Here is a 288358-nt window from a genome sequence, read left to right on the forward strand (position 1 = left end):
AAGAGGCTGGAGCAAAGAGCTCAGCTTCAAGACCTAATTAGGTTGTGGAATCAGCCGCATTTGATGGAGAGGTGGAGATTAACAAGGAGGGATGGGCTAACAGGAGTCATGGCCCTTGTTCCCAAGTGGGCAGTGATTGTCTTTTACTAAGATGAGGAAACATCTGTGGGGAGGGAGAGTTCAGGGTTTTTTAATTTTTGTTTTGGCGGCACCGTGCAGGCTAGTGGGATTTTAGTTCCCTGACTAGGGATCGAACTGTGGCCCTAAGCAGGGAGAGCTTGGAGTCCTAACCACTGGACTGCCAGGGAATTCCTGAGAGTTCAGTTTTAATTTCAGTTTCCCAATTGCTGAGTTTGTTGGTGGTCACTGTACATTACTTTAAGCCTAGTGCAGGCAGTTATGAATTTGGGGGTATGGAACTTGGGAGAGAAGCCCTAGCTGGAGAGAGAATTTAGGGCAGTCATTAATTTACAGCCTGCCAAAATAATCCTTGAGAATCAGTGGTCTTGATCATTTGACCTATGAGCCTAATTTTTTTTCTTCTGTAGTTTACAGGCATATTCAAACACTAGTTACTCTGATATAATCCTCCAACCCACCCTATTTATCCCCACAGAAAGAAATTTGGAGTCATCTAACCATGTTAAATTCTACCTAGTTCAAATTCTTTAAGATATGGCCCAGAGAAGGGGTGGAATGCTGGACATTAAAATTTATTTTTCAGGAAGATACAACTTTGATTTACACGTTCAGTACAGTTGTTTCCACTGGTTAGCTATTATTGGTAAAGTACTTATCAGATTACTATTAAACGGATTTACTTATTAATCCTTAGGTGGGTACTGAAATTCTCTCCATTTAACACTTAAGAACACAGGCAGAGAGAGGTTAAGGAATTTGCCCCGAATTACACAGCTATTAAGAAGACGGGTGGGCCAAAATTCAACCTCGTTCCAAGACCCAGTTCCCTCACCCAACTCTGCGATAGTTTTAGCCAAATTTAAAAGCATCCAGAGCGAATGACAAAAATTCCCTCATTGTGTTCCCAGTCTGTTTTCCCAGAATCCTTACGGCATCGTATTACCATTTCTTGCACAAGCTGGAGGCGTTAACGTGTAGCCTGGGCGTGACTGAACCGCTGATGACATTCTGTTGGGCTGACTCGCCCCTGTAAACATAATTCCTGCTTCGGAACCGGCCACCCCCGAGCAGTTAGAAAAAGCCACTGCCCCTTCGGCCCTCAGCGGCCGAGGGATGGGTGAGGCCCGGCGAGCGTCTCGCGGGACTCCAACCGCGCTTCAGGCGCCTCCCAAGGCCCCTCCCAGGCCCCTCCTCCTCGCCCAGGATGCACCTGGTTGAAAACAAAATCCCACGTGACTGGCTCTGCTCTGAGGCCATCATGGCGTCTCCCAGTGGGAAGGGATCCCGGGCGCCGGAGGCTCCTGGCTGCGGGCCCCAGCCCGTCGCCCGGGACCTGGTAGACTCCGTGGACGACGCGGAGGGGCTGTACGTGGCAGTCGAGCGGTGCCCACTGTGCAACACCACCCGCCGGCGGCTGACCTGCGCCAAGTGCGTCCAGAGCGGCGATTTCGTCTACTTCGACGGCCGCGACCGTGAAAGGTACGGCAGCCGCCACGGCCCTATGGTTTCTAACCCAGATGTCTCCACCGCCTCGGAGGCTGGAGGCTGGAGCCTGGGGCCTGAGTTTGGGCCCCGGCGCCCAGCGAGAGGAGGGGGAGGTAGGGAGGGTAACTGCTTTGCGCCGGCGCTTTGCTCCCAGGGGAAAGAGTCGGGGATGGAGGCCAGAAGAGAGAAGGTCGCCGTTTCCCCCTAACCCACTCGAGAGGAGTGTGACCTCACGGTGCTCTTGGGTACTAGGGAAAAGGGATAGATGGTGGTTGTGGAGAGGTGTTCTCCTATTACTGCCATAGAGTTGGATTCTCGGTACTTTGTTCCACTCCCGTTCAAATGCTGGGTTTAACCTTTGTTTTCGAAAGCACGTTCATTCTCAAGAGGAGAGACCAGAGGAGAATCAAGTAACTGGTTAAGAGGGATTCGGGTCCTGGTAGCCTGTGTCACAGGTGGATCTTATCAGACGTGCTTACCCTGAACTAGGCTAGCTAGTTCCTCCCTTTTCCAAAGATTGTTTTAGATGCTAAGGACTTAGGGTATGTGTTTTGGCTTTGTTTTAAAATCCAGACTGGAAGCTGCAAGCGCTTAGTTAAGAGAATTCAAGAACGCGTTTTGGCCTTGTTTTGAAATTTAAACAGAGACCTACAATTCCTTGGTTAAGATAATTGAAAAATTAGTGTGATTAGCTGCAAGGTCTCTCAGGCCCAACTTCTGTTTCAATAACTTAGTGTTAATGACAGTAAGCCAGCTATTTTTTTCAGTGCAAAAGTTCAGGTGTTAATTCATTTACAACAACCCGGGAAGTTATTTTCTGTAACTTACTGCCAAGGAAACTGCACAGTACCTTGCCCTGGGTCACACAGATAATAAGTGTGGGGACCAGAATTAAATTCCAGGCAGCCTGAACCCATATGCCATGCACTTAACCACTGGATTATATAACGGCTGTATTTGGTAATGTTTTTTTGAGTTGCTGACAGTCCTCTCATCGTGAATGGAGTTCATTTCTTTTTCTTTTGAGGGGATTTGTATGATACAATCTTTTAGTTCATCACTGTGTCTCATTGATGTACTTGATGACTTTAGAAACTGCTGATGTAATAAGTAATAGCTTTAAAAATTAACACAGTTTTATTATAAGAATACTAGGTATGAGATGGAAATGTCTAACTGATGGAGTTTATCATGGGTTCAGTTCTGGACCCTCTTCTCTATATACTTTTTCTTAGATTCATTCCCATAATTTAAATATCTTCTATATGCTGAAGACTGCCAGACTTGTAACCAACCCAGGCCTTTGTGAAATCAAGAAAACAGCTGCATACTCTATCTGTATTTAAATTTGTGATGAGAATCTCCATCTTAATATAGCATACTGAATTCATGATTATCCATCATAAATCTGTTCCTCTCGTGTTCATTCCAGCCCAGTAAATGGTAACCTCACTCCCTGGCACAGGCCAAAAAAACCTTCCAGTCTTCCTTGACTCCTCTCTTAATGCCACCATATATAATCCCATCAACAAATCCCATCCACCCTTCAAAACCTATCCTAAATCCAACCCTTTCACTCCCTCCTGGTTTGGTCCACCAGAGGATAATTGCCTCTTGAGTTCCTGCTTCCACCCTTTCTCCTTTATAGTGTAATTCGCCTAGTGCAACAAGAGTAACACCACTCCTCCATTCCTCTGTTCACATCTTCCAGGGGTTTCCTGTTTTACCCAAAGTAAAAAAAGCCAAAGTCCTTATCCAAAGTTCTGTATTGTCTGTTCCTCCATTGATCTATTGCTTTTCCCTTACCCACTCTACAATACCATCCTGGCCTCCCTGCCACTCCTCAAACATACCAAGAACACTCCTGCTTCAGGACCACTGCAGTCTTATTCGGACTGCCAGGACTCTTTTCTTCTAGAAGTCTTCAGGGCTCCTTCCTTTGATTCCTTTAGGCCTCTACTCATACATTAGAGGAACTCTTTCTTTGGACTATTCAACTGAAATAGTAACTTCCTTTCCCACTTAACCTGCTTTATTGTTTTCCATAGCACTTATCACCATCTTATGGTTTACCTATTAATTTGTCTAACTGCCCCCTGCTCCAGTGATGTAAGCTCTGTGAGGACAAAATAGTTTTGTACTCTTCTGTATCCTCACACAGTAGAAGTTTAATAAAGATTTGTTGAATGATTGGGTCAATCTACCCTTCCTTCCCAAACTTAGTATGATTCTGAATCACTTCATTATTATAAATCACGACCCATTTGTCACTAAAGCCAGAAACCCGGGAATTATCCTAGCGTTTTCCTTTTTTCTTACTCTGTGTATCCAAAATATTGACAAGTCTAATTTGATCTGCTCCAGAGTAGATCTTGAATCTGTCTACTTCTAGTCCAGACCACTGTCATTTCTCTCCTGGCTACTTATTAGTTTCCTTTCTTTTACACATACAGCTCCTCCCTAGCCTCCCTCTGGCTTTCACACAACAGCCACAGTAGAAATGTAAATCAGATAATGTCACTGTTTTGCTTAAACCTTTTCAGTGGCTTTCCACTTTATTTAAAATAAAATTCAAGCTCCTTACTATGGCATATTAAGCCCTATGTGATTTGGCTACTGTCTACCTTCTAACTTTGGCTGTAAGGTTGAGTTTAAAATGTGGTCTTTGGTTTCAAGCTCTATTGAATTGAATCCAAGCTCCACCACTTGCTATGTGATTTTGAAGTTTCTTAATCTCTCCTGTGCTTATTTCATTTTGAAAATGGAGTATCTAACTTCATAGGTTTCTGGTAGTGATTACATAAGAGCATGCACTGAAGTACTTAGCATGATGTCTAGCATGTATTAAGTACTCAAAAAATAAACGCTTGCCATGTACCCTCATGTTCACAGCTCAGTAGTTGGGCCTTCTCTCACATCCTCAAACACATGAAACTTTTCCACCCGTGGGTCTTTTTCCTTGCTGTTCCCTCTGCCTGGAACACTGTTCCTCCTGATTGTCACTTTTCCTTTCATGTCTCAACTTAAATGTCACTTCCTCAGTGAGACGTCCCTGACCTTCATTCACTAAGATAGGTCCCCACTTCCATCTCTCCCCGCATTTCTGTCACAATACTCAATTCTTTCATGGTATTGAGCATGGTAAGTGGTGTTACTTTTTTGAGGAAAGTAACTGCATCCAGAATGTAGTTCCACGCAAGCATGAATTCTGGTTTTGTTCAGTTGGATCCCCAGTGCAGCAGCAGTGGGTATCACACAATAAGCAGATTGTTGAAGGAATGGTAAAGGCAAGACAACTTTAGAAGCTGAAATACAAATTATTTTCAGAAGAGGGATGTGTTATAGTGGATTTCTTTTTATGACCGAGCAGAAAAGTGAAAAATAAATACCAGAACCATTCAAAATTTAGAAACGAAAAAGAAATTTTAAGGTTCAGGGATAACAGGCAGCTTCACTTCACTTTCCATCGTTCCCGGTCCTGAACCTTGTATTCCTGAGGAAGAGGAGTTTGCTTGTTTGTTCTCCTTTGTTCCCAGAACAGTGCCTAGCATCTAGTAGGATGTGAGAATCTGTTGAGACCCAGGACCACTGTCCTAATGGTCAAATCAGTTTAACTGAGCTCTCATTGGGTACAGTTATCTGCATAAAATATTCTGGCAGTTACAGAAGAGAAAGGCAGGTCTCTGCTCTCAAAGCTTTACACTGACACTACTAGTAAGCCTTAAATTTCTTGGGCCAAAGGTTGATTGTGAAATATTCTGTTGTCTTCAGTATTTATGAAAAATTTTGCTTTCAGATTCTTTTTTCCTTTTATTTGTGAAAAACTGCTGACTAACTGTGAGAAACCACTTTGAAATAAAATAAGGAAGCTTACAGCACAATTTATACTCTTGTTTAACCTCTGATTCTTTTCAGTAAATTAGCCAGATTAGCTGTACCTATAAGGATCTTGAATGTGATGTGCCTATCAAAATTCTTGTAAATGTAGATGTATTTTTTTCAGGTTTCATTAATAGACTAGCTGAATTTATAGTTTGTAATGGTTTAGCAGTTCAAGGAAAATTAGATATTAAAGAACAAATCTGTCTCTCAATAGTTAGTTCTTTTGACTCCTAAGAAGGGAGAATGCATCTTTACATAATTTTGTGGACAGTATGAGTTTGGCAGTTAGATTGAAAAATACCTGAATGAGCTACTTTTTTTGTCATTGTTCAGTGGGAACAATGGCTTGTAACCTTGGTACCCTCCCAGCACTATCCTTTCCTCATCTCCCACCTTGGCCTCAGTCTGAAAACAGTGCCCACTATCTTCTCTGCTTTTTCATCTGTCTTTTGATGTGTGTGCTTCCTTAAGAGATGAAAAGGAATGATTTTAAGCAGTACTCTCAATACAATCTCCTTTGGATCTTGTACTGGAGAACATTTAAAAATTACAGGTCTTGGACTTCCCTGGTGACGCAGTGGTTGGGAATCCACCTGCCAACACAGGGGACACAGGTTCGATCCTTGGTTCGGGAAGATCCCACATGCCACAGAGCATCTAAGCCCGTGCACCACAACTACTGAGCCTGAGCCCTAGAGCCTGGAAGGCACAACTACTGAGCTTGCATGCCACAGTTACTGAATCCTCTGCACGCCTAGAGCCCGTGCTCCGCAACAAGAGAAGCCACTGCAATGCGAAGCCCGTGCACCACAACAAAGAGTAACCCCCGCTTGCTGCAACTAGAGAAACCCCGTGCACAGCAACGAAGACCCAAAGCAGCCAAAATTTTTAAAATTAAATAAATAAATAAATTTAGTTTTAAAAAAATTACAGGTCTTTTAACAGGAACATAATTTTCTGGATTATACATTTATCTGACACCAAAGATAAGACTGCTACCCAGTAGATAACAAGTTGAAGTAATCTTTCCACTCGAAACTGAAAAAAATTGCTTACCAGTTTATGATAGTGTAGGAATGAGACAGGGAACATAATCTGAGGATACCCAGGAACATCTGCCTGCTGGTTTAGGAACCAGTTATTTTAAAGTGTGGATCAAAAAAAAAAAAGAAAAAAAAAAGAAAGGCAAAATTTATGAGCATATGAGTAGTATTGCTTTTTTAAAAAAATTTATTTTGGCTGCACTGGGTCTTAGTTGTGGCATGCAAACGATTAGTTGCGGCATGCAGGTTCCCCGACCAGGGATCGAACGCAGGCCTCATGCATTGGCAGCGTGAAGTCTTACCCACTGGACCACGAGGGAAGTTCCAGTATTGCTTTTATATGTACCCTGCATCAGGAATGATGCAGCACTACCTTCACTGATGAGTTTTAAGAATATATGACTACAGTTCTACCAAGAAACAGAAATATGGGCACTAAACAAATTGAGAGGTGGGATAAAGGACGAGCAAGAAATGTAGATGTTACTAAACATTTCAAGGGGAAGACACAGCCAACATCCAAAAAACTACCCTTTAGACATCTCTTTTTGGTTGTCAGTCACTGTAGCTAATAAAAATATTGTCAGGGGATTTCGGTTCTGGGCCCACATTTGTATGCCCCACTCAGCAGAATAAAAGCTCTATAGGTAGCTGGACTCCCCATCTTTAGACAAGGGTTTATCAACCTGACTTCTGTTTGGTTATATCTTTCAAGAAGGGTCACAACTCCCATCCCATGCAGCTTATTAATTGTATTTACACCAATACATGTGGATCTGCTAAGAAAATGTAACTTGTTTTCAATCAGTATCAGTGGCTACTCTTACCATTATGTGTACCTTTTAGAATTTATAAAAGAATTTCACATTTACTATGTCATTTTGTTCCCTACCACAAAACCATGAGTTATTAATCTGTTTTTAGAATGAGGAAGCTCAGAGTAGTTGTGCCTTACTTATTGCTGGGCTATGCTAATTCTTGAATTTACCACCAGATCTGAAATACATGTATAAATATATATATATATATATATATATTCAGTTTAATACATTAGCAAGATTAAGTGCAAAATCACTCATTGCAATGAAGAAAAGGGAAACTAGCCTATATTATGTGCTAAGTGCCTGTACCTGATGCTTTCACATTTATCTTATTTAATCCCTATAACCAAGTAGGATAATCACTATTCCCATTTTACAAGGGAGAAAACGAAACAATGCTCTGTTTCTACTTTCTCCTAATCACTTAACCTTCATTCCTGCCAGTGGAGTATGTTTTTACTACAGTTAACCCTTGAACAACAGGGGTTAATTCACCTGTAATTTATAATCAGCCCTCCTTATCTGCAGTTCCTCCACATTCACAGATTCAACCAAATTTCGACCGTGTAGTACTGTAGTATTTACTGTTGAAAAATACCTGCATGTAAGTCGACCCACTCAGTTGAAACCCACATTGTTCAAGGGTCAGCTGTGTATTTTCTCATACCTAAATATTCTAACATAAGATAGAAGAACCATTCTGATAAGGACTGTGTTTTTTCATATTGCATTTGTCCATAAACGTTAATATCCTTGAATGCCTAAAGAATTTAAAGGAGAAAAATTTGATGGCTAGTAATTCTTGCTGTGTAAGTATCCTAGTTCAAGAAATATGCAGTTCTTTAACCATTTCTCCTTAAATAAGGGAGATTGCTTGTGCTCTTCTCCAGGTGCATCTGTGCTCTCTCTTCCCCAAGAAGGCTTTCTGCTTTCTGCCTTATTTCTAGAGTCAGAATCATCGTTAACTTTTCACCAACCCTGTGTCCAAATTGGAGCTTGGGATAATTCTCCACCACTGACCTAAAAACTGTTAATGCTCATTTTCTGCTTTTAGATTTAAGGAACCTAAGGAATATAATCGGTGTCAAGAGACCTAAGGACTTTAGATACTTTTAGGGGATTGTGTATATGTTTTTATAGTGGATATGATCCTCAGAGGTGGAGCTTGAGAAAATTTAATTGATTGAATACTGTCCTTTTTTCTGATTATAAAAGTATCTATGATTATTGTAGGAAACTTGTAAAGTACAGTAATACCTAAAGAAGGAAACAGATTTTGCCCATATTCTCACAACTGTTAGTGTTTTGTTATATTTGCTTCCAGCCTTGTTTCTATATATGTGTGTGTGCTTGTAAATACATTTGTTTCATTTGGAATCATACCATGTGTATATAGCTTGATGCTCTGCTTTTTTGTTTTCTTTAACCCAACATCTCAAACACATACTAATGTCTTTGTCTACAAAAATATTTTAATGTCCTTCATGGAATATGGTGTCGTTTGATAATCATTCTCCTTTTGGACATTAAAGTTGTTTCCAGTTTTTGCTATTATGACTAATTTCACAGTTGGCATAAATCTTCTTCGTCATCTCTGATCTTTTCCTTGAACTGTGTAACTGGTTCAAAGGGTTTACTAATTTTTAGGGCCCTCAGTGGCATATTCGAAAGTTTTGTGTTTTTTGTTTGTTTGTTTTACCTTTCTTAAAATATATTAGTAGTGTTTCTTGGACTTTTCTATCGCCATTACCCTAGGCACAAAGGATGAGGGAAAGGACTGAGAAGGCAGATGGAGGAATTCGAGTTATTTTATGAAAGACACTAAGTAAGTGCTCAGTAAGTTGTAGGTGTTATGACGATGTTAATGATCATCTAGCACAGAATTAATAGTAGGATCCCTGATAGAGTGCATGCCCGGGTGCTGCTTTTCTGATTGCGTGGGACAGACTTAGGTGACCAGTCCCACCTGTAGCGAGATCCACTCAGTTGCCCAGGACGACCTGTGGCCATGGATAGCGTGGAGTGATGAGGGTCACACTCTTAACTGACCCTTATCAGCAGCACACTCCTGTCCCTGCTGTCCCGCTGGTGTATTGAGGTTCTCTAGGGCAGGACAGATGAACTTCTCACCTTGTGAAACAGCAGAACTTCCTCTGCCTATAATGCCTTCCTTCCCTTAGCAAGGCCACCTCTAACCTGTCCTCAAGGGGCAGCCCAGGCAGGCGTGACTGCTGGAGAGCTCCCTCTGAAGCCTGAGCTGGGCTGTGTGCCATGTCTTGTAGCACTGTTGACTACGAGAGGTGGCACACAACCCAGACTCTGTCTGACCGTCTGGTCCTAGTTTTCATCAGTCTCTATCACGGGGGCACTTTTTAAAGTCAGCTTAAGGGAGTACTTTTGTAGGGAAGAAAAGCAAATATAAGCCTGGAAGAATTTGGTAAATAACAAAGAAGGCATTTTTAAATTGGGAAAGAAAATATAAGAAATAGTGTTGTAGGGACTTCCCTGGTGGTCCAGTGGCTAGAACTCCGTGCTTCCAGTGCAGGGGGCCCAAGTTCAGTCCCTGGTCAGGGAACTAGATCCCACATGCCGCAACTAAAAAAAAAAGAGAAGAAAGGATCCTGCACACCAGAACGAAGATCCCACGTGGCGCAACTATGACCTGGCTTAGATAGATAAATAAGGAAAGAAAGAAAGAGACAGAGGGAGGGAGAGAGAGAGAGAAGAAAGAAAGAAAATAAAGAAAGAAAGTGTTGTAAAACCCTTGATGCATGGTATAGGTTCACTGGCAGATTCTTTTCGGAAAACAATAGAAAACTGTAGAGCCACTGAACAACAACAAAATTGATAAATGTATCTGCATAAAATTTTGGAAAATTTGTAGAGCAGAAACATAAGTAGTCACTAAGCAGATTGAGGAAGAATAATTTCAAGATGTATGAAAGGAAATAGCTAATTTCTCTAATAAATAACCTTAAAAAAAAAAAACTATAGGACTTCCCTGGTGGCACAGTGGTTAAGAATCCACCTTCCAATGCAGGGGACACGGGTTCAAGCCCTGGTCAAGGAAGATCCCACATGCTGCGGAGCAACTAAACCCGTGTGCCACAGTTACTGAGCCTGCGCTGTAGAGCCCGTGAGCCACAACTACTGAGCCCATGTGCTTAGAGCCCGTGCTCCGCAACAAGAGAAGCCACCGCAATGAGAAGCCCGTGCACCGCAATGAAGAGTGGACCCTGCTCACCGCAATTAGAGGAAGCCTGTGCACAGCAGTGAGACCCAGTGCAGCCAAAAATTTTTTAAAAAAATAAAAAACTGTAGAAAAATGAACAAAGGGCATAGGGGGATAACAAAAGAAAAGTAGCCAATAAGATAGGAAAAGGTGTTAAACATTTCTAACTGTGAAGTGAAGAAAGGTAAATAAATGAATTGTGAACTGTCTTTGAAGAGAGGGAGTGGGAGGCCAGTCAGGTTAGCAAAGAGTAAGATGTGCAGTGCTGCGAGTAAGAAAACAGGTTGGTAGGGTTGTAAAATATAATATGAAATGATTCAGAGGAAATTTAAAGATAACTGCCAGGAGTTGCCATGTAAACCTAAATGCACCTGGATATTCATTTCTAACATTACTGATAATAGTGAAAATTTGGAAGCGATGGCAATGTTCATCAGTAGGTGTTTCTGTAAATAAATTATATGATGTCCATTCAGTGAAATTCTGTGTACCTGTTAAAGAATGAGATAGGTCTTTATGTCCTGAAGTGGAAAAAGATACAGAACATTTTACGTAATAAACCCAGCTTCAAAGACAGTATATAAAAAAGGCCTTTCTCCCCTTCCTTTTTCTTTTTTCTTTTTTTTTTTCCTACTCTATCTCTGTGAGTCCTGGGACGGAGAATGCAGAGGATGGATGAGGCACTGGTGAGCAGTTGGCTCGCTGACCAGCCGCATTCCTTGATAACCATCTGCTTTTGCTTTGTTCACACCACCTATTTTTCATTTCCTTCATGAAGAATGACATTACTCATGAAGTGTTTGATACAGTAGGAACTGTTGTCTTCTGTTTGTTATTCCTGCTGTCCTCTGTATGTTTAGGTTTTAAGTTTGTTGTTGTTTTGTTTTGGTTTTTTTTTTTTTTTTCTTAAAACCGAAGAGAACTAACCAGCTTGATTTAAAGCTGGACAGTGTTATCATCCCAGTTTGTTTTACTGCAAAGTGGCATTTTTACAACAGGTCTGGTTTATAGCCCCTAAAAGCAGGATTTTATCCTCCATGTCAGTCCTTTGTTTACACAGGTGGATGAGCCTTGTGAGTTTGTCATCTCCTTCAGTTTATCGGAGCATGAATCACCACCTTAGGTAGAAGTAAATACCACATTCGTTTCTCATTTTTGATAGAAGGAAGTGGAAGCATATAACAAGTAACGTGTCTAGTTCACAACCAGTTGCAGAAAAATAAAAGATTAGATTTCTTAATGTTCTGTAAAATGCTTTGTCATAAGTTGCAGGCACATAGTAAATGCCTGATAAATTAATTGATGAATCTATGAATTTGTCCACATCCCACACTGGTTTCTGGGTTTTCTAATACTGTTTCATGTAGTTACCACCTTACTGTCCATTGTAGTGCTACCCAGTACAACTTTGTGCAGTGATGTTCTGTATCTATGCCATCCAGTAAGATAGCCCCCAGCCATATGTGGCTATTGAAATGTGGGTAGTGCAACTGAGAAACTGAATTTTTAATTTAATTTTAATTTAGTCATGTAAGTATATAATTCTGTCACATGTAATATTATCTGATTTGGTTTCTTGTTTAATATATATTGTACATTTTCAGTGACTGACTATTAAATGGTAGGGTCATAATTAGACCATTTTATCCCTTCCATTTAGAAGTAGATATCTGGGTATGTTTCAAATGTGGGATTATAGAAATAGTATGTTAGAGAGACTTTTATGTCTGGATTATTTTAAGGAAGAGATTTCTAGGGCTGTTATGGTTCTGTTAAATTGTTTTCATTTTTTCACGAGATAGCCAAAGGCCTAATCCACACCATGTTACTGTAGCATGTGGCATTACCTTTGTTTTTTTGAAAGTAGTGAGCCACCATTAGCTGAGTTCAAAATCAGTTGCATGATGTTAGTCATACTTTTTTTTACCTAAAATTCTTTTTTTTGGCTCCGGACGCGCAGGCTCAGCAGCCATGGCTCACGGGTCTAGCTGCTCCGCGGCATGTGGGATCTTCCCAGGCCGGGGCACAAACCCCTATCCCCTGCATCGGCAGACGGACTCTCAACCACTGCGCCACCAGGGAAGCCCTCACCTAAAATTCTTATTAAGCAACAAGTCATTTTAGATACTTAGTAGCCACATGTGCCTGATGACTACCGTATTGAACAGCATAGACCTAGAAGATATGAGTATCACTGCTATAGCCACCTTCAGCTAGTTGACATCTATAGAACTCTGTATCCAGCAGCTATAGAAAACACGTTCTTTCAAGTGCACATGAAACTTTCACCAAGACGTGGCGCACCATATGCAAGGCCATAAGACAGTCTCAAATCAAAAGATTAAAATCTCATAGAGAATATTCTGGGACCACATCAGCATTAAAGTAGAAAAATAACAGTACGTTACAAAAAAACCCCGTATATCTGGAAATTGAGCAATACACTTCTAAATAATTCAATGGTCAAAGAGGGAATTTGATGGAAGATTAGAAATGTCAAACTAAATGGTAAAATACACGATATCAAAATGTTTAGGGTTTAGCTTAAGCAATACTTCTGGAGGAAATTTATAACTCTGTATACTTATATTAAAAAGGGAGAGGTTTAAAGTTGATGATTGAATTTCCTACCTTAAACTGCAAAAAAACAAAAAAGCAAACTAATCCCACATAAGGTAGCAGGAAGAAAATAAGAATAAGGGTAGAATAGTGACAAACAGCAAAAATGAACTGCAATGTGATATTCTTTCCTTTTGATAACTTTTATTAAGTAACTTGCTAGCCCGTAATGACTAGCAGTAAAATTAGTAAGAAAAAAATTGTACTGTAAGAATTATAAGGAACCAATTTATAAATGAGAGTAGGGTTAAATTAAGCTTAATAATTACAATTATTTTTATAATGGAAGCCTCCGTTTTCTTGAATTCCGATTCATTTTAGTGCTCTGATTTACCTGTTTTGGAGGACAATTTAACCTAGGGGTGAAAACAACATATAGACTTATTTTATAAACCCATGAAAGAGTTTTAAAGCTGAGAATTTGAACTTAGTTTTAAATAACCAAATGGTAAGCAGCTGTAAGCGTGCCATTGAGAAGATATATTCAGGACAGTGACATTTCCGGATGAGTCTGCAGAAATGTTTGGCTCTCAGGAATTTGCATAATCTCATTCAACTGAAAAAAAAAATAAACATTTAAATAAAACACTGAATTTTTTTCTTACAGGTTTATAGACAAGAAGGAAAGGTTAAGCCAACTTAAGAGCAAACAAGAAGAATTTCAAAAAGAGTGAGTTTTCATTTTGTTTTTCAATTTGTGGAGGTTGTCTAATCACTACATGGTTTAATTCAGTGCTGTGGTTGGTATGCATACATGTGGATTGCTAGTTTATTGAATTTAGGTTACAAATCTCCCCGTGAGAAGAGCAGTATATCTGGGAGAAGCAAAATAGGAGAGATGATCAAGATTCTAGAAAACACTGAGATCCAACCTTGTGCCTGGTTCACAGCAGGCAGTGACTGGATGGATGAATCAAACCAGTGGCCCTGATAATTGACGTATGGTAAATGGGTCCAGGACAGAAGGCATATTAGACTAACGGTGGTGGCTCTTGTAGGACATTATTGCTTCTGTTATCTTTATTCTTCTGTATCAGGGTTTTGCAAAGTGTGGTCGGCAGATCATGTACATCAGAATTCATTAACTTCGGTACTGGTTAAAAATGTAGATTCTTGGAATCCTATCCTCAGATATTCGGATTCAGTAGGTCTGGGGGGAGGCCCAGGAATCTGAATATTAATGAGCACCTGATGAATCTTTCATCCTCTGGATTTCAGAATTGTCCTGTGGAACCTTTTGTCCTAAACTGATCCAGTCACTATTCTCCATACACACCCCAGACCTGATTAACACATTTATGAGTAGATGAAATCTTCAGAGATACTCTGCATTAGAAAAACCCGCTTAGATTTATTTAACTCAGTCGTTTCTCTAACTTTATCACGGAAGCTTTTATTTTTTCCTATAGAACACTTCATTCCGTGGAACAAATTTTTGCCTAAGCTGGCTTATGCCTTTTTTTAAAAAAATTTTTATTTATTTATTTATTTTTGTCTGTGTTGGGTCTTCGTTGCTGTGAACAGGCTTTCTCTAGTTGTGGCGAGCGGGGGCTACTCTTCGTTGTGGTGCACGGACTTCTCATTGTGGTGGCTTCTCTTGTTGCGGAGCACGGGCTCTAGGCACGTGGGCTTCAGTGGTTGTGGCACACAGGCTCAGTAGTTGTGGCTCGCGGGCTCTAGAGTGCACTCTCAGTAGTTGTGGTGCACGGGCTTAGTTGCTCTGCGGCACATGGGATCTTCCCAGACCAGGGCTTGAACCCCTGTCCCCTGCACTGGCAGGGGGATTCTCAACAACTGCACCACCAGGGAAGTCCCATGGCTTGTGCCATTTTGGGGGGAGCTGACAATAGCATTTGGACCATGAATTCTCTTGTAACTATCATTATTATTAATTATGATTGATGGAAATTATTGATTATGATGGAGGACAAAGGCTATGGCTGTTATGGAAGTTTATTGTGAGTGTTTATAGAAAGGCTCTGAGCTGTATTAAAAGTGCAAAAGGAAGGAGGTGAGAAAAAATTGTAGAGAGCAGGGAATCTGGAAAACATTTTTCAATGCTTACATCCCCCTTTGGTATATCCAGCTGTTCTAAGACCTTATTTTAAAAAGTTGTTGATTTTGCATTTTTGAGCTTCACTGAATTCATTATTTTAAGAGCATATTTCTTTTGTCTCTTCTCCATACAGAGTGTTAAAAGCTATGGAAGGAAAATGGATAACAGATCAGTTGGTAAGCTATAAGAAGTATTTAAATAATATTCTTTACACTTGAGGTTACATGTTTTTAAGTTGGCAGAACTTAAAAAATCGAATTTAAATTAATTTTTGATCATTTTTTTGGCAGTTCTCTGTGAATATATTTGTAGTGTGGGCTTCTCAGATGTTTCATCCAGGTACCAAAAACAGGGTATTGGCAATTAATTATGGAACCACTGTAAGGAATAATTATGAAGTCTGGTATTGACATAAAGATACAAGAACAGTGAGGTGGCCTTTTTAAAAAAATTACTCATCGTAAACACCTACTTTGTAGATGGGTTAATGATTGAATGTGAAAAATAAACTCAAATATTTAAAGAAAATATGAGAGAGTATTTATATAATCTGGGGGTGAGCAGACCTTTATAAGCCATAAAGGAAAACATTTGACACACTACATAAAAGTTTAAAAGTTCTATATGTTAAAGACCGTAGCAGTATGATTATAAACTGGGAAAAAATGAGTACAACATATGAAAATAAGGAGTTTGATTGATTATACTTTTATTCACTGTTGGTGGGAGTGTATATTCACATATTTGTTTGGGGGACAATTTGGTGGTGGTTTGTTGTTTTTTTCAATGCACATGTGGTATATCAGCAATTTTCCTTCTAAGAAAATATACGTGAATGCAGAGATTTATGGATAAAGAGGCTGATTGTCTGCATCATTGGTAGTAAAGTTAATATATAATCTAAATACTCATCAAACAGAATGAGATAATTATGATACTGTGTAGCTGTTGAAAAGAATGTGGTCAGTCTGCATGCACTTACTTGTATGGAATGATGTCCAAGGTATATTTTTCAATGAAACAATCAAACAAAAAGCAGGCTAGGGTAAAGTATGATTCCATTTGTGTATGTGTTTTAAATATATATCTGAAAAGATGCATATCAAACTTTAATTGAGATCAACCCTGACGAGTGGGAAGGAGTCAGGTTAACAATCTCTTTCTTCTCTTTTGTGATGCTTAATTTTTTTCATAATAATAATAAGCATCCTTCATAATTTTTAAATAGTACTTAAAGAGATGTGATGTAAGTGAATTCTGCTTATGCTCTGAATGTTATATAAACAAGTTGTATGGAAAAAGGTTATAAAAGGCTGTTTATAAAGAATTTTATCCCAGTTTTTCCAAGTTCTAAGTTTTCTAGTTTTTCTATCAAAAATTTAAATATTGATTCTTAAAGACTAATACCTTTTAAAAGTAAAGACATCTCATTGCCAGTTTATTCCTGAATCCATCGGTTCCCATGCATGTGTTCTCAGATGTTTATCTCACCCCACTGGAGAGGGGAGAGTTTTACCCACTGAACATTCCTGTAATCTACTCTGTATCTTGTACCATCAGACTACTTAGACAAGTGTGAAACATTATAGGCATTTGACTGTTGTTGTAAGCTTTCAGTTATCCCCATTTATGGAGGCATTATGGAATAGATAAATAATACTTTTTAAAAACTAGTAGGGCAGGTTTTTACTTATCCTTTATTCTCTTTGGGGAAGCTGTACCTAAATCCTGGTAATGTAAAAAGGCAGTTTCATGTTTCATATAACTTTTTGAGGCTTTTCAAGAAATCTTACATGAGTTATACACTTAAAAAAAAACTTCTGCTTTATTGCAGTTTTTATTATTTTGCAAGTAATATTTGCTTATTGTATCAGTGAGATAATACATTTGGTGGTCTCCTCAGTAACCAGCACTGAGAATTTAGAGCAGCGCATCCATAGAACTCTCTGATGATGCAAATGTTCTCTGTCTACACTGCCCGATATGGTAGCGATTAGCCACTTGTGGTGTTGACATGTACCACCTGACATGTGGGTAGTGAGAGTAGGAACTGGATTTTTAAAAAATTTTATATAATCTTATTGACTTACAGATAACCACATGGGACCTATAGTTACATATTGGACAGGGCAGGTTAAGAGAATATCCTTCAACACTTTTCTCTGTGCTTATTAACACATAAAAGAACTATGTGAATTTCTCTTTCTTAATTTCGAGCAGCTTCTGCACTGAACCAGAGTAACATTTTTTTTTTCTTTTTTGTAATCCACTAGTTACAAAAGCTATAAGAAATATAATTATACTGGTCTTTTCTTCATTACATTTTCTAAGATACACCTCAAAATAAGTAGTGTCCCCAGTAGATAATCATATTAGTCATTAGAGACCAACATTTGTGATATTTATTTCATACCTTTTTTAAGAGATGGAAAATAATGTCCTGCAAGATGAGGATTGAACAGCTGAAACAAACTATATGTAAAGGAAATGAAGAAATGAAGAAAAGTAAGTAATTTTCCCACCTCTCTCCAGCCCTAATAGAGGAAGGACTCATGTGGAACTTCATGCGATTAATAAGCTAGAGAGACAGAGGAAGGGAGACAGAGAAGGGGTGGGGGGAGGCAAGAGCAACATGGGAAAGTTTACTGCTTGCCTTTCTCTTTGTAAAACATCTGTATAAGGAATTTATATATATATTTATTTTTTTAGATATATGTATATAAAACATATCTGTGTGTATATATATATACATACACACACATGTCCATATATACATATACACACACGCAAATGTAATGACCTTTAAACTGCTACATTTCTCAATTTAAAAAGGTAAGGAATGTATGTGTCCCGTTTCCCTTACCTTACAGGAAGCTCAGAGTCAGTCTTGGTAATCAGGTATAATAATTGTTAGTTCATGCCAGAAGCACAATATAAGACTCAGTGAGTTTTATACATATTTTAATCTGTATTAATCTTGCATTACATCTGTGTACTTCATACTTTATCAAAGGTGGTTGTCAAATTTTAAGAGTCCTCTTAGAAGTCCTGTGTCCTTAGAAACAGTCCATGTTGGAACTTCCCTGGTGGTCCAGTGGTTAAGACTCCACGCTTCCAATGCAGGGGGCATGGATTCAATCCCAGGTCAGGGAACTAAGATCCCACATGCCACGCGGCCAAAAAATAAATAAATAAATAAAAATAAACTTGAAAAAGAAAGAAATAGTCCATGTATTTCTGAAGATAAGTGTTTAAAGTTTAGAATGGGTTGCCATCATACCTTGTAAATCTGTTTCTTGTCTACTCATTGCTTTCAGAAGCAAGTATTTTATAGTGGTAGGTAATGGTTTAAAAGCTGTCTTTGAAAATGCTTGTCCTAATAAAGTGCTTGCATGGAGTTTCACAGGATTAATAAGCTAGAGAAGCAGAGTAGCTGGGTGAGGGGCTGCTCAGAGCTGCAGCCAGCCACTCTACCACCGAGTTTGGCTTGCACTCTCCAAAGGCTCTGGGTCAATAGCAGTGTAGGGACTCATTACTTACCATGGGTTCACCCTCTTTCCCCTCCTCCCTGGATGTTCGCAGTAGGAGTTTGCCACCAGGCATCTGTGAACCTCCTGAAATTGATGAATTGACTGAGCTTGGTGCATTTCTCTGATGCAAGTTTAAAACTTTGGTCAGCTCTTTTTAATAGTCGCCTAGCCCCAAAATACAAAAGCAACAACCATGGAAAATAAAAGATATGGTTCTAAATTAGTGGACTCTATAACTGTGATTTCCATCCCTAGCAAAACATTGGAGTCACCTGATAACCTTTCTCTTAAGATCTAGAGAGAGAATCCTGGGACCTACTTTGGACTTAGGAAATTAAAATCTCATGCATGGGGACCAGGATCAATGGTTCTTAAACTGTCTCTAGTAAAAGGCCACTTCTTTCTCTTTCATTTCCAATGTGTCATAAACCGATACCAATAATTTTGTAAAATACAATAAAATTAGTTACTAGAAAAATGATTGCACACTTGGATGTCATGGCAATGTCACATAGCCATATCAAAGAAAATAGTTTCTAAACTTAGTCTGTATTTCTGTACTCCTCTTGTCTGGTAAAAGTTTGCAGATGGGCCACATCCATAGTTCATACTTTGAGTAGTAGCACTGCTCTGAGGACCTGCCAGGCTCAGGAACCACTGCTCTTTAGGACATAAATACAGGCTGGTTGCCACCCACTAGACCAGACTCACAAAATTTTACAAACATTTTAAGGGAGTTCATGGATTCCAGAAGCTATGAATGGGCTCAAGTCAATGGATTAGATTAAACGCTTGCTACTCAATAAATAATCGGTTTTTTTTTAAACAGAATCTTGCTGAAATATCAGTTATAAACTATAGAGCCTGATGAATATTTTCTCCAGAATCTTTTTTTTTTTTTTTTTTTTTTTTTGCGGTACACGGGCCTCTTACTGTTGTGGCCTTTCCCGTTGCGGAGCGCAGGCTCAGCGGCCACGGCTCATGGGCCCAGCCGCTCCGCGGCATGTGGGATCTTCCCGGACCCAGGCACGAACCCATGTCCCCTGCATCGGCAGGCGGACTCTCAACCACTGCGCCACCAGGGAAGCCCCAGAATCTTTTGATTTAAGATGTCATGATACAGAATAATACGGTGTAGATAGGGAAGTTGGATTGTATTTGAAATTTCAGAGTTGAGTTGATCTGTTACTTGTCCAAAAAAGCAAGGGTAGATTACAGACGGTATCCAGATGTTTTTCGGTTTTGTTTTTTTAAAAATTTATTTATTTATTATTTTTGGCTGCATTGGGTCTTCGTTGCTGTGTGCGGACTTTCTCTAGTTGTGGTGAGTGGGGGCTACTCTTCGTTGTGGTGTGCGGGCTTTTCATTGCAGTGACTTCTCTTGTTGCGGAGCACAGGCTCTAGGCATGCAGGCTTCAGTAATTGTGGCACATGGGCTCAGTAGTTGTGGCTCGCAGGCTCTAGAGCACAGGCTCTCTAGTTGTGTCACATGGGCTTAGTTGCTCCGTGGCATGTGGGATCTTCCTAGACCAGGGATCAAACCTGTGTCCCCTGCATTGGCAGGCAGATTCTTAACCACTGTGCCACCAGGGAAGTCCCCAGTATCCAAATGTTTTAATGTTCAGGGGGAGGTAGCATAGAGAGAAAAGTAAATTAAATTGAGTCTGCACTAGTGCAAGTTGGGTGACTGTGATGATTTCCTGCTACCTACAAGGGGTCCTGATATGAAATTGGAAAATGTCCTTTAAAACTCTGACCACCATATGGCTTAGGCCATGACTAGACAGATGCATTTGAGCACTTGTAGAGGGCTCAGTAGAGATCATGAAAATGAATGAACTTGCTGGAAAGTTTGTGATAGAACCAGAGACTTAACCCTAAGAACATTCATATTGGTCAGGAATGGTGAAGAGATGCATCTGAGGAGGAAAGAAAACATAAGAAACTTTCTGCCTGCAATGAAATAACCTAGGTTCTTTGGTCCTCAGTTGAAGAGAGTGGTTTCGGTCCACACACATTTATCAACTGCTTCTCATATCCCAGTCAGGAGACAACAAGGCTTCAGTTGGACCTGGTGTAAGCAGCTAAGAGCCATGTGCTATAGGTGAGGTACACACACATTACCATAGAGTTCCTGGGAGCAAGAGGTCTGGGGAATGTTTATGGAGGGGGACTTGATGAATGAGTACAATTTGGACATTAGGAGAATGGGAGAAAATAGTGTTCCTAGAGAGATGTTGATCTGAACAACAGAATGGAGATAAATATTTAAGGAATGACTTGTTCGGCATCCATCCATCCATCTGTGCGCTTACTTAATGTGTTCATTTGAAGTATCTAGTAATTGAACGAGACTGGAGTGAAGGGTGTGGAGAAGGGAACTGTGGGGTGTGTACCAGTTTGGTGGTGGCTGGGAGGCTGAGGAGTTTGGTCTGTGTTTGATCGGCAGAGGAGAACCGCTGAGCACTGGCTGTACTTTATGAAGACTGAGCCAGTGAAAGGGTGCATGGAGGTGTGGGGTGGAACCAACTAGAGACAGGCAGAGTTTGGGTGAGAGTTAACCAGGATTGTGACAGTGGGAATGAAAAGAAAGACTTAGATGGAAGGAACTGTAGGACAGCTCATGGAATGGACCATCAAGAGATTAATTTAGGGGGGCTTCCCTGGTGATGCAGTGGTTAAGAATCCACCTGCCAATGCAGGGGACACAGGTTCGAGCCCTGGTCCGGGAAGATCCCACATGCCGCGGAGCAACTAAGCCCATGCGCCACAACTACTGAGCCTGCATTCTAGAGCCCACGAGCCACAACTACGGAAGCCCACATGCCTAGAGCCCGTGCTCTGCAGCAAGAGAAGCCACTGCAGTGAGAAGCCCGAGCACCGCAACAAAGCGTAGCCCCTGCTCGCCGCAACTAGGGAAAGCCTGCATGCAGCAACGAGGACCCAACACAGCCAAAAATAATAAATAAATTTAAAAGGAGAGAGATTGATTTAGGACAGGTCAGAAATAATTGTGGGGCTTCCGTGGTGGCTCAGTGGTTGAGAATCCGCCTGCCCATGCAGAGGACACGGGTTCGTGCCCAGGTCCGGGAGGATCCTACATGCCACGGGGCGGCTGGGCCCGTGAGCCATGGCTGCTGAGCCTGCGCATCCGGAGCCTGTGCTCCGCAACGGGAAAGACCACAACAGTGAGAGGCCCGCGTACCGCAAAAAAAAAAAAAAAAAAAAAAGAAAAATAATTGTGAAGTAGGGAGCCTAGTTTAAAATCTGTGAAGAGGAAAGATAATGAGCTTGGTTTTAAACTTATTTGAGCCTCTTAAGTTGTTCCTGGGTGTCTAAGATTTTACAGCCTGTTATTGCTACACTAGAGAAATTTAGCTACAACCTGATCTGTTTGATAATATGTCTTGGGATCTAGAACCTGTAGGACCTACATAAAAAGAACATACGTTGGGAAGGACGAGTGTCTGTCTGTTTTCTCGTTGTATGGCCAGGCTCTAGTTACCCTTCCAGTGGTTAGAATGCTGGTGTATGGGAGGTGCTCGCACCCTGCTGGCGGCGCTGCACTCCACTGTGACTTTTCAGGGCTTTGGTCTGTTTCTTTGCTGCATGACCACCTGCTGTGAGATTATCCCTGGGCTCTCTGAATGTAGCCCAAGGGACACCTAATAGTTTTCTAAGGAAAATCAGATAGCCAGTGAATTTTTCAAACTTAGAATTAGATCTCTTTTCTGCCCAACATGGCTGTTCTTCAGTGCTTACTGTAAGAAAGTCAAGTACTTCCTGTGCTAAACTTACACTTGATAGTCTTGAGTGATGCTCACTGATGTTGATTACAAATGGAGACCCAGAGTCATTTTAGTGGTGGTCGGTCCCCTTTTAATAACATACTTGAACTAAACTCCCAGTCTCCATACTTAGTGAACGTCATGTAGTTAATTTTATTGAGGTTTTGCTTTCAGTTTAGACTGCAGGAAGACACTTACTGCTTTGAGGGTGGCAGGGGGCAGTGGTAGTGTGCAGTACCCAGGAACTATTTGTACAGCTCATTGTTGGATGTGATTTATTTATTTTAGATTCTGAAGGCCTCCTCAAAACCAAGGAAAAGAATCAGAAACTTTACACTCGAGCACAACGGCATCAGGAGAAAAAGGAGAAGATTCAGAGGCACAATCGCAAACTTGGTGACCTGGTAGAAAAAAAAACCACTGATTTAAGAAGTCATTATGAGCGTCTGGCAAATCTTCGGCGGTCTCACATATTAGAGCTCACCTCTGTCATTTTTCCAATCGAGGAAGTAAAGACAGGTGTGAGGTACAGTGAGTGAGTCTTTTGACTCTAGGAAAATACAAGTTCCAAAAAAAAAAAAAAAAACCCACACAAGTTCCAAAGATCAAGTATCTTTCAAGTATGTCAGCACATTTATTGGGCCTCATTCTGGGTTTTCCTGGTAATGAAACTTAAGTTTTACCTGCTTCAGCAAATCGTAAACACTGCAGGAAGTTGGGGAGGTGGCCAGGGTGAAGGATGGTGGCCCTTGGAGAAGTGAGGCCCAGGCGTGTATACTTGTAGAGCTTCCAGATGAGGGGCAGGCTCACGTCCCTGATGAGGAACCATCTTGTGGCTGCAGGGCCACTTGGGCTGTTTATTAGTCAAATGCTGTGAGGCAGGTTTTTGAGCCTCGAAGTCTTAGTTCCTTGTCTGTTAGATGGGGATAATAAATGCCTGCTTCACAGAGAAATCATGAACTAAGATGGAAGAAAACACCTCGGTCTTTCTTACTTGGTGGGCAGGACATGCTTACTCTGCCTTTTCCTGGTAACCAGCATGTCAAGCACTGGTTGTCTCACTGGCTGTAGTGCACAGACACCCTCAGGAGTCCGTGGGATGGACAGGATGGTGGTTCCCACCTGGCTGTTCATCAGAGTCACTCAGGAACTTTAGGAAGACAGGTTCCAGAGGACACAGCTCCAGCCTCCCAGTTCATCTCATAATACTTTATTTTTTAAACTTCCCCAGATGATGCTGGTGATCATCTAGGTCCTGAAACTTCCACTGAAGAGTTTCGATTGCTTTCTGACTAACCATCGGGCTATTCCAGCTGAGGATTTCCCTGTCCCTTCTGGTTACCCTTACTTTCTGGCACCTTTCCCTGGATTTGGACAGCCAGTGGACTGTTGCTGCTTAGGACTTAGTGTTTCCAGCCTCTGCTTCAGTCTTTCCTTTTGTCTGTTGCCAGAGTTGGCTTCCTAAAAGCCTAAAGGTCTGATTGTTGCTTCTAGCTTGACAGCCTGCTCTCTGACTCTTACCAAGTAATTTGTCATTAGTAATAGTTAGCAAATATAAAAATAAAAAGGCAGATGCAAAATACAGAAGAATTCAAAGCTCAGAAATAGACCCCAAGGTGGCATTTTGAATCAGTGGGGAAAAGTTGGATTATCCAAAAATTGGTGTAAAGACAGCTGGCCAGGGCTTTGAGGGGGAAAAAGCTGACAGACAGAAATACTCTGTCAAATTAAATTCTGATGGGCCCAGATAGCGATGTTAGAACACATTATAGTAAACAAAGACTAGGATACTGTTCCAGATTTTAGGAGACTAAGGAGACTGACAAGTGAATAGAAAGTCGCAGGAGAGAAATTGTGGAGAAAATCTTTCTCTTCCATGCCTATGCTGTTTAAATCTTGTATGTTAGTATATATTACTATATATCATGAATTTTTTTAAGCTGATAGTTTTGAAGTTATCCCTATCTTAAGATTTCTTGTTCATTCACATTTCTTCTCAACCTGCCTTGAGTGGAAGGAGGAAGTAGAGGTACAGCTTAGAACTGGCCACAGTGCCCTCCCCCAGTCCTGTCCGAACAGCCAGTAGGAGTGCACTTATGTGCACCTGGTGGCAGAGGAAGAAGGATTGAGAACCACTGGCCAAGAGGATGGATTCTAAACTTAGCGCAGCACAGAAGGCCCTTCCCAGCCTGTGCATTTCGTCCCCCTCTTGCACCGCCACCTCCTGGCACTTCCTTCGTGCCTCCTGCAGCCAACCTCGCCGACCCCTCTGCTCCCCAAACGCAGCACGTTCTGCACGGTGCCTGCCGAGCCTCCCCATGCACCTCCCATGCCCCAGGCCAGCAGTGCTCAGAGGGTGGTCTGTGGACCTCTCTGGGTCCCTGAGGCCCTTTCACGGGGTCTGTGCAGTCAAAACCATTTTCATAATAATACTAACACTTTGTTTTCCCTTTTCACTCTGTGGACATTTGCACTGGTGGCTCAAAAGCCGTGGTGGGTAAAACCTCTGTCTTGACAGATATCAAGGCAGTGACGCCATACTGTAGTAATCGTTGTTGTGTTCCACAGTGTCCTTGCGGTGTACAAAACCAGCCAGTTTCACATCAAGAGCACTATTGATGAAGCAGCAGAAATTACTCATTCTATTTAAATTATGTCTCGACCCCTGCGTGCACATGTGATTGTGCCATGCAGCGAGATAGGAAGTCTGCAGAAAGCACATTTGCTGCATGCTGAAAGCCGCGGTGGCTCAAGGGAGAGCCCTTGAGTGAGTTGTAAGCAAAACTAGTTGGTTTTTCCACGGAACACTGTCTACTTGAAAGCACAACAGAAAGATGTGGGTATTAAAGAGATTTTTTCAAAAGTCATGATCAGTGCTGTACTGTGCTGTGAACTCAGCTGGTAAACAAATAATGTCACCCTTTGCTAATTTTCTTGTTTTGAAAAATACAGATTTTTTTCATAAAAACATGCTATGTTAAATGTAATGGGTTTCTTATTTTTTAATCAGTTAATAATTTAAAATTTTCTCAGATTTCTAATACAGTAAATATTAATAGATCTAACCCACATACAGAAAACTCTTTGGGATCCTCAAAATGTTTTAGGCATGTAAGGGGGGTCTTGAGACCAAATAGTTTGAAAACCTGACACTTGAAGCCCTAGTTCATGGTGCCGTCTTCCTCACATGCTGTGGGCTTCTGTGCCACAGCTAGTTTGACCTTCACCTCTGATGGAATTGCTTACCTCTGTATATTCCAATTCAATTCCTGTCCTCACGTGCATCTTCCCAGTGTTCTGCGTATCTGCCAAGTAATTGCATGCTCTTCAAAACCCAGCCCCTTGACATCCATATGCATCTTCGGTTTTTAGAGACCCCACAGACGTGTCTTCAGAGAGTGACAGTGCCATGACCTCCAGCACCGTGAGCAAGCTTGCCGAAGCCCGGAGGACAACTTACCTCTCGGGGAGATGGGTCTGTGACGATCACAACGGGGACACCAGCATTAGCATTACAGGGCCTTGGATTAGCCTTCCCAACAACGGGGACTACTCTGCCTACTACAGTTGGGTGGAAGAGAAGAAAACCACTCAGGGGCCTGGTGAGAAGCAAGACAGTCTTTGAAAACTTCTATAAATATATTTTCTTAATTGAGGTAAAATTTATGTAACAAAATGAACAGCTTTAGAGGAAGCAATTCAGTGGCATTTAGTGCATTCACAGTGTTGTGCAACCATCACCTCTGTCTAGATCCAAAGCATTTTTTTCACTCCAAACAAAAACTCTGGGGCTTGAAGCAGTCACTCGCATTCCCACCTCTTCCCAGCCCTTGGGAACCACTGTTGTGCTTTCTGTCTCTATAGGTGTCTCTTCTGGATGTTTCATATAAATGGGATCATACAATACGTGGCCTTTTGTGTCTGGCTCTTTTTCATTTAGTATAATGTTTTCAAGGTTCATCCACATTGTAGCATGTATCAGCATTTCATTCTTTTAATGACTGAATAATACTCCATTGCGTGAATATGCCACATTTTTATCTATCAGTGGATGGACTGAAAACATGTATTTTTTTTTTAGACATTTCACCTTTTGGGGGTCAATATTGTTTTATTTATATAAAAAGATCTATTTAAAGAAGTGTATTTAGCCTGTTGGGTCCCATTTTTATAAGTTTCTAACTTTGTAAAGAACTTTTTTTATCAGTCCTAAATGGAGATTGAAATACCCCAGTAGAAAAACCCTTTACAACTTCAGTAGCTTCTCTTTGGTGGAGAAAGATTATTCATTTAGTCATCCAGCAAGTATTTAGTGAGTATGTGCTGTCTGTCATGCACAGTGCAGGTGCTACACAGGTGATGTCACCAAGACAAGTGTAGCCCTGTGCCTTTCTGTGGAGAGGAAGGGAAGCAAGTAATGATCAAAGGCATCATACACTGAGTATGGGCTGTGGACGACGGAACCAGCACCTTCAGGGATGGGGCTACAGAGGAAGGAACTATTTCTCCATAGGGTAGTCAGGGGAGGCCTCTCTGAGGAGGTGACATTTAAGTTGGGCATTAATTGTTTGGATAAATAATACATTATCAGATCCAAGGAGCTCAGACATCAGTTTCATTTGTGCTGGCTCCATTTAGGCCCATTTGCTTAGGCTTACATTCCACTCAGCAAAAATCATAAACAATGAAATATTAATGTCTGGCCATGGACCTTTTATTACTAAAGAGTAAAGCATAGCCATCAATAATGTATTGACAAAACCACAAATCACAAAAATCTAGGTTCATTAATATTTTTGTTGAAATTAAAGCTGTTTGTGTATGGCTCTTGGTTTTATACTTTAGATATGGAGCATAATAACCCTGCTTACACGATTAGCGCTGCGTTGTGCTATGCGACTCAGCTGGTCAACATTTTGTCTCATATACTCGACGTAAATCTTCCCAAAAAGCTGTGCAACAGGCAAGTAATTGAAGACAGTGATGTCATCTTTATCACGGCTCTCTCATGTTCCTATTGTGTTCTTTATTCTAATTAAAACAAAAACAAGAATTTAAGTATTATCAAGAGGGAAAAGGTCTGACCATGAAATATTGAGATTGATTCCATAAGCCTAATGTGCAAATTTGTGTCATTGTCTTACAATTGCACATGACATCTTTGAAAAGACCATGGAATTCTCCCATATGAAAAGATAATTTAAGGGAAAACCAGGATATTCAGAGGGCGTGCTTATGTGTAAGGACTGGATAAATTGTAACACTTCGATTTTTTTTTTGATTTGTTTTAAAATGAAAAACACGTGGTTTAAAAATTTTTTTAATTGTAAATGTTTATAGTCCACCCAGTTCCTACGAAGACCTTCCTGTCTCCCTCCAGTTATCCTTGCATTTCACGTAAATATTAATGTGTGTTATTACCACTACCACCACCCCCCTTTAAACACAAATGGTATCAGGCTAAACTAAGGTGTTTTGCACCTGCTTTTTAAATTTGTTATTTATTTACGAAGATTTGTTGAGCACCTGCTATGTGCTAGGCACTGTTCTAGGCACTGAGGGGGTACAGTGGTGATGAAAACATAACCTCTGCCCTTCTGGCACTTAACTTTAACAGAGAGACACATGATAAATGAACAGTACGTCAAGTGGTGATGAGTGCTCGGGAGACCATTAGAGCAGGTGAAAGAGCGGGCCTATGAGGGCAAGGAAGGTTCACCACGTCTGACTGGGCAGGTGTGGAGTCACATGTCAACCTGGGGGAGGCCGGGAGCAGGCCACAGGGATCCCTGGGCAAGGAGAAGGGCAGGTGCAGAGCCCCGGGAGAGTGAGAGAACGAGGCAGCAGGGACAGGAGGCTGCAGATTCTGTGGCGCCTTATAGGGCCATAGTTGGCTTTCAGCTGTCACTCTGCCTAACGTGGATAGTAGCAAAGTTTTCGTTTGTACGGATGTACCAAGATCATACTGGTCTGCTCTGTCCCGTATACTTCAAGGAATAATCGTGTACATTCGTTGTTTTATTAGTGTGCAAGCATTTGTGTAGAGTGAGTTTTCAGAAGTAGGATTGCTTGGTCAAAAGATATGTGCGTTTGTAATTTTATGGATGTGGTGAAATTGCTATGAGAGCAGTAGTTCATCCTTAGAAGAGTTTCTGTTAAGTGCAATTTATTAAGAGCAAAGGACATGGGGTATGTTTTGTACTGAACTGTAGTGTAAAGCATACTCTTCAAAATGAACATTTTAACATAGAATTTCTTCAAAACTCACAATTTTACAAATCATACATTTGTTTTACAGTGAATTTTGTGGAGAAAACCTCAGCAAACAGAAATTTACTCGAGCAGTGAAGAAACTAAATACAAATATTCTTTACCTGTGCTTTTCTCAGGTATGGAAAATAACGCTGTGAGCTAAGTTTTAATTTGTTACATGGTTGAAAATATTAATCAGTTTTTTTCTTATTCTAGCATGTAAATTTAGATCAATTACAACCACTGCATACTCTCAGGAATCTAATGTACTTGGTCAGTCCGAACGCTGAACACCTAGGCAGGTAAGAAGGGTGTTTGTTACTTTTCTCTAAGTGGTGGTGTTATGACGACTTTTAAGTAGAGTTGCTGTATGCACACATATACAAAGATAACACAGTCCTGTATGGAAGGAAACAAGGGCTAGTCATATTTGATCCCTTATGGTCCTTACATAATCATTTCTCAGAGGAAATTAGTATCAAGCTTTTTTAACACCTAAAACAGAATAGAAGAACCCTTATATTCCTGGAGTAGGGACTTCTTGTGCTGTCCCTGAAGACCAAAGTCTGTTACTTTGAATCCACATCTGATTCTTCCTTAGTTCTGCCTAGTATCTCTCCTGATTCTTGTGCATTTTCTTTTGTGCCTGTTCATTCTTTCCCATCATAACAGTTCTTCACAATTTTTTTTTTTGTCACTGAGTCCATCTGGCCACCATTTGTTGGAGATAAAGGGTATGAGAAGTTTATGAGATGAACTAGTTTGAAATCCATTATCTTAAAAACAGGAGTACTTACAAAAAAGACCAACCAGGACTGGTCTATGGTATGTTTTTAGTCTCTCAGCCTTTAAAAGCATGACATAGATGAGGCTTATCTTTAGGACCAAACAAGACCCATTCTCGGGTGCTTATCTTTTCCCCTTGCTCTGAGCAGTCTCTGTATACATTTCTGCAGATATGACTCAGTTAATGTATTGGAACTTTTGAAAGAGAAGAAAGAAAAACAAAAGATGGGAAAGTTCTTTTGGGACTCCCTTCCCCATCATTCATTTTCTTTGACACTGGAACCGTGGCTCAAGGGGAGACCCCCTCCACGTTGCAGTGAATTTAACCGTGGTAATCTGCCCTTAATCTTGGTAATCTGCCCTTAACCTTGTTTTGTGTTTCTTCTCTTCCTCAACACCCGCCCATTTAAAACCATAGTTAACTTTCCTGGGACACAGACCCCTCTGGGAAAAGCTGTGAAATCTCTCCAGGAAACTGCACATACACCTGGAATTGTGCCATTTTAGAGGGAGTTCATTCTCCTCACCCCAAATCCCATTCATTAGTTTATAAGCCTCAGAAACCTGTTAGAAATCCATCACATTTTTAGTGGTTGATTCCTGTGAGTTTGCTTGCCGTCCTCTTTATACGTTATTTGTAAAGCAGTCCACGTTACGAAATTTATCCTTAATAATAACAGCTAATATTTATTGAGCCAATATTTATTGACACTGTGCCAGCTGCTTTACCTGCATAAGATCAACCTGATAGATGGGAGAAAAAAATGAATAAAATTCAGTTCCCATTAATAATTAAAGGAAAACAATTAGCAAATTAAAAATAGGTTATTAATAAATACTTACTACAAACCTACAGCAAAAACTACTATACTTAATGACATGTTACTTACATTGATATTTAATAGAACCTTTCCCTTACAGTCAGGAAAAGCCAAGAAGGCCTACTATCACTGCTATGTTAACATTGCTGTGGAGGCCTAGCCAAGGCAAAAGATTTTTACAAAGAAGTAAGGTGTATTTATATTGGAAAGAAGGTGAGATTGTAGATGGTGTGATTATTGAACTGGTTATCCAAGAGAACTAAGAAACTCTTAGAAATGATAGTTCAGTATGGTGCCTAGGTACAAGCTCAACGTACAAAGACCAATTGCTTTCTTATATGCCAACAACAACTAGTTAGAAAATGTAATGGAAAAAAGGTCCCTTTTATTGTAGCAACAAAAAATATAAATTATATAAGTAATCCTTACAAAATATTTGTAAACCTATATAAAGAAAATATGAAACTTAAAAAAAAATTATTCAACATGTATTTCCTGAATGTCTGTCAGGCACTGTATGAGGTATGGGACTGAATGAAAGTAAGCCCGATGCCACAAAGACCGTTAGGATTTTCTAGGATGGGAAGCCTCAGTATGGTAAAAATGCCACTTCAGCCCGAAAGGAAACCTGATCAGAATTTCAACAGATATTTCATGGAACTTGGTTAAGCTGATTCCAAAGTTCAACTAGAAGCACAGTCTGAAAGGATATTTTGAAAAAGAATAATAAGGGATGGGCTTGGCCCCTAAAGATAATTAAAACCTTTATTATCTGCTGTTAGCATGCAAATAGGTGGAGCAATTAGAGGAAGAAAATAAAGGAGCCCAAAACAGGCCCTTGTGTATGTAGGAATATAATAGATGATAGGGTGGCATGTTGAATCGGATAATAATAGTAGCTCAGTGGTGGTGGGCCAGTTGGGTATTTATGTGGGGAAAAGTTGGAATCATACTACATTCCATATGTAAAAATAAATTCCAGATGATATGAAAGACCTTATTACTTTATTTTTTAATAAAACCTGTAAAATAACTAGGAGAAAAGACGATTTTTATAATCACAGGGTGGGGATGGTATTCCCAAGCAAGCTACAAAACCCAAAAACCATAAAGGAAAGGAGTTACACATTTTACTGTGTCAAAACAAAATGTCTCTGGTAAAATATACCATAAACAAAGTTAAAAGACAAGCAACAGGTATGTTTTACAACCTTTGTAATAGACAATGGATTAAAATCTAGACTACTTAAGTCTTTCAAATCCATAAAAGAAAGATAAACCTAATAGAAAAATAGACAAAGGATTCAGGCAGGCATTTCACACAAAAGTGCAAGTAGTCAGTATTCAAATGGAAAAAAATCTTCAGCCTCAGTCAAGAATAAAGAAATGCACTTCTAAACAGCTTTCTAGTTTTCAACCATCAGTTTGGCAAAAATGGAAAGGATTGATGATAACCCAGTGTTGCTGGTTGTTTAGGAAAACAAACACCTTTCTTTTAGGGCTGGATTTCTTTGGTGGGTTTGAAGTTTTCTTTGGGCTGCCCTCAAGTCAGCTCTCCATTTAGAGGGCTCTGTCCAACAGGAGTACAGGTGCACAACCAGGCTGTCGATTTTGTGTCTGTGAGCCAGGAGGTCAGGAGGTAAGCCTCAGGAGGGCCCCTTCACACCTGCCTCAGTCAGGATCAAGGCTTTAGAGAGGTTGTTAATAAACCTGGGTGGGACTTCCTGCTTCCACTGAGACCAGCTGAACTGAGGATCCCATCCTGAATGCAACATAAACTTTTTTTTTCTTTGAAATAAATTCAAACTTATAGAAAAATTGTAAAAAATAAAAATAGTACAAAGACACATATACCCTTAGCCCAGACTCAACTTTGCTGGTATTTTTACCATGTTTGCTTATCATTTGTGCAGTTTCTGTCTCTCGTATCTTCATAAATACACATACATACACAAAAAAACCTTTTTTTTTCTGAACCCTGTGAGGATAAGTTACATACATCATGGCTGTTGACCCTTAAATACTTCAATATGTATTCTTTTGAAATAGGGATATTTTCTTGCTTTTAACCACAGTACAGTTATCAACATCAGCAAATTTAACATTGATACAATACTGCCAATATGCACATTTTGTCAGTGGACCAAAAATGTTCTTTATAGCACCTCACTCCAAGTACAGGGTCCAGTCTTGAGTTGGATGTTGTGTTTAGTTGCTATGTTTCTTAAACCTCCTTTAAATCTGGAACATTTTCACAGCCTAGTTTGTTTTTCATGACATTACCGTTTTTTCCTTCTTTTTTAATAGAACTTTTATTCTGATGTTTCCTTGAAATGAGATCAGGTTATACATTCCAGGCTGGAATGCTGCCTAGGTGAATGTGTCCTGGGTATCGCATCCAGAGGCCCACAGTGGCCATCTGTCCCTCATTGGTGATGTTAATTTGATCACACCCAGTCAAGATGCTTTCTACCTTCTCCTCTGTACAATTCCTATATTTTTCCTTCCTTGCAACTAATAAGGAGTCAGTTGGGAGACACTTTGAGACCATGCAGTTATCCTCATCAGAATTTCCCCCTGGATTTAATATCTATTGATTTTTCTTACCTGATCCAGTCTTTACCATGATTAACACATCATTTTTATCCAGAGTTTATAGTTTACAGTAGGGTTCACTCTTGAGGTCGTATATTCTTTTTTTTTTTTTTTTTTTTTTTTTTATGGTACGCGGGCGTCTCACTGTTGTGGCCTCTCCCGTTGCGGAGCACAGGCTCCGGACACGCAGGCTCAGCAGCCATGGCTCATGGGCCCAGCCGCTCCGCGGCATGTGGGATCTTCCCGGACCGGGGCACGAACCCATGTCCCCTGCATCGGCAGGCGGGCTCTCAACCACTGCGCCACCAGGGAAGCCCTGTATATTCTATCATATAATATTTTTAAAATATTTTGCAAAAGAAACTTTCTAAAAGCCACAAAGAACATTTTGTTGCCTTAATCGATGAGAATAACTCCCTACAGCATCATGAAAAAATGAGTACTCTTGGCTTCAGAGTCCTGAATAAAAGGATATCAATTATTCAGCTAAACTGAAGGAATGATTTGAAAATCTTTATTCCCAAAGCCATTAAGTGAAAAGACTTAATTCTTTTGCTAGTTAATTTTGTGTGTGTGGGGGGGGTGTGGCTTGGGGTATGCTGGGCAGATAATAGATCTCTAAGCTAGAAGTGATAGGACAGAGGCTGAGTGGAGAAACGTCTTCTGCTCTCACAGGTCCTCAGAAATGTAGGTTACTCATTGGAACTAAAATTGTTCAGACTGGCCACTTTGGGAATCATTTACTAGTTTTTTCATTTCTTTCTTTTTTTTTTTAAACATCTTTATTAGAGTATAATTGCTTTACAGTGGTGTGTAAGTTTCTGCTGTACAACAAAGTGAATCAGCTATACATATACATATGTTCCCATGTCGCCTCCCTCTTGTGCTTCGGCCTCCCTCCCACCCTCCCTATAGTTTTTTCATTAGAAGTATTTAATTGGGCACCTTCTCCAGGCCAGCTGGACTTTGCCCCGTGCAGTTCCAAGCAGAGAACTGGAGTCCCTGTGGCTGCCGGCAGGGAGCTCTGCCTGGAGGGAGTGTCATTTCCCACCGTGTATCACTCCTGCCTGTTTCCTGGGAAAACCCTTAAAGAGAGGGCCTGGGGGTGATGGCAGTCTCATGCCGAGAGGGGACCCCAAGAGGAGATCTGGCAGCATCAAATAGGAACAGAAAACAGGCTGTGTGCCTCTTGGGCTGGCAGCAAGGAAGTGACTGCATTGGAGAGCTGACCTGGGTCTATGAGGGAGCCTGGGGGGTTTGGGAGATGAAACCTGGCAGTAGATGCCGAGGTCCCCCTGGACAGTGAAGCTGAACAGAACAGAATCCAAGAGCTTTGTGTTCAGGAAAAGAGGGAGCCCAGCTAAGGCACTTACATTGTGACCGTTTTTGGGGAGGCAGCTGCCATGAGGAGAGAGAGGGGTGGAGGCAGCTCTCGGCAAGCTGAGGGGGTGGAGGGAGGCTGTGACCAGGGGAGGTGGGACCCCGGCGAGGAAAGGTGGGGCGTGCAGTGAGGGCCTGAGCTGGGGGGACACAGGGTGGAAAGGGGGCTTATTTGGTCACAGCAGGCGGGAGCGTGAGGGAGGAGGGGAAGAGCCCCTGCTGGCTTGTGTTCTGAGACTGGTTGGCTCAGACATCTGAGAGGCCAACAGGGTCTCCAGGGCCTGGAACAGAAATGCTGGCTATGTGCTGTTGCTATGTTTTAGCTGGGAAGCGGGGTTGTCTTGGAAGAATGAAGGTCGCTTGACCTGGGAAAAGTGAGTCAGAAGGTGCAGGTCTGGTGAGGTGCACTGGAGGCCAGCGCTAGGCTTTTATCATCACAAAGGCTGCAGAGAAGTTTGGACCATAGACTAAAATGACAGGCTGTACAATTCTCAGTTATTTCTCACGTCTGTTGTTTTTGCTAATGTCTGTCATTTTCCCCAAAGTAACTGTCAGTGAAACTCTTAAGTGAACCAAGGCATTGTGTCCTTATCTTGGGGACAGCAGGGGGGAGGGTGCTGGTGTGATGTGGTCCCACCCTGTAGCTGGCTGCAGGAAACCCCCTGGAGGGGCAGTAGGTGAGGTGACTGCCCACCCAAAGGAAATGCAGCCTGGCTCCCCTGAGACAGGAGCTAGAAAGGGGGCACGGAAGAGCAGCAGGGCTGTGTGGAGCTTGCTCACAGGGTCCCACGGTGGCACTGAGGGGCCGTCACGGGGGATGAGGCCTGACTTGGAGGTGATGATGCCGTTAGGGACCTTTGGGAAATAAAAATAGTTTTCTCCTGAAATATAGTGCAGAAATATGCACTATTCCAGATGAATGTGTTCTAAATAGTTGTATCTCATTCAATGCTATAAATGTGTCCCTAGAAAATTATGTAATGATATCTTAAAATGCGTGCAGGAGCTTGCTATTGACTCTAATCCAAGGAAGCTTTGCTAACATGCATACAGCCCTGTCATTTAGCCCCTGTGAGTCTTAAGAGTTTAATAACTGGGGGCTTCCATGAGGCAGAGAACACCTGTACAGTTTTATTGTTCCACTGATATGCCTGTGTATGCATCGAGTGACTGTGTTTGTCACAATTCTCATTGGCATGCATGGATACTGTGGTGGTTTGAAACAGGAAATCGTATGTTGGACCAGCATGCCTAGTCTCAGTGGATGGGTTTTTTCCATCCAGGGTCTTCCCAAGTAGGTTGAGTTGAGGGAAAGTGCGGTGTGGTGTTTTTTTCATTACTTGGATGGCCATTATTATTTAGGTAAAGAGAAGCTCGATTCTAGACCAGTTGTGGGTGTGGTGACGGCTCTGGGCCTGCCGAGTCGCATCGGGTCTTACATTGCGAGAGGGTTGTTTGTCTTAAAGGGGCCCTCGCTGTCTGCACACAGGTCGGGACCCTTTGAAGTGCGAGCAGATCTGGAGGAGTCCATGGAGTTTGTGGATCCCGGAGTTGCTGGAGAATCAGACGAGAGTGGAGATGAGCACGTAAGTGACGAGGAAACCGACCTGGGCACCGACTGGGAGAACCTGCCCAGCCCCCGGTTCTGTGACATTCCTTCCCAGCCCGTGGAAGTGTCCGAGAGCCAGAGCACCCAGGCGTCCCCTCCCATCGCGAGCAGCAGTGCTGGTGGTATGATCTCCTCGGCCGCGGCCTCCGTCACCTCCTGGTTTAAAGCTTACACTGGACACCGCTAACGAGCAGGGACCGAGCCGCACCAGATCGGCCTGCGGAAAGCTCTTCCTCCGCGACCTGGTAAACGTTACGTGTTTAGCTAAGACAGTGCCTGGAACAGAAAGAGGTTAGAGGTTAAGCTGTTGGGTTTTTTTAAAACAGGGCGACGAGCATTTCTCTTTGTCGATTGGGCCGTGGTGGTGACTGACATGCTTATGATAATTAACAGAACAGAGCGGTCACAGGCCCTTCTCCCAGAACAGTGCCGGTAGAGGAAAGCCCTGTGTGCATGGCCAGTTCTTTTGAGGCAGAAACACACAGAACCCCTTCCAGCCACAGGCCGTTGGTCCCACAGACCCGGCTGCCTCCCAGGTGGTCCCTGTGATGCTAAGACTGTTCCTAAACACTCTGCTTCAGAGATTGAATAACAAGGAAGTGATTCCTGATGGTTAGGATTTGAAAGATAAAAATTGTTTACTATGAGTTTGTTTTTATGCCATTATTTTTTGTACAGAGAACAAGCAGGCAGTTTGAAACACTTGATTTCTTTATAATTTGGTCATGCTTGGTTTTTAAGGTCAAGGATTTTTGTCTTGTTTTCAAAGGGTAGGGTTTTTTTTGGTGGAGGAGAGGTAGTTTAAAAAATGATTTCACTTGTGCCACTCTCTTGCGGCCTGTCGGACATCCCTGTTTTCTTTCTCCCCACACAGCAAAGAAACTAAGGTCTTGTTTTCTGTAGGACCCAGATCCATGAAGAGAAGAAATCCTGGCTGCAGTAATGTCCTAGAGATTAAAAAACTATTTCCTTGGATTTTGAGGGGAATTAAGTTCATTCGTACCTAGATTATTGAATTCCTACCACCCACACTATGTGCATTTTGAAATTGAACTTATTTTCTGTGAGTGAAAAATAAGTGATAAAGGTTGTTCCCTTATGGAAGCTAAATTCCTGCCTGGGCACAGGTTAAAAGCCACTGAAGTGGCCCATGGTCATTTTTCTGGTGTCTGGTTTCTTTCTAAGGGATTTAGTAAGTGGCAGGTTTTTCTACAGAAAACCACCCGGCTTGTTTGTTTCCTAGAGGTCTTTGTTGCTCTAAAGATACTACCTTTGCTCTGAAATGCAGAGCACATCATTACAGCTAATACCGCTCTTCTGTATCCTGGGAAAGCTCTGATGGAAAGAATTTTCCCTCACCAAAAGATCCTTTTCAGCTAATATGTCTTGTCATTCTCTTAGTGACAATCTTGTAAGAAAACTGTAGAGAGGCATTATGTACAAATATGTAAGTAGATTTTTATTTTTAATGACTGCTAAAAGAAATCTATGTAGCAACTACTAAGTGAAATCCAATGAAAAATTCCTAACAGGCATTATTACCATATCTTGTTAGTGTGATTAGCATGATAGTACCTCATAAATCACTTGGAGGTTTGCCCTGCCCTATAGCTTCTTTTCTCCTTGTAATTAGTATAGTTGATACTTTGCCTCCAAATCCGAGGTGCTATATATAGCTCTTGCTGTTGGTATATTTAGTGTTTGGGTAGAGTTTGGGGTAGAATTGCAGAAGGGTGTTTATTCCTATCCAGGAGTCCCAAGTTTCCTGACTGTAAATTTTCCACTTAGGGAGGAAACAGGCTTTTCTCCTTGTGGGTTCTTATACAGCCAGTATCTGTTTTAAGTGCTGGGCTTCATGATTGCTGGGTTGCATTGTCCTATCCAGGTCTGTAATGTAGTTCATAGAGAGAGGCTGTGGCAGACTTTAACAAATACCAAATGAACTTAAAATCCCGTAAGAGTTGTCTAGGCACTCAAACCCTCAGAACGAAGAGCTTAGTCTTAAGAGTTGGAACACTGGGATTCAGCGCTTGGGGGCAGGGAATGACTTCAACTGAAAGATGCACAACAGTCATGGTTTGTCTCAAGTATTCCTTTTATGAAACCATAAGATCGCAAACCAGAGTAATTCAACAAAACTTACAAGGATATGGGAAATGTAGGGATTCATAGGGTATGTTTTGTTGTTAATATCAACTGGAGGCACTTTACTTAGGGTTAAATGATCAAACCTTTAGTGGTTTTGAACACCAACATACTGGCTTACACTGCTGAGATATTTTGGTTTTCATTATTTTGCACTGGATCCACCCTGTAAATATTCTTAAATATACATTTCAACCACTGTTTTTTTCTACTCTCTTTGCTGCTTATTAAAATCTTTCATGTAGGTGCCAGAACCATATGTAAACAGCTTTTTAAAAAATTGAAGCTGGTATTTTTTTTTAAACAACAAGCCATAGAACTTGGTCATGTTTTCCATCATAAGACGATTTGTTGAAACAAGGTAATACTAAAAAAACTCACAGGCACCAAATAGGCTGCTTAAAATGGTCTGTTAAAGACTTTTTTTGTAATGGAGTATAACTAAGAAAAGTTTTGCACATCTGTAAGTTAAGGGGAAAAACAGTGTCAACATTGGGGAGTGGACAGGATTCATTTAAGGAGTCGTGTATTGATAATTTGGGGAAGAACATTTGGTGGCGTGCTGTTAAAGAATCTCCTTGGGGCGTCATGTTGCAGGGGTTCCCCACTGCTCTGCGACTTCCTAACCAGTTTGAGTCATACAGATGTTTTCTAAGCTATTATTGTATTATTGCAATAAATCTTTTAACAGTACTTCGCAAATATGTATGTCTTTTTCAAGCTCTGATTATTCATTTCCACTGAATATATTGAGGGTAGCAAGAATGAGATCTAACTCTGTAGTATTTTATACAAATTATAGGATAATTTTTTTTTAAGAATTTTTTGCCAGGTAATGGAAAATGCCTGTTAATACTTTTTTAAAATTATAGTGGTATTAACAATAATGGTCCATCTTTAGTAAGCTCGAAAGTTGGTCGCTTAACCAGTCACATCTTTCTCTAAGCATTTTTCTCCCATAGCCATCATTTGATGCAAGTCTCTGGCAGTGACTTCTGGTATATTGCAACAGCCACTTACGGAGGGAAGGAGGGAGGGAGGGAGAGATGGGGCCTTCTAGGTTGCCCATATGGAATTTGCCTAGGCTTTCTTCAGGATGAGATAAAGGGCAATGTTAGAGGGGATCTGTCAAGCTGAGAGAACAGAATATTTTTGGAGAATCCCTCCCCTCTGTGTTTTGTTTTAATAACTGTGTAGTCTCTCCCAGATGGATAATCTGTACCTTTCAGGTTAGATTATTATGGAGAGAGGTCACCTGCAAGGTGGATGGGGGATACCAAGAGTGATTACTGTGGAACAGCAAGACCAACTCAGAGAAGTACCGAGGAACTGTTGCCATGGTCATCATACTCCTTTACCTGCAGGAGGCAGCCAGCCAGCAGCAGCAGAACAGGCAAGGAAATGAAAGGGTTCCTGAATAGGGCACGTGCTTCAGTGTTAGTCCTTCGACCTCCCTGGGTAACAGTTAAAAACACGCTCTCATCTATGTGTGTACCCATAGATTCCCAGCCCTCAAAAGTTACATCATGATCAATGCAGGAATCAGGTTGAAGCAGATGGAAAGAACTAAGGATAACTTTGTCCTTAGTGGTTGGGAGGTCATTTGAAAACTGCTTCAACAAAATGTACCAGGAAATTTGAAACTGGCTTTTGGGCAAGTTATCTGAATCCCAGCTGTGAAACACTCAGTGAGAGAAGGCCACCACTAGCACCCCATTCCAAGGATCTGGTGAGAAAATACCCTGGAAAAAGGGTTCACCATCTGCTTAGAGTTTTACATAGGTGAAGTGGATTTTTTTTTTTTTTTTTTTGAGATTTATTTATTATTATTTTTGGCTGCGTGGGGTCTCCATTGCCGTACGCAGGATCTTTTGTTGTGTTGCGCGGGCTTCTCTCTAGTTGTGGTGTGCAGGGATTTTTTTTTATCTCTTCTCTAGTTGTGGCGCACAGGCTCCAGGGCGCGTGAGCTCTGTAGTTGGCGGCACGCGGGCTCCAGCTGAGGTTGCAAGAGCTCAGTTGTGGCACGCAGCTTAGTTGCACCGCGGCATGTGGGATCTTAGTTCCCCGACCAGGGATCAAATGTGCAACCCCTGCATTGTAAGGTGGATTCTTTACCACTGGACCACCGGGGAAGTCCCTTTTTAAAAAAAATAACAAAAACCAAAAAACCAGAAACCACCAGTGGGACAGTCTTTTCTAAAAGAAAAGGGCTGGTAAAACAGCAAAAGCCACATCAGTGACTTTTTTGTTGTGCTTTTTCTGGGAAGGAGTGAGGTATAGTCTGGTGGGGAGAAAATCTGATGGAGAATTCAAATGGTCCCTTTAAAAAAGTGAGAAATAGGCAGGAGGTGTCTGCCAGCACTAGGTAAGTGTTGAAAAGTGGACTGGAGTCAGTGGAGTGGAAGCAGCTCAGCATCATGAAGGCGTTAATAACCTCCAGGTGCATATCAGCTTGTTCATCATCTCCCCTTTTGGGCATGGTTTTCTGGCATTTACTGTATGACTTCAGAAGACACCTGGATTTTGAGGAAAGGGCTCTCCTACCCTCAGCAACTTATTTCTCTAAATTTAAAACATTATCAGGAAGACATTTCTACAGCATAAGCAAGTAGGTGGCTCTAGACTTCGGTAAGAAAGTGGCAAGTGGTTTGGAAGTAGTAGATGGCAGGGACGCACCTCCCAATCCAAAGTTGATTAATGAATGATAGAAACGGGGCATATCTTCTGTGTCAGCAGCGTAATAGTTGCCTTCAAAGTAGTAAGGACCACGTGTAGCACCCACCCACAGGGTGGTGCCCCTATTTTCTGGCTCGGGGCATTGGTACTGGCTTAAGTTGGGAGTTCTACTGCATTGATGGCCTTTGAGAAAAAGCCTGCTAAGAGCTGGAGAGCTCCCGCAGAGGTCTCTGGTGTACTCCGCCCAAGATCTTTAGCACCTAGTTTCTCTGGAGTTGCTACTGCTCCCAGTGTGATCCTAGGACCTGCAGCATCACCTGGTAGCTTGTGAGAAATGAAGGATCTTGGGTGCCATCAGAATCAGAATCATTTCGATAATACGTATGTACATTAACATTTTAAAAGCACTGACCGGGACTTCCCTGGTGATCTAGGGGTTAAGAATCCGTCTTCCAGTGCAGGGGATGTGGGTTCAATCCCTGGTCGGGGAACTAAGATCCCACACGCTGCAGGGCAACTAAGCCTGCGCACCACAACTACTGAGCCCACGTGCCGCAACTACAGAGCCCATGTGGGCTGCAACTAAGACCCAACGCAGCCAAAATATAATAAATATTTTTTTTTTTTTTTTTTTGGTATGCGGCCCTCTCACTGTTGTGGCCTCTCCCGTTGCGGAGCACAGGCTCCGGACGCACCGGCTCAGCGGCCATGGCTCACGGGCCCAGCCGCTCCGCGGCATGTGGGATCCTCCCGGACCGGGGCACGAACCCGTGTCCCCTGCATCGGCAGGCGGACTCTCAACCACTGCGCCACCAGGGAAGCCCAATAAATAAATATTTTTAAATAAATAAATAAATGCCATTTCTCTGGAGAGCTCTCTGGAGAACCTCTGCTTGCCATGTCTTAAAAAAAAAGATAAAAGCATTGACCTATAGCAGTGCTGTCCAATGTAATATTTAATGTATCCCATACATCTGATTTTAAACTCTGGTAGTCTCATTAAAAAGGTAAAAAGAAATAGGTAAAATGTATTTTTATAATAGAATTTAACTCAAGATATACAGAAACATTATTTCATCTAATAAGCATGAAAAATATTAAGAGGGCAGAGGGGCTGCAGGAGGGTTGATTTGTATTCTTGCCCTGGGTCACAAAAATTGGGGAAGGCTTGCCCCTGTATCTACACACTTGTAATAAACCCTCCTTGACTTCACTCTTTTTGGGTGTGTCAGCAGTTTCCTGTTGAGAAGGTACACAATAAAGGGCCTCTGCAGAGCACACACTGGAAGCTTGAAAGCGAGACTCCTGGCCTTGGAAAAGGGTAAGATCATGCAAGAGGTCCCAGCTTAGATGCCAGGGCAGCCAAAGTACCATCTCTGCTTAGAAGAAGAATCAATCAGGGCTGGGGTGGAAGGAGGTTTGTGGCAGGCCACGCACCCTGCAGCAGAATCATGCTTGGCTGCCCATACAGGAGGCTTAGTGAGGTAGAGCAGAGAAGGCCAACAGCTCAGTCCCAGAATACGGAAGCTGGACGTGCCCAGGGTTGGCTCCATCCCTATCCTCCCACTGAGTTATACAAATGGGCCATTTCCCCTTCTAATGGACAGGGGACCAACACGATTAAATACAACTTTGCTCTACATTTTACTGATTGGCAACTAATTGATTTTGAATCTGTATCAACCTCTTCATACTACTTAATAGACATCTGAAAATACCAGTTGGTAAAGCAGCTATTTGATTTTCTGGTGGGGGGCAGAAGGTGGACATAAAGGAGGAAAATAATTTAAATAGCACGAGTGATTCTGCCCCAATTAACTAGATGATGCGATCTGCAATTCCCTGAGTCTTGGTGTCTGTACACTGCTCATCATTCAGCAAGAACAAGTCCTCTTACAGGACGTACGCTTTTCCCACCACTGTACCTGGTGTATATCATTCTCTGCTGGGTGGGTGATGGACACACAGGACTTGCAAGAGTAATTTCAGCTTTGTGCCATTTTCCCCCTAAATGCTAACTTTAGAACCTAATCCCTGCTGGGTTTTATCATTCCAAAGAGCAAAGCAAAACATTTAAGTAGAGCTTTCTATTTTAAACTTTTATAGCCCCAAAAGAATCTTAATCCAAAAAGAATTTGAAACAACGTATCCCAAAATTAATTTGTTCTGAAGCCTGTTCTGTGCAAACTGAAGAGGGGATGGGGGACTTTGAGAGGGGAAGGTTTCATTTTGCTTTTTAAACAGAGGAACACCGCGTCTCACCCGAGTTGTGGTATAAGACATGGCCATCTCTCTGCTCCCTCTCCCCAGCTATCAACTTCAGTGGTCCTGCTCCTCTAAAAAACACCCAGGTCAAACAAACCACCTAGAACAGGATTGCTGCCTAACTGTGGGTTTTGCTTAAACCAGTTAGATGTAAATACACTGGAAATCCCCAGAGGGTTCATAACCACAGTGATGTTTGCTTTTCCCGTGAGGTTATGCAAACACCAGCTATGGCCACACACCTAGGTGCATGTCAATAGAAGGTACTGCACATTTCCCACAAAGATACTTTCACCGGTCTTGGAGATTGCAACTCTAGCTTGTTTGAACCCAAAGCACATTTCCCACAAAGATACTTTCACCGGTCTTGGAGATTGCAACTCTAGCTTGTTTGAACTTAAAGCACATTTCCCACAAAGATACTTTCACCGGTCTTGGAGATTGCAACTCTAGCTTGTTTGAACCCAAAGGAAAACCCAGGATAGAAACTGTCAGATTCCCTGAGTGCCAGTCACGGTGCACAGCAGAGAACGCCTTTACGTGAATGCAGCGTGGTACCTGACAGTAAGAGCTAGATAACATCAGCTCCGGTTATTGCTGCAGTCTACAGTGTATGGTGGTGTTTTAGCGCAGACTCTTTTTATTCTGTTTTTGAGGTTGGCTGTGGGATGCAGGAGAGGAGGAGTAGCCAGTCTACTGAGTAAAGAAGGAATAGAGGCTGTTGAAGCCAAGGAAAAATGCCCGGGAAGACCCACATAATAAGAACAGTGTCTGAGGCCAGTCCGTACAGGTTGGCAGGGCGGCTCTGACAAGTCCAAGTAAGAAGGGTGGTTGGACAGAGTCCAGGAAGGGGCTCCTAGGTCAAGCTTAACCATCAGTTTCACAGCCTTCTGCAGTCAGAAAGCCCAAAGCAACTGCTGCCTGGGAAGCCAGGACAAAGCCCAGATCATATCAAATGCACAACTGACAGTTACCCAGCAAAACTCCTAGGGCTGCTGTGGAAGTGACCCTAACCAAGAAAGCTCCCATGGGACCAGCCGTGACCAGAGGAAAAGAGCGTCCCAGATCCCCTCATCCCCCTTCAGGTTTCTCATACTAGAAGGAGTTACAGTAGAGCCCAGAGCAATCAGAACCTGCCAGCACCCCTCACATCAAGATGACAACTGGGGAGGAATATAAACATTTTAATGCAGGGTGTGTACTGGGTGTGAGGCACTAAGGGGTGGGGTGGCATTGACCAAGCTGCCCTGCATGAGCCCCAAGTGGAGGGGGCTCCATACAACAAAGGGGCGGTGGCGGTAGAGAGGTACCTAGAGGCACCATGCAGCCAACCAAGGTGAACAGGACGGAGCAGGGGCTGCAAAGGACACGCCCCCTGCACACAGGCTGTGTGTTTGTTAGGGCAGGGAACGTGGCCAGTTGTGAATGAGCCTTTCACATGGCCATTTTAATTCCAGAGTCTTTGACAAGGCCCGAAGAGAAAGTTCTAATCTTGGCCTTTTTCCCTTTACAGTTCATCCCTGCCTTGTATCTGGTCTCATTCACTGAGCAGGGAACAAAGCCAAACTGCCCCAGGGATTGGGGGCAGGGAGCTGCTGACTCTTCCACATTTTCTCTGGTTCTGCATTTTCTTTCAAATGGTAAAGTGAGGGGTGGGAGAGAATCTAGGCCAGCTGTATCGGAACCTCTGAGCCAAAGCTGAGGGGTAAGAATCCCTTATTTGGGTCCCCACGGGGGTGGAGTTGGGCTGACCCTAGGGTCTTCGAGCCCACATTCTTCCTTTCTTGTGAGTCTAGGATTCTACAGCCATGCAGGAAGGCAGGTAGCACTGCACTGTTGCAGAAGTAAAATGTGAGCTGGTTTCCCCAGCTTGGCACTAGGGGGCTCTGAAGCACAGCATCTTTCTCCTAAGGGGAACAGCTACACTTGCCTAGCAATGAAGACCAGGGTGCCCTTGGGCCCCACCTGCCAAAATCCTCTTGTCATTCACACAGACACCCGTGGGAAGTGGGTCTTGCATCATGGTTCAAAAGGGATCATCTGTGATTTCTGAGAACCCCGAGAACTGCATGCCAGGATGGGGTTAGGGCATCATTCTTCCTGTCCTCTGCTCTTGGTCAGTTCAGGCCCTCCGCAGACTCACAGCTTGTGTCCCACGTGAAAACCACATCTCGAACGGCTGACTTGAGAAAACCACCTGGGCACATGTAGAAGAACCAAGAGCCAATAACAATGAAAGCTGACATTCCACACACCAAGCTGTGCAAGTCCTGCATGTGCACATCACCTTTAATCCTAAATTAGGAGTCACAACAAACCTATCAGGAAGGTACACACAGAGACTTGCCAGTTTAGAGCAAAGCACAGCGGAGGATGACAAGCCCTGGAAACTTCAGCCCAGGGGATGGAAAGCATTCTCATGTACCTCGGCTGGGATGAGTCATGAGGAAGGACACCGACACCCTGAAGGGGAAGTCAGCCTTCGCAGCCTGCAGCCTCTCCTGGTCCCGTGTCACAGACAGGCTCCAGCGGCATGTCACAGGTATCATCGCGATGTGCCTGCAGGGCAGACTTGTTCAGCATCTAGACACTTCTCAGTTTCAGTCCCCCCTCTTCAGGCAGGAGCAGCTACTGCCTAAGGATAAGGTAAGAAAAGAAGCTGCTCTGTGGCCACATACCACCTCAGCCACAGGTGAACCCGGCTCCCGGACTCCAGCCCTGCCCCAGTCTGCTTTGCAGCCCTGGCCAAAGCCTACTCCACCTTTCCATCTTTCTCCTGTGGGACTACCACAGCCTTCACTCAATTTCATGACAGCCCCACCCCTGGCACATTTACCATTGCCCCTCCACAGCCCAGAGCTGATGCAGCTCCAAGGCTTTTTTGGTGGGTACTCAATTTCAATACAACCTAGCTTCTAGGTCCTCCACAGCAGCTTTCTGGGGCCAGATACCTTCCAGCCCTGCCAGGCATTACATGACCATAGGTCTGAATATATTTTCAATGACTTCTAAACAATTAACTCATTATGCATAGCTAATATAGCACCTCATCCAACAGGAAATACAGAGGGTGCTGGGCAGACAACAAATTCAAACTGTTAAAGGTTGCAAAAATGTAAGCTCATAATGTTAAGTGAAGATGGTCTCTTTCCAGTGGTAGAAAAGAATTCTCTCTCCCCTTCCAACAACTCAATTTTTTTTTTTTTAATTCTTAGGATTCAGTTCACAATATCCCTCGTCAATAGTACCTCAAAAGAGAAAACACATCTGCAAAACTCAGGTCTCATTTAAGATGCATGTTTTTATTGAAGTTAAAAAAAATTTGTAACCAGACAGGAAGAATAAAATAGACAAGAATGTTATAATCTGACTATATAATATTCTCTCATTCTTGGTGAATCACTAAAATATAACAAAGGATTGTTCTCTATGCTAATTTTTTAAGGTTGTCCAGTTAAACCATTATTTGGTATCCTTTCAACAGGTTAACCTCTTAACTATTTAGAGTTTCTTCTCAGAAACATTCATATATTATACAGAAAACATTCATAGTTTATTTGGGAAACATTCATATTTTATACAAATTTGAGACAAGACCAAAAAACCAAAAAAAAAAAAAAAATCCACACAATTGTAGCTGCAACACTATCCTAGCTGCATTGTGGTGATTATGTTCAGTCAGCTGTCCGCTATTTACAACTGGATTTTAATAGTGTTATTTACAGAGGGGCCAAAAGCACTCATCTAAAGTAAAGGCGCTCGGGTTTAATGTGCACTTTCATAGCCCTATGAAAACACAACCATTATATACACTGTAAACACCACAGGGCATGAAATCCATCTCCAACCACAAACATCAATCTCACAGATCAAGCATACAAGGTCTAAGGTAAGGTGCCTAACTTTTCTTTGTAAGCATACTTTTCACCCAAGAGTACTGCTATTCTTTTCATAGGACACTCTTCACTTATTTCAGATATGGTGCCAGTGCTCAGAACATGCCCAGAACCCCTTTTTGGGGACTGCCTGCATAGTCTGCGATGAACTCTGCTGAACATTCTTGACGGTGGCAAGTCTTCTTTGAACAATCCTTTAAAGAAGGATTTGATTTGGGAAAACAGGCATAGTTATTCACAGCCAAGTGGATCAAACTGTGGGATACAGCCCTGGATCAAACATGAGGCACCACTATAAAAAGATGAGACCGATTTTCTTGTACAGCTCGTAAATTCAGAGATTTAAGATGCCTGAGCAATGGCGGTCCTGATGGAGTAGCAGAGATTCTCCTGGAACGAAGACTGAGAGGCAACATTCACTGGAACGGCATATCTAGGTGGTGGTTTGCAGTTTCAAAAATCAGTCCGTTGCCTCGCACATAAACTTTAGTACTCCTCTTCAGTTTCAGTCCCTTTTGCTTTCTTATGGATTGCCCGATTAAAGCTATGGCAAGCAGGGACCCAGTGATTGTCATGAAGCCCCAGCTTACAGCCAGGGAAGCCCTTCTGAGACCGGTGGCAGCACATCCAGTATCCCGGCCCATAGGGCAATGCCTGGCAATAGGGCTTGGGGTGCCATCGGCACAGGGACACATCCCCTTTCACATATTTTTTCTTGCACTGCTTGCACGGATCCTCTCTATAGCGTGGATCCCGAACCCAGCGAGAATCTGCTGGCCTGATATTGTAATATTCAATGATAAACTTGAAATAGCAGCAGGTACATTTAAGAGCCACTAAACTCTTAGTGGGAAGTAACCTGAAGATTTTCACCATAATGTGGTGGGGCAGAAAAGCCATGTACTGCTGAGGCTCCAAAAGCTGCTGGATTTTAAACCTGGTCTCCAGAAAGTCATGCGACACCTGCTTCTTCCAACTGGATGCCTCAAGCACTGGTAATGTACTTTCCACAGAAGCCAGCGGGACAAATGAATGAGCCGAGACACTTTTTTCCTCAGATGCACTGTCACCCTCAGCAGCATCTTCAAGCTGACTGGCCTCGGAAGACTCTTCTGTTGTGCTTTCATTCAGCTGGGAACAGCCCGACTGGTGCTGACCAGATGGCAAAAAAAACAACATCCCTGGAAGTGGGTCTTCGCGGGACTTTGAACTGGAAGGCTGGTCTTTCTCTACCTTGGACACAGTGATACTAATGCACAAAGATTCTTTTCTTCTCTGATCAGGATTTTGGCTAGCAAGAGGCACAAGCTCTTCACTCATACCATCAATAGAATCTGGGGGCAATTCAATGGCTTTGGGACAGGTGTGAGGAGGAAAAGGTGACCCAACAAGTTCCTCTGTCATTTCCACATCATGTCTATTGCTGTTTTTCATGGCAGTCTGCTGATCTGGCTCTAATTCTGCACTGTCCGTGTGCAAACTCACGCCTGCTGGCAATGAGGGACGGCCCCGAGAAGCGCCGTCCCAGGCCTGGTCCCCCTTAGGAGAACAATGGTCAGCTCTTAAGGGGCCGCAGTCCACAGATACAGACCCCACAGTTTTCACCTGAGTGTCAGGTACCTCCAAGGCGCCTTTGTTTGTTTTGCTTTCCTCAGCCTGGGTGCCATTCACAAGCAACACGCGGCCCACGTTGCGACGGAAGCTGTTATTCCTCGAGAGGCTTCCAGGCTCACGCTGGCTCTGCCGCTTCAGGCACTCGGACTCCAGCCTGGCTACCATGTCAAGGACACGGACTGGCTCACTCACTGGCTCACCAACCTCAGGATTTCTCCTTTCCATGGGTTCTTCACATGCTCCTGGGGCACACAAGGGCTCGGGGGCTGGGGGCACACCTCTGGATTGCGCAGAAAACCGCACCACAGCAGGTGAGTTAGTGCAGTTTTTCGCACAACTGGCTAGCAGAGCACTGGCTCTTTGCTCGAGGAAGGCAACCATTTGTATGACCGACAAAGGCCTCCCGGCATAGACTCCGTCCCCGTTGTCACTCACGTAATGCACAGAACAGTGCTCGATGCCACACGCAAAAGGCTCAGGTTGGTAGCATCTGCTGTTGACTTCCTTCATCCTTTCTAACTGTATCTTGGCTTTTTTAAGATCCCCTGATTTTTTCCTTCTTTTAGTAGCTCTCCCATCAATATCCCAGGAGCTTTTTATTTTCATAGATCCTATTCTATTACTACACTGGTGGGCTGCAAAGAATGCAATCTTTTCCTTGGTATTTCCCGGTTTCACAACAGCCCAGATATCAAGCGGCCCTTCCCCTTCTTCACCCTGATGGATTGTTGCAGACGATGCATTCTTCTTGGTTTTAACATTCAAGCTGCTCTCTTCAGGACTCTTCCCACTCATACTGCACAGAACATTTGGAGAAAGGATTCCAAAACGCTTTCGAGATGATGCTTTACCAAGAGAGGCTGAAGGAAAGACACTTGGTTTCATACAGCTAGCTTTGCACTTTTCATCATTTATAGCCTGTTGGTGGCTCATAGGAGTTCTCAGAGTTTCCTTGCTGATTTCCCAAGGTCGCACTTTCTTCTGGAGTTTCCAGTATGGCTTTAGGTGCATAACAGAGGCTCTACAAGGAGGAAATACACATTTGATTAAGATACTGATTTCATTTTTAGAAAAGCTTTTTTTTTAAACTTACACTCAGATGGTTCTAGCAAGTAACAGAAACATTTTCTATCAGTTCACTAAATCTTTACCAACTCTCATTTCAGCTAGTTTTTAACGTACAAATCAAGAACAACAAAAGCAAAAATAACTACTTTCCATGGTATACAGGCCAGAAAATAAATGGGTGAATTTTAGACTGACATTAGTTAACATTCTATACATAAAATTAGTGCTTTAAATATAAAGAAATTTGAACTTACTAAAAACACTCAAGGGTCAGTACAAGGCACAGTAAAGAAATGAAAGTATAAAAGGAACCCATCCAGAATCTCTAGTATAGTAACACTATTTCTTTCTAAGTCATCACAACTAACATTTTATTGATTGCAAAACAGTCTATCAAAATTGTTATATAGCTTTCTAAGCTATTCCCATACTGTTGAATATTTTAGATATCTGTATTTTCACTCGTCTGCTTATGTTGCTTTGCCCATCTATTAGTGTTTTCTAAATAATCTAATTGTGTAAGCTCTTAACTGTTAAATTTTCTGCAAATTAAATACAAAGCCCACAGTCTTTATTGATTCACTAGTTCAGAAAAACAGTGCCTGTTTTGTGTCCTGGCTAGGGGTGGAGATGGTAACCATTTTAGAAATTATAAAGATGATTACAGGGCTTCCCTGGTGGCGCAGTGGTTGAAAGTCCGCCTGCCGATGAAGGGGACACGGGTTCGTGCCCCAGTCCGGGAGTATCCCACATGCCGCGGAGCGGCTGGGCCCGTGAGCCACGGCCGCTGGGCCTGCGCATCCGGAGCCTGTGCTCCACAACAGGAGAGGCCACAACAGTGAGAGGCCCGCGTACCACACACACACAAACAACCAAAAAAAGATGATTACATGCAGAGATACATGTTCTAGTCCTTGTCATATCACTAATTAGCTAGACAGGGTGATTTTACCTTGGGTAAGTCGCTTCCTCTCTGGGTCTGAGTTGAAATGTTAACTGAGGGGTTGGAATACTAGATTATTTAATGATTTTGTCAATTTGTATGTCAAAATATCCCACTGCTACATAGAACACCCTGGATTAAGGAAAAGTGTCCTGTAGGGATGCCTGTTCTACAAAGTAAACCTACAGACCAAAATAAACATCTGCAGTCACATCTGTGGAGCAAGAGCTTTCACAGGTCTAAGCACACGGGCTCGCTCCTAGGGACAAAGTCTAAGACATACACATTGGGCAATCCAGCATATCACTTTCTCATTCACTCCATAACATTTATCCGGTGCCTGCAATGCGGCAGCCTCCATGGGAACTGCTTTCAGGTATCAGTTTTATTCATCAAGAATGAAAGTGATCAGAACAAATTTACCTTTCACTTCAAATTTAATTCCTAGAGTCCAATCTCAGCTAAAAGAAGAAATATGGATATGAATATCTTCTAGCTAGGTAAAGAGAAATATTATTTTTAAGGCACACAAAGTACCTTTTAAAAGATACACCTGAAATAGATCAGACTGATTTGTTTCTGATCTTTAGCAATTATATCCCACATCTGTTGAGATCTCCCCCTTTGTGCACTACAGCATTTTTAATAGAAACATTATATTCTATATCTATAATTTAGTCTTATAAAAAGAGCCACCCAGAATTCTTCATGAACAAGATAAAGATATATGAATAAAATAAATGAATAAAAGAGGTACATCTAGTGCCATCTCTCTGTCAACATTTTCTGGTTTTTCATATCCCTTCAATCCCTCTCTAAGTGAAATCTAAGAAATGGAGTTTGTTGAAAAGTCCAATTAATTCTCACATAATGATCTCATTACAGAATGTCTGTGAATAAATTTAAACTTCAGCAATGTGTGTGCCATTCTGCATCACACAATATGTTCTCTTCACATTCCTCCCCCACAAATTATTTTAGGTGCCATTACTGATAGACAGCAACATTTGGAAGAAACATGTGATTGCAGATGGCTTTTGTTTGAGTATATTAACCTGTAAAGTCAGCTCACATGACTAATAGACAAGGTTTCAGTGGGATTAAAACAGGAGACGATCCCATGGAACAAAAGTGAAGAAAGGTACAACAGCGAATGAAAAAAGCCAATAAGGTCATTCGATGCAACCAGGGTGACTGCTGGAGGGTGAGTGGTGATTCTGTGGGACCCCCAAAGGAAGCAGAACCTTTAGGCACAGCCTCACGTCCTCCACTGGCTGAAGGATGGCTGGAGTATTACCTCTCCCCCTTCCTGTGCTGGGCTTGAAGGCCCTGAGACAGAAAAGTGCTGGCAAGACTCAAGGAAACGGCAAAAATCTGAGTCTGGGTTGAAATCAGTGGTGGTCCATGGGGATATGATGCAGAGCATCAAGGGCATCTACTGCAAAAATTCATAAAATAAAAACTTTACATCTCTAACAGATTACATCAGATGGTGGTGCTTTCCCCACCCACCCCCCCAACTCACCCCCTCAAATACAGGCAGGCACTGCAGAAAGCTCCAGCCAGGTTTCCATGGTTGCCAATCTCTTCGCACACAAGTATTTTAAAAGTTCACCACGATAAAGTCCTGCTTTATTAAAGTGCTACTTTAATGCAGGCTTATAGCACCTACCCACACATGAGCATTAGATACTCAGAAATGTCCTTGTAAAAAGTTAAGATCCCTGGGCCCATTGGATCAGAATTTCTGGGACTGGGCCAACAATCTGTATTTTTAAATTATTATTTATTTATTTAATTTGGCTGCGCCAGGTCTTAGTTGCACGGCACGTGGGATCTTTAGCTGCGGCACGTGGGATCTAGTTCCCCAACCAGGGATCGAACCTGGGACCCCTGCGTTGAGAGCCCGCTATCTTACCCACTGGACCACCAGGCAAGTCCCTGTTTTTAACCTTAGATTTAATTTGGAAGGGAACTTAAAGGTCATGTGTTAGATCTAAGCATGTCATGGGGGTTCTGGATGTGGGCTGGGCTACTGACAGGGGTGAGGTGGAACTGCCCAACAAAAAGCCGATCGGACAGTGCATACTGAAGCGTCTACTCTAAAAGATGCGTAAAGACAGACCCATCTTCTTACCTGTTATTCTCTTTAAAACACCAAAAAAGTCAATGGCCATGTTATTGCCAAATTTCCTCTCCAACTCCAACTCCTCAAGTTTCTTTGACACTGCTTTCCCAGCTCTCTTCTTCTCCAGCCTTTAAGCACTGATGTATTCCTCAGAGTTCTTTCTTTTTCTAGACCATTATTACTCTTAAGCTATACATGTAAATGACCTCATAGTTTTAATGACCACAGATTCATGACTCCCCAGTGATATGCTCTCCCAAACATCATATCCTATGACATGCCTAACAGACATACTCACCTGGATGTCAAAAAGAATCTCAAAAATCAAAATGACTATTTAATGACAGCACCAAGTACCTGCTGGTCAACCAAGCCAGGAAATTAAGTCACTTCGATTCCTCCTCCCATCCAATCACCAAGTCACCCTCGCTTCTTGTTCATCCCTAGCACAACTGCCCTAGTTTTAGCTGTCATATGTTACCTCTGCTCCACTGTTGTTAGCTACAGGAAAGCCTAACCTCTTTATCAATGAAATGCAAGGTCATGGAGCCCACCCCAGCCAACCTATCACAGCTTCACTCCTGCCCTACCATAATTCACACTTTGGAAGCTTGTTCGCAGACGAGTAGATGAAGGCCAATCATATCACCTAATACACAAATTTTAAGGCAGGCAGAGCCATAAAACTAACGGAACAGCTTCCAACATTTTTCATACTAACTGCCACCCATTTCTTTCTATCCACTTATTATCTGAAATTTACTAAACACTCTGGGCTGGATATTAGTGGTGCAATTATGAATAAGACATAGTTACTGCCCTTAAGGAGACAGAAAATCAAATAGGCAATTATGACAGCATGTGATATGTGTTATAAGGATAGTACAGGTGCCGGGAGTCCACGAGGGGAGGAAGGGGGAAGGAGAGGACAGAGAAGGAAGGAGTGTATGAAAGGAAGAGAGGAGACCACCAGCACCAAGCTTAGTCTTGAGGGTACAGAAACCGGTCAGAAAAGCCCTGAAAGAAGATAAACAGAGTCCTAAATATTCAAAAGGTAGGTGAGAAATAATCAAAGTCCCAACTAAGGCGGACAGACAGAAGTAAATGGGTTAGAGAGGAAGAGCAGGCAGGATTGTAGCTACTGATTATAAATGGAGGTTGAGGGAGTGGAGTCAAGGATGGGTCCTCAGGCTACAGCAACTGGATGAAGAGTGCTACCTTTTAGTGAGATGGTGACAAAGGTAGCTGAGCAGATTTGGAGCAGGGGAAAAGGTAAGTTCAGTTTTTAAAAATTGCTGCATGCAAGCTAGAGATATCTAGTAGGCAGACTGACACAAGTCTGGCCAAGAGAAATATGAGGAAAGGAACAAGACAGTGTGACAGAAGTTCAATGAGGAAAAAGTTTTATGGACAGAGATTACGTATGTCTTTTTCTGAAATTTTCACAATGAACATATATTACCGTTATAATAAGAAAAAATGTACATAAAAATAAAGAGCAATCACACACCCTACAGCAAGGTCATATAAAGAATTCTGTCTGGGGGAATCCCCTGGCAGTCCAGTGGTTAGGACTGCACACTGTCATTGCCGAGGGCCCAAGTTCAATCCCTGGTTGGGGAACTAAGATCCCATAAGTCAGGCGGCATGGAAAAAAAAAAAGAAAAGAAAAAAAGAGTTGTGTCCAGTTAGTGATGGAGACCCCTGGTGACTCTGCTGTGAGGAACTGCAGTGGGTGAGTAGGGCAGAGTCAAAAATTCATGGTGAAGGAGTGAATGGAAGGTGAAAAAGTGAACGTTAGCAACTTTTTCACAAAGTTTGGCTATAAAGTAGAAAGTTTTGTACATACCTGTCACCTTAAATCCTTTCCAGGAATAAACTGAGATATAATAATGAATCAATTAAAACTTGAACTTTCCTCCAGTAAAGACCAAAATCTTGCTTTCAAATAATTCCAGTATTCTTTATTGACTCTTAATTTCTGATTTCAGCTCAAAAAAGCTGGAAAAACTCTAACCTAAACATATTGTACAATCCAAAAATTAAGCCATGGGAGAGAATTTAACTTTGCAAAAAGGCCTAGATAAATGCTAAAGTCTAAAGAATCACACTAACTCTAGTCTATAGAGGACTGAACTTGATCAATGAGGAATCAAATGGCAATATGGGATCAGAATAGGGGAAAGGACGAGATTTCTCTTAGTGCTAACAGACTTAGTGCTAATAGGAAGCCTAACATTGAAGGCCTGTTTCCTAACTTGTCACTTTTAGGCCACAGCCTTGCCCATCTAAACAGGCTAGAAGATAAGGTGTTTCCTTTTTCTTTCTACTTTATTAAAGCTTCAGGAATGCTAATTCCAAAGAGGAGTCATTTATTAGTATAACAGGAGCTACTCTTTATTTACAAAAGCTTAGAGGAATAAACATAGAATAGTCCCTGAAAGATCCCTCCCATGGTACCTTTAGAGGGGAAAAAAAGTGTACAGTAAATAAATCACTGTTTCTTTAAAAACATTAAAGCTTCCAGAGAACATCTTATGACTGCCTTTTTCACTGGACCATTATAGAAACGATAAGCAACTTCAACAAAGTACTCCACGTACATAAAAAAAATCCTTGTTTTTTTGCAAATGAGGTGACAGAGCTAATATGACTTTTGAAGCTCCACAGGTAGATAGTAGAAGAATTAAGATTAGAATCAGATAAGTCTCCCGGATCTATATTTTCCTTGCTTACAAAAATAAATAAATAAAAATTAAAATCCTAGGTTCAATCATGACACAAATTAAATAAGTCTGACAGCATCTATTTAAAGAGCTTCTATCTTTCAAACTGGGGTCAGTTTTTCTTAAGTGCCACATAAAACCTATACACAGAACTGTGATGATGTAAAGCAGACATATCATATAACGTAAGAAGCCACACCAATTTAAAAGTATGTAGAAACTGCTCCTATGGCTATTAAAGCAGAAAAAAATGCCAACACCAAGAGGGTATGAACACAGGCGGAGATATAAGAAAAGACTCCCATTAACCTCTAAGCACTGACAGAATGCACCCAACTCTCAGAGTACCTTAACAATAAAACAGAACAAACTGTAAGCCAGAAAAGACAGTATTTCTCAAACTGAGTTCTAAAATATTGGGGAGTGGCTTTTTTCCGAGAGGGAGTTCACTCTTTTTCTAAAGTAATATTACCTAAAACCATTTCATGGGAACTTTGAACTTTGAGGATTAGATGGTTAGTAGTGCACAATTTAATGGAAAAATCCTTTACTGTCTGTTAATAAATACTGAATACAGAAAATAGCCTTTGGAAACACACATGCATGGTTTTCTAGAACTCAGTGTTCACAGCTTTCATCAATCTCAGAATTCACAACGGTATTTAAATGTAAGACATACCTGCTTATGGAGCACGGTATGGAGGTTCCTTAAAAAACTACAAATAGAACTACCATACGACCCAGCAATCCCACTACTGGGCATATACCCTGAGAAAACCATAATTCAAAAAGACTCATGTACCAAAATGTTCATTGCAGCGCTATTTACGATAGCCAGGCCATGGAAGCAACCTAAGTGTCCATCAACAGATGAATGGATAAAGAAGATGTGGCACATATATACAATGGAATATTACTCAGCCATAAAAAGAAATGAAACTGAGTTATTTGTAGTGAGGTGGATGGACCTGGAGTCTGTCATACAGAGTGAAGTAAGTCAGAAGGAGAAAAACAAATACCGTATGCTAACACATATATATGGAATCGAAGAAAAAACAAAAAATGTCATGAAGAGCCTAGGGGTAGTACGGGAATAAAACACAGACCTACTAGAGCACGGCCTTGAGGATATGGGGAGGGGGAAGGGTAAGCTGTGATGAAGTGAGAGAGTAGCACTGACATATATACTCTACCAAATGTAAAATAGATAGCTAGTGGGAAGCAGCCGCATAGCACAGGGAGATCAGCTCAGTGCTTTGTGACCACCTAGAGGGGTGGGATAGGGAGGGTGGGAGAGAGGGAGACGCAAGAGGGAAGAGATATGGGGACATACGTATATGTATAACTGATTCACTTTGTTATACAGCAGAAACTAACACACCATGGTAAAGCAATTATACTCCAATAAAGATGTTAAAAAAAAAGACATACCTGCTTCGTAGTTATCTGTAACATAGATTCTATATGATTTAAAACTTCCAGAAAATCAAGGTTTATGATGAACTTGATGGGACAACAAGTATCTAAAACATCCCGAAAAGGTTACAAATTAAGAAGGGTAGCCACTATTTTGCTCTTCTACTATGACTGCAACAGAAGCAACACCTAATACATTTTAATTGTATTGCAAAATACTGATTTAGTGATATTATCCAAGTTTACATGGGACCCCTCCCCCCTTTTCTTAGGGAGGAAAGGGAAGGGCCTGGAGGACAAAACACTCCTTACAGCTGTTATCAATTATTAAATAACAATTGGGAATAGAGACAAATGGAAGTATTAGGTTTTGTTAAATTTACCATGTTGTGAACAGTAGTTCACAAAATTACTTCCTATTGCTCCTGTGACATAATGCCAAATACTCACAAAACTCTGGCAAATCACAATTTACTGCTATCTAAGCTGATGAGACATCTACTATTTGTTGGTCCCTGCTAGAATGAACATCAAAACAAATGAAACCTAATAAAAAGTTTAGCTCCCCCAAAACCATTAACGTATTTTGAAAAGTACACTGAGCATTACCAAGAAAATTTTGCTTCCACAAATTTTCAGATATTCAGCATTTCTGTTAAAACCCTACTGCTTATGTCGACTTAAAAAATAATGCACCATGTAAAAGTTGTGAATTAAGTTTTACTAGGGGACCTCACTGAGAACTATAGCCCAGGAGACAGCCTCTCAGATCCAAGGAACTGCTCCAGAAAGGTAAGGGAGGAACCAAGATGCATATACATGGTTTATCAGCATGGGGGGGCGGCGGAGAGTGGTGGATGGAGAAGCCGTGCAGTTAAGCAAAAGATTACTACTAATCACAAAGAACAGACATCTCAAGGGAATGTTTTCAGTGCTTTTCTATGTATGGGAATATATAAGAAGCTGGGTTCACTGAAATTATTCCTTAGCTACACATCTTAACTATCTAGGTCCATGTGTCCAAAGCACAAAATGCCTCCTGTTTTTCTCCATCCTGAATTCCCCTCAGGCTAATGGCTTGATCCTTGTAGAAGGGGAACTGGAGCAGCATTCTTTGTTTACAAGTATTTTTCCTATTCTAATATTTCTTACAGAAAAAAAAGGAAAAGAAAACCTCTACTCTTTCACATAGAAAGCTGTTACTTCCTTAAGTGTACTGATGCTTTTTTTAAACTTTGAAATCAATCATTCTTCCATACATTTAAAAAAATATTTGGTTGCGCTGGGTCTTAGTTGCAGCACGTGGGCTCCTTAGTTGTGGCATAGGAACTCTTAGTTGCAACATGAATGTGGGATCTAGTTCACTGACCAGGGACTGAACCCGGGTCCCCTGCATTGGGAACGTGGAGTCTTATCCATTGCACCACTAGGGAATTCCCTCCATACATATTTTTATAGAATTTATATATTTTTAAGGCAATAATTTTTGATATCATTTGCACATGCAGTACTTTCAGAGAACTAATCAGAGCTTTAACATATGCCCCATTTGATCAAAATGTAACTCAGACATAAGGATGTCATCCCCTTTAGGGAATAAATGTTAAAGATTCTAAGGCCAACCGTGAATGCAGTTCAAAAATCCATTAAGGTGCCAAATAACACTTCATATGAAAAAATAAGAGAATAGCAACTAATTCTCGAGTATAAATAAATGCAGCACCACACTATGCTTGACTGCCAATGTACTCACACCACTCAATCTCGGGCCTCAATCTTGAGCCAAGCACCTAACACAGCCCACTGGGCACAAGCTGGCCCATTAACACTGTTATAGACAACTAAATTTTATTTTATTTTAAATTTTTATTAGAGTATAGTTGATTTACAATGTTGCATTAGTTTTTGCTGTATAGCAAAGTGTATTGGTTATACATATACATACATCCACTCTTTTTTAGATTCTTTTCCCATATAGGTCATTAGAGTATTGAGTTCCCTGTGCTATACAGTAGGTCCTTATTAATTATCTATTTTATATATTAGACATCTGAATTTTAAAATGGCTTATCCCCTCAGGAAGGGACAAGGTAAAAAAGTAAAACTTCAGGGTAACAAATGTTAAGGCATCAAGCAAAACAGTTTGCTTGCATTATCAACGCAGACAAATGAGCTGGCAAGTTAAGATTTTTGTCAGCAATCCTGGGTGGTGCTGGAAGGGGTGGGGGATTACTTCAGAAATAGGACCCACAGTGTTCATCAAAGAAGTAAGTCTAAATCACAGTCCTGACTGTGCCTGGCTGTTTAGTAATTACTCTTCCTTCTACCACATCCCTCTAGAATCTGTTGAACCAAGACTGAAGTAGCAGTCTGCACTGGGTGGTTAAAGTACCCTTTGTTAAGAATTACCACTTGTAGAGAAAAGAAGTTTATGGTCAATAGAAAACTGAAAAAGTTGTTGCTTTGAGGCTGTTATTAGAGCTTACTAAAGCCAGTTTAAGTACTGAAGTTAAAAATGAGTATTTTTCCAGGGGTAAAAGTGAGAAATCTATACTACAGAAAACCAACCAACCATTAGGCACCAAGGAGCCCAAACTGTCACGTTATTGGACAAAAACTACATACTGGGTTTTATGTACTTGTATAAGACATCTCATATAAAACCATTCCTTGAGTACACAGAGGGTCTGTGCAACCCCACGGCCAATCCCATTCTGCAGAATGTAACTAAATCTGGAGCTCCCAAACCAAATAGGAAGAAAGGTAATGGTTTATAACAAGATATAAAGAATTCAATTTCAGGGTTAACTTTGGGCCTTTAGAACCAGGTTTATATAAATCCAGAATCTGAAAAGAAGTCAGGGGGTTAAAGAGCCCTTATAAGCCCTATCCTCTGGAAATTCCTGGATGTATGTATTTATTTAACATGGTTGTAATCATATTGTACATACAATGTTTTACTTTTCACCACAAATATTTTCCATGTTCTTACACGGTCTTCAGACCCATCAACTGTAAATGTGTAATGTAAGTGCCAGAATATATTAAACCGTTCCCTCCAGCCCTGGATATTATAACGTAACATCTTCATGGATACAATCTCTTAAGCATTTAAGGGTATGTCCTTAGAAGAGTCTCAAAATGGAATTCGTGAATCAGAGTGTCACTATTTTTATGACTGGATGTATCTTGCCCAACCATCTCCAACAGGTTAATGCTAATTTACATTGCTACTACCACGAAAACCATGCCAGTTTTTTTAAAAAATAAATTTATTTGTTTGTTTTTATTTGGGGCTGTGTTAGGTCGTCATTGCTGTACACGGGCTTTCTCTAGTTGCAGAGAGTGCGGGCTACTCTTCATTGCAGTGCGCAGGCTTCTCATTGTCATGGCTTCTCTTGTTACAGAGCACAGGCTCTAGGCACACAGGCTTCAGTAGTTGTGGCACGTGGGTTCAGTAGTTGTGGCTTGTGGACTCTTGAGCGCAGGCTCAGGAGTTGTGGCTCATGGGCTTAGCTGCTCCGCGGCACGTGGGATCTTCCCGGACCAGGGCTCAAACCTGTGTCCCAAACCTGTGTCCCCTGCACTGGCAGGTGGATTCTTAACCACTGTGCCACCAGGGAAGTCCCAACCATGCCAGTTTGATGACAAAGATTTGGTTATTTGAAGTGAATTGGTTTTGTGCCTAGAGAAAGAAATCAACATAGAACTAGAGATAAAAGATACAAATATGTGAGAATAATCTGTTTCTACTCTAGGATAATACTAGCTCTAACAGCTTTAAAATGTTTACTATGTGCCAGGCATTGTTCTAAGCTCATAATTTCCAAAAAAAAACTTGGAAATTGTATACTCTTATTATCTCCAATTGCTGATGGAGAACCCAAAGTAGAGGTGTGGAGGTCAAGGACTTGCCAAGATCACATAAGCACATCAAGGAGCACGGATGTGCACTCAGTCAGGAGCCAAAGGCCAGGCAGGCTCTTACCTACCACACTATGCAATGAGGAAGAAAGCGGATGAGAAACACGTGGATGGAATAGGTACTCCTTAATAAGCTTATTCTCAGTGTCATGAATAAAGACTGAGAAGTCTGTGAAACAGCAGAATCTGGGCTATGGGTTCGATTTTGGATACTTGGGTTTGATCCCTTACTTAAAATTAATCTACTCATTTATCAAATATTTCATTTTCCTTGAAACCAGGTGTTGTGCTAGACCATGGGGCTTCAGCCTAAACAAAACTGATGGAATTCCTGCCCTCATGGCAAATTTGAGAAACACACATCGTTCCCTTAGCCTTTCATTCATTTCCAAATCTAAAAGTTTCCAAGGTATCGAATCAAGTTAGCAGTAGAAGCAGACATCATTAGAAATATTTAAATTTATTTCTGACAAAGAGAAACTCCAAAAATTGAATCTAAGTGTGGTGGCCTGGAACAGAGGCCTAAGGACAGATGACATTACTGAAGAAGCCTGGGCTGGAATGACTGTACACAACACACACAGAAGAATACACAAAGATACTGTTCTGGTGTTGATTTAAAATAGACCTACTTATAAAAATTAGTTCCATAAAATGAGAAATGCTAGAGAATAAAGAGACTGACATTAAGATATACCCACGGGCAAATGGGAAATTGTAAAAGGATAAAACAAATCAATAAAGAATAAGACCAATAAGAATAGAAATTAATATGCTCTATTGAGATTTCATAGGTTGTACCATCTCTTTCAGGCACTAGATTATGTGAAGCTATACACAACACTTCATCATTTGTCCCAAAATGCACTGGGACAAAGAGAAATAGTTGCCTTGCTATACTTTTTATTGTCACGCAACTGCCTCTTCATCATAAGTGCTTTAGTTTGCTAGGGCTACCATACAAAATACCGCAGACTAGGGGGCTTAAACAACAGAACAGTTACTCCTCACAGTTCTGGAGGCTGGGAGTCCAAGAGCAAGGTATGGGCAGGTTTGCCTTTGTTCTGAGGGCTTTCTCCTTGGCTTGCCAATTGTCGGCTTCTCATTGTAGCCTCACACGGACTTTCCTCTGTGCACACAGCCCCCGGTGTCTCTCTTCTGTGTTCCAATTTCCTCTTCTTCTCAGGGCACCAGTTAGATTACATTAGGGACCACCCTATCTACCTCACTTTACCTTAATTACCTCTTTAAAAGCCCCCTCTCAATTCAGTCACATTATGAAGTACTGGAGTGGTGGTGGGGGTTGTTAGGCTTCAAAATATGCAGGTGGGAGGAGTGCACAATTCAGCCCGTAACAATGGGGTAAGTGTAAGGACTCACAGGTTAAAGTGTGATGTTTTAAGAACACATAAAAGAAAAATAACGAAATAAAAATAACAAGAAAGCTATTTCAATATGATCTCTGTATAACCTAAGGTGGCTCTAAAGAACATTTCAAATGATTCAAGAGCTCACTGCTCCAACAGTAAACAGCTGGACAGTCTTCTAACTTTCTGCAAAATATGTCTGGAAGGGAAAAAATGTCATCATTCCTATTAATTAAAATCTCTTTTATACAGAATACAGTGGTTATTAGCCATTTTGCAGTCCACATAAGCACTCTGAAATTCTGATGAAAATAAAGAGGCCTCTCCTGAGTAAAGGGCACTTATCCACAAAGTTTGGCATCATCGTTTCAGGAGATTTACAAACCACACCTCCCTGAAGTTCATCAGGGTCCATGGATTCAGGTTAAAGAGGACTGTCCTAAAGGACCACTTACTGTCTAAATTAAAAACCAAATTTGTCCAAAAATGGAATAAAATAGTTGAAATAGAGATTATCTTGAAAAATACAGGATATGTGATAATCATTTACATTTAGCTACTTCCCAAAGGCTTGGAAGTAGCTAATGATCAACCAAATAATATCAGAATAAATTTTAATCTTACTAGCCAACACTAAAGGTGGGCAGAGGGAAGAAAGAAGAAATATTATTTCAGAAAATCTAAACTAAGAAAATCTATTGCAATTCAGCACAAAATCTTAGAATAAAAAGAAAATAAAAATAGGCAGAAATCACTAGCAAGTCTTGTTTAGTGAAAGAAGCTCCATTATTTTCTACATACCAAACTCATAGCCAGCGATAACATTGTGCTGTGAAATTTTAAAACTTGGCTTGTATTCTGCTCTTTCTATGCAAAGGTACTCTCTTTGACTTTCCTCAAAAAGCAGCTCTGGACATGTTCAGACAATTGGGCAAAAGAGAAATTTATGTAGAATATGACCCGGGGAACTCTGCGGATAATTTCACTAAGATGTAAGCTCCCAAGGACAGGGACCCTTAATCTGCCTGGTTTACCACTGCTGCCCAGAGTTTTACTCAAAAAAATGTTTGTTGAATTTGAATGAATGATGTATTCTAAATGAGATAGCCTGAATCCGGAAAACAGAGTGAGAATGTAACATCCATCTCTACTGTACAAGCACCTCAACTGGATGGCTATAGCCTGTTGGATCCAACAAGGTACTAGTGGCAAGATGAAGCCTCAGAAAACAAAACTGCTATTTGTTAAAGGGATACCATTATTTTCTAAAGAGTTAGGTAACTCTTTAGAGTTAGGTAATTAACTTGCTGAAGATCCATCTGGCAAACTACTGAAAAAATCAAGTTTATTCCATTGCAGATCTATCTGAAGATAAAATTCAACCCCACTTATTAGCTATGAATAGTAAGGTAAATTGGCTCACCTCAGGAACACTGAGCTTGACAACAAGATGTGAAAAGAGTACAGAAGAAAGTCAGTAAGAATGAGAGGAAAGAAGTTAATTATCTGGTCACTTTTAGATTTACTGAAGAAAACCTGCCCTATTAACCCCACCACACATATTCTTATGAGCTTCATTGAGCTGCTCAGACCACTAGGCCTTAGATCACTCTCTAGCCCCCAGCTTCAGCTGCTTGTTTTAAATGAAATACAAATGACGTGACTGGTTTTCTTCTAATAAACAAATTAATTCTTTCCATAAACAAAAATATTGTCATATTATAAATATTAATAGGAATATTTGGAAGGTCATCAAAGATACCAAGTGGGCCCCACAAACCAGTGAATAATACTCAAATGTAGGGCTTCCCTGGTGGAGCAGTGGTTAAGAATCTGCCTGCCAATGCAGGGGACATGAGTTCGAACCCTGGTCCGGGGAGATCACACATGCCACAGAGCAACTAAACCTGTGAGCCACAACTACTGAGCCTGTGCTCTAGAGCCTGCGAGCCACAACTACTGAAGCCCATGCGCCTAGAGCCTGTGCTGTGCAACAAGCTACCACAACGCAATGAAGAGTAGCCCCCACTCGCCACAACTAGAGGAAGCCCATGCAAGCAACGAAGACCAATGCAGCCAATAAATAAATAAAAACAAAACAAACAAAAAAATACTCAAATGTAAAACGTGACAGTTATGAAATAGGACTAAAAAACTCAACAAAATCAGATCATCTTCCAAGCCTCCTCTCTACAATTTTACAAAAAAAACCGCATAATTTTCAAACCAAGGTCTTCAGTAAGTAATACCAAAGTTAACTATACTAAGCAGACATATTTTAAGCACTCTAAGGTAATTTCCTAACTAGGTGAACTACATGGGTCTGAAGTCATTCTGAAGTTATCAGCTACCCAATATAGCATACTGCACATCTCAACACCAAATCATGTACTATATTTTAACCACTGCTACAAAGTCAGAGAGAGAGAGAATACTAATTCAAATAAATATTTATTCAAAGTAAAATACACTTAAAGCCATTAATTGCCTTAAATTTTATTTCCCAACAGGTTTTGATTCAAAATAAATAGAAGGAATGATAGAAATAGACATCACCATTTTCCAAACTTTACTGAATTAATGGATCTAGGCAATGATCATCAGTAGCTGCTAACATCACAAAACTGAAACACAACCAGACATTACATGCTCCTGATGGGGTGGAAAAGACACTTAAAAAAAAAAAATCTATTCTAATCTTGTTAATCCTTTAGAGCCAGCCTCAGAGGAAATGCAGGAGACAGAGAAATATGCTAAAAACTTGAGGAATACAAAATAGCAAAATCTAGATTGAGGGGAAACTACAGAACAAAATAAGCCTGGTTTCTTCAAGCAAACTCCAAGACCGGAGGGGGGCTGGGGGGAGAAAGAGAGGGGAGCCTATACATTAAGATATTTAACCAACCAATCAACCAAATATGTGGATCCTCAGTCAAACAGACATACCACAAAAATTAACATATATGTATGTATGTATGTATTTTTAAGTCCTCATCCCTTAGATATACATCCTAAAATCTTTATAGCTTAAATGATATGATGTCTTCAAAACAATAGGGGGAGAAGAAGAGATTCAGGGTATAAATCAAGCAAGACTGGCCATGAAGTGACAAATTGTTGAAGCTGGGCAATGGCAAAGTGGGCTTTTATCATTCTAGCTCTGTATTTTTGTTACACAACTAAATTTTCTCGTAATTAAAAGGAGAAATAAATAAATGGAAGCATTTGGAAACAATGGATGAATGAGCCCAGAAATGTTCATTATGCACACACAGTTGGAGCTGCATACCATCTGATCTGGAGTGAGAAACTGTGGAATTCACAGGTTCCCTGGGTAGGGCAGCTCTGCAGGGATCATTGTAAGTCCATCCCCACTAAGCCCCAGGCTGTCTGACGCAGCACTCCTTCCTGGTTCAGACCCAGGGCACCAACCAACATAAGTTCTTCTTGCCCTACTCCACACCCTTTACTGAAAACTGAACAGGAAATAAACCAGAAGGCACAAAAAAGATAAGAAAAGGGAGACAAACACAGGCAGTCAAATAAAAAAGAACTGAAAGACAACAGTGGTCAAGGCCAATCAACCCATTTCTTAATTAAACAAATATGGCTTTCAATCCCTCATGCTGTAACCTAAATGTGCAGCCTAATTAATACCTGACTCTGCCTTGTATAAGTGCACTTAACCTCCACAACTTTAAAGATAAACATAAATTAAATATTAAAATAAATACATAGGGAATTTTACTATTTAAAGACATCTTACTGCAAGTTATTTTACAACAATAGTCACCCCACATTCACTCATGGGGCAGGGGAAATGATAGTATTAATATTAAGATGTTATTATTAATAATGTGGCCGTTGATATTTATTGAGTACTTAAGCTGTACACTATTCTAAAGAACTTGATTATGTATGTATATGTATTAGTTTCATCTTCAGGACAATTCTATGAGATACATAAATTATTATTATTTATTATTCCCATTTCACAAATGTGGAAGCTGACCAACTAAGTGTAATGAATACTATGTGCTAGGTCTTTTGTGGCCATGCCACGCAGCATGTGCGATCTTAGTTCCCCAACCAGGAATTGAACCCGTGCCCCCTGCAGTGGAAGCGTGGAGCCCTAACCACTGGACAGCCGGGGAATTCCCACTAGGTCATTTTTTAAATGTGCTTCATAGTATTTTAAACGAGGCCATGTATGTGTATACAAACACATACATTTATATAACAATTAATAGAAGAGTCAAATGATTTGTCCAGAAGTCACTAAATCAGTTGTACAGAGGTTCCTAATTAAAAGTACAGTATATTTATAACTGTCAAAGACCAAAGTCACTTCAAGTTCATTTTAATAGAAATGTTTCTCTTTGTCCAGGAAAGGGTCAAAGACCTGAAGATAACTGAACAGACCCAAACTGAACAAAAAGCCAAGGGAGGGCTTCCCTGGTGGTGCAGTGGTTGAGAGTCCGCCTGCCGATGTAGGGGATGCGGGTTCGTGCCCCGGTTTGGGAGGATCCCACATGCCGTGGAGCGGCTGGGCCCGTGAGCCATGGCCGCTGAGCCTGCGCGTCCGGAGCCAGTGCTCCGCAACGGGAGAGGCCACAGCAGTGAGAGGCCCGCGTACCGCAAAAAAAAAAAAAAAAATGAAAAAAAGCCAAAGGAAAAGCATTACAATACCATCAACTACTTAAGGGCAATTCCCTGTATGATATTTTATAAATACCCCATTGGATCAAGCACGGAACCCTTTACACACAGGAAGAGCTCCATGAAAAGTAAATGCCAGAACTATTCTACAATAGCATCCTCGTCTCCCACATCTTCATCAATCTGAACTCCAAATAAAGGGGGAAATAATGTTAAGGAGCTCCTGAAAACACCTGCCCTTCAAGGTCATACAGGGTTATTAATGGACCCACCTAACTTGCTAGGTGGGACACCCAGTTTGACAAGGCAACCTGCCCCCCTAGAGGGACCATTTCAAAAGCTCAGTTCCCCCAAATCCCACCCTACCTCCCACAAGGAAAACTGCTCCACATGACCTCCTTGTTTCTCTACAAAGCCTCAACATCCTCTCAGTCATCTAAGGTCGATAACTCAGCACAGTGGTTCTCAATCTTCTTGGACCCTGGATCCTTTTTCAGAATCTGAGAAAAGGTCTGAGTTCTCTGGCCCAGAAAAATGCCATAGTACGCACATAAACAACTTTGGACAGAATTTTGGGGAAATCTCAGTGCTTATGATTAATAGCTCCTGCCTCCTCCTACTTTTTTCTTCACCTTCACAGTAGCCATTTGACCTTTCTTCCCTACGTATCAACATCTTCGTCACTCTTTACCTACAGGAACTACTGACACCCAACTGGGCCCTTCCCTGCCCAGGTCTCGTCCACGGCCCCACCCACACCCATCAATGGTTACTATAAGCCTTGCCTGAATTCCCAGAACTACTTCCTTGGGACACTTACCGTGGTCTATCTTGTCTTCATCTCCCCTACTATATACTGTAAGCTCCTGAAAGGTAAGAATACTCTTACTCCTTTCTGTATCTCTCATAGAGCATGCAGCAAAGTGCCTTGCACATGGCAAGGGTTTTCGTAAGCATTAATGTCAAACCTAAGGACTTAAAAGAAACCAGCCAATCAGCAAGAACCTCTTAAATGGAACATTATGAGTGTCTGACTAATCAGTGCTTGGGCAGCCCAGAAAGTTGATGCGATTAAGCAACTCCACCCATCATTTCCTGATCTAGCACCCAGCTCTCTCAGAGATGGGAGGTTCCTGAGGTGGAGACACAGAGAATCTCCACACCACTTTTCTGCAAAGCAAAAATTAGTTTGGCTTGAGCAGCAGCTTTTTACCAGCGCTCTAGTTACCTAAAACATTCCTATGCAACATCAGATTTTAAAGAAAATCCTACTCTCAGCCATGCACAAACACACAGAGCCACAATACTGTCACTTTAACTAGAATAAAAACAACTTTCATTTTTTTCACACCAGACTAATAAAAAGAAATTTAAAAAAACAAAAAATAAAACCTTCATGTTACTAATAACCTCCAGAACAGAACCATCTAGATATGCAGGCATTCAACTATGAGTTAGGTAACCTCCCTCATTTTCAAAGCCCCAAACCACATCCTTAAATACTAAAATACATAGACACTAAGTCCCAACAAGAAACACTGTAAAGTCTTCCCATGACTCTTTACTATATTAAACACAGCTGTCTAAGGTCATGTTTACATATAGATTAGCAAAAAAAAAGGCCAAACCAACATCAGCATTAACAAAATGTATAATAAACAGCATTAACAAAATGTATAATAAATGTATAATAAATTTCCAAACTAGAAAAGAAGACACCAAGAAATTTTTAAAACTTCCATCTTTAAGGTATATAAAAACATAAATTATGTCCTATCACAATGCTTTAATTACTTCAATAGAAAACCCTAACTTCCCTGGTTCTAAATTAGTTATAAAGCATGCAGAGTTCACACCCAGAACCTTTAGGTACTTCAACTGTTCACAAACCAAACCACAAAGGAAAAACTGACACCCAAGATCAGATTTATAATAGATGCAAAAGTATATACAGCAAGCAAAGCCAAACATGGTAAGAGAAATGATACAAAACTCCCTCCCCCAAAATTTCTAGTAATAAGCTTATTCCTCTTTCCTACTGCCCAATCTTATTTAAAAGATTATTAGCACAAATAAAGTAACAAATCCTAATTCACAAACTGCTAGAATTTGTGACTCATGGGTCCAACTCTTGATTTCCATCCTCGAAGCAGGATCCTACTCCCTAGGCAAGATGGCCCTGTAGCTAACAAACATAGCCCACTGGAAAAAGAAAACAAACATCTTCCCTAAACATAACAGCACCTGAGCTGTAAGGCATGTTTTGTATCTACAAAGCACTTTTACAAACATCTCACTTGGCCCTCTTTCTGTTCCTCAGCTCATCTGCATCTTGGGGCCTTTGTACCAGCTGCTCCTTCTTTCTCCCCAATCTCTGCATGCCCACCTATCCCCTTGTGGCCCTCACGTCACCACAAACTTCATATTCCTCAGTGTTTCTGTAGTTCACAGCCTGCAACCACTGTGCTGAAAAAGGAGATAAAAGCCCAGAAACTGAAACTTGCTTCAGAGGTCAACATTTTCTGACATGCTAAAAATTTTAAACACATTTTCAGTTATAAAAGATTTAAATAAAGAGGTTCACCAAGTTCTCCTTATGAAAACATTCTACAATTTTTTATTTCAGGAACTGAAATTCAGTCTCATCTTGTATTAAACACTTCCCTCCCAGTTTTAAAAATCGTAGTAAAAGGCAATCTGAGAAAAAGTTTTTTATCTGAAAAATCTTCTACAGCGATTAGCAAAGAACTAAAAATTAACCAGGGGCAAACCAGAAGCTAACCTGCATTACCTGGGAACTTATGGAGAGGTGATAGTGCTAGACCAGGTTCCCATATAAATAGACCCTTTAGGGCTTCCCTGGTGGCGCAGTGGTTGAGAATCTGCCTGCCGATGCAAGAGACACGGGTTCGTGCCCCGGTCCGGGAAGATCCCACATGCCGTGGAGCGGCTGGGTCCGTGAGCCATGGCCGCTGAGCCTGCGCGTCCGGAGCCTGTGCTCCGCAATGGGAGACGCCACAACAGTGAGAGGCCCGTGTACCGCAAAAAAAAAAAAAAAAAAATAGACCCTTTAAATCAGTCTATTCAGTGTTGCACATAACAATGCCCTCATGGAGAGTAACATTCACTATAATTCTTACTTCTACTGAGTAGAATGTTTAGGTGAGAAAAATATTAAACACCAAAGCATAATCTTATAGGATATTCTTCAGTTCCTGAATTCGCTTAGAAAATAATTATTTAATACCTACAGATATGCTCCCATGTGCTTGAAACCCTAATTTAATGAGGGCAAAATGAAAGCCAAACAATGTGAACAAAGGTTTCAGCAGCAGTTCAAATGGAGAAAAAGTTGAGAGTGAATTATCACAGTCACATATCTTTAAAACATGACAAACACATAAGAATCTGCAGATTGAATGTCAGCATTTATATTGCATTATCAATTTAGTTTTTCAAACTTTATTCAAACTAACATCAAAATAATATTGAAATAGTGTATATATTATGTACCTATTTGCTCTTTTCAGTTGCCTAAGATCTAGAAGCATACAAGGTTTACTAGTTTTGTTCATTATATGTTTAACTACATTATAATGTAATGTAAAAAAATATATATTTTTTTCTTTTTGGCTGCGTCATGCAGCTTGCAGTATCTTAGTTCCCTGACCAGGGATTGAACCTGGGCCCTCAGCAGTGGAAATGTGGAATTCTAACCACTGGACCACCAGGGAATTCCCTACAAAAATTTCAATTCTACTCATATTGAAGGGCCTCAGTAAATTTCTTCCTTAGGATGGGATTCACATGTTCCTCAAATTTACAAAACACTGCTCCAAGACCAGAAGTTATTCAGTAAAAGAGAGGATAAGAGCCGCATAGGAAAAACTATTAATATATAAGTGTATACTACAGTAGTTTGATTAAAACTACAAAAAAGGTAGGCCCATCCTCAACCAGATCGGCAACACTGGTAGTTGCACTCAACCTGCTACCATCTGGAGGGGCATAAAGAGATTGGGCCCCTTACCTTTGGGAATTTTCACCACTCCTAAACCTTAGTGAATTTTCTTCCATTTCACATCACAAGTACAAAACAATTTCTAGTCTCTAATTTGAACGTTCAAGCAATTATTTCTCCTTTTATTCAAATCTCACAGTTTGATAGCTAAGTTATCGAACAGATCTTTCATTCATTCACTTAGTATTACTGAGAATCTATAGTAGATAGTACCAGGAACTTTTCCAGAAACTGGGGATACAGCAGTGGGCAAGTACAAAAACCCCCATTCTCATCAAACCTTTGTTCTAGGTGGGAGACAGATGAATAAAGCATATGATACATAAAGTTATCTATGGAGGGAAAGGGAAGCAAGAAGTATATGCATCATGCACTAATGATATATATAGGCATAAGATTACAGAAAGCTATATTTAGTCACTGTATCATGAAACAAAAATGTAATAAATAAAACCCATCAGAAAGAATATGAGTGCCCATTTAGATGACAAATCCAGAAATGAGATGAGACTATCAGGATAACACACAGAAGCAAAATGGCACAAAAAGCAAGGTCTTTTTGGACACTGACTCTGATCCTGGTATGTGTTCAAACCATTCCTGAATACTCTAAATAGATGTGAAACAAATTTTAGAAGAATATTTATGGAGACACACACCAAAAAAAATAAAGGAGAGATTGAGATAATACAGGGAAAGGAAGACTACCCAGGAATTAAGTTAAAAATAGTTAGATTATTCTGTAGGTCACTCACTGTTAGCCTAAGTGCACAGTATTTCCTCAGATTTCAATACTAAAAACTAATTTGGATAGAAAGAGGAAAGTGACATCATGGCTATCTGATGCCACTCAGCTCTAAATTTCTTTAATGGTTACAGAAAACATGCAAAACAAAACTATAGATAAATGCCTTCCACAAGCTCTTATTTGGGAAGATGGGGAAGGGAAGGGAGGGTCATCAGTAGTTAGAGGAACAAAGAACAGGCTAATCAAAGAAGAAAACAATTATCTTTGAATGAACTCAACATGAAAACAAAGGCTAGTCATAATGTTTAAAAAAAAGAAAGCACTGAAATTAACATTTTTCCTAGACTAGAGGAAATGTGAAGGCTCAAGAGGCTAAGAGAAAATCCCCTTAAAATAGGCAAATTTTATTAGAAAAATCAAATTATTGTGTAATTTTCTTTTTTAAATCCCAAATGCCTTTTTAAAAAAGTTACGCAGGTATTTTAATTCTATCCCACTGTCACATGTCTACCCACATCCCACAAAGCCCAGAAACAAAGAAAATAGTGACTCTCCAAAATAATACTGAATAGAAAGAAACAGAGTGTTGCAGAAGTTTCAAGAAACATAAAACTTGGTTAAATATCCTTTAAGATCATGCAATTCTTTTATTTCATGCTCAAAACAAAAAACTGTGTGATATTTATTTGGTTTCCCGAATAGTACCTCCTTAGTGCTAGAATTATAAATCCTGAGAATAACAAAGGAATCATGAGATGACCACCTAGCCATAACTTCACACACTGATGGAGGACCAGAAACCCACTTTTATCACTGTGCTCTGAGTTGACAAGGCTCCCAAGGCTAGCTCATACTATAAATCAGTGTGTCAATTTATTAATTCGTAATGGGGATCAAAATTCCAATTTCAGAAATTGGAACACCTGAGTCCTCCATTCATACTGTCCCCTCTTTCTGATATTAAACCAGGAGGTTTGGGTTATACATGAAAAAAATAAAGAAAGAAGAATCTAAGGAAGAATTCAACCAAGCTATAATCAGTTTCTATATACCACCCCGCCCCCAGCGAAGAGCTCACTCAACACAGGAAGATTCAGCCTCTTCCCCCACCCCTCTCTCTCCTAAAGGCTGGACAAACATGGCTTAAATTTTTGCTTTTAAGCTCCTCCTTAAGGCCTAATCAACTTCCATTTATTACATACTTGCTTCAGCTTATTAAATGGATTTTAACTTCCTAGGTGTTCCTACTCTTCTGAGTTTGAACTAGTTCCGTCGAGGGTTCTAAATCTCTCTAACTGCTCATTTGCTAGATTATGTTCCTTCTAAAGATGTCTGATTGCATCCAACACTACTCAACTCTCCCTAATTTTCCAAGAGTCATCTTATCTCAAAGTTGAATAGTATACTAACTTGAAAGAGAAGAGCCTACTTAACCATTCATTCTTGCCACAAATGCTACTCTACGGCATTAATTTGAACCATTTTTAAGGTTTAAGAATGGGATAATACATTAGAGAAAGAATGCAAAATATGCAAGAATTTTTGAAATAAACTGCTTTTTAAAGACATTTTGCACAAATACCCATCAGCCCTTTCCTGGCCCTCCAGGCAGTGGTTCTCTACCTTTCAGGACAGATTCTCTACCCCACCCTCCAAACTTCTAAATAAGTAAAACCAGCTCTGCTATACGGGATTGACTGATATACTGGGGAACAATTTGAGTAAAATATGAATTTCGTGTTTGCCTATTTAGGATTTCTTCTGTGAGAAACACTAGATGCACATACAAAACTGCACTCAGTTGATCCCAGCAGCACAGGACACACACATGCACACAACTCAAACATCTTTTTTAAAACTTTAAAAAAACACACGTCAAACACATGCACCACCATCTGTAATGTTTTCCTGGAAATCTGAAAATAACCTGCAGCAACCCAAGTTGGCTATGATGCCTCAGGGCGCCTCAAACAGTTTGGGAACTGGCACCTTAAGTGCCCAACCCCCAGTCTAACATTTCTAAAAATAACCTACACAGTGCACAAAGTGGCCAGCTCCCAACCTCTCTCCAGGGCTCCAGGTTTGTAACCTGACTTTTCTAAATCTCCACTTGGATATCTAATAAGCATCTGAAACTCAAAACGTCCAAGACAAAATCCTTATTCCCTGTGCACGTTCCACAACCACCCTTCCAAAATCTTCCCCATTTTAGTAAACAATAATCCTTTTTCCAATTGCTAAAGCCAAAACCCCTTGAATCATCCTTGACCCCCCTTTTCCTCTCACAACCACATCAGCAAATCCCATTGGCTCTACCTTCAAAATATAATCAAAATGCAACTACCGTTCACCACGTCGACTGCTACTACCCAGCTAAACCACTAGCATTTTTCACCTGCATGAGTCTCCTATTGGTCTCTCTCAATTCTACTCTTACTCCCCATATGGTCTACTCTCCAACTGAGCAGCCAGAGTGATCCTATAAGGAAAAAGGGAAATTCAACAATATCATCTTCAATGCCAAACCCTTCAATGGTTTCCCCTACAATAACACCCCACCATCTCTCATTCCTTACTTGTCTGCCCCCCCTTTGCTTACTCTGTTCCCATGCGACTGGCCTTCTTGCTCTTTGTCAAACACGCAAAGCACCATCCCACCTCAGAGCCTTTATACTTGCTGTTGTTCCCTCTGCTTCTTCCCCCAGATATTTGCCTGTGTCACTCTGACTTCTTCCACATTTTTGCTCAAATGTCATCTCAAGAGACACTCCGTGACCATCCACATAAAGGAGTATTACTCCCCTGCATTCCCTATTCCCTTTACCCCTTCTTTACATTCTCTGCAGCACTTTCTCCTTCCCTCCTGACGTGCCTATGTTGGTGCATCTTTCCTCTGCTAGAACATCAACTCTAGGAAAAGACTTAATTTTGTTCACTGTTATATGTACCAGGCCCCAAACCATATGTTACAGACACTCAATACTGTTGAATAAAAATTATACCATGGGCTTCCCTGGTGGCGCAGTGGTTGAGAATCCGCCTGCCGATGCAGGGGACACGGGTTCGTGCCCTGGTCCGGGAAGATCCCACATGCAGCGGAGCAATTAAGCCCGTGAGCCATGGCCGCTAGGCCTGCGCGTCCGGAGCCTGTGCTCCGCAACGGGAGAGGCCACAGCAGTGAGAGGCCCGCGTACCGCAAAAAAAAAAAAAAAAAATTATACCAATTGCTTTAGGATGTTTTACTTAATATCAAAATACTCCCCAGAGTTTATATTATTGGGAGTTTTTCTATCCTGAATCTCAAACTCTCCTGTTTTCCTGATAATAATTAACTTACGCTTTTTTTGGTCATCATTATCCATACAGAAAATTATTTGGCTAGTCCACAATGAATTATACTTTGATTTTCCTAAGCTCTTTAATTCTATTCATAAACTAAAAGATTAGATAAAATCAGAGTAGATGATTCGGGTGGCAAGGCACTTCAAAATCTAACCACAGGACTTCCCTGGTGGCGCAGTGGTTAAGATTCTGCCTGCCAATGTAGGAGATACTGGTTCAAGCCCTGGTCCAGGAAGATCCCACATGCTGCAGAGCAACTAAGCCCATGTGCCACAATTACTGAACCTGCACTCTAGAGCTAGTGAGCCACAACTACTGAAGACCGTGCGCCTAGAGCCCGTGCTCTGCAACAACAGAAGCCACCACAATGAGAAGCCCGCCCACCACAATGAAGAGTAGCCCCCACTCACCGCAACTAGAGAAAAGCCCGTGTGCAGCAACTAAGATGTAACTCAGCCAAAAATAAAAATCTAGCCACAACATGTTTAAACCAAAGATTACCTGTGGGCCCCACCTACACAATTTGGCCTAAAAATAAAAATCACTTTTTGGGGACTTCCTTGGTGGTGCAGTGGTTAAGACTCTGAGCTTCCACAGAAGGGGCATGGGTTCGATCACTGGTCACGGAACTAAGATCCCGCATGCCACACGGTGTGGCCAAAAACTAAATAAATATCACTTTTAACCTTTGCCTCATTTGATTCTTAGTCCCAGACCTCTACCAGTTATCTTCAATGTGGATTGGGGGTGGAGTGGGGTGGTCATATTAATGAGCCTTAATAGGAAGCTACTTGATCATCACCAGGCAGAAAGTAAAGCCCATCAGGATTTGTTTGGAGTCTTCATAATGTGATGGAATCTCAACTCAGGGGATTTTAGATTTTACTTCCTCTCCTCTACAAACTATCTCAGTTGTATTTTGTGTATGCTGAGGATATTCAGACACCCCCTTGAGCAGGCCTTCAGTCTAATCTATGAAAAGGTATTTGGATTGTCTTAGGTCCTTTTGAAAAGCAATGGAGTTGGCTCCTTGTTACTATGGTGATGAGGGCCCTAGGAACAGATGTAACTTCCCACTGAAAATTCAAAGCATTCGGTAGCTTTGTTTTTTATCAGGAATAAGGTAGGAGGAGCAGCAGAAGCAATTATGGAGTGTATTTATAAACATGTAAAGGAGTGTGTTTCTTAACTCTGAATAACAAGATTTTAAATTGTTTAGTTTACAAGAAAAAAATGAAGGGAATAAGAGAACTGAAGAAAATAAACATGCTGGAGTGTATACTAACATGTATAGCTCTACACCATCACTGAACCTGGCATTACAGATTTTCCAGAACAGAGGTTCTCAAATTGGTTTTCAGATTGGTCTGGATGGGAAGAAAAATCCATTGAAGTAAACAGGAAATCAACCAAAGCAAATAGTCGTACCAAGCCCAATGCTCCCAAAACATTAACAGTTTAAAGGAGAGATGCCACATCTCAATAAATTCTTAAAAGAAAATAATATTCAGCGTCTATAAGTTCTTAGCAAACTAGGGATAGAGTAAAACTTTACCTTAATAAAAGCACTCTCCCAGAATAAAAGCACTCTCCCAGAAATTTATAGGAAATACCATAGCAACAGCAAAATATTAAAAATATTTCCTCTTAGAAACAAGAATAAAGATGCCAGCCATCATATTACAAAAAAAGATGAAAACATTGAGGGAAAAGACAAACATCTGTCATTATTTGCAAACTATATGTTATGGGGCTTTCAAGTTAAACAATCAAATTAAAAACTATTTGGTTTAAGAGCATAAAAACTTATCAGATAAAAGATCAAAATTAAAAACAAAACAAAACAAATCTTAAAAAGAATTACCACATGACCCAGCAATTCTAAGTATGTACCTAAAACAGGTACTTGTATGCAAAAGTATACAAATACTTGTATGCAAAAGTTTATAGCAGAGCTACTTAGAATAGCCAAAGGGGAAAACAACCCAGATTTCCACCAGTGGATGTATAGATAAATTGTGGTATATACATACAATGGATTATTATTTAGCCATATAAAGGAATGAAGTACTGATATGTACTACAACATGGATGAACCTTGAGCATATTAATGCTAAGTGAAAGACTCATAGGTCAGATAACAAGGTCACACATTATATGGTTTCATCTGTAGGAAATGTACAGAATAGGCAAACCTATAGAGACAGAAAGTAGATTAGTGGTTGCCTAGGGCTGGTTGGCAGTGGGAGGGGAGAGAGCACAGAGAGATAGGAAATGACTGCTAATGGGCATAGACTTTCTTTCTGGAGTGATAAAATATCCCACAGGAACTTCCCTGGCAATCCAGTGGTTAGGAGTCAGCACTTTCACTGCCGTGGCCCCAGGTTCAATCCCTGGTCAAGTAACTAAGATCCCACAAGCCACACAGAGCAGTCTAAAAAAAAAAAAGAAAAGAAAGAAAGAAAGAAAATGTCCCAGAATTAGAGGTGATGGTTGCACAACTCTGTAACTACACTAAACACCAGTGAACTATACACTTTAAAAAGGTGACTTCCCTGGTGGTCCAGTGGTTAAGACTCCATGCTTCCACTGCAGGGGGTGATGGGTTGATCCTTGGTTGGGGAACTAAGATCCTGCATGCCATGTGTTGCAACCAAAATATAAATAAATAAATAAAAAGGTGAATCTTACAGTATGTGATTTACATCTAAATTTTAAAAGTAAATGGAAGAGAACAGTCAATAAGATTTGAGGTGGGAAAAACTTTAAAACTCCAAAACATATGCTAAAACTATAGTAACCAAAACAGTATGGCAGTAGAGCAGAAACAGGTAAGTCATTGAAGAAAACAGCATCCTCAATATTAGAGATGCATAGTTAGTGGGAAAAGCAGAATGTTTGAGTAAATTGAGAAAACCAAATATCTGAGTGAAAAGGTAGATGCCTACTATACCATAAAAACTTTAAAGTGCCATATTGAGAAACTGTAAAATTCAATACTGTCAATTATGAGAATATGATTTTAAAATCTTAGTGGGAAGTAAATCCTTTCCTAAGCAAATGACACAAAATATTGACATATCTGACTAAATACAAATTTTAAACATAAAGTTAAAAGACAAGCAAAAGACTGGGAGAATATTTGCAATATACACAAAAGATTAATTTCCATGACATTAAATAGTTCACCCTAGCCAATGGGGAAGGAGCTGAGTGTCAATATTTTAGCATAATTTTACTGGTGTAAAACAAACAAAACTGAAAAAACTATATACAGTTTGCCAAATACATAGAAAAATATATAATGCCCAGCAAACTGGATATTTTGGAAGGTGAGTTAGGAACATGTATTTTTTCACATCTATTTTCAACACTGAATTTCTGACCATAGTATGTTAACTTTATAATATCAAAAAGAATTTTAGAAGGAAAAAAGTCTGAGAAGCAAAACTTCAAGGAGATGAGGGCCACTGAAGGATTTTTAAGGGAAGTAGCCTGGTTGGATTAGTTTTCTTGACAGATCCCTGGAGCAGCTTTACAAAGAAGGGCTATGAAAAGCACCAGTTTGGAAACAGGTATTGATTCATTTCTGTATTCAACAAATGCTGAACACCTACTGGGGCTCGGCACTGAGCTAAGCATTGAGACCAATTAGAAATGTTGCAAGTTGTCTCAGCAAAAGGTCAAGTATACTAGGTATACAATACTTTGGGGACTGGTACAAGGGACATAAGGCATCATTTTTAAGGCCTCTGTGGATAATATCCTTCTGATACTCCTTACATTACAAGAGGACCAGATACTGCTAGTAAGTATAATCCATTTTTGACAAATTGAATAGAAAAAGCAAAAAGCCCATATCAGCCTGTCCTTACAAGTCTTGTTTTCAAGATTCTTTGACTGTGGAAACCCCAGGTCCTAAAAATCTTTGAATGAAGAAATTTCAAAGCCACCCTTGGTCATTTTCTGTGTCCATTTTTTTTTCATTCCTTGGTTTTGACAAACGATGACTAAAAAGAGGACACAATATTAACAGTTAACCCAAAGGAAAAACATTTTAGTGAATCATATTAGAGATATTTTTAATTGTGATTTAATCTGCACTGGTTTCTTTTTACAGTTGACATGTTCCCATTTTTATCACACCCATCTGCTATTTCAACAGCAACCCAGTTTTAGCAAAAGTTAAAGACCATGACTATACATAAAATTTTTTTAAACTTTCTCATCTTAAAACTCATTTTTTAAAAGTGTCCACTAAGTGAAGGGAGGCAGGAAACATAAAAAAAAACCTGCTGGTAACTTTGGCAAACAATTCACCCTACCATTTAGCTTAGGGGCATTTCAAAGATGTGAGAGGTGTGGCAGCACCTCCAGGTTATACCACTACCTTAGGGCTCACTGCTTTATCATCTAGGGATGAGAAAAGGAACTCCTCTGAGGTTGCTGGTTAAGCAGGCAATCACTATCCCCTAGACAAAGTCCACCACCTGAATGAGCTTTTATTAAAGGTACCATAATGCTACCACAATTCTCCCCAAACCATACCAACAAGGTCCCTCATTTTTAGATTTCCTATTTCAAATGCATGCTGTGGGCAATGACAAGGAAAATGGAGGTCAGTTTCTGAGGAAGAGATTATGGCAAGCATGACAGGACCTGCACACCCCAAGACTGTCCCAATTTCACAGTATTTTATTGTTTTCACATAAGATGCCTTGTTAAATGCGTTATTCAAGATGATTTAATAGTCGTACTCATGAAAGATTTTTTAGTAAGAATAAAGTTCAGGGCTTCCCTGGTGGCGCAGTGGTTAAGAATCCGCCTACCAATGCAGGGGACACGAGTTCGATCCCTGGTCCGGGAAGATCCCACATGCTGTGGAGCAACTAAGCCCGTGTGCCACAACTACTGAGCCTGTGCTCTAGAGCCCACGAGCCACAACTACTGAAGCCCACACACCTAGAGCCCGTGCTCCGCAACAAGAGAAGCCACCACAATGAGAGGAAGCCAGTGCGTAGCAATGAAGACCTAAGGCAACCATCCATCCATCCATCCATCCATCAATCAATCGACAAAGGAGAACTTAATGGACTATGAAGTGGCCTGGTGTGAAATTAAGGGTAATGAGTCTAACCAACCCAAACACATCAAATCTAATGGGGAAAGCAGGACACTGAATTTGAGCAAAAGAAGTTAAGAATGGAGACAAAGTCACAAGATTGGAAGACTCACTAGATGAGTGAGCAATAAATGTCTGCTGCAGAGTGTATGAGGTAACCAGGTTGCCAGATCCAGCCACTTGGGCAACTGGAATGGCTACGGAATCTGAGACAACTAGGTACTATGGTTCCAATTCTCTGTAATACCAAAGTATGTGACCTGAAACTGCTCTGTATTTCCTTATGTCCCCACACATCCATATCAAAAACTAACAGCAGGTCATCTGGTTCAACATCTACTTACAGATGGTTACTTCTTCCTTTATGAAAATGAAAAGTATTCTAGAATCAGTAGAATTTTTTCCTGACTGCATTTATATATGATTTGCAAACCAACAGGAGACTGGCTAAGCCTACTGAGAACTCCCTTAAATTGTTGAATCTATTTACCTATTTTTTTTCAAGAATTAGATCCGAGACTTCTGGGTAAGGATGGTGGAGTAATAAGCACATAGCTATTCACTGATCCTTCCCCAAACACCAAGGGATAATTTTTTTTTAAGATATAAACCCACAGAGATGAAGAGAACTGAAGATTACAGCCACAAATTTTTGAAAGCTGGAAACTAAACGATTTAAAAGGTAAAGGACCCAAAGACCCAAGAGAACTTAATCCTAAGGTAAGTTTCCGGGAATACTTCTCCCAAAGGCTCAGCAGGGACAAATGGGAAGAACTAACAGAAAATCTTTCTGAAAATGCAATTCTCAGATTCCCTTTCACTCTCTCAGGCAGGCAGACAAATGCTCTTCCTTCACCCTTGCAAGACTGAAGGTAATCTAAGGAGGTTTATAAATAAACAGAGATTTATATGGACTAGGAATCACCAGGTAAGGTGAAGGCAGTTTAAGTTAACATATGTACTAGATTCCAGTCCACAGTGTGTTGGTAAATAAATGTTTAACAACTGGCTGGGGTTTGGGGGGCAGGAGGACAAGTGTAGTTATTTGTAATGTTTGCTGTTTACTTGTATAGCTGCTTCAAGCTACCAAATGATGTCACTGAATGCAGAGTTCAGAAGAGATGCCTAATACTACATAGTATTCCCACCATATAGATAGATGTACATACTCTCAAGAGCATTCACAATTTAAAAAAAAAGTAATACAATACATAGAAAGTGGTAGGGTTTTAGTACTTATTAATGTTTAATATAACATTTAATTATAAATCCGCATAACCTTTAATAATTGTTGTATGTAGCAACTCAACTTGCAAAGTTCCTGAAAATTTAACAATTGTCTCTGATATGCTAGTACTAGCCACTGACCCCAGCCCCCTCTATCAATACCTTTCCCAAAATGCTGACAGCCAGGCCTTCACTTCCAGGCAGTGGAGATTAGAAGAGATGTCTCTGGGGAATCTGACCAGTGATTAGTCTACAAGGAAAAATATAAAGATACTGAAAAGTTCCTAAACTAAATTTGACCAGACAGATCATCCTACCTCAAAGCTCACAATTGATAAGTCCTACTTGCATGTTCAGAGCTTGCAGTCAGCTTCTTAGGATCCCACTCTTAAATATTAGCAAACAGCCAAGAGTTGTTAGATATCTCTAGTATGAAAAATAGAAACGGAAACAGAAAAAGAAAGCTGAGAGAGAGACTAGGGTCAGCTTCATAGGTGTGTGACCTGGGCAGTCACATAGCACCCTGTACTTGGAAGAGATCCATGTTAGGTTTGACGCTATGCTCTTGCTGTCTTAGAATGCTTTAATAATGTTAAACAAGGGGTCCCACATTTTCACCCTGTACTCAGCCCTACAAATTACATAGCTAGTCCTGATAGAGACTATGTAGGCAGAAGAAAATTCTGGGGAGAAAAACATCATTAATATTTTCAGGAACATAAGACAAAATATTACAAACATGAAGCCAGAAGAGTATGCTAAAAAAAAGAAAAGGCAAAAAAGACAGAGTCAGAAAGTGATAGCAAGCATGCTTTCTTGGTAATTAAAAATGTAATAGCTGAAATGAAAAACTCAATAGAATAGCATAAGAATTCTGGAAGATTAGTCCAGGAGGTCCAATATCTGAATAATAAGAGTTCAAGAGGGGATAAAAAGGAAAAAAGGGAGAAAGTCATCAACAAAACAGTTCCCAGATTGAAAGGGTTCATCATGTGCTCAGCACAATGGAGGGAACCAAACTCACACTAAGGTATATTATTGTGCAATTTTAAACACTTAGAAATAAAAGAACTGATCATATAAATAATCACGAACTTAATGGCTTTCAGCTTCAAGAGCAATGCAGTAAACATGGAAGAAATTAAAAAACAATGAAGTCATGCCTTGAAGATCTGCAAGCTAGAATTCTACAGCCAGCCAAACAAACAATTAAGAGTAAGGACAGAGTAAGACATATTCAGTCATTCAAGGTCTCAGAGGTGATTAAAAATCAAACTCCCATAAATATTTCTCAGGCAGCTACTGGAGAATACATTCTGATAAAGTAAGACCCGGGAAGATATGAGATCTAGAAAACAAGAAATCCAACACATGGAGGCAAAGAGTAACCCCAAGATGCTGGTGAAGGGAAGTCCCAGGATAAGAAGTATGCATAAAAACTGGGCAACCAGTCCAGATGGGAGCACACCTTCAGGAAGATGGGAAGCTAATGGAACACCTGAGGTGTCAGAATCCTGAAAGGAAAGTTGGGCAAGTCGCAATCTGAACTATAAAAGGAGTTAATATAAAAATAGGCAACAAAGAAAAATATAAATTTCAGGGAAAACCAAAAGTTGTATAGAAAAGTAAAAGTGTTCACAGATTACTACATGGCTTAACTGTGAATAGCACATTCACTCTTTTTTTTTGAAAGGGGTTTTGGCTGCGCCAGGTCTTAGTTGTGGCACACAGGGTCTTCGTTGCCACATGTGGGATCTTTAGTTGCGGCATGCAGGATCTAGTTCCCTGACCAGGGATCAAACCTGAGCCCCCTGCATTGGGAGCACAGAGTCTTAACCACTAGACCACTGGACCACCTCCAGTATTCAGTGTAAACACTGAATACTGATCTAAGCAGTTATGAACACCTATACCAGGACAGGAAAACAAAAAAGGTACCTGGGGATGTGGAAAAAGAACTAAATCCTCATCTGTCATAATGGGAAATCAAGAGATAATATCTGAAGCTGAGAAATCAAGAAATCAGAATACAAGAATGCTATTAAGAATGACAAGGTTCAGACCTTGCTACCCCAAAATAACGGTGCGTTGGCATAGTGAGTATTTTAAGCTGAAGAAATCTGAGAAAGGACAGGTGCAGGAAGGACTCTCTGACCTTCTCTTCTACCCTGAAGCAGATCCTAAGACCCTCATGTGAGAGATGCCCTCCCTATACCTGGAGGAAGGGAGGATCCTCATTTCTGAAGCTGGAAGGACAAGGAGAGAAATTCAAAGTAACTGGCCTTGTTTCCCCAGTTTACTAACTTTAGCTCATGTTATTTTGTCCTATCACGTTCTTCCATGACTTTCTACTCTTTCAAACCCAATATAAAAATGCTCAAGCTAAACCACTTCTTCAGGTCTACATTTCCTCATGAAGACTCCCATGTTACACAAAACCTATATTAAATAAATTTGTATGTTTTTCCTTTGTTAGTATGTCTCTTGTCAGTCCATTTACAGGCCCTGTAGGGCCCTAGCTAGAGAACCTAGGAGTAGAGTAGGAAGAAGAATTTTTACTCCCCTGCAAGAACAAAGAGGTAAGAATCAGCTATAAGAAATTAAAGTGTTTGCCTCTAGAAAGGGACAAGTGGGGGATGAAGTGGGAGAACTGTTGCTTTTCAAAACAAGTCTTACAGAGCGATTGAATCTTTAAACTATGCACATTTAACACTTTGATAGAAAAAAAATACAAAACAAAAACATGAGAAAAACTAGCAGAAGTTCAGTTTGATTTAGTTCATGATTCCTTTTTCAGATTACAAGTTTTCCCAACAAGAAATTTTTCTCCTTTCATTTGTTGTATTTCCAATTTTTCTACAACATTTACTACTTGCACAATAAAAAGTTAATAATCATCTTACAGATACTCCAACTATCATTTAGGGATATCCCTGTATCATATGATACCCAACCTGGCCCAGCTCGGGAAATGGTGGTAGCTTACCTCCCAGGAGTTACCACAGCAGTTCACACCAAATGACTCCCTATCTCACAATGGGTTTCCCTCTGCAAGCCTACATTCTTTCAAAACACTGTAAAAAAGACTTTCCATTTAACCCTGTGAGAAATTCAAATAATAAACACAACAAACTCTAGAGTGTGCCTTTAAGGGCAACAAATTCAATTTCTTTCACATCTTTATTATTCCAGACACTAAATTAAAAGCTTTCAGTACATATAAATTACAAGATACCTTATTTAAACACAACTGGATAGCATTTAGCATTTGTTTTTATTCTTTCCTTATATAGCTGTCAGGTTGACTCTTATCTAGCTAGTAAAGTTCTTACAGTCAGTTTACAAAACACAGTTCAGATAAGTAAATGCTGTCACATCCTCTGTGCACCTCCAGATTGAATGATGGTGGTGGTCATGATCAGCATAGGATATTTAAGGAGGAATTTGCTTAGCACAGAGAACTGAGCTTATCTGTAAGACAGATGTAGTCCAGCTCAAGCAGCTACACGTTTTCACTTATTCCTTTAAGAGTGATTTGATTTGTTTGGATTTGGTATAGAATCATTTCTGGATTTAAGGAAAACTAAACAAGGTTTTACAGCTTGTTATGTTGGCAGGCAGGTAGCCATGAAGAAATCCTAATCTAAAAAATATTTCTTTTGCACTTAAAATTGAGGTGGGACAGACATACCTGAAGGCATGGTCTACATTTCTGATCTTCATTCTGCCTAATCATGGCAAAAATTGTTTTGTCTTCATTATTAATTAGTAAACCCTAGCCTAGGTGATGTGGCCTGTAGGAAGGATCATGAACACTCCTTACACACGTACACCTAATGCCAATAAAATATGCCTCTGACATAAAAAAAAAAAAAAGCCTTAAATTTTTCTCAAACTGGCAACAAAAACAAGCTGCTACCAGAAGAATTTCTTTTTTTGTCAAAGTGAAATTAAACTTTGCCAATATACACAAAGAACATACTTCCAGATTAGTGGCTGTTAACCAGCTTAATCCTAGGACACTCAAAACTTCACGTTCACACTAGAGTGCTTTAGGTAAATAACACTCATCTCTTCCAGCTTCTAGATAGCTCTCAGCCTTAGGAAAGTTCATCTGGTTTCTTGCCACCTCCATCCATCCCCATCTAACCCTCCCCGCAAAAGCAGCTTTTTTGGTCACATTTTGTTTTTTGAAATGCTTGCTTTTTCCATTCTAAGTTTTCCCAAACTATTTCAGGGTTCTGACAATTCGGCCAGTGACTAAGTCTCCTCCTGGGAATAGCCTCATTATCACCATTGAAAACAGTCACTCCTAATACTGACTGATAAGAATCTGGAAACTCTTTGTAACTTCAGGAATGCAAATCCCACCCTACCCAATCTAAAGATAAACGTATTACAAATGGAATAACGGACTCACCACAGGACAGAACTCTAGCAGTCTTTGTGTTCCAATTAAGCTATTGAGTTTTGTGTATAATCCTAATTCTCACTAATATGAAGAATTTACTATTTCCTTCCTCATAACCAAATAATACATAAATTACTAAGAGTCAAGCAAGCACAAAAGAAAAATGGAAAAAAAAATCACCACACTCACTCAACACAAAAACTCAGCAGCAAATGCCCGAATGTTTTTAAGGTGATACAGCCTTCCAACTGATCATCTGTTTCAGAAATATTTTGTGCAGTACATGTGTTGTGCGGGTAACTTTTGTTTTTGGCAAGCTAGTCCTCCTGGCTTGGAAAATCAACAGCAGATAACCTAAAATAAAAGGTCTTTTCCTATATCCCTCAAATGGAACAACTATTTAGAAACTTAATTCTTGCAAAAAAAAGATATCCCAAACAGAGATGATCATGTATTTCTATCATCACCATTTTGCATCTATCTAGCTTGCTCAGTATTCATGGAAAGTTACATAATCATAGCCCATTCATTCTGGAAACGTGAGAGAGCAATGCAGAGATAATTCCCCCATCCACACACAGCCCCCCGAAAAAGCAATGTCCAAAAGTTCTTTCACATCGACCAGAATCAACATGGGCCATTTTGTAGTCACAGCGGAGGAGAACATGTAGCTCAGGGGTATATAACCTTTTTTGTGCCACAAACGTCTTTGGCAGTATGCAAACACTATAGACTCTGGAATTATTTTTTAAAGCAAAAATACATACACTGAGAAAACCGATTATACGGTTATCAAAATATTTAAAACTCATATAGTATTCAATACACTTCTTGTTTAATATATAAAATAGTGAGCTCTAATGACAAGTCTATTAACTACCATAATTTCCAAATTATGACCAACATAAATGATATTTTCAAGGTATCTATAACAACTACAATGTAATATAAAAATATCTAACTGTCAATTGATAACAAAGTCACAGGGACTGCTGACTTGCTGTGGTTTGACTTGCTGTGGTTTGAAGCAAATGGTACATTTCAGTTAGAGATTAGTGAAAACAAGAATCTAACATTTTTCTCATTCAAGCTCAAGGATTGCTGAGGCTTTTTTTTTTTTTTTTTTTTTTTTTTTTGTGGTATGCGGGCCTCTCACTGTTGTGGCCTCTCCCATTGCGGAGCACAGGCTCCGGACGCGCAGGCCCAGGGGCCATGGCTCATGGGCTCAGTTGCTCCACGGCATGTGGGATCTTCCCGGACCGGGGCACGAACCCGTGTCTCCTGCATCGGCAGGCGGATTCTCAACCACTGCGCCACCAGGGAAGCCCTGCTGAGGCTTTTAAAGTATGCTCATTCTGGAGCATTTAAAGAGGCATTTAGGGACTTCCCTGGCAGTTAAGACTCTGCCCTTCCAATGCAGGGAGTGCAGGTAGGATCCCTGGTCAGGGAACTAAGATCCCACATGTCGAGCGCAGTGTGGGGCTGCCCCCCACGCCCTGAAAAAGAGGCATTTAGAAATCACTTGGTTCAACCTCTTCATTTAAAAGGTAAGGGAACTAAGGAGGAATTGATGACACTGCTTGCCTGAAGTATCTTAGTTCCAAATCACAGAGTTCTATTTAAAGTAAACCACTGTTTTCTTCCGAAAACCTGAATCTCACATCTAGACATACTTAGCACTTACTTCAAACTTGCATTTCAATTTCATCATCTGTAAAATAAAGATAATAATCCAACTTTGGAAGAATCTTAATGTAAAAACCAAATTTAAAAATCCATGTTAAAATACGATAGCATTACCTTTAAAAGTAAGGCTAATTATCAATTCCATGAGAAATCAAAGGCAAGTTATTCTTGTTCCTTAGTACACCTTAAATATCATCAAATTCTGATTTATTTACAACATTAAATATTTTATGCTATCAAGTGGATTTCCCAAAAGACAAACTGACCCTAGAAATAAGCCACTTTGAAACCGTGCACCTCAGATTGGGACTCAAACCCAGCCAAAACCCAGTCTTCCAACTGAGATCACACACCTGGTTTCAGGACTTAATGAAGTTCAGGTTCTTGATGTCTCATCGCAGAAATAATTCAGTGAAAGACAAAGTTATAGGTAAGAAGTGGATTTATTTAGAGAGAAACACACTCCACAAACAGGGTGTGGGCCATCTCAGAAGGCAAGAGTGGCCTTGGGAGAAACACACTCCCCATCTCAGGTGAGAAAGGCACCAGGGGATGTGTTTGTCAGTTTTTATAGGGGTGGGTAATTTCATAGGCTAATGAGTGGGAGGAGTATTCCAGCTATTTTGGGAAGGGGTGGGGATTCCCAGGAGTTGGGCCACCACCCACTTTTTGATGGTTATGATCGGCCTTGGAACTGTCATGGCACCTGTGGGTGAGTCATTTAGCTTGCTGACATGTTACAGTGAACATATACTGAGGCTCAAGGTCTGGTGTAAGTCGAATTGTCCGCCATCTAGGACCCAATTGGTTCTAATCAGTTTATGTCATGTCCTCGGGCTATGTCATTCTTTCAAAGGTTGTGCCCTGCTCCCTTCCCTCCTGTTTCAACTTCAAGTAGAAAATATGTTTAGAACTAAAAGTATTGGCTTTGGAGTCAGACTCTTATAAGCTATGTGCCTATAATTCTATGCAAACTGCTTGTTTTATCTGATCCTCCATTTTTCTATCAGTAAAATAGGAATAAATGCTAACAACCATATGAGACTGCCATAATTAAACGTCAATCACTTTCTCTTAAAAGGGTCAGTGAGGAATATAGGATTCAGATAACCTCATAAAGCAGTAAGGAAGCTTTTCTGATTTATGCATTATGGATATTTACTTTCTCCCCCATATTGTTCCTGGTGAATTTGAGGTTCTTGCTTCATCACAAAAGAATTTGGAGAAGAAGTGACAGGTAAGAAGTGGAATTATTTAGAGAGAAACACAGTCTACAGACAGAGTGTGGGCCATCTTGGAAGTCAAGAGGCAAGACGCTTTGACATATGGTGTGGTTAGTTTTTATGGGCTGGATAATTTCATAGGCTAATGAGTGGGAGGATTATTCCAATTATTTCGGCGAAGGGGCAGAGATTTCCAGGAATTGGGCCACCGCCCACTTTTTGGCCTTTTAGGGTTAGCCTCAGAACTGTCATGGTGCTGGTGGGTGTGTCATTTAACTGCTAATGTATTACAATGAGTGTATAATGAGGCTCAAGGTCTACTAGAAGTCGAACCTTCTGCCATCTTGGACCTAGTTGGTTCTCACTAGTTTTCGCCTTGTACTATGGCTATGTCATTCTTTTAAAGGTTGTGCCCTGTCCCCTTCCCTCCTGTTTCAATGTCACTTGATAAAATTATTTAAAGTAGAATAAAAGTATGACACAAATAATATCCTCAATTCATGGTAAGTGCAGAATCTCTCAGCAATCTAAAAGAAAGCCAGTCAAATAGCCAGCAATTTTTTTCCATGTTTAAAAAGAAATTACATGGGCTTCACTGGTGGCGCAGTGGTTGAGAGTCCGCCTGCCGATGCAGGGGACATGGGTTTGTGCCCCAGTCCGGGAAGATCCCACATGCCGTGGAGCGGCTGAGCCCATGAGCCATGGCCGCTGAGCCTGCACGTACGGAGCCTGTGCTCCACAACGGGAGAGGCCACAACAATGAGAGGCCCGCGTACCGCAAAAATAAAAAAAATTTAAAAAAAAAAGAAATTACACAGTAAAGATAATATTACTGTGCTTTGAAAAAGGAAGGGAATTAAAACCAAAGGCCATTCCCAAATTTCTAAACCAGACAAAAGCAAACAAACATTTGGAAGACAATAGTCACACAAAATAATTTAAGCACATATTTAAGTAAGTAAGTGGGGGAAAAAATGCCAATAGAGGCAAGGCTTACTCAACTTCTTCCCACACATTTTGTTTTGCTTGCCTCCACAAAAAGAATTCAAAGTGGTCGACTGTAGACATGTCAAAGTTATATGCAAACATTTTAGTTGACTAGAAACAATATACAGAAAATACAGTAGGTAGTCCTGGAAACACAAAAGGCTCACAGTCCAAAGCAGATTTGTTAAACACTAGGGGCGGAAAAAAGAACCATTATCTGTCTTGCCCTCCTGTCACACCCTTTTATTTGTAGTCATAGCTGCAAGCTGTTTTAAAGACAATGGCAATGTTATTAAGGGTACCTTCATGCTGTGCCAAAGCACATATACAGAGCAATTCAGAACAATCAGTCTTACTTTCATAAGAGCAAAGGTTGCAGCCAAATGAAATGGGTGGATACCATATTAAACAATCTTGGAATTAGCTAATAGGATATGGGAAAAAATGATCATAATGCCGATGCTTAAGTTCCCTTCCTCCTTTACACAATAAAAATTTTTACTATTTGAAAAGCAGTAGTCGAGAAAGGTTCCATTTACTAAAATGTAAATATGGCCTTTTTTTAAGCACAAAGATGCTTATTATTTCCTTGTATAATCTGTAAACTTAAAATATATGCATGGGATACTAGATTTGACATCATATAATTTTCAAAAGGATACTAGGTAGGAATAACTATAGTAGAAAGCTTTAAACATAGGCACTGCAATGCTAGAGAAAACCAGGTGTCTCACAAACATTTAATGAAAATGGAAACTGAATGAAGGCAATAAGTAACATAAAACCTAATGCTTTGGGTTTGCTGTGGTTATTCTACTGCTCTATTCCTCAGGAAATAAATTATTCTCCCACTGGTTTTCCTGACTCCGTTTTCCTAACCATAATGAGTTCAAAACATTAAGCAATTGTTTTTGAAAATCTGGTAATCACATAACTTCATGGCTTACTTTCAAGCACAGTATAAGCTAATTGTTTTTTAAATGATTGGGAAGACGACTATGTATTATATACATGCACACATATTTAAGTAGGCCTTTCAGCTAGAATGTAAAATTTATCTGATAAAACAATGAGCTACTCTGTACTACTAGACTACACACGTTTAAAATGCGGCACTTCACCTGTCATTGTGGCATGTCAATATTTTAAGCAATGTATTCAATCTAAATTAATTACAATAGTTGACACTCTGTTAACTGGCTTCAAGGCAAAAATCAGAAAAGGGACAAAAAAGAGCTTAAACAATGATATGACCATAATTACATCAACATAGCTTTATACACAAACATAGTACTATTAGTAGTAAAATGGGAAAAAAATTAGGGATAAAATTCAGTGAAAACTGTTATACAACAATTTTAATAGGTTGCTTTTAAGACCCATATTTATGAAATATTACGTTCGGATACAATTCTAATGCATTAATTAGAACTTCTACTTTCGGTTAATAGCTAGTACCAGAGAGCTACTGCTCAAACTAAACTGAAAGGGGAGTATCTTCTCAGACATGCTGTTTTTAAAAGACCCCACAGAGTTCTTGGGCAGCTCCTCAGTAGGTTCAGTATCTACTGCCCTATTTTGCTCTAAGAATAGGAACCATTTATGAAAATTTCTGCCAAAAATCACAAGGTAGATAAAACCCATATTTTTAACAAATCTTTTTAAAATGTGTATTTTGAAAACCAGCCTCACACAGAGCTCCAAACCTAGAAAAAAGATTACAATAAAAATAGGTTGGGATGGTACTTCCCTGGTGGTCCAGTATTTAAGACTCCACGCTCCCAATGCAGGGGGTCCAAGTTCGATCCCTCATCAGGGAACTAGATCCCGCATGCCACAAGTAAAAGATCCCACATGCCGCGACAAAGATCCCGTGTACTTCAACTAAGACCTGTCACAGCTAAATAAATAAATATTTTTTTAAAAATAGGCTGGGGTGCTTCCCTGGTGGCGCAGTGGTTGGGAGTCCGCCTGCCGATGCAGGGGACGCGAGTTCGTGCCTCGGTCTGGGAGGATCCCACATGCGGCGGAGCGGCTGGGCCTGTGGGCCATGGCCGCTGGGCCTGCGCGTCCGGAGCCTGTGTTCCACAGCGGGAGAGGCTTTAGCGGTGGGAGGCCCACGTACCGCAGGGAAAAAAAAAAAAAAAAAAAAGGTTGGAGACTTCCCTGGTGGTTCAGTGGTTAAGACTCTGCGCTTCCACTGCAGGGGGCATGGGTTCGATCCTTAGTCAGTAAACTAAGATCCTGCATGCCGCCTGACACGGCCAAAAAAGAAAATAAATTAAAAATTTTTTAAAAGAGAAAAAAAGGGCTTCCCTGGTGGCGCAGTGGTTGAGAGTCCGCCTGCCGATGCAGGGGACGCGGGTTCGTGCCCCGGTGCGGGAAGGTCCCACATGCCGCGAAGCGGCTGGGCCCGGGAGCCATGGCCACTGAGCCTGCGCGTCCGGAGCCTATGTTCCGCAACGGGAGAGGCCACAACAGTGAGAGGCCCGCGTACTGCAAAAAAAAAAAAAAGAAAAAAAAAAGGTTGGCCACCAGTACTTCCCTGGCAGTGCAGTGGATAAGACTCTGCACTCCCAATTCAGGGGGCCTGGGTTCAATCCCTGGCCACGGAACTAGATCCCACATGCATGCCACAACTAAGGAGCTGGCGAGCCACAACTAAAGGAGCCCTGGAGCTGCAACTAAGGAGCCCACATGCTGCAGCTAAGGAGCCCACCTGCCGCAACTAAAGAGCCTGCCTACCACAAATAAGACCTGGTGCAACAAAATAAATAAATAAATAAATAAAAGGTTGGCCACCTAAATTATTTGTTATTTACAGTGACTTTAGGCAAAATCATTTATCGTTAAGACCGAGGCCATACTTTTAAACATCCTGTAAATTCGATAAGAACGATGCAAGAAGTTTAGCACTTACCCAAAGCACTGCATAAAGCAAAACAGAGGTACATCTCATGTCTCCAAATGGCATTCCAAAAAACTGCCCAAAGCAAGTATAATGCTGTAAATCTTTTCAGAATTATTTATTATAAATAATAATATTTAAAGCAAAACAAGAAAATATAAATGAATTCAATCTGTTTTATATATTTGGAACCTACTTAAAGGTCAAAAGAAAAAACAGCTTAAGTGAACAGAACATAGAAAACTAATAAATCATTCATTTCAATCAAACCCTCACCTCACCCTCACTACTTTGAAGTATAGGAACTCTACTAATGCTTGACATTTGTGGAAGCTTCAGTTTGGGGTATTTTGTTTTGTGCCTTTGTTTTGCAATAAAACTGACTGCTATGGATCAAAGAAAAACATATGAAAACATAAAATTATTCAAGTTCACAGTGGGAGAGTATAAGGAAATTGAAATACAGAAGAATTCATTGAAAGATTCCAGCCACACCCCCCAAAATTACTTGAAATTATGTCTAATTAATACCCAAACTTATATATTCTGAAAGATATTTTCATGGATGAGAATGACAGTGATGGTATTAAGGAAACTCAGGGCTGGTATTTCAAAAATTAGAGATGATCTGCGATTCCCAATATAAAAAGTACAGCACTCAATTCTGGAAATTCTTTTTAAATTTTTAAATGGTAGAACATAGGTTACCATAGTAAAAGCTAAAATCACAAGCATAAACATAAACCTATAGCCAATTTTATCAGAATTGAGACATATACTAACTCATTAAACAATTTCATCACTTTACCAGCAGACATGTCACTGTAACTAAGCAATAAATCCAAATACTATTCTTTCCTTTGTGCATCCTTAGAAAGTATCAGATGGCTTGATTTATTTTCTGATGTAAAATCCTGAATTTGTTTAATGCATACAAACACATACACATTTTTTATAAACACCCACTACTGAGACCTTCTTAAACCCACATTAAAAAAAAATGTTAGATGAGATGGTATTTCCATCCATGATTTAGCTTAATCCTGAGAATATTCCTCCAGGATTCTGTCCAAAGTCTAGCAATATACCTACATCTGGTTAATGCACCAGTTCAAGATACTTTTCATTTTAAAGTTACTTTATAACACCAATACACTAAATAACAGAAACTAAAAACGGATTTTATAGTCTAAGGTATAAAATCACTCATTATCAAAGTGTCAGTTCTCCCTCCTCAAAAGATTAAGTATGCAGGGGCTTCCCTGGTGGCGCAGTGGTTAAGAATCCACCTGTCAATGCAGGGGACACAGGTTCAAGCCCTGGTACGGTTAGATCCCACAGGCCGCGGAGCTACTAAGCCCATGCGCCACACCTACTGAGCCTGTGCTCTAGGGCCCGTGTGCCACAACTACTGAGTCCGCGTGCCACAGCTACTCAAGCCCGTGTGCCTAGAAACCGTGCTCTGCAACAAGAGAAGCCACCGCAATGAGAAGCCCGTGCGCCGCAAAGAAGAGTAGCCCCCACCCACCGCAACTAGAGAAAGCCTGCGCGCAGCAACAGACCCAATGCAGCCAAAATAAATAGATAAATAAAATAAATGTATATATATAAAAAAATTAAGTATGCAGTTTTATAATGACAAAGTATACATTAACCTCGAAAGAAAGTCACAACGGTTGAATTTAATATATGCCAAAGCCCTCATTTCAGATGCTACCCTAACCCCATACCTAGGGTATGCAGGAGGGAGTAACAATCTGTGGTAGCAAACCCCCACAAAATTCTCTTTCCTGGTAGAAATAATCAGTAAAGAGAATCTGTCTTTCAACACCTACTGCAGGTGTTTATCAGACTCCTGGAAAGTGGCATGAAAGTTTTGTTTGTCATAAGGAAACAGAGAAGTTTAGAAACATGGGACTTGCTCATTGGTTTATTCTAGAATCACTGATGGAGACCAGAGTAGTAAACAAAACTCTCCAAGGCTAAAAGCAAATGCAATTTGCCCAATTTTGTAAGCTAAAGAGAGACAAGTTCTGAGAACTAAGGAAGGCAATCATAATAAACACACTTATTTTAAGCCTCCTAAACCTCTGCAGTATAAATACAACTCCCGGCAACACCAACAAAATACAATATTTCAGTTCCTAGCTTTTACATAAAAAATAGAAAAGTGTTTCAAGTTAGGGTGGTTTAAATACATTTTGATAATAGCTCTTTAAAGTCTGCCTTTCCAAAATAACTAACAATCATTATTGAACACTAGTATTTTCCAAGACTTAAACGAGCTCCAAACAACAAACAAATTAGATAAGCATCATCCAAGCCCTCCTGTGGTGCTGACATTCTAACAGGGAAGACAGAAAAATAGTTATAAAACAAACAAGAGCTAAAACTATAAAACTTTTAAGTGTTCATGACCTTGGATTAGGCAATGGTTTCTTAGATATGACACCAAAAGTATAAGCAACAGAAGAAAAAATAGACTCCACCAAAATTTAGAACTTTTAATTTTAACTATCAAGAAAGTAAAAAACACAACCTCCCAAAATGGGAGAAAATACTTGCAGCAAATAATATGTCTTATAAAGGATTTGTATCTAGAATATAATGAATTCTTGTAACAATAAAATACAAAGAAATACAAATAATACAAAGAAATAATAATATAAAGAGATAACTCAATTTAAAATGAGGAAAGGACATTCTCCAAAGAAGATATATACTAATGGCAATAAACATATGAAAAGATGCTCAACATCATTAGTCATCCAGGAAATGCAAATCAAAACCACTTCACATCCACGTAAGGATGGCTAGAATCAAAAAGAGATAATAATTGTTGGCAAGAATATGGCGAAGCTGGAACTGTTATACACTCCAGTTGGAAATGTAAAATATGCAGCAGCCATGGAGAACAGTTTGGCAGTTCTTCAAAAGACTAAACAGAGTTACCACATGATCCAGCAATTCCACTCTTAGTTATGTATTCTAGAGAAATGAAAACATGTATCTACACAAAACTTGTACATGGATGTTCATAACAGCATTATTCATAATAGCCAAAAAGTAGAAACAACCTAAATGTCCATCAATTGATGAATAAATAGTGTATATTCATGTAGTGAAATACTATTCAGCCATAAAAAAGAATGAAGTACTGATATGCTGTACATGGATGAACCTTGAAAACATTAAAGTAAGTGAAAGAAGCCAGACACAAAAGACCACATAATGTATGATTCCATTTATACGAAATGTCCAGAATAAGCAAATCTAGAGAGACAGAAAGTAGTGGTTGCTAGTAGCTGGAGGGATGGGGGAAATGCGTGTGACTGCTAATGAGTATAGGGATTCTTTTTGGTATCTTCATGATAGCAGGTAGTACTCACATGACTTGAATCAAATGTTCTAAAATTGATTTTGGTGATGATTACACAATTCTGTGAATAGCACTGAACTGTACACTATATGGGTTAATTGTGTGGTATGTGAATCATGTTTCAATAAAGCTATTACTTTTAAAGAACAGGGTATTAAGGAAACATATAAAAGGAATCCTAACCTAATCTGGAGAATCAGGAGAGTTTAGTGAAGACCTGGATGCATAAACGTTTTAAAACATATAAGTGCATGGCACGTCTGAATGGCTACTAGTAGCTAAGAGAATTTAAGAATGGCTGGAGTACAGTGAATAAGTGGAAGAGATAGTAATAATGTAGATTGCATTTACTGAGCCTTCACCTATGTGCCAGGCACTTCTTACTCCAAACCCTTAATTATTATATTTAATCCTAACAACTCTTTGAGGTATGGACAGTTACTATCCTCATTTTACAGATAAGGAAACTGAGGCATAGTGGTGGAAAGTTACTTGCCCAAGGTCACAGCAAGTGGTGCTATCATGACTTGAACCAAAGCATTCTGGCCCCAAAGCCCCCCACACTCTAACTCTTCAAAACCCACCCCTTCCTGGAAATTGCCTATCAATTAATTACAAATGACCTAGTTTTATATATTCAATCCTGTACAGTAAGCAGATATATTATACATTTATACACACGTTTCTTTGGTTGAGCACTAGGTGAAGTACTCAACTTCAGTTTAGAGATCAAGTTTTATAACACTTTTAACCTTTAAACTCTGGAATCACACTCAGCAAGACAGGTTGATCACTTATTAGCAGCTCTGAGAATTAAGACTTGAAAGACGTGTTTCACACAACTTAGGAGGCATTTATTCATTATATTATTAATATTATCACTATTTCATTTATGTGTATAAACCAGTAAAGTAGAATGTGGTTAGAACTTGTTAGTATTTGTGTAAGAAAGTAGATCAAGCTTAGATTTCTAGTGTGAACATCTGTGTGGACGATAGTCCCCTATGGCTATGAGATATCAAAGTCAAAATGAATTAACATGCAGCTGATCTGTGGACATGGTCCTCAGAAGAACTGGACCAAGGAGATAAATTTGGAAGTTTGGGCATACAGCATGGTAACTCAAGCCATGATAATAGATTAAATACCTAAGGAGAAAGCACAGACAGAGAAAAGGTCTTAAAACATTGGTTTTCAAATTTCATAAGCATCACAATCACCTGGAGGGCTTGTTAAAACACAGATGGCTGGATCCCATCCCCAGAGTTTCTGACTCAGTAGGTCTGGGTGGGACCTGAGAATTTTCATTTCTAACAAGTTGATGTTGATGTTGCAAGTCTGGGGAACCACACTTGGAGAATCAATGACCTATAGCAAAGCCCTACAAAACTCTGATAGTTAGGATAGGAAACTTACAAAAGAGACCAAGAAGAGGCCACAGTAAGGTAGGAGAAATACTACTCCAATTAAATTATTTTTACCAAGGTCACCAGCAGCCTCCTAACTGATAATCCAGTGGAAACTTATGACTCCTTAAAAGTAATTCAATTCTACTTGCAACAAAAATGTATGGAGCACCTACCATGTGCTACGCAAGTCTGTCCCCTATAACTTGACCCTCTCTTCTCCCTTGGCTTCAGAAATATCACTCACTCCCTTGTTGCTACTTCTTTTTTGAACACTTGTTCTCTGGTTCCTCTCCTTCCACCCACTCAAAACATCTCAAGGTTCCCCAGAATTCTGGTTCTTCTCTTCTACATGCAAGCTCTCCCAAGGCAGTTTCACCTAATCCCCTAACTTTGAGTACCATCTAGCTGCCAATAATTCTCCCATACCTCATCTTTAGAACTGACTTTGCCTCTGGGCTTCAGATCCTATTTCCAACTGCCAACTCAACCACATATTTACAAACTAAGCCTCTTTCTTTCCATGTTATCTCTTCAAAAAGCACAACTATCCACCCAGAGGCCCAAGCCAGAAATCTGTGAATCTTCCTAGAGCAATCGTTCTCACCTTAGCAGCATATTAGAACTTCCCAAAGAGCTTAAAAAAACCTCACTCATGGGTCTAGTAATAAAACGACAACAATAATCCTGTTCTATGTCATTAACACACATGCATGTAAAGTGCCTAGCAAAAAATACTTGTGAGCACTCAGGAAAAGGGAGCTATCTTTGTAAACACTTTAAACTTCAGCTCTTCTGAAGTCTCTTCTTAAAAGTTTCTGATCAGAATCAACATTTGTTTAAGCTGTTTCATTAACAAAAAAACAAACAAATGAAAAAATTTGTTTATAAACCCCTCTAAGGTAAACTTTAAAAACTTAGGTTCAAATTCATATTCCTACTTTTTTCAAATATCCTTTGGCATATAGATCCTTATAGTTGATTTATAAAGGGAAGAGTAAAAGTTGTTAATTATATCACTTGAATCATAGATTTCTAGTTAAAATTTGGCCCATGGACAAGAGACAACACAAAACAGTGAGAGAAGTCTATTGTTCATAGAGTCATTCACACAGACACTTATTTTCCCCATAAACGGGGAAAAAAGGAGACACCAATATATTCAAACAAGCTAATAGGAGAAGCCCATTATATACAATACAAGGTTACTTAAAAGTGTTTGCAAATGAGACATTCAACTCCACAGTGATATCAAAGCTCCTCTTTGGTGTTACTTTGTATTTTCAGTATTTTCAAAAGAGAATGACGAAGATTTAACACAGCTGCTATCTTCCAAAGTATAATGTTTTGTTTGTGCCCCTTGTCCAATGATGTTAGCAAATCTACTTTTTCTTGAAAAGATGTGCAGGAATGGGCAAATGGTAAGTCAGTAAGTTCATTTAAGGCTGCAAAATTCTGCCACTTTCACCCAAGATAGCCAGTTTCTTATAACTTTAGCAATAACAGGAGAGCTCACAAATAGCCTGGAATATGACAGAAAACCAAAGAATAAAAAGCTAACAAAACTTTCGACTGGAATAAAGGGTAAGGGTTGTTTTTCTTTGACTGTTGTTTGCTTTAGCTGAACAAATCAGTAGTACATCTGTGTTACAAATGAATTAGAATTAAGCTACATATTTTAAAAATAAAATGTGTATGTAAATACCACCAGAGAATATAAACACACTAAAAAACCATCCTTTTCAAAAAAAATTCACTGCCTGGTAAGTGGAGAGGGACTTAAAGTTGTTAACTGAAATGGAATCAATGGAAATAAGCTTTATTTACATTTGGATGGTGGAAGCAAAGGAGCTTTGAACCCCCCCTTTTTTTTTTGCGGTACGCGGGCCTCTCACTGTTGTGGCCTCTCCTGTTGCGGAGCACAGGCTCCGGACGCGCAGGCTCAGCGGCCATGGCTCACGGGCCCAGCCGCTCCACAGCATGTGGGATCTTCCCGGACCGGGGCACGAACCTGTGCCCCTGCATCGGCAGGTGGACTCTCAACCACTGTGCCACCAGGGAAGCCCTGAACCCCCTTTTTAAATAAAAACTCTATGTACGAAGTAACCATATTTCCAAATAGGAGGGAAACACAGGTATTGATTAGAATTATGAAAACCTAACATGGGTGAGGAATGAGAAAAGAAGAAATTTAAAGGCTTTCTCCCAGTTTTATTTTTCTAGATTTAGGAAAATCTTTAATTTTTACATTTTATAAATGAACAAAATGTGTATATAATCTAAAGGTTACCTATTTTCAATATTATATATATATTTTTTCCCCCCCTCTGAGATTTTAATGTCAGCCTCATTTTTTTTGTGTGTGTGTGGTACGCGGGCCTCTCACTGCTGAGGCCACAACTACTGAGCCCACATGCCACAACTACTGAATTGAAGCCTATGCTCCTAGAGCCCATGCTCCGCAACAAGAGAAGCCACAACAATGAGAAGCCCTCGCACCGCAACAAAGAGCTCCCCGCTCACCACAACTAGAGAAAGCCCGCGCACAGCAACGAAGGCCCAACACAGCCATAAATAAATAAATGATTTATTTAAAAAAAAAAAAAAAAAAAAAAAAGAACTGTTGGGTTCAATCAGTGGGGAAAAAATTAGTCCCTTTTATTATTTCTTTTAATTTACTTTTTGCACAGTCAGCTTTAATATTAGGATGTGATCATTTGTGGTGCCTTTTTAAAACACAGCCTTTCATACAGCTTTAGTGTTTTTAATTGAGGTATAGTTGATGTACAATTATTATGTAAGTTTCAGGTGTACCAATATATTTTTATAACCCATCCCCTAAGAGATCATATAGCCTGAACCTCTCTAGTGGTAGGGAAGTCATTCCATGAGCAAAGATTGTTCAACTTCAGACAGCTTTGCCAAAGGACTAACAAGATGCTTTTCCAACTTAAAGTTTGAAAAACCTAAATGCAAAATGAGGAAGTTTATTTATTTAATACCATCGTAGTATTAGACCCTGGTACATTCATAGTCCCAAGTTCATGGGGGTATATGAGATACATCTCAAATGTTTTTCAGCAGATCACCAATGCCAGGTGAACACTTATGCCAGGTGACATAATCAAGTACTTTTCTCAAGAGTCCACCTGGGTGAGCTGTTCGCCCTGTATCCTGGGTGGAAGACAGTGTGATACGGAGAGAACAGAGGTGAGGGTCCAGCCACTGAGTCCTCTGTGCTCAATTTCTGGGATGTGCCTGCTCACATCCTCTTCCCAACACCCCCTTGTCCTCTGTTTACAAAAGAATTCATGATGCACCTCTTCCCTTCCCAAGCCCCATTTCACCCACCCACACCAAAAAGGAGCAAGACCTCCTGTTTGAAGACAAGATCTAGGATCCCCTCCCAGCCTCAAGGCTTGCTTTTTGTGTCCCAATAGAATCATTTATTCAATTAACAAAGTCCGTCGACTCAGCACCTACTACGTGTTGCTATGGGTTCTCAGGACTGTTAGTTGTTCCGAATAGTGGGCATCACCCAGCAGCCTCCCAAAGGGAACAAGTTTTGTCTGAGGAAGCATCTGGAAGTGAGCTTCTAGTTCCACTCTGCCACGCCCTGTGTGGACCTGAGGAATTCCTCTCCCTCTCTAAAAATGTCCACCTGGATTCCCAGTAGGGAAAGGAACCATTAGAGTTGCAACAGCAACCAAGCAAAAACTTGTTGATTCAACTCACTTATAAATTTATTTACTATTATAAATGGATCTCAAAACAAATTGCTAAAATTTAAGGAACTGAGAATTGTTTCATTTTTGTTGTTCTCTTGTCTATTCTATTTTATCAGAACAACCCAGGCCACTGTGGGTACCTTCTACTCCAGGCAATGAATGCACAATGTGCTTGACTATTACTTAAGACTCCACACGCAGCTCCTGTGCTCAACAGACCACTCACTATAGTTCAGAAAGAAAATACCTCTGATCCACTTGGACACAGAACAACGAGGGCCTTCCATCAGTCTAGTGAGACAACTCCTCTTTACATTAGCCCTATAGGATCCACATGAATGACAGTCTTCAAAAGGAACTGAAATTGTCTCCCTCTTTACTACCCTTGTATCCAGGCTTTCTCTTCTCTAAGGACACATTTCTTCTCAGGCAGTAACTTGGTCCTAGCAAACATGGCTTCCTGCCCTTCACATTTACAACACTTGTCTGAACCTGCTGGATTCACAATATCCTTAGCCCTCTTTCACAAATATGTTCATTTTTATTGCGGAGTAGAAGTGGAAAGATGAGGGAGAAGGAAATTTAGGGGATAAGGAAAAAACAAAACATGTTCCCATGGCACCAAAAGTTCCAGAAACTTTACAACTACAGAAATAGAAAGGGGATTCAAATTCTTCCCTTCCCAACAGCTCCCCACAGGCTAACGCCTACGAAACTAGAGACTCCAACCCTAGTTTATCTCCATGTTGGGGGGCACCGGGGGGTGTTGTCCCAGCTATCAAATTCTAATTTGTAAAACCTGGTAAAAGTTAGTAAATTATGGTATCATAGCCTTAGATACAGTAAATTACTTAAATAACACCCCGCACACACAAATTTTAAAGCAAAATATCACCTCACTTCTAGTAAAGCCTGGATTCTACTCTAAGAATAACCATTTCTTAGTTCTATGGCCTTGGCAAGTCACTACTTCTGATATTTCAGAGTTGTGGTGAGGATTAGATCTCTCAGCACAATACCCAGTTGATACTATAATCATGCAGATAGGTGTTGTCTACTTTGTTCAAAGCAAACCAAAACAAGTGCTCACTCTAGTATAATTATTTTTCAACAGCTGGAGTAGGGCTTCCCTGGTGGCGCAGTGGTTGAGAATCCGCCTGCCAATGCAGGGGACACGGGTTCGTGCCCCGGTCCGGGAAGATCCCACATGCCGCGGAGCGGCTGGGCCCGTGAGCCATGGCCTCGGAGCCTGTGCTCCACAACGGGAGAGGCCACGACAGTGAGAGGCCTGCGTACAGCTGGAGCAATTCCTGTAATGATGATAACACATAAATTTTATCAAAAAGAATGAACAGCCTGTGCTTAAAAGAGGGGGAGGGTCTTAAAGAACTCTAGAAATTAATACGTATTAAAATATTTTTTATCTATCTGTTTTAACTAGGTTGTTCTACTGTATGAGAATAATGTAGGTCACGTGGGTGCCTTCTACTCCAGTCAATGAAAGCACAATGTCCTTGACTATTTCTTACACTCCACTCTGATCTAATACATTTGTTTTCAGAGTTGTTCTAGAACAGGAACATAAAACTACCTGCTTAAATTAAGGAACACTAGGAGCAAACAGTGGTGGCAAGATTTACTTGCCTCAGAATCCCTTCACAAGCTAACAACTATTAGCCCCTTTACTATTTCATTATTCACCAGAAAAAGGAAACAGATTTAGTTCAAGTCACAGGCAAGTCCCTTATACTTGGACATATTTGCCCAAAGACTATTAGATTGGATTTAGAAAGAACCTTGCCAAAGAAGGGAAAACAATTTCTTATCCTTTAATCAATTCTTCTCTAAACCCAGGAAACACCATACAATTTGTTTCCCATATCTAGTAAGTAACCACTTAGCCCTACTTTCTTTTTTTAAATATTATTTATTTATTTATTTTTGGCCGCATTGGGTCTTCGTTGCCGTGCGCAGGCTTTCTCTCTAGTTGCAGAGAGCAGGGTCTACGTGGGCTTCTCATTGCAGTGGCTTCTATTGTTATGGAGCACGGGCTCTAGAGCACAGGCTCAGTAGTTGTGGCACACGGGCTTAGTTGCTCTGCAGCATGTGGGATCTTCCTGGATCAGGGCTCGAACCGGTGTCCCCTGCACTGGCAGGCGGATTCTTAACTACTGAGCCACCAGGGAAGTCCCAGCACTACTTTCTAATTATAAAGCTTACTCTAGTCACAGAGTATTCAGACCCATGTCTAGCTATGAGAAAAATAACAACTAAAGGGAGTTTCCTAGAGAACACTCCGCTATCTCTATACTTTCTCCCAAACAAAATACTACGGAATCACTTGATGTGAGCATAGGCATTTATGTTTCTATCCTATTAACTAGCCTAATATCATACAAATTTCCTACATGATCAAGCAGAGGCAAATGTCTGATCTAGCTGGTAAACAGAAATAAAATCCAAAAGTCATCTCCAGCTAATGTCCCACAATTCAAACCTAGAAGCTTAGTTGGAATACTCTTACCAGTAAATTGTTTTTAGGTTGGTCTCATGAAAGAAACTATCATTTAAGGAGCCAGAAAGTGTTCCCCTACTTTCGTTCTCATTAGACTTTCTGCATATAACTTTGTAATCAGCTTGCTCTTGTGCAGCTAGAGGTACATCTACATCTTCTGGCCAGTCAGCTTGCTTGGTCCCTGGCTTCCTATGGTACCCCCTGCTGCTTGTCTTCCCAGTAATCCAATCACTGTTCTTCCTGTACACCTAAAACTGATGTAATGCCTATCTTCTGAACGGTACTATCTGTCAGACAGCAAAACCACTGGGGAGGGGGCTGAGGTGGTGGGGAGAGACCACAAGAAATAGTAGTGGACTATGGGTACATGTGGCATAACTCACCTGTTCTAAACAGCAGTTCCACAACCTGTCCTGACCAAGTGACTCAGACTGTACACCCTGGCTCACTCTAGCAGACCTGTTCTTGACCCAGCCTAACCCTTTAAACTGGGTATGGTTTCCCTGGCCACCCATCTCGTACCCAAAATATTCTACTTAAGCAGAAGAGTGTCATGGTTAATTATGGCCATGCTTATAGAAAAGGAAGGTAACATTCAAGTATCTCTTCCACACTTGGTACTGTGTTAGGAGCTTTCTCACTCAAGACACACCAAAGCCCATTGATATAAATACTGCCCTCATTTTACATGAAGAAACCACAGAACTCCACTATCTTCATATTTAAGAAAATAAAACTAACTAACAGATACTGAATAATGTTAATAAAGATTCTTTTTAATGTTTCCCTTAACAGGGTTACTTTTCACGTTGTTCACTGTGTGAAAAGTAGTCCACTGCAGTGCCAAGGAACTTAGCTTAAACAATTTCTAATTAGCTACCACCTCACCTTAAAAATTCTGCTTCACCAAAAAGAAATGCCACATCTTAAATGGCATCATATACTTACACACTATTTTCAATTAAATTCTAATGGCCAGGGCTTCCCTGGTGGCGCAGTGGTTGAGAGTCCGCCTGCCGATGCAGGGGACGCGGGTTCGTGCCCCGGTCCGGGAAGATCCCACGTGCCGCGGAGCGGCTGGGCCCGTGAGCCATGGCCGCTGAGCCTGCCCGTCCCGAGCCTGTGCTCCGCAACGGGAGAGGCCACGGCAGTGAGAGGCCCGCGTACCACAAAAAAAAAAAAAAAAAAAAAAAAAATTCTAATGGCCATACTACCCAAAGCAATCTACAGATTTAATGTGATCCCTATCAAATTACCCATGACCTTTTTCAAATAACTAGAACAAATAATCCTAAAATTTATATGGAACCACAAAAGACCCAGAATTGCTAAAGCAATCCTGAAGAAAAAGAACAAAGCTGAAGGCATAAACCTCCCAGACTTCAGACAATACCACAAAGCTACAGTAATCAAAACAGTGTGGTATTGGCATGAAAACAGACATATGGATCAATGGAACAGAACAGAGTCCAGAAATAAATCCACACACCTATGGTCAATTATTTTTGACAAAGGAGGCAAGACTACACAGTGGAGAAAAGACAGTCTCTTCAGAAAGTTGTGTTGGTAAAGCTAGACAGCTGCATGTAAATCAATGAAATCAGAACAATTCCTCATACCATACACAAGCTCACAATGGCTTAAAGATTTAAATATAAGATAGGACACCATAAAACTCCTAGAAGAGACCACAGGCAAAACATTCTCTGACACAAATCATAGCAATATTTTCTTAGCTCACTCTCCCAATGCAATAGAAATAAAAGCAAAAATAAACAAATGGGACCTAATCAAACTTACAAGCTTTTGCACATCAAAGGAATCCATAAACAAAACAAAAAGACAACCTACAGATTGGGAGAAAATATTTGCAAGTGATGTGACTGACAAGGGCCTAATTTCCAAAATATACAAACAGCTCATACACCTCAATAACAAAAAATCAAACAACCCAATCAAAAAATTACATTTCTGGGACATCCCTGGTGGTGCAGTGATTAAGAATCTGCCTGCCAATGCAGGGGACACGGGTTCGAGCCCTGGTCCAGAAAGATCCCACATGCCGCAGAGCAACTAAGCCCATGCACCACAACTAAGCCTGTGCTCTAGAGCCCGTGAACCACAACTACTGAGCCTGCAAGCCATACTACTGAAGCCCACATGCCTAGAGCCCGTGCTCCACAGCAAGAGAAGCCACTGCAACAAGGAACACACACAGCACAACGAAGAGGAGCCCTCACTCGCTGCAACTAGAGAAAGCCCACGCACAGCAACAGACCCAATACAGCCAAAAATAAATAAACAAATTTTTAAAAATAAAGTTTATCATGGATTTTTTTTTTTTAAATTGACATTTCTCTGAAGAAGACTTACAGATGGCCAACAGGCACATGAAAAGATGCTCAACATCACTAATTATTAGAGAAATGCATATCAAGGCATCACCTCACACCAGTCAGAACAGCCATCATTAAAAACTCCACAAACAATAAATGCTGGAGGGCTTCCCTGGTGGCGCAGTGGTTGGGAATCCACCTGCCGATGCAGGGGACACGGGTTCGTGCCCCGGTTCCGGGAAGATCCCACATGCCGCGGAGCGGCTGGGTCCGTGGGCCATGGCCGCTGAGCCTGTGCGTCTGGAGCCTGTACTCCGCAGCAGGAGAGGCCACAACAGTGAGAGGCCCGTGTACCACAAAAAAATAAAATAAAATAAAATAAATAAATAAATGCTGGAGAGGGTGTGGAGAAAAGGCAACCCTCCTACACAGTTGGTGGGAATGTAAATTGGTGCAGCCACAATGGAGAACAGTATGGAGGTGCCTTAAAAAACTAGAGTTACCATATGATTCAGCAACCCTACTCCTGGGCATATATCCGGAGAAAATTATAATTCAAAAACATACATGCACCTCAATGTTCACAGCAGCACTATTAACAATAGCCAAGACATGGAAGCAACCTAAATGTCCATCAACAGATGGATAAAGAAGATTTGGTACACGCACACACACACCCCACACACATAATGGAATACTACTGAGCCATAAAAAAGAATGAAATAATGCCATCTGCAGCAATGTGGACAGACCCAGAGATTATTATATTAAGTGAAGTAAGTCAGACAGAGAAAGACAAATATCATATGATATCACTTATATGTGGGCTCTAAAATGTGATACAAATAAACTTATTTACAAAACAGAAACAGACTCACAGACATAGAAAACAAATTTATGGTTACCAAAGGGGAAAGGGGAGAGGAATAAATTAGGAGTTTGGGATTAGCAGATACAAACCACTATATATAAAATAGAGAAACAACAAGGTCCTACTGTATAGTACAGGAAACTATGTTCAATATCTTATAATAACCTATAATGGAAAAGAATATAAAAAAGAATATATATGTATAACTGAATCACTTTGCTGTACACCAGAAACTAACACAACATTGTAAATCAACTATACTTCAATAAAATATAAAAAAATTTTAGGGACTTCCCTGGGTGGTCCAGTGGTTAAGAATCCACCTTCCAATGCAGGGGACGCGGGTTCTACCCCTGGTCAGGGAACTAACATCCCACATGTTGCAGGGCAACTAAGCCCGTGCACCGCAACTACTGAGCCCACGTGCTCTGGAGCCCACGCACCACAACAAAAGATCCCACATGCCGCAACGAAGATCCCACGTGTCGCAACTAAGACCCAATGCAGCCAAATAAAACAAGCAACAACAACAAAATTAAAATTAAATTAAAAAAAAATCAAATTCTAAAATGTACAAATTAGTAATCTTTATATCTTCAGAATTACTGGGATACTTAGTATGCTTACTGGTGATATAACAGCTTAATAAAAACATATCATTCACTCTACACACAATAATTGCTTCTGGGGAAGACACCTAAAGGTACACTGTGAGAAAATGACTGACTTTTCAATAATATACCCTTTTGTACCATTTTAAACCTTTATCATTTGCATGTATTATATATTCTACAAGGAAGTATGCCTCCAGAGTCAATCACCAATTTACAGGAGATACAGAGGAAATAAGAACATGTTAATTAAGCTAAGCGATAGAGTCATTAAAATCCACACTCTGAGAAACTCTAAAGGACATAAAACCTGTTTTCTTTAATAAATAGATTTCAAGGGAGAGAGAAAATGAAAATGAGAGAGGCTGCAAGGGGAACCTCTAGATTAAAAGGGATTTAAAAGTCATTACCAACCAACTGCAAATTAGGGACTTTATATGGATACTGATTCAAACTATGATATCTGAGACAACCAGATATTTGAACACTGGATATCTGATGATATTAAGGAATTTAAGGGGGGTGAGAAAGATAGATAGATAGATTTTTTTTTTAAGAGTCCTTATCTTTTAAAGATGCACTAGACTCCAAATGAAATGATACCTGGGATTTGCTTGAAAATAATCCAGGAGGAAGAAGAGGGGGAATAAATGAAACAAAATTAGGCATGATTTGATTACTGTCAAAGCTGGGTGATAGGTACATGGGGCTTTACTAATGCATTTCATCTACTTTTACGTGATTAAAATTTTCCGTAACAAGTTAGAAAGTCAAATACTTGCAAGATGCAAATATTTTTATGTAAATGAAAACCAAGTCACTTAAAAATGATACCACATATAACTTGAACATATCTGGGTTTTAGATAACATAAAGGAATCTTATGATACTAAGATGGAGAGTAAAATTCAGAAGCTAAGTGTCAGATCAATCTGTTAATTTTGTTAGGTAGGATAATGGTATTGTGGTTATGGGGGAAAATACATTTTTTAAAGACACATATTGATGTATTTAGGGCTAAAATGACATGATATCTAGAATTTGCTTTAAAAAATTTAATTGGGACAAGAATAAGCAAGTATGGCAAAATACTGAAACTAACTGGTACATATATAGGGGCTCAGTGACTCTACCTTTGTGTGTGTTTCTGTTTTAAAACGTAAATAATATGATAATAATAATAGTAACAGTAACAATACTAGATTCTAAGAACTTCCTCCACTATATGAGAGAAGGAAAAAAACAAGATAAATAACCCAAACTAAAACATCTTAGTTCAGATAAGGGTCAAGTCTGGGGGGAGGAGGGCAAGAACCACTACACAAGAGTTTTACTGGGACTTCCCTGGTGGCACAGTGGTTAAGAATCTGCCTGCCAATGCAATGGACACGGGTTCGGGAACCCGTGGGCCAGGAAGATCCCACATGCCGCAGAGCAACTAAGCCCATGCGCCACAACTACTGAGCCTGAGCTCTAGAGCCCATGTGAGCCCACAACTGAGCCCACGTGCCACAACTACTGAAAACTGCATGCCTAGAGCCGGTATTCCGAAACAAGAGAAGCCATCGTGATGAGAAGCCTGCGTACCACAACAAAGAGTAGCCCCCGCTCTCCGCAGCTAGAGAAAGACCACACACAGCAATGAAGACCCAAAGCAAAAAAAAAAAGTTTTACACCTTCAACTCACCTGAATTTTACAAATAGCAGAGAATATGGTAAGGAAAATCTCACAGCGTTCCACCATAATTGGGGCAACACTCGAAGCAAAGAAAAAAAAATATTTTTTTCAAGAATTATTTCCTCCTGCCAGTCTTGCCCTAGATATCCATTTATAAAGAAACTTTCAATGTTTCTCAAGTTCAAGAAGTAGGATTGTCAGTGAGTGTTTTGTATGGAAACAAAGCTTCCTAACACCCTGAGCACATATGATTCTGATTGTACATAGAGTTTCTGGGCGTGAAAATGTTATTTTTTCATTGCTAGCTTTCTGGCTGTGCTCCAAAACTACTTTTATCAAGTTATCTTGAGTGAGATCCTTTTTTGGAGGGAAGTTGAGGAACTTTGAAAGACTTTTATGAGAACATTTGCCCATATACATCTCAGCACTTCAAGTAATGATACCAATGATACCACTTTGAGGTTCTAAAGAGAAAAACACAATCTAAAATTACCTAATCCCACCAAAATTTCTGCTGTGGGCAATCACCACCATAATTGTTATTACTGGAAGGGAGAAAAAGAAATTAACACTTTCTGAGATTTTACTAAATGCCACTATTTAATATGCATTTTTAACTAAGTCCTCTTAACAACCTAATAGGTAGGTACTATTACTGTCCAAAATTTACAAATGAGAAAAGTGGGACACTGAAAGGTTAAGTAACTTGTTAAGTAGCTTCCTATAACTAAGTGGCAGAACCAGACTTGAACCCAAACTGTCTGGCTCCAACATCTGGGCTACTCTCTCTTATACTACTCTGAACCCTAACTTTTCACCCTGAAGCGCGGGCAAGATGACCACTTGAACATTTCTAGACCCTAGATCATTGACCCTCTTCACATTCCTGGTTACCTTTGAGATTTTACATTATTAACAAAACAAAATAAACAAAGGAAACTAACAAAACCAAAAAACTCTGGCAGGTCCTTCTTTAATGAAATTAAATAGTCTGGAGAGAATTAATGGCAGCTATTACATTAGAACCACTGACCAAGGCTAACAGGGCCCCCTAACTGCCCACCCTAATGCAAAGCTCACCAGCTGATGAACCCTGTCTAGATACAGAGATCCCAATCAGTTTCATATTGCTTCATTCTTCCATTTGATTGGTTAAATCAGAATCAAACATCTGTAACATGAAAGAGACAAGGAAACAAAAAGTTAAAGAAATGTGACAAAGAAACAAATTCATAAAACAGAACAGAACCTGTGAAAAGCTCTCTGAGATCCTCAGAAAGGCAAGATGTTGCATTCATAAAGCAAGACAGGAAGCTGTGAAAAGGCAAAAGAGTGCAAGAAAAGACTCTTGAAAAAAAAATTTTTTTAAGGCAGTATAAGGTTTCATATGGTGGAAACAAAACCTAGAAAGTAGAAACAGGAAACAGAGACAAGAAATTAACCGAACTACACACAGCATCAGTCCAGGAGGTCAGTATTTAACTAACAAAAATTCCAGAATGAAAAGGAAAGAAAACTTGAAGAGAGAAAATTTTCAGAGAAATATAAATTTTCCACAACTAAAAGATTTAATAAACTAATAGATTTATAGAGTCTTCCAATTAATAGGGGGCACTCAGTGATCAAATGAACAGAGACCCACACCAAGTTATATCACTGGGAAATTTCAGACAACAAAGACAAATAAGCCTCCAGAGAAAAGGCAGCTCATCTGCAAAGGAACAAGAATCAAACTGGCCTTCTCCCACAGCAATAGAAATAAAACCAAAAATAAACAAATGGCACCTAATCAAACTTACAAGTTTTTATACAGCAAAGGAAACCATAAATAAAACAAAAAGACAACCTATGGACTGGAGAAAATACTTGCAAATGATGCAACTGACAAGGGCTTAATTTCCAAAATACACACAGCTCACACAACTCAATAACAACCAAACAACCCAATCGAAAAATGGGCAGAAGGGCTTCCCTTGTGGTGCAGTGGTTAAGAAACCGGACACAGGTTCAAGCCCTGGTCCGGGAAGATCCCACATGCCGCGGAGCAACTAAGCCCGTGTGCCACAGCTACTGAGCCTGCTCTCTAGAGCCCACGAGCCACAACTACTGAGCCCGTGAGCCATAACTACTGAAGGCTGCGCACCTACAGCCTGTTCTCTGCAACAAGAAGCCACCACAATGAGAAGCCCGTGCACCGCAATGAAGAGTAACCCTGCCCTCACCACAACTAGAGAAAGCCCATGCACAGCATCAAAGACCCAACACAACACAGCCAAAAATAAATAAAATAAAATAAAATTAATTAATTTTTTTAAAAAGAAAAATGGACAGAAGACCTAAATAGACATTTCTCCAAAAAAGACTTACAGATGGCCAACAAGCACATGAAAAGATGCTCATGATCGCTAATTATTAGAGAAATGCAAATCAAAACTACAATGAGGTTCCACCTCACACTGGTTAGAAAGGCCATCACTAAAAAGTCTACAAATAACAAATGCTGGAGAGGGTGTGGAGAAAAGGGAGCACCCCTTGCACTGTTGGTGAGAATGTAAATTGGTGCACCCACTATGGAAAACAGTATGGAGGTTCCTCAAAAAACTAAAAACAGAGTTGCCATATGATCCAGCAATTCCACTCCTGGGCATATATCCAGACAAAACTATAATTCGAAAAAATACATGCACCCCAATGTTAACAGCAGCACTACTTAGAAAAGCCACTACATGGAAACAACCTAAATGTCCATCAACAGAGGAATGGATGAAGAAGATATAGGGTGTGTGTGTGTCTAGACACACACACACACACACACACACACACACACACACACACACACACACAATGAAATATTACTTAGCCATTAAAAAGAATGAAATATGAAATAATGCCATTTGCAGCAATGTGGATGGACCTAGGGACTTCCCTGGCAGTCCAGTGGTTAAGACTCTGCACTCCCACTTCTGGGGGTGTGGGTTTGATCCCTGGTCAGGGAACTAAGATCCCAAATGCTGCATGGTGTGGGCAAAAAAAAAAGGATGGACATAGAGATTATCATAATAAGTGAAGTAAGTCAGACAGAGAAAGACAAATACCATATGATATCAGTTTGAGGTGGAATCTAAAAAAAAAAAAAAAAAAAAATGATACAAATGAACTTATTTACATAACAGAAACAGACTCACAGACATAGAAAACAAACCTATGGTTACCAAAGGGGAAAGGTGGCGGGGAGGGATAAATTAGGAGTTTGGGATGAACATACACACACTACTATATATAAAATAATCAACAAGGACCTACTGTCTAGCATGGGGAACTCTACTCAATATTCTGTGATAACCTAGATGGGAAAAGAATCTGAAAAAGAATGGATATATGTATATGTAAAACTGAATCATCACTTTGCTGTACACCTGAAACTAACACAGCATTGTAAATAAACTATACTCCAGTATAAAATAAAAACTAAATTTAAAAAAGAGAAAGACGAATACCATATGATATCACTTATATGTGGAATCTAAAATATGACACAAATGAACTTATCCACGAAACAGAAACCAACTCACAGACATAGAGAACACACTGGTTGCCAAGGATGAGGGAGAGGTTGGGAATTTGTGATTAGCAGATGCAAACTATTATATATAGAATGGATAGACAAGGTCCTACTGTATAGCACAGGGAACTATATTTAATACCCCCAAGGGTATTGAACCATAATGGAAAAGAATATGAAAAAGAATGTACAGATATAGATATATATATAGATATATACAGGTATATATATAGATATAGATAGATATAACTGAATCACTGTGCTGTACAGCAATTAACACAACACTGTAAATCAACTATATTTCAATAAAATAAATTTTTTTAAAAAGAATCAAACTGAACTAAGACTTATCAATATTGAAGAATACTAGTGAATAATGAAGCAAAGCCTTTGAAGTTCTGACAGAAAATTATGTTCAACCTAGAATTCTACTCACAGCCACACTAACATTCCATTTTAAGAATAAAATAAAAACATTTTCAGACAAGGAATTACTCAATATTTACCTCCCACACCTTACCTTAGTAAGTACCCCAGCAAAACAAGGCAATAAACCAAGAAAGATGACTCTATGTGAAATGAGCATAATGAAGGCAAGTCACAGGATGTTCACTGAGCAGCAGTTCTAAATAAAACAGATTACAGCAGAAGATACAGGACATCAAGAGAGGGGTAACTATGAAAAAGGGAGATACCAGAAATTTCATTCTATCTTATAGAAAACGAAAAACTTAAGGTCAGTTATAAAAGCTAACAATACCCCCCCCTCCAAAAAAAATACAACAGAGAACTCTGATGTGGAGAGGTCGTGGCACCCTGTTTTATCTTTGTAGAACTACCTTCTCCCCACCCCAACACATGTGCTTCAAATGAGGCAGACTCCACACCCACCTCCATCTGGGCATGTTACCAGGCTCTAACTACTCTAATCTATTCTCTCCACCTTGCCATAGCAACTGGTTCAGAAATAAGCACAGAGCCGAGAATCAGTACTGGTGGTGGAGACAGGTGAAGTAGGAGGTTACTGAAAATAAAGCCAAAGGAGGAAAGCACACAGATACAGTGAGGGATCAATTCTTCAAAGTAACATTTGAGCACATGAATCCAATCCTATTCTATCCCTCTGGACTCTCAGTTCTAGAAACCAATTTCCTTTCTCACTTAAGTTCTAACTGAACTGGTTTTCTAACACTTTATAAGGATCCCTAACCAAAATACTCCTCTTTCAAAGCCAGAAGTCAAAAGATACCACCTATTGTTAATGAAATAAAAATAAACATATAGTATTTACTAAGGTGACCAGAGCTAAAAATGATGATATATAACTATTTCAAAAAGAAGGCAGGTAGGGCTTCCCTGGTGGCGCAGTGGTTGAGAGTCCGCCTGTCGAAGCAGCAGACACAGGTTCGTGCCCCGGTCCGGGAGGATCCCACGTGCCTCAGAGCAGCTGTGCCCTTGAGCCATGGCCGCTGGGGCCTGCGCGTCTGGAGCCTGTGCTCCGCAACGGGAGAGGCCCGCGTACCGCAAAAAAAAAAAAAAAAAAGGCAGGTAATGGGGTAGTGGTGTTGGAATATAATTCTTCATGGGTCTCTACGTCTTGCAAGCGAGGCGTTGTCTGCTCTTTGTTCTGGAATATAATCTCAAGGATATTCATATATCAAACCACCTTAGAAGACAGAAACTCTTCCTCCAGAGCAAAGAGCCAGCATACTACTGTCTCCCTCTGGAGCAAAGAGCAGGCATGCTTACTGCCCATTATAAAATATTTGCAATCCCTAAACGCAGAGTTTTCTCCAGTAACAAAACTCATTATGTGAACAGGTGTTACCTGGCCCTCCCCTCAGTGCCCTATGGGAACTGTGGCTCAGGACATTGGCACAAATGAATGTTGATACCCTAGCTACTGCTATTGCTGTAATAAACTACTTCATCTCTGACTCTGCCTCCTACCAGAACAGGAGTCTTTACCTTCCACCAGCATCATGAAACTGTGGCAGGCTAATTTGTTAGCTTCAAGTAGAGTAAACTCTCAGATCCTTTCCAATTCCTTTTTTATTTGGCTGCGTTTGGTCTTTGTTGCTGCGTGCGGGCTTTCTCTAGTTTGAGGCGAGTAGGGGCTACTCTTCGCTTCGGTGCGCAGGCTTCTCATCACAGTGGCTTTTCTTTTTGTGGAGCACGGGCCCCAGGTGCAGGCTTCAGTAGTTGCAGCACACGGGCTCAGTAGCTGTGCCCTAGAGCACAGGCTCAGTAGTTGTGGCACATGAGCTCAGTAGTTGTGGCATAGGGCTTAGTTGTTCTGCAGCATGTGGGATTTTCCTGGACCAGGAATCAAACCCGTGTCCCCTGCACTGGCAGACGGATTCTTTTTATTTTTATTTATTTATTTTATTTTATTTTATTTATTTATTTATTTATTTTTGGTCTGCATTGGGTCTTCGTTGCTGCACGCGGACTTTTCCTTGGTTGTGGCGAGTGTGGGCTACTCTTCATTGTGGTGCACCAGGGAAGTCCCCTTGTAATTCTTGACAGGTGGTAAATGGGAGCTAAATCTTGACTATGACTCCAGAAAGTCAATAGATAATGCTTAAAATTGACAAATCAAGAAATGGAAGTAGGGCTTCCATGGTGGCGCAGTGGTTAAGAATCCGCCTGCCAATGCAGGGGACACGGGTTCAAGCCCTGGGCCGGGAAGATCCCACATGCTGCAGAGCAACTCAGCCCACGTGCCACAACTACTGAAGCCCATGCACCTAGAGCCCGTGATCCGCAACAAGAGAAGCCACCACAATGAGAAGCCTGTGCACCACAATGAAGAGTAGCCCCTGCTCACCACAACTAGAGAAAGCCCATGAGCAGCAACGAAGACCCAATGCAGCCATAATTAATTAATTAATTAATTTTTAAAAAGAAAATGGAAGTAAAAGCACATTAATATGGGGGATTATCACTGAAAGAATCAAATAGAGAAACAACTGAAGTAGTTCCCTCAGGAAAGGAAGTGGGGAGGCATGGGACAAGAGAATTACTGTTTTCACCATAAACTCTTCTGAACCATTACATTTTCCCCCCACCATCATGCATTTGAGAAAGAAGCCTTTCTTGGCTCCTTTAAAGGGGGAAAAAAAGAAGTATACAAGAAAAAAATCTTTTCACTACTTTCATCCCACTAAAATTGAATGGTTAGCATCAAGAAAAGTACCTAATTAAGTATGATGCTCTCATCACAGTTCTGGAAACCTAAAAGGGAAACTCTCTCACCAATGTTCATCTCAAGCCAGAAAACAGTCTTAATGTATCTCCAAAAAAGTATGTCACGGGCTTCCCTGGTGGCGCAGTGGTTGGGAGTCCGCCTGCCGATGCGGGGGACGCGGGTTCGTGCCCTGGTCCGGGAGGATCCCGCATGCCGCGGAGCGGCTGAGCCCGTGAGCCGTGGCCGCTGGGCCTGCGCGTCCGGAGCCTGTGCTCCGCGGCGGGAGAGGCCACAGCAGTGAGAGGCCCGCATACCGCAAAAAAAAAAAAAAAAAAAAAAAGACAATTAAGGTTCAAAAAGTAATTCACATTGAAGAATCAGAATTTTCTAATCAAAATTTGAAATGACAAATTATTTTGTATGGGGCTTCCCTGGTGGCGCAGTGGTTGAGAGTCCGCCTGCCGATGCAGGGTACACGGGTTCGTGCCCCAGTCCGGGAAGATCCCACATGCCGCGGAGTGGCTAGGCCCGTGAGCCATGGCCACTGAGCCTGTGCGTCCGGAGCCTGTGCTCTGCAACGGGAGAGGCCACAACAGTGAGAGGCCCACGTACCGCAAAAAAAAAAAAAAAAATTATTTTGTATGGTAGGTAGGGGATGACTATTTCCATTTAGTATAATTTTATACAAATTACAGGGAAGTTTTTTCTTAAAAATCCAGAACAGCAAAGCTTACCCACTGTCTACCCCTCTACTCCTCCACTAAATTATACTTCCTATACAGCCACATTATAACTTTTGCCCTCCGGCTAAATCTAATTTTTAGGGAAAATGAAGAAAGAGCATACAAATTCTGCCCCAGAGATAAGCTAAAGTGTTCTTGAGCTAAACTGTAAGTCTAAGTAAAATAGGATCTGGTTAGGAGCTAGCTCTGGTTTTATTTAAAATACACTTTACTTAAATCAGCATTGGTTAACTTTAACCTAACATTACTGCTTCAATCACAGTGGTCTCAGTCAACCTACTTAACTCTTGAGAAGCTGGAGCAAATAAAAGATCTCTGTGAAGTTAGAGTTTCACTAAGGTGTTGCTAATTTCTTTTTCACTTCTAGGTGCTCTTCACTAGGAAGGCTTTTTGTGTAGTGAAGTTCCTCTATAGTCAGACTGCGTGGGTTTGAAATCCAGCTCCAACACACTGCCTAGGCAAGCTGCTTAACCTCTAAGACTCAGTTTTCTTTTTTTTTTTGAATTTTTGAATTTTATTATTTTTTTTTATATAGCAGGTTAAGACTGTTTTCTGCAAGAAAAAGGGGACACAAATGCTTTCCTCATACAGTTGTTATCAAGATTTTTTTTTTAATACACATAAAATGTTTGGCATGAGACCTACTCAAAAGAAATAAAGAGGGCTTCCCTGGTGGCGTAGTGGTTAAGAATCCACCTGCCAATGCAGGGGACATGGGTTCGATCCCTGGTCCGGGAAGATCCCCATGCTGTGGAGCAACTAAGCCCGTGTGCCACAACTACTGAGCCTGTGCTCTAGAGTCTGCAAGCTACAACTACTGAGCCCACATGCCACAACTTCTGAAACCAGCACGCCTAGAGCCCGTGCTCCACAACAAGAGAAGCCACTGCAATGAGAAACCCGCGCACCACATCAAAGAGTAGCCCCCGCTCGCCGCAACTAGAGAAAGCCCACATGCAGTAACGAAGACCCAACGCAGCCAAAAATAAATAAATTAATTAATTAAATAAAGGTTTTTTTAAAAAAGAAGGAAGAAAGAAAGGGAAGAAGACAGCTATTGATACTGTCACTACTTACTTCATGGAAAGCCACCTCCAGTAGGAAAGAGATGTTCCATCTGCACACAGTGGAACACAGAGACTCTTTCTTATTAATTAAACCACCACTGAAGGCTATGGAAAGGAACTTCACTAAAAAGATGCTAGAAGCATGAAGCAGATGATACATTTCAGCAAGCCAATCTCAGTCACTTTTCTACCAAGAGGACAGAGTCCTTAAACTTTGCACAGGTTTGTTTACCTTGGTTATCATTATGGAACACAGAGGTAGACAAAAGCAAAACTTTTTAAACAATGGAAGTACTTTTAAATATAAATTTTTAATGTAAATTATTTTATAGCTAGCTTTCTCACATTACTTTCTTCCTGACCTTCATTCACTCAACAAACGTTTGTTGAACATCTATGAGTCTCTTGGAATACAGTGAACAAACGATCAAAGCCCTCAAGGAACTAACATTTTCATGGTGAGAAAGACAATAAATAATCATAATAAGTAAATTTTATAGTATATGTTTCAAGGAGATAACTATTATGGGGGAAAAACAGACTAGGGTTGGAAGTTGGAAGTGCAGGAGGAGAGTAGCAGTTCCCATTTTAAACAGGGTGGTCAGCGTAGGCTTCCTTGAGAAGGTGCTACTTAAGAAGAGATTTGGAAGAGGTAAGGAAGTTAGGCATGAAGATTTATCTAGGCACAGGTAACAGCCTAAGGCAAGCACGTGCCTACACCATCACCACAATCTAATAAATAAGCAAAAATGTTGTCTCTTAATAATATCACCTTTTCCCAAGAAAAACCTGTGCTAGCAAAACCAAAAAAAAAAATTATATTAATTCATTCAACAAATGTTTAGCTAAGGACACAGAAGAGAACATGATATGCACCACTTTCTATTCTAAATATAAAGACCTCAGCAAGGGGACTGAGGTTGACTACAAAGTTCTGAAGTGTAAGAAATATGTCTTTTATCTGTTATTTAGCTTATTGGGCCTTCACTGCTTTTCAAAAAAAAAAAAAAGGCAGATTTACATAAATCTGTCCTCCAGATAAGGTGGGATGATACTATCTACACTGAAAGTATCTCAAAGTCTCTACTCTTTAAAGCATAGATATTGGCCCCTTAAGTTTCTTCACCTAAAGAGTTGATAATTTCAAAAGTACTAACAATGATATTATATTAACATCTTCTCCCCCTGCCTCCAACAGGCCAAAACATCGCTACTGGGAGTCTAATAATGTTTCTAACACTTTTCCAAGATCCACTTCAATTACAGAAAAAAATGTGATCTACCAAGTACAAGGTGCTATATACCATGCACCATGGTAGCTAAGAGGTCTCTGCTCTCCAAGACCTCATCATGTGGTATGGAAAAACATATGCATTATATATCTTTTATGCTATTTACTACTTCAAAAGTAAGTATACCTCACAATATCACTTAGTTGCAAAGAAAAATACTATGAATTTTTTTCCCTCAAATCCCAACCAAAAGGTTATATTTATAGAGTTGAAAACACATTTTACAACCCCTTACACTATAAAAAATTACAATCTTAGCAGAATATATTTTATATCATTTATCTGATCCCACTTAGCAACTAGAAAGTAAAAGCTTAGAAAGTTAAGAGACCCACAAGAAATATCATATAAAAGGAACCAAATGGAATATATTTATTACTTTATTTTTCCCCAATTATGTTAACGGATATTTTAAGATTAGTTGAAAACACATTTCTACATATTAAGGCATGTATGCAAGAGAAAACAGAGGACCAAAAGAAAAAAGAGTAGCACACTTTAACCTTATGCCCTAATCTACTTTTTAATTAAGTGCACAAATCCTGAAAAACACTCCTAAGTATTTACGGCTAGAAGTGTTTCTCCTCTAACCTCAACCATCAGTCTCCTTCTTAGGACTGGCCTAAATAAAATGGTAACATGCTGTTATATGCTTCACTCAACTCAGCATTACATTAGCTGGCTGTGTAGTCCATGTTTTCAAGGTATCGTACATAGAGCAGAAGTACTTTGTCTCTTTCTACTTAAATGGCCTATCAGGCATATTAGAGCTACCCTGTCATCATGTTTTACCAATGAGATTAGCAAATATGAAAACTGTCAGCAAGGATATGAAGAAATAGGTGTACTCTCAAACTGCAAATACTCTTTGACCCAGAAGTTCCACTTCTGGGAATTTATCCCAAAAGACAACCCAAGAAGGAAATTATTTGCTACATTGTTTCTAATAGGAAAAAATAGCAAGATGCCATTTCTCAACCTCCCTTGCATTCAGATGTGGCCATGAACTAAGCTCTGGCTAACAAAACATGATTGGAAGTATCCTGAAGTAGCAGCTTCTAGAAATCTCCCTGTAAAAAGGCTGGCAAGTAAACCTTTGCCTCTTCTTGCATCCTGCTGCTTAGAATGGGCTGCAGTAGTTGGAGATCCAGCTAGGTCAATGAGGACAAGGGCAACATGCAGCAGAGCAGTAAGAGCATAGAAAGAATCCAGGCAATCACAGCGGGGTGGGGGTGGGGCTGACGGGCAGGGTACAAGGGGAATGAGGATAGACTAAAGGGCTATCTTGACTGCAGCGTTTGCTACATTAGGTACATCCAACTGTCAAAACTTATCGAACTATCCACGTGTTTCTGTGAATTTTACTGTAATTATTATGCCTCAAAAAGATAAAGAGAAAAGAGCAATGCCATGAGTGCTATACCAGCCCTAGAACACTTACCTGAACTTTTATGAGAAATACTTCATTGTTTAACCCACTGTTAGTTTAGCCTTTCTATCCCTAATACACTCTTCATATGCCAATATGTAAAGAATGAAAAAATCAAGTGAAAAAGGCAAGATAACGTTACGTAGGATATGCTACCATTTATTTATTTTTATTTTTAAAATAAATTTATTTATTTATTATTTTTGGATGCTTTGGGTCTTTGTTGCTGCGCACGGGCTTTCTCTACTTGTAGCGAGTGGGGCTACTCTTCCGTTGCAGTGAGCGGGCTTCTCATTGCGGTGGCTTCTTGTTGCGGAGCACGGGCTCTAGGCAGGTGGGCTTCAGTAGTTGTGGCTTGCGGGCTTTAGAGCACACGCTCAGTAGTTGTGGAGCACGGGCTTAGTTGCTCCGCGGCATGTGGGATCTTCCCGGACCAGGGCTCGAACCCATGTCCCCTGCTTTGGCAGGTGGATTCTTAACCACTGCACCACCAGGGAAGCCCTGTACTAGCATTTATGTTTTTAAAGGTAGGGAAAATAGACTATACACCAGAAGACTATGTAAGAAACTAGTAACAGTGGTTGCGCTAGTGAGGGAAAAGTATGCCCAAGGCACAGAATAGAAAAGAAAATATCTCACTTTTTGCACCTTTCACATTTTGAACCATGCAAACACATTACCTATTTGAAAAATAAATGTTCTTTAATCCTATTAAACAAAATTAAATATTTCATTTAATTTTTTTGAAATTTTGGTATATGCAGATTTTAATGATTTGAAGACTTACATTGACTTTAGTTTCAAGATGATCCCACACTGAACTTAATTACTGAGACCACTAGATCCAAAAATGACAAAAGAATAAAAAGTGTTGGAAGGGGTAAAAAGGGAAGGAAAGTGCTGGGAACTCTTCTTTTGAGGAAAACGGCAAGAAAACATTTTAACCAAAAAGAGAAGCACTGGGGTCATTCTACTGCTGGAAATATGTACTATATATCTTTTAATTTCTCATTATCTGTTTTTAATGAAAAACAAACAAAAGCAGCTAGCTAAATCAAAAAGGCCAACAAGGCTTTTCTCTGATTAGCTGAAGGAATCAAACAAAAGGTTCTTTCTTGTTAGGAGTATAGATTCTGAAGACTTACAAATAGTAATGTGAAAGTCTCCGTATCAGATTAGAAATTGAAATAAAATGAGGATTTCTGAGAAATTTATCAAATTCACCATAGGTTTTCTGTTCTCAACACTATTTTGTAACGTGTATATATAAACCCTGTTAAGTTTTTATAGTGTAAACAGTATAACAAAGGAGTTACTCGGACTTCCCTGGTGGCGCAGTGGTTAAGAATCCGCCTGCCGATGCAGGGGACACAGGTTCGAGCCCTGGTCCAGGAAGATCCCACGTTCCTAGGAGCAACTAAGCCCATGCGCCACAACTACTGAGCCTGCGCTCTACAGCCCGCGAGCCACAACTACTGAAGCCCGGGCGCCTAGAGCCCGTGCTCCGCTATAAGAGAAGCCACTGCAGTGAGAAGCCCACGCACCGCAACGAAGAGTAGCCCCTGCTTACCACAACTAGAGAAAGTCTGTGCGCAGCAAAAAAACACCCAACGCAGCCAAAAATAAATAAAATAAATAAATTTATTTTTTTAAAAAAGAGTTACTGAAAATCTACTACTCTTAAATAAACCATTTAATTTTGTCAGTTGCCCAAGCCTTGGCCTATACATTCATGTATTTTTGTGTATGATTAGTATATATATTTTATATACCATTTTCACATACTTATTTCCACGTAATTATAATTAAGTTGAATGAAATAAAAAATATTCACTTTATAAATCCATAAAATTTTGGATTTTTATTTTTAAAAGGTAACTCAGTAAGAAAGCCCTATCTCTTGCTCTAATTCTGGAAGATGACTATTCAGATCCTAAGTCAGAGGCCACCAACCATTTACTGATGATCTCAATTACCAACAACCTCTTAAGTGACAAATACATACAAATAAACCCAGAAAAAGGAGGCATCATTTACATGCTCTTGTTGATAACAGTGAAAACATTAAATTGTTTCTAACAGGGTTGGATGGTCACAAACAAAATCTCTAACCCTTTAGAAATTCCTAGTAGCTACTATGGAAATTTCTTGGGGCCTCTGGAACACAAGTAGGCATAGACAATAATCATTAAGCCCTTCAAAGTAAATCCTTCTGGAGGCAAAGACTATATTTTCCAATACAGTACTGTGTATTGTCCTATAAAGATTTCAGCAACATAGACTAAATGAACATTCAAATGTAGAAGGCTCAAAGTAGGCATAGAATTAACATTTGGTGAACTGAACACTAACAGTTTAGAAACAAAGACAATGCACATGGAAATGAAATTAAGCTTTACTTCTCTGAGTAAGATATCTACACTAAAAGCATACAAATGACAAATTTCTTAAGAACTGAGTAATTATACTGAGGTTCATTAATGAAGGCTTGACTTTTTCCAAAGGGGGAAAAAACAGATCTGCTATCTGCCTAGAACATTAAATTGAAATCTTCAAAAGTGATACTGCTATTACCTTAGTAAACCAGTAACACTAATATAATATCCTTTACAAGTATAAAGGTGAGAAGTTATGCTCATTGTTTTTGAAAAATTGGAAAGGGAAAAGGTAAAGATTAATTTCCTCCTATTCTCCTGAACTATCAATTTGAAGGAAAGAAAAATGGACCAATCAAATTAATTTCATATAATATTCTCAAAGAATATGAAATAAACAGCATAAACACAAGGATAGGGGTTACTCAGATTCAATTCTAACAAATTATTACTTGATTCTATAGGAAACAAAGATCAGTAATTGTCAGACCAGTCCTTAAGGGACTTACTCAAAAAGCCAAAATCTTAAGAATTCCATTGGACTATAAACTGTGGTCAAGAGGTAACATGTATCTAAATCAGAGCCGTTTAACAAGAGAAAGACTCAACAGGTGTTTGATAAAAGAAATGCCTGGAAACACTGGGAACACATGAAAAGACCTTTAATAAAATGAAACCATAGTATTTATGTAACCCAACAAATGAGATGGCAAGCAAATTTTAATCTCCAAAATTAATCATATCTTTTAAAGAGGCATAGTCCCTTTCTTTCCATGTCCCCATGACATTTTAATAAAGGAACAATTCTTTAAAAAGGCTTTACAACTAACTCCTCATTCTCTACTAAAATAGAACAATTAAAATTCAAGTAGAATAGGGAATTCCCTGGCCGTCCAGTGATTAGAACTCCGTGTTTCCACTGCAGGGGGCATGGATTCCATCCCTGGTCGGGGAACTAAGATCCTTCAAGTTGCATGGCACAGCCAAAAAATAAAAAATAAAATTCAAGCAGTATAGACAAGATCATCAAGGTTGATTCACAAAATAAAACAAGGTAAAACTACAGTAAGAATCAAGTAACTTTGGTAATATACACAAAAATATTAGGTAACTGAGAACATCTGTAATACAGAGGCTAAGCCCCTAGATCAAATAAAGAAGAGAGGAAATAATTCATTTGTTAGATTCAGAAACAAAACAATAACTAACATGGCTAAAGTTTTCACTTAAATTCCAAGGCCATGAAATTTTTTTTTTTTTTTTTTTGGCTGTGTTGGGTCTTCATTTCTGCACAAAGGCTTTCTCTAGTCACAGCAAGCGGGGGCCACTCTTCATTGCGGTGTGCGGGCCTCTCACTATCGCAGCCTCTCTCTCGTTGTGGAGCACAGGCTCCAGATGCGCAGGCTCAGTAATTGTGGCTCACGGGCCTAGTTGCTCCGCGGCATGTGGGATCTTCCCAGACCAGGGCTGGAACCCGTGTCCCCTGCATTGGCAGGCAGATTCTCAACCACTGCGCCACCAGGGAAGCCCCATAAAATTTTTAAACATCAGTAGTTTTAAAATGTGTTATACTGTCATTTTTAAGTACAAAAATATGTTATACTATATAGTCTTACAATATATGCAACTAGAATATAAAATTATGTTTTAATATACAACCTCCTACTAATACAAAAATGTGGATTTTCCAGAAAAGTTAGTATTTATCTGGACTTTAATAATCAATTCTATTAATGATATCTGCCATACGGCAGGGGAACCCACAAGGTGTTAAGATAAACAATAAAAAGGCAAAAGAATAAATTCTTAAATTTAAGACTGGTACTTGCCAAAGAATACATAGATCTGTAAATAGTGCTAAGAGAAAAAGTGACAGAAGTTAACTAATGCACTGAGCATAATGCCTGGAGTATAAAACATGCTACCCTTTCTTTCAGTAAATGAATAAATACATAGGCCTTGAAATTCCACAAGTTAAAAATGTTGGTATATAACCATTTTATCAAGCTAACTACATACCATGTTAAATAAAACATAGGCGGGCTTCCCTGCTGGCACAGCGGTTGGGAGTCCGCCTGCCGATGCAGGGGACGCAGGTTCATGCCCCGGTCTGGGAGGATCCCATGTGCTGCAGAGCGGCTGGGCCTGTGAGCCATGGCCACTGAGCCTGCGCGTCCGGAGCCTGTGCTCCGCAACGAGAGAGGCCACAGCAGTGAGAGGCCCGCGTATCGAAGAAAAAAAAAAACATAGGCAAAGAAAATGTCAAATGAAAGATAGGATTCCTAAAGCATAAAGCTATAGACCTTCTACTTTCAGGATCCATTTTCATAGTCCTTGCAGTATCCCAAATAAGTTCGACTATTGTGATGATGGTATAGCTCTTCAACTAGAATACAGCCTGAACCAGAGAAACCTAACCCCAAGGGCTGAAGTGGTGTGTAGAAAGTACCTAGAACCTCCAGAGAACAATCCTGATGACTGAAATTGAAATCAAATCTCTTGCCCTACTTTAGAAACAAGCTTGCCTCTCCTGGTTCCTGGACAATAGACCAAATGTGTCCTTTGAGACTTCCTTACCAAACTCAAATTTCATCTTCAGAAACTACAAGTTAATCAATAATTCCCTACACTAGTTCCAAGAGTGATTTCAGAGCTTCAGATAGACTATTTTTATATTATTAATTATTCAAAATACATTCTTTTTAAATTTGTTAATTTTCAAGAAGCAAATGAACACTTTAATACACAAAGTCCTATAACTGAATCTGCTAGAAGGTGTCTAAGTTAAACAGAAAATTGGAAAAAAAAATTATTTTTTAAATTTAAAGGTACAAATTTAAATAGCCCAGGTATGTCCTTAAAGATAAGGGGAGGGCTTCCCTGGTGGCGCAGTGGTTGAGAATCCGCCTGCCGATGCAGGGGTCATGGGTTCGTGCCCTGGTCCGGGAAGATCCCACATGCCGCGGAGCAACTAAGCCCGTGAGCCATGGCCGCTAGGCCTGCGCGTCCGGAGCCTGTGCTCCGCAATGGGAGAGGCCACAACAGTGAGAGGCCCACATACCACAAAAAAAAAAAAAAAAAAAAAAAAAGATGAGGGGAAAAAGCTAAGCCTTCAATTATGTGTCTACAATTTGGGGATATAAGATATGAAAGCTTAGAATTTAGTAGAGAGAAGACTAATACACATGAAACAAAGAGTAATAAATAACAGTATACCATGAAGTGTTAAAGTGTTAAGTGGCTAAGTGCTCAATTTGGGACGTCTATAAACTCAGATGAGGAGGGAAATTATCTTTACTTTCAGTAACCTCCAACTGAAATTTAGCATTTCCTTCTATTGGGAATTCAGTCAGACCACAATTATTAACAATATCTGCCACTGTCAGTAGTAGAAATCATAGATACTTTCCTATCACACAATCATAAGTTGCAGACACCTCCAAACCATGACAATGTTCATCATTACTTGGAAATTATTAAACCCATGCTAAATCTTATTATTTAATACAGAAGCACATGTTACTATCTCATAATTTTAAAAAATATTTTGATAACTGTATTTTAATGTAACTGGTTTTCTTTGTAATCCTATGTAATTTAAAAATACTACTCAGAAAACGGGTCCTATAGGCTTCAGACTGCCAAAGGTGTGGCATGGAGCAAAAACTGTCAAGAGCCCTGCCCTACAGCTTCTATAGAAGCACTCTCCTTCCCCACCTCTGGATTTGATGGCATAAGGACATAGAGCTTGAGTTGCTGACACACTGTAACCACAAAGGGACAACACCATGGAAGCAGAGCTTATTCAATAAAGGAAATAAGAAGATGAGATTCTGACCACCTAAGTACAAGTGGATCAAGCTTCATCTTTGGTCTTTTTAGTACTACAAGTCAGTAAATTTGATTTGGTTTTCTGTTATACTCACTACACTCAACAACTAAATGGTACAGCTGATAGCAATATTTTCTATCTCAGGAAACCAGAGCAATACCCATTTCTTGGCATAGCAACAGCAAAATTACAAAAGGATTCACTTTACCACCATTTAGGGAACCTGGGGAAAATGAGTTTAGTTTTTCACAAACTAAGTGTGCTGAAGACTCACTCAATACTCACTCCAATCCACTCTCACATGGACTTCCTATTTTACAGAGGCTGTATAGCTAAAAACTACATTTTGCAGATGCCTTTGAAGCTAAGGTTTCACATAAGACTTAAGTGTGGCCAAGCAGCCCACTTAAGATATAGAGAGCAGAAAGTAACATGTAATGATGTTCCTGTCCAAGGAAGTTAAAATTTCTGCCACATATGGTGGCCCATAATGGCAGTAGCTCCCTTATCAGGCAAGTTCTACAGCATCTCTGTGGTGTTTGTTCTAGAACTTCAGTCTAATCTGTTCATTCAGCCTACTCAACATTTACCTCTTTCTTAATAAATCCCATTTGCTACAACTACTTAGAGCAAATGCTCTTGCTACAGATTCTTGAAAAATAAATACAAAGTAAACACAGATGTACAAAAAAGCAGCATCTGTGTGATGAATCTGGAGATTGGGATTGACATATATACACTAATATGTATAAAATGGATAAGTAATTAAGAACCTGCTGTATAATAAATAAATAAATAAAATACAAAAATTCAAACAAAAAAAAAGGGGGGGGGGGCTTCCCTGGTGGCGCAGTGGTTGGAAATCCGCCTGCCAATGCAGGGGACACGGGTTCGTGCCCCGGTCCAGGAAGATCCCACGTGCCGCGGAGTGGCAAGGCCCGTGAGCCACAACTACTGAGCCTGCGCTTCTGGAGCCTGTGCTCCGCAACGGGAGAGGCCCGCGCTTCAGCACCACAATGAAGCGTGGCCCCCGCTCGCCACAACTGGAAAAAGACCTCACGCAGAAACGAAGACCCAACGCAGCCAAAACAAATGAATTAATTAATTTTTTTTAAAAAAAGCAGTATCCTGGGCTTCCCTGGTGGCGCAGTGGTTGAGAATCCGCCTGCCGATGCAGGGGACACGGGTTCGTGCCCCGGTCCGGGAAGATCCCACATGCCGCGGAGCGGCTGGGCCCGTGAGCCATGGCCGCGGAGCCTGTGCTCCGCAACGGGAGAGGCCACAACAGTGAGAGGCCCGCGTATCGCAAAAAAAAAAAAAAAAAAAAAGCAGTATCCTATTGGCAGTCAGAAACCTAACAAGAGTTAACAGCTTATGGATACAGATATAGGCTTGACCTGGAAAGCATTATAATTGAGAAGCCTTAAGAGCTAAGGGCCAGATTACAAGGAGCACAACAAAGAGTCCAGAACAAAGCTTCAGACAGACTCAAGATAGAGAACTAACTAGTGGTTACCAATTGGGGGTGGGGGAGTAAGAGGTGTAAACTATTAGGTATAAAATGAGCTACAAAGATATAATGTACAACGTGGGGAATATAGCCAATATTTTATAATAACTATAAATGGACTATAACCTTTAAAAATTGTGAATTACTATATTGTACACCTGTTAACATCTAATATTGTACAGCAACTATACTTCAATTTTAAAAAAAGAGAACAGAGCTTTCGATAGTTTGGATCTGGAAGAGAAAGAATTGCCAGCCAAGCTGATAAATCAGAAGAAATCAGCGATAGGCAAAGAACCGAGAGAGAATTCAAAAAATGAAGATGTCTTCTGTACAACTAAATACCAAAGATGACAAATGGGCTAAGAATTTAACTAAAAGATCCGTTTTACACATTACTTCCTTTCTCAAAGATTGTCCTGAGTAAAAAATAACGGTCAAACTCCCTCCATAATTGGGTCCCTTGTCTGCTACTGCAGCTTCATACCATAACTTTTGTTTTTTTAATACCATATTTTTAATTTATAATACCATAACTTTAATTTTTAATGTCTTTTTAAAATAAATAAATAAAACCTCTTCTCCAGATCCCAAAATAAACGTCCAATCCAAGGCCCACACCTAGGAAGCTTTGTCTGGCAGTCCGTTACCTCCTCTGAATTCATGTAACATTTATTTATCAGACACCTAATTGAAATCCAAACTAAATTAGAAGCTTAAAGAGAGCAGGGGCTATGTTCTTCATTTCTTTATATTCTGAACACCCAGCATAATGCCACTCAAATGCACTGCTAACAGCTAGGCCCTTTCAACAGGTAGTTTCAGAAGGGTGGAAGTAAGATTGCAGGAGATTAAAAATTTAATTAAATTGACTTGGAAGGTGAACAAAGAAACCTTCCGTAGAAATGGTAATGTTCTATATCTTGACAGGGTTATGGGTTTAAATAGATGTATGAACTTGTCCAAACTAAGGGACAAGTTTACTTATTTAATAAGTAAACAAATAGTTCATGATAGGCATACAAAAGTATTTACTGGTAAAGTATACTTACTTTGAAATACAACCAAAATATAAGATGGATTGATAAATACATAGAGAGAGGGTAGAATGGATGGATAAACAGATAAGCAGATACAGCAAAATAAGAATTACAGAATCTACATTGTGGGTATTTAGATATTCATATTCAATGTATAAACACTTCTTGCAACTTTTCTGTGATTGAAATTTTCATGATAAAATGTTAGGGGAAAAAAGCACGGTGGAAATAATGTGATGCTCACATTATTTCAGAAGTTTGTCAATTAAAGGATTGACCTTAGGGAAGAAAAGGAAGGTATATATACATGCCTCTGAGAGAGGGATGTCTGGATTGTTCCTCTTCTCTCTACCTCTAGTCTTAGACTGCCTATACAGACTAGTTCTGGCCTTGAGTGCTTGCTCTTGCCTGAAAGAAAATGCTCACTCACTAAACTCTCTTCATTCTAGCACAATCCAAACCTGTGGAGCCTGACCCCTTTGTCTGTCTTGGGCTATGATAATCTGTTCCCTATTCTTTTTACCTGAGCTTCTAATACCTCCTTAACTGACCTTTAAACCTCTGGCCAATCTGCATAACATAAATGGTTCATCCTCTTGGTCCAATCCTTGCCCTTCAGACCCATGGCCCCCATGGCAAGGGAATGTTAAAACAAAGGTCACACAGTCCCTGGCTGAGGACCTGGCAGAGAGGTACTCAAAACATGTTTGTTAGATGAATAAAACCCATGCCGGATAATAATATAGTACACACATAAATAAAGCTTAGCTTCACATTTAAATCTACATTGTGCTGAGGGCTGAAAATGTGTGTGCTAAGTTTCTGGAGTTGAACATTTAAAAAGGGAAGATCTGGAGCCTCTTCTGTGGAGAGCAAACCAGAAGACAGAGCTGGAAACAGAAGGCTGACAAACTCTTTCAACTGACATTAAGAAACACCTACATTTAAATTAATGCTTTTCCCAGATAATACAGTATGTTCATCAGCTTCAAAGTGGCATAAACATGAACTACAGGGGGAAAGATAAATTATGCAACAGTAAGAATTGATAGGAATTCAATTTCCAATGACCTAAATGCACTTGGGAGTTATTTGCTTTTTGTTACTGTAGTTTCCAAAGGACTGCAGATTATGCACTTGCTGAATTTTGCCTTTGTCACACATGACCTAACAAGGAAGGCATTCATTCTACCATAGTAGCTTCTCTCAAGTATCTGGTTCTAAACAGCTGCAAATTTTGGAAGATAACACTGAATGATGTTTCTAACCATTAGTACGTTCTCTCCCCAACAAATATGAAAACAAGATTAAGGTTTACTAGAGTATCAAAACTGTGCAAATTAAACTGGCTGAGCATAAAGTTATTAGAAAATAAAGTAGAAAATTTGTACAAGAATTTAAATCCTAGATGTTATGTTAACAGAATTGATCCAATAAACATAACCTAAAGAATTTCTAAAATATAACTTTCATTGTTCAAATTTGCTTTTATCTGTCAGAAAGATGCTATATCACTAATGATTGGCTAATATAGTCCCTTAAATGCTGTAACTGGAAAAATGACAAAATATTTCAAAATAATACCGATCTCAAATAAATTTCCATTTATAAGAAGTAAAAGCTGCTTCCTAGACCCAAAACTGCTAGGCCTGGGTGAAAAATAACCTGCCAAAAGTAGAAACAAACTGTAAAAATGTTTCAGAGTGTTATATGTTATGGCTGGTTAAATGGTTATACAACTATACAAAGAAGCTGGTTTTTTTACACCTGTCATTGTTCCTAGGTCATATCAGAATACATGAAGACATTTATTCTCCACCTATCAACTCATTTAAAAAAAATAAGTTTATTTATTTAATTTATTTATTTTTTGGCTGTGTTGGGTCTTCGTTGTTGCACGTGGGCTTTCTCTAGTTGCAGTAAGCGGGAGCTACTCTTCATTGCAGTGTGAGGGCTGCTCACTGCGGTGGCTTCTCTCTTCTCTCATTGTGGAGCACAGGTTCTAGGTGCACGGGCTTCAGTAGTTGTGGCACATGGGCTCAGCAGTTGTGGTGCACGGGCTTAGTGGCTCCACGGCATGTGGTATCTTCCCCTGCATTGGCAGGTGGATTCTCAACCACTGCACCATTAGGGAAGCCCCTATCAACTCATTCGTAAAAAAAAATCATAACTGCTAAACACCATAGAGGAGGAAAAAATGTACTGCCAAGGAGAAGCTATTTTATTATCAGCATTTATATGTCTTTCAACTCACATGTAGTTTGACTTTCACCATATACCCTAGTACATTTAATTTACACAGATCCACATAGCCTCCCCCAGAAAGGCTCCCTGGAAAAGACACATGCAAGTGTCCTTTCTGTACCTCCTTCAACTTCATTACATAATATCTTGTCATGATCCTTTCATTTTAAAGAGTAGGTTGATTAACACCCTCAAAATCAGCAATTTCATGTTAATTTGGTACTTATCGGTCTTGAAGATCCAAAAACCCAAATTTTGTCTTTAGAGCCTTAACACTGTCACCACACGATTCCTAATTTCTTAAAATAAATATATATATAATAATTTTCAAGTACTGCACAAAATGCTATAGAATTTCCAAAGTACAGTGAGCATTAAAATGAGATTTATAGGAACACCTTGTTTTGTAAAATTCCAGTCAAATCTAATGGTAATTAACAAGGGTAAATTTTTGTTTCATTTTCTACAAAAACGTAGTAATACAGCATGACTTCCACCAGCATGCTGATGCAGAATCTAGACAGACAATACCTTATCAATCACCTTTAAAGAGCAAATGAGAGAAGGAAGTATTAACAACAAAAAACCCCTAACATTACAAGTCAAGGTCAGTGGGGACGGGCTGAGGACTCCTAACCAAGCTTCCTGCTGAAGACACTAAATTGTAATTATGCTTCAATTTTAAGCCATCTACCTCTCAAACTAGATCCTAAATGATTTTACAGAGAGGAAGAAATGATGAGCAAAAGTACTGATATGCTGCAATATCTGAAGAGAGTCATTAATGGCAGGTGACTAGCTTCTCTTCTGGCCTGATCTCATTCGGAAGAAAAGCAATATTCATAGGTAAGGCATTTTTAAAAAATTCTGTAGTTTCATATTTGAAACAGACGAGACATTAGTTACTTGTCCAGGCAAGCAGTACTGGTATATGTTATTATACAGTTACAGCCCAGTCTTAGTAAGAAAACAAGGAAAATCCATGTTGTTGAGCTATAAGTGTAGGAAACCCTCAATTATCCATAGACAGGGACAACCTGGATAAATTAAATCCCCAGGTAATTATTATTTAAGAAGAATGTTGGATTAATTCAGAACTCCTCCTCCCCTCTTTACAAAAGAAAAAGTTGACTTAAAATCCTCTCTTCCAGACCACTAACAAAAAAAAGCAAATAGGCAGATAAATGATTTCAAAATTGTCTAGCAAAACAGACTAAGGCAAATAATTATCAGCACTCGAATTGGTTCTATTTTTTCCCAGCAATTCCGATCACAAGCCATCAAACTATGAGTTTAGTTTTCTGAAATGCATTTACATTAAACACCCACCCATCCACCCCCCCAACAAAAAAAAACCCTCCTGACTGAGATTTTCCTAAATCAAATGGGTCTTATTGAACTGTACTGACAATGTTCGAAATGGAAGTTAAAGAACTTAACTATTATATTAAAATTGTAAAATGCTGATATCGAACAACTTTCGATTCAAAATCTCTGCGATGCTAGGCGTTGACAGAAGATTTAACTTCCTTTTTCTCCCCTCCGGGTCCTCCCGGCCCTTCCGCGTGTCAAGCTCCCCGCCGGGGTCTGCAGTGACATCACAGCCCCTCTCTTGGAAAGCCCTGACGTCACACACACGCTGAACCACAGCACTCTGACTTCATCGGGACTGGGGCGGAACCGCAGTCGACTTGCGCCAGTCCGGAGGCTAGAGAAGCTTCCGAGCCTCGGTCCTGCCAGGTCCCCGAAGAAGGTTAAGGACTGGCGCCAGCTCACCTGCGCTGGAACGGGGAAGGACGGAGCGGTCGAGCCCCGGCGGGCGCGACAGGGCGAGGCTACCCCCATGCAGGGCCCGATTTCCTCACCGGCCGCCGGTCCCAGGGGTGGGAGAGCCGACCTGGAGCGTCCCCACGGCCTATCCCGGATCTCCTCCGCTTCAGCCCTGACCCGGGACCCTACTCCCGCCCGCCGGCCTGCCCGACCCTCCGTGCCCCGCGGGGGCGCTCAGCGACCGGCCCGTGTACGGGCAGAGGACGCCCCCGGACGAGGTGCGGGCCGCCGGGTGCCTGCCCCAGAGCGAGCCCCGGACCGGCGGGCGGCGCCCCCGCCCCCACCCGCCCGGCGCCCCGAGAGCGCAGGCGGCCGGCGGGAGGGGGCGGGGAGCGGCCACGGTGGCCGCCGCCAGACCCCGACCGCGCCGCTCTCGCGCCACGCCCCACCCCGGCCCAGACCCACCTGCGCTCCTGCCCCGGCCGGGGCCTGGCCCGGGGCTGCACACCGCGATACAGCGGCGGCGGCACTTGGCCTGGCTCGCTCCCCACCGCTGAGGCGGACCGAGCGCCCAGCGCGGCGCGGCGGAGCCCAACGCTCGCCCCGAAACCCATTTGTTTGGCTAAAACGGCGTGACGTCACGCGCCGGCCCAATCGACGGTTGGCCAGGGGAGGGGCCGCGGAGCCAGGGAGTCGCAGCGCCCCTGCCGGGATTCTGCGGCACTTCGGACGCTGCGGGTGCGAAGAGTGGGGGACTTAAAAGAGGGAGAACCGGGTGAGGCATCTTCGGGCCCCCAAGTGGTGAAGAGTGAAAGCTCGAGCAAGACCTGCTGAGAAAGGAATCAACCCCTCAGGTTAGCCAGAATGGTAGTAACGCCAGTGTTCAACAGCCGGTAGACATGACAAGTCTACTAGTACTCATGGGGGGATGTGGAGCTATAAATGGTGTTAGATTACTGTTAGATAACCTAGTAGACTTGGGTTCAAATTTTGCTTCTGATACTGTCTGGGGAGGCTGGGCTTCAGAGTTCTCATTTGTAAAATGAAGGGGTTGAAAAAGTCCTTTTTGTTATTCTTTTCTATGCAAATCGTGGCAGGAATATCTACCAGCAAGCTGATAAACTTTGAGGTTGACAGTCTCAAAATGTGATCTTTAGAAGTTTAAGAGATTGTAAATGATGACTATAAGAAATTTTTAGCATTTTACTTAATACTTTCAAATCAGAGTGCCAGTGAGGACCCTTTTACACTCAGCCTTTAAAATGCTAATTGCTTTCACTGTAAAAATAATTTTAACCACATCATAAAACATGAGGACAATAAAGAAAAAAAACTCCTTCACCCTAACACAGCCACTCAGCATTCAGCTTATTTTCTTTTAGACCTTTTGTCTCATGCATATTTATTTTACAATGTTGTGATCATAGTGTACACAAAATTTTGGATCCTGGTGGGTTTGGGGATTTTTTGGTTTGGGGGTTTTTTTTTTTTCTTCCATAACTATTTCTCCTATTTCTACATAAGCTTCATAAACACTTTAACAGCTGCATAAAATTATATTAAGCAGACATACAAAATGTACCAAATTCTTTATTCTTGGACTTATTATTTCCTTCCCTTTATGCCGTTATAAAGAAACCATAGGACATTCTCATGAATGTAAATTTTTAAAGATAAATACCCAGAAATGTAATTTCTAGTTGAAAGAGTATCACCACTTTTATAGTTACTAATACAAACTGCCAAAATGCATTTCAAAAGGTTGTACCAAGTTTCATTTAAATCTGAAGCTTTGATTTTAGCCAGCCCTTTTAAAAAGTAGTTTTGTCCAGTTATAAAACTACTTTTTTTAAAAAATTTACTTATTTATTTATTTTTTGGCTGCATTGGGTCTTCATTGCTGTGTGCAGGCCTTCTCTAGATGGCGGTGAGTGGGGGCTACTCTTCTTGGTTGCGTGCGCGGCCTTCTCATTGCGGTGGCTTCTCTTGTTGCAGAGCACTGGCTCTAGGTGTGCGGGCTTCAGTAGCTGTGGCACAGGGGCTTAGTTGCTCCGTGACGTATGGGATCTTCCCAAACCAGGGCTCAAACCCGTGTCCCCTGCATTGGCAGGTGGATTCGTAACCACTGCACCACCAGGGAAGCCCTATAACTACTGTTAAAATATATATTATAAAACCTTAAATATCAAAAAGTTAAATAAAATAAATATTTCCTATGATCTCACCACCAAGAAATAACCATGTAACACTTCCATCTAGACTTTTATCTGTATAGAGATAATTTTAATCAAAGTTGGAGGGGGTCATATTGTACATACTGGAATTAAACCATATGTCTTGTTTAATATCTGATCAATATTAGCTCAATGTATCATGATCATTTGAACCTTCTTTATGTCAATATTTGACTCAAAGTTCAATCCATCCTCTCAGGTTCATCTCAAACACTGTCCTCAAAACCTCATGATTATTTCAATGAATCAATAATTGATTCCTCTTCCCTTATGGCCCTTATTTTACTCCATGCACATCTTGCATATGTGTATTTAATACACCCTACTAGATTCTAAACTGCTGGAGAATAAGGATTATACCTTAGTATCCATCAAAGGATCTTGCAGTTGATATTGCTTAAACATTTAATAATTAAATCCATGTTAATCATCTGCACTTTCCTCATGACAATAGATGAATATGATCTCCATTTTCAGAGTTTTCTGAAGTTGGTTAATAGCCACCATTTATTGCATTTACAATGTAAAATCCAGACTCTATGTTAACTGTTTTGTATATATTATCTCCTTTTATCACAAAAAACCCCTATGAGATAAGTACAGTTGGTCCTTCATATCCATACCATTTTATATAAGGTACTTGAGCATCCACGTATTTTGATATCCACCAGGGGTCCTAGGACCAATCACCCTCAGAATCCGTGGGACAACTATATAATGTTTCAATATTCAGTGTTCGGGCTTCCCTGGTGGCGCAGTGGTTGAGAATGTGCCTGCTAATGCACGGCACACAGGTTCGAGCCCTGGTCTGGGAGGACCCACATGCCGCGGAGAAACTAGGCCCATGAGCCACAACTACTGAACCTGCGCGTCTGGAGCCTGTGCTCTGCAACAAGAGAGGCCGCGATAGTGAGAGGCCTGCGCACCGCGATGAAGAGTGGCCCCCGCTTGCCACAACTAGAGAAAGCCCTCAGATAGAAATGAAGACGCAACACAGCAAAAATAAATTAATTAATTAATATTCAGTGTTCATCAAAGTGTGTTTTAGAAATGATACTGTTTCTCAAGTGAAGTGGGGATATTCTGTGCATTAACCAATGCAGAATAAAAAACGTACTGAGGGCTTCCCTGAGGGCTTCCCTGGTGGTGCTGTGGTTGAGAGTCCGCTTGCCGATGCAGGGGATACGGGTTCAAGCCCCGGTCCGGGAAGATCCCACATGCCGCGGAGCGGCTAGACCCGTGAGCCATGGCCACTGAGCCTGCGCGTCCGGAGCCTGTGCTCTGCAATGGGAGAGGCCACAACAGTGAGAGGCCCACGTACCGCAAAAAAAAAAAAAAAGGTACTGTGCCTTGACTCTCGTTTCAAATGTATAACCTTAAAGCTAAGTATACATACTGAGAGCTTATGAATATTCTGCAGTTTAAGCAAAATATACTATTAAAATTTTCCATATACAATTCCACGCAGTATGAATGTATGGAATATATATGTGTGTATGGAATATAAAATATGTATATATGTATGGAATATAAAATTTTCATACAGATGAGGAAACCCAGGCTTGAAGAGTTAAACCATTTGACCAAGATTAAACAGTATTATTAGAGCCAAAGTTAGCAAAGACCCCAGAATTCTTACCATATCACTCACTGTATTGTTACTGGGAATTTCAGAGCGGTGAAAGACACTGAAACTACAAAACACAACACAAATATCATCAAAATGAAATGACAATGGTTTCCATGTGGCCAGCACATCTTCATTGTAAGAGTTCCATTAGAGTCTGTGTGGTTTACGGGGCTTCCCTGGTGGCACAGTGGTTAAGAATCTGCTTACCAATGCAGGGGACAGGGGTTCGAGTCCTAGTTTGGGAAGATCCCACATGGCCCAGAGCAAATATGTATGTGCTCCTCAACTACTGGGCCTGTGCTCTAGAGCCCACGAGCCACAACTACTGAGCTCACGTGCCACAACTACTGAAGCCCGCATGCCTAGAGCCTGTGCTCCACAAGAGAAGCCACTACAATGAGAAGCCTGTGCGCTGCAACAGAGTAGCCCCCGCTCACCACAACTAGAGAAAGCCTGCACTGCAACGAAGACCCAACGCAGCCAAAAATAAATAAATTAAATTAATAAATTTTTTAAAAAACAGATCCCATTGTTGTCAGTGCCCTTTGACCTTTCAGCAACATTCAGATGATGGCTTCTACAACACCAACACAAAGATCCACAGCAATTTCCATATGTATCCCACTTCTTGATAACATTAAAAAAAGGAAATCATCCCTCCAGAAATCTTCACATTCTTATCATCATAATTAACCTTGGGTAGATTTGATACCCTGCCACAATGGTCTCCCTCCCTAATGTCTGACTTTTTACCAGAAATATAGGTATAAGCAACAATCTGCATTCCTGATGTTCCTATATTCTAAATCTCTGTATTGTCTATGAAATCTAAGAGTAGTTCAGCAAGAAACATTTTGTTAGCTCCTTTATCAAATCAGGCAATCTCTGTTCCATCTTAAGGCCTTTGGGCCTACACATCCCTCAGCCTGAAGGGCCCCTTTTCCCCTCTCAGCACCTGGTTAGCTCCGACACTACCTTACATGTTGGCTTAAAAGCTCTTCAGAGCATTGGAAGTGCCACAATATATTTAAGAGGGACCTTGGAGGGAGAGGAAGTTGAGCTGGCGAACTTGGCTTAAAGTACCTTTGCCTAGCAAATTCGGTTTTTATTTAGATTTTATATATTTTTTAAATTTTATTGATGTATAGTTGATTTACAATGTTGTGCTGTACAACACTTTCTGCTGTACAGCAAAGTGATTCAGTTATACATGTATTTATATTCTTTTCCATTATGGTTTATCACAGGATATTGAATATAGTTCCCTGTGCTATATAGTAGGACCTTGTTGTTTATCCATCCTATACATAATAGTTTGCATCTGCTAATCCCAATCTCCCAGTCCTTCCCTCCCCTAGGTTTTATTTTTATTTGGGGTCACATGGGGAGGTAGCTAAAGCTTCTTCAAGCCATGACTTCCCTAGCCATCCTATCTAGTCTCTCTGAAGGAGAGCAGTACCCTGTGTGGCCCTCCGAGGTACAAATCCTTTCTGTGTCTCGCCCCATCCCCCCACCCTCTTTCTTGTTTGTAGGAAATAGGCTTCATTCAGCCTCCTCGACCTACCCTGGGTTCCAAAGTGCAGGTTCAAACAGTTGCTTATCAGGGAAGGGAAGGAATGCACAAACAAGGAGGAGCAGTCAAGAAACAATAGTGCAGGACTTCCCTGGCAGTCCAATGGTTAAGACTCCATGCTTCCACTGCAGGGGGCACAGGTTAGATCCCTGGGAACTAAGATCCCGTGACCAAAAAAAAAAAAAAAGATAATAGGGCAGCCATGGGGGCAGGGTCCTGGTTCCTCTTCAAGGAATGTACATAACAATGCCTTTGAGTTCTTCTGTAGGAGCTAAGGCCCCACTCAGGTGGAGAATGGTAACTTCAGGCTGAGCACAAGATTCTTGGAGCACTGCCCTACTACCTCACCATCAACCAATCAGAAAAAAGTCTGCACACAATGGAGGATAAGGAAAATAACAAAGACCCTTACCCCCTCCCCAAATGGTTCTCCCTTTTTTTTTTTTTTTTTTTTGGTTCTCCCTTTAAAAACTTTCACAGTTGAGCAGAATCTTCAGAGTTGGTTTTGGGACATAAGTCTACCTTCTCCACCTTGCCGGCCTCCTGAATAAAGTAACCTCTCTCTTCCTACCAGCACTTGCCTCTCAAATATTGGCTTTCGAGTGGTGAGGAACTGAACTTGAGTTCAGTAACATCTCCCAAATTACCCTCTTTCACAAAATTGTTTCACAAAACTTCATAATACTAATTACACTACTTTTTTATTTATTATAACTCCCTGTAGAGGGACTGAGTTTTATTCATTGCTCTATCTCAATGCCAAGTCCAGTGTCTGAGACTTAGAAGGTACTCAGTGAGTAATGTTTGAGTGACTTCTTTTTATTTTTATTTATTTATTTATGTATTATTTATTTATTTATTTTCTGCCGTACGTGGGCCTCTCACTGCTGTGGCCTCTCCCATTGCAGAGCACAGGCTCTGGACGCACAGGCTCAGCAGCCATGGCTCACAGACCCAGCCACTCCGTGGCATGTGGGATCTTCCCGGACCGTGGCACGAACCCGTGTCCCCTGCATCAGCAGGCGGACTCTCAACCACTGTGCCACAGGGAAGCCCTGAGTGACTTCTTTTTAAATGCTAGAAAGATTTTTCTTCAAGGACAGCAGTGATCTATATTCAGAATGGCTTAACTCCTGCAGTTATGAGAGGTAGAAATTTTTGAAGGGAGGGAGAAAAAATAGAAGGATCTTCCTGCTCCTAGAAGAATCTTCCTAGTGGGATTTTCCCCAGGAGATATTCTCTCCACAGCTAGTGGAATAAAATCAAAAGAGATGGTACAGATAAGACCATAGACTCAGTAGCCTGTAGCCACTGATGTGAGAACACCAAGTCTGAAGCTAGATGGTGGGGCTTCTTACAGAACCAGGAGAACAGCTGTGCTTAAGAGACTAGAAGCCTGGGCTTCCCTGGTGGCCCCATGGTTAACACTCTGTGCTTCCAATGCAATGGGCATGGGTTCGATCCCCAGTCGGGGAAGTTCTGCAGGCCACATGGAGGGTGGGGGGTGGGGAAGAGACTAGAAACCAAGAAGGAATGCTGTCTAAAGAAACAGAAGGAAAAGAAAATCACGAAAGGAGAATACAGGGACTTCCCTGGTGGTCAAGTGGGTAAGACTCCGCTCTCCCAATGCAGGGGGCCCGGGTTCGATCCCTGATCAGGGAACTAGATCCCCCATGCGTGCTGCAACTAAGCATTCATATGCCGCAACTAAGAAGCCCAAATGCTGCAAATAAAGATCCCACGTGACACAACTAAGATCCAGTGCAGCCAAAAATGAATAGATAGATATTTTTTTTTAAAAAGGAGAAAGCAGGCTTCCCTGGTGGCACAGTGGTTGAGAGTCCGCCTGCCGATGCGGGGGACGCGGGTTCATGCCCCGGTGCGGGAGGATCCCGCATGCCGCGGAATGGCTGGGCCCGTGAGCCATGGCCACTGGGCCTGCATGTCCGGAGCCTGTGCTCTGCAACGGGAGAGGCCGCGGCAGTGAGAGGCCCGCGTACCCCAAAAAAAAAAAAAAAAAAAAGGAGAAAGCAGGTTTGCATATCCTGCTAATTATTATAGCACAAAGGAAATTAAACCCACGCAAGAATCATGCTGCATTCTATGTACCTACAACAAGCAAAAGGAAAGCAGCTCATCACACACACACATACACACACACACCAACCCCAAGCCCATCAATCCTTCTTCCTGCTCTTAGCATAAAATTGGAACTCTTTACTATAGCACATTATAATTAGACATGTCCCCTTCCTCAATCTCTCTCCATTCTGCCCCTTGTCTTGGCTGAAATATTACCTCCTCAGAGAGCTTTCTCTAACTCTCCTATGGAGTATTTCAGCCTTGTCACTTTCCTTCACAGTATCTATGCCTGACACATAATGGGCGCCCAATAAATATCTGTTGAATTATTTAAAATATTCATACTTTTTCACACCATACAACTTAATCCAGGATGCATATGTTCATCACCAATGGATGACTAATAAAAGAAACAAGAGTAGAAGGTCTTGTACATTAGAAATAGAACCTGAATAAAGTTAGAATCTAAGGTATTGGTACAAGAAAATGGCCAAAAATAGGAACATCTGCACCCTGCAGAACCCAACCAACCAGTCATGATTTCAGTGCTTCAACACAAATTATGCTTGATCAAATTTTCTGGTTCACCAATTGATTGTAAGTATATTTATACCATCTACTTGGCATTTAGATGGGAACTAGTGTTCGTTGGGTAATACCAGGTAACTCATTCTTATATCTTTCATATTTTCAATAAGGCTCTGATCTGTTTGTTGAAAAAGGACAAGAAAGAACATGGTGGGGGCAGGGAGGAGTCACTGTCCATTGGCTGTCTATAAAATAGCAATTTCCTTTTTCTTCCTTGCTAACAGAATCCTGGTTTGGGGCACCTTCTGTGTGCTTCAGGGGAGCTGGGCCCAGATCCATGGGATGAATAATGATTGACCTAAGCCAGTGGTTCTCAGTGGGGTGATTTATTTTGTCCTCCAAGGGACATTCAGCAATGCCTGGAGATATTTCTGATTGTCACAACTTGGGGGGAAGTACTATTGGCATCTAGTACGAGAGGCCAGGGATGCTGCTCAACAGCCTACAATGTACAGTTCAGCACTGCCACCACAAAGAATTATCCCTCCCCAAAGGCCAAAGGTGCTAAGCTTGAGAAACACTGCACTAAAGTAATCGGTGTGGTCCCGAACTCTTTGTCAGGGTTTGGTTCAGGCATAGGTGTGTGATGCAAATCTAGCTAGTAAAATGCAATAGGTAGTTTACTGAGATACTTCTGGAAATGGTTTTTCTTACCCTTAATTTAAAAACGTTCATTTTTGGTTGAAATGCATTCCTTTCCTAAATAAAATTATATTTAGGGACAATAAGACCTATGACTGCCATCTAAGGACCATGAGAGTTGTTAGCTGCAGAGAACATGAGAGAATGGCAAAGCAGAAAGATGGAAGTAATGTCTTTCAATGCAAGTTTGTGTTCTTTATTTTTATTTTTTTAATTAATTAATTTTATTTATTTATTTTTGGTTGCATTGTGTCTTCATTGCTGAGCGCGGGCTTTCTCTAGTTGTGGAGAGCAGGGGTAACTCTTTGTTGCAGTGCGTGGGCTTCTCATTGCAGTGGCTTGTCTTCTTGAGGAGCACGGGCTCTAGGCACGCGGGCTTCACTAGTTGTGGCACGTGGGCTCAGTAGCTGTGACTCGTGGGCTTTAGAGCACAGGCTCAGTAGTTGTGGTGCACCGGCTTAGTTGCTCCGCAGCATGTAGGATCTTCCTGGACCAGGGATCGAACCTGTGTCCCCTGCATTGGCAGGTGGATTCTTAACCACTGTGCCACCAGGGAAGCCCTGTTTGTATCTTTAAATAAATGAGTAGGAACTCGTGGCACTTTGAAATTTTTAAGAAAATGATATTTTCGAATCATTGAAATTTAATCTGTGGGAGTTTGTGGCATTAGAACAAGACTAGCCAGACTGTCCTTATTCTTCCTCAGCTCTAGCACACCTAATTCACAGGCACCTGCTATAGCAAAGGAAAGGCTGCCTGGTTAAAGTAATGTAGTTACATCAGCTTGCTAAAATGGTCCAGGGCATAGATTTTGCTCAAAAGTGAGTTCTTTAAAAAAAAAAAAGCCACCAACATATTCTGCAATTTTAGAATTTGCTGACATTTTCTACCAGGCATAACTATGCTCTTAGTGCCAAGTCTTACTTTGAAATACCAAAGATACTTTACAAAAAGTACAGAGCTCAGTTACCAGCATTTCCTTGCTAAATCATTTGTTTTATCAATGAGTAATGTACTAATATTAAATTAATCAACTAGATATTTTCCTTGGAAAATACATTGGTTGGCTTCTTTTGAAGGCACCACCACATGGACCCCATCACACTACTGTATTAGAGTTTACCGTTACTCTAAGAGAATCCCACCAATTTTTCACACCTCATTCCTTGCCCCTTCTTAAGACTGCTGGGTTATATGTAATGTTTTGGTGTGCCTTCAGCAAGACACATGGGATCAACAATACATGCATGTATTGTTAAAGCAAATTGAGCCTGTTTTGTCCTTTCTTTCTTTTTTTTTTAAATGATTTTTCTTTTTTAAGGGAACTTTATTTTTATTTATTTATTTTTTGGCTGCGTTGGGTCTTCGTTGCTGCGCTGGGTTTCTTTAGTTGCGGCGAGCGGGGGGCTACTCTTTGTTGTGGTGCGCGGGCTTCTCACTGCAGTGGTTTCTCTTGTTGCAGAGCATGGGCTCTAGGTGCACGGGCTTCAGTAGTGGTGGCACGCGGGCTCAGTAGTTGTGGCTTGCAGGCTCTAGAGCGCAGGCTCAGTAGTTGTGGCACATGGACTTAGTTGCAACGTGGCATGTGGGATCTTCCCGGACCAGGGCTCGAACCCATGTCCTGTGCATTGGCAGGCGGATTCTTAACCACTGCACTACCAGGGAAGCCCTTGTCCTTTCTTTAAGTGCCACTCCTCTCAACAAAGCCAAAGCGTGCCTTCAAAGTGGCATCATGACCTTATAAAAGAGTGGAGCATCTGATTGCTCCCTCTCATTCAGAGTCACTCTGGCTTTCTTATCTCGGAGCCCCCATTTTCACACTCAGATTATATGCTCCTTAAGGCCCCATTCATTGCTCCTGTGGCTTTGCCATCTGTTCCTTTGGCTACTGCTTCACTTCTCCAGCTTTCTGTATGTTGTCCTTCTCTCTTCTGCCTCTGCCCTTACTATACCTCCCATATTTCTCGACTTTCTTACCAAATGACTTGACTTTTATAAACATTGCTAGTCGAGAAGAAGACTCCTTCTGGTCTATACATGATACCATGTAAATCTCTACATATTGAGTGTAGGTTTGAATCCTCTCTCTTTCTCAGTGATTTCCTTCATTCCCTGCTACTCAGGGGCTACTTTTGCATGGCTGCATGCATTATTTTTTTCACATTTCCAGTATTGGCAAAGCTCTAGAGCTCCACTCTCTGAATAAAATCAATGTGTGGTTAATATGTGTGGTAAGAATCTCATTCTTAAGTTCATTAAATACTTCTATGAAATGTCCTAAATATATTTCCACATATGTGTTATTCTGTATGTTGGCACATCTGATTCTTAATTTCCTGCTTTGTGGAGGAAGTTGTACTCTGATGATAAAAGCTTGTTGGAACATCACAGGAAAAAAAATTGTTTTTCAAGCTCCAAAATTATTGGTTAAGCCACTCTTCATTTAAGAGGCATAAAATGAATAAAACTGGTGTTCTTCAGCTTTTACCTTTTTTGCCATTGCTCTTACATTAGGATGGCTATCCAGCTGCCCAGAGAAGACACAAGTGCTGTGGTTCATACAGACATGTTATTTACCTACTACAATATCACGACTCCAATGACTCATTCCCTGAATCCCTAAGCAAAATTTGTCATCCTCCCAATCTATGTTTCATGGTAACTTGTTCCACTTTTGCTACTTCACTTAAAACATTTCAATGGGGGTTCCTCTTCGGCCTCCTGCGTGAGGACCAAGGAACCCCGGTGCACCGGCTCCTAATAAACCTCTTGCGTGTTGCAGCGAAAAAAAAAAAAAAAAAAAAAAACATTTCAATGTACTTTATTATGTATAGAGCTTGCCTTCTCCTCTGTGAGCTCTTTAAAGACATAAACTGATTTGTTGAATCAGTGAATGAATGAGCTATGAGAACACTTTTATTGACTATATTAAAATATTCAGATGTAAAAATATTTTTTCATTAAGTGCAATGCTATTTAAATTGCCAAACTTGTCAATTTTACCTAAATGGAATCAAATTAAAGAGCATGACCCTCTCCAGTGGTCATAGCTTTGTTATCCTTCCCCGAGTGGTTAACTTGTCTTCCTGCCCCGGGAGTGCTGCTTGTTGGCCTTTCAAAGGCTCACATTTTTTCTCAGTGCCTTCTCAAAGGTAAAATGACTTACATGTTCTCTCTAGAGACACTGATGCTATAAATTAACATTGGGTTTTATCCTGTATTGGACTATAATTTGTGCATTGTTGTCAATGATGAATTATTTGAATCTTTTTAAAAATTATTAAATTACAATTTAATGAATTTGTGGCAAGTGTTGTTTTCTTATTTGTTTGTTTTTTGCGGTACGCGGGCCTCTCACTGTTGTGGCCTCTCCCGTTGCGGAGCACAGGCTCCGGGCGCGCAGGCTCAGCGGCCATGGCTCACGGGCTCAGCCGCTCCGCAGCATGTGGGATCCTCCCGGACCGGGGCACGAACCCGTGTCCCCTGCATCGGCAGGCAGACTCTCAACCACTGCGCCACAAGGGAAGCCCTTCTTATTTGTTTTAAAAGCACAATTTAATATTTATTTAGGCAGTAATTGAGCCTGCCAACTTTAAATTTTATTCCATTCGGGCTCCCCCTTCTCTTTTTCCCTTGTCATTTTTATAAAACTGTCAGTCAAGTTTAAATCCAGAGCAGGAACGACTAGCACCTAATGAAAAAGGAAAAGGAGGAAGAGGAGGACGAGGAGGAGGAAGAAGAAGACGAGGATAAAGAAGAAGAAAGCTGTTTTCAAATACTTAAGAAAAGGTAAATTATTTTCATGTCTATATAATTTGCCCTTATTTATAGGTGTAAAAAAAGAAGAAAAGGAGATCTGGACAAATAGGGGTTAGATGACTATGTGGGAATATATTCATACAATGGAATAAGAAACAGTATTAGAATTAAATCATTTAGATCTATATGTATCAACATGGTAATTCTCAGAAAACATTTGGTTCAGTGATGAAAGCAAGTTGCAGACGGATACACACTATACGTTACCATTTACACAAATCTTAAAAACATGCAAATAAAACACACACACAACAATGCTAAGTATTGTTTATGGACAGCTACAATCGCAATAAAAGTATAAAGACATGGATGAGAAGGGTCCAAAACAACTTCAGAATAATAGTTACTTCTGAGAAGAAAGGGAGAAGAAACTATTAGAAAGAGGCACAAAGAGGGACTTTGATCATATCAGAACATTTTATTTATTTAAGAAAGAAAATATCTGAACCAAATATGAGTGGTTCACTGTTAATATTTGCAAAAATCAAAATGGTGAATACATAGATATTTGTAAAATTATTCTGAATTTTTATTTTGCATCTTAGATGTATTTCATAAATGTAACAAGTAAATGAAAAATTTTCACTTGAAAATTTTAGAAGAAGTTGTGATGTGAAGAATACCCTTGGGAAGAAAACCAATTAACTTACTTATTACCTATAGGTAATATTGATACAAAGCAAAAAACCTTCAGTTCGTTCCTATTTTTCCCCCTCTTACCGCAAAGTATTTATGACACTATTAGTGAAACATGTAAAAGTCTTACTGTACAAAAATGATACTTCTTACGCTTCCCTGGTGGCGCAGTGGTTGAGAGTCCGCCTGCCGATGCAGGGGACACGGGTTCGTGCCCCAGTCCGGGAAGATCCCACATGCCGGGGAGCGGCTGGGCCCGTGAGCCATGGCCGCTGAGCCTGCGCGTCCGGAGCCTGTGCTCTGCAACGGGAAAAAAAAAGATACTTCTTTGTTAAGTGGAGGAAGTGAAGTTAAGATTTCTGTCTTTGCTTACCCTGGCATTACTGCTCCATTTTTCCAATGAGAAGGCAATAACAAATCTCAGGCATTTTTAAGCCATCTGGAATGTGAACTCTAGGGGCAAATGCTTCCGTAAAGAGGTTAAAAGCACACACAGAATTGGCAGTGAGACAGAGTATCAAAGTTCTCTTCTCATCCCTAAATCATCCTCCTATCATCTTCTACTTTTTTTTATTTTTTAAAATTTATTTATTTATTTATTTTTGGCTGCACTAGGTCTTTGCTGCTGCACGCGGGCTTTCTCTGGTTCCGGCGAAGAGGGGCTACACTTTGCTGCAGTGTGTGGGCTTCTCATTGCAGTGGCTTCCCTTTGTGTGGAGCATGGGCTCTAGGCACATGGGCTTCAGTAGTTGTGGCACACGGGCTCAGTAGGTGTGGCTCGGGGGCTCTAGAGTGCAGGCTCAGTAGTTGTGGCGCACGGGCTTTGTTGCTCCACGGCACGGGGGATCCTCCCGGACCAGGGCTCGAACCTGTGTCCCCTGCATTGGCAAGAGGATTCTTAACCGCTGCACCACCAGGGAAGTCCCTATCCGCTTCTTTTCTGGTTAGTTCCATACCCTCTAGAGCTGTACACAAACAAAACACAGAAATATATGTCTCACCTATGACAAAGCATCATTCAATGACTAAGCACTCTGGACGGCACAGGGAATTAAGACACATGTAAGGAGACACCCACACGATTCCATCATGTGTCTTTAAGGAGCTGTGGCAAAGGCACTGTCTATGGTCACCCCACCAAGTGCCCAAACCTTTGACCCCTATGCTTCAGGCAAAATAAATTTCAAGCATATTGTTAGGGCTAATGAAGTCTCAGTAAGCTCTAAACAAAAAGCTGATTAATCATTAAAACCTTTTACTTTTGCCTGAAAGATTTAAAAGTCTTATGAAAAAAAAAAAAAGAAAAGGCCCTACTTATTCAAATGAGTTAGTGCCAGGGACTTACGTCAAAAGCAACGGTGCAGCATAAAGAAACCATGAAGTGATAATGTTAGAGAGCTGATGGGAAGGAGAACTGATAACACCCAAGCATCCTCAGGAGGGATTTCCAGCTGAGAAAAGCCCGTGGCTCTGTGCAAGACATTCTACAGTCTTCTCATGTACAGTGTTTACTTGCCTCAGGAAAAGAGAGGTCCCAGGAAATGAAAACTCACAACTTGATAAGGTAGATTTATTTTTCCATAAAGAAGTGTTAAGGAAACATCCAAAGGTCTCTTGCATAATAAACAGATCAAAGGCTGGTTGAAAGTATTTATAGGCAGTGGTTCTGAACCTTGGCTATCGTCAGAATCACCCAGGGAGTTTTTGAAGAGTAGGATGCCAAGGCACCACCCAGACCAACTGAATCAGAATCTCTGGGAGGAGGAGCCCAGGCATTTGTGATTCTGGTGCACAATAAGATTAAGTATTGCTGCTATAGGGTCAGGGATCTGCTGGTAAAGTGTTTCTTGGGGGTGGGTGAGGATTATTCCAGGGATTCTGATTCATACAGCATGTGCCTGTTTCTTGGTGTAAATACTCCCACCCTGGCCAATTTCAAGCTACTAATGCGAAGAGACAATGTGGAATTGGAAAGAGATGTGCATAATCGGCCCCCACAAGCTCCTGAGTGCCAGCTCCAGCAACCACCTTTAGGAATTTTGATGATGAAGTTACAGTCAGGGGTGAGAAAGCAATAAATTACATCCTGGGGCTTTTTTACATACTACAGAGCCTTAAGTCAAAGATCATTTCCTCATGAGAATATGAGGAAAAACTAACATTATATTAAACCATGACTTATCTACAATTTCATAAGTTTTTGCTTGTTCTGAAACAGGAGGGAAGGGGACAGGGCACAACCTTTGAAAGAATGACTAGCCTGAGGACATGACATAAACTGATTAGAACCAAATGGGTCCAAGATGGTGGCCAGGTCGACTTCCACTAGACCTTGAGCCTCAGTATATGCTCACTGTAACACATCAGCAAGCTAAATGACTCACCCACAGGCACCATGACAGTTCCAAGGTCGACCATAAGGATCAAAAAGTGGGCAGTGGCCCAATTCCTGGAAATCCCCACCCCTTCCTGAAATAGCTGGAATACTCCTCCCACTCATTAGCCTATGAAATTACCCTCCCCTATAACCCCATACCCTGGTGCATTTTTCACCTTCTGGGATGGCCCACACTCTGTGGAGTGTGCTTTTCTCTAAATAAATCCACTTCTTACCTATCACTTTGTCTCTCACTGAACTCTTTCTGCGGTGAGACATCAAGAACCTGAGCTTCATTAAGTCCTGAAACCAGGTGTGTGATCTCAGTTGGAAGACTGTTTTGGCTGGGTTTGAGTCCCAGCCATGTGGGTTCAAGTCCCAATCTGGGTTTTGGCTGGGTTTGAGTCCTGGCACGTGGGTTCAAGTCCCAATCTGAGGTGCACAGTTTCAGTTCTGCTCTATTCTTTATTTTTTTAAAAAAATTTTAAAAATTATTTTTCATTATTTTTTTTGTTTTTCCACTCTATTCTTTAAACCAAAATTTATTTTTTAAATATCACTCTTATAAATAAAATTGTATCTTTTTCCACTTTACTAATAATTAATATTTGAAATTAGGTCATTTTTGCAATAATAATTTATTTAGACTTAGTCTCATCACTAAAGTAAATTTAGTCTTTGGTGTATAGAAATAAACTGAGTTTCAAATGTCTCTGGTTGTGAGACATCTCATATAAAATTGTTACAACAATTCGTGTTATGGAAGACTTGTTAAACAGAAACAACAGAAATGTTGTCCTTTTACTATCCAGAAATAGATGAAAAGGAAACCATTCACTTGTGAAAGTCATTTTAAAATAATTACATTTATAAAACACTATCCTGTGAATTATAATCCTATCAAGCTTATCTCTGAGCAAGTGTATAACTACTTAACTATAGCAGAGAAACTAAATAAGAAAATTCAAAATCACACTGTAAGAGAGACCAAAAAAAAAAAAAAATGCTGTTTCTGGATTAATAGAAGAGACTTGTTAAACAACAATACAAAAATACCATACACTAGCTAGAAATCAAATAAGATGGAAACAATTTATTAATAAGATTCACACTTATGTAGTATACAAAGAATTATAGTCCTATTAAGTTTCTATTTGAGCTATTATATAATCAGTTAAACAAAATAAAAAATCAAATATTATTTTAGAAGCAAAAACTCATGTGTTTTGAATTATTTTAATGACTCTATTAACAAAGATGAAAATAGTATAATTATTCTATCTACAAATGTTGTAAAATGAAAGAATTGATTTTTTAAAAATTTATTTGGCTGTGTCAGGTCTTAGTCGTGACACGCAGGATCTTCGTTGCAGCCTGTGAGCTCTTCGTTGTGGCATGCGGCCTTCTCTAGTTGTGGCACTCAGGCTCAGTAGTTGCAGCATGCAGGCTTAGTTGCCCCATGGCATGTGGGATCTTAGTTCCCAGACCAGGGATGGAACCTGAGTCCCCTGCATTGGAAGGCAGATTCTTAACAACTGGACCACCAGGGAAGTCCAGCAATGGATTTTTAAGATTCACATTTTAAAGATCTACCATTGTAAAACATTATCCTAAGAATTTATAATCCTATTGAGCTTCCATTTGAGCCACTGTATAATCACTTAGTAGCAATAAAACTAAAAGAAAAAAATGTAATTTACTTTAGAAGAGAGAAAAAAAGTAACCTGCTGGGGTCTTGGATTTTCGAAAGTAGACTCATTGACAGCAGATCAACTTGGAAGGTGATACACTTTGTTTTCAGGCCCTGTGGATAGAGACTGAGCCTTGGTGTACAGACCTTTCTTGTTGCCAGTGGAGGATGTGCTGGGTCAGGAATTTGCCCAGGGGAGGATGGAAAGAATTCCTGGGGAGCTTTGTCCTTACTTTCCAGAATAAGGGAAGAATAGGAGGACTTACTTCTTAGAAATTGCCATGTGTCCCCCCTGCAACATCTAACTCCTGAAAGGATGAGAAAGGAACTGCCTGGCTCAGAGGCTCCCAGTTCAGTGGGAAGTTGAACCAAAAAAAAAAAAGATCCTAAGCATCTGTCAGGGTAAGGAGCACTAGGAAAACTCTGTCTTGCTCCTGGTAGAGGATCCATATCAAGATGAAGTTGACCTGGGAATTCCCTGGCTGTCTAGTGGTTAGGACTCCATGCTCTCACTGCCAGGACCCAGGTTCAATCCCTGGTCTGGGAACTAAAATAGAATCCACAAGCTGAGCAGCATGGCCAAAAAAAAAAAAAAACCCATGAAGTTGGCCTTATGGGTGGATCCTTTTTCTGGGATACAGACCCTGAAATGGAGCAGGACCCTGTGGGGCCCTTCCAGGGGGTACAAATCCTTTCTCAGTCCACCCTTCTCCTCCCACCCCTTTCTTGTTTGTAGGAAATAGGATTCATTCAGCCTCTTGGACTTTCCCTGAGTTCCAAAGGGCAGATTCAAACAGTTGCTAATCTGGGAAGAGAGGGAACGCAGAAACAAGGGAGGAGCAGTCAGGAAACAATAATACAGTCTTGAGGCAGAGTCCTGGTTCCTTCTCAAGGAATATACATAATAATGTTTTTGAGTTCTTCTGCAGGAGCTAAGGCCCCCACCCAGGAGGAGGCTGGTAACTTCAGGCTGAGCACAGGATTCCTGGAACACGGCCCTGTTACCTCACCACCAACCAATCAGGAGAAGGTCACACACCCTGCAGCCCTCACCCTAAATTTTACCTATAGAAGCTACCCCCAAACCACTGAGGAGTTCAGGGGGGAGTTTTGAGCATGAGCCACCCACTCTCCTTGCTTGGCCCTGCAATAAACCTTTCTCTGCTCCAAACTCCGATGTTTCAGATTGTTTGCCCTCACTGTGCATCGGGCACAGGAACTTGCATGTGGTAGCAACCCCTTGGGGGTGGCATTTGGTCCATATAGGACCCTGGCCCTCATGGATCTCTGCCAAATATCCTATTTGGAAGACCAGGAACATAGGATCTTTTTCCAAATGTCTTAAAGCATGCTTTTCTCTTCTTAAATTATCAAAGTTTCTCTCAGCCAACAGCTCTCAACCCATTACATGAGCCTTTCTCTCATGGAAAATAAACTAGCATTGATAATAGCCAGCAGTTCTTTTGAATTTTTCTGAAAGAACTTTGGTTTCTATTCGTAGGACTTCAGCTCTTCACATGCATAGCTGATCTTCACATCTGCTTTGAAAAGGTTTTCCTCTATCTTCCAAGGGTAAAATGGTTATTTGGTAAAAATCCATTTATTTTTCTTGATGCAGTTCAGAAAGAACTTGGAGTTTCAGCCAGACTGTGGGCCCCTCCCTTGCCCTGTTTTTTTTTCCTCACTTAAAGGCACTTACATTTATAGACTTTTAATGTGATCTTAAGTGCATCAAGTAACTTACCTTCTTCCATTAATTCAGTGTACATTTGGATTCTCTTTTCTTTAAAAAGCTTTAAATAAATATTTAACTCACATGTATCAATCCACTTCTTCAAAATCCCTTTTATTAATCTTCTAGGAGGTGAACATTTTCTAAAGCATTTGTTATATCCAATTCCAAGTGCCCACCATGTATGTAGTCTTAAGGATGGCAGCCTGATGGCACATGCTCACCAGAGCCTTGCTCTGACTTTATCATCCAGAACTTGTTCCATGGGCATTTTAGCATATTCTAACTTTTTCTTTTTTCTGTTGGATTAGTTTGGTCATTCTTCCTTTCTATTCTTCCTTTTCTTGTGAGTACAGATTTATGTTTCCCTGAAAATCAGAATTTTCATTCAAAGCATCTTTTAGTGCTTCTGAAATTGTTTCTCACTCTTGTCATGTCTATTGAAGGCTGTTTTGGTTGCAGTTACTTGAAATTTTATGTTTTGATGCCTCTTTTTGTAACAGGGAAGAGCCAATTTTGACTCCATGTTGGATCTGTTTCTTTGAATTTAACTTTGCTTTTTGTTGCTTCTGTTATTATAATCATACATAATGGCCTGCCTCAGGGAACCCTGCCCCTCTGCCTGAATGTTAAAGTGCCTTTGTTCAGCTCACGGGGAGACAATCTGACCCTGCCCACCTGTGAATGGCTACAGAAAAGAAGAAAGGAACACATCCCGTCCCGGATGCTGGCCAACAAGGCAAAACCAATGGCATTTTTTACTTTACTTCCTCAGCTCCTCCCTCTCTCTATTCTATAAAAGAAACTGGCATAACCCCATAAGATGGTTATTTTGAGACATTAGTCCGCCATCTTCTTCTTCTGGCTTTCCGAATAAAGTCTCTCTTCCTTGCCTCAACACCTTGTCTCTCGATTTACTGGCCTGTGGTGCCGGGAGCAGAGTGAACTAGAACTTGGTAACATTCTAAAGACTCAGTCTTTCTTATAATGTCAATCATCAGCTCAACTTGTTTTAAGTGTTTACGTTTCTCTTCTTTTGTTTCTTTTCTCAATTTCTTTAAGCCCCCAAAAAGCATTGGAAATTTCCAACTCTTTATTAATGATTTCCAGTTTTTATATTTCTGCTCATTTGTCCTCAAATGTGGCATCCATTAAAGTTGATTTGAGGCTTCTGAATTTTTTTTTTCTTTTCCTGAATTGGATCCTTTATTTTGCATTAAAGGATACTACTGGGACATTTGATAAAATTTAATGGGCTCTCAGGATTGGTTTGTATTATCAGTGTTAATTTCCTGATTTTGATGGCTGTATTGTGACTATGGAGCAGACCTATACAGACCCCTAAACTATTTGGGGATGCTGGGGCATCAGGTTGGTAACTTACTCCCGAATGGTTTAAGATAAAATGTTATCTGTATTATACTTGCAACTTTTCTGTAAGTTTCAGATTGCTTTTTTTAATTAATAAACTTTATTTTTTAGAACATTTTTAGGATCACAGCAAAATTGAGCATAAGGGACAGAAAGTTACCATACACCCCCTGTTCTCTCTCACACGCACACACACACCCCTCCATTACCAACATCCCCCACCAAAGTGGTCCATTTGCTACAACTGCTGAACCTAGTCTGACACATCATTATCACCGAGCGTCCATAGTTTACATTAGGCTTCACTCTTAGTGTTGTACATTCTTTGGGCTTTGACAAATGGTATCCCTCATTATAGTTTCATACAGAATAGTTTCACAGGTCTAAAATTCCTCTGTGCCCCCACCTATTCATTCCTTTTAGCTCCACAACCCCTGGCAACCACTGATCTTTTTATTGTATCTGCAGCTTTGCCTTTTCTAGAATGTCATGTGGTTGGAATCATACAGCATGTAGCCTTTTCTAAATTCTTTTTGAATGAGGCTAAGCTTGTCAAAAACTAGATGTCTTTCTCCAGAAGGGCACAGACTCCAGTAGCCAGTTCTTTCTGTCTACTTGCATAGAGTAGCATTTAATAATTAAAACTATGACTATGAATATAAGTACATCATTTCCAGGAATCCATGAGGATCTGGGCCAGGTCTGCATTCCCCTGTCTGTGCTGCCACCACCTGGCACAGTGTCTCTGGGACCGGTATGACACAGAGAATCTCTTGGAAACACTTCATGTTCCCAGGACCCTGCCAGCTACCTCAGACTGCAGAGAAGACACCAGATCATTTGACCCAGAGCCAAACCAGTGGCTGGCAATAGGCATAGACCTCAGTGGAGGTGGGGAAGAAGAGCCAGTAGAACATTGGCCAATGGCTCTCCGTTTTTTGAGCAAACATTTTATTCTGAGGCTTTGGAGGCCTTATCCCGCCCACAAAGTTCATAGAAAACTCCCTGTTCTCAGCTCCCTTCCTTGATTTATGTCTGGCTGGCCTTTGAATGTGAGTGAGGAGAAGTGCTGAAGGGGTTACAGAGTTTCAACTTCACTAATTTTACGTTTAAAACTAAGGGAGAGGGCTCCCCTGGTGGCGCAGTGGTTAAGAGTCCACCGGTTCGTGCCCCAGGCCGGGAGGATCCCACATGCCGCGGAGCAACTAAGCCCATGTGCCACAACTACTGAAGCCGTGCACCAAAAGCCTGTGCTCCACAACAAGAGAAGCCACCGTAATGAGAAGCCACCGCAACAGAGAGTAGCCCCTGCTCACTGCAACTAGAGAAAGCCCATGGGCAGCAACAAACACCCAACATAGCCAAAAATAAATAAATTAAAAAAAAAAAAACCAAGGGAGAAGAAAGTGGTATTTTCGAAGTCTTCACGTTTCAAGAATGTGCAGTCCAACTGGGATCAAAGAAAGCATGATTTTCAAACTATGCCTGTATATAGTGGTAAAATGATTGATGACCCAGAAGGCCTTCAGATGCTGTGTTCAGAGTGAGAATCTTAGGGGCTGTTGTGTGCTGGATGGATGCTCCTCTCAGTGGCAGGAGTATTGGGCCACGTGAACGTCTCCTCAATGCAGAGCCTGGTCCTTGAATCATGGGGTGCCCAGGTCTGGTCCAGCTCAATGAGTAGCTCAATCTTGTTGACAATGAAACTGTGGGTCATCTGGGAATTGGTTGGTTTTAACTAGTCAGGGATGAGTAGGTCTGATGGCCCCTAGCTGGCCTTGCTTACATGTCTCAAGGTTACCTGGGGGTGAGCTGATCTGGGCTGATCTGGGCAGTGCTGCTGATCTTGGCTAGATTTGCTCATGTGTCTTGGGGTGAGTGGATGTAGGGTAGGCGGGGCTAGACTAGCTCAGTGTATCTCTGGGTCAGATGGGAATCAGCTGATGTAGACTGGACCCTGCTGTGCACTGAGCTCTGCCCTACCTGTTCCATATCTTCCTCCTAGAACAGAGGAAAAGCCCAGTCACACCTTCCCTCGGCAACAGCAGAGGCAGAAGGGAGTCTTTGCATTTTAAGAAGTTTCCTCTGGCTGTGAGATGTCAACTGTTTTGATGGCCTTTTCTTTTCTTTCCATAGTCCTCACCCTCTGGGAGACTAAAGGCTTTTTGGAACTGGGATACAGAGTAAGAGCAGCTGTTGATGCCCATCTCTTCTTTTGTGTCTATGGTTCACTTCACCAGCTCCAGAATCACACCACATTTGCTAGGGTCTGCAGCTGCAAAATGCATACCCTGACCTCTCCCTCTTTGCACGTAGAACTCCATTCTGAAACAAAGTCTTGAATCTGGTTAGCAGAATTTATATCACATGTCTGCACCCTAACAAGAAGGAAAGCTGGGAAAGGGGAACGGTTCCACACTGAGAAGGCAGGATTTCTACTGTGAGGAAGTATGATTATGGAGAGAGAATGATCAGAAGATTTGGGGCAGCCATGAATGACAGATGCTCATTACAGTTGCCATACTTGGATCATGTGACCTGGCTACACAGGACATAATGGTTCATCTATAGACTAAACATAAGGAAAATATTTGCCCTTGAAGTGGCTTATAGAAGAACTCTAATAGGGACATAGAGGGTCAAAGTGACACAGTATAACCCTGTCTCAGGTAATCTGAGTGAGACATACAAAGAGATGAGCAGTTAGCAAACAGAAAAATAGAGTTACAAGAATGGAGAGAGACAAGGGACTTCCCTGGTGGTCCAGTGGTTAAGAACCTGCCTCCCAACACAGGGGACACAGGTTTGATCCCTGGTCGGGGAACTAAGATCCCATGTGCTGTGGGGCAACTAAGCCCACATGCTGTAACTACTGAACCTGAGTGGCACAACTAGAGAAACCTGCGTGCCACAATGAAGAGCCTGCGTGCCGAAATGAAAGACCACACATGCTGAAACTAAGACCAGATGCAGCCAAAAAAAATATTTTTTTTTAAAGAAGGGAGAGAGACAAGAGCAGGGAACAGAGAGCCATACCACCTGATTCAGAGGTGATTCTTGCAAAACCCATTGTGGTATTGCCAGATTTGCCACAATATCCGGACTAACATTCTAGTTCTAAATGGAGCCTGACATAAAACTCACATCCCAAGAGAAGACACCTCTGAACACATCTCTGCCCCTGAAATCTGAAATGTGCAGTCCTCTGCACACCCCAAAGCCAAGAAAATTCCAAATGTCCAGGGGTTGCCCATTAGATTTGAGTTCCTAAGGGACGCACATCTAGTTAATTTCATCCCAAAGCATCTAATATTTATGGAAAGTGCTCAGGAGATGTTTGTTGAAAACTGAAATGAGGATGTAAGCCATAAGTGCTGTGGGATTCAGAATAGGGAACAATCGCTGTTCTAACTCCAGTGTGTGAGGTACTCTGGGTTGGTCTGCTCACCACAGATTCATTATCTGCTCTTCTCTGCCCTGCTTTCTGTGCCTTAGAAGGATGACCTCCAAGGACTGCATGCCCTGTACTCCCTTGGGAATAGCCAAAGAGAAGCACTGCTCCTGATAATGGGAGGGAGAGAAGGAGAGATACGGGAACTCATTGCCTACAACCCTGCGTGGTTCTGGCAGAGGTCATGTTACTCTATGGCCGCACCTACTGCCAGGGAGTCTCTCTTCCATGGTTCCAGCTCCCTGAGTCTCTGTTGACACTGCTCACTTCCCTTGCCTTTTCAGATCTATGGTGGTAATAGCTCTCAGCTGTTGCTAATCCCTGGGTACTTCACCAGCACTGTGTCGGGGCCCTTAACCCTGCCCACACCTCTGACAATAGTCCTTGCTTAAACTCTTCAGTTAACCCCACTGAGTGTGCCATTTATTTCTGGCTAGCATGCTGACCGATACATTATATCGATATTCTAGAAAGGAGGGAATTGTACTGTACTTGTCCCCAAGTAGTCTTACCACTTGGAGACAGGTCCAGTTCACACAGACTGAAAGAATGTGCAAAACAGCCTTTAACATCTAGCACTGGAGATACAGGAGTGACCCCTCTGTTTTCTTATATCAGTTTCTACTCCCCAAATTCCTTCACTGGAGCCAGACCTCAACCTCTCCCTCCCCCACCTCCTTATCAGAGAAGCCTCCTCCCTTATAGCTACAGAGTTTTTTGTTTTTTAATCTCCCTTTCCCTGGCTTCAGGGACCCATTTCTTCTTGTGCCAATTGTCAGTCTTTTGACCAAGTCCCTTGGGGTTTCCAACCCTGGAGGCCCAAGAGGGAAAGAGAAAAAAGAGAACTTAGTGGTCTGCACTCAGGTTGTGGTATCTGTAAAATAATCAGATCATCCATAGATATGGTTTAAAATCCTGTAGGTGTTTCCTGCACTTGCTAGAAGGTTTACTAAAAGGCTGGATGTCTTCTACTAGGCTGGCCTGACATATATCTAACTCTGGGAGGGAAAGGGCGGAATTGGAGAGGAGACCTCTATCCTACCACCTTAAAAACTACTTCTTTGAGAAAACAGAACTTGAGCTTAGTTTTAAAGGAGAAACATTAGACAATGGATAAGGAAGAGGGCATTTCGGAAAGTGGAGAAGGATGTGAGCAAAGAAGATATAAATGCAGCAGTTGGGAAGAAATGAGTACTCCACTGTGCTGGTCGATGTAAGCAAGTACCAATTTGGGAGGCCTTAAATGCCAGGATAAAAGCTTTAAGGAGTCTTTAAAGCTTTTTATTTATTTTATTTTTTTTTTAACATCTTTATTGGAGTATAATTACTTTACAATGGTGTGTTAGTTTCTGCTGTATAACAAAGTGAATCAGCTATACATATATCCCCATATGTCCTCCCTCTTGTGTCTCCCTCTCACCCTCCCTATCCCACCCCTCTAGGTGGTCACAAAGCACCGAGCTGATCTCCCTGTGCTATGCGGCTGCTTCCCACTAGCTATCGATTTTACATTTGGTAGTGTATATATGTCCGTGACACTCTCTCACTTTGTCCCAGCTTTTTAGCAAGACAGTTTTTCAGAATTCACATATAAAATAGATTGGAGGTGTAGAGAGAGGATGACAAGTTAGAAAATAAATGCAGTTATCCAGATGTGAGGGTGTGAAGGTCTGTGCCAGGGTAGTGGTCCTTGAAAACATCACAAAGGAAGAAACTACACTTTGGTTACAGGGTATATGTGGCAGAAAAGGGAAAGTAGAACATAAGGATGACAAGTTTTGAAATTGAGGAACTGAGAGAATGATGGTGCAGAGGCAAAAATAGAAAACTTCTTAGAGCTAGTTGTAGATGAAAAATTATTTAGGTTTTAGGTACATTGCATTTAGGTGGCTCCCATACTTCCTAGTGGAGGTGGAAATGGAGGCGTGAAACAAGGAGAGGGCCGAAGACGTGACTTGAAGTCATAAGAGTGAGCAGCACCTCTGAGAAAGACTTCGTATTAAATCAGGGGGTCCAGGACTAAACATTAAAACATGCCCACCTTTAGGGAGTTAGAAGAGAAAACAGAGAAATAAAATAAAGGGGTCAGTACAGAAGCAATGTGAAAAATGGGCAGAGAAAATGAGAAATGAGACAGCATAAGAAAACCAAGGAATGTTTCCAGAAAGGATGAACTCTACATTTGAATTTTTTTTTTTTTTTCTGGCCGCACTGCAGGGCACGTGGGATCTTAGTTCCCCAACCAGGGATGGAACCTGCACCCACTGCAGTGGAAGCATGGAGTCTTAACCACTGCACTGCCAGGAGGGTCCCTACATTTGAACTTTAACACAGACACCTCAGCCTTTGCAAAAGGATCCTTCAAGATTTTGAAAATAAAATTAGAGAATAAAGCAACAGGGTCACCAATATGTACAAGTTGTGTTAAATTAGGACCTCCTGTCAAAAATACTTCCCTGGAAATGTTGATTTACATTATTGGATACTGATATAATCCTGAAGCCATTGGAAGGTATATTAGTTAAGATGTCTTTAGATGCAGGTAACATAAAAACCAATCCAAATTATCTTAACCAATGTAACTGAAAGTTTGCTGGCTCACTTTCCTGAAAAGACCACTAAATTGGCAGGCTTTAGGGTTGGTCCAGACTTAGGGAAAACACCATTTTCTCACATTTCTCTTAGTTCACCTTCCTCCACAAGCCAGCTATATCCTCACCCCAGTTTCTCTAAAGCTACCTGCTTCAGTGTTAACATCTAGTGTTACATCCTTCTCCCAAACATCACACTGTTTGTATCACACCTGAACCAACTGCTAGGGCCAGGGGAAAGCCATGAGCTGATTGCCTTAGGTGCTCACCATTAAACCAATCACTCTTACCACCTCACATTGCAATAACCCAGGTTGGCTGGTAATCAGTCATGTGACCTCTAGTTGTGGGGTTTATGGTCAATCTCACTCAACCACCAGGCCGGTTCCTAATGGCAGAAGGCTTAAACAAATGTTGGGAAGACAACTAGGATTCCACAAACAGATACTGAATTAGGATGTGACTGGACAAGTCAAAGTATCATTAGCTTAAACAAAGTAGAAGTTTTCAATCGCTCTCTCTCCATTAAGAGTCTGGAACTTTGTAGCACAGGATTGGTACAGCAGCTCTGCTCCATAACGTCCTTGGGACCCAGAAGTCTCGCTCTAGCTCACCACCCTAATGACATTCCTAGGGTGTAGCCCTAATTCTCATTGTCCAAGGGAAGATCTCTCCTGCAGGCAGCAGGATGGAGGAAGTAACAAACAAAAAAGGGCAAAGGGGCACATTTGAAGGAAGGTTCCTAGCAGCTGTCACACATGGCTACCTTACCACATGATCATACCTACCTGCCAGCTAGGCTAGGGAATGAACTTTACTCTGGGTGGCCATTTTCCCGGCTAACCATTCTATTACTGTAGAATGAGGTGAAAATTAATGTTGGGGGACAAGCACTCTCTGCTGCTCTGGAGAAATGAGATCTGAGTTGATTGAATAACCTCAGGCTAATTAGTAAATTACTTGGGAAAGTTGTTATCCATTTGTAATCTGGCCAACAGGACAGGAGTGAGATGAGAGAAAAATCCCAATTCAGAGGAATGAAATAGTGAAAAGGAAACAATAAGGTATGTGTTAAAAGAGCTATGTTTGGGCTTCCCTGGTGGCGCAGTGGTTGAGAGTTCGCCTGCCGATGCAGGGGACACGGGTTTGTGCCCCGGTCCGGGAAGATCCCACATGCCGCGGAGCGGCTGGGCCCGTGAGCCATGGCCGCTGAGCCTGCGCGTCCGGAGCCTGTTCTCTGCAACGGGAGAGACCACAACAGTGGGAGGCCCGCGTACCGCAAAAAAAAAAGAACTGTGTTTACATCCCTTTTTTGCCACCTAATAGTTGGGCAGTCCTTAACAAGTTGCATAACCTCTTTAAGCCTGTGATCTTACCTGTAAAATGGAGATAATATCATCTACTCCACAGAGCTGGAAAAGATTAATTGAGATAATATCAATAGTTGTTAAGTGCTTTATAAGCAGTAATGCTCATACAGATAAAAGTTATTATCTGCAAACAGTAGCTATCGATTATGGCAAAGCTTACAATAACATTGTTAATATTTTAGAGACACATTTATTGAGTTAAATTTGTGTTAGCTTTTTTTCCTTTTTTTAATGTATTTTGGCTGTGCCAGGTCTTACTTGCGACGTGTGGGATCTTTTAGTGCAGCATGCGGGCTCACAGTTGTGGCATACAGCCTCCTAGTTGTGGCATGTGGGCTTCTTAGTTGCGGTATGCATGCGGGATCTAGTTCTCCAGCCAGAGATTGAACCTGGGCCCCCTGCATGGGGAGTGTGGAGTCTTACTCACCAGACCACCAGGGAAGTCCCTGTGTTAGCTTTTTTTTTCCCCCCATTTTTTGTATTATGGTGAAATATACATAATATAAAATTTACCATCTTAGGGCTTCCCTGGTGGCGCAGCGGTTGAGAGTCCGCCTGCCGATGCAGGAGACACGGGTTCGTGCCCTGGTCCGGGAAGATCCCACATGCCGCGGAGCAACTAAGCCCGTGAGCCATGGCCACTGGGCCTGCGCGTCCGGAGCCTGTGCTCCGCGATGGGAGAGGCCACAACAGTGAGAGGCCCGCATACCGCAAAAAAAAAAAAAAAAAAAAAAAAAATTGCCATTTTAAGTGTACAGTTCAGTGGCATTAATAAACACATTCACATCATTGTGTTCTGTGTTAGCTTTTTAAGATCAGTCTTTCAGTACAAGAAGTGATTTTTGTGGCTAATTGAATTTTTTAAAATTCTCACTATATTTTTTTCCTGCTGGTCATGTGTCATCTATCAGACTGTTTGATGTATACCCAGAAAGCAGTTGAGCAAATATTCTCACTGTGTCATAACAAACACATAAACATAAAACCAGAAATTTCAGTTAAGAAAATTTGAGTTATAATATTTATGACATTAATTTCTGCAGTAAAATGAATCTTTTAAATTATGATAAATTACATTAATGGAATCCCAAGTTTCAGATATACTCTCTTTTGCATACAGAATAGGAATGAATTGAAAAAAAGTATCTCATCTGCTTTGTATTGGTATAATGCAATTCACATGTTATAGTGGGAAGAGCAATGGAGCTGGCTGATTGGGAGAGGCCTCATTTCCACTACACGTTGGTCTCAGTGGGGGGTGATGTCTCGGTCTGCCATTAAGTCAGGAGATTGATGCATACAGGAAGATTAAGTAACTATATTGAGACAATGGGAGCTAGACTTAATGTGGAAAGGAAGAAAACTTGGCCTGGAAGAAGTGATCCCCTAGAAGTAATGAGCACTCCTAGCACCCAGAGGGTGGCTTCTGAATATTGTTCTCCACTAAAATGATCCAGAACTCCTTGAAGAAATGATTGAATTCAGGGCTGGGACAGGTAAAGTACAATATGTTCCTGGAACATCTTGTTGAGCATAAAAGTAAAGAAGTACCTGAAAAATGATGAGGCCATGTGGTGAAAAATTATGAGGCTCATGAGGACAAGAGCCAGACTGAAGAGTTTCTGTTAGCTAAATCTGGGACAATTTAAACTTTTTTTTTTTTTTGCCACACCGTGTGGCCTGCAGGATCTTAGTTCCCCAGCCAGGGATTGAACCTGGGCCCCATGCAGTGGAAGCATGGAGTCTTAACCACTGGACCACCAGGGAAGTCCCTGGGGCAGTTTAAACTTAAAATGAATAATGAAAGCAACAGATTATGATTCTTTGGATAAAATAGGAATCCATGGGCCTATCCTGAGGTAAATATATGTAAATAAATAAATGGAGCAAGAATAGAAGCTTTATTTTAGAGTATGACAATACCAACTAATAAATGTAGAAGGAATGATGGAATTAGAATATCACCATTTGCCAACCATTATAGTAATAATTGGTTCAACAAAGAACCAACAATGGACATGAAAACTGGGAGTGAAAATGTGATGAGGAACAGGATATTTACATAATATCAAAGTAGCTTTCCATAAAATACTTATTAACAACATATTAATAAGTACAAGATAATTATTAATTTTACAATGAAGAAGTTTGGCAGACATCATTTTAATGAAATGATAATAGTCAACACTGATAGAAATGGGACAAATTAACACTTGTAAATTTGCCTCCTGATAATGCACTGAGAAGAACATAGCATCATGTCTCTGGTACTTCTCCAATAACCTGAATCCAATCATAATAAGTATAAGCCAAACTCAAATTGATGGATGTTCTACAAAGTAATTGGCCTATTCTCTTTTAAAAAGTAAATATCAGGAAATCTCTGGCAGTCCAGTGGTTAGGACTCGGTGCTTTCACTGCTGTGGGCCTGGGGTTTGATCCCTGGTCAGAGAACTAAGATGTCCTACAAGCTGCGTGCTGTGGCCAAAAAAATAAATAAATAGTCAACATCATGAAAGACATGGAAAACTGAGGAACTGCTCCAAGAAGGAGACTAAAGACACATAAAATTAGGTACAACACATGATCCTCTATTGGATCTGGGATTAGAAGGGAAGGGGTTATTTAATGATACATAACTAGTGAAATTCGAATGCAGGCTATGGGTTGGATGGTAGTTTTGTGTCAATTTTAATTTTTCGATTTTAATGACTTTACTGGATTTTACTATACATACAAAATAATTGAGTGAGAAAGAGATAAGAGAGAGAGAGAATAAGACAAATATAGTAAAATGTTAACAACTGATTAGAGAATGCGTAAAGGGCAAACTAAAATTCTTCATACTGTTCTGACAATTTTCTGTAAGGGTGAAATGATTTTAAAATAGTTATTTTGAAAAAGCATAATGTGTAATATAAAAGTAATTAAATTTCAGTCCATGGAAAGTTATATTGGGCTTCTAGGAAGTAACAGCATAATTTTTGGATCTTCTCAAAACCCTACAAACAAACAGAGAAATTGAAAAGCAAAATTAAAACCCATGGATAACACTTACAACAAAACAAGATGATAAGTTATCCCCACAAAATATGAGCAGGTGGGGACAAATCACCAACCACCACAGGACCATGATATTAGAGTCTATGCAAGAGAGGAGAGGAATCAATCAATTAGATATTCAATGAACCAGAAAACTGGAGAATCCCAAAGAGAAACAGATATTTGCTGGAAAGCCAATCTGAGAATAGCAAATGAAACTGGGAGGGGTTTTATCCATTCCAATAGCATATGAGTGCAATGGAGTCCTCGTAAGACCTGAAAGGGTGGGAACAGTCTCACCCATATGAATTCTCAATGCTGACCAACCAAACCTCCCTTCCAGGACATACCTCTGAGGAGAAACTACTGGCCTTGGAATAAAAACTGATAAGGATAGGGACAACACTGATGAAGTAAAGGAGATCCAGATAAAAAGTAGTTGAGGGGAACAGGGTCAGGAAATCTCAGAAAGCAGTCATATTTTTTAAACATTACATAAAAACAAGAAGAAGCACTACGGTCAGGTTAGATAGCTTTTCTATATTTTTAGTAATTGGTGATAATATTAGTAATATTAAAATCCATAGTAGTATTAGGTTTTTTTGTTTGTTTGTTTCTTTGTTTGGCTGCACTGTGTGGCATGAGGGACTAGAGATGGAACCTGTGCCCTCTGTAGTGGAAGCACGGAGTCTTAACCACTGGGCCACCAGGGAAGTCCCAGTATTGTTATTCTGAGACAACTAGTATTGTTATTCTGGGACTGTTGTTGGTATCATGTGGGAAAAAGTAAATGAAAACTATGGAATATGCTAACTCTATCATCCCCTGTTACCTCAAGAACCAGGGTTCTTGGTAGGGAAAACAGAAGATACAGATGTAATATATTAGAAGAGGTTAAGTAAAAACTATGTCATTCTGAATTTAAAACAGAAATACGAATATGAACTTGTAAGGTAATATATATTCTACTAAAGAGGCTTAGAAATAGCAATTATGTTGTGGTCTTGAAACATTTCCCATTCAAAGAAACCAGGAGTCCTCGGGAAAATGGCTGATTCTAGGGTTCAAAGTCTGTGGCAGAAAATGGAGCATCTTGACATAACAGCTGGCAAGAATGCTATTGAAAACTATTATGATCACGTCCAAGGAGCCAATTTGAAGAGTCCGCACAGTCAAACAAGGGAAAATTGAAACTTCAAAAAAGATAGGGCTTCCCTGGTGGCGCAGTGGTTGAGAGTCCGCCTGCCAATGCAGGGGACGCAGGTTCATGCCCCAGTCTGGGAGGGTCCCACATGCTGCAGAGCGGCTGGGCCCTTGAGCCATGGTCGCTGAGCCTGCGCGTCCAGGGCCTGTGCGCAATGGGAGAGGCCACAGCAGTGAGAGGCCTGCATACCGCAAAAAAAAAAGATAAGAGTTGGGGAATTCCCTGGCGGTCCGGTGTTTAGGGCTCTGAGCTTCCATTGTGGGGGACGAGGGTTCCATCCCTGGTCGGGGAATGAAGATCCTGTATGTCACAGGGTGCGGCCTAAAAAAAAATGGATAAGAGTTGCAATAAACTGAAATCTCTTAAGTATGTTTATTTATTTATTTATTTGGTTGCACCAGGTCTTAGTTGTGGCAGGTGGGCTCCTTAGCTGTGGCTCATCAGTTCTTAAGTTGCAGCATGCATGTGGGATCTAGTTCCCTAACCAGGGATCAAACCCCAATCCCCTGCATTGGGAGTGTGGAGTCTTACCCACTGTGCCACCAGAAAAGTCTCTTAAATATGTTTAAGTTCATTATAATATTTTAAAAATCTCTTTGAAAATTTTAAAACATGATAGGGAATCAATTCATTGTACCAAAAACTAGGGAAGTAGAAGGGAAAACCCAAACATTTTTCCTGCCTTTTCTGTAAAAACTGTTCCATTGGATAACCAAATAGTAGATGAAAGATAGCACCTCATTAGACAATCATGTATCTAAAGTAATACATAAAAGCAAAATGGCAGAAATAGAATATCATCTTTTTGCAACTCTCAATGAATTAATGAATCTAAATATTGAGTATCAATGGCTGCTAATGTTAAAAGGGAAAAGAGTGAAAAACTAGACTTCTTGAAAAAAGAACACAAAGGAATCGAACCCGAGCCTGATGAAGCCTCTGGATCCAGTTGCCAGCTTCTAGGAAATGCAGAGGGCACAGGAACATGCTGAACTATATCATGAGTGTGAAATCAGCAAAATCCAGTTGGTAGAACAGTCTATGTGCCGAAGAGACTGAGTTTATAACAGATAAAATATAAGGAAAAGAAAGGACAGAGGGAGAACCTGTAGATTAAAAGAGATTTAAGAGACACAACAAGATGGGTTTTTTTCTTTTTCTTTATTTTCTTTTTTCTTTTTGGCTGTGTTGGGTCTTCATCGCTGCACGCAGGCTTTCTCTAGTTGTGGCGAGCAGGGGCTACTCTTCTTTGCAGTGCACGGGCTTCTCATTGCAGTGGCTTCTCTTGTTGTGGAGCACGGGTTCTGGGTGTGTGGGCTTCAGTAGTTGCAGCATGCAGACTCAGTAGTTGTGGAACACGAGCTTAGTTGCCCCGGCATGTGGGATCTTAGTTCCCCGACCAGGGATTGAACCTGCATCCCCTGCATTGTAAGGTAGATTCTTTACCACTGGACCACCAGGGAAGTCCCTCCACCAGGGAAGTCCCTCTACTTTTTAAAAAGTTACAGTGGTTTACAGAGATAAATAAACCTGGAAAAGGTAAGAAAAAAAGTATGTCCAATAGACTCTTATTTATTTATTTATTTATTTATTTAATGTATTTTATTTTTGGCTGCATTGGGTCTTCGTTGCTGCATTGGGTCTTCGTTGCGGGCTTTTCTCTGGATGCTGTGAGCAGGGACTACTCTTCGTTGTGGTGCACAGGCTTCTCATTGTGGTGGCTTCTCTTGTTGGGAGCATGGGCTCTAGGCGCGCAGGCTCAGTAGTTGTGGCTCACAGGCTTAGTTGCTCCACGGCATGTGGGATCTTCCCGGACCAGGGCTGGAACCCATGTCTACTGCATTGGCAGATGGATTGTTAACCACTGCACCACCAGGGAAGCCCGAATAGATCCTTATATAATATAGTTGATTATTATTATGTATTTGGGCAAGTGCAGGTCCATTTTTGTCTTCCAAAACCTAACCATATAAAATAAAACTAAAACTGATATAGAATCATAGAATATAAAAACTACTATACATAAAATAGATAAGCAACAAGGATTTACTGTATAGCACAAGGAACTATATTCAACATCTTGTAATAACCTATAGTGGAAAATAATCTGGAAAAAATATATATAACTGAATCATTTTGCTGTACATCTGAAACTAACACAATATTGTAAATCAACTATGATTTTAAAAAAAGAATCATAGAACATATATAAACAGAAAAACGGCAATACGAAGAGCTCTTACAGTTCAGTATTTTCTAAAACTGGCTTCTTGGGAACATTCATTCCACAGGAGGTTAAGTGCTATCCCAAAAATGAAAAAAAAAAAAAAGCCTAAATGGTCAAATGAGTCAGGGAAATGGAGGTAGAGTTTCTTTTATTGGCTAATATCTTAGGGGCTTTAATACACCACTGTGTAATTTGAAGCATTAAGAAGAGACTATAGGGCTTCCCTGGTGGCGCAGTGGTTGAGAGTCCGCCTGCCGATGCAGGGGACACGGGTTCGTGCCCCGGTCCGGGAAGATCCCACATGCCGCGGAGCGGCTGGGCCCGTGAGCCATGGCCGCTGAGCCTGCGCATCCGGAGCCTGTGCCCCGCAACGGGAGAGGCCACAACAGTGAGAGGCCCGCATACCACACAAAAAAAAAGAAGAGACTATAGTTGCATTATTTCCCAAACTTATTTGACCACAGCTTTTTTTCTTTTCTAAGGACACAAATATTACAATTTTATTAAATAGAGTAATGCCTATCTCTAACAACAGCAAATAAGGGATTTTATCATGTTTCATAATACCTTCTTCTCAATGAGATCAGGGACTTAGTTCTATGTATAACCTCAGTTCTAGTGCCTAAAGCTGTGTCTGATACACAGTAGGTGCTCAAAAACTACGTATGAATGAATGAATGACTTCTCAACACGGCAAGCAGATAGGATTAAAGATGCTTTTATTTGTAGAAAATCAAATTCATTTGTAGATTTTGTAGAAAAGCAAAGAGTAGTGGCCTGATTACCAGATCTGCTGTCATCTCAGTGGCCTTATGTGTTCCTTTCACATTATAGTGTTTCCACCAATAAATTTACAGGAACGATTGTTTAAAGACAGCTGTAATAGCCAAGTGCTAAGTTTTATTCCTTTTATGAATAACTTTCATTTTATTGTCTAAACATTTGCCTTTGCACCTTATGCATCTGGGGAGGCAGTAAACATCATAGTTAATTAAGATCACAGGCTTTGGAGTTAGGCAGTGACACCCCATTCTACTTATTTCCTTCTATTCTTATAGGAGGAAATTTTAATACCACAACATACTCTGACATCATGCTAGAAAAGGAACCAAAGATTGTCAGCTGAATTAACCTAACCAGAGATTCTGCTGCAATGACTGTATTTCCATGCTGCCCCACTCTCCTATTTATTTCAGTTTGGCATTTTGACAGAAAAAATGATCTCATGAGTACAGCTTTGAACTAAAATTAGAGCACTATTTTTCATTTCCAGTGCTACCTCTGATAAGCACTATTACCGAGGGAAAGTTATTTAACTTAAGTGCATTTCTTTCTTCATCTATAGCAATGAAAAAATCCTGACCTTCATGGAAGCAGATAAGATGATAACAAATAGCATAATGTGCTATTTTTTAATCTCAGTTTATTAAGGAGGTAGCAGGGTGTGGTGGAAAGTGCAGTGGGCTGAAAGAAAATTTGGATTCTAGTTGTGATATGTCACTAGATGGCCGGGTAGTCTTGTACACATTACTTAACCCCTGTGGGTTAGAATCTAGCTGCTAGATGACCGCTGGGATCCTTTCCAACTTTTAAAAAACAGTCTAAGATTCTAGTCATTACTCTGGCGATTACTATTGTGCATATCTAAAACTTGTCTGTAAATTGTTCCTTCTATTGCCCCATGCTGGGGTCTTTAAAGGGACCCAACACTACCACCCCTTTTCCCTGCCTCAATTCTGAGCCAATTGGGGAATAATATAAAGTCTAAGGCATTTGGGGCTGAGATGAACCAAAATATCACCTTTATTTTTAATAAAGACTAGAGTGGATAATATGGCATATTCCTGTGGGCAAGTAGACTTCTTAAAACTGAGTCCCACACTTAGAAGACAATCTCACCCAGGCCCAGAGAGTGGACTATCCCAGACCTCTCTACATAAAATCAGGTAAAAGTAAAGTTTTTGGAATGGAAGAACAAAGGAAGGTGTGGGCTCCCAGGAGAAAGATTTTTGTAGATGTCCTTTACTAGGTTGAGAAAGTTCCCTTTGATTCCTGGTTTATTGATTGCTTTTTATCATGAAAGGGCATTGAATTTTATCAAGTGCTTTTTCTTACATCTGTGGTTTTGTCCTTTATTCTATTGATAAAGTATATTACATTAATTCACTTCAGGTATTAAACCAACTTTACGTTCCTGGGATAAATTTCTTGGTTATGGTGTACCACTCAAATCCAAGCAATATATTCCAAATCCCATGTTATTCTACCATCCCATACTCTCTGTGACAAGCTGTACAATCATCATGTATTGCTTAATGGACAATAAAGTGAGAAGGATCAGAGAAATTAAACACTGTTGCTCTTATTCAGAATGATATGAGAGCATGTGCTTCCCTAATTAGAAAGAGATTAATACCAACCATCAGTTGCTATGAGTTTATTAGTGAGCACGGAGAGACACATACTACTAAACAGGATTGATTTATAATTTCCCGATGTGAAAGAAAGGATCTATTAACTTCTTTCTATATATACCATCGAAGACGATAATAATAGCAATTTAAGACATTAAATATATCTTCAAGTCTGAGTTTACCCATTTCACCTGAGAGCTGAAGTTGAAGGAAGGTAGGAGTCAAGAATCAGGGAGTCAAACAGAAGGTAAACGACAGGCACAGATTTATGGGACAGTGAGTTCCAATAATTAAATAACCAAAAGGTAATACATAAGTAAGAGAAGTTGCAACACAAATTGTAACCAAAAGTGCCTTGCAGTTTTCTGTGGAGAGAATAGGATTATGGATACCCTATCATAAGTGTCTGAGAAGACTTTGTAAACTAGGGATGTCTTTCCATGTGTCTTGAGTGAAGACTGTTTTTCCTCAAATTCTTATTTTAAAAAGCCCAGGTCTGGACAAAAAAACGTAAAGACTTTGCCACCTTCTAAAAATCGTGAAATATTGGAAAACAAAATGACTATCCTTATGGAGGATTTAAACTTTTCTACAGTAGCTGGACTCTCTTCAAAGGAAATTTCACAAATAATTTGGAGAAATGCACATCTTGAGGCAAAAATTCTTCATTTAGGGACATTTAGATGGTGAAAGAAAGCAACACCTCCCACCCAGGGATGCTGTGATAAAGTGTTGCTAGATTTTATACTGTTATGAAAGAATGTTTCACAAAGAAGATTGAGCATGTAAAATAAAAAAATACTTCTGATTGTTCCAGAAGAAGTAAAAATATCATCAGTTTATGTCAAAAAGCCATTCCTAATTTACCACACCTGCTATAGTCCTTGTTCACTATGTAATTTATTGCTTATTTATACGGGACAGTTCAGCAAATGTCACGTCTGGTTATCCTACAGGTTTGGATTTTTAGTTTTTTTTTAGCCGGGATGGCATGAGAAAGTTCAGTGCCTTGAATGAGCTTACACTGCAAAAAATTTTAACCTGAACTTTGTTACATCTAAGACTTTACTGAAGCTTTAAGATTGACCTGAAAAGGAAGAGAAAGTGAACACTATTCAAAAGAAGTAGGACAAGGAAGATAGGGGGAAAAAAACATCAGTACTGGAACCTTCCAGATTAACTGTTCACCCTGGACCTCATAAACTTATTAATGCTTTATCAGATAACCCGGTTCTGTGCAGTGAGTGAAAACCTTTCAATGAAAAATGTTTGGCTCTTATACATAGTGGTTAGCACAGTTTTCAAATCACAGTTTTCTGAATTTAATTTAATTTTACTGTTAGCCCCTCTTAATATTTGGCAGGCAAAGAGTTGTACAATCTGGAAAGCATCATGGTGCAGGGTTACCAGATTTCTGATAAATCAGCACTATTCTTTGTTTCATTGTGAAACAAAATAAACAACAACAAAGCTATATTTGAAAGTTAGCTGCAATAGCTACCTAAACTAAACATGATCAAAAAAACACAAAAACTGAAAAACAAAACCCACCCTCCAAACATGACAACACATATACACACACACACAGAGGCTAGACGTCACAAGGGAATAATTTGCTTAAGAGTACTTCTATTAAAATTATACAACTGCAAAACAAAAATACCAGAAACAGAAAGAATATGAGTAAACAGGAGCCTTCACTTACTGCCAGGGAAAATAGAAGTTGTATGATACAACCTTTTGGAAGAGCAATTTGACAATATCCAGTACAGAGATGTGGGACTCACAAAGCAGCAGTTTCACTTGTAGTCAGACAAGCTAGTGAAATTCTCAGACATGTGCACAAGGAGATATGTTCAAGGCAGCACTGTTTTTACCAGAAGAAAAAAGAAGAATCTAAATGTTTATTAATTTAAAAATGGAAAATCAAATTCACAGAGGGAAAACTATTGAATAGATCAAATGAATCAACTCAAGCTATTCAATACATGTATCAACATGGATAAATTTTGAAGTCATGCTGAATAACCACGATGAGCCGCAGAAGAATATGCACAGTAAGAAGTAATTTTTACAAACTTCACAATTTTAAAAAATTATGCTATATATATTTTAAAAGAGATCTGTGAAAAAAGTATAAAGCCATAGCAGTATACTGTTTAAGACGCTTGTCAAAATCACCATTGACTCTCTTGTTTAGGCTAAGCCTAATTTGGGATCTTTTAAAAACAAGCAGTGATGGGACTTCCCTGGTTAAGAGTCTGCACTCCCAATGCAGGAGGCCCAGGTTCAATTCCTGGTCAGGGAACTAGATCCCACATGCATGCCACAACTAAGGAGCCCTCAAGCCACAACTAAGGAGCCTGCCTGCCACAACTAAGACCAGCACAACCAAATAAATATTTTAAAACTATTTATTTAATAAAATAAATATTTTTTAAAATAAACAATGAGGTAGAAGTTTCAGAATATTTTCAAAAGACTAGAGATTATTCAAAGATTTTTAAAAACTCTTTTAATTCTTTCTGCAAAAATATTCAGACATGACCACAATGGTTTCATCACTCTATTTAAGAAATTTCTTCTTTTCATATGTTCAAGTGAATCTGAACACCCCTGCCCCCATGACCATCACTGCTTATATAGAGGGCTTTGACCCAAATTAACGTATGCTTCAAAGTGGGCAAAATGTGGTACTATGACCCCTTAAAAAATAAATTCTCCTGGAGTCAAAATAAATTATAGCATAATATATAATATATCCAATCATAACCTCATTTGAGTCAAGTTTGATGGGTAGATTCCTCTTTGTTCTTTATTAGCAACCTTAATCGGAAGGCTGGCACACTTTGTGAAGAGCTTCTCACGGGAACTTTGCAAGCCCTACTATTGGAATAATGTGAATTAATCTTAGAAAGATGCTTGCAGATCCTGATGAGACTTACTTGAGAACAACTGTTAACAGTCAATTTGTTATTGCTGTCTTTTTTTTTTTTTTTGAATGACGTAGGAAAATATTTAAACCTTTAGTGCATAAGAGGGGGTTTTCAAGTATATAAAGGGTCTCCAAAAACAGATGCACATCACCTTCAAGGTGGTGATCACCTCTGGGGAGAGGTGGAGAGGAATAGGATCAGTGAGACTATAAAAGAAGTTTTGACTGTATCTGTAACATTTTATTCTTTCATTTTTAAAAAGTGAAGCAGGATAACATTTTAAAGCTGAATGGTGGGCATACAGGTGCTCATTACCTAATTCTCTCCTGTTTTTGTATGCTTGAAATGTTATACTAGAAAGAAAGAGAGAGGGGAAGGGAGGGGGGAGGGAGAGAAATAAAGAAACGTTGAAGGACAAACAACAAACTTGGAAAAATATATTCAAACCATATGCGAGAAAAGGGTCTACTTTCTTTCTTTCTTTCTTTTTTGGCCTTGCCCCACTGCATGTGGGATGTGGGATCTTAGTTCCCCGACCGATGGAACCCATGCCCCCTGCAGTGGAAGTGTGGAGTCTTAACCACCAGACCTCCAGAGAGTTTTCAAAGTGTTTATTGTCTTAATTTATAAAGACAAATCAGTTGGGAAAAGACAGATGACCCAAAAGAAAATTGGCAAAGGATATGAATGGGGAATTTATCGGAAAATAGTTAATTTATAAAATAGCCTATGTATGTATGGGTCTCTCCATTTGTGTTTTTTGTGTTATACATTCATTAAAGAAATGCATATCAAGACAACAATACTGCTTTTCATTTTCATATTGGCAAAATTTCTTAAATTTCACAAGACGCAGTGTTCGCAATGGTGAGGAGAAACATTTTCTGTTTCTGAGAAGAGTGTGAATTGGTGTAATTATTCTGGAGGGCAAAATTGCTAACATACATTCCCTTTGAAAGAGCAATTCCGTTTCTAGAGTTTTTAAAATAATTGCATAAATGCACAAAGACATGTATCAAGGTATTGTTTATCAAGGTAAAAACTGAGGAAAAATTAATTTCTATCAGTGGAAGACATTAAATTGACGATGATACATTTACAGACTACTTTGCATTGACAAATGAAGATGTCCACAATACAGCATAAGATTTAAAAAAGCAAGTGGTGGAATACAATCTTATTTGCATGAAAAGGCAAACAAATGTCTGAAAGAAATGTAACAGTGATTATCTTCAGGGGATGAAACTGGATGTTGGGGAATAGGAAAGAAAGCTTTTATCTCCTCTTAGACTTTTATTGTATCAGCTAGGACTCTATTGCTGCAAATGATAGAAAACTGAAACTCAAACTGTCCTTAAAAATGAATGAATTTATTGGCTCAATTTAACTGAAAAGTCTGTGAGGAGTTTCAGTTCATCTTGAATCAGGGCTCCACAGTGTCACCAGGATGCTTTTTCTGGGGGCTGACTTTGTCTTTTACACCTGTAATTGATGCCCTCTGCATGTGTGTATCTGACAGTCGTGATTGTCTGGATGGCTTCCCTCACATTAGCAACATAGTGACCATAACCAAAGGCAAGAGTGAATGCTTCACTTTTCCAGAAGCCTCTACTTAATGTCTCTCAGGAGTTCATCAGTTATAATTGAATTATTTGCCTATCCTTGAGTCAGTCATCATCAATTGTGGTGATGGGCTTGGGGTCAGTTCCACCCAAACCAACTAACATAGAACTGGGTCTGGTGATTTCCCAAAAGAAAGAGGAATGCTGACCAGCAAACAGCAGATATCCAATATTGCTAGATAATATTTTCCCTAGTGCACATAATTATCTATCTATCTATCATCTATCTATCTATCTATCTATCTATCTATCTATCTATCTATGTCTGTCTTCCTGTCTGACATCATCTTACAGTCCCTTAGGGCCTAGACACTGAGTTCCACAGGAAACGACTATGTCTGTGTCATTCATTACCCTGTCCTTTGGGTCTAAGTTGGGTTCTGGCTGTCAGAGAATATTTGTAGAATAAAAACAAAACAACCTCACTTGCAACTTCATACTCCTACTAATCATTGCCTATGAATTAGAAAAACTTTAGTCACAGAATGAGCATCATCAGGGCTATCTTCCACAATATCTTCATCCAAAATCATCAGAAGAGATGCTGATGCAGTGAGAGAGATGCAATTTTTAGCAGACACCGGTGGCTCTATTAAATAGTTGCTGATATTGCTTTTTGTTGGTAGAAATTATTCGATAGTTTATGTCAATTCATTGCTTTTGAACTATTGCAATAATGGTTAAACTCAGCAAATCCATTACTCTGTTGTTCAAATAGGGGTTTAGGATCAGGCTAATTTATTTTAAGAATTTTGTTACCAGAGGGGCAGAAATAGAGACACAGATGTAGAGAATAAACATATGGACACCAAGGGGGGAAAGTGGCGGGTGTGTGTGTGTGTGTGTGTGTGTGTGTGTGTGTGTGTGTGATGAATTGGGAGATTGGGATTGACATATATACACTAATATGTATAAAATGGATAACTAATAAGAACCTGCTGTATAAAAAAAATTCTAAAATTTAAAAAAAAAAAAGGACTTTCCTTCCTCCTCTTTCCTTTCCTTGATCCTCCTCTGGTTACTCCACTCAATGGCCCACTGAGAAATGGTTCGGCCTGTGCAACTTGCCACATAATTAGTGTTGCCACCACATAATTGGTGTTGCCAGATTAAGTAAGTATCCCCCAGATATTGCATGGGATCAGGTATTGAATGGGGATATACTCATCCTAAAAAATTAGTCGTTGTTTACTAGAAATTCACATTTAACTGAGCTTCCTGATTGTTATTTGCTGTAGTTTCTTATTTTATTAGCTAAATCTGGCAACCCTACATATAATGCCAGGTGCCTGTGACTACTTTCAGTTTGCCAGAAGACAAACCCCTGGGCTTTCTGGACTATAAAAAACCTGATTATTGGATTTTTACCTTTAAATCTACCTCTTTTGCACTTCAAGAGAAATTATAAAGCAAACCCCTGTGTAACCACCACCCAGGTGAAGAAATATAGCAGAATGATGCCAGGACCTTAGAAGCCATCTGTATTCTCCTCTGCAGATGGCATCCTCCTCCCTGCCCTCAAGGGGTGACCACTATTCTGCCTTTTATAATCATTCTGGTATTTCTTTAGGTTTACCACCTATGCATGCATCCATAAACAATATTGTTTCTTCTGACTATTTCTGAACTTTATATAAAAGTTTATATATAAGTGACTTTTGTGACTTGTTTCATTCACCTAATTTGTGTTGTGAGAGTTATCCATGATGATGCATGTAGCTGTGCTTCCCTAATTCTCATTACTGGATAATGTTCTAATATGTGATTATACCCATGATTTTTCCATCCACTGTATTATTGTGCTGTTGATGGTCCAGTTTTAACTGCAATTGACAATTTTAACGTTGACAGTTTCAGAATGTTTTAAATTTATTGCACTAAGTTAAAATAACTATTATTAAAGTTTCATAATGTTTAGGAAAATTGTTAATACATAGTACTCCTCTGAAATTTTTTTTTTTTTTTTTTTTTTTTTTTTTTTGCGGTATGCGGGCCTCTCACTGCCGTGGCCTCTCCCGCTGCGGAGCACAGGCTCCGGACGCACAGGCCCAGCGGCCATGGCTCACGGGCCCAGCCGCTCCGCGGCATGTGGGATCCTCCCGGACCAGGGCACGAACCCGCGTCCCCTGCATCGGCAGGCGGACTCTCAACCACTGCGCCACCAGGGAAGCCCTCCTCTGAAATTTTTTAAAAAATATTTATTTATTTTGGCTGCACCTGATCTCAGTTGCAGCACGTGGGATCTTTTAGTTGCAGCATGCAGACTTCTTAGTTGCGGCATGCTGACTTCTTAGTTGTAGCACACATGCAGGATCTACTTCCCCGACCAGGGATTGAACCCGGGTCCCCTGCATTGGGAGCATGGAGTCTTACCCACTGGACCACCAGGGAAGTCCTCCCTCTGAAATTTTTTGTTGTTGTGTTCAATAATAGGGAAAAGTTTAAGGTGGCTTACATAAAAAGTTTTTCATTTATAATCACTTAAAAATTTTTTATTGAGGTATAATATACATATAGTAAAATGCACAAATCTTAGATATATAGCTTGATGAATTTTTATATATGTATATAGCTATATAACCAGAACCCTGATCAAGCTATAGAACATTTTTAGCATTTTTATTTATTTTTTTAAATAAATAAATAAATATTTATTTATTTGGTTGTGTTGGGTCTTAGTTGCAGCTTGAGAGCTCTTTAGTTGTGGCATGTGAACTCTTAGTTGTGGCATGCATGTGGGATTTAATTCCCTGACCAGGGATTGAACCCTGGCCCCCTGCATTGGGGGCACAGAGTCTTAACCACTGCTCCAGCAGGGAAGTCCCTAGCATCTTCTAATACAGCTGTTTCACAGCTCTGTTTGTTTCCTGTTGCTACCTACAAGATAGCTGTCTGCCTAAATTTTTTACAGGCCTGATACAGGTCTGTATGATGTTGGTATCTTGGCTTTCGTGTGCCACCACGTGGTAAATCTGCTGTACTGCAATTTGGTTCCTTTAAAGAAGGACTCCGACAATTAGATTTCCAAAATGAAAAGTGATAACACAGATTCTGATGCAGCTAACAAAGTAGGTGAACTAACGTTTCTATTAAAAAAAAAAGATTTATCCTCCAAAATGAGGATTTAAGATCAGGTAGATAATGACATCACATATATTTATAGTTAAATTGAATATATAACTTTCTGCTTGTATATTTAGCATATAAAGAAGAAAATGACTTATTGCAAATAATATCAGCTTCTAGCTGTAAAATGCCTTGAAGCTGGTAATGTATGGAAAGTATAAGAATAAAATTATATGCAAGTAATTTATTCAAACCTTTGAACATATTCATTTTTTAAAAATATTGAACTGTATTCTGACTATAGATTGCTGTAATTCCCTTTGGAGTTATGCCATTCTACAATGGCCACATAATGGTATAGTAATATATCTTAAAATGTATGCCAAAATTTTTGAAAGCTCACTAGAGATACATCATTCAAATAGGTCTTTCCAGTATTCTACATTTTCCAGTTTTTACATTTATGGGAAGAAAAGAGAACTAAGGCACTGAGAATTTTAATGAATATTAAGGAAAAGCGTACAGATGATAAATCAAATGATTTTGTGTGTATATGCAATGCATGTTGAAGAATAAAGGAAGGAAGAAGAAAATGAATAGATGCTAAACAGTGTTTTATTCCTATAAATTTGGTGTTTATTAAGACTCTCTAAGGGGGGATGTCCCTGGCTGTCCAGTGGTTAGGGCTCTGTGCTCTCACTGCTGAGTGCCTGGGTTCGATCCCTGGTCCGGGAACTAAGATCCCACAAGCTGCGTGGAGTGGGAAAAAAAAAACTCTAGGAAAAATTCCAGGTCCAGATGTAGACTGTGACACATGACAAACCCCACACCCTCCCACTGGAATAAGACAGATATTTTTTAAGGCACAAACCATATCAGTAGAAAATGATTAGAGTATCATCAGTGTACCAGAAAATTTGAGGACTACCTGGAAAATAGAAAGCAAATGGGTTTGAATTTCATGAAAAAAATCAAAAGAGAAGAAATTGCATCTCAGGACAAAGGCAAGCCAGGTTCTTTCTACGAGGCTCAGCAACAGCAAATTCTAAGAAAGGAGCTGTCTGTGGAGCAATCATCAGTGCAGGTCATGAAAGATGCTTTCTGGTAAGAGTACTGGAGCCTCAGAGAAAAATCAAAGCCAGACTTGTAGTAACTTCAGAATCTGGGCCATAAAAGCATTAAACAAGATACTTTATCATACTGAAGGGGAAATTCACAATGGAGATATAAAATCTATCCACTGAAGAACATAGCATTAATATTCATAAAGCAAAAACTATAGGCGATACAAGGAGAAATAGAAACACAAGAAATAGAGGCTCCAATTCACTTTTCTTAATCTCTAGCAAGTGGAGAAAAAGTAAGACTATAGAAGAAAGTGGAGGGAATTCCCTGGCAGTCCAGTGGATAAGACTCCACCCTCTCACTGCCAAAGGCCACGGTTCAATCCCTGGTAGGGGAACTAAGATCCTACAAGCAGTGCAGCCAAAAAAAAAAAAAAGAAGAAGAAGAAAGTGCAGTAATGTCTTCAAAGATCTAAGGGAAGATTTTTTTTAAATTTAGCCTTATTGTTAAATAAGCATGAGGACAAAATAAATATATCTGGGAATTTAAAATTTACCACTCATGCTCCATACATGAAAAAAATTACTTGAGGAAGTGCTTCAGCACAAAAATAAGAATCTAAGACATCAGGTAATACAACAATGGTGGCAACTAAGCAGAAGCAGAAAAAATTAAGGAAAGAATTAAGCAGCAAACTTTTAATGTTGTAGGATTCAGTTTCCTTCTAAATTAGTCCAAGCACAATATTTGGTTCACAGTGAGTAATACTTATGTAATCATAACAGCATATGTGCTAGCTATTCATTTTCACTTTTGGGTATCAAACAATGCCCCAAAGCACAGGAGATTTAATAATTATATTACAGATGTGCATGTAAATGTCATAATTCATGACAATTTAAAAAGTATGCAGCAGGGTATAAATCTCAGGCAACATATTCAAGTATGTAAGAAATATCACTTTATTCTCTACACTTCAATTTAATTTTTGCCTCTGGAAAGTATTCCCTTTCTCTTCCAACCTCCTCCATAGGTCCTGATTGATGGGAAATGTAAGCACAGATATTGGGGTTTCTCTGCCCTCCCTGGGTCCCGTCAAGGTATACAGTTGCCAAAGAATCAGAGAGAACGGGCACTGTCCAGACATTAGTAATCTGTACACCCAGGTAACTGAGAGCCTCAGTGAATGATTGTTTCCAGTGCAGCAGGTCTCTGTTCCTTTGAGGCCCCATGTGTGGCATGGGAGTCTTAGCAGAGGTTGGGAACCCTGTACAAGGGTCCTGCCTTCTCCAGATACCTGACATTGCTACCTCTTCTGAGGCTTGCCTTCTCCTCAAAGTTCCATCATGGAGCAGTGTTTGAGTCGCACACAAATTATCACCACAACCCAACCCTCATGGAATCTCTAGGGGAGAAGCCTATCCCCACCTCCTGCTTCTTCAGGTCATCAAGCTTTCTCCCTCAAATTCTGAGCTCCTCAATGAGCTTAGGCTTATGGAAAACAAAAGCCAGAACAAATTTTACAGGCTATTTCTGCTTTCCTCCCTGTCCTATACTTCCTCTGAAGTGCTAGAATTCAGAGCCTGTTACTTGCTTGAATGGAGAAATGGAAAAGGGAAAATACAATATAATTCAAACACATATGAATACAACTAAGAGAAACTGGGAGGTAGATAGAGAGAAATAGAAAGGAAGGTATTATTCTCATTTTTCATTGGGGGTACTCAACTCATACTAAATTTGATAAATCAAGACCTAAACATTTAAATATGTTACTTAAAGTAAATAAGGCAGGATTTCCCTGGTGGCGCAGTGGGTAAGACACTGTGCTCCCAATGCAGGGGGCCTAGGATAGATCCGTGCTCAGGGAACTAGATCCCACATGCGTGCCACAACTAAAAGTTTGCATGCCACAACTAAGGAGCCCTCAAGCCACAACTGGGAGCCGCAACTAAGGAGCCCATCTGCCACAACTAAGGCCTGGTGCAACTAAATAAAAATAAATAAATAAATAAGACTAAAACTTAAAAGTAAAGTAAATAAGGCAACCACTAGAAAATAAAAATATAACAAATAAGCAATAAAATCCAGAGATGGAAAGGTAGTAGCTAGATCATGATAAATTCCTAACCTTTTATAATAGAGTATCAATAGATTCTGTTAAATTTAATAGAACTTGAAGAAATATGAAGCAGAAACTTTTAACAGGGGTGATTTCTGGGAAGTGAATTAGGGGATGAGAAGGAGAGGTGGTAGCTGGGACAGGAGGGAGACTTCTTTATTTTCATTTTAACTTTTTTATCTTAATTTTTTAAATAGATCTTTTTAAAAATTAATTAATTAATTAATTAATTTATTTATTTATTTGTGGATGTGTTGGGTCCTCGTTGCTGTGCATGGGCTTTCTCTAGTTGTGCTGAGCAGGGACTACTCTTCGTTGTGGTGCATAGGCTTCTCATTGTCATGGCTTCTCTTGTTGCAGAGCACAGGCTTTAGGCGTGCAGGCTTCAGTAGTTGTGGCATGCGGGCTCAGTAGTTGTGGCTTGCGGGCTCTAGAGCTCAGGCTCAGTAGTTGTGGCGCATGGTCTTAGTTGCTCCGTGGCATGTGGGATCTTCCCGGGCCAGGGCTCATACCCTTGTCCCCTGCATTGGCAGGCGGATTCTTAACCACTGAGCCACCAGGGAAGCCCCAATAGATCTTTATTGGAGTATAATTGCTTCACAGTACTGTGTTAGTCTCTGTTGTACACCAAAGTGAATCAGCCATATGCGTACATATGTCCCCATATCCCTTCCCTCTTGAGCCTCCCTCCCATCCTCCCTATCTAACCCCTATAGGTCATTGCAAAGCACCAAGCTGATCTCCCTGTGCTATGCTGCTGCTTCCCACTAGCTATCTATTTTACATTTGGTAGTGTATATATGTCTATGCTACTCTCACTTCACCCCAGCTTCCCCCTCCCACCCCACGTCCCCAAGTCCATTCTCTGTGTCTACATCTTTACTCCCGCACTGCAAATTGGTTCTTCAGTACCACTTTTTTTTTTTTTTAGAATCCATATATATGTGTTAGCATACGGTATTTGTTTTTCTCTTTCTGACTTACTTCACTCTGTATGACAGACTCTAGGTCCATCCACCTCACTACAAACAACTCAATTTCATTCTTTTTATGGCTGAGTAATATTCCATTGTATATATGTGCCACATCTTCTTTATCCATTCATCTGACGATGAACATTTAGGTTGGTTCCATGTCCTGGCAGTTGTAAATAGTGCTGCAATGAACACTGTGGTACATGTCTCTTTTTAAAAAATAAATAAATAAATAAATATTTATTTATTTATTTTTGGCTGCATTGGGTCTTCGTTGCTGTGTGTGGGCTTTTCTCTAGTTGTGGCGAGCAGGGCCCACTCTTCGTTGCAGTGTGTGGGCCTCTCATTGTGGTGGCCTCTCTTGCTGCGGAGCATAGGCTCTAGGTGCGTGGGCTCTAGAACACAGGCTCAGTAGTTGTGGCGCATGGGTTTAGTTGCTCTGTGGCATGTGGGATCTTCTTGGACTAAGGCTCGAACCTGTGTCCCCTGAATTGGCAGGCGGAGTCTTAACCACTGCACCACCAGGGAAGCCCTACATGCTTCTTTTTGAATTATGGTTTTCTCTGGGTATATACCCCATAGTGGGATTGCTGGGTCATATGGTAATTCTATTTTTAGTTTTTTAAGGAACCTCCATACTCTTCTCCATAGTGGCTGTATCAATTTACATTCCCACCAACAGTGCAGGAGGGTTCCCTTTTCACCACACCCTTTCCAGCATCTACTGTTTCTAGATTTTCTGATAATAGATGGCATGAGGTGATACCTCATTGTAGTTTTGATTTGCATTTCTCCAATAATTAGTGATGTTGAGCATCTTTTCATGTGCCTCTTGGCCATCTGTCTTCCTTGGTGAAATGTCTATTTAGGTCTTCTGCCCATTTTTTAATTGGATTGTTTGTTTTTTTGATATTGAGCTCCATGAGCTGTTTGTATATTTTGGAGATTAATCCTCTGTTGTTTCATTTGCAAGTATTTTCTCCCATTCTGAGGGTTGTCTTTTTGTCTTGTTTATGGTTTCCTTTGCTGTGCAAAAGCTTTTAAGTTTAATTAAGTACCATTTGTTTATTTTTGTTTTTATTTCCTTTACTCTAGGACGTGGGCCAAAAAAGATCTTGCTGTGATTTATGTCAAAGCGTGTTTTTCCTATGTTTTCCTCTAAGAGTTTTATAGTGTCTGGTCTTACATTTAGGTCTTTAATCCATTTGGAGTTTATTTTTGTGTATGGTGTTAGGTAGTGTTCTTTATTTTATTTATTTATTTTTGGCTGCGTTGGGTCTTTGTTGCTGTGCACGGGCTTTCTCTAGTTGCAGCGAGTGGGGTAGCACTACTCTTTGTTGTGGTGTGCAGGCTTCTCGTTGCGGTGGCTTCTCTTGTTGCGGAGCTCTAGGCATGCAGGCTTCAGTAGTTGTGGCATGCGGGCTCAGTAGTTGTGGCTCATGGGCTCTAGAGCACAGGCTCAGTAGTTGTGGTGCATGGGCTTAGTTGCTCCGAGACATGTGAGATCTTCCCAGACCAGGGATCCAGCCCGTGTCCCCTGCATTGGCAGGCGGATTCTTAACCACTGCACCACCAGGGAAGTCCAGTAGTGTTCTAATTTCATTCTTTTATGTGCAGTTGTCCAGTTTTCCCAGCGCCACTTATTGAAGAGGCTGTCTTTTCTCTGTTGTACGTTCTTGCCTCCTTTGTCGTAAATTAGGTGACCATATGTTCATGGGTTTATCTCTGGGCATTCTATCCTGTACCATTGATCTATATATTTCTGTTTTTGTGCCAGTACTGTACTGTCTTGATTAGTGGTATAGTTTGAAGTTGGGAAGCCTGATTCCTCAACTCCATTTTTTTTTCTCAAGATTGCTTTGGCTATTTGGGGTCTTCTGTGTTTCCATACGAATTGTAAAATTTTTTATCCTAATTCTGTGAAGAATGCCATTGGTAGTTTGATAGGGATTACATTGAATCTGTAGATTGCTTTGGGTAGTATAGTCATTTTCACAACATTGATTCTTCCAATCCAAGAACATGGTATATTTCTCCATCTGTTTATGTCATCTTTGATTTCTTTCATCAGTGTTTTATAGTTTTCTGAGTACAAGTCTTTCACCTCCTTAGGCAGGTTTATTCCTAGGTATTTTATTCTTTTTGTTGTGATGGTAAATGGGATTGTTTCATTAATTTCTCTTTCTGATTTTTTGTTGTACCTTTCCAAGAATTTGTCCATTTCTTCATGGTTGTCCATTTTACTGGCATATAGTTGTTTGTAGTAGTCTCTTATAATCCTTTGTATTTCTGCAGTCAGTTGTGATTTCTCCTTTTTCATTTCTAATTTTATTGATTTGCATCTTCTCCCTTTTTTTCTTGATGAGTCTGGCTAAGGGTTTATCAATTTTGTTTATTTTCTCAAAGAATCAGCTTTTAGTTTTATTGATCTTTGCAATTGTTTTCTTTGTTTCTATTTCATTTATTTCTGCTCTGATTTTTATGATTTCTTTCCTTCTACTCACTTTTGGTTTTCTTTGTTCTTCTTTCTCTAGTTGTTTTAAGTGTAGGGTTAGATGATTTATTTGAGATTTTTTTTGTTTCTTGAGGTGAGATTGAATTGCTATAAACTCCCCTCTTAGAACTGTTTTTGCTGCATCCCATAGGTTTTGGGTCGTTGTGTTTTCGTTGTCATTTGTTTCTAGGTATTTTTTTATTTCTTTGATTTCTTCAGTGATCTCTTGGTTATTTAGTAGCACACTGTTTAGCCTCCACGTATTTGTGTTTCTTACAGGTTTTTTTTCCTATAGTTGATCCAATCTCATAGCATTGTGGTCAGCAAAGATGCTTGATATGATTTCAATTTTCTTAAATTTTCCATGGCTTGATTTGTGACCCAAGATGTGATCTATCCTGGAGAATGTTCCATATGCACTTAAGAGAAAAGTGTACTCTGCTAATTTTGGGTAGAATGTTCTATAAATAGAAATTAAATCTGTCTACTGTGTCATTTAAAGCTTGTGTTTCCTTATTTATTTTCTGTTTGGATGATCTGTCCATTGATGTAAGTGGTGTGTTAAAGTCCCCTACTATTATTGTGTTACTGTCAATTTCTCCTTTCATGGTTGTTAGCATTTTGCCTTATGTATTGAGGTGCTCCTATGTTGGGTGCATAAACATTTATAATTGTTATATCTTCTTGGATTGATCCTTTGATCATTATGTAGTGTCCCTCTTTATCTCTTGTAAAAGTCTTTATTTTAAAGTCTATTTTATCAGATATGAGTATTGCTCCTCCAGCTTTCTTTTGATTTCCATTTGCATGGAATATCTTTTTCCATCCCTTCACCTTCAGTCTGTATGTGTCCCTAGGTCTGAAGTGGGTCTCTTGTAGACAGCGTATATATGGGTCTGTTTTTGTATCCATTCAGCCAGTCTGTGTCTTTTTGTTGGGACATTTAATCCATTTACATTCATGGTTATTATCGATATGTATGTTCCTATTACCATTTGCTTAATTGTTTTGGGTTTTTTTGTTTTGGGGGGTCTTTTCCTTCTCTTGTGTTTCCCGCCTAGAGAAGTTTAGCATTTGTTGTAAACCTGGTTTGGTGGTGCTGAATTCTCTTAGCTGTTGCTTGTCTGAAAAGCGTTTGATTTCTCTGTTGAATCTGAATGAGATACTTGCTGGGTAGAGTAATCTTGGTTGTAGGTTTTTCTCTTTCATCACTTTAAATATATCCTGCCACTCCCTTCTGGCCTGCAGAGTTTCTGCTGAAATGAGGATTCCTTTGTATGTTATTTTTTGTTTTTCCCTTGCTGATTTTAATATTATTTCTTTGAATTTGATTTTTGTTAATTTGATTAATATGTGTCTTGCTGTGTTTTTCCTAGGGTTTATCCTGTATGGGACTCTTTGTGCTTCCTGGACTTGGGTGACTATTTCCTTTCCCATGTTAGAGAAGTTTTCAACTATAATCTCTTCAAATATTTTCTCAGACCATTTCTTTTTCTCCTTTTTTTTCTGGATCCCTATAATTCAAATGTTGGTGCATTTAGTGTTGTCCCAGAGGTCTCTGAGATTGTCTTCAATTCTTTTCATTCTCTTTTCTTTATTCTGCCCCTTCGCAGTTATTTCCACCATTTTGTCTTCCAGCTCACTTATTCATTCTTCTGCCTCAGTTATTGTGTTATTGAGTCCTTCTAGTGTATTTTTCATTTCAATTATTGTGTTGTTCATCTCTGTTTGTTTGTTCTTTAGTTCTTCTAGATCTTTGTTAAATATTTCTTGTATTTTCTCAAATCCATGCCTCCATTCTATTTCTGAGATTCTGGATCATCTTTACTATAATTACTCTGAATTCTTTTTCATGTAGATTTCCTATTTCCTCTTCATTTATTTGGTCTTCTGGGTTTTTACCTTGCTCCTTCACCTGGGACATATTTTTTTGCCATCTCATTTTTTTTTTTTTTTTTTTTGTGGTATGCAGGCCTCACTGTTGTGGCCTCTCCCGTTGTGGAGCACAGGCTCTGGATGCGCAGGCTCAGCGGCCATGGCTCACGGGCCCAGCCGCTCCGCGGCATGTGGGATCCTCCCAGACCGGGGCACGAACCCGTGTCGCCTGCATTGGCAGGCGGAGTCTCAACCATTGCGCCACCAGGGAAGCCCCATTTTTTTTTTTTTAAATGAGTGGGATTGTGTTCCTGTCTTACTGGTTGTTTGGTCTGAGACTTCCAACACTGGAGTTTGTAGGCTGTTGGGTAGAGCTGGGTCTTGGTACTGAGATGAGGATGTCTGTGAGACCTCACTCTGATGAATATTCCCTGGGGTCTGAGGTTCTCTGTTAGTCCAGTGGTTCCGACATGGACTTCCCACTGCAGGATCTTTGGTCCGACCCCTGGCTCGTGAACCAAGATCCCACAAGCCGTGTGGGGTGGGAAAGAAAAATAACAAAGTAAAAAATAAAATTAGACTAGGAAACTAACAGATATGTTAGAAAGAATATAAAAATATAGATGAATCAACAACTGGAAGGTACAACAGTACCACAACAGTAAAAAAGAGGGGAGGGAAAAGAGAGAAAAAAAGAGAAGGGAGACAAGGCCTTGGCTGTGGAGAGCGGGGTGGGGTGGGGTCTAAACAAGAGTGAGGTTTGGGTGGTGGGTGGGGCCTATGCTTAGGACCCACAGGGATGGAAAAGGCCCTGGGGGCTGTGGGGGGTGGGGCTTAGGCTCAAGGAACAGAAGGAGCCCAGGCATGCCCCCGACCCCTGGTCTCAGAGGACAGGGGACCTCACCTGGGAGCCCAGCAGGCATCCTGGACTCAAGTGGGTGGGGCAAATGCCCTCCTTTCCTGCTCCTCTGGGTCCCAGAGGGCCCCTTCCCCCTGCCTGTCCTGATCTCCTTAGCCTCCTTCCTATGCACCTAAGGACCCATGAGGCCCGGAGGGGTTTTGGAGGGCGGGAGATCAGCCTGGGAGTTCAGCAGGCTCCCTGGCCCAGCCCGAGTTGGCAGGGCAAATGCCCTCCGCTCCTCTCCTGCTCCTCCCGCTGCCTCCTCCCACCTACCTCTCCTGATCTCCCTGGCCTCAGGGGCGCCGATCCTGTCTGGCCTCCACTTCTCCTCCCTGCTCTGTCCCTCCACATCCTACTGGTTCACTTGGGGGTTCCTCCCATCTCCTTGGGCATCAGGGTACTTCACCAGCAGCTGGCAGGCACCCTAGTTGTGGGGAGATGCTAACCTGGTGTCTTCCCTAAGATTTTTTTTTTAAACGTGGACCATTTTAAAAATATCTTTTGAGTTTATTACAATATTGCTTCTGTTTTATGTTTTGGATTTTTGGCCACGAGGTATGTGGGATCTTAGCTCACTGACCAGGGATCAGACCCACACCCCCTTGTATTGGAAGGTGAAGTCTTAACCACTGGACCACCAGGGAAATCCCTTAATTTTTAATTTATGTAATGCCATTATTTTCTAACAAAAATTGGATTAATTAAAAATAAATAAATAAGACTATTTTAAACACACTGCCTCATTAATGTTTATAAGATCTATTTAAAAAGAACTCACACACTAAAATACACCTGTGGGTACAAGGTCTTTACTCTAAAAATTCACTATTAAGTTCCTTCCCATATTATGAACACCTGCTAAAACAATCATGCTGAAAAACAAATCTCCTTAGTTTTGTACAGATGAACAAATAATTTACCCAAAAAGAAACACTTGGAAAATAATTAGAGGGAATACTAATACAAAATAGCAAGAGTGACAGAGCAATGTTAAGGAGCATGCAGCCTTTCAACAAAAGAAATCATTCAAAATCATTCGTTTTCATTATCAAAATCATAAAAATAATTATATCCTTTGATCCATTAAAACCATTTTAGAGAATATATTCCAGTACTCTGTTAAATTAAATCACAGTTTCTCTATATATTCTCTATCAATATACAGCACACTATATATTTAGTCATGAAATCTAAACTTCATGTAACAAATAAATACATAAATCCTGAATCAATCTGGATTTATTCAGCTAAATCCTGAATCAGAGAAAGTAGATTATAGTCATTAAGCACATGGACTCATCACCTGCATCACAGTGTAAATTCCTTCAGGAACTGGGCAAATTCCTTCATCTCTAGCTCTCATTTTTCTCCTCTGTAAAATACTTATCTACTGGATGCTAGTTATTGTCCAAAGAAATTTATTATCAGTTCTCTTATCTTTTAGATACCAAATTTCCATCTGACATGTTAATTTCAAGCATTTCCCCATTCTGTTGGTCTTCTTTTCCTTTTTGTGTTCTTCTGTGAAACTGTTTCTTATTTTTTATATGTATGAAAATATGTTTTATTTATGTATATTTGAATTTTTCTATTTTGCCACCAATAATTTCCTTTACTGTTTATATAATTTCTTTAAATTTTTTAAAATTTTATACAATTTTTTTTTTTTTTTTTTTTGTGATATGCGGGCCTCTCACTGCTGTGGCCTCTCCCGCTGCGAAGCACAGGCTCTGGACGCGCAGGCTCAGCGGCCATGGCTCACGGGCCCAGCCGCTCCGCGGCATGTGGGATCTTCCTGGACCGGGGCACGAACCTGTGTCCCCTGCATGGGCAGGCGGATTCTCAACCACTGCGCCACCAGGGAAGCCCAAATTTTATACAATTTTTAAGGGTTACTTTCCATTTACAGTTATTATAAAATATTGGCTATACTCCCCATGTTCTACAATATATCCTTTCATCTATCCTACACCCAGTAGTTTGGGTCTCCCACATACCCACTCCTATGTTCCTCCCCCACAATGGTAACTGCTAGTTTGTTCTCTGTACCTGTGAGTCTGCTTCTTTTCTGTTATATTCACTAGCTTGTTGTATTTTTTAGATTCCACATAAGTGGTATCATTATTATTTCTATAATTTCTACATTATCGGATCCCTTATTACTCAGTAATTCCCTGTCTGGGATTCTCCCCTAAGGAGTGATCAGAAACTTGAACACACGGAAAGGGATCACAAGAAGATGGAGACGGCAGTGGTGGGGAGTGACAGGTGGGAATAAATGGTAAATGTATAAATGTTGCATGGTTTGACAGGTATTTTTACTTCTTTCAGTTTAAAAAAATAGTTTTAAAAAATGATACCACTCCCCTCTCCCATTATAAAGACTAGAAAATAAAGAAATAATTTTGTGATATAAAAAAAAATGGGGCTTCCCTCATGGTGCAGTGGTTAAGAATCCGCCTGCCAATGCAGTGGACGTGGGTTCGATCCCTGGTCTGGGAAGATCCCACATGCCGTGGAGCAGCTAAGCCTGAGTGCCACAACTGCTGAGCCTCCGTTCTAAAGCCCACGAGCCACAACTACTGAAGCCCACGTGCCTAGAACCTGTGCTCCACAACAAGAGAAGCCATGACAATGAGAAACCTGCACACGTCAAAGAAGTGTAGCCCCTGCTTGCTGCAACTAGAGAAAGCCCATGTGCAGCAATGAAGACCCAGTGCAGCCAAAAAATAAATAAATAAAATAAATAAATTTTAAAAAAAATTTTTAAGAAAAAATATTGACCAAAAATTGACATTTTAAAGGGTGTTAATTAAATGATTATTTAAATAGGGAACAAAAGAGCTTAAATAGTTAATAAGAATAGAATGATTGTAATATATAATATATATAAGAAAATAAATTATGCAACAATTAAGTAAAACATTTTCTTTTTCAGTAAAAAGTGTTTTTGTTTTTTTAATTTACAAGTCTATTGTTAATTTTTATTAATCTATTTTTGGCCATGCCGTGCAGCTTACAGGATCTTAGTTCTCCGACGAGGGATTGAACCAGGCCCAACGGCAGTGAAAGCACCGAGTCCTAACCACTGGACCACCAGGGAAATTGCAAGAAAGGTGTGTTTCTTAAGTAAATGAAAAATTTAACATTTAATTAGCTCCTCAGTGACATGTAGTTAGATTTAGCTATTTGCACAATTTTTTAAGCTACTATTTATTGTACAAAAATTATTACAACACTGTTAAAAATAAAATACAAGAAAGGTTCACAAAGTCTTGCCACATCACACAGTTCCTTCCAGGCTTTGTCAGTGTGCATGTATAACTTTTAAATCATTACAATCTGCCAACTCTGTATTTACACATTTTCAGAGATGATTTTGAAGGTGTGTGCTTAAATTTTACAGAGCTTTTTGTTTTATTTATTTATTTTTTTGGTGGTACGCGGGCCTCTCACTGCTGTGGCCTCTCCCTTTGCGGAGCACAGGCTCCGGACGCGCAGGCTCAGTGGCCATGGCTCATGGGCCCAGCAGCTCCACGGCATGTAGGATCTTCCCAGACGGGGGCACGAACCCGTGTCCCCTGCATCCGCAGGCGGATTCTCAACCACTGTGCCACCAGGGAAGCCCTTACAGAGCTTTTTAAAAAAGTGTTTTCAATCATATTTTATGGGTTCACAGCTCCATAAAAAATGAAATATTTGTTGCTTTATATAAAACATCTACATACAAAAGTGTCTGATAATCAATCTATTTATTTCATTTCTGCTGTGTTTTCTCAGTTTCAGAGGGAAGAATTATCAATAGCTTTTAATGATTGGTGGAAACAAAGCAGCAATAAGTGGAAACAAAGCAGCAATAAGTGAATGAGTTCTTTTTTTAAATTTCAAAATGGCATCTAGGGATGAAAATGCTGATCCAAAGCAATGGCTTATGCCGCCAGACGCGGTGGGTCCTCAAAGTGCAGCCAACAATCGACAAGAGGGGGTAGGGAACGGAAAGCACCAAGGTATGGGATCAGAAGGGCACAAGCAACTGATGGTTGCAAGGCAAATTTAATAACAAAGCATAGCCATATATATATACCCCTAAAGCAGGGACTTTGCATAGTCATTGTTCTATAGAACTAGTCTTTCATCTCGGCTTAGTCACCACCTTATCGGCATCAGCGGGTTTATCGTCTTCTTCCACAAAGGCACCAATTTCCCCTCCAGGGTTGCTTTTCCTAGCTTTAGGGAACAACCAGGGACTCTCATTATCTGAGCATGTCCCTGGAGCGAGATGGCCAAAGGCCATCCCCTTTTTTACGTTCATGCCATAAAGTCCAGGATGCATACCAAGGAGAGTACAATCGGGCCCTGAGGCTTATGAGGGTCTTAATGGCGCATTCCTCAGAGGGCAATGCTCGCCACAGGCTTACAGTGTTATGAATTAAGTGAAATCTAACCCACCCTTTAAACAAGTAAGACTGATTGGGAAACATCTCTTATGCTTGTTTTCTTTTTTAAAAAAATTTATTTATTTTATTTATTTTTATTTTTGGCTGTGTTTTTTAAATTTATTTATTTTTTAGAAGATGTTGGGGGTAGGAGTTTATTAATTTATTTATTTTTGCTGTGTTGGGTCTTCGTTTATGTGTGAGGGCTTTCTCTAGTTGTGGCAAGCAGGGACCACTCTTCATCGCAGTGCGTGGGCCTCTCACTATCGTGGCCTCTCTTGCGGCAGAGCACAGGCTCCAGATGCACAGGCTCAGTAGTTGTGGCTCAAGGGCCTAGCCGCTCTGCAGCATGTGGGATCCTCCCAGACCAGGGCTCGAACCCGTGTCCCCTGCATTAGCAGGCAGATTCTCAACCACTGTGCCACCAGGGAAGCCCTGTGTTTTATTTTTATCTTCATTGCTGTGCGCGGGCTTTCTCTAGTTGCAGCGAGCGGGAGCTACTCTTCATTGCGGTGAGCAGGCTTCTCATTGCAGTGGCTTCTCTTGCTGCGGAGCACCGGCTCTAGGCACGCAGGCTTCAGTAGTTGCAGCATGTGGGCTCAGCAGTTGTGGCTCGTGGGCTCTAGAAAGCAGGCTCAGTAGTTGTGGCACTCAGGCTTAGCTGCTCCATGGCATGTGGGATCTTCCCGGACCAGGGATCAAACCCACGTCCACTGCATTGGCATGCGGATTCTTAACCACTGCACCACCAGGGAAGCCCTCTTATGCTTGTTTTCTGGAAAGACTTTACCAGTTTATAGTTTTGACCAACTAACATTAATTTTGTCATTCCTACTAATTCTTGATAGCAATACATCTTGCACTTTATTTCTCAATATTTTAATTAGAAGTCCGCATAGTTTCTATTGGTAGATTCAAGGATACTGTTATTTTTCTTATTTTTGTCACTGTTATTATTTTAAAGTACAATTCATTGAAAATCTACTATTTGCCAAGTATTTTATATAATGTATCTTTATCTTAAAATTTCATGAGGAAGGTGTTATCAAACAGAGGCTCTGGAAGGATTGAGTCTCTTGTCCAAGGCCATATGTAGTCTCTAACCTATAGATTGAAAACGTGGCAGTGTTGGGATTTAAACCCAAATCTATGGAGCCAAAGCCCACACACTCTTTCCACGCTAAGCTATACTCATCTTGATAGCCTGCTAATCCAAGGCTTGGTTTACATGGACCCTGGAGCCACTAGGCATTAAACGTTTATTAAGTTACAGAGTGAAGTAAGTCAGAAAGAGAAAAACAAATACCGTATGCTAACAGATATATATGGAATCTAAAATAAAAATGGTTCTGAAGAACCTAGGGACAGGACAGGAATAGAGACGCAGACATAGAGAACGGACTTGAGGACACGGGGCGGGGGAAGGGTAAGCTGGGACGAAGTGAGAGAGTGGCAGGGACATATATACACTACCAAATGTAAATTAGATAGCTAGTGGGAAGCTGCCACATAGCACAGGGAGATTACCTCTGTGCTTTGTGACCACCTAAAGGGGTGGGATAGGGAAGGTGGGAGGGAGAAGCAAGAGGGAGGAGATATGGGGATATATGTATATGTATAGCTGATTCACTTTGTTATAAAGCAGAAACTAGCACACCATTGTAAAGCAATTATACTCCAATAAAGATGTTTAAAAAAAAATTTATTAAGCATATAAAGTAAGAGCATCTTTAAAACCTGGGAAAACAGAAAAGGAGAAGCCTTTGTGTGTAATTCCTTCACCCTTTAATTCCAATGGAGATTAGAGGCCCTTTCACACTCCTTTCAACTTTAACTGCTACAGACAAATTGATTAATTAATTAATTAAATTCCATTTGCCACCCAACCCCCTCTCCCTGCCTTGTCAGAAACAGGGCTGGTCCAGAGAACACGGGAATGTCCACAGGATTTGGTTCTCATCCTAACTTTTCCACTTTGTGGTCAGCTAACCGTAACTACCATTTTTTAAGTGTTCGCTGTACACCAGCTGCTCTGCTGAGCTCTTCAGATAGGGTATTTCATTTAATCCTCATGACAAACTTACCAAGTAGGTATTGATAGAATCTTCATCAATGAAGTTTGAGAACAGACATTGAGCAACCCAGGACTCAGCCCAGGTTGGCTGGACTCTAAAACTCCACCCTTTACATCATAAATGTTTCTTGAATCAATGAATGATTCATTCCTTTTTGGTAATCCAGTTTCAAGATTTCAAGACTCCACTTCAAGAGGTCCACAGAGAAAGCCCATCAGACGAAGACCACCGGGAACACACTTGTGGTTTAAGTTTGTTTTATTTACTTGCTGCTGCAAGAGAGTGTGCAGCCTCTCCCGGAGATCCTGGGATGTCTGGGCAAGAGAGACTTGGGAGGGGCTTACCTCAGGGCATGGCCCAGTGCTGAGTGAGGCTGAGGAAGGACCAGAAGAAGGGGGGATCCACTATGGACTGGTGCTGTCACAAACAGGGGCACTATAGCAATTGAGGTTTCTCTGTCATCTTTGTTCTGGAAGCAAAAGCAGAGCAGACGATGTCACTGGTAAAAAAAGCAGTGATCATTCCAAAGGAGAGGAATTGTACAGCCTGAGGAGAAACATTGTTTACGTGGCCTTGGCCTCCTCCTGTTGGAAACATTTTTTAAACTTCTGTTAGACATATTCTGGTAGTTTCCTTAGAAACTACCATTTAAAAGGCTCTTTTCTGAATCCCTGGGTTGGAAATTGAGGCTGCTTCCCTGTGTCAAAGTAACACACAGGGAGTGAGATGTTCCATTTTCCTTGATATTTCAGACAGAGAAATTTCTCATAAACTACAAGGGCATTTTCCAGTAGAAATGTAATGTGAGCCAGACATGCAGCCAGAGCTATGTCTGCTCAGAGACCAGCCTCAGACACCAGCTCTCAGCCTCCCTCTCAGCCTGTGTCCTCGAAGCCAGAGGACCAGGAGGCCACTGGCCGTGCCCAGCGGGCCCAGCATGCAGGAGGTGGACACTAGGCAGCAAGGCTGCTGCCAGAATCATTTCTCCAATCAGTGTTCAGTGTATTATCATTTTGTGAATTTGTGGTGGGGGGAAGGTAGGGATAATTTATTTTTCAATAGGGTTGGAGATGTGAGTTTAGTCCACTGGCCATGCAGAAAGAGACCCACCGAAGGGCCCCTCAGGCAGTGTTACCGGTGGGCTCCCTGTAGAGTGGGAGTGCCAAGACTAGCCTGCTCTGGGTCTCTGGGAAGGGGGGCAGGATCTCAGGCCAGCCCCCTCCAGCTCATGACACAGTTTGGCTTTAGGGGGAGCAGATGGGATATTCCCACTCAGCAGCCCCCAGCTGTCCCACAGGGAAACCCTGGAGCCATCCTTTAAGCCAACAAGATGCCACTGGGCTTGAGCAGAGAGAACTTCAGAGCCCGGGAGGTGAGGCCTGGCACACGCTGATGGGCCCCACCCCCCAGCTGCCACCAACCCCTAGGACTGTGCCCCAGGCCTGGAGTGACCAACTTGGCAGCTGTTCTGAGTTTCAGCAATGAGACTGCCAGGTCCTCGGACCTGGACCAGAGGGAAGTGAGGCTCAAGGACCTCACCTAGGCTGTGGCAGCCATCCTGGGCATCCACAATGGAAGCAATAAAGCTCTTCCCAGAAATAAATAAATAAATAAATAAATAAATAAATAAATAAATAAATAAATAAATAAATAAAAATTTTAAAAACTGGTGAAATTAAGTTTAGTAATTTATTTTAACTCAATAGATTCACAATTTATCCAAAATATTATTTCAACACAGAATCAATATATTAATTTAAAATGTTAAATTAGGGTTTCCCTGGTGGCGCAGTGGTTGAGAGTCCGCCTGCCGATGCAGGGGACCCGAGTTTGTGCCCCGGTCCGGGAGGATCCCACATGCCGCAGAGCGGCTGGGTCCGTGAGCCATGGCCGCTGAGCCTGCGCGTCCGGAGCCTGTGCTCCGCAACGGGAGAGGCCACAACAGTGAGAGGCCCGCGTACCGCAAAAACAACAACAAAAAATGTTAAATTAGACATCTCACTTTCTTTTATTCATGTGAAGTCTCCAAAATCCAGTATAGCAGATCTCAATTTTGAGTCTAGATTTTCATTGAAATAGTTTATCTGTATTTAGATGTCATAAAATTTACAGTTGAAAAAGTGTACTCACGGACCCAAGTTGTTCCAAACATACTTGAGTTTTCTAATAACTGAATCAAGTACCAGTTTGTGAATTCAAATTTAGACTAATTTAGATTAAGTAAAATTTAAAATTCAGTTCCTCAGTCATCCTAGTTACATTTTAGCCACATGTGGCTGATGGCAACCATGTTGGACAGGTCAGGTCCGTGATTTTAGAGAACAAGTTTTCTCATCACCATGCCCCTGATGGTAACTGATGAAAGCAGATTTTATAGATTCACGTTATCCTTAGTTCTTTCTTCTCCTATCCCACCTTTTTTGTACCACAAATTCTCTGCCATGCTAAAAGAACTCTCAATTTTCTTAGATTCCAGTTTTTCTCTTCAGCTGCAGCGCAGGCCCGGCTACCCTAAATCGAAGCTCAGGACAGCTGATCAGCCCTGTTTCCTTCCCTTTGCAGAGATTCTATCATTATTGTGAAATAGAGACATTATCTTCTACATCTTCCAAGTACATCCCTGACAGCATAAAGGAACTATAAAGAAGTTTTTCAAAGCTCTTTCCTGAAATTAGATGCTGTTACAAGTAAGACACACCACAGGTTCCTTTGGACAGAAATAATTAGAAGTGCCTGGAGTCAGCATTAAAGTGTTTTGGCAGGACTTCCCTGGTGGCACAGTGGTTAAGAATCTGCCTGCCATTGCAGGGGACATGGGTTTGAGCCCGGGTCCGGGAAGATCCCACATGCCGCAGAGCAACTAAGCCCATGTGCCACAACTACTGAACCTGTGCTCTAGAGCCCATGAGCTACAACTACTGAAGCCCACATGCCTAGAGCCTGTGCTCCACAACAAGAGAAGCCACTGTAATGAGAAGCCTGTGCACCACAACGAAGAGTAGCCCCCATTCACTGCAACTAAAGAAAGCCCGCGCAGCGAGGAAGACCCAACGCAGCCAAAAATAAATAAATAAATAAATAAAAATAAAGTTCCCTTTAAAACAAAAAAGAGTTTTGGTAGACTACGGGCAGCCTTCCTCTCTATATCCATCTGTTAGGATAGGGCCATATCTCATCTAGTTCCCAAGAACAAGTAATGTTTGTACCCTGTGATGATTTAATAGAGGTAAAAGTACACCCACAGTTATGTTTCAGATTTTTGTTTTTGTTTTTTTTTGCAGTACCTGGGCCTCTCACTGCTGTGGCCTCTCCCGTTGCGGAGCACAGGCTCCAGACGCGCAGGCTCAGCGGCCATGGCTCACGCGGCCAGCCGCTCCGCGGCATGTGGGATCCTCCCGGACCGGGACACGAACCCGCGTCCCCTGCATCAGCAGGCGGACTCTCAACCACTGCGCCACCAGGGAAGCCCCACCCTGCTTCTTTTAAAAAAATATTTATTTATTTATTTATTTATTTATTTATTTATTTATTTATTTATTTATTTATTTATTTATTTATTTATTTATTGGCTGTGTTGGGTCTTTGTTGCTGTGCGGGCTTCCTCTAGCTACGGCGAGAGGGGGCGACTCATGAGATCTTCTCTAGGAAGAAGTATCTCTTCTACCAGGAAACTAGAACTGTGCAGGCCAGCTCTAGAAAAGTAGACAGGTTTTGTCTAGAACTGTAGGACCAACTCTGGGTGGCGGGCTTAAAAGATATGCCCCAAATATGAAGGGAGACAAGAAGGCAAAGAGGGAAAAATTATGCAAGATCTCTTTATTTCTGGGTTCCCTTGGGTCTGTACCAGGTCTGTACCAAATCAGATTATCTCCAGTGCTTTGCACAGTGAAAAATACCTAATCACAGTAAAATTATGGGGCTTCCTGGAGCATCTACCTTTGCTGAAGATTTTGGGAATGAAATTCTAAATAAATTCCATATAGAGTTCACGTTTTATGAAGAAAAATGAATCAAGGTGATTTTTAAGGAAAAATGGGAGAATTTGACAGTTTTAGAATGTGATGGACCACTTTGGGCTGCTTCTTCAGACCACTGGAGACACCATGAATGCCCTTCTACCCTTAGATCTATGCAATGGAAAATGTTTAAGAAATACAGCATGACAGGCATTGTCCTTTCATAATACCCTAGCATTTAAACTAAAGTCCTGTTTGAAATAAACCAGTCTTGTTTCAGTTACAAGTAATCAATGGACTGACCATGTGGGCCAAAGATCACTAAAGGATGGTATATTTCAGGGAGATTAAGTTGGTGCTGCAAAGATGAGCTGCCACCACTTACAGTGGGAAACTTAGAGGTTCTTGATTTTATTTTTAATAAGGAAGATGGCATTCTTTATACCACCTTTCTTCCTTTTATTAAATTTACCATGAATTGAGTTGGAGGAGGAATCTCTTAGAACTTATCTGTAAAACCATTTGGGCCTGCTGTTTTCTTTATGGGAACATATGTAACCATAGTTTTAACTTCTTCAATTGGTTATAGGACAACTTAAGCTTTCTATTGAATTTATTCATTAATCTAAGTTCTCAAAATTGGCATATTGGTCTATTTATTTATTTTTGGCTGCGTTGGGCCTTCGTTACTGCATGCAGGCTTTCTCTAGTTGTGGCAAGCGGGAGCTACTCTTCGTTGTGGTGCATGGTGGCTTCTCTTTTTGTGGAGCAAGGGCTCAGCAGTTGTGGCTCGCGGGCTTAGCTGCTCTGCAGCATGTGGGATCTTCCCAGACCAGGGCTCGAACCCATGTCCCCTGCATTGGCAGGCAGATTCTTAATCACTGTGCCACCAGGGTAGTCCTGGCATATTGGTCTTAATGGTATTCTCTTCTTGTCTTTTTAGTACTTTATCTGTAATTATGCCTTTCCTGTGGATTGCTAAAAATGGCTCCCAATGAAACATTCCTTCCTGTGCCCACTATTCTTTGAACATGACTCTGCTACCGTTCCCATAAGATTGAACCTTCTTGAATCTGGGCTGCCCTTGTGACTTTCTTTGACCAATAGAATGAGGTAGAAGTGACATTCTTGGGCTTTCAGACCCAGGTCTTAAGAGGTCTTCCACATATGCTGAGAAGGAACTCAGCTGCCATGTACAGAAGTCCAAAATAGTCTGCTGAAGAAAGAGGCCAGATGTAGAACCTGCTGGAGAATAAGACTAACCATGTTGAAAGAGTGGCCCCAGTTGATGGTCAGTAACAAGGCTCCACACAGGTGGGTGAGACCATCTTGAATCTTCCTACTCTATTGGGACAAAGAGATGAGAGAATGAGAGGAGAGAGCCCCATCCATCCCCACCAGCACCTAACCAAGCCATCCCAGCTGCGACTACAGACATGAAGCAGAGATGAGCTGTTCCATTGATATCTACTGGAATTCCTGACGCATTGAATCAAGATCAAATAATACAGTTGTCATTGTATGCTACAAATTTTAGGATAATTTGTTACACAGCAGTAGATAACTTGTATAGTCCCCTTTGTGTATCCTCATTCCTGATATCTGTGTTTTGTTTCTGAATTGGTCTTGCCAGTTTTATCTATTTTAATTTTTTCAAAGAATTAAGTTTTAACTTGGTTGATTTTCCTATTGTAACTTGCTATTTCACTGCTTTCTTTTCTTTCCTTTATTATTTGTTTCTTTCTATTTTTTGGATATTACTCTGCTGTTATTTTTCTAACTTCTTAAGAGGGACACATAGCCTATTAATTTTGAGACTTTCTGCTTTTCTAACGTAAGTATTTAAGGCTTGAAATTTCCCTTAAACATCTATTTTGCCTTATCTCACAAATTTTGATTTGTATTCTTTTCATTGTCATTTAGTTTTAGGCATTTAAAATTTTCCATCATAAGTTCTTCTTCAGCCAAGAAATATTGAACTGGGATTTTTAATTTATCTTTTTGTTCTCAATGACTAACTTTATTTTTTTTATTTTATTATTTATTTAATTTTTTTTGGCTGCACTGGGTCTTCATTGCTGCGTGTGGGCTTTCTCTAATTGTGGCGAGTGGGGGCTGCTGTTCCTTGTGGCGTGCAGGCTTCTCATTGCGGTGGCTGCTCTTGTTGCAGCATGTGGGTTCTAGGGTGAGCAGGCTTCAGTAGTTGTGGCATGCGGGCTCTAGAGCGCAGGCTCAGTAGTTGTGGTGCATGGGCTTAGTTGCTCTGCGGCATGTGGGATCTTCCTAGACCAGGGCTTGAACCCATGTCCCCTGCATTTGCAGGCGGATTCTTAACCACTGTGCCACCAGGGAAGTCCCTCAATGACTAACTTTATTGTACATCTATGCTTTGAAATTTGTTGAAGCTTTCTTCATGGCCTAATATATGATTATTTGTAACTGTTCCATGTATACTTGAGAAAAATATGTATTCTCTGATTGTTGGATGTTATTTGGCTTAGTTGTTAATTGTTTTGTTGACATCTTCCATATGTCTTTGCTAAAATTTTGTCTCTTTGGCCTATCAATAATGAGAGAGGTGTATTCAATTGCTCACAATAATGGTGGATATATCAGTTTTTTTCTGTAGCTCTATAAATATTTGTTTCATCTACTATGAAGCTATTTTGTTAGATGCATACATGTCTCAGGCTGCTCTAGCTTGGTGAATTGAATCTTTTATCATTCCACTATGACCTTCTCCACCCCTAGCAATGTACCAGCTTTCTTCTGGTTAGTTTTTGCCTGACATAGTATATACCATCCTTTTATTTTTCACTCTTTATATCCATGTGCTTTGGGCATATGTCTTTTAAACAGAATATGTCTGGATTTCTGAAATCCCATCTATCTTCTGACTGGTGAGATTACTTCATTTATACTTACTATAATTATTGATATATTTGTAACTTTTTCTATCATCTTAATTTGTAATTTCAATTTATCTCACCTTTGTATGTTTTCTACTTTAAAAAAATGATATAGTAGATAAGAATTTTATGACATCTTCATATCCCTTGTTTTTCCTTCATTTCCACCTTCCATATCTTGTTAGTATCTAGAGTGTTTCATTCTAGGTTAGTTTAAATATATGCTCTCCTTTTCCTTTGCTCATAGCAGTTTTAAAACAACAACAAATATTACAAAGGTATTTTCTCATCTGTACCTTCTATATATAGAAGCAGGTGCAGTTTGTCCCAAGAGAATAGCAGGGATGACACAGAAGCCAAACAATTTCTATCATATTTTATCCTCCATTGCCTTATGCCCCATGCCATATGCATTATCCCATAAACACCAATTCAGAACAGCCATATTGCCCCAGAATTTTCTATTTCCTTGGTATTTGGGTGTTTACCAGGAAACTTGGCTGTTTTTTGTTTTTTCTCTCTATAGCTCCTCGGAGATTGATCTTGGGGGAAGGAGCTATTAACTTTACTTTGTCAGCATCTTTTAGGAAGCTGAACAGGAACTAATTATTTCGTTTAATTTTCCTAACATTCCTAAGAGGTAGATAAGGAAATGCAGATTCAGAGAAGTATAGAAAACTTGCCAATGTGAAGTGGCAATTTTAAATGCCATCCATTTGACCCCAAAGCCTATGCCCTTTTCCATTCTCAAATCAACATGGAAACAAGCTATGTTTCCAGCCAGGAAAATGAAAATACCTCAGTTTGAGTCCTGATTCTGCTGCTTAGTTAGCTGTGGGATCTTGTACAAGTCACTGATTTTCAAAGTCCTTTCCATCACTAAAGCTGCTAATTCCTCAGTTATACTCTCTGTCTGTGTTTCAGTAATTCCTAATGAAGTTTTAATTCATTGCAGTATGGTTTCTGCCGCCATCCTTCAGCTGAAATAATTCTCACCAAAGCTGCCAATCACACCCTTGCTGCTAAACGGATTGAACATGCAATGCTGTGTCCTTCCATATGTTATGCTTTGCTTTATTATTTCTTAACGCACTAAAGTGCTTTAGTTTTAGTTAACTCAAAAAAATTATCTGAGGCTTTGCAGGGGGAACTTTTCCCACAAACAACTATACACACGGGTTTTATTTACATGTGATGCTGGACAATGTATTAAAAAAGTGAGAAAAGATTGAAGATACCACACACAAATTAATTCAAGATGGATCACAGACCTAAACATAAGAGCTAAAACTACCAAGTTTCTAGAAAAAAACATAAGAGAATAACATTATGATCTTGTGGTAGGCAAATAGTTCTTAGAGAGGAAACAAAGCACGAAAGATAAAAGAAAAAAATTTTAAATTAGACTTCATCAAACTTAAACCCTCACCAGTGGGCTCACCAGTGATGCTAAGAAAATGCAAAGGCAACCAACAGAGCCAGGTTTTCTACTGTTAGGGTGGGAGGCTACAGGTAAGCAAGGGGAGGAGGCTAGAATGATCCATGTGGTAATGGATTAGAGTTGGAGACATCAGCATGAACTCATGATTAGCTTAATGTAGGTACAGATGTTTACATATAGAAATATTTATAGATCTGTATATACATATGTTAGTCTAGTTTCTCACCCTATCAGCTGAGAAACTCCCCAGTAGCAAGGAGCACACTTACTGTCCAGATCTTGGTTTCTAGTACCATTCTCCAATAAGAGGAACCAGTGCTCCTTAGAGAAATGGCTCAATCTAGTATTGAGGCAAGGAAAATATAAGATGAACCTGGAGCATATTGTAGAGCTAGAAAGTAAAGTAATACTAAAACAAATAAACAAAAAGAGACAAACAACAAACAAAACATCCACAACAATGGGGACATGTCCAAGTGATGGAGGAACAAATTGAAAGAGCTACCAATGGCTGAAATTAGAACAATGTGAGCAACAAAATAAAGTAGTATTAGCATATAACCCAAAGTAGAAAATAAATATCCACAAGTTCTAACGTAAGTGATTGCGTAAACAAATAATGGGGAAGAAGAGACAAATTTCTCATGCAGAGTAATTACAAGTAGTCTTTATGTTCATATTTTGTGCTCAAGAAGATGGAGTATAACTTCTCAGTCCTTAAGTGTGTTCTGCCCATACTTCCTTCCTTCCAAAGAGTACAATATGGAAAGGGGGAAAGAGAGTAATTTTACTCTGGAGAAATCTGGCAAACACTCCCTCAACCAAATAATCAAGGTTAACATTAACAGTAATAAATCATGTTGATAAGATATACTCTTGATGTGATATGAGAATGGCACTTCACCTCTACGGTGTTTCTCCCAAAAGCCCATAATCCCAGTCTAATTACAGGAAAACATCAGACAAATTCCTAGTGAGGGGCATTCTACAAAATACCTGACTAGTACTCCACAAAACTGTCAAGGTTACCAAAAATACAGAAAGGTCTAAGAAACTGTCATAGTCTAAGGAGCCTAAGGCAACATGATGACCAAATATAATGTGGTATCTTGGAACAGAAAAAGGTCACTGGGTAAAAATTCAAGAAATCTAAATAAAGTATGGACTTTAGTTAATAATAATGTATCTGTATCAGTTGATTAATTGTAACAAATGTACCATACTAATGTAACAGGGGGAAATGGATGTGGGGCATATTGGAACTCACTTTACTATCTTAGTAATTTTTCAGTTAATCTAAAGCTATTCTAAAATTAAAGGTTTATTATTTTAAAAAGTCAACGCACAGACTGGGAAATATACTCAAAATACATATATCAGAAAAAGGACTTGTACCCAGAATAGATAGAACTGCTATAACTGAATACTAAAGAGACAACCAAATTGTAAAAGATAACCCTCAATTTTAAAAACATAGGCAGGGCTTCCCTGGTGGCGCAGTGGTTGAGAATCCGCCTGCCGATGCAGGAGACACGGGTTCGTGCCCTGGTCCGGGAAGATCCCACATGCCGCGGAGCAACTGAGCCCGTGAGCCATGGCCGCTGAGCCTGCGCGTCCGGAGCCTGTGCTCCGCAACGGGAGAGGCCACAACAGTGAGAGGCCCGCATACCTCAAAAAAAAAAAAAAATAAAAAAAATAAAAAATAAAAACATAGGCAGGACTTCCCTGGTGGCGCAATGGTTAAGAATCTGCCTGCCAGTGCAGGGGACACGGGTTTGATCCCTGGTCAGGGAAGATCCCACATGCCATGGAGCAACTAAGCCCATGTGCCACAACGACTGAGCCTACGCTCTAGAGCCCGTGAGCCACAACTACTGAGCCCGCGTGCCACAACTACTGAAGCCCGCGTGCCTAGAGCCCGTGTTCCGCAAGAAGAGAAGCCACCACAATGAGAAGCCTGCACACCACAACAAAGGGTAGCCCCTGCTCACCGCAACCAGAGAAAACCCGGCGCAGCAACGAAGACCCAAAGCAGTAAAAAATAAATAAATAAGTGAATTTATTAAAAAAAAAAAAACATAGGCAAAAGACTTGAGCAGGAATTTCACAAAACAAGATATAAAAATAGTTAATAAGCACATGAAAAGATGCTCATCATCATTAGTTGTTGGGGAACTATAAAATTAAAATGAGATACCATTTTACACCACTAGAGGGGTTAGAATTAAAGGGAACTCCAAACGTTGGCAAGCATGTGGAACAACATGAGCTCTTTTTTTTTTTTTTTTTTTTTTGTGTGTGTGGTACGCAAGCCTCTCACTGTTGTGGCCTCTCCCGTTGCGGAGCACCAGCTCCAGATGCGCAGGCTCAGTGGCCATGGATCATGGGCCTAGCTGCTCCACGGCATGTGGGATCTTCCCAGACTGGGGCACCAGCCCGTGTCCCCTGCATTGGCAGGCAGACTCTCAACCACTGCGCCACCAGGGAAACCCACAACATGAGCTCTTAAACATCACTAGTGAGAATGTAAAATGGTACAACCACTTTAGAAAACTGCTTGGCAAGTTTTTATAAAGTTAAGCATACCCAGAATGACCTAGAAACTCCACATCTATATTTCTCCAAGAGAAATAAAGCATGCCCACAAACATGCTTGTACAAAAATGTTTAAGCAACTTTATTCATAGCCAAAATATAGCCAAAGCAATCTTGAAAAAGAAGAACAAAGCTAGAGGTATCACACTCCTTGGCTTGAAACTATACTACAAAGTTACAATAATCAAAATAGTATGGTCCTGGCACAAAAAGAGACACATAGATCACTGGAACAGAATAGAGAAGTCAGAAATAAACCCATGCTTATATGGTCAATTAATCTATGACAAAGGAGGCAAGAATGGGGAATGGGGAACAACAAAGGGGAAAAGATAGTCTCCTCAATAAATGGTGCTGGGAAAATTGGACAACTACATACAAAAGGATAAAACTGGGCCACTTTTTTACACCATATACAAAAATAAACTCAGAACGGATTAAAGACTTCATTGTAAGACCTGAAACTACAAAACTCCTAGAAGAAAACATAGGCAGTATCCTCTTTGACATTGGTCTTAGCCGATTATTTTTTTGGATATGTCTCCTCAGGCAAGGGCAACAAAAGCAAACTAAAAAGTTTTTGCACAGTGAAGGGAACCACCAACAAAATGGAAAGGCAGCCTATTGAATGGGAGAAGATACTTGTAAAAGATATATCCAAAAAGGGGTTGATATCCAAATATATAAAGAACTCATACAACTCAATATCAAAAAGACAAATAACCCGATTAAAAAAGAGGACCTGAATAGACATTTTTCCAAAGAAGACATATAGATGGCCAATAGACACATGAAAATGTGCTCAGCATCCCTTATCATCAGGGAAATATTGATACAAATCAAAACTACAATGAGCTACCACCTCACACCTGTCAGAATGGCTATTATCAAAAAGACAAGAAACAACAAGTGTTCACAAGGATGTAGAGAAAAGGGAACACTTTTGCACTGTTAGTGGAAATGTAAATTGGTGTAGGCACTATAGAAAACAGTATGGAGGTTCCGTAAAAAAATAAAAATAGAACTACCATATGATCCAGCGATTCCACTTCTGGATATTTATCTGTAGAAAATGAAAACATAATTCAAAAAAATATATACCCCTATGTTCATTGCAGCACTATTTACAATAGCCAAAATATGGAAGCAACCTAAATGACTATCAATGGATGAGTTGGTGGTATAATAAGATGTAGTATACACAGACACACACACAGACACACACACACACAGGAATGTTACTCAACCATTAAAAAAGAATGAAATCTCGCCATTTGTGGCAACATAGATGGAACTGGAGGGTAATATGCTAAATGAAATAAGTCAGACAGAGAAAAACAAATACCATATGATTTCATTTATATATAAAAACCAAAACAAACAAACAAACAAAACAAAACAGACTCATAGATACAGAAAACAAACTGTTCGTTGCCCAGGGAGGGAGTGTCAGGGAAAGGACCAAATAGGTGAAGGGGATTAAGAGGTAAACATTTTCAGCTATAAAACAAACGTCACAGAATATGGTAAATAATATTGTAACAACTTTGTATGGTGACTGATGGTAACTGGATTTATTGTGATCATTTCATAATGTATAAAAATATTGAATCACTGTTGTACACCTGAAACTAATACTGTATGTTAATTAGAACTCAGTTAAAAAAAAAAATTCCACACCTACATTTCCCCAAGAGAAATAAAACATGACCACAAAAAGACTTGTACAAGAATGTTTATAGCAACTTTATTCATAATAGCTAAAAATTGGAACAAATCCAATATCCATCAACAGGAGAATGGATAAGCAAATTATTCAATGGAATACTTTTCAGCAATAAAAAGAACGGCTGATTCATGTAACAGTAGGGATGGATCTCGAAAACATTACACTGGGAGAAAGAAGGCAGACAAGAAAGAGTACCTACCACTCCTATTTTTTTTTTTTTTTGCGGTATGCGGGCCTCTCACTGTTGTGGCCTCTCCCATTGCGGAGCACAGGCTCCGGATGCGCAGGCCTAGGGGCCATGGCTCACGGGCCTAGTTGCTCCGCGGCATATGGGATCTTCCCGGACCGGGGCACGAACCCGTGTCTCCTGCATTGACAGGCGGACTCTCAACCACTGCGCCACCAGGGAAGCCCCAACCACTCCTATTTTTAAGGTGATAGAAATCAGAAGACTGATTGTCTAAGCTGTGAGAGATTTGGAAGGGGGCTTGAGAGAACCGGGTGATGGAAATGCTCTATATCCTGATTGGGTGGTGGTTACACAGCTGTTTACATTTAGCAAAACTCATCAAATCATATACTAAAAAAACTGTTTTTCACTGTATTTGATAATTTTACCTCTATTTAAAAAGAAAAAAAAAGGACGAGAAAAAAAAGACTGGTAACGCTGAAAGGTAACAGTAAAAGATGTAAGGAGAAATTTGATGTGGTAATAAGCCCTTTCTTTAAAACGTTAAGTGAAGAAAATATTCCAATAAGCTCTGCTGGATTTATGAAATTAAATAAGGACATTAAAAGGCCCTGCAGACTCTGAGTCCCCTCTCCTCCGTCCGAGTTCCTCTGTTTTTTCCCGGATACCCGCGAGGCCCCAGGAACTCCAGGGCGGTTTCAGGCGTAGCCCCTTGTCAACCTCCGGCCATTGTAGCTAGCTCCCCGCCAGCCCCAGCGCTCCCACCGCTCCGCCCCTCACCAATATCGCATCTCGGACCTGCCCATTGACTCAGCTCACAGCCAACCCTTTGAACGGTCCGTTCACCTTTCAATCAATTCAAATATAGCAAGGAGCTAACCAATAGCAAGCCTCGTCGAAGGGAAGAGGCGGGTACTTTTACCGGAAGTGTTGCTTAAAATACCTCCAATCAGAAGTTCGGTGCGGGAAGTTTGAATTTTGCCGAGTCTTGTAGGCGTTCCTTTTTAGGAGGCGGCGGTGGTCTTTCAGGCCCAGAGGGTTCCTTTACTTTTAGTTTGGTTGAGGTCTCACGCTAGAAGCTGTCTCAGGTAGGTGGATGCTGGGGAGCTGGGGGAGGGCGCTGGTCCGCTTCCTTCTAGAAGGTCTAAAAGGGTCTGAGGACCGGCGGCTGCGAGCTGGACGCCGCTCAGGGGAGGCTCCTCTTAGGACCGTGTTACCCGTCCTTCTCGAAGCTGATGACGCAGTCCTTCGGAAGAGTAAATATTTGTTGCCATGATCTGTGTAGCGGCATCACTTCACCACCGGGGTGTTATTGGCCTTTGGGCCCAACATTATTCCAGTGGCTCTTTCTAGGTTCTATGACAACTAAAAACGCCTGGGTTGACAACCTTGGCAAGCAAAACTAAGGCATTCTAGACTTTCAAGCTGGAAGAAACTCCAGTCAGCCAAAGAAGAGAACTTAGATGTGTGTGAAGAGCCAGGCTGCCTGGCTTGGGATTCCAGCTCCACTAACTTTTAGCTGTGCAAATGTGGGCAGTTAATTTACCTCATCTGTAGAACGGCAGTTATACTAAATACCTTTTAGGGTTTAGATGATAATTAAATATGCCTTCGGTGTTAGTTCTCTCTCTCTTTGCCGTGTATAGTTCTATGCTGTATTTTTAGATACCTAATACGTAATTTAAATTTTTCTTGGGCTTCCCTGGTGGCGCAGTGGTTGAGAGTCGGTCGGCCGAGGCAGGGAACACGGGTTCGTGCCCCGGTCCGGGAAGATCCCACATGCCGCAGAGCGGCTGGGCCCGTGAGCCATGGCCGCTGAGCCTGCGCGTCCGGAGCCTGTGCTCCGCAACGGGAGAGGCCACAACAGTGAGAGGCCCGCATACCACCAAAAAAAAAAAAAAAAAAATAGTAGAGGAGAGTTCTTGATTAAAAAAGCACAGTCCTTTGTCACTTCCCTTGGACCCTTAAAGGAGAATGTTATTAGCATCCAGGTCAGATGAATTCTCATGTTTTTATACTCTGTTGATTGCCTAAAATAATATAACATTTTAATTCGTCGCATTTCTTGTGCAGTTTTTTTATCTGCATTTTGCTAGTGGACTCTCTTGTTGAAGGTATAGTGTGCTTATATCTTTTTTTAAAAATAGATCTTTATTGGAGTATAATTGCTTCACAATACTATGTTAGTTTCTGTTGCACAGCACAGCGAATCAGTCATATGCATAATACATCCCCATATCCCCAACCTCTTGAGCCTCCCTCCCACCCTCCTTATCCCACCCCTCTAGGTGGTCACAAAGCACTGAGCCGATCTCCCTGTGCTATGCTGCTGCTTCCCACTAGCTATCTATTTTACATTTGGTAGTGTATATATGTCGATGCTACTCTCACTTCGCCCCAGCTTCCCCCTTGCACCCCATGTCCTCAAGTCCATTCTCTATGTCTACCTCTTTATTCCTGCCCTAACTTCCTAATGGCAGACCTCCGTCCTTCCCCCCACCCCCACCCCCTTCTCTTTTAAGCTGGTAAGACTTTTCCCTGGTGAATCAGTCCTCTTTCTCCAGTTTGGCTTGGTTGTTCTCAATATCAGCTGTATAGGAGATGCCTTTAGACTTTCCACTTTCCTTTATTCTTTTCCTCAGTTGGATCCACGATTTCTTGGAACCCATGACATTGTCTTTCTTGTTCTCCCAAGGATCTTTCTAAGAAAAGAGCATATGCCAAGTAAACTGTATGATTTCTTACATGGCCGAAAAGAATTTTATTCTGCCCTCACCAGGGCAAACTGATATGATTATCCTTCTGCATCACCATGGTACTTCTGAAAACCCTTCTTTTTCTCAGTTTTGTATATCTAACTGCCTATTTATCATTCCTGCCTACCTAATAGGCATCTTGTGTGTTTTGTTTGTTTTGTTTTTTGGCTTGAGAAAAAATGCCAGCCTGCCTGCATTCATCACCAGGGGAAAGTTAAGGAAACTGTTTTGTATACTATATCCCTATTTTCACCTTTACTTCCTACTCTATTTTGCAGTGTTCTCTGTGGTAAGCCTAGACCCTCTTATTTATATTCTGGACTTTAGCTTCCTGGGTTTCACTTCATCTGTCAAGCAAGTTCCTGTTCAGAACCCCAAAATAGGTTGTAGTGTTTTATCTTTTGATAACCTCCTTCCCACTCTTCAGTCACATATTTATTCCATTTTGTATTTTTTTTTTGTTACATAAATTAACCCACTTATTATAGGCTAGCAATGTTTCATATGGTGGCCTCCTACTGGTCCTTCAGTTCCTTCAGTTCCTTCAGTCTTCTGGTGACTTTACTGTGATGGCAGAAGTGGTGTTGTAGGTCCAGACACCACCAGCCACCGTTTTCATGCAGGAAATGCAAAATGCTCACAGCTTGTCTCTTCATCTTGGTTTTGCCACAGGAGCAAGTGTACTAGGCGTGCTGGCTGATTTCAATTTTCTTCACCATTTTCTTGAGGGAGGCACCATAATGGGTCCTGTATTTACCCACGATTCTGACCTTCTTGGTGCGTTTAGCCATGTTGCCACAACCTAGGTCTGAGGCCAGAGAGCTGTATTTTAATATTTTTATTTCAGAAGACTGGGGTAGGAGGTGAACTGGAATCCTAACTTTTTAAATAATCAAATGAAATTTCATGTAAGTTGGTCTTTCTCTCTTTTTCCTGATAGGATGGCTTCATCACATTTTGCCAGTCGACACAGAAAGGAATTAAGTACCGACATGATTAGAACTAAAATTGCTCATAGGAAATCACTGTCTCAGAAAGAAAACAGACATAAGGAATATGAACGAAATAGATACTTTGGTTTGAAAGATGTCAACGTTCCAACCTTGGAAGGTAGAATTCTTCTTGAATTAGATGAGACATCTTGTGAGCTTGTTCCAGAAAAGGCTGATGTCAAGCCAAGTAAGTAAAAGTCTATTGTAATTTCAAGTGTTTGAAGAGTGAATAAAAGTTGGTTTAATACCTGAGGTTAAAAAAAACCCTGACCAGAAGAATGGAGTTTTGAAATGCCATTCTAAATAACTTGGTGTTTTCTACGACTAAATACTTTCTATTTCAAGTAAAGGCTGTGTTGGGAATTCCCAGATGGTCCAGTAGTTAGGACTCCACACTTCCACTGCCAGGGGCCTGGGTTTGATCCCTGGTGGGGGAACTAAGATCCTGCAGGGCGTGCCCCCCTCTCCCCCAAAAAAAGCACTCAAGTAAAGGCTGTGAACGTCCTAGCTAGGCTAAAGCCATTCGCCTATGGAGTATTATAACACTTTTTACCTATATGGCCTTATAGGAATCCTAAAGTTCTTACTTCTGGAGCTTGGATAAGATAAATATGGACAAGATAAATTGATAAGGGACATAAAAATAGAACTGACTGAAGTATCCATGAAGTAAGGATACTTTGCCAATGGGAACACTTCTTAGAGGGAAGAGCAAAGGATTCATCCCTGTAGTTTGCCTAGAAGGATTTGGGGTAATTAGTAGGGAAAGAACCAACCAGAAAAGAGAATGATCTCAGCAAGAGATAAAAATAATAAAAATAAATGTCTTAGAAGACAAGGGATGCTATAGAAAAGAAGGAAGAGAACTGGGAAATGACATGCATTTAATTGGAAGGACTTATTGGACTCCTATTTAGTTGTGTTTATATAGCAGGCACTAGGAGCTAGATTGCAGTAAAATAAAGCAAGGATAAATTGTGAAGAAATGGCAGAAAGAGGAAGTCTTAGTTTTATAGAGAAAGAAATGAGATGTCAAGTTGTTTTACGTGTTCACTGCTTCAGTTTTATCATTTTTCCAGAACCAGTGTAATGTGTGACATGTACAAGACACTCAACATATTCAGCTTAATTGCTTCTGTAAAAGGGGAGGTTGGGCTAAACTATTTCTTGCAGATTTGTCATTTTTGTGCTTCTAAAGGAAAGTGAGAGAAAGGAATTGGATTAGTGTCATAGGGTACTTTTTTGTTTTTGAGATGAAGTGATCAGTTTATGTTTGAAGGTCAAAGGAAGTGGGTTGGTGGTTGAGGGGGATAGAGTAAAGAATAACACCTCTTAGGAGTTCAGAGAAAATGAACACTGGGTCGTAGGATTATATAGGATGGCCTTTGAGGGAAGAACTAGACATTTTCTGCCTGAGAAGAGGTGACATTACCTTCTGAAACGTCTCCTTGCCTCTACTTGTACCCTCTCAAATGCTTCTTTGCTCCACCAAAATCTTTCAAACAAAATTTAACCTTGTCAGTATGCTATTAGAATATCTTTTATTCCTCATTTGCGAAGGCCTGGAGGTAGGAGTGGGTCTGGTATGTTCCAGGGAAAGCAAGTAGGTAAGCATGGCTATAGAAGGCAAACAGGTTGGTTCCCATAGAGCCCTGAGGGCCATCATTATAAGGGCATTGGCTTTTTTTTTTTTTGGCTGCGCCGGGTCTTAGTTGCAGCACATGGGCTTCTCTAGTTGTGGTGCCTGGGCTCAGTAGTTGCGGTGCACAGGCTTAGTTGCGGTATGTGGGATCTTAGTTCCCTGAGCAGGGATTGAACCTGGGCCCCCTGCATTGGGAGTCTTAACCACTGGACCACCAGAGAAGTCCCTGTTTTGATTATTGTAAAGGATCTGCTTCTAAGGTGACTCATTCACATTACCAGCAAGATGATGCTGGCTTTTGTTTGGCAGGAGGCCTTAGTTCTTTGTCATGTGGACATCTCCATGGGGCCGCTTGAGTCTCCTTAAGGTTCCACGTCGCCACTGGCTTCCCCCCAGAGCAAGTGATCCAAGAGAGAGCAGGGTAAAAGCTGCGATGTCTTTAATGACCTAGTTGTAGGAGTCGTTCTCTATCATTTCCACAGTACTTTCCTGGTTACACAGGTCAGCCCTATTCAGTATGGGAGGGGATGACACCAGGCATGTCTACCAGGAGGTGAGAATCGCTGGAGGTCAGCTTGGAGGCTGACTATCATAGAAGCTAATTAATTTAAAAGTGAAGTAATACATGCCTAGTACATAGTAAACAGTTATATATTTGAACAAATGAAGGTGAAAGAAATAGGAATTTTAAAATAGGGGTGGAAATAACTTGAAATGCTAAGGAATTAACAAGAAGTTACTAAAAGGATTTCTTAGCAACAGTTGAAGTTAGAAGTTAAGATGTTTGCCTAACTTTTTATCTGAAATGTTTTATATATTGTTTTTTTTCTTTTTCCTACTTAGAGTCAGTGAAAACTATTCTAGGTGATCAACGAAAACAAATGCTCCAAAAATACAAAGAAGAAAAGCAGCTTCAAAAATTGAAAGAGCAGAGAGATAAAGCTAAACGAGGAGTATTTAAAGTGGGTCTTTATAGACCTGATATTCCTTGTTTTCTTTCCTCAAACCAGAGTGCTATGAAAGCTGAGGCAAAAAAGGTAAGTTTAGGGCTTCCCTGGTGGCGTGGTGGTTGAGAGTCCGCCTGCCCATGCAGGGGATGCGGGTTCATGCCCCGGTCCGGGAGGATCCCACATGCCGCGGAGCGGCTAGGCCCGTGAGCCATGGCCGCTGAGCCAGCGCTTCCGAAGCCTGTGCTTCGCAATGGGAGAGGAGGCCACAGCGGTGAGAGGCCTGCGTACCGCAAAAAAAAAAAAAAAAAAAAAAGGTAAGTTTAGTATCCTAACTTGATATAGAGGAATAGTTCCTTTTAACTGGAATTTTCTTTAGGAGATTAGATGACTAAAATAACCATTTCCCCTGAGTCCCTTTATTCATTTAATTAGTTGGTAGGAGGTGGGAATGACATAATAGTAACTCAGAAGATGAAAACAGGGTCTCTTGATGTAGCTATATTTAGGTTAAGATTGGATTCACTGTTCAGCCAGGCTGAACAGTGAATGCTATACCAAAGTATTTGGCATTTATCCTCTAGGATATGGAGAGTCAAGGGAGGTTTATAAACAAGGTTGTACCATTATCAAAGTAATACTAAGGGAAGATTAGCCTGGACTTGAGGATCATAGTCTAGAAAGGGAAGCATTTATAGATAGGAAGACCAGTTGTGAGTCTATATTGTGAATATTCTCTACAGAATAGGTGAGATGAGATAAGTGGACTGAGCCATTGGTTTAAAAAGAAGAAATAGGTTTAAGACATTTTTCTGGAGATATAATTGACATATTAGTTTCAGGTGTACAACATAATGATTCATTATTTGTATACATTACAAGATGATCACCACAATTCGTCTAGTTACCATCCATCACCACACATAGTTAACAAAGCTTTTTTTCTTATGATGAGAACATTTCAGATATACTCTTAGCAACTTTCAAATATACAAGACAGTATTATTAACTGTAGTCACCATACTGTATATTACATTCCCAGGACTTACTTATTTTAAACCTGGAAGTTTGTACTTTTTGACTACCTTCGCCCATTTCACCTACCCTGCACCTCACTCAAGTGTTGGACACTTGAGTTGTTTACAAGTCTTGGCTATTGTAAATAATGCTGCAATGTACATGGGGATACATATATCTTTTTGAGTTAGTGTTTTCATTTCCTTTGGATAAATACTCAGAATTGGAAATGCTGGATCATATGGTAGTTCTAATTTTAATTTTTTGAGGATCTTCCATACTGTTTTTTTTGTTGTTGTTGTTGTTTGGGTTTTTTTTGCGGTACACGGGCCTGTCACTCTTGTGGCCTCTCCTGTTGCGGAGCACAGGCTCCGGACGCGCAGGCTCAGCGGCCATGGCTCACAGGCCCAGTTGCTCCACAGCATGTGGGATCTTCCCGGACCGGGGCACGAACCTGTGTCCCCTGCATTGGCAGGTGGACTCTCAACCACTGTGCCACCAGGGAAGCCCCCATACTGTTTTCCATAGTGGCTGCACCAATTTACATTCCTACCAACAGTGCTCAGGGGTTCCCTTTTCTCCATATCCTCACCAACACTTATTATTTCTTGTCTTTTTGATAATAGCCATCCTAACAGGTGTCATGTAAGACATCTTAAGAGATAAATTTGATAGGACTGGTGACCAAGTAGATGGTGAGGGTTGGAGGAAGTTGAAGAGTTAGAGATAAGATGATGATTCTGAAGATAATAGTTTGATCAGTAATACAAATTTTGCTGCTGCTAAAAGAGATGAGGAAAGCAAGAAAAGCTTAAGTGGGTGAATATTAATACCCTTTAAAAAAAACTCCTATTTGGACCATCTAGACATCAGGGAGTTGGGAATAAAAATTTGGAAATCAGGATGGGGATCCATGCTAAAATGTGGATTTTGGATATGATATTGGGAGTATGAATGGACATTTAAGCTGTAGGACTAAATGAGACCATTCCAATTAGGATATATAAAATTATGAAAGAGTGAGGTCTAGAGAACACCTTCATGTGGGCAGTGATAGGCTGAAAAGGACTGATCGTGGCAGCAGAGCTAAAATGGAGGATAGAAGCTAAAGGAGGGGTGATCTAAAGAGAATGGTTAGTAAATCAGGAAGGATGAAGTTTGAACAGATCAGTTGGATTTGTAAACTTGCTAGTCACTGATGATTTGCTATTTATTTATTTTTGGCTGTGTTGGGTCTTCGTTGCTGCATATGGGCTTCTCTAGTTGTGGCGCACGGGCGTAGTTGCACCGTGGCTTGTGGGATCTTAGTTCCCCAACTGCAGATCAAACCCATGTCCCCTGCATTGGAAGGTGGTTTCTTAACCACTGGACCACTGGGGAAGTCCCTGATTATGTTTCTTAAGAAATTTTACAGAGTTGATAAATACCTTATAATTTTTTAATTGGTCTTTCTCATGGTAAATTTTTTTCACATTTTGTGATTAGGTCTCCATTTTCTTACTGACAATGGACAGGTGTATCATCATGAGATTTGAAGGCAAATTGTCAAAGCTAGGGAAGTAAGCTGTACAGTATCTTTTCATAAACAGAAAACAAAAGATCCTAATACTCTAGTTTGTTCATCTACCCCCTTTCAAATATGTCTAGCTAATCATGTTAATGAGGATCCTAATACATGGAAAATATGCTTTGAAATTTCTTCTCTCTCCTCATTGAGAAATATAGGTAAGTTTTGAAGTTATTAACTTAAACATAATTTAAATCAAGCCAGAACCAGAAAAAACAATAACTTAGGAAATTCCCTGGCAGTCCAGGGGTTAGGACTCAGTGCTTTCACTGCCAGAGGCCTGGGTTCAATCCCTGGTTGGGGAACTAAGATCCTGCAAGCTGCACGGCACAGCCAAAAAAATTAAAATTAAAAAAAAAAAAAGAAAAAACAATTAATTTAAGTTAGCAAGTATCTTTTTGCCATAAATGATTAAGGATAAAATTTAACTTTAAAATGGGAACTTTATTTCATAATGAAACATGGAAGTAAATTTTGCCAGTTTATTTAATTTTTTAAACTTTATCTTCTTTTGACTGTTTTAAGGCTGTTCCATCTTCTGTACGGATTACAAGGTCAAAGGCCAAAGACCAAATGGAGCTGACAAAGGTATAGTTGATAGTTAGTAGGTCATTGTTACTAAAATGACAAATTGTTCTTTTTTTCCTCAGAGTAAGTAAATTTATTTTTAATCTAATACTGTTTTCAAGCATAGTGATTATTTTACTAGAGTCAATAGTACTACCAAAATCCCTGTTTTTGGTATGGTGACAGAGCAGATTTGGCTAGATTCTAAGGAAATAGTCACTTCAAATATTCTTTGCCCAGACATCCCTTATGAGATCTATACTAAAATCTGTGCCACACTCTTTTTTTTGTTTGTTTGTTTACCGGGCTTCTATTATGCATCCTATGTCACCATGAAGTGCAGATAGGAATATAAAGCATACAGGGTGAGTGTTATAAACTTATGGGTCTTCAAAACATGGTTATGGATAAACTTATTAGGAGGATTACTAAAATAAAGTCAAGTGGGCAAAGAGGGAAATAGCATGCCTCTTTGTCAGGTGAGGAAGCTAAGTTTCCTGTATTCAATGAATTTGAGTCACTACCATGTTCCTCTAGGCTCTAGAATATAACAGTGAGCAAAACAAACAAAATTCCCTGTTTTCAAGGAGCTTACATGAGAGATAGCAGTAAAAAAAGAACTATATAGTATGTCAGATGGTCAAAAGTATTAAGTATTATGGGGGAGATTTTAAAAAAGAAGAAGAAGGGAGGTGGGGAGTTTTCAAGTAGGTGTAGGGTGGAATTTTGATCAGGCCTCACTGAGATGGTGGCATTTTATTTTATTTTTAATAAATTTATTTATTTATTTTTGACTGCGTTGGGTCTTCATTGCTGTGTGCGGGCTTTTCTCTAGTTGCGGCGAGCAGTGGCTACTCTTTGTTGTGGTGCACAGGCTTCTTATTGTGGTGGCTTCTCTTCTTGCAGAGCACGGGCTCTAGGCATGTGGGCTTCAGTAGTTGCAGTGCGTGGGGCTCAGTAGTTGTGGTGCACGAGCTTAGTTGCTCCGTGGCATGTGGGATCTTCCCACACCAAGGCTCAAACCCGTGTCCCCTGCATTGGCAGGCAGATTCTTAACCACTGTGCCACCAGGGAAGTCCCCAGATGGTGGCATTTTAAATGAAGTCTTTAAGGAAGTAGAAGAGTGAACTGTGGGAAAGAGTTTTCTTCCAGGAGAAGAATTTTCTAGACAAAATTCAAAGGTCTTGGATTGAAAACATGCCTGGTATGTTTAAGGAGTCTCAGAAGATTATAGTCAGTTATTTTTTAATAGCTTAGGTTATTAGCATTTTCTAAATTCTAGGATTCTGAAAAAGCTTGTAAGGAAATGTATATAATGGAAAACTTGTTTCTTCATCTCATTTTATTTGGGGTAGTGGGGTTTTTGCTGAGTCATTTACAATATCAGGTTTCAGATGAGGGGCCAATTTACACATTAAAAATGTGGTGGTTTGGGCTTCCCCGGTGGCGCAGTGGTTGAGAGTCCGCCTGCCGATGCAGGGGACACGGGTTCGTGCCCTGGTCCGGGAAGATCCCACATGCCGCGGAGCAGCTAGGCCCGTGAGCCATGGCCGCTGAGCCTGTGTGTCCGGAGCCTGTGCTCCGCAACGGGAGAGACCACAACAGTGAGAGGCCCGCGTACCGCAGGCGGGGAAAAAGAAAATGTGGTTTGGTTTATTATGCAGTTAAATCACATAGTACCTAATCTTTTGAATAGATTGATAATGGGAGTGATGTTCGAGCAATCCGACCTGGTCAAAGACAAGCTTCTGAAAAGAAAGTGTTGGACAAAGAGAAAAGAGGTAAGTTCTGATGTTGCCACAACAATAATTTAAAATTACCACAAACATTTGATTTTATTATTTGTTCCCACAGCTATACAACCTGTAATTCCACCAGTGAGAATGACTCGATCGGCTACTCAAGCAGCAAAGCAGATTGCCAGAACAGTCCCGCCTACTACAGCAAGAAAGCTAGTGATAAGGGCTACTAATGGTAAGAACATTTCTTGATCAGTGACTGAGCTAGGATGTTTTGGTACTTGAGGTTCTTTGTGTTCAATTTTTAAAAATTAATTAATTAAGTAAGTAATTTTTGGCTGTATTGGGTCTTTGTTGCTGCGTGTGGGCTTTCTCTAGTTGCGGCCAGCGGGGGCTACTATTCATTGCGGTGCACGGGCTTCTCATTGCATTGGCTTCTCTTGTTGCGGAGCATGGGCTCTAGGCACACGGGCTTTAGTAGTTGTGACACGCGGGCTCAGAAGTTGTGGCTCTTGGGCTCTAGAGCACAGGCTCAGTAGTTGTGGCGCACGGGCTTAGTTGCTCCGTGGCATGTGGGATCTTCCCAGGCCTGGGGTCGAACCCGTGTCCCCTGCATTGGCAGGTGGATTCTTAACTACTGCACCACTAGGCAAGCCCCTGTGTTCAATTTTTAAAATCATCATGTACTTCTTTGAGTAGGAGAGGAGGAAATGGAGATTCTAATTCCTGAAGATAGGTTTTCTGCCCCGATATCCCGTTAGCACACAGTGGGTGCTCAAATGTTGAAGTACTGAATTGGTGTAAGCAGTGCTTCAAAGTGAAAAATTAATGGCCCCAATAAGTTACAGTCCATCCATTTGGTGGAATACAATGTAACCATTTAAGAACAATGTATGAAAGAACACTTAATGACATGGTTACTCATATTAAGTGGGCAAAGAAAATCAGCTCAAACTCTGAACAGTATGATTAAAATTCTAAAATATGTATGTGAATATGAACATAGGAAAAAACTGGGAAAACGTACTCTGAAGTGTCAATAGTGTTTACCACTGAGTAGTGTAAGCTTGGGTAAAATTTTTGATTGTTGTTGTTTTTGTGCTTTTAAAAATTTTTTCTAATTTTCTATAATAAATACATATTTGATATTCAGAGGCAAAAGGTAAAATACCTTAACACTTTTGTTTTGTAAACAGATGGCCTAAACTTGGCAGGAAATTTCATCTATTTTTTTTCCTATTTTATAATGTGACTTTTAATCATAAAATTCTTTAAGACATACATTCCTATTGCCTTTTTTCCTTTCCCAAATTACCTAGTACTTTTTTTTTTTTTTTTTTTTTTTTTCTTTTTTTTGCGGTACGCGGGCCTCTCAGTGTTGCGGCCTCTCCCGTTGCGGAGCACAGGCTCCGGACGCGCAGGCTCAGCGGCCATGGCATGTGGGATCTTCCCGGACCGGGGCACGAACCCGTATCCCCTGCATCGGCAGGCAGACTCTCAACCACCGCGCCACCAGGGAAGCCCAACCTAGTACTTTTAATGCAGCAGTTTTTATCTAGTCTAAATGGATGGCTTATTTCACTTTTATTTTAGATAATGAAGCAGAAACAGAGGCACCAAATCAAGGAAGACCTGCCAAAAAGATAGAAACAAAACCTGACAAGGTAGAGTATAAACATCTGTTTATTTCTAGGTACTTTGACAATCTCACTGCTACTTTCATAAAATTGAAATTAAGCATACAGAACTGCTTCAAGAAGTTAACTTACACGTGTGTTAAAATCTCTTGAACCATAAAGAAGCATCAGGAGGATTTACTGTTGTTTTTCAGGTGTCTTATCCTCAGAGTTTTATAGGTAGAGAAAGCATAATTTGATTAACAGGAAATAGAGAAAAGTGATAACACAGCTGACAGAAACCTTCATGTGAGAACTAGCTAAGAGATAGGATGGAGTAGGGTGAAATGCATTGACTTTGGATTCAGTTAGGCCTGAGTTTGAATATTGTCTCTGCTTCCAATTAGCTATATAACCCTGGACAACTTAGGAATTTGTTTTCCCATCTCCAACCCGTAATACCTACATAGAGTAGTTTTAAGAATTAAATAACCTAACATTTCTGATAGTGTCTACCATAGTACATGGTAGAGTCTTCAAAAAAGAGCCACAATTTTGAGGCCCCAATGCCTTGTTTTATAATCCATGCTACAGAGTTCCTTAACCTTAAAAAAAGTTAGGGACTTCCCTGGTGGCACAATGGTTAAGAATCCGCCTGCCACTGAAGGGGACACGGGTTCAAGCCCTGGTCCGGGAAGATCCCACATGCCATGGAGCAACTAAGCCTATGTGCCACAACTACCAAGCCTGCGCTCTAGAGCCTGTGAGCCACAACTGCTGAGCCTGCGTGCCATAACTACTGAAGCCCATGTGCCTAGAGCCTATGCTTCACAACAAGAGAAGCCACTGCAATGAGAAACCCACACACTGCAACGAAGAGTAGCCCCCACTCGCTGCAACTAGAGAAAGACTGTGTGCAGCAACGAACACCCAATGCAGCCAAAAATAAATTTATTTTTTTTTTAAAAAAAGGGGGCTTCCCTGGTGGCACAGTGGTTGAGAGTCCGCCAGCTGATGCAGGGCACACGGGTTTGTGCCCTGGTCCGGGAAGATCCCACGTACTGCGGAGCTGCTGGGCCCGTGAGCCATGGCCGCTGAGCCTGCGCGTCCGGAGCGTGTGCTCCGCAACGGGAGAGGCCACAACAGTGAGAGGCCTGCGTACCGCAAAAAAAAAAAGAAAAAAAGAGTTACGCCAAAGTATAAGAAATGTGGCTAGATTCTTAACTAAAAATTAAAAAGCAGAAATGTAAAACCCTCTAAAAATTATATTTATATGGGTGGGTGAAATCGGTGAAGGTGGTCAAAAGTTACAAACTTCCAGTTACAAAGTGAGTCCTGGGGATGTAATATAAAACATAGTGTCTATGGTTAATAATACTGTGTTGTATATTTGAAAGTTTCTAAGAGGGTAGGTCATTAAAGTTCTCATCACAAGAAAAAAATATTGTAACTTTGTGTAGTTCATTAGACTCATCATCTAGATCATTTTGCAATATATACAAATATCAAATCATTATGTTGCACACCTGAAACTAATATAATGTTGTATGTCAGTTATATCTCAGTTTTTTAAAAAAAAAAACAAATAATTAAATTGACAGAGAAAATAAGCTTCACATTTTATATGGTTAATCGCACTGTGTCATGCTGAGAAATATTTTTCTCATATGATACATTTATTTATGATCAAGGTTATTTTAAAAGAGGATTTGGTCCTTGACAATAGTCATCCAATAAACATTGGATTTCTGATTATCAACCATTGTAATTATCAACATAATTTAAATAAAAAGGTATTTGTTAGGTGGGTAATTTTTCCACCTTAGTTTTCATACATTTAATTTTAATACTTAAAACCTATTATTTAGTCCTTTTAATGAGGATTGGTTCTGTCTCTCTCTGGATCATGACAGTGGTTTAGTTAGCTGGCTACTGATTCCATATTTACATTTAATTGTATTTATTTTTTTCTCTTAAATTATGCACAAGGGACACATATCTCAACTTTCATATTTTCAGGCCTGTAAAAATTGGTTTGAATATATCCCCAGAAGAGAAATTCTTACTCCATTCTGTTTCCTCCCATCTAGGCCATTTCTTTTAAAGTTGATAGTGAAGAAACCAGTACAACAATTGGAATGGATCCAGATGGAGTCTTATCACAAATGGAAAATTTATCTAAGACAAATTGTGCAAAAATGAAGGGGAAGAATTCCTTTGCACCTAAAGATTTTATGTTTCAGCCACTAGATGGTCTGAAGACCTATCAAGTAACACCTATGACTCCCAGAAGTGCCAGTGCTTTCTTGACACCCAGTTATACCTGGACCCCTTTAAACACAGAAGTGTAAGAATTTAATGTTAATAATGAATTCCTTGCTAAGATGGTTAACAAATGCCTTTCTTAGATTTGTCCTGTGCTTTTTAAAAGTTAATATTTAGTTAGTAAATTATATTAATTATAAATCATGAAAATTTTGTCTTTTAAAAAATTCTTCAGAAGGCTACAGTAATGTATTTGACAGTTTTGACATTTCCTATACATTGTTTTTATTATTATTTTCAAGGTACACTTTGGTTTTTTTTTTTTGCTTTTAAGTGACTTTATTATAATACTTATAAATAAATGTTTAGAAGGACGAAATTTCTATAATACTGTAGTTCAGACATGGTTTGGGGTTTTTTTCTTTGTTTTTTTGCCGAGTATTACTTTAGAAAAACTACTTCTAAAGCCAAAGATAATTAACTTGCAAAGTGGGGGGAAAATCAGTTGGAATCTTTAAGAGAAACAGCAAGGTTGTTTTGCAAAGACTGGCTGGTGGCAAATTTACTAGAAACTGCTCAGCAGCATCCAAGACTGAATGCTTATGTTCCATGAAGAGATCTTCACAGTCTTTGGATCTCATTATAATTAGTAAAGATGGGGCTTCCCTGGTGGCGCAGTGGTTGAGAATCCGCCTGCCGATGCAGGAGACACGGGTTCGTGCCCTGGTCCGGGAAGATCCCACATGCCGCGGAGCAACTAAGCCCGTGAGCCATGGCCGAAAAATTAGTAAAGATGGACATTCCCACTATAGGTGTTTAAATTTTTTCCGCTCCAGAAGGACACATTAAAAAAAAATAGAAACATATTTCTATTTAATCCCAGGGTTTTAAAAAGTAACATCATTTTGAAATTCTTCAATTAGATATATGAGGCTCATGTTTCATAAAGTATTTTTTTGCTATTTTTAGTGATAAGACTGAAGCAACAAAAGAAATCTTGGCACAAAAATGTAAAACTTTCTCTGCCAAGACAGTACATCAAGATTCAAGTAAATTACAATGTCGTTTGGGTTCTCTAACAGTTTGGAATAAAGGTATTTAAATTAATTTTTTACTTGCTTTTCTGGATTGTTATTTATCAGACATTTGTTTAGAGCCCTTTTCAGCATAGTTCAGGGATGTGATCTCAGGGTCAGGAGAGATGGGAAAACATGGGGAAAGATATCTGGAGAGAGAAAGAGTTGGAATAAGGAATACAGACTGAGAAGATGGGAGGAAATAAATGTAAACTTGAGGAGATGAATATAAGGAGACACTTTAGAGGATATGTGGTGAATGAAATCATTGAGTCAGAAATAAAATTTTAAAATTCAACATTGAAAAAAATTAAAGGATTTTTTAAAAAATTGCCTTGTGGGGGATGTCATTTTATGAATTGCTGCTTTGAAATTTATATGTAATATTTTCTTTAATCTATAGAACATGTTTTAAATAAAAACGAAACTACTAATAAAAATTCAGATGGCCTTTCAGTAAAAGAAGCAGTCCCATCACTTGAAGTAAATGAAGATCAGATATCTCAGCCACAACATGATGTGCCATATTTCAGGTTTGTCCATTTGTTCCTAGTGTAAGAATTTTGTATCAATGTCTAGACATTTAAAACCAAAATTATACTATTTTTAACCTGAATATAATAGATGAGTTGGGGGAAATTGAATTTTGGTGATTTTCATTTATCTTTTAAATTTTAATGATTTTTTTCAGTAACTAGTACATTCATGTGGTTCCTAATTCAAAAGGTAGAAAAAGGTACAAGTGAGAAGTCTTTTTCCCAACTCTGCCTCCCAGGGGATAGTTCAATCCTTCCATGGAGGCAAGTGTTGCTCATTTCTTGTGAATATTTCCAGAGGTAGATAATGCATATGTAAGCTAACATAAACATATATATATATTTTTTAAAATATAAACAATAGCATACTATTTTGTTTCATTTAATGTTAAATGTAGTAGACATTCCATTTTAGTACTTAAAGAGCTTTCTCATGTTTTGTGTGTGTGTGTGTGTGTGTGTGTGTGTGTGTGTGTGTGTGTGTGTTCTTTAATGGCCACATAGTATCCAATAATATGTATGTACCATAATTTACTTAATAGGTCCCTGTTGGTGGTTATTTACATTGAGTTCAGTCTCTTACTATTACAGTCAAGGCTGCCAACAGCAAACTTGTATATGTTCCAATTTTCTCATGTTCAAGTATATAAGGACCTCAATTTACATTCCCCTCAGCAAGGTATGGGAGTTGCTATTTTCTCATACCTTTTTTTTTTTTTCTCCCACAAAGAACTAAATTAAAGTTTATTTTATAAAAGAAGGATAATGGGGGGGCTTCCCTGGTGGCGCTGTGGTTGAGAGTCCGCCTGCCAATGCAGGGGACACGGGTTCGTGCCCTGGTCCGGGAAGATCCCACATGCCGCAGAGCGGCTAGGCCCATGAGCCATGGCCGCTGAGCCTGTGCGTCCCTCCGGAGCCTGTGTTCCGCAGCGGGAGAGGCCGCAACAGTGAGAGGCCCGCAAAAAAAAAAAAAAAAAAAAGATAAAAAAGAAGGATAATGGGAGATGGTAGGAGGCTCTTTGGCCCACCAAATTATGAGATAGGATTATGTTTCTCTACTGAATTGAAAATTAACATCCTGCTTGGGGAACTTCAACATGTCGCCTAAATGCCTTGGAAGCATATCAGAGGCCTGCATTTCGAGAAAGGCCTTAACATTCCACATCACACAGAAAATGATTACATTCTGTTATCTTTGAGTGAATATAGCAAGAAAATTCCCATACCTTTCCCAATACAATATTAACAATTTTTGAGCTTTACCAATCAAACGTAAAAAATGTTAGCTTCCTCTAATTTATTTTATTTATTTATTTTTTATTTCTATTTTTTTCTTTTGGCTGTGCTGCGTGGCATATGAGTTCTTAGTTTCCCGACCGGAGATCGAACCTGTGCCCCCTGCAGTGAAAGCTCAGAGTCCTAACCACTGGACCGCCAGGGAATTCCCCTTACTCTAGTTCTAAGTATCCATTCTTTCTATTATGAATGAGTATCTTTTTATATTTTGGGGAATCACTTCAATTGTTTTTAGAGCATAACGTTTTAGAATTATAAGGTCTTTCAGAGATTAGGTAATCCACTGTGTTGTTCAACTGAGACATTGAGATGATAAACAATTTATCCAACTAAATAATGTCAGATCTACGCTAGGTCTCTTTCTCATTAATTAAGCTGTTCTCTGTTGCCACTGGACATAGGCAGCTAAATTATTCTTCTAAGAAAAACTATCCCCAGTTTTCCTGCTCGGATGTTTTTGTAAAGAAGCAGTTTAAATTTTTAAGCCAGGGTTTCTTTTTTTAAAAATAAATTTATTTATTTTATTTTTTAAATTTATTTTTGGCTGGGTTGGGTCTTCGTTGCTGTGCGCGGGCTTTCTCTAGTTGCAGCAAGCGGGGGCTACCTCTTTGTTGCGGTGCGTGGGCTCCTCATTGCGGTGGCTTCTTTTGTTGCAGAGCACGGGCTCTAGGCGTGCAGTCTTCAGTAGTTGTGGCACGCAGGCTCAGTAGTTGTGGCTCACGGGCTCTAGAGCACAGGCTCAGTAGTTCTGGGGCGTGGGTTTAGTTGCTCCGTGGCATGTGGGATCTTCCCGGACCAGGGCTCGAACCCGTGTGCCCTGCATTGGCAGGCAGATTCTTAACCACTGCGCCACCAGGGGAGCCCAAGCCAGGGTTTCTTAACCTTGGCACTACTGACATTTTAGACTAGATAATTCTTGTTGTGGGGTCTGGCCCCTGCATTGCAGGATGTTTTTTGTAGCATCCCTGGCTAGTAACACTCTTCCAGTTCGTGACAATCAAAAATGCTTCTAGATATTGCCAAATACTCCCTGGTAGGAAAAATTGACCCAGTTGAGAACCACTGCCTTTGGACAAGCAAAGCCTAATAGAATCTGTAAGGCTCTATCACTGTAATTTGAGACTTACAGTAATTTGAGACTTAACAGTTTTTAGCTTCATCTTAACTCTTGGCAGTTGAATTCATCTTAGTTCCATGGAAAATAACAGAACTAAGGAATGTCTGATTCTTTTTGCTTAGCCACTGAAAAATAAGAACAGAAAAGACTAGAAATATTAGCTTGAAAAATGGGCTCTTGGCATTAACCATCCACTTAAGTTTTAGGTGTGGAAGGATGGACATACATAGAATATCAAATTGTATTTATGGATTTTAACATCACATTTCATAAAATAATTTAGCATCAGCTCTGGGAAGTTAACATTGTATAATTGTCATAGTGCTAATGTATGTCATCATTTTAGAAATATTCTCCAGTTAGAAACTGAGAAGTTAACTTCACACTGCCTTGAGTGGGACAGGAAGCTTGTATTGGACATTCCAGATGATGGTGAGGGAACATTTATATGTTTTTATGTCTTACCTTTATTTATTTTAATATGGTTACATTTATTTGAAACACAAAAATCTAGTGTTGTCCAACTTTATAATTTCATTGTTATTCAAAATAGCAAGAATTTTTCATATCACGTATGTTCACTAATATCTCTGTGCTAAAATGGTACCTGACTTAAAAGATATAAGTAGTTAGAATATTCTGTTGACTATGATTCCTGATAGTTAGACATTTGCCTATTTTATTATTAGATTTTTTTTACTGTGACTTTATGAATGACAGCTATAGCTGGTATTGCTTAATTATACAAAAATATTTTGTGAACAAAAATTACCTAAATCAATATGAAATCAAATCAAAATCAATCAAGTTTTCTGAAAAGTTCCAACCTTACCTATTCAGGAAAGCTATTTAGAAAAAAGTCATTTGTGTGCTGCCACATCAGTCCTTAGATACTGATGTGCAGTGAGTTGTTTGACGTTGAATTCTTATAAAATACAAGGAGAAGTAGAATGCTTTTTACTGTGTAGCAATATGTATGAGAATGTATATAGCTAATTTTTAGCAGGAATTGAAGCAGATAGTAAATGCTCAATATTTATGTGACAAAGTTTTGTAGTAGATATTTTTTGTTTTGCTTTAAAGTAAGAATTTGATTCTGTAACTGTAGGATATTTGGAATGAAGTCGTCTTATCAGCTGGTTGGCTTGCAATAAAGGTCCTGTCTTGTCCTTTAACTTTTAAAAACCTCATATTTCTTTTAGCTAAAGATCTTATTCGCACAGCAGTTGGTCAAACAAGACTCCTTATGAAAGAAAGGTTCAAACAGTTTGAAGGACTGGTGGACAATTGTGAATATAAACGAGGTGAAAAGGAAACTACCTGTACAGATCTGGATGGATTTTGGGATATGCTTAGTTTTCAGGTATGTGGTCAAGTATTTTGAATATGTTAACTTTGAGTCTGTTTTTTTTTTTGTTTTTTTGAAAATGAGGTAACAGTAGTATAAAGGGGTTAATATTAGCTACTTATGTGCCTGTCATATTATTTATGTATTTATTTATTTGTGGCTGCGTTGGGTCTTCGTTGCTGAGCGTGGACTTTCTCTAGTTGTGGCAAGCGGGGGCTTCTCTTGTTGTGGAGCACGGGCTCTAGGTGTGCAGACTTCAGTAGTTGTGGCACGTAGGCTTCAGTAGTTGTGGCACATGGGCTTCAGTAGTTGTGGCTCACAGGCTTCAGAAGTTGTGGCTCGTGGGCTCTAGAGCACAGGCTCAGTAGTTGTGGCACACGGGCTTAGTTTTGCTCCGCAGCATGTGGGATCTTCCTGGACCAGGGATCGAACCCGGGTCCCCTGCATTGGGAGTGTGGAGTCTTAGCCCCTGGACCACCAGGGAAGTCCTAAGTGCTGTCTAAATTTGATGACTGATTTCTTCTTCTCCCCTATATTGTCAGTATGATTTCTACTTGGGTTGGAAACTGAGATTATATTCAACTATTGAATAATCTGTAATGATTTTACATGTGAGAAGATAAGTAAATCTAGTCTTTAGTAGTTCCATTCATCCAGCAGTTACTGAGTTCCTACAGTGTGCCAGACATTGTACTAGGAGTTGATAAAATAAGGCACATTCTCTGCCCCAAAGGAGTTTGTAGTTTGACTAGTGAGTTAGACAAAATATATAATTCCAATCTAATGTAAAAAAGTGCTATGAGAGAGGGAATCACTAGGAAGATCAGTAAAGGCATGGGAGGAGATGATACTTTTTAGCTTTTTGAGCATATTTTAGAAATAAGCATATAAATTACTATTTCAAGAACCTATAGCCAACAACTATTAGACATTTCAAGAAAGCCTCAAACCTGAAAGAAAGAAGCCAAAGCAAAAATAAGAAGAAAGGTATTTGGATGGAGGAAGTGGACCAATCTAGGAAGTATATTATCCAAATAATAGGAATTCCAGAAAAAGAGTACTGAAAAAATAGAAAATCATCAATGAAATGGTTTAAAAATTTTCCCCAGTACTGCAGGACATGAGTTCCAGATTGAAGGAGCCCACTGAGTGCCTAGCACTGTGAATCAAGAGTAGACCCACACCAATGTATGCCATTAAGTATAACTGTACAACTTTCGGGATGAAGAGAAAACTGTAGAAGCTTCCAGAGAGAAAACAATTTTCATACAAAGGGTCAAGGATCACAGTAGCCTTGGATTTCTCAGCTGCAACATTTAAAGCTGGGAGAACAATGCCCTCAAACTTCTGAGGGAAATAACTTCCAACCTGGAGCTCTGTAGCCAACCAATCAAGTGTGAGGGTGGAAGGGCATTTTCCAAACACACACAGTCTCAGATTTTACCTCCCAAGCACTCTTTCTCAGCAAGCTAAGTGAGAAAGTACCTCACAAAAATGAGGGAGTAAGCCAAGAATGGAGGAGGAGGTGGGTTGGATCCCCAGCAAGCGGCCAAGAGAATTGAGGCTGAGGGGAGACAAGAATGTGTGAAGCACGCTTAGGAAGCAGCACTTCCTGATCAGCACAGGGGGACCAGGGGCTCTACCAGACCTGTCTCTGGAAAGCTGAACTGAGTAAAATACCTGATTTGTTTTTTATTAAGAGGAGATTTAATGCATTCTTTTCTTTTTTAAAAATTCATTTTATTTATTTATTTATTTTTGACTGCGTTGGGTCTTTGTTGCTACGCATGGGCTTTCTCTAGTTGTGGCGAGCAGGGGCTACTCTGTTGCGGTGCGTGGGCTTCTCACTGTGGTGGCTTCTCTTGTTGTGGAGCACGGGCTCTAGGCGCATGGGCTTCAGTAGTTGTGGCACGTGGGCTCAGTAGTTGTGGCTCAAGGACTCTAGAGCACAGGCTTAGTAACTGTGGCACACAGGCTTAGTTGCTCTGCGGCATGTGGGATCTTCCCGGACAAGGAATTGAACCCGTGTCCCCTGCATTGGCAGGCCGATTCTTAACCGCTGCGCCACCAGGGAAGTCCTTAAGAGGAGATTTATACTTACTGTGCAGAATTTAGACTGAATCGACGATAGACACGTGAACAGCTAAGCAAACAAAAAGCAAAAACTTATTAAGTCTAGAGAAAAGTGAGTAAGGGAACATAATAGTCTCAATAACTTTATGGCCCAGATGAGAATAGTGTTTATGTAGTCATAATATAAGCATTACTTTGTGAGCAGCTTTTATACATTTACCAGTTTTCATATTGATGAGTTGGTTAACTAGTATCCTTTGATGGTGATCAATTAATTCTGTATTTCTTAGTATCATTGTTACTTTATGGATTTAAAGATATTTGATGTGTTTTCATTATTTACAGTTACTATCTTTATTGATGCTCATTCCTCAGCTTTGGCCAGTGACAGCCTCTTCAAACTGGGTGCTGGGGCCTTTTTTTTTTTTTAAGAGTTGTGTTGAAGTATAATCTGTGTATCATAAAATTTGCCTGTTTTAAATACCATATGCTAATGCATATATATGGAATCTTAACAAAAAGAAAATAGTTCTGAAGAACCTAGGGGCAGGACACGAATAGAGACGCAGACATAGAGAATGGATTTGAGGACACAGGGAGCGGGGAGGGTAGGCTGGGACGAAGTGAGAGAGTGGCAAGGACATATATACACTACCAAATGTAAAATAGACAGCTAGTGGGAAGCAGCCACATAGCACAGGGAGATCAGCTCGGTGCTTTGTGACCACCTAGAGGGGTGGGATAGGGAGGGTGGGAGGGAGACGCAAGAGGGAGGAGATACGGGGATATATATATACATATAGTTGATTCACTTTGTTACACAGCAGAAGCTAATACAACATTATAAAGCAATTATACTCCAATAAAGATGTTAAAAAAATTTGCCTGTTTTAAGTGTACAATTCAATGATTGTCAGTAAATTTACAGAGTTGCACACCCGTGACCATAATCCAAATTTAGAACATTTTTAGCACCACAAAAGGGCCCTCCCTGCCTATTTGCAAGTCAATCACCATTCTCACTCCTAGCCCCAGGCATCACTAATCTTCTTGCTGTCTTTGTAGATTTGCCTTTTCTGGGCATTTCACATTAAGTAGAATAATACAATATGTGGTCTTTTGTATGTGACTTCTTTCACCTAGCATGATGTTTTTGAGGTTCATCCATGTTGTAGCTTGTATCTATATTTATCAATTGATGGACATTTATATTGTTTCTACTCTTTGGTTATTATGAATAGTCTTCTATGAATATTCATATGCAAATATTAGTGTGGATATATATTGTCATTTCTCTCGGGTAGATACCTAGATTTTGCTGGATCATGTAGTAAATTTATGTTTAACTTTTTAAGAAACTGCCAAACTGTTTTCCAAAGTGATTACACCATTTTATGTCACCACCAACAATGTGTGCTCCTGTTTCACCACATCCATACTTGTTATTGTCTGTCGTTTTTAGTATAGCCATCCTAATGGGTGAGAAGTGTCTATAGTTTTGATAATGATGTTAAGCATCTTTTCATGTGCTTATTAGCCGTTCGTATGTCTTTTTAAATGTCTAGTAAAATCTTTTGCCCATTTTTAAATTGGTTTGCCTTTATTATTGAGTGGTGTTTTTCATATATCCTGAATACAAGTCCTTTATCAGAAATATTATTTGAAATATTTTCTCCCAATTTGTGGCTTCTGTTATAATTTCTTAATGATGTCTTTTGCAGTATAAATGTTTCCGATTTTTGTATTTTTTGGCCACACTGCGCGGCATGCAGGATCTTGGTTCCCTGACTAGGGACTGAACCCGTGCCCCTTGCGTTGGGAGTGCAGAGTCTTAACCACTGGACCTCCAGGGAAGTCCCAAATGTTTTTGATTTTGATGAAGTTCAGTTTATCAATTTTTTTTCTTTTATGTTGTGTTCATGTCTAAGAACTGTTTTTGCCTAACCACAGGTCACAAAGATTTTCTCTTATGTTTTCTTCTAAAAGTGTTATAGTTTCAGCTCTTACAGTTAGGTCTGTGATCCATTTGGAGTTCGTTTTTCTGTATGGTATAGATAAGAGTCTAAATTCATCTTTTTTCTTGAGGATATCCAATTTTCCCAGTACTGTTTCTTGAAAAGATTGTCTTTTCCTCATTGAATTACAGTGGCACCTTGTTGAAAATCAGTGATCATAAATGTAATCTTGAGTCATTTTGACATTTAAATTTTTTTTGAGAGAGAGAGATTGAAAGTACATATGAATATAAATGCATAGTAAGGGAACTTGAAGCAAGTTTACCAAACTGTTGACAGTGGTTACCTCGTTGGAGGAGATTGGAAATACCAGAAGGATGGGGATATTATTTGAATCTTTTAAAATGAGATTGTGTGAAGAGAATGAGAAGGCATGCCACAGACTGGGAAATGAATATTTACGAAAGATGTATCTGATATTTGATACAAACATCTGTATCAAAATATACAAAGAACCCTTCAAACAACCTGATTTTTAAATGGAGAAAAGACCTGATCAGACCCTCCACCAAAGAAGATATACAGATGGCAAGTAAGCATATGACAAGATAAGGCTCAAGGTCGTCGTAGATCAATACGGAATTGCCAATTAAAACTACAATAAGCTACCACTGGATGCCATTAGAATGGCAAAAATCCAAACCATGGACAGCACCCAATGCTGGTGAATATGGAGAGCAGCAGGAGCTCTGATTCATTGCTGGTGGTACATTGCAAAATGGTACAGCCACTTTGGTAGACAGTTGGACAGTTTCTTACAAAACTAAACATGCTCATCATACAATCCAGCAATCACAGTCCTTGGTATTTTCCCAAATGACTGAAAACATGTCTACACAAATATGTGTACACAGATGTTTATAGCATCTTTATTTATAATTGCCAAAACTTGGAAGCAACCAAGATGTCCTTCAGTAGGGGAATGGATAAACAAACTGTAAAAAAGAGAGATTGTATTCATATTGTGTAATTTAGGAAACAAGAACATTTATAGGATATCTCTCCTACCAGTTTAGTGATCAAAAATAATTTAGGAGTTCTTCATCTATGACATTCTTTATGTAGATTTTGAAAGTTTGTAAGACCAAAAATAACAATGAACAATTTTACTCTAAGAATTTTTCACTTGAATACTAAATTCAGGGTGATTTAGTCTAATTTTATGTTGCCATTCTCAATTTTTTTGAAGCTTCAGTTTATTAGTTTGTAATTTTAATGTGGTTAGCATTAATCTGATAAATTTGTGCTTTATTTATTGATAGATAGAAGACGTAAATCAAAAATTCAACAAACTGACCAAACTTGAGGAAGCTGGGTGGCAAAACAATAACAATACGAGCAAAAAAGTTTTTCGGGTAAGTTTGTGGGTTTCTAATATAGACTCTTCTTCTCTAAAGAATTTTTATTTTCAAGCTTTATAAACATTTAGCTTCAGATTTTTTATCATTTTTAAAAGTTTCATATATTGCTTACAATGTGCTGATTGTCTTTGAAGAAAGAAAGGAAATGAGCAATGCAAAATTCAGGATGGTTATTTCTGCAGGGAGGAAGGACAGGGGCTATGATTGAATTGGGGCTGTGGTTGATTGAGAGCTTCTGAGTTGCTAAATAGTGGGTGTGTGTGTTTTATTCTTTAAATTGTGTTTATACATTTTTTGGTAATAATAATGGTAGAAGTAGATAATTTATATAATACTTAGTATGTGCCAAGCGTTGTTCCAAATACTTTACATGTTTTAACTCACTTAATCCTCAACAATCCTGTTGAGGTGGGTACTGTTATCCCCATTCTACAGTTGAGGCATATGAGGCCCAGAAAGATTAAGTTACTTGCCCAAGGTGGAGCTGGGTTTCAGGCCAGACTTTCTCATTCCAGAATTCCTATTCTTATCCAGTAGGCTGTGCTTTTGTGTGACATATTTCAAAATGAAAGATTTTTGGGGTTTTTTGGCCATGCCGAGTGGCTTGAGGGATCTTAGCTCCCCCAACCAGGGATCGAACCTGGGCGCCCTGCAATGTAAACGCAGAGTCCTAACCACTGGACTGCAACAGAAGTCCTGAAAGAATTTTTTAAATAGAAAAGAAAGAGGAACAATGGCTCTTTAGAATGTCTGTCTTCTTCCCTATACTTTATCTTGTAAAATTTCCTACTACTTTACTTTATCATGATAGATTCCATTCTTAGCGTAGAATTTTTTCTAGTAATGTTTTAAACTCAGCGTTTTTGATTCAGATGAATGCTTCTCAAACCACAGTAGAGCATTGCCAGTTTCCCTGTTAGATTTTAGAAAAATGTCTGTGGTTATAAAATCAGGTATCTAGATTGGTACTTTATCATGCTATGTAATCCAGATAAAAACTGTTTTGAATCCTTAGGAGTTTAAGCTGTTAGAGTATTAAAGAAACATTTTAATGAAATTATTTTACTAACTGTTATGACAAAGACTCAAAGGACATTGACAAAATTGATCGAATGAGCTTTAGGGATTCCCTGGTGGCACAGTGGTTGAGAGTCTGCCTGCCGATGCAGGGGACGCGGGTTCGTGCCCCGGTCCGGGAGGATCCCACATGCCCCCGAGCAGCTGGGCCCGTGAGCCATGGCCGCTGAGCCTGCACATCCAGAGCCTGTGCTCCGCAACAGGAGAGGCCACAACAGTGAGAGGCCCGCGTACCGCAAAAAAAAAAAAAAAAAAAAAAATATATATATATATATATATATATATATATAATTTTAAAATTTTTGCCTGCTTTGGGTCTTCATTGCTGCACGTGGGCTTTCTTTAGTTGCAGCAAGCAGGGCCCCTTCTTCGTTGCGGTACGTAGGCTTCTCACTGCAGTGGCTTCTCTTATTGTGGAGCATGGGCTCTAGGCACGCAGGCTTCAGTAGTTGCAGCACTCGGACTCAATAGTTGTAGCCCATGGGCTTCGGAGCACAGACTCAGTAGCTGTGGTGCACGAGCTTAGTTGCTCCGCGGCATGAGGGATCTTCCCGGACCAGGGATTGAACCTGTGTCCCCTGTATTGGCAAGCGGATTCTTAACCACTGCACCACCAGGGAAGTCCAACCCCACCCCACCCCCAGCATTTTAGCATGTACTAGGAGCTTGGTAAGTATATGATGAATGTGTTGAGTATTTCATGTATGCTTTATTTGTTTTTCTTATAAGGTGGTAATGAATCCCTTTAATAAGTCATAATTTCTCTTTACAGAAAAAAGTTGTGTCAGGTATAGCGAGTAAACCCAAACAGGATGATGGTGGAAGAATTGCAGCTAGAAATCGCCTAGCTGCCATAAAAAATGCAGTGAGAGAGAGAATTAAGCAGGAAGAACATGCTGAGGCAGCAGCCTCTGCAATGCCAAAGGAAGTGGATAAAATAGTGTTTGATGCTGGATTTTTCAGAATTGAAAGTCCCGTTAAATCATTTTCAGGTTAGTTTTTCTGCTGAGACTACTAAAGGGAAATATTTGGGTTGGATGGGAGCTTGTGTAAGAGGTGAAACATAGTTTTCACATGAAGATTTATGTGTTTTCTGTGATTTCTGAGAAATAGCTTATGGAAGGTGGGTTTGGTTTAATTTTCATTTGGAGTAAAAATTTTCCTCCAATCTTGTTGAAATGCAGTAAATGTACCAATTTCCTTATTTTATTTTATTTAAAAAAATTGTTTTTAATTTATTTATTTGGCTGCACCGGGTCTTAGTTGCGGCATGCTAAGTCTTAGTTGCGGCATGTGGGATCTAGTTCCCTGATCAGGGATTGAACCTGGCCCCCCTGCATTGGGAGCATGGAGTCTTAGCCGCTGAACCACCAGGGAAGTCCCCCATTTTCCTAATTTTAAAATATTGCAGTGTAACCAGCTTTTACTACTTCAGGAAACCATTCTTTCTTATGATTTTCTAACTCTGGTTGTATTTTTCAATAGCTATTTTTCATAGGCTATCTTTATTAGATTGAATTTATTTACCTAGATTGAAATTATATGTCATATAATGAGAGGTCATAGTTGAAGTAATCTGTTCCTTCAATCTTGGTAGACACTTCTATTAATGCTTTAAGTGCTAGATGTTTATTTTCAAGGAGAAAGGGTCTAAGTCCTCTTTATGTACTAATCATCAGAAGGGATTTTTTTTCCTATTATTTAACTGTGTCCACTTGGAAGATTTCTGACAATAAACTTGAGTTGCTATTTAATATTTACATTAAAATGTAAATTTATCACCTCAAGTATATTATTACCTCCCTGTCAATTTAGGTATCACACCTAGTGTGTGGTTTTGGTGTGTTTCCTTTACTCCAAGCAGCTGAACTCCCTGGACTCCAGGAATTGCCTCACTGCTAATGGCATGGGTCCTTGTTACTTACTTCCCAAGGATCCTAGTGGTTTCCATGACTATGGGCCCACCGCTGTCTATTCTTTCAGGTAGCCATCTTGGCACTTATGACTAGAGAGATCAAGGGTTTTGACCAAAATTGATCTTTCTGAAATTGAGTTTTAATTATAGAACTCAATAGAGTTTTAATTGTAGAACTCATAGTTTATATGAGGTTTGTTACAAAACAGAAGTCCCCCAAGAAGCCCCACTCATCCCATTTGTCACTTCCTAAAGGCAACCACTTCCGGTGCTTATAGGGGTCTTGGGGTATTGTTTACAGCCCTCTCTAAACAAGGTGTAGATTTTTTTCTTGAATTATTCCTTTGATGTACTTTCCTTGGTTTTCTCTGATCTTTCTTTCAGAAACTCTTATCTTCTGGTAAATAGACTGTTTTTATCATTCTTTCCTGTACTTGTCATTTTCTTCTACTTCCTGAATTTCTTCAACTTTCCTGTTGGCTATCATGTTTTTAATTCCCAAGAACTCTTTCTTAGTCTTTGAATGTTCCATTTTATAACATTCTGTACTTGTTTCATAAGTGCACTGTCTTATTTTTCTACAGATGTTAACGATAGCTTTTATGTATTCTTCCCCTCGATAGTTTGTTCCAAGATACTCTCATCTGTTTGGTTTTGGTTTCTGTCTCTCTAGAGGCTTCCATCCGGTGTCTGGTGATCATTCACTGCCTGCTCATGATTAAGAGCAGGACTGCGCGGCAGTGTGTGGGTAATACGGTCTTTACTGTGGGGTGATTTAGCTGCACCATTATGCTGGGAACCTGCACATCATCACTGTATTTAAGTCTTTTCTCATGGGCTAGTTAGATTCCCCAGAGAAGATCCTTCTGATCTGTTGCCTGGAGGGTATAATTCTGGCTTCCAGTCTTTCAGGAGCCACATGGAGGGAAGGAAACTGAGTGTATCAACAATTTAAAAAATACTCATTTAATCCCCCCTTTTCCATATAGTACCTGTCTCTCAACCTTATTCCCTAAACCAGAGATGCCCCGTTTCACCTTTTTGGGGAGATAAGCCTCTAGTTTTTTTTATCTTGGTGGTGGGAGGGGGTTGTTGACAGTTTCCCAGCTGTGCATAATAAGGAAAGGAATCTGGACTCTAATTGTTCTTTAAACTGGCTTTGAACCAATCTTCTTGTTTTTACCTCCGCTTGCTGAGATTCTTGAGGCCACCAATTCTTTTGAGAGGTGCTGCGGTATAAACTGGGTTGATTCACATCTTTCCTGACTAGTGGCTTAGGATTTATTTTCTTGAGTCTACTAAGTAATATTCCACTCATCTATCTACATTACACTTGCAAAATTTTCTGAGTTTTGTTTTTTCTGGTTTAGTTCCCTTTGTCCTTGAAAATTATATTTCAAATTTTAAAAGCCACTGACCTTAAAAAAAAGGATGCTTTGTCCTTGTAGCATTCAACCTTTCAAGATTATCTGTTACTGTATATAGTAGTGGGATGTCAAGAGGAAGCAGTTCAGTGTGTGTATTCTTTAACTGAAAGTCCCAGATATTGACTTTAACAAACATTATTTTATAGGAGAAAGGTAGGGGAATAGGAAGAATTTGCACTGTCTTCCTAGTTATAATGAAAAATGAATGAAAGAGCTTTTTGGTATTAAGATGATTTCTCTCATCTTCTAGGACTTTCTTCTGAATGTCTTTCTCAAAGACTTAGAATACCTAAGTCTGTCAGCAAAGCTGCGTGTGAGAGCAGGGCTGAGATGGGCGTTCTAAGACAAACAACATCACCAGAGAATCCTGATCCTAAGGGTACCAAAAGTGAACATGTTGATAAGACTTTGATTTCAAATATTCCTGGAAACAGGTATTTCTTTAATATGTTATTATTAAGAGTTTAACAGACGCAGACATTAAATACCATTTCAGATTGTTAACCTGGTTAAGTATGCAAGATATGTATTGTTGATTAAATTTCACAATGACCCTGTAACGTATAGGCAATACTTCTATTTTATAAATGAGGAAATTAGCACTTCTGATTTCAGATTGGTAAATGGTCATATCTAGATGGGCAAAGTAAATGCTGCAGAGCCAAGAAGAAAAGAAGTAATATAGTGTTCTTTGTTGATAAACGGCCTGAAACTTTGGTGCTTGACAGATCTGAGCTCAAAACCAGCTCTATGGCATACTAGCTATGAAACTTCAGGACAAGTTTAATTAACTCACTAAGCTTCAGTTTCATTATCCACAAAACAGTGCTGATACCTCCCTGCAGGGTCGTTGAGAGGTAGCCACTTTTGTACCGGCCATTATAGAAAGTACCTTGAGGTTGCTGACTTGACAGATGGCAGAGTGAGAGAAGGGGGAGCTAATATATACTGAACAATTATTATGGGCTGGACATTGTTCAAGGTTCCTATCATATATTATCTCATTTAATCCTCAAAACAACCATGTGAGGTACTAGATCTCCATTTTTAAAAAATGAGGAAACTTGAAAAGTTAGTAACTTACCCAAATTCAGCTTACAGTTGGTGAGAGTGGATGTTACCTACATTCTTTATGCTACATAGTACTGCCTCTGCACAGATGCATCAAAATTACCTATATAGTCCTTGTTCGTGGAACATAAATGTAACAGAAATATGATAGGAAAAAGATACTTTAAGTAGGAAATAAAATTGTAGTCTGGAGCCAAGATAGGACTGTTGGATTTATTATTAATCTGGAGATGGGACAGCATTGAATATTCTGCCGTCACACCAAACAAGGCTGTCAAAAAATAAAGAACACCCTATGCATTGACTATTTCAATGGGGAAACAAATGAAAGTTTTTCTTTTTAAATATGTCATGGAACAAGTTATAAAATTTCTAGTTTTCAGTATAAACTAAAGTATATTTAGCCTTTGTAGGGATTAAATTATTTTAGATGGTTTAGAAATCTGTGGATTATAAAATACCAATTTATTGTCATTTCTTAAATGCAAGTTACTTTACTTTGTATACCCTGTAGTCTATTATCTTGTACTAAGAAGATCCAAAATTGTATTTAAGTGATATTACAAGTACTCTTTAAAAATTTTTTTACTTTATTTCCAATAATAGTCCTGAAAGAGCATCTTACAAATAAACAACTTCATACAATGAAGGCAAAGTGAAGCTGAAAACCAGAAAAATAGAGTATATATACATATTTTTAAATGACTCCAAGAAGTTGAGACAAATGTTTCTAGTAAAATGCAAGTTAAGAACTTCAGGATTAGAATATATTGTGCTATAACTAGCTAACAAGTAAAGGTAGGCAACTCCAGCCATACAATAATTGAGTTGATGCTTTAATCCCCCAGAAGTAAGCTCTATCCTGACTTTCTCTAGTATGTGGCTCTGGATTTGGCTGAGGTTCAAAAGATTGCCAGTAGACTGACCAGCATGGTCACAGGCTTGTGAGCTTTCTGAGGAAAATGCGTTTGGTTTGTAAGGCCATCCTGCAGTAGCTGTCATCCAAAACTAATCTATTTGGATCAGGCCTGATCTTGGATGAGGCTCCATCTTTGACCCATAAAGGATAGTCTTAAAACACAAGTCAAAACATAGCAAAATGTTTAATTATCTGAGTACAATGCTGCTTTTTTCTTTTTTCAGGAACAGGATAGTAGAAGACGCTAAGTGTCCTGGATTACAAGATTTAATTGAAGAAAACCATGTAAGTCCTATTCCAGTGCATTAGATAGCCCAGTATGTTATCTATTTATATCATTATATATAGTAACTCCATAAACAACCTCCAGAATTTCCATTGGAAATCTAAAGCAGTCATATAAAATGACAGTTCTTATTTCAAAGACCTTTGGCTTGTTTGAGATCATAGTGCCAATTTGGTTTTCAGCTCACATCAAGATTATTTTTGTAAATAAAGTTTTATGGTATCACAGCCACGGTCATTTGTTTATGTATTGTATCTGGCTGCTTTCAAAATACAACGGTAGAGTGTTCATGTTTGTGCAGAGACTTTTTGGATCACAAAGCCTAAAATATTTATAGTTGGCTCTTGAACAACAGCATGAGGGGGTTGCCATCCCTCTGCACAGTCAAAAATCCAAGTATAACTTACAGTTGGTGCACCCCTTATACTTGGTTCTTCCATATTTGTGGGTCCGCATCCGTGGATTCAACCAACCACAGATGCTGGAGTATTTACCATTGTAAATATTCTGCATATAAGTGGACCCTCGCAGTTCAAACCCATGATGTTCAAGGGTCAGCTGGCCCATCACATGGAATGTTTGCCAATCTCCGAGCTGGACTGCTGGTACTTGCTGAGAAACTTTCCTTCATTTATACTATTGCTGTAATATTATCTGATCTAATTGTTCAAGAAGCAAGATAGTAGGATTTACAGTGTTCTTTAGCTTGTGCTCAGAATGTCATCCTTCTATTATTTCTTATTTTTAACAGCAATAAGACTTTTTCTGTTTATTTCAATTTGGGGTAATTAAATGTAATAACATTTTTACTTTCAGGATGTAAATAAGATAAACTTTGAAATAAATTGTTTACCTAGTGAAAGAATGAATTTGGCTCTCCTTGCTGGCAAAGTGGCAGGTGATGTTAATACTAACAAAAAGGAAGAAATTTCAGATGCTGTGTATGGAATGGAACTAAATTCAATGACAGCACAGGATGTTTTGATGATTAGCCCTGAAAAAAATGTACCATCACAAAATAACATCTCACAGGAAGAAGAAACAAAAATTTCTCAGTCAGGTAAAGTTTTTTAATGTATTTAAATGAGGCTTTGTTAAATAAATGAACTTGGACTAAAGTATAGATTATTGTAAACACTTCGGGATACAGTTTCCAAGAATGAAGGTTGAGAAATTGGACACTTGCAATAAATATCTTGTAAGAATTAGTTTGTGTTGTGGTACCCTACTATCCACCCAAACCTTTTGAGGTAGACCCATTAAAAATCAACAACAGATACTAATCCATATTGGATGTCAGCAGCACTTTACATTAGACCTAACTATGCGGGATCCTTTGTTGTTTGTGAGGACTCAGAAAAATTTCCTGAAGTTGTTTTAGTTCTCTTCTTTTCCATCAAACATCCTCAAACCTTTCTTCAAAACACCCTCTTTTTCTGCCCTAATGCCTTTCCCTACCTACTGTGTTGTGATTGTTCAGTAGGAAATGGCTCTTGTATTTTTGTTATAATATAATGTGTGATGGTTTCACCTACTATTTTCATCTGCTACTGCATGGTGCTCTTCTGCCTGGGGTCTAAGGCAAAATAAACATTATAACCTTGGTCACACATTTAAGGCACTCCAGCTATGTTCTAGCATCTTTTGGGTACCTTTAAATTACAAGCATGAGATTTATTTATAGAAGCCTTTTTTATACTGAAATTAAGGATGAGAATTTTACAAAGAAATTTAACTACATTTAAAAAATATTATAGCATAAGATGATCCATATTTTTCTTAGCATATGATGTATGGGATTTTTTGTATCTTTCAAGGCTTTGTCCATTTCTAACAACACTTAACTGAGACTATTACTTTAAAAGTTAAAAATTATTTCTTTTTGTTTTTCAGTACTATTTGATAATAAAAGTCTCACTACTGAATGCCATCTTCTTGATTCAGTAAGTTTTACAACTTGATTTGAAAAGTTCTTTATATTCCAGATTTGTTTTATAAAATGAATATTACTCACTTTTCAATTTATGTGCAAAGTTTACATCTTGTCATTGTTTTATTTACTCTGAAATCCACTTTTATTCATTTTTTCTCATAATGGGGAAAATTGTATTAAGTTATATTAATACTTTAAAATATAGTGTGCTTTAGTATTAAACTCTGAAGATTTAATTCTCTATGGTTTATATATCAAATTTGTTGTGACAAGTGGTTGAATACTTGAATATCTAATATGTAGCTTGGATTATGCTGGGTAGTTCTCAGTGATGTATGAAAAATATAATGCAAGGTTTCTACCCTTTTGAAGCTTACAGCTGGGGAGATAATGTCTGTCCTACCTTCAGTCATTGCTTATTTTCATTCTAGTTCTTTTAGATTACTATATTTATGTCCTGCTATTTGATTTGGAAGCTCCCCAGCCTTTACTTTTAGTGACCTCTTGCCTCTAAATGTAGTTCAAACATTTGCACATCTGTGAAGTCTTCCTGTAAAAGCTCTCATCTCTCACATGTTAATTTCTGTATAGGCACAGGTGCACAATGCATACAGTACACACATTGAATCTCTTATTAAGAGTATAATATGAATAAATGATACTGTATTCCTAAAACATATTGTACTTTCAGGAATCTATTTCCCTTATAACTCTATATTCCTCTTTAGGCAGAGCTGTCTGATTCGCATTCATGGATGCTGGCACTGAATAGTAGGGCATGAATGGAATAGTGCTCTCTTCCCTACTAAGTGTTTACAGCATTGGTTTTCAGCCCTACTGCCAGATATTTTTATTTCAGTAATTTGTATTAGGACGTTCATCAGGCGATTCTAACATGTGGCCAGGTCAACAACTCTGGTTTATAACCTTACCTTGAAATTTTCCAGGACCAATTGCTAAAATAAATCAGGGAGCGGCTTTGGTTTGCTAATCTTCGATCTCAGAATATAAAAAATTCATTAAGGCAAATGTAGGATCAAACAGAAACAATTTTTGTTACCTCATGAAGCCTGGCAAAGGTTTGGCTTCTTTAAGCCACTAATTCCTTAAGGACCTCTGAATATGTTGACTTTTATTATCTTTCGAAGATGCCTTCTTTGTATTCAGCCTTCTGGGCTGCCTACATCTCAGGAGCTGAATGGAGTGTGTTACTGCGATCACACTGTTCATTCTTAGTCTTTATTTATTTTAAAAATAAATTTATTTATTTTATTTTTGGCTGCATTGGGTCTTCGCTGCTGCACATGGGCTTTCTCTAGTTGTGGTGAGAGGGGGCTACTCTTCCTTACAGTGCACAGGCTTTTCATTGTGGTGGCTTCTCTTGTTGCGGACCATGGGTTCTAGGCATGCAGGCTCAGTAGTTGTGGCACACGGGCTTAGTTGCTCCACAGCATGTGGGATCTTCCAGGACCAGGGCTCGAACCCATGTGCCCTGCATTGGCAGGCAGATTCTTAAACACTGCACCACTAGGAAGTCCCAGTCCAAGCCTTCTTTGTAAAAAATTAATTAATTGATTGATTGATTGATTTTGGCTGCATTGGGTCTTCATTGCTGCGTCGGGCTTTCTCTAGTTGTGGCAAGCAGATGCTACTCTTCATTGCAAGTTGCAGTGCACGGGCTCTAGGCGCGTGGGCTCAGTAGTTGTGGCTCGCAGCCTCTAGCACACAGGCTCAGTAGTTGTGGCTCACAGGCTTTAGTTGCCGCAGCATGTGGGATCTTTCCAGACCAGGGCTTGAACCCGTGTCCCCTGCATTGGCAGGCGGATTCTTAACCACTGCGCCACCAGGGAAGTCCCAGTCTTAGCCTTCTTTAATCCTAGGCTGAGACCTAGAGGGACAGGGATTTCAGCATAAGACCAATTTATAGGAACCTGATTTAATCTTGTTCTCAGAGCTGAATTCTGAATGATTGGTTCTGATAATATGTGGTATTATAAGTAAATCTGGATGTTAATGAATCATAATATTCTATTTTTGATACATTATTAATATGATTAAAATTGCTTCACAGTTATCATATATTATCTTGTTGATAAATCTTAGTATCTTAAAACTTAGTCTTCCTGTGAATTATCTTCCACTTCCATAAAATTTAGAATTTATATTTTTGGATTTTTTTTTTTTTTTTTTTTTTTTTTTGCGGTACGCGGGCCTCTCACTGTTGTGGCCTCTCCCATTGCGGAGCACAGGCTCCGGACGCGCAGGCTCGGCGGCCATGGCTCACGGGCCCAGCCGCTCCGCGGCACGTGGGATCTTCCCGGACTGGGGCACGAACCCGTGTCCCCTGCAGCGGCAGGCGGATTCTCAACCACTGCGCCACCAGGGAAGCCCTGGATTTTTTTAAATAGGTCCACCTGTCTATTTTAGACCCACATTATTACTAGCTTTGTGCATCATTTGAACTTGAAGGTAGGGTTTGAGAGGGAACAAAGAAAAGGATCCCAGCAGGATCATACTAGTAAAAGACCTACTAAGTACAATTATATGGATTAGGATTTGTGGAATCTGCATAAGTGGCCTCAGTTTTTTTCATCCTGCATATGTTGCTGAAGTCCATTTACATATTACTAATCACCTTTTAAGGCGTATATTCCTAATATACTTTTCAATTAAAAAAAACTTATATGTTTGAAATTAGATCCATGGAAAGTAGCATAATCATGTTATTAATAATTTTTTATGTATAAGAAATGTCATTTATTTTATTAATCCATTACTAATTTACAATGTTGAAAACTTAATTGGTGAAACTCTTGATGGTTACTTTAGTGACTTCTCTAAATTTATTCTCTAGCCAGGCCTAAACTGCAGTAATACATTCACTCAGGTGGAAAGAAGACATCAAGAACATACCAGACACATTCATTTTGGTGGTAACCTGATTACGTTTTCACCTCTAAGGCCTCTCAGTGGAGATCAACCAGAAGAATTTTGAATTTAAAAATAAATCCAGACATTTTTCTTCATGTTATCAGTGCTGTGGTATATTCTTAGAATATTGAAAAGTTGAAGAATATGTATTTGTGTTCACTTCTATTCAATCCATTTGTATAGTGTCATATAGCAGCCCTCCGTATACCGAGGGCCTACTGTTGGGGACTTGAGCATCCTTGAATTTTGATATCTGTGCATGTGTGTGAGGGGAGTGGGGGGGGGGTCCTGGAACCAATAACCCCCACCCCAGGATTCTGAGGAACAACTGTATACTATTTCAATATTCAGTGTTCATCAAAGTATGTTTTAGATATGATACTGTTTCTCAAGGGAAGTGGGGATATTTTGTATATTAACCATGCAGAATAAAAATGTACTGTGCCTTGCCTCTCTAGTTTAAAATGTATAAGCTTAAAAGTTAAGTATACCTACTCAGAGCTTATGAACATTCTTTCATTTAATCAAAATACAATGTTAAACTCTGACAGAAATATTTGCATTCTTTTATACTTTATTCTTTTTTTTTTTTTTTTTTGCCATAAGTGGGTCTCTCACTGTTGTGGCCTCTCCCATTGCGGAGCACAGGCTCCGGACGCACAGGCTCAGCAGCCATGGCCCACGGGCCCAGCTGCTCCACGGCATGTGGGATCTTCCCAGACCGGGACATGAACCCGCGTCCCCTGCCTTGGCAGGCGGACTCTCAACCACTGTGCCACCAGGGAAGTCCTATACTTTATTCTTAATTTGAACTCTTAAATTTGTTGATGTTGAACAGCTTTGCCTATTGCATTTTCCAGGGTATGTTGAGTTTCTTTAGATGAGCTTTCTGGATTCTGAAGTCAGTTTAAATGCTGCAGTTTCAAATAGTTAAATTATAAGCGGTTCCCATTAAATTCTTGTTTGTTTTTTTTTTTCATTTTCCCCTTGACGTGACTGACAGCCTTTGAAGGAAATGCTGCCTTCCCTTAAAGAGAATTATATCAATCACTTAATGCGTTTGAAATATTTTCTCTTTTATAAAACTCTTAACTACAGGATTTGTAGAAGAGAGGGTGATCAGAATAACAGAGCACCAAGATGACTCATTGTAGCTAAAGCTTGTCACCAGACCTGGATCCAGTTATTTCTGTTTGCAAATGAGGTGAGTGTTCGAGGTATTCACCAAACAAGCAGCAACTTTATGGATAGTCCTTTAAGATGAGGAGTTTCCAAACAAGAAAGGAAAGCACATCTACTTTTGCTATCAGAGGAAGGTATGTTAGGCTTGTGGAAAAGACAGTATTTATTATCAAGGCCATGTGAGCAGTTAGGAGACTATGTGAGGTGCTGGCTTAGAAGCATATTCTCAGAATGCCTAGTCTTAACAAAACATAAAAGCAGCTTTAACAGTCCATTAATGAATAATTCAAGCAAGACATTCAGAACAAAGAAACATTTTATGTAGAAGGGTTTTCTAAGGGTCCAGGGCCATGAACATGTAAAAGAGATGGGTACAGAGCAACCCAAGACTTAGCATCTATATAAAGCAATATGCAACAATGGGACTTCCCTGGTGGCGCAGTGGATAAGACTCCGAGCTCCCAATGCAGGGGGTCCGGGTTCGATCCCTGGTCAGGGAACTAGATCCCACATGCATACCACAACTAAGGAGCCCATGTGCTGCAGCTAAGGAGCTGGCAAACCGCAACTCAGGAGTCCTGGAGCCACAACTAAGGAGCCTGCCTTTCGCAACTAACACCTGGCGCAACCAAATAAATTTTTTAAAAAATGCAACATAACAATAAAATAATATTTGCCCTCAAGGATAAAGTAGATGAGAATAAAACAATGTGAGTAAACATGATTTTTTTTTTTGTAGGTTTAATAAGATGTACTATTGAATCATTTAGAAAGCTTTTGGCTATTAAGTGATAATGAATTGAACTGGAATTGGCTTAACAGTAAGGACATTTATTATTTCACAAGTTGTCAGGGTTATTTCAGGCACTTTACAGTCAACAGCTCAATGATGCCATCGAAGTCCAACATCTGTTCATAGTTCATTCGGGCATCCTTGGTGTCAGTGTCTCTAAAGCTGGGTCCTTTTGGAGTCACATGATGGCTGCTAGTGGTAATCAGAGCTGGGTCCTTCCCTTTAGTCTGGTTAGGCCAGCTAATGCCACATCTCCATCTGCAGATCAGCTGGGGTTTGCTTAAACTAACCAGGTTTCCCTATTTTATCTGGGATTATACCTGGGTAAAACCAGGACTGTTAGGAAGCAGGGAATGAGTTGGGTAGGCAGCCATCAGTGTGTCCTACAACTAGAGAGAGTGTCCTTGGGCTATTGGACTCTAGAATTATGAGGTATTAAGAAAATTTTTAAAGACAAAATGAAAGAAAACTGGGTAGAACTAGAGCCTTTCCAAAAATAAAAAAAATGGAATTTCCATTTATTGAGGACCTACTATATGACAACCTCTTTGCAAACAATATTTATTCAATGGTCATAGTAACCCATTTTATAGACAAAAGATGTGTTATAAAATGTATTATACAGTTTGTTTTACAGACAAAGGAACCAAGGCTCAGAGGATTTAAGTAATTTTGTGTAAACCAAATTCCCTTTTTTCTCCATAGCTTACTGTGTTCTTCTGTTTAATCACTGGAGTAGAACAGTCAAGATCAGAATGTTAGAATAAGGAATTAACATACTTTTTGAAATGAGCCGTGATGTGCTGCTCACATCCCACTTTAGGACTGAAGGACTCATTTCTTTAGTTGCTATAACTGCTGCTAGCAGACAGTCCTTGGGAATCATCCCGTGTGAGAACTGTCTCAGGTGAAGAAAGCCACTTCACCCGAGATCAGACTGTTTCCTAGGTGACCTGTATCCACTGACTGAAGTGAAATATGAAGGCAACCCCCTCTTGACAGCTCTAAAACATCATCCCAGCTCATAAGCCCTACAGCGTAGGCTGAGGCATGGATGCTCAACTTCTTCCTCTGCCTAATTGTACGCCTTCTCATCTCCACACCTGTTGAGAGAAAGGGCACTCCTTCATAAACCTCTTGCATTCTTATCTCTTTGCCTCCTGGGGGGCCCAACCTGTGGCAACAAAATACTTGAGAAGATGGTACTGTAGAAACAATAATAGATCAAATAATATTTGGTCTCCTATAAAATGAGGTGATGTGAGCACATCCTGGTTTTGAAATTACATTAATCTTTGGCCTTGCTGGTAATGAGGAAGGGCAGAAAGGCATGGTTGAGAGTATTAACAATGGGAACTATTAACTTTTTCAAGCTGATTACATTTCTAATTAAAAACCTACTTTTTTTCCCCTCTACAAATCTGGAGATTTCATAAAAACAAAAGAACCCACGGGAAGATTGTCTGATATTGGTATCAATTACTGATTTGAAAGCAGTGAAGTATAGTTTAGAGAGATGAAATAGTTAAAAGGAGTCCAGAGAAATATACCAGAATGCTAACAGTAATTGCCTATGGGTCGTCTATATGTAAACTTTTTCTTTCTGCTTTTCTCATTTCCTGAACATATTATGTTTCCTGAAGTAAGAAAATAGAACGATTTCTTTGTAGCATCTGTTGGAGAGGTTAATTTGGGGGCAGTATTTACTCCTATTTACTTTTTTTTTTTTTGTCTTTATTGAATTTGTTACGATATTGCTTCTGTTTTATGTTTTTTGGCCATGAGGCATGTGGGATCTTAGCTCCCTGACCAGGGATGAACCCGCACTTCCTGCATTGGAAGGCGAAGTCTTAACCACTGCACTGCCAGGGAAGTCCCTCCTTTTTAAAAAATAGTTTAGCAAATATTGAAAACTTTGGGAGACTCTAATGCAGTATTAACATTGCTACATATTTCTTTTTCCATTGAGTCCTTTTCCATTGAGTCCATTGCGCATTTATCAAGAATAAACTGCCCCAATTAAATGACATATAAAGACAGGTAACTCTTTATTAAATGGATGATTTGCAAGAAGAACATTGATGAATAAAGGTAAAATTTTTCACTCGTAGTGAACATGAAACTTTTAAATGTGTAAGGTTTACGTTCAATTTCATTTCTTTAAAAAGTATCTGCCCCTTTATATCATGGTGTGTGAAGCACTGGTGAGATTTATGTCACCAGAAATTCCCAGTTTGCTGATTTCCCCGAGATTTTTCACCCGATGATTGTACTGCAACAAGTGAGCATCATTGACCGCAACCTTGAAGTGGTCAGCTTCAACCAGGACTTGTATCTGAAATGGCATGTACACAAAACTGTTAGGAATGCCCATTCATCTCAAAACCAGTCTGGCCTGAGCTCAGGATGTCTAGCATTTCACCTTTATGATCACTTGTAGAACTAATTAAAGTCAGAAAAAGTAACTTTACAGCAAAAATAAACTCCAACTTATTTAAGATTTAAACAAAACAAAATGATAAAATTGTTAGAAGGATATATAGTTGAAGCCACAGAGGAAAAGATTAATAATTTATGTACATAAAAACTTAAAGTTTTTTTGTATGGCCTCAAACACCTAAAACTAAAACTAAAAATAAATGCTAAAATAGGAATCCTCTATTTAGAGTGGCAAATGTTATGAAGATTGATAATAACCAGTTTTGGCAAGAGTAGGGGAAACATACTCTTCCAGTAGTTAGAGGATGTGTTAATACTTACATCCTTTTGGAAGCAGTACTTTGGCAATATCCTTATCTAAATTTTAAACATGTATATTCTTTGAGTAAAGTTATTCTAGGAAGCAAAGATTTATAAGGATGGCTATCATGGTATTTTAGTAAAATAAATAAAACTTTCCCGGTTTTATTTGTTTGGAATATTTCCATACCCCAAATTTTCATCAGTAGGGTACTGGCTGAATTATTACACATCTGAACAATGAAGTACTATTAGGTGGCAATGTTCTCATAAGGAAAGATGTCCACCAAATGTAGAATATGGTCCCTGTTAGATCCTGCCCCTAAGGAGCTGGTGGCCTAGCTGTTTTATAACCTACTCTATAGTCAACCCTTACCCGATACTGTGGACCTAATAAATATTTGTTGAAGCAGTGCTTAAAAATAAAAAGTGTGGGGCTTCCCTGGTGGCGCAGTGGTTGAGAATCCGCCTGCCGATGCAGGAGACACGGGTTCGTGCCCTGGTCCGGGAAGATCCCACATGCTGCAGAGCAACTGAGCCCGTGAGCCATGGCCGCTGAGCCTGTGCGTCCGGAGCCTGTGCTCCGCAACGGGAGAGGCCACAACAGTGAGAGGCCCGCATACCACAAAAAAAATAAAAATAAAAATAAAAATAAAAAGTGTGTTGCTTGTCATAGAAAACACTGGAAAGATACTCAAGTTGCAACCTTTGTGAGGATGGGGGAACGATAAAGGATGGAGGACTTTTTAGTTAATTTTAAAAATCTATAAATTTTTCTTTTCATAAAAGTATTATTTTTAGAATTTAAAAATTTTAGGTTTTTATATTTTGTGACCTCGCCACACGGCATGTGGGATCTTAGTTCCCCAACCAGGGATTGAACCCACGTCCCCTGCATTGGAAGCACGGAGTCTTAACTACTGGACCCCCAGGGAAATCCAATAAAAATTCAGTTTTGATTGCCATGCTATGTTGTTTTGAGGAATTAAGTCTCAGCCCAACTGTACCATAAAGACTTTCTGCCTTTTTTATTAAAGATGCTATTTTTCTTACTTCCAAAAAAGCTTAAACTCAGAAGGGTGGTAACTGGTGATGGTAAGGTACCTGAAGGGAGTTGGGGAGAGTGCCACTATTTCTGAGACCAGTCCCCTGGTATGGAGAGCAGATGTACTGGTTAGGTGCCCGAGGACAGCTAGTGAAAATTCATTTCCAGTGCATTGTGGCTTAAGAGTGATTCCCCATGAGAAATATACATTATCAATATATAATAGTAGCAATAACTTACTTTGAAAGGTTTACCACTTTCAAATGGGAAAACCGTCTGTCTTTCTTCCTTCCCCCAGTTATTATTCAGCTTCGAATTGCAAACGATGACTTTCCTGTTGTCCTCATTGAAGCGTGGGTTAAAGTGGAAGGCAACATCATTCCCTGTCTGGAAATCTAAAGCAAGTCTGTTTGAAACCAAAGACCAGAGTCAGTAAAATTATTCAAGTTGTACATTTGTATCAAGTGAAGAACGTACAATTTTCTAAAGAGCAAATCATTCATAAAATACAGGAAAAATTTCTAAACAAAAAGCAAATAAACCAGAGAATGGGTTCAAACTGGAAAGTATACTGGGCCAAGTACAGTACTTCCACTTTATGTGCAGAGGGTATGTTCTAAGACCCCAGTGGATGCCTGAAACCATGGATAGTACCAAACCAAATACCTATTTAGCTAGCTGGCTAGCTATCCAGGCACACATTTTTCCTATACGTGTATACCTATGATAAAGTTTAATTTATAAATTAGGTACAGTAAGAGATTAGTAATAAAATAGAACAGTTACAGCAATATACTGTTGTAAAAGTCATGTGAATGTGGTCTCTCTCAAAATATTGTACACAGTTAATGCCTTTTCCATCTGAACTAAGCACTTGTGCACTGGGGCTGTAACTTTTGCAGTTTGAGGTATGACAGGAAAGAAAAAGAAAACTAGCATGAGTCTCTTTCTCACAATTTCATGGACAGAAGATTTGTACTTACTATAGATCTTAGCAACCTCAGCATACAATTTTCTTTCCATTAAGTCAAGAACCTTCCCTTTTTCACTTAAAAGGAGGCTTTTATAGCTTCTCTTTGGCATATGTGAATTGCCAGCATCACTACTCTTGCTTTGGGGGTCATTATTAAGTAAATAAGGGTTACTTGGACACAAGCATCAGGGTACCATGACAGTGGATCTGATAACTGAGACAGCTACTAAGTGACTAATGGGCCAGATATGCTGCACAAAGGGATGATTTCACGTACTGGGCAGGATGCAGCTGGACAGCGTGAGATTTCACCATGGTGCTCACAACGGTGGTAACTTAAAACTTATGAATTGCTTATTTCTGGGATTTTCCATTTAATATTTTCAGACCACGGTTGACCCTGGGTAACTGAAATCGTGGAAAGTGAAACCTCAGATAAGGGGGGACTACTGTATTCGATGTACTACCACAGTATCTCAAAGTAAACAAGACAATATGTGTTGAGTTTTTTGGCCTCGTTGTCTTTGGTCATATCCTTCTATTCAGCTGTAATTCCCTTTTTACTCTCTACACGTAAAAACAGTCAAGGTGTGCTTGCTTCCGCAGCACACATACTAAAATTGGAACGATACAGAGAAGATTAGCATGGCCCCTGGGAAGGGATGACACGCAAATTCATGAAGCGTTCTATTTTTTTTTCCCTGGTGGTGCAGTGGTTAAGAATACGCCTGCCAATGCAGGGGACATGGGTTCGAGCCCTGGTCGGGGAAGATCCCACGTGCCGCGGAGCAACTAAGCCTGTGCGCCACAGCTACTGAGCCTGTGCTCTAGAGCCCACGTGCCACAACTACGGGTGCCTAGAGCCCGTGCTCCACAACAAGAGAAGCCACCGCAATGAGAAGCCCGCGTACCACAACAAAGAGTGGTCTCTGCTCGCTGCAACTACTGAAAGCCCGCACGCAGCGACGAAGACCCAGTGCAGCCAAAAATAAACAAAAAAAAGGGTCAAGGTTTCCTTGTAGAGATTTGGGGCCACTTTGAGGGCACTTTATATATGACATTGTGGAAATGATGGCTACCTTTTTCCTGCCCTGCCAGGTTACTTTTAATCCCTGTTAAAAGTAAGGCAGTCACATAAAAAAGTGCTTATCAAATACCTGGCTTCCTCATAGTTAACCAAAAACCTAGTCCTAAAATAGCAAGAATGAGAAAACATAGTTAATATTCAGTATCCTATTGCTAAATTGTAAAGTCATAATAATAAATGTACTAAACATTCCATGATGTGAAGTGGAATTAATGGAAGTGCTGGATAAACTTTCTACCCTATTCCCTCTCCTTGGATGTTAATACAAACACAAGTTGTCTGGCTGTTAAAGTATCACCCCTACCCCACAGTTTCTCAAAGTGTGCTCCCCAGAGCACTAACCTCAGAAGCAGCTGGTGCTCTTGTTTTAAAGCAAGGTCTGCGGGCTTCCCTGGTGGTGCAGTGGTTAAGAATCCACCTGCCGATGTGGGGGAAACAGGTTCGAGCCCTGGTCTGGGAAGATATCACATGCTGCGGAGCAACTAAGCCCATGTGCCGCAACTACTGAGCCTGCGCACCACAACTACTGAGCCTGCACTCTAGAGCCTGTGAGCCACAACTCCTGAGCCCATGTGCCACAACTACTGAAGCTTGTGCGCCTAGAGCCTGTGCTCCGCAATGAGAGAAGCCACCACAATGAGAAGCTCGTGCACCACAACTAGAGAAAGCCTGTGCGCAGCAACAAAGACTCAACGCAGCCAAAAATAAATACATAAAAATAAATTTTTTAAAAAAGAAAATCCAATTGAGTAAAATTTTTTTAAAAAGCAAGGTCTGCTTTCTAGACCTACTAACAATGATTCCTTGGGTGTTTCATTCACCCAGTAACAAACACAACCACCAATGATTAATTCACAGGGAAAGGACCAATATGGTCAAATGGCAACAGAATTTGAATTTGACTAAATATGCAATGCCTGTATTTTCTCAACAGTGAAAAGGAAGATAATTGTCAACTCCACCACCATAAGGATTTTTTTCTTTCATGTAATTCCTCACATAGATTTTGCAGATCAAAGCAATACATTTCTCAGTTTACTACCACCTTAATCATTTCAACCAAAATTGGTTTTGACCTGCCACATCTCAGTCGACATCTCTGTTGTTATTGGAACTAACCTTTCTAGTGCAACAGTCATAAATAAGGCAAAGATACCAGTGTGGTCCTGCGTGACAGCAGCTGCAGCAGGAGGAGAGCAGATATTACCAAATCGTGAGTGCTGTCTGCAGAGGATCAGGGCGCTGGGTCCTATGTTATTTTGGAAGGCAGGATGGATAAGAACACAGGCAGAGGATATACATGTGTAACTTGCTGTGAGACGAGCTTTATTGTGTAGGGAAGTATCGTGCTGAGAGAAGCTGTATAGGCTGTGTGGAAGGAAGAGCTGGCTTAGGGTAGTGACTACCACGTAGAACCAGAGGAGGCTGGCTGGAGGTGGAGTCAACTGGTTAGCTGAATGTAAAATGATCAGATCAGAATCTGAGTCCACCTCCTGGTAACAGAGGAGGTTGCTCCTGCTGATTCACGAGGATCAAGATGACAGGCAATCACAGAGGATGTTTATAGATTCTTAAATAAATCTGTGTACACTGTTTGAATTTGTACCTTTTGTGTACTGTTTATAAGACCCAGAAACAGACATTAATTAATCTAAGAGCTTTAATAGTACTACTAACCTCAAGGGCAGACATACTGAACAGCTTCAGGATAGCGCTAGCCTGCTTGTATTATATATAAATATAACCAGGGCTTCCCTGGTGGCGCAGTGGTTGAGAGTCCGCCTGCCGATGCAGGGGACACGGGTTCGTGCCCTGGTCCGGGAGGATCCCACATGCCGCGGAGTGGCTGGGCCCGTGAGCCGTGGCCGCTGAGCCTGCGCTTCCGGAGCCTGTGCTCCGCAACAGGAGAGGCCACAACAGTGAGAGGCCCGCGTACCGCAAAAAAAAAAAATAATAAAAAAATATAAATATAACCAGTGGTAATAACCAGAGCCAGGAGTCCCAGGGCAGCCCATAAATCAGCATGGATTTTCCTAAGTGAGCTCAAAGTCTTACCGCCCCGAGCTCACCTCAACCAAACCAGTACCAATGGCAGAGGCTGATTTATTTTTACAAAGTCTTTAACTTGTGGAGTCTTTTCAAACCTTTTAAGTAAACAGTGTCTACTCAGAAGACTGGGGTTCCCCACCTTGTCACTTATCATCTGTAGACCAGGCCGACAACGTGGGAATCTGTGACTCTGCTGTTTCACCCAGTATGAAGACTGGAAATGGCGGCCAAGCTCACAAATCTGAGAGTGCACCAAGACCTGCACAACTGCAGGGAGATTTGTACCAGTATGAGGACAGAGAGGTATAATATTTAAGCTCTCAGATCAACTAGGCATCTTTTTGTCTTTGACCCTAGTTTTTTTTTTTTTTAATATTTATTTATTTGGCTGCACCGGGTCTTAGTTACAGCACACAGGATCTTCGTTGCAACATGCAGGATCTTTTAGTTGTGGCATGTGGGATCCTTTTTAGTTGTAACCTGGGAACTCTTAGTTGAGGCATGTGGGATCTAGTTCCCTGACCAGGGATCAAACCCCTGCCCCCTTTGGGAGCATGTAGTCTTAGCCACTGAACCACCATGGAAGTCCCTGACCCTATTTTTGTTTTTTTTCTTTGCGGTACACACGCCTCCCACCGCCGCGGCCTCTCCCGTTGCGGAGCACAGGCTCCGGACGCGCAGGCTCAGTGGCCATGGCTTACGGGCCCAGCCGCTCCGTGGCATGTGGGATCCTCCCAGACCGGGTCACGAACCCGCGTCCCCTGCATCGGCAGGCGGACTCCCAACCACTGCGCCACCAGGGAAGCCCCCTGACCCTAATTTTTTTTTTTTTTTTTCCGGTATGCGGGCCTCACACTGTTGGTGGCCTCTCCCGTTGCGGAGCGCAGGCTCCGGAAGCACAGGCTCCGGAAGCACAGGCTCAGTGGCCATGGCTCACGGGCCCAGCCGCTCCACGGCATGTGGGATCCTCCCAGACCGGGGCACGAACCCGCGTCCCCTGCATCGGCAGGCGGACTCCCAACCACTGCGCCACCAGGGAAGCCCCCTGACCCTAATTTTTGATGGGCTTTGTTTTTTAGACAATCTATGGCTCAGAGGTGGCGTGATGGCCAAACATTACATTACAAAGGCTCTACTTTCCTTTCGTTCTAAGGCTTTCACTGCCTAGAAGAACCAACAGAATGGGTTTTCCCGCTCTTCCTCTTTGTCCTCACAAAGTAGAACTCTGTTTTATTCTGGTTCTGGGAGAAATATATGGTTTAGAGAGGGAAACCTTGTCTTCTTGGTGGAAATGCATATTGATTTATGGGAAAATCCCAAACTATGGTGTAGCCAAGATTCTAAATGTGCAATTTGAAAAACTATCAAAATTCAAAGCAGATCACCCTTTATTCCAAAAGCAATCAATAAATATGTTAGACTTGCTGACTTTGCTCGTTACCTGTTAGCGTTGGGCTTTACTGTGCCCAGGATTGTTATCAGCATGCGAGGCATGACTCCTCCAGGAAAAGGCAGGTCATAAGGCACATTCTGAGAAAGAAAAAAAAAAAAAATATATATATATATATATATATATCAATAAAGAGTCATTTTCTTGAGGGAAGAAAGAAAAAGATATCACTAAAGTTCAACCACTTTTTTTTTTTTTTTTTTTTTTTTTTTTTTGCGGTACGCGGGCCTCTCACTGTTGTGGCCTCTCCCGTTGCAGAGCGAAGGTTCCGGAAGCGCAGACTCAGTGGCCATGGCTCATGGGTCCAGCCGCTCCACGGTATGTGGGATCTTCCCGGACCGGGGCACGAACCCGTGTCCCCTGCATCGGCAGGCGGATTCTCAACCACTGCGCCACCAGGGAAGCCCTCAACCACTTTTAATATGTGTGAATAACACATAACCCCACTTTAGCCATCTTTTCAGACTCTCAGGCCACCTTGCCCAGGGCCTGAAAAGAGAAGGCTCCCCACACAACTGCAGCTAATAATCGAGAATAAGGCCATCAGTTAATTGGTGCCAAAGGCAGAACATGTTCCCTCCCTTTCGAAGCACCGTATTTCTCATGACAAGGCCCATCCCAGTCTATAACTCATCCACTTGGCCTATGTTTTTGAAAGGTCCTTGTCATATAACATTCTTTGTTAGGTTGTTCTGCTCCCTGTGGGCAGGAACTGTGGTACCTTCTGGGCTTCTGAGGCCCCCTATGTTCCACTCACACAAGGCCCTGAGGAGTGCTTTGAATGTGGCAGGTACTTGATATTTGTAGAATGGACACTTTCCAATTAATACCTTCCCTAGTTCATTTTACAAATATTTATTGACCTTCTACGTTCAAGGTGCTGTAACTATTCCCAATGCTCTGTCCTTGGCCTCTTCTCTTTTTCCTGTAAAACTGTTTCCCCCTGGGTTCAACCATCACCCAAGTCTTTTCTCTCTAGCACTCTCTAGCACTGATCTGTCTGATCTGTACTAGTCCTGTGCTTCCTCCCGGAACTCAATAGTCCTGTGCTATTGAACTCTTTCCTCATATCTGTATCTTTTCTCCCAACTACACTATTTGTAAGGGAAGGGTCTGTGTCTGAGATGTGGCTGGAGCCCCACAGAGTTTTATGCTTAGAATTCATTTATTAAAATGGGTTTTAATGTAAGCGAAAATTTAATCCTTAGATCACAAAATTATCTTTAGAAGGTTTTTAAAAACCCAATTGTCGTGTTTCCCCCAAAGGTTCCCTCTATGACCACGCAAAGGTTGTGTAAGTCTTTATTGCCCCATTTCCTCATTTGTAAAGTGGGGATAATAACAGCATCTTAGAGGGTGCTTATGGGGTTGAATGAGATCATCCATGTAGAAGCACACAGCTGGCACATGTTATATACTCAGCGTTTATTAATAATAATAACCAAAACTTCCCCCATTGCTATGATCTTAACTTGACTTATATTAAAGCTGCTTTACAGATGCCTTCAAAAGATGCATTAGCTTCTCTTTAACAGTACACATACTGAACTCAACATGAGCAACTATGTTTTCTATTGGACCAACATACACTGTGGCTGGTCCTTGCAAAGCAGCTCTAAGCAGTGAGTTTAAAGCTTCAGTTCTCCCGGAAGCCCTTTGCAGGTCAGTACCCAGAGCCAGCTCCCAGCCACAGCACTACAAAGTGATGGCACCACCGCTCCAGACAATTGCTACGTGCTTCATTAGCTTTGTCCTGATCACATTCAAGCACAGGAAATGACTCACACCATCTTACCAGGGGTCCAGAAGGGATGCCATAAGGGCCAGCAGCAGGGCAGGCTCCAGGAGCACTTGGCTGTCCAGGAGGTGGGTAGACCCCAGGCCCAGGGTAGGCACCTGGTGCAGTTGGTCCAGGATAACCAGATGCAGTTGGGCCAGGGTAGGGCCCTGGAGGTGCCTGGCCTGGGTAACACCCAGGAGGTCCCTGGCCGGGGTAGGGGCCGGGTGGTGCCTGTCCAGGGTAGGCCCCAGGATAGGATGCTCCCGGGTAGCCTCCTGCCCCAGCAGGCTGGTTTCCCCATGGGCCAGGCCATCCTTGAGGGTTTGGGTTTCCAGACCCATGTACGGCATCATTAAGCTGGAAAGAAAGACGTAAACAATTACAGGATGAAAGACATTCACAGCAACAGAATTTTCAGGAATATGTGATCTAAGAATTCGAGCTATATGGTGAAGATATGAAATTCATATCAATAAAATTTTCCCCACCTATTAGTTTTGAGTTCCTAAGACTAAAATTAGACTTTAGGATTATACATGCTTTATCACTGTATTCTTGCTTCCCATCATCTCAGATCATTAAGGGCTGCCTTTTTGTAATTTGCTAAAGTCGGGAGCTAGCCATCCTCTATGTAAAAGCCCATACTTTCTGACATGAGAAAAACAATCACGAAATTCAAGATGCATTTGGGCTGGAAAACCTCCACCAAGCTGGCGCTGGTTGCCTTGGCCTTCCCTTTGCTGGATAGACGTCTACTGCACTTCAGGTGCACCGGGTTAGTCACCACTTAGTGGCACCCAGGCTAGTATCAGAGAAGCTGCCTTGTACACAGGGAGGAGCCTGGGATGTGGAGTCACAAGATTTGGTTTGAAATCCAGTGCCATCCTTCAAGAGCTCCAAACTCTTGGAGCCATCATGTCACTTGTATAGGACTTAGTGTCTTTGTCTGTGTAACAGGGATAATGATCTATCTCATGTGATTGTTGTGACGAACATATGAGGCAGCATTTGGGACGGCTCTTTATAGACTGCAAGATGCTGTGCCAGTGTTGGTTTGTGTCCTTTCTCTCCAGGAAGAGACCCTGCCTTCTCCCTCTCTGACTTCTACAGTATTTAGCAGAGTGCTAGGCGGTACATGCAAGATACTCAGTAAAAACTTCTACGTTGATTGAATATGATCTGCCAGGATTGTCTGACCCTTTGGTGCCTCAGGAACCCAATCCCAGACCTGGTATCGGGGCAGCAGAATGAGGCTGTGAAGGGAGCCCATGGGGCCTGGGGGAGGGGGAGAGATAAACAGAGGGCTGGATGATGATGGAAAGTAAACCGGATTTAGAAAACAACTCAAGCTCATGGCTGTAGGTGGTGTGAATCACTCTGTTAAGGAATTTGAGAATACATAAGCATGCTAATAGGAATTTATTTTGGCTGCTTCTTACCCCAGCATTTGGGAAAGGAGGAGGCGTAGAGGGCACTGCAGGATTTAAAAAAAAAAAAAAAAAAAAATTCAGGATGCCCAGATTGTACCACACTGCCCTTTGTTCAGCTGGTTTCTCAGCTCCTGCCAGTGGAATCCACCCACTTCTGTCCTAGGCCTTGGGTAAAGGGGTTACTGTTAGTGAGGCCCAGGCCTCTCTCTGCCTGGCTTTCTTCCCACATCTGTTGCTGGAAAAACAAGACTCCAGCTAACAAGCCCTCATTGGACGGGTGAGGCCAGAGGAAGCCATGTGGTGGGAGAATTAGGAAAACTTGAGTGGTTAAAAAAAAACAAACCTTCAACCTGCATGACTTTATACATATTAGGGTAGGAAAACAGACACAAAACACGTACCGAAAAACTGTCTGCCATTTTCCTGAAAAGAGAAACAAACAAACAAAAAGGTTATTGATCCTAAAAGATTTCACTGGTTTCCGTATGAATTTAACATCACAAACAGCTCTTGTGCAGGTCTAGTCAATATACAGGCATTCTCCTATGCGCTGAAATCATTAGCAGGGAACCACAAAAATGTCTCATCAAAGGGCGGAGATGCACTCCACCTGAATCACCACGCCCTATTTAACTCATACCTTTAAACTCTAATCACACTTAGCCTGTGGCCTGAATCCTGGGAGTACCAGGTGATCCAACGCAGGTGGGAGAGGGGGGAATAAAATGCTCTGCCCCTTTCCTAGGTAACAAATGTAAACAGTCCTAGGTTTTTGCTCCTCCTTCACCCTCCTCCTCCTTCCTTCCCGTGCTCTTTTTCTACCACCTCATAAAAAGTTTTCAGTGCATTAATCTCACCCACCTCCCTTCCGGTTCCCTCTAACAGCCCCACGCCCTTCTCTTGGTTTTGGGAGGAAGCAGTGGTTTTTCTTACTGAGATCTGAAAGACAATCCTTGCCTTCCCCGCCCCACCGGCCAAGACCTAGTTGCTGCTGTTGATTTATTCCTTCATTTGTACACATTTATGCCTACTCTGGGCCAGGCACCGGGTGGCTCCTGTCTGGGTTTGAAGATGAAATCGACCAAGATGTATGGCCAAAGGGTCCAGAGGCTAGAAGGGGTCACAAGTGATGGACGCTGTGAGCCAGACCGCATGCTGTGGGAAGTCACAACTCGAAAGGTGACTTCTAACAGGGGAAGAGACAGCGTTGCTTGAGCTAAGCCTTGAAGGAAAGGTGAGATTGGGATGTGGAGCAATAAAGAAGAAAGGCGGGCACAAGATGATTCCCCCCCCCCTTTTTTTTTTTAAAGATACTTGTTATTCCAAATGAAGTGTCTGGCAGCATAACAAACAACTAAGGTTAAAAAAAAAAGTCAGGGGGCTTCCCTGGTGGCGCAGTGGTTGAGAGTCCGCCTGCCGATGCAGGGGACACGGGTTCGTGCCCCGGTCTGGGAGGATCCCACATGCGGCGGAGCGGCTGGGCCCGTGAGCCATGGCCGCTGAGCCTGCGCGTCCGGAGCCTGTGCTCCGCAACGGGAGAGGCCACAGCAGTGAGATGCCCGCGTACCGCAAAAAAAAAAAAGTGAGACAATGTGGAGGAAAAGATTTTTGGGGTAGGATGCTACCAAAGAGGGTTGCCTTGCCCAAAGCTGCCTCAAAGGGCGGCCCCGAGCCATCATTCTTGCTTCACCAGCTCCACCCCCTGTGCCAAGTCCCCATCCAACAGGATGTTTTACACCTGCTCCTGCTGCTGGTGCCCTCTAGTGGTGAGGGGAGGAGAGTGGCTTTGGACTCCTCAGGTCTGGGTGAGTTTTCTCAGCTCAGGATCACTGGTGCTGTGGCCAAAATTACCTGGACTTTAACAATCAGAATCTCTTTTTCCTTAAGTCGCCTATTTGTGATAGTTACTCAGTTATTATTCTTAAAATAATTGAGTAAATGGTGGCTACTTGATAGGTCCTAAAAATGTCAAATATTAGATTTTATTGTTAAAAAAACCAAACAGGCAGACCTCGTCCTAGAACTTAATGTGTACTTTATTTATACACCAGATATTTTATCCTGCTCTGCTGTTATTTATAACACGCAAATATTATCCTTCACTAAATTTTTTTTTCTTTTTGTACATCTTTTTAAATCTGGGCATTCTCAAATATATTTGGAAACACTCAGGTTATCACTGTTATCACTGTGCCTGTCTTCCAACGTGGAAACTGCTAGCAATTTGATTAGGAAGTCACAGTGACTCTCCCAGGGCTTATATTCACTGTATTTAGTATATAGTATTTGACCTTTTAAAGCAAAAGTCAGGTGCTCTTCTGTGCTTCCTTCCCCAAAAGACTACACCACTGCTTTGAAAACTGTGCTGCTACCCCAGAAAGAACTTAAAGAGTTGTTAAAGAGAAAGAAAGGACATTTCTTAAGTCAAGAAAATAAAGCTTCTCATTTTGGATGCCAGTAGGAAACAATCTTGAACTTCATAGTGGGCAGAAAGCTTAGTTCCTTTGATTACACAACTTCTTCCACCCCTGGGCAACGTATCAAAGCCTCAGCAATAACATTGTAAGTGTTTTGACTTCTTTTAAATATCCCCAATGTGTTCGGGCTTATTCCCAACCTCACACCACTGACATTTCAGGTGGGATACTTTGTAGGGAGGGGCTGTCCCGTGCTTGCGGTATGTGCAGCAGCATCCCTGGCTTCAACACACAAGATGCCAGTAGCACCCCTACCCCCGCATTGTGATAACGCAGAATGTCTTAAGATGTTGCCAAATAACCCTGGGGGAAGCAGGAAGAGGGCAAAATTGTGCCTGGTTTGAGAAACACTGGCGTGGGCTAATTAGCATATGTATCCTCACATGAATGTACCTATGCAGGTCAATAAAAAACAGAAAGGTGGTTTCAGTTGTTAAACCTAGCTAAATCTGTTCCATTGGCCTCATAAAGTGTCTTATTAACATAAATCCAATTAAACTTAGATGTGTTTAAAGGCTGATCATAACCAGAAACTCACACAGACATTTACATTTCCATAATGTAACATTTGTTCTTTTCAAAGTTTCTGTTCAAGCATATACAGTTTATTTTCCAACTAGCCCAAAACAATTTAAGAAACAAAGCAGATTCCACTTTATTTCTACTGTGTTTCACATAACACCAAGGATGACAGTTTGGATTGTGTTGTGACACATTAGACAAGCCCATTAGAATTATGACACCCTGCATTTACGTGGTGCTTTTCAGTTTACAAAGCACTTTCACATACCTCACCTATTTTGATTCTGATAATAATCTTATGAGATTGACAGGGAAAAGTCAATATCCTCACTTTAAAGGTGAGGAAACTGAGTCTCAGAGAGGTAACATGGTGACCCAAAGTCATTCTGTCATTGGCAGGCCAAGGACCAGGGTCCAAACATCCTGACTCCTAATTCAGGATGATTTTACACTAGTATAGAACCTCACACTTAGAAATTTTAAAGTATAGTCCTTCGAAAGTGTTAGTTACTTCATTTAGAAATTAATTCTCTGGCTTAAACATTCAGAACTGCATAAACATGCTGAAATTGTAAACAAATTAAAAAGAGATCATGTTTTTGTCAGAAAACTAGCTGGGTGACTCAGTGTGCAGTGATATTGAATAGAAGGATGGCATTTTGCACAGTCACTTTGCTAATTATAACCACATTTAAACCGATAAAGCTTACTTTTCCAAAAATTGGGTATGCATTGTTTTAATTATGTCAACTCCCAACCATCAGATCTCTGATGAAACAGGTTCTAACCAATGTTCTTCTGAAATCAAGGTTAGCAACCTTAGAACTTAAAAACAAAAAAAGGAAGCAAAAAAAGAATTTTTAGAAAAACAAACACATCTATTTGGGTAAATATCTTCCCTACTCGCCTGGAAATTTTCTTTTTTTTCTTTCTTTCTTTCTTTCTTTTTTTTTTTTTTTAGAGGAGTAGCTTATAGAGACAATCAAATGTAAAATTTGAAAAATCTTCTTACTCCACAGGTACTATAGGTTTGTGAACTCTGGCATTCCCAGAATCAGAGAATTTTGAAAAGCCAGGATAGAAGCACTACATCAAAGACAAAAACATTTAAAAACTACTACCTGAGTCTTCACATTTGGAAAAACCTACAGGAAGTAGTTCAGTATTGCTTTGGAATAAAGAATTTAAACATGAGTCAGAACGCAGGCCACTTTACTTGGCTGTTAATTGCAGCTCTGCCCTTTAATAAAGAGTGGCTATCCACTGTACTATGCTATTCTACGCCCATGTAGCAATTAATTCAGTTGCCAGGGTTCCCAGCAGCACTTCTGAAATTTCTGCCCACAAAGGTCCCCAACTTGTATACGAGCTGTAAGGGAAGTAGATCCCAAACGTATTTCCTCAGAACCCCAAGCACTGCTCAAACTCCTCCCCAAAGAACACAAGACAGGCAGTCTATGTCCTGGCCTTACTGAAACACGGAACAGGCCTTGAGGAACTCCCACTTTCCAAAGCCAAATTCAATGATGCTGGTTAGAATAAAGGAAACTAGTCCTTTACTAGGATTTCTTTTTCATCATTGTTCCTCAGCATCAAGGAAGGTAAAGTTACTTCGTGCCTCTCAGTTACAGATTTTTTTTTTCCCCTTATGGAAAAGCTGAACATCAGTCAAGAGAGAACACATGATACTTAGTCAGCAGCAAATTGGAATTACTGCCCTGGCAGGCTTACCACTCAGAATTTAATGAGAAGAACCTGTTCAGGCACCAGACACAAAATGTTAACTAGCTGTCCTCAGCAGAAGCCTTTGTCAAGCCTATCACAGGAAAAGAGAGGCTAAGTCTTAGATCAGTTACTATGAGTCTCAGGTACATGAAGTTTACAAGCCAACTGGTATTTAAGGTAATATAAGCGTCTCAAGTTGTACTATATGAATAAATATCTCTATTACAGTTAAAATTTAGAGTCTGGCTGATGAAGGTTCTAGGCAAACAGTATCTAAATCATAGGTGAGACCAATATTGGCCTTTGACCTCACTAGCAGTAAGTAAAAAGTCTTTATAAAGCACTTCTGCATATTTGTGGCATAGCAAAATGTCATTGATTAAGGACCCCTCAACAGAGTGAGATTTGCTGTTCCATTTTTTTAAAAACTAGCTTTTGGACTTCCCTGGTGGCGCAGTGGTTAAGAGTCCGCCTGGCAATGCAGGGGGCACGGGTTCGAGCCCTGGTCCGGGAAGCTCCCACATGGCGCAGAGCAACTAAGCCAGTGTGCCACAGCTACTGAGCCTGCTCTCTAGAGCCCGTGCTCCACAACGAGAAGCCCACGCACCGCAAGGAAGAGTAGCCCCCACTTGCTGCAACTAGAGAAAGCCCGCGTGCAGCAATGAAGACCCAACGCAGCCAAAAATAAAATAAATAAATTTAAATAAATAAATAAAAATTAAAAAGGCATTGGTGACTTACAAAAGAAAAGCATGTCTTAAAAAAACCCAAAAAACTAGCTTTTGGGGTCAATCTATCAAGCAATGCTCCTCCTTTTCTGCTTCTTATGTAACCTGGTGAGGCACCACCTAATATTTCTAAACTCAAAACATTCAAGACCCATCATCAAACTTCTCCCAAGAATATGAAGTAAATGCTGATTCTAAGTATAACGCCCACACATTAACTTAGGAAAGAGCTCCAGTCTCCCATAGATCAAGGATGAGTAACAGCCATCAAAGGAATGAAACTCTCTCCTCTAGGGATTCAAAGCCAATGTCTGAAAAGGAGACTATTGTGGAACAATAAATTTTTATTATTAAACTTTAACTTTTATGGAAACAATTTCCTAGTATGAAAGATAAACTTTATAAACTTGAGGCAAATGAGTCAGAATTTTGGAAGCTGGTGAAAATTTTCTCTCATGCTCTGTGCCAAGAGGTCAATTTTCATTGCTATCATTTTCTTCAGAACTAAATGAGCCTTTCTTCCATTCCCTTTCCAGAATCCTAGAAACAGACTGGGTCACTGAGGTCCAACCGTCCTCATTGTCCAGCAACCCAACTCCCAGGAGTCACTTTACAAATATTCCACGGTATCGGGAACAGGAATCGCTAAGGGGAGGGCATGAAGCCTAAGGCACGACCTCAAGCCCTGTGTCCCTGAGCTCCTACTCCTCAAAGTGCATGCATTTTAGTGCTTTGATTTGAGCAACTCACAATCCAGAATAAATCCTCAAACATGTTTGAAAAGCCTCCCCACCCCCACCTCAGCTAGGCCTCTGCACCCTGGGACCAACATTCAGCCACACCCCACATATCCCCGGCACAGATGTGAGATCGTTAATGCCCAAATCTGGGCAGGGATGAGTCACTGATTTGCAAAACCTGAGGGTGTACGGTCTTTGTCAAGCCGGGCACATGCCCACTCAGCCTTGGGGCAGCACCATTTTCTGCAGCCCCTGACCCTGTTGGCCTGGTAGCAGAGCGCATTCCCATCCCACTGCAAGATCAAGTGGTCGACAGCCAAGTCAGAGGTCGTGGAGCCGCCCGACAGAGTCTGGGAGCAGTACTCTCTGTGGACTGGGGGCAGGAGGGCCTGCTTCCTCCCGCCCAGCTGGAGCGGGCGGCTGGGGTGATGTGCGCACGCCCACCGCTCACCGTCGGCGGCCCGGGACCGGAGCGCGCGCACGCCCACCGCTCACCGTCGGCGGCCCTGGGCGGCCGGGGACCGGAGGGCGCGACGCCAGGGCTGAGCCTCCAGGTCGCCGCAGAGGGTAACATAGCCGTCCGCCGCGAGTAAACTCAGGTGAGTCCTTGTAAGGCGTTGTTAACTTTTCCCGAGTCTCAGACTCCGCTCTCCCTTCTCGGCGTCCCCCTCCCGCGGGCCCCCGGGAAGTCAAGCCCCTTCCGCGCTTCCCGCCCAGCCCTCCAAAGGGGGCCGCGCACCGAGCAGCGCCCAGGCGCCCTCGCCCTGCCAGGCTCAGCCGCCAGCAGGCCCGTGCGCGCCCCCGTCCCGGCGCCCCGCGCCACTCACCGGACGCCTCGGCACTAGCTCAAGCGCCGCGGGGGTGGCTTCGGCAGAGGTGCTGTCGTCCTGGCTGGGCGGCGGCCGGCTCTGCGCCTCAAATACGCCGGGCCAGGCCCGCCTTTCCCGGGGCGGGGCCGCCACCCCTGCCACCCCCGGCCTCACTCTGCGAGTCAGGCGGGGCGAGTCACCGGCCCCGCTGGACACCCGGCGCCCAGGCGCCGCGGTTCCAGGGAGCAGAGGAGACGCCTGACTCAGAACAGCGGCGGGTGGGACCCTGCCCCGAGGCCTCCATCCGCGCAGCGTCCAGTCGGTCCCCTCCGCAGCCGCTGGAGATCGGGGTTCACTGCCCTCTCACCAGATTCACCTGCTAACTCCTCAGACCAAGATAGGGAGAGTCTGCGAAGCTTTTAGTGTGTGCTTCTTTGGGGAGTTTTGCTTGCGTACTTGCTTTAACCGTGTTTACTCTTTTTCTGCCTGAATCTCAGGCACTCTCAGCCCTTCTGCATTTACTTTACCTAAATCCCTTCTCAACATCAAAGCCTTCGCACAGTGACTTGGGTGACAGTTTTCTGAGATGCTAGGTGAGATGCTCCATGTTCTTGGCCTTGCTTTCATTCTCTACGAACTGTGATGTGGGTCACACCTCAGACTAGGAGCCCTGAATTGTTTTGCTGTTTGCTCCCCACTGTCCTTAGCATCTACCCTGTGTTTGGTAAATGTTTGTTTAATGAATGAAAGATTGAAATGGTGAATCACTTCCTATTGGGAAGAGTCCTGATAAAGGAGGGAAGAATTAAATAAAATAAAGCTATGGTTCCAGAGAGGTTGTTACAACAAGTAGTGATGCTTCCAAGAGAAATGGTATTTGTTTGATAGCATTTAGCTGGGTAATAGCTGAGTGAAATGGCTAAGGATGTCAAAGATGAATTTTTTTAAAGTTTAGACTCACAAAAATTAACTCGACTCACAGACACCGAAAACAAATTTATGGTTACCAACGGGGAAAGTGAGGGGGGGGATAAATAGGAATTTGGGATCAACAGATACATACTACTATATATAAAATAAACAACAAGGAACTACTGTATAGCACAGGGAACTATATTCAATATCTTGTAATTCCTATAATGGAAAAGAATTTGAAAAATAATGTATATATGACTGAATCACTTTGCTGTACACCTGAAACAACAATTGTAAATCAACTATACTTTTTAAAAAAAGATTAACTCAAAATGGATTAAAGACCTAAATGTAAGACCTGAAACTATAAAGCTCCTAGAGGAAAACAGGGGAAAACTCCTTGACATTGATTTTAGCAATGATTTTTTTGGATATGACACCAAAAGCACAAGCAATAAAAGCTCAGAGTAAACAAGTGGAAGTACATCAAACTAAAAAGCTTCTCCACAGGGACTTCACTGGTGGCGCAGTGGTTAAGCATCTGCCTGCCAATGCAGGGGACACAGGTTCGATCCCTGGTCTGGGAAGATCCCACCTGCCGCGGATCAACTAAGCCAGCGAGCCACAACTACAGAAGCCCATGTGCTCTAGGGCCCGTCTTCTGCAACAATAGAAGCCACCACAATGAGAAACAGGTGCACTGCAACGAAGGGTAGCTCCTGCTCTCCACAACTAGAGAAAGCCCACGTGAAGAAACAAAGACCAAATGCAGCCAATAAATAAATAAAAAGCTTCTGCTACATGAAAAGGTGTTCAGCGTCACTAATCATCAGAGAAATGCAAATCAAAACCACAATGAAATATCACCTCATGCCTGTTAGAATGGCTATTATCCAAAAAGACAAGAAATAAGTGTTGGAGACGATGTGGAGAAAAGAGAACCTTTGTGTACTGTTAGTGGGAATGTAAATTGAAATAGTATGAAAGTTCCACAAAAACTTAAAACTAGAACTACCATATGATCCAGCAATTCCACTTCTGGGTACATATCCAAAGGAAATCAGATCACTATCTTGAAGAGATATCTGCTCCCCCACGTTCATTGCAGAATTGTTTATAATAGCCAAGACCTGAAAACAACCTAAGTGTCCGTGGATGAATGAATGAGATAAAGAAAATGTGAGATATATATCTATAGCTATATACTGTATCTATATCTATACACATACACACACACAGTGAAATATTATTCAGTCATAAAAAATGGCAGGAAGGAAATATTGCCATTTGTGACAACATGGATGAAACTTGAGGGCATTATGCTCAGTGAAGTAAGTCAGAGAAAGACAAATACTGAAATGATCTCACTCATATATGGAATCTAAAAAAGTCGAACTCATAGAAACAGAAACATAGTTTGTTGGTTGCCAGAGGCTGGGGGATGAGAGAAATGGGGAGATGTTGGTCAAAGGGCACAAACTTCCAGTTACAGGATGAATACGTTCTGGGATCTCATGTATAGCGAGGTGACTATAGTTAACAATACTTGAAAGTTGCTAAGAGAGTAGATCTTAAATATTCTCATCACACACACACACAGAAAGTTAACTATGTGAAGTGATGGATGTGGTAATCATTTCATATATATACATATGTATATATATTCATTATACATGAATATATCTCATTTTATATGTATATGTAAATGAAGTTTAGATAATATTAACGGCTACTATTCATCAAGCACTTCTGATGTGCTTTGTATTATACCTAGTGCTTTACATGCATATATGGGGGGGAGGTAGGTATTTTTATCCCTATTTTAAAGATGAAAAAACTGAGGCATAGAGAATTAGATATGACCAAGATCACAACACAGATCAAGTTGAAAGTATGTCAGGGTCTAAGAAATAAGCCTTTGTGGGCTTCCCTGGTGGCGCAGTGGTTGAGAGTCCGCCTGCCGATGCAGGGCACACGGGTTCCTGCCCCAGTCCGGGAAGGTCCCACATGCCGCAGAGCGGCTGGGCCCGTGAGCCATGGCCGCTGAGCCTGCGCGTCCGGAGCCTGTGCTCCGCAACGGGAGAGGCCACAACAGTGAGAGGCCCGCCTACCGCAAAAACAATATATATGTATAATCAGCCTTTGGGAATGGGATTTGCTATTCCACAGATTGAGGCAAAGAATACACCAGTGAAGGAAGGGAGGGAAGGAGGGAAAACGCCACTGCCAGCAGGCCACCCAAAATTGGTAGATTTAGAAGTTGGAGGGGATCATTCAGAAAAGGGAAGAAGAATTGACCTCACAGTGAAATGATCTCTGAAAGAACAGAGGAGCAGACTTGCTCTTTTGATTCCAGTGTTTCAATTCTGAGGGACAGTTTTCTGTCTTATAGTGGGATTCTGTGTCTGGCTGATAGCATATGTGAGAAAGCCTCTGTATTTGCTTGACCTGTGTCTGGGAGCTTTTGGGTTTTTGGCTAGAGGAGGAAGGGACTTGGTGCTAGACAATGGAGTAAGGACAGAGAACTAGGGAGGGGATGTCGAAACCAATTCCAGTGCAGCCTCTTTTGCTGGGCTGGAGCCCCAGGGTGAGAGGAATGGGGCCAGAAGCTGATGGGGCTGTCTTTGTGAAAGCTTTTTGAGAAGTGGCATCAAGGCCCAAGTGACGAAATAGAGCTCTGGGGTGTAAGGCATCTATCCTTTCCCCTTCTGCACACATGCCAGGACTTGCTGGCTCTTTGCAGATTTCCAGAGCAGACCCCCGGGACCGACGTTAGCGTTCTCACCAGGGAGGGCCTCTGGTACTGGGAGTTCCCTTGTGTAGGTAGTGGACATTTCCTGAGGGGTGGGCAGAGGCTGCGTCTGCCCAGGGCTGGGGTGGGGGGTAGGGGAGTGAGCTGAGTTGTTAGCATGAGTGGGGTCCGCACAGATTACTTCTTTGGGGTGCACTGAGCAGGGGAGGGGCTGGGGAGGGCTCTGCTCTATGCCAGAACAGACTATGGGTGCCATAGTCCCACAGTGGGACAGAGGAGGCCTCTCTAGAACTGGCCAACTGGGAGTTGTGATGCAACTTGGTGATTGTTACATGTGTTCTGTGTTTTGGGCAATGAGTTTACTCAGTAAACCAAAGTGGAAAATGGAAATGTGGCCTCGTGGTGTAATCTCTGATACAATAGGATTGAAGGATAGAAATTTATGAAAAGTCCAAATTACATTTTATGCCCCCCAAATATATTTGGATATATAAATATTTATCACTCCATGTATCCGTAAATAACTCTGAAAACTAAGATACATTAATGTTTTTAAAATGTGTGATTCACGATGGGCTGCAACGTTCCTATGAACTCTGACATTACATTAAGGTGACCCAGGTAGCCTGACAATGTTGCTTGCGTGGGCCCTATGATGTCAGAGAATGAAGGATGTGTAATATATAAAGCTGTATTGCCCCTAAGAAAGTTGAAGGAAGCGAACATTTATATTTGGAGTTTAACTCTGACTTCCCTCCTATTCTCCACCCCTTGCTTACCCACTGGGGCCACAAGGGCCCCCAGCTGTTCCTCCCTGCACACAAGGTTCGCTCCAAGCTTAGCATCCTTGCCCGGCTGTCCCCATATGTGAAACTCTCTCCTCCCATTACCAACTCTCTCACCTCCTTCATGTCTTTGCTCGAATGGCCCTTCTCCAGGAGTCTACTATTCAATATTTTAGCACCCTATTCAAAATTGCAGCTCAAAATTTCCCCAGTTCCTCATGCTGCTGATACCCCTTTACCCTGCTCTAATTTTTCTTTTCTTCATGGTATTTGTCAATTTCCAGCATGCTATAGAATTGATTTATTTCTTATATCTACTGTTTATTGTTGGTTCCCCCGACTTTCTTCTACTCCCCTCCCTGACCATGGAGTTCTTTGAAGTATTATTCACTGATGGATCCAAGAGGCACATAGTAGGCACTCAATATTTGCTAAGTAAATAAATTCATAGTGTGGCCACTGGAGAAAAACCCTGTGGCTGTTTGATTTTATCACTTTCAGTGCTTTCCCCTCTTAGTTAACTATTTAATGCCTCTTAAAAATGATGAAAATTTTAATAATGAAGAATTCAATTAATAGATTGCTATGTTTGTAAAATACAAACAAAACAAAACAATAAAAAACAAAAAAAACCCTTTTTAATGGGGAACTAAAAGCTGACCACTTTTTGGTCAGCTTTCAGTTTCGAATAAATAGACCTAGTCTCAAAGCAACTCCATAAGCAGCAACTCTGAAGCAGTTATCAGACAACTCCTTAGTACATTTTGCACAGGAAAGTCAAATTTTGTATACTCTCCTTTTAACTTTGTCTTATCCTTTTTTTTGGAAGACATAAATAAATAGTATCATCTCATTTTTACTGTCAGGGAAAGTGACAGTTATCCAAGCTCATCCATGTCTAGGAACAGAAGTCCTGACTTTTACAACTCATCTAGACAAACACGGAGCAGTGAATCCTTGCAGGGACTGGATTATGTAAACTAGGGAGGAAACCAAGTATAATCTGGTTCCTAAATAATTCCTGTCCTCTCTAAGATAACCAAATAATTCATTGTGTAAAGATGAATTCTTTCATCCAGTTTTCTACCATAGGAGGGAAGTGTGCACATGACGGTCTCACTTGATGGAACTGGGAATGTGTCTTGCATCCTTTAGGATACATTTGAAAGTGCCTTAGTGGCTGGTACTGTTTTTTCATTGCTGTCCCCTCTAGGCTTATACACAGAAGTCACTGTATGCTGGGGATTGTTTATGAAAATATAACCTCTTCTCTGAAGAGGGTGCCTGGCAACCAATTGACTTGAAAGAATCATCCATAGTAAGTGACTAACCTGTGAGTATTAAAAAGGAGTTACCGACAGGAATGGCCTTTGCCTCTTCAGAAAATGCTGTAAATCTTAAGACTGAGTCATGAGGCCACAGGGCAAGGAGTGGCATCGCTGTCCTTAGAGGGCTAGTCTCTGCTAATAAGAAAAAGGGATGGTTGTCATGGAGACAAGAGGTGAGTCACCCTCTTGCCTTTCTTTCCAGTAATCCTCCGTCATTTCAGGGATAGATAAAGCCCATGCGCTTGCTACTTAGTGGGCTCATCATGTGCTCAAACATCTTTTTCGCTTCACTTCCTTAATTGCACTTCCCCAAGCACCACTCTTTGGTGTCAAATCCGTGCCCCTTAGAGCTAACAAAAGGGTTTTGCTATGATCGGGTGTGGCTGGGAATTTATAATTTGTATACATGCAGTACATAGCTCAACAGTACCCTACCCGAAGCCTCTAAAACTCTTCCAAGATAAGTGTAAAAAGCAATTTAATAACGTCAATAAAAATATCATTGAGTGACTACTATATACAAATCACTATGCTATTTGAAATAAGGGACAAGCCCAGTATTAGCCCTCAAGCGATAGTTTGGCTGATTTCTACTGACAAAGAGATTTTTAGGACCCTGCCATGAAAGCAAGGACCCTGGGAGAGGCATCTCACCAGGATGGGGAGGAGGAACTTTGAGGAAGCTGGTGGCATGCCAGAAGATCCGGAGGGCATCTGGATGAGGGGAACTTTTGTTAGAGAGAGCCAGGAGAGAGTAGACAAGAGAGGAGCAAAGAGGGTGAGTAAAGAAAAGAGAGAAAAAATAAAGTGGGGGAGAAAGCAGAGCCAAATTTTTAATAGGAAAATAGAACTGGAGAGGAAGAATATAGAGAGGACAATAGGATAATTATGGACATATAAAAAGTCTGAGTGAGCTGGAACAAGCCAGAAAAGAGATGATAAAAAACTACCCAGAAACTAGCACGACACTGGGCCAAATAAGGAAAGAATGTCTGACAAAAGATGAAACCCTTATGAAATATAAGATATGAGATATAAACAAAAATATGTTGGTAGTAAGTCTTATAGAAAACAGAATACAGGAACAGCCAGATAAGGGAAAACAAACAGATCTTGGACCCTGGAGAACCCCTGGCAAGTTTGGCAATTCTGTCTGTGTCCACAGAGTATCAGCACGTCCAGGTGACAAGTGAGAAGTTGTGTCAGGCACTGGGACGTTTGGTCTATCTGATGCCAACAACTGATTCTGAGCTTGGAAACATGTGGAACATGTGGCTGGCATGACTGAAGGAGATACTGGGTGTTATGAGGACACAATATATCCTGTGAAGCAGAGAAATTTCCAAATCCAGGACAAAGTGATTGTGCCTGTGTGCTATTTCTATTCCTGGTTGTTTGCACATACTCCCTTCATTTTAGAGGTATTTAATGGGGGCCTAATATGTGCCTCAACCATTTTGCAAAATCTACCCCCACTAGGTCACTGGATAATGGGTTCATCAAAGCCTGGTCAACAAGTGAAATGGGGTCAGTGGCAGTGACAAGCTCAGTGCTGGTTTGTAAGGTCCCCTGCCATATTCTAACTAGAGCCCCTGAGGAGTACAGTGGAGGCCATAGACTGCTTAGCAGGGAGACACTCCCCCCCCCACCGCCCCTTCTTAGATGGGGAAGACAGTAGCACCAGTAAAAAGGTCTCCCTGGCACCAAAGCAGGTGGAAAGGCCATTCTCCAGCCTTGCCTTGGCCTGGCCACCTGAGCCGTGCCTTTCCTGTCCCTGGAGCCTGACCTAGGCCTGCCTTCTCCCCAGCTACCACCAAAACCCCCATACCTGCCACACCAGCTGCTGCCATTACTGTTGAGAGAGCCCAGAGCTACAGTCTGGGCATCCACCACTGTCTAAGCTGCCTCTCTGAGGAAACATCAAACAAGGAATTCATTGCTAGGGCTGCTGTGACAAAGTTCAACAGGCTGGGTGGCTTCAACAACAAAAATGTATTTTCCCACAGTTCTGGAGGCTAGAAGTCTGTGATCAGGGTGTCGTCAGGGTTGGTTTCGTCTCAGCCTCTCTCTGTGGCTTGCAGACGGCCACCTTCTCACTGTGGCCTCACATGGTTTTTCCTTTATACATGCCTTTATCCAAATTTCCTCTTCTTATAAGGACATCAGTCATATTGCCTCAGGGCCCACCCTAATGACTTAATTTGAACTTAATTACCTCTTTAAAGGCCTTCTCTCCAAATACAGTCACATTCTGAGGTAGTGGGAGTTAGGACTTCAACATATGGATTTTGAGGGGACATGATTCAGCCCACAAGAGAGAGAGAATGGGAAGGGGTGGAGAGAGGGTGTTATTTTAATTGGTGTGATCAGGGATCCCGTCTACAGGGAGATGATAATTGAGCTAAGACGTAAACAGAGAGGAGGCGGCAGCCATGTAAAGACCTGGGGAAAGAGGGACCAACAAGAACAACACTGAGAACAGCAGCAGAGACAAGTGACAGGGTAGACATCTACTGGACGTCTTCTCCGGCCCACTTCTCTCAGAAGTCCCCTCCCACCATCCAGCAGCCCTGTTGGCACGACCTCTTGCCCCAGCTGGAGTTGATAAGATCAGGAGCGAGCTCTTGAAACAAGCTGAGCATTTGGATTCTCTCACCTGGGAGCTTGGATCTGGGGCCCCGAGAGACCCATCAGTCAGTCGGTATGTGTGGCCGCATCTGTACCATGTAAACTTGGGAGCCACATGAAATGAAGAGCAGAGCAAGCTGGTCTGCAGAGATGAATCAAGCAGCTGCATGGGGAGAAGAGACAAGATGCACAGAGAGTTCTGACGTAGCATTTAAATGTCTGGTTCCAGGCCTTTTCAGAGGCCAAGGCTCATTTCTGCATGTGGATTCTCTATGTCACTCTTGCTGCCACTCCCATCCCCCCTTTTTCTGCTTATTGCTGAAGCTGGTTTCTGTCACTTGCCATCAAGAAGTCTTAATGTAGAACATAGGCCCTCATGGGGCTTCACTGAAGTCCATGTGACTTGTGGACGGCTGGGTCTTCCCCACACCAAAAAAAAAGAAAAAAAAAAATGGGGGAGTTCCCTGGTGGCCTAGTGGTTAGGATTCTGGGCTCTCACTGCTGGGGCCCGGGTTCAATTGCTGGTTGGGGAACTCAGATCCTGCAAGCCACACAGTATGGCCAAAAAAAAAAAAAAAAAAAAGAAAGACTTGAACCAGAACTGGCTTTCAGTATTGTTGCCATAGCTGCTGCTATTTGACTCATGTTCCAGGATTTCCCCACTGAATCTCACACTGCCCATACTCAGGGGCCTGGGGGACACCCTGCTCTTGGGAGGTCTTTTCTGGGAACTTGGCATTGGGCTACACCTTCTCTACAAGGTGGCCTGTCCACTGTCAGCCCAGGCTTGCTCAGATTCACGATTTTCTGATCTTCATCCCCAACAAATACTCACGGATGCTCGCCTCCACCTTGCTGCATTCTCCAGGACTGTCTTTTTCTCCCCACCTATCCCTCAGCAGATTCTATCCTCTTCTTTTCTCCCTCCCCAAATCATACATACACTCACACCCCCAAATTATACAACCCCCCTCTCCCCCCAACACAGAATCACATAGGCTTGCTTTACATGGATTTCCCTCAGCCTTTTGCTAAACCTGGAACAGTCAATACACTCTCTGTGTGTGTCTTCTCCAACCTGCCGGTCTGTTAGGTTAGGGAAAGTAAAGAGGAGAAGGCCAGCTGGAAAGCACGTCAGCCACTATAGATCAGCATCTCGTCTGTGGAGCAAACAGAACTGTGGACATTGCCAGGGCTGTGTGGCAGGGTTAGGTGGAACAGGGTTGACTGGCTGCTGCCCACAGATCCTTCTAGTCTGCACACTGGCAATGTGCTGTGCATATTTTCAATGCATCTGCTGGTCAGCAAACAAATATCTCTGTGGAATGAACTGGGAGATCTGGTTTGTGCAGAAAATAAGAGAATATGGAGGAGGATTCCCCCCTCTGCACTTTTGAAGGGCATGCCCTGCTCTCTGAACCCACAAGGGCAGAACCAAGGTTGTAAATCTTGAAGAGAAGCTAAGAGGCACATAAGTATGCCTGGCTGTTTACTATAAACTGTGGAAATCTATTGCCTACAAAAGTACATTCTGATGGGAATAAAGACCCAGGCCTACTAGAGAATGGACTTGAGGACACGGGGAGGGGGAAGGGTAAGCTGGGACGAAGTGAGAGAGTGGCATGGACATATATACACTACCAAATGTAAAATAGATAGCTAGTGGGAAGCAGTCGCATAGCACAGGGAGATCAGCTCAGTGCTTTGTGACCAGCTAGAAGGGTGGGAGGGAGGGAGAAGCAAGAGGGAAGAGATAATGGGGATATATGTATATGTATAACTGATTCACTTTGTTATACAGCAGAAACTAACACACCATTGTAAAGCAATTATACTCCAATAAAAATGTTAAGAAAAAAAAAAAGTACATTCTGAATCATACCCAGAGTGTTAGGCGGTGACTTGATAAGCACTTTTCAGAAGAGGCCTAATTCTTTCTAATCCAAGTGGTAAGTCAAAGCTCTCCAAATCCCTTTCTTATCATTAACTGTAGGATTAGAGCAGGATTGACAGCCTCCTGATAGCCATGATCATGGGACCCTCAAGGGTCTTACAGTCCAATAAGGAGCTGCTGTTTGTGCTAAATCTAGCGCAGAATTGGAGGTGACGTTGGAATTGGGCCGTGAAGAATGCAGTTCGTGTTTCTAGAGATGAAAATGAGCACTAAAACATTTAAGTGAATAAAAGCCCTTTCTGGGGTCAAAGAAAAAGTCAGAACTGGGTAATCGATTCCTGGTGATGTTAGGGGTTAAAAGTAAGAAAAAATGTATCTGCTACTGATATAGGATTCCAATAGATTGACTGTTATTTATTAGCTCCCCTGTAGACAAACCACAGTTTCAACTATAATCGTTATCACTACCCAGTGCTCATTCTGCCTCTGCCAACTCATTTCTTCCTTCATTCATCATGTCGTCATTCAGACGTAATCATATCTACTATTTTCCAGACATCATGTTAGAAGTAGAGGACATAGGGCTTCCCTGGTGGCGCAGTGGTTGAGAGTCCGCCTGCCGATGCAGGGGACGCGGGTTCGTGCCCCGATCTGGGGGGATCCCACGTGCCGCGGAGCGGCTGGGCCCGCGAGCCGTGGCCGCTGAGCCTGCGCGTCCGGAGCCTGTGCTCCGCAACGGGGGAGGCCACAACAGTGAGAGGCCCGCGTACCGCAAAAAAAAAAAAAAAAAGAAGTAGAGGACATAGAAGTAAATGAGACACCCTCCCATCTGTCTCTAAACTTTCTCTCGTGAACCTTCCCTGCCCTCAAGGAGCCCCCAACTATTGGGTCAGGCACACACATTACAAATTAAGTACAGGGGCTTCCCTGGCGGTCCAGTTGTTAAGACTCCACCCTTCCACTGCAGGGGGTGCAGGTTCGATCCATGGTTGGGGAGCTAAGATCCCACATGCTGTGCTTGGCCAAAAAACCAGAAAGCACAACTAAGTACAGTATACTGTGATAACCGCACCACCACCCAAAGCAGAACTGATAGCTGATCACAGTGCTTTTTCTGGGTGAGGCCACAAGCGGCCTCAGCATCCTTCTCAACACAGTAGCGCTCCAGGCAGCCACTACTAACTGGTTAGAGTCGGCACATGAGGTGAAACCTACTTGCCATCCCTTGTTGGGATAGACATTCTGGGTGTAGAACTCAATGGCCGATAGAATGCCTGAAGGAGGAGGAAAGTGTGATCACAGATAACTTGGAGGCCTCTGACTTGGGTGCCTGAATGGAAAGTGATATTATTGATTGTGATAGAAACGGAGAAGCAGGGTGAGAGGGAAAACCATGAATTTTGTTTTGCACATCCTTAGATCTGAAGTTCAACAGGGCATCCAAGAGTAAAGGCTGAGATGGAAATATGGATCTGAGCCCAGGAGAGACCCAGACTGGAGCTATGATTAGAGAGAGTGTCACTGACGCTTGGCAAGTGAATGGCATCTCCCAGATTGGAGAGAAGACAGAGAGGGCTGAGGACAGAACCCTGGGAACACCAGGGGCTTGGCAGTATAAGGAGAAAGAAGAGAGCACCGTCTGGTAAGGAAGAACATTCGCAGATGGAGGTAGTTGGGGTGTCAGGTCCTGGGAGAGGTTGAGAGCCACGATGAAGCTGCGATGAGGATTCGTAACGGTAACATCCTTGTTGCCAACCTTGAGAGAGCATCGCAGGAGTGTGGGGTGGACGGAAACCAACTTACGTGGTTTGCTGGCTGAAAAGAAGGTGAGGAATATAAAACTATTCTGTCAAGATGTTTGGAGGCAGGGTTCAAGGGAAGAACCAGAGCACATTGCTGACAGGGAAGAAGGTGGATGAGATCGATGTTGGAGAGGGGAAGCAGCAGGGATACAAAAGGGACAAATTAATAACGGGGAGAATTTCCTCTTGGAAAGATAAGCACTTATCACAGAGTGTAATTTACATCTATTGGTGTGATTCGGACCACCAGTCCAAGGCTCTGTCTTTTTTCGGTCCTTATTTTATCCCCAGTGCCCAGGAAAACATTAGGCACTGGGACTTCCTTGGTGGCGCAGTGGTTAAGAATCCGCCTGCCAATGCAGGGGACATGGGTTCAAGCCCTGGTCCAGGAAGATCCCACATGCCGCGGAGCAATGAAGCCTGTGCACCACAACTACTGAGCCTGTGCTCTAGAGCCCGCAAGCCACAACTGAACCCGCGTGCCACAGCTACCGAAGCCCGCGTGCCTAGACCCCGTGCTCCACAACAAGAGAAGGCACCGCAATGACAAGCCCCCGCACCGCAACAAAGAGTAGCCCCTGCTCGCTGCAACTAGAGAAAGCCCGCGCACAGCAACGAAGACCCAACGCAACCGAAAATAAATAAGATTAATTTAAAAATAAATAAAAATGGTCTTTAAAAAAAAAAACACCACCAGGCACCGAATGAATACATGTTGAATAAAGTGAATAAATGGTTAAATAGCATCCCCTTTTCTTAGACATGAAGGAAGGAGTCACTGGGACAATTATTCTTGATAGCAAGGGGAGGAGACAATCTTTATTTATTTATTTTTTTTCAGAGAGAGCAGCAACTAGGGTGCATTTATTTCCTCCTGGGCCTGGCAGGCTGGGAGCAGAATACAGACAAAGGCACTGGGGCATGTGACCTGTTATGGCCTGAGTTCAGCTGCCTGGGTGGTAACTGGGTGGGTGTGCCAGGGTGTATGGGGACTGGAGTGATCCTCTCAGAACTGAGAGAAGGGCCCTTGGGGTGTGCAAGCAACACAAATGTTGGGCTTGGCACAGATGCAAGAGAAGAGTTATGGAGCAGATGTGAGATGGGTGTGCTGGGGCAGGGTGTGTTGAAGCATGTTGGGCCCCTGGCTGTTGACTGAGAATCTGGGTGCAAAGGGCTGGGAGAACACAAAGGCCTGTGGGTCAGCAGGAGCCCTGAAGATGTGACTACTACAGCAGGGCGATGAGGGGGCAGGTCTGGGACTCCGTTCAGGAATACATGGTCAGCTGCAGCCACTCCTGGATGTTCACCTGGGTTTGTCCAGTGCCATCTTTGTCAAGAGATTTGAAGGCACGGAACATCGCATCCAGTCTGACCAGGCAGTTGATGAAGTTGTCAGATTCAGTGTTCCCTCCCTCATCTGAGTAGCGTGGGATGATCGTGTTGTAGAGATGCTCATTCAGGTGGAATCCTGCTGCCTCAAAGGTCCCCGGGAGTTCACTGCTGCCAGCGGTCCCTGAACAGTCAATGTCAAACTGTTTGTTTATGGCCTGCCACTTTTTGATGTTGTTCCACAAGTACGTGAATTCCTCGAAGCCCAGCTTGCCGGTCGTGTCACTATCCATAACGGCCACCATGCTGTGACATGTGTCAACGCCAAAATCATCCATCTTCAGATCAGGATGTCGGGTCACGACTTTGTTGAGAATGTTCATGAGTTCTGTGGCACTGACCTCCATGTCCTCTCCAGCCAGCTGGGCAAAGAGCCTCCGGAACTTCCGGGCCTTCTCTCTCTCATTGGCTGCAATGTTGGAGTAATGGGTGCGAGGGGGGCAGGGGCTCTGGGTTGTACTGCACAGACGCCTCACCCATTCTGTTCTTGCTGGACAAGCCTCTTCCTCCAGGCCCCGAGACAATCTTTTTTAACTGGTGATAAAGAAGGTGGTGAAGAGTGCAGGTGTGGGCAGAGAAACTGGTGGTTCAGTTATGATCAAATCCGCCAGAATTCATATAAAAGCTATACCAGAATTTTCACTCTTAAAGACAAAGAAAGAAAGGCAACAGTCAATAATTCCTTTAGAAATACACACTAAAAGTCATGTGACTAAGGATTTCTAAAGCTCAGTGACTAATGATGGATATGGTACTTCCTTTATACTTTTCTTTCAAGAGATAACACCCAGACAAACATAGAGTAACCAGCTCTGTCTTCTAGCATTTCTCTGATAGGTGGAAACTTTCTAAAATAAATAGAGGTGTACTATTTTTTCAAATAGAAGTGCGATCAGGTCTGGGAAAATAGTGTTTTCTTCCACTTGTGTCTTTTTTTCCCTTTGGGATTAAAAAATTTTTTTCAGTGTTTTCCCTTTGATATAGCCTGTGAGGAAACAAAATTGCATAGCTTTTTAAAATAATTAATTAATTAATTAAATTATTTATTTTTGGCTGTGTTGGGTCTTCGTTGCTGCACACGGGCTTTCTCTAGTTGTGGTGAGTGGGGGCTACTCTTCGTAGTGGTGTGTGGACTTCTCATTGCGATGGCTTCTCTAGTTGTGGAGCACAGGCTCTAGGCACACAGGCTTCAGTAGTTGTGGCACGTGGGCTCAGTAGTTGTGGCTCATGGGCTCTAGAGTGCAGGCTCAGTAGTTGTGGTGCACGGGCTTCATTGCTCCATGGAATGTGGGATCTTCCCAGACCAGGGATCAAACCCGTGTCCTCTGCATTGGCAGGCATACTCTCAACCACTGTGCCACCAGGGAAGCCCCAAAATTGCATAGCTTTTTGCCAAAAAAATTATAATTCTGGCAGCTACGTCATCATATTTGTACCTCCTTATAATTAAGATGAGGTTTGAAAAAAATATTTTTATTCCTTTAATGCTACTGTAGAGTCTGTTATTCCTTCCGTTCTTTCTCATCTGCTTATCTGCTTTTTCTGAAGGGTAGGCACTTTTACATGACAGTAGCTTCCAGGTTACTGAGATCTTTAGACAGCTCTCTCTAACTGCGTCACTCCCTGTTCCTCACCACCTCTTTATATTTTCAACTGTCAGTGAACTCTGTGGCAGGAATCAGGTCTGCCACCCCAGGACACAGAACAGGCCCCAGGGCCTCAGATTGCCCACTTCTTGAAGAGAAAGAACCCCTTTTTTTTTTTATGGGGACTGTACAGGTTGGTTGCTAACTCCTGAATTCTCTCGAAACAGATTTGAGTTTCTTAGAGGAAAGGTCCGAGTGAGGAAAATCCAATGTGATTTTGACTCGGAGGTCAGTTGGCCTTGTAGGAGCCCCCAGGGTGGGTCCTCGCAAAGCTGGAGAAGAGGCAGATTCAGCCACATCCCAAAGAGATGGGCCCTTCTGAACGCCGTTCCCCAAAGCCAGAATCTTACAGAGTAGATGTGTTAATGTTTTGGGTTAGGTCCCTTTGGCTGTTTTTTAAAAGAGGATGCTTGGCGGTTCCTCATATTATCACAGTGGCATCAAATCATGTGCTTCTCTGTTTGGACATCAGGGTACCTCCTATTCCTGGCTCAGTGGGTTTAGAGGTGTGTGTCATGTGCCTAAGCATAAGAGACTCTCTGGAGAATCCCTTCGTCTCCTGTTGCTACAGGTGAGGGTGTCCAAGCATTTAGAAATAGGGCGTCCTCACAGCTTAAGTGCATGTGAGGAAAACATAGATAGAACTCAAGCCAAGTAGCATGGTTTATTGGCTCAGTTGGCAGTAGAGACTCTCATGACCCAGGAGACATGCTTCAGACAAGGACAGAGTCTTGCATCTGGGTGTAGCCCCTCGGGGCAGTTCAAAGCTCCAGACTTGACTTGAAGTCAAAGGGAGCCTCTGCGGTTGAATGGAAGCAGTGGACGGTCTGACGTTAGTCAAAGCCATATGAACTGTGGTTCAGTCCTCTGTGCATCTGGGCCTGGTAGGCAACAAGGCAGGAGGCCTGGGGGTTTAGGGGCAAGAGATCCAGTTCCCATATTCATAAGAGCCTCAGATTTGGACTTCTGCACTACCTGCAAATGAGGTTATGAATTCAGACACAAAGCTGTAGTTACAGGAGGGAAAGAAGACAGTATTCATCATATAATTTTAATTCTAAATACACAAACAGGGCTTCCCTGGTGGCGCAGTGGTTGAGAGTCCGCCTGCCGATGCAGGGGATACGGGTTCGTGCCCCGGTTCGGGAAGGTCCCACATGCCGTGGAGCGGCTGGGCCCGTGAGCCATGGCTGCTGAGCCTGCGCGTCCGGAGCCTGTGCTCCACAACGGGAGAGGCCACAACAGTGAGAGGCCCGCATACCGCAAAAAAAAAAAAACCCACAATAAACCACAAACATTAAAACTTACTATGACTTTAAAATCTTATTTATCCATTGTTCATTTTTTAAATATACTAGGAGCCTCAAAGATGGAATTGAACTGCCTTCACTCTGCTTTCTTGCTCGCAGAGGGGCTGTTAGTAAGTAAGTGTTGACTGAATAACTAGGAGGCAGGGAGTCTGAATAATACATGATTATGGAGAGTTTACCAAGAGAAACAGTTCTACACCCTTTTCCTGGCAGTCATATATCTCCTGTTCACCCCCGAGAATGTAGAGCTCCCAAGGGAACACAGCCAGCTGCTACCACCCCCACCAGGGCTGCCCGAGCTGCAGTGAGCTCCACACAGAGCCCAACAGCTCTAGCACAAGGCTCAGCTTCCTCCCAAGCCTGGTTACTCCCCGAATGGCTCCACCCATCTACTGATCACCTTGGGTGGTGGGGAGACCAAGATATATCTGGAAGAGGGCACGTGAAAAGAGCCATAATAATAGTGCAGGTTTCTCCCACTGCACGAAGGGAAACAAATCTCATGATGATTTATATAGTTCATGTTTTGCTGCAGAGCTGAGCTCTCGCTGCCCCGCAAAGCCTTTGGGATGAAAGACGACACTAACGCTCATTTCTCCTTGGCTGTTCACACATAGTCAGTCGTTAAAGCCACACCTGAAGCCTTTCATCTAGAAATACATTTAGGTTAATGAATTCAGAGTATCAGTATAATCAGCCACAGAGCTTTGGTATTCAGGCTCTTTCAGTTAAACAGTGTAAGGTCCAGGACACCAAGAACCACCAGTCAAGATAGACAAACCGGCAGCAATATCCATGGGGTGATAGGAATGATCATCTCTTTTCAGTTCCATCCAACAAATATTTAGCTAGGCTTACTCTGTATAAGCACTGTGCCAGGTCTCAGGAGGAGAGAGAATTCGCTTCTTGTTCTCAGAGACATTGGGAGCAGTTTGGTGTCATTCAGAATTCAGGCTTTGGAGTCAGATAGACCAGTGTGCAAAAGTGCTTGGCAGAGAAACTGTCCATACAGGATCTGAGTAAAGGGTGTGGTTCCTTTTCTTTTTTTGCCAGAAGCTTTGCTCTCACCAGCCCTGTCAAGGACCGGCCTCCTGCCCCTGAGTCCCAGATCTTGGCTGGACCCCTGCATTGTGTTGCCAGAGCTGGTGGAAGCCAGGCACCTTCTTGGCTCTCTACTCAAGTCTGCTCCTTATAACCAGACACCATATCCCTTCTGCTCTCCAGGATGCTTATCTGTGGCCAAAGCTGAGCCTCCTTGATGCTGCCTGGCTGAATTTCTGGGATCCATCCCTGACCCGGCCTGTCATGAGACCAACTACATCTACGCTAAGTCAATTTTACTACTGAAAAACCTCTGATGCCCCAGCTCCCGGCAAATCAGTTTTCTTAAACCTCACCTTTGGGGCTTCCCTGGTGGTGCAGTGGTTGAGAGTCTGCCTGCCGATGCAGGGGACACGGGTTCGTGCCCCGGTCTGGGAAGATCCCACATGCCGCGGAGCGGCTGGGCCTGTAAGCCATGGCCGCTGAGCCTGTGCGTCCGGAGCCTGTGCTCCGCAACGGGAGAGGCCACAACAGTGAGAGGCCTGTGTACTGCAAAAAAAAAAAAAAAAAAAAAACCACTTCACCTTTGGTCATATCACACCTGCTCAGAAACTCTCAGTGACTCCCCATGAGCTCTAAATTAAGATGAAATCTCAGCCTGAGGGTCTTGGTTTGGCATAATCTAGCCTAGCCCACCTCTTTAGTTTCATCTTTCTTCCCACCTGTGTGTAACATACCAGCCTTAGTGGCTCCACTCTTAGGGGACTAATTGCATTGCTTAAGTATGTTCTGATCCTTCCTTCCTATGTCCTTTGCCCTTGCTAGACTTTGATGGGATTTCACCATAGGAAGATAGAAGGAGATGGAGGAAGATGGCTAAAGGGGACAATAGGAGCATAGATGACATAGATCTGGGAGTCTGTGGACACCAGAGAGGAGATATGCTTGGTTACTGGATATTGGGCACTTACAATCCCAGAATTATAGCCCTTAAATAGGAAACTTAACATATCATCTGCTCTACCCCTGGCCTTCATGCTGGAGAATTTTTTTTTTTTTTTTTTTTTTTTTTTTTGTGGTACGCAGGCCTCTCACTGTTGTGGCCTCTCCCATTGCGGAGCACAGGCTCTGGACACACAGGCTCAGCGGCCATGGCTCACGGGCCCAGCCGCTCCGCGGCATGTGGGATCTTCCCGGACCAGGGCATGAACCCGTGTCCCCTGCATCGGCAGGCGGACTCTCAACCACTGCGCCACCAGGGAAGCCCTGGAGAAATATTATTGTTCTTATTCTATATATTAGACCACACAAAAGCTCAGAGAGGTTAAAATGACATAAATGGAGGTAGGGAGAGAAATGTTTAGGCAGACAAATTGAGGGCATCCTATAGAAGCCTTTGATGCCAGGTTAAACAACTTGTACTAAATTCAGTCAATGATGGGGACTACCGACATCTTTCAATGGGGTAGTGTTGTGATTAGAGCTCTGTGGGGGGCAGTGTTTCCAGACTGTGGGATATGATCCATTAGTGGCTTACAAAGTCAATTTTGTGGGTCTCACGATAAAAAAAATATCAGAGTGCAGTATTGCTTTGTGTGTGTGGTTTTTTTTTAACATATTTATTGGAGTATAATTGCTTTACAATGGTGTGTTAGTTTCTGCTTTATAACAAAGTCAATCAGTTATACATATACATATGCTTTGTGTATTTTGTATGTGTGTACTGGGTTGTGAGGTAAAAATATATATATATATTTTAAATTAATTTATTTATTTTTGGCTGCATTGGGTCTTTGTTGCTGCACACGGCTTTTCTCTAGTTGCGGCGAGCGGGGGCCACTCTTCATTGAGGTGCGCGGACTTCTCATTGCGGTGGCTTCTCGTTGCGGAGCACGGGTTCTAGGCCGGTGGGCTTCAGTAGTTGCGGCACAAGGGCTCAGTAGTTGTGGCTCGTGGGCTCTAAAGTGCAGGCTCAGTAGCTGTGGTACACGGGCTTAGTTGCTCCGCAGCATGTGGGATCCTCCTGGAGCAGGGCTCGAACCCAGGTCCCCTGCATTGGCAGGCGGCTTCTTCACCACTGCGCCACCTGGGAAGTCCCTAAAATATATTTCTTATTGTGAGTCATGGCCAGAAAAGTTTGAAAGCCCCAGAGTTAGGAAGACTAATCTGATGACAAATCAGAGGCTGAATTAGGGGTGCAGAGGAGGAAACTGGAGACTGTGAGTCTAGTTAGGATGCCCTTGTCATAGCCCAAGGGGGAAGTAAGAAGGACCTGAATGGGAAGGAGAAGCCATGGGAAGGGAGATGAGGGGAGGACGTGAGGTATTCTGTGAGGTGGGAATGTAGGGTCTCAGGATGTTGCATTGTGGGGGGCTCAGGGAGAGGGAAGAACCAGTCAGGGGTGACTGAAAGTCATATGCTGGTACCCACAGCCAAGGGGGGAAGTTGGAAGAAGGGGCTGGTTTGAATCCTAGCACAAAAGACTGATGGAAAGACACACAACCACCGTCAGGTACTGGATCAGTCTGGGTCCCAGCAGGAGAAGGAATCCACTGTCATGGTTCCAATGCAGAGACTGAAGGAAAGGAGGATTTCCAGAGCTATGCGCACGCTTAAGGGAACCAACCTGGGATGATGAGGTGCCCAGAGATTAACCACGGAAGGAAGCCCAAACTTAGAGGGCCCCACTCCCAAATTCTCTTCCACTCTCCCATCCCTGAAACAAGTCCCTGACTGCCATTTGGTTTATCGCTATCATTACTCCTAGTGCTATTATTTCTAGCCTCATCGTCACAACGGGCAAATGTTTATTGAACCCTTACCCTGTGCCAAAGGCTCTACATTTGATTTAATCATATTTATGTCATGAGTTGTTTCTATCAATATTTCAACTTCACAGATAAAGAAGTAGAAACTCAGGGACATTAAAAAAAAACTTGGCTAGGGGCTTCCCTGGTGGCGCAGCGGTTGAGAATCCGCCTGCCGATGCAGGAGACACGGGTTCGTGCCCTGGTCCGGGAAGATCCCACATGCCGCGGAGCAACTAAGCCCGTGAGCCATGGCCACTAGGCCTGAGCGTCCGGAGCCTGTGCTCCGCAATGGGAGAGGCCACAACAGTGAGAGGCCCGCATACCGCAAAAAAAAAAAAAACTTGGCTAAAAACAAAAACAAAAATAAAAACAAAAAAACTTGGCCAAGACCACACAGTTAATAAATAAGTGGCAGAGCTAGAGTATGAAGCCAGTCAGTCTGATTCCTTGACCACTGTTATTCACTGCAATGCACTCCTCTAATTATTGAGAAATAGAAGATAGCAAAGGTAGAAATTGACAGAGCAGTTGACACAGCAAAACTTAGACTGACACAGCAAAACAGACTAAGTTGCTGGTCATGTGGGACTTACTCTAAATTTGATACAAGTGGGACTAGGCAACTCGTGGTCCCTCTTTCCTAATTCCTTATTCAAAGCTCTAGTGGGACTTGTCAGTAAGTTTTTTTTTTTTTTTTTGGCTGCGGAGAGTGGGGGCTACCCTTTGTTGCAGTGCGCGGGCTTCTCATTGCGGTGGCTTCTCTTGTTGCAGAGCACAGTCTCTAGGTACGCAGGCTTCAGCAGTTGTGGCGTGCAGGCTCTAGAGCGCAGGCTCAGTAGTGGTGGCGCACGGGCTTAGTTGCTCCGCGGCATGCAGGATCTTCCCGGACCAGGGCTCGAACCTGTGTCCCCTGCATTGGCAGGCGGATTCTTTTTTTTTTTTTTTCCTAACAAATCCAATTTTTTTTTCTTTTTTTTTTTTTTTTTTTTGCGGTACGCGGGCCTCTCACTTTTGTGGCCTCTCCCATTGCTGAGCGCAGGCTCAGCGGCCATGGCTCACGGGCCCAGCCGCTCCGCAGCATGTGGGATCCTCCCGGACCGGGGCACGAACCCGTATCCCCTGCATCGGCTGGCGGACTCTCAACCACTGCGCCAGCAGGGAGGCCCAGCAGGCAGATTCTTAACCACTGTGCCACCAGGGAAGCCCCTGTCAGTTAGGTTTTATGTAGAATATCATCCTCCCACTCACCCACCACCTACAGGGTCAGCTGCTAGAGTCGTGATCTCCAGCTTTAGCTGGGAGCAGAATTGTGTTGCCCTAGTTGCCTGACCATGGATTCTGCAACCTCTTTCAGAACTTCCTCCTCAGTTTTTCCTCTGGTTAGGGCCTCCTGGTTGCCCTTTGGCCCTTCTTCTCTGCAGTTGCTTGAATCAAATCCAGGCTGGGAGCCCCGTGATTCCTCTCAGGGCCTCAGGCCGGTGCACTGATTGTAGAGTTGCCCCCTTATGCTCAATCTGCCCTCTTGCACTTCTCACCTTCGAAGTCTTGCCTTTTCCCATGATCCAGTTCACATCCCTGTGCAGGGTGCCTGAAGTGTGTGTTACCTAACCAAGTGTTACGGCTCGGTCTATCCTAAGTCCAGATTCACACAGTCCAAGCAACTTTGTGAACCTCATTTCCCAGCAGCTGAGTGGCCCCCGCCGAAATCCCAGGACCTGTGTGCCTGCCTTCCCTCTGGACCCCCAGCTGCCCCCAGCTGCCCACCATGCTGTACATCAGCCCCCTCTGGACCTCTCACGAGGCCCTCTTCTCACATCAGAAGGGCCTGATATACTGCTCAGCTCACTGATCGGAGAGGCTTGTGCAGGATTAAGCAAGGCTGCCCCAGCTCATGCCAGCAACCCCGTGCTCTCCCCAAGCTGCCTTCTTCTGACTCACTGCCCTCACGCCCATTCCTTCCCCTCTCCACTTTATTTCAGGAAATGACTTTTGAGAACGGTCTCACATTTTTTTTTTTAAGAATAGAAAAATACTTCTCACCTACACAGAATAAGAACAGCAATCCCTAATGCTGTTAATAACACACACACACACACACACACCCCACACACTTGTACACACACTCTCCAAAAGGGGCTTTCAGAAACCAGGCTTACATGGAAGCGGACTGGTAGGGTTCTCCTGGTGAAAGTGGTAGAATATTAACTACCTTGTTTCCACTGCTCCCACAAATAGAGAAATCACTTCAAGCTGGATAGGAAAAGAACAAGGGTGGTCCAGAAGAATGTAAGCCTGAGATCAGTTGCATGTCAAGAAGAGAAAATCCAGCTACTTTAAGGGCCATCAAGTTTCTATGTCCAGAAATATTATGTTCCAGGATGTGGGTTGCAAATTTTTAGTATTATAACTTTTTCAGACAAATCTTATATGAACCCTAATTTTTTTTAATGTTTAAATAATTTTTTTGTATACATTTAAAGTTAAAACTTATTTAGCATTCACTTCTTATAAAGTTAATCTATGAGGAAAAATTATTGTCTTGATGAATACCAAATTTGGAACAATAATATAGATATGACCATTGCAATCTTACATAAGCTCAGCGTTTAATTTACTTCTATACATTATTTTAGCTGCAAAGAGTAAACAAATATTTATTAGAAAACAAAACAAAAACAGCTTGCCTTATCACCTATTATTTAAACTGATCCAGAAGTTTGAAGAAAGGAGTACTAGAACATTTTAAAATTTCCAGATAATCATAATTAAGACTATTGAATTTCTTGTCCAGGATAAAAAGTCAGACATGAACTACCCAATACTTTTTATAAGCAGCAGAGCCAGGTGACAGGTTACGCATT

At 41.0% G+C, this 288358-nt stretch overlaps 4 protein-coding genes, 1 long non-coding RNA gene, 2 other non-coding genes and 2 pseudogenes across 15 annotated transcripts; 4 read left to right on the plus strand and 5 right to left on the minus strand.

Moving 5' to 3' along the window:
• Nucleotides 1-1082: 1082 nt before the first annotated feature.
• On the plus strand, nucleotides 1083-38878 carry ATG14 (autophagy related 14). The gene is made up of 10 exons (XM_059055720.2): nucleotides 1083-1620; nucleotides 13831-13893; nucleotides 15413-15455; nucleotides 17703-17784; nucleotides 22886-23123; nucleotides 25970-26199; nucleotides 27443-27560; nucleotides 28896-28986; nucleotides 29066-29151; nucleotides 35921-38878. Exons 1-10 carry the CDS (start codon nucleotides 1346-1348, stop codon nucleotides 36225-36227), a joined length of 1533 nt encoding a protein of 510 aa, XP_058911703.2. The 5' UTR covers nucleotides 1083-1345; the 3' UTR covers nucleotides 36228-38878.
• Nucleotides 38879-39239: 361 nt separating this feature from the next.
• Nucleotides 39240-45970, plus strand: LOC136793788 (uncharacterized). 2 transcript variants are annotated; one of them, XR_010839552.1, is made up of 3 exons: nucleotides 39240-39578; nucleotides 42094-42182; nucleotides 44640-45970. It is a non-coding gene; the product is annotated as an uncharacterized lncRNA (long non-coding RNA). The 2 variants fall into 2 exon arrangements; XR_010839553.1 differs by having other exon boundaries at nucleotides 42097-42182.
• A 362-nt stretch (nucleotides 45971-46332) lies between these two features.
• FBXO34 (F-box protein 34) lies at nucleotides 46333-133770 on the minus strand. Of its 8 annotated transcripts, none has more exons than XM_067028441.1 (4): nucleotides 133586-133709; nucleotides 110147-110237; nucleotides 81490-81577; nucleotides 46412-49657 (listed from the first exon to the last, which is right to left on the minus strand). In XM_067028441.1, the coding sequence occupies exon 4, from the start codon at nucleotides 49645-49647 to the stop codon at nucleotides 47509-47511; it is 2139 nt and encodes a 712-aa protein (XP_066884542.1). In that variant the 5' UTR covers nucleotides 49648-49657; nucleotides 81490-81577; nucleotides 110147-110237; nucleotides 133586-133709; the 3' UTR covers nucleotides 46412-47508. The 8 variants fall into 8 exon arrangements, with proteins under 8 accessions (XP_058911688.2, XP_066884541.1, XP_066884542.1 ...); XM_067028442.1 differs by lacking the exon at nucleotides 81490-81577 and adding an exon at nucleotides 113149-113253 and having other exon boundaries at nucleotides 133586-133700; XM_067028440.1 differs by lacking the exon at nucleotides 81490-81577 and having other exon boundaries at nucleotides 46404-49657; nucleotides 133586-133730.
• Nucleotides 133771-162600: 28830 nt separating this feature from the next.
• TRNAW-CCA (transfer RNA tryptophan (anticodon CCA)) lies at nucleotides 162601-162673 on the minus strand. The gene has a single exon. It is a non-coding gene; the product is annotated as a tRNA-Trp (tRNA).
• A 44473-nt stretch (nucleotides 162674-207146) lies between these two features.
• DLGAP5 (DLG associated protein 5) lies at nucleotides 207147-244621 on the plus strand. Its single transcript, XM_059055702.2, has 19 exons — nucleotides 207147-207267; nucleotides 209876-210114; nucleotides 212413-212606; nucleotides 215626-215688; nucleotides 217364-217448; nucleotides 217522-217641; nucleotides 219000-219070; nucleotides 221113-221369; nucleotides 222257-222381; nucleotides 222767-222896; nucleotides 225659-225744; nucleotides 226515-226675; nucleotides 232011-232103; nucleotides 233959-234178; nucleotides 236779-236962; nucleotides 238743-238803; nucleotides 239621-239864; nucleotides 240698-240747; nucleotides 243592-244621. Exons 2-19 carry the CDS (start codon nucleotides 209877-209879, stop codon nucleotides 243730-243732), a joined length of 2523 nt encoding a protein of 840 aa, XP_058911685.1. The 5' UTR covers nucleotides 207147-207267; nucleotide 209876; the 3' UTR covers nucleotides 243733-244621.
• On the minus strand, nucleotides 209451-209726 carry LOC131751879 (large ribosomal subunit protein eL43-like; annotated as a pseudogene).
• Nucleotides 244622-247662: 3041 nt separating the features above from the next.
• On the minus strand, nucleotides 247663-265605 carry LGALS3 (galectin 3). Its single transcript, XM_059055726.2, has 6 exons — nucleotides 265216-265605; nucleotides 258598-258619; nucleotides 256782-257123; nucleotides 254978-255066; nucleotides 249668-249833; nucleotides 247663-247978 (listed from the first exon to the last, which is right to left on the minus strand). The coding sequence occupies exons 2-6, from the start codon at nucleotides 258613-258615 to the stop codon at nucleotides 247823-247825; spliced, it is 771 nt and encodes a 256-aa protein (XP_058911709.1). The 5' UTR covers nucleotides 258616-258619; nucleotides 265216-265605; the 3' UTR covers nucleotides 247663-247822.
• LOC131754223 (U6 spliceosomal RNA) lies at nucleotides 250991-251097 on the plus strand. Its single transcript, XR_009335254.1, has one exon. It is a non-coding gene; the product is annotated as a U6 spliceosomal RNA (small nuclear RNA).
• Nucleotides 265606-278566: 12961 nt separating the features above from the next.
• LOC131751875 (calpain small subunit 1 pseudogene) lies at nucleotides 278567-279120 on the minus strand (annotated as a pseudogene).
• Nucleotides 279121-288358: the final 9238 nt, after the last annotated feature.

Source organism: Kogia breviceps, chromosome 3 (genome assembly GCF_026419965.1).
Source record: "Kogia breviceps isolate mKogBre1 chromosome 3, mKogBre1 haplotype 1, whole genome shotgun sequence".
Taxonomy (NCBI): Eukaryota; Metazoa; Chordata; class Mammalia; order Artiodactyla; family Physeteridae; genus Kogia; species Kogia breviceps.

Excerpts from the sequence above, each read along its gene's own strand:
- FBXO34 (XM_059055705.2), bottom strand. The coding sequence starts at position 133,734 with ATGGGTTTCGGGGCGAGCGTTGGGCTCCGCCGCGCCGCGCTGGGCGCT. Across the intron at positions 49,658-133,585 it reads CGGCCGGGGCAGGAGCGCAG|AGCCTCTGTTATGCACCTAA; the intron begins GTGGGTCTGGGC and ends TCCTCCTTGTAG.
- ATG14 (XM_059055720.2), top strand. The coding sequence starts at position 1,346 with ATGCACCTGGTTGAAAACAAAATCCCACGTGACTGGCTCTGCTCTGAG. Across the intron at positions 13,894-15,412 it reads CAAGAAGAATTTCAAAAAGA|AGTGTTAAAAGCTATGGAAG; the intron begins GTGAGTTTTCAT and ends TTCTCCATACAG. Across the intron at positions 28,987-29,065 it reads TTTACCTGTGCTTTTCTCAG|CATGTAAATTTAGATCAATT; the intron begins GTATGGAAAATA and ends TTCTTATTCTAG.
- DLGAP5 (XM_059055702.2), top strand. The coding sequence starts at position 209,877 with ATGGCTTCATCACATTTTGCCAGTCGACACAGAAAGGAATTAAGTACC. Across the intron at positions 217,449-217,521 it reads GTTGGACAAAGAGAAAAGAG|CTATACAACCTGTAATTCCA; the intron begins GTAAGTTCTGAT and ends TTGTTCCCACAG. Across the intron at positions 222,382-222,766 it reads TCTAACAGTTTGGAATAAAG|AACATGTTTTAAATAAAAAC; the intron begins GTATTTAAATTA and ends TTTAATCTATAG.
- LGALS3 (XM_059055726.2), bottom strand. Across the intron at positions 255,067-256,781 it reads GCATCCCTTCTGGACCCCTG|AATGTGCCTTATGACCTGCC; the intron begins GTAAGATGGTGT and ends TTTCTTTCTCAG. Across the intron at positions 247,979-249,667 it reads AAAGTGGTAAACCTTTCAAA|ATACAAGTCCTGGTTGAAGC; the intron begins GTAAGTTATTGC and ends ATGCCATTTCAG.